The sequence below is a fragment of the Mesocricetus auratus genome, unplaced genomic scaffold, assembly GCF_017639785.1.
Source record: "Mesocricetus auratus isolate SY011 unplaced genomic scaffold, BCM_Maur_2.0 Super-Scaffold_100007, whole genome shotgun sequence".
NCBI lineage: Eukaryota > Metazoa > Chordata > Mammalia > Rodentia > Cricetidae > Mesocricetus > Mesocricetus auratus.
Window position 1 is genome coordinate 48807715 of NW_024429191.1, and position 257471 is coordinate 49065185.

General features: G+C 48.1%; 14 protein-coding genes and 1 long non-coding RNA gene across 26 annotated transcripts; 11 read left to right on the forward strand and 4 right to left on the reverse strand.

The window, feature by feature from the left end:
* Positions 1–3064: 3064 nt before the first annotated feature.
* Positions 3065–8789, forward strand: Ybx2 (Y-box binding protein 2). 2 transcript variants are annotated; one of them, XM_040748990.1, is made up of 9 exons: positions 3065–3407; positions 4054–4117; positions 5449–5482; positions 6352–6441; positions 7007–7291; positions 7622–7674; positions 7758–7935; positions 8245–8329; positions 8421–8789. In XM_040748990.1, exons 1-8 carry the CDS (start codon positions 3134–3136, stop codon positions 8293–8295), a joined length of 1029 nt encoding a protein of 342 aa, XP_040604924.1. In that variant the 5' UTR covers positions 3065–3133; the 3' UTR covers positions 8296–8329; positions 8421–8789. The 2 variants fall into 2 exon arrangements, with proteins under 2 accessions (XP_040604924.1, XP_005067581.1); XM_005067524.4 differs by lacking the exon at positions 7622–7674 and adding an exon at positions 7488–7591 and having other exon boundaries at positions 3070–3407.
* An 801-nt stretch (positions 8790–9590) lies between these two features.
* Slc2a4 (solute carrier family 2 member 4) lies at positions 9591–15141 on the reverse strand. Its single transcript, XM_005067520.4, has 11 exons — positions 14883–15141; positions 13537–13653; positions 13285–13457; positions 13071–13195; positions 12844–12959; positions 12567–12729; positions 12275–12462; positions 12003–12107; positions 11813–11914; positions 11084–11287; positions 9591–10618 (listed from the first exon to the last, which is right to left on the reverse strand). Exons 1-11 carry the CDS (start codon positions 14913–14915, stop codon positions 10415–10417), a joined length of 1530 nt encoding a protein of 509 aa, XP_005067577.1. The 5' UTR covers positions 14916–15141; the 3' UTR covers positions 9591–10414.
* Positions 15142–30221: 15080 nt separating this feature from the next.
* Cldn7 (claudin 7) lies at positions 30222–32433 on the forward strand. Of its 3 annotated transcripts, none has more exons than XM_013111566.3 (5): positions 30222–30446; positions 30613–30875; positions 31654–31818; positions 31927–32011; positions 32099–32433. In XM_013111566.3, the coding sequence occupies exons 2-5, from the start codon at positions 30653–30655 to the stop codon at positions 32259–32261; spliced, it is 636 nt and encodes a 211-aa protein (XP_012967020.1). In that variant the 5' UTR covers positions 30222–30446; positions 30613–30652; the 3' UTR covers positions 32262–32433. The 3 variants fall into 3 exon arrangements, with proteins under 3 accessions (XP_012967020.1, XP_012967019.1, XP_040604925.1); XM_013111565.3 differs by having other exon boundaries at positions 30223–30446; positions 30596–30875; XM_040748991.1 differs by having other exon boundaries at positions 30227–30353; positions 30596–30875.
* A 588-nt stretch (positions 32434–33021) lies between these two features.
* Positions 33022–43748, reverse strand: Elp5 (elongator acetyltransferase complex subunit 5). Of its 2 annotated transcripts, XM_040748992.1 has the most exons (8): positions 43464–43748; positions 43241–43301; positions 43072–43152; positions 38694–38914; positions 36025–36206; positions 34502–34597; positions 33891–33991; positions 33022–33345 (listed from the first exon to the last, which is right to left on the reverse strand). In XM_040748992.1, exons 1-8 carry the CDS (start codon positions 43507–43509, stop codon positions 33231–33233), a joined length of 903 nt encoding a protein of 300 aa, XP_040604926.1. In that variant the 5' UTR covers positions 43510–43748; the 3' UTR covers positions 33022–33230. The 2 variants fall into 2 exon arrangements, with proteins under 2 accessions (XP_040604926.1, XP_040604927.1); XM_040748993.1 differs by lacking the exon at positions 38694–38914 and having other exon boundaries at positions 43464–43742.
* Positions 43749–44003: 255 nt separating this feature from the next.
* Positions 44004–53726, forward strand: Ctdnep1 (CTD nuclear envelope phosphatase 1). Its single transcript, XM_005067518.4, has 8 exons — positions 44004–44814; positions 47586–47652; positions 47746–47864; positions 48056–48127; positions 51694–51810; positions 51920–52031; positions 52586–52670; positions 53096–53726. The coding sequence occupies exons 1-8, from the start codon at positions 44713–44715 to the stop codon at positions 53154–53156; spliced, it is 735 nt and encodes a 244-aa protein (XP_005067575.1). The 5' UTR covers positions 44004–44712; the 3' UTR covers positions 53157–53726.
* Positions 53727–54729: 1003 nt separating this feature from the next.
* Positions 54730–57742, forward strand: LOC101826430 (GABA type A receptor-associated protein). The gene is made up of 4 exons (XM_040748994.1): positions 54730–54945; positions 55480–55558; positions 55705–55823; positions 57279–57742. The coding sequence occupies exons 1-4, from the start codon at positions 54856–54858 to the stop codon at positions 57342–57344; spliced, it is 354 nt and encodes a 117-aa protein (XP_040604928.1). The 5' UTR covers positions 54730–54855; the 3' UTR covers positions 57345–57742.
* Positions 57743–58791: 1049 nt separating this feature from the next.
* On the forward strand, positions 58792–63079 carry Phf23 (PHD finger protein 23). Of its 2 annotated transcripts, none has more exons than XM_005067515.3 (5): positions 58792–59021; positions 60714–60745; positions 60865–60957; positions 61398–62235; positions 62338–63079. In XM_005067515.3, the coding sequence occupies exons 1-5, from the start codon at positions 58988–58990 to the stop codon at positions 62550–62552; spliced, it is 1212 nt and encodes a 403-aa protein (XP_005067572.1). In that variant the 5' UTR covers positions 58792–58987; the 3' UTR covers positions 62553–63079. The 2 variants fall into 2 exon arrangements, with proteins under 2 accessions (XP_005067572.1, XP_005067573.1); XM_005067516.3 differs by having other exon boundaries at positions 61599–62235.
* Positions 63080–63625: 546 nt separating this feature from the next.
* On the forward strand, positions 63626–73260 carry Dvl2 (dishevelled segment polarity protein 2). 2 transcript variants are annotated; one of them, XM_040748996.1, is made up of 15 exons: positions 63626–64071; positions 67823–67892; positions 68165–68310; positions 68445–68542; positions 68663–68798; positions 68953–69043; positions 69151–69220; positions 69305–69444; positions 69524–69600; positions 70417–70484; positions 70855–70983; positions 71058–71189; positions 71312–71491; positions 71914–72132; positions 72278–73260. In XM_040748996.1, the coding sequence occupies exons 1-15, from the start codon at positions 63878–63880 to the stop codon at positions 72724–72726; spliced, it is 2199 nt and encodes a 732-aa protein (XP_040604930.1). In that variant the 5' UTR covers positions 63626–63877; the 3' UTR covers positions 72727–73260. The 2 variants fall into 2 exon arrangements, with proteins under 2 accessions (XP_040604930.1, XP_040604929.1); XM_040748995.1 differs by having other exon boundaries at positions 63627–64071; positions 68445–68554.
* A 167-nt stretch (positions 73261–73427) lies between these two features.
* On the reverse strand, positions 73428–78724 carry Acadvl (acyl-CoA dehydrogenase very long chain). The gene is made up of 20 exons (XM_005067510.3): positions 78575–78724; positions 78430–78505; positions 78098–78163; positions 77938–78010; positions 77796–77860; positions 77572–77706; positions 76779–76923; positions 76508–76637; positions 76292–76417; positions 75787–75985; positions 75438–75542; positions 74914–75000; positions 74766–74828; positions 74581–74682; positions 74408–74505; positions 74248–74320; positions 74093–74165; positions 73942–74014; positions 73770–73845; positions 73428–73696 (listed from the first exon to the last, which is right to left on the reverse strand). Exons 1-20 carry the CDS (start codon positions 78634–78636, stop codon positions 73556–73558), a joined length of 1968 nt encoding a protein of 655 aa, XP_005067567.1. The 5' UTR covers positions 78637–78724; the 3' UTR covers positions 73428–73555.
* Positions 78725–82016: 3292 nt separating this feature from the next.
* On the forward strand, positions 82017–110363 carry Dlg4 (discs large MAGUK scaffold protein 4). Its single transcript, XM_013111621.3, is given in 21 exon segments — positions 82017–82469; positions 91861–92025; positions 95345–95398; positions 95545–95595; positions 95773–95897; positions 96181–96350; positions 96465–96601; positions 96712–96856; positions 104025–104176; positions 104178–104321; positions 104490–104592; positions 104748–104862; positions 106246–106422; positions 106668–106704; positions 106797–106824; positions 106958–107005; positions 107081–107182; positions 107486–107658; positions 108539–108648; positions 109136–109227; positions 109430–110363. Coding segments are annotated over 21 exon segments (2265 nt in total). The 5' UTR covers positions 82017–82439; the 3' UTR covers positions 109537–110363.
* Positions 110364–112071: 1708 nt separating this feature from the next.
* On the reverse strand, positions 112072–129924 carry LOC121141386. Its single transcript, XR_005878277.1, has 11 exons — positions 129595–129924; positions 128377–128666; positions 126637–127136; positions 126406–126533; positions 126218–126315; positions 122208–122410; positions 121829–122014; positions 121629–121711; positions 116043–117894; positions 115111–115240; positions 112072–112211 (listed from the first exon to the last, which is right to left on the reverse strand). It is a non-coding gene; the product is annotated as an uncharacterized LOC121141386 (long non-coding RNA).
* Positions 118356–122705, forward strand: Asgr1 (asialoglycoprotein receptor 1). Of its 2 annotated transcripts, none has more exons than XM_040748997.1 (9): positions 118356–118555; positions 119787–119875; positions 120841–120957; positions 121250–121345; positions 121427–121498; positions 121668–121754; positions 121834–121985; positions 122059–122165; positions 122285–122705. In XM_040748997.1, the coding sequence occupies exons 2-9, from the start codon at positions 119806–119808 to the stop codon at positions 122439–122441; spliced, it is 858 nt and encodes a 285-aa protein (XP_040604931.1). In that variant the 5' UTR covers positions 118356–118555; positions 119787–119805; the 3' UTR covers positions 122442–122705. The 2 variants fall into 2 exon arrangements, with proteins under 2 accessions (XP_040604931.1, XP_005067566.1); XM_005067509.4 differs by lacking the exon at positions 118356–118555 and adding an exon at positions 119178–119412.
* A 27084-nt stretch (positions 129925–157008) lies between the features above and the next one.
* On the forward strand, positions 157009–166984 carry LOC101822733 (asialoglycoprotein receptor 2). Of its 4 annotated transcripts, XM_040749000.1 has the most exons (9): positions 157009–157339; positions 157591–157803; positions 161452–161568; positions 161824–161919; positions 162491–162562; positions 162710–162796; positions 162877–163022; positions 165671–165777; positions 166019–166984. In XM_040749000.1, exons 2-9 carry the CDS (start codon positions 157680–157682, stop codon positions 166173–166175), a joined length of 906 nt encoding a protein of 301 aa, XP_040604934.1. In that variant the 5' UTR covers positions 157009–157339; positions 157591–157679; the 3' UTR covers positions 166176–166984. The 4 variants fall into 4 exon arrangements, with proteins under 4 accessions (XP_040604934.1, XP_012982353.3, XP_040604932.1 ...); XM_013126899.3 differs by lacking the exons at positions 157009–157339; positions 157591–157803 and adding an exon at positions 160308–160387; XM_040748998.1 differs by lacking the exons at positions 157009–157339; positions 157591–157803 and adding an exon at positions 160673–160773.
* A 17236-nt stretch (positions 166985–184220) lies between these two features.
* LOC101839716 (C-type lectin domain family 10 member A) lies at positions 184221–192045 on the forward strand. Its single transcript, XM_040749001.1, has 10 exons — positions 184221–184390; positions 188971–189057; positions 189877–189990; positions 190438–190533; positions 190618–190689; positions 190763–190834; positions 190984–191070; positions 191160–191311; positions 191390–191496; positions 191636–192045. The coding sequence occupies exons 2-10, from the start codon at positions 188997–188999 to the stop codon at positions 191793–191795; spliced, it is 921 nt and encodes a 306-aa protein (XP_040604935.1). The 5' UTR covers positions 184221–184390; positions 188971–188996; the 3' UTR covers positions 191796–192045.
* A 23847-nt stretch (positions 192046–215892) lies between these two features.
* LOC101839449 (C-type lectin domain family 10 member A) lies at positions 215893–220090 on the forward strand. Of its 2 annotated transcripts, none has more exons than XM_040749003.1 (10): positions 215893–216081; positions 217161–217317; positions 217935–218048; positions 218486–218581; positions 218666–218737; positions 218811–218882; positions 219032–219118; positions 219208–219359; positions 219436–219542; positions 219674–220090. In XM_040749003.1, exons 2-10 carry the CDS (start codon positions 217251–217253, stop codon positions 219828–219830), a joined length of 924 nt encoding a protein of 307 aa, XP_040604937.1. In that variant the 5' UTR covers positions 215893–216081; positions 217161–217250; the 3' UTR covers positions 219831–220090. The 2 variants fall into 2 exon arrangements, with proteins under 2 accessions (XP_040604937.1, XP_040604936.1); XM_040749002.1 differs by having other exon boundaries at positions 217215–217317.
* The last annotated feature ends 37381 nt before the right edge of the window (positions 220091–257471 follow it).

The following is a 257471-nucleotide window of genomic DNA, read 5'->3' on the forward strand; positions in this document are numbered from 1 at the left end:
GGGCTGGGTTGTGGGAGAGATAAATGGCACTGAAGACTTGTTACTCAATAGACTGGGGTAGGAAGGTCTAAAATTCAAGTTCTACCTAAGTTACAGAAGGAGTTAAAGGTCAGCCTGAGCAACTTAATGAGACTCTGGCTCCAGTAGAGAAAAAATGTGAAAAATGGGTAAGAAAATTGGAGATCTGGCTGAGTGGGAGAGTTAGCCAGGACCACCACCACCACCAAAAAAAAAAAAAAAAAAAAAAGTCATCCACAAACGAGGCAGGAGGATGTCTGTGAGTTCCTACAGATTGAGTTCCAGGTCAGCCAGGGCCATAGAGTGAAACGCTGTCTTAAAAAACAAAAAGAATCTCTGAGTTTGAGGCCAGCTGGTCTGACAGCCTCCAAAACAATACAGAGAAACCCTGTCTCATAAAACCAAAAATAAATAGATAAATAAATAAATAAAATAAAAATAAGAAATAAAAAATATTTTAGACTTGTTTTACGAGTGTTTTGCTTGCATGTACTTATGTGCACCTTGAAGATGTCGAGCTCCCAATGAGGTCGGAAAGGGGCATCAGATCCCTTGGAACTTGAGTTATGGATACTTGTGAGCCATATGTTCTAGGGACTGAATCCAGGTTCTCTGGCTGTGCAGCTGGTGCTCTTAACCCAAACCAACTCTCCAGCCCCCAAACTCAGGGCGTTGTAAATGGTAGTCAAGCCTTCTGCCAACTGAGCTACATCCCTGATCTTTGACATTTCCCAATTTTTTTCGAAGCAGGGTTTCTTTGTGTAGCCTTGGCTGTCCTGGAACTTACTATGTAGACCAGGCTGGCCTCGAACTTTCAGAGATCCACCTGCCTCTGCCTGCTGGGTGCTGGGACTAAAGGCGTGCACCACTGCTGACGTACTACAAAAAGGGCTCTCTTCTTGTGAGCTTCCTCCCACTTCAGCCTTTTGGACTCATTCAGTCCACACCTGAACTCGTCCACACCTTTATGATTCTTCTGTTGCAGCAGTGAGATATCCTGATTACTTTCCACAGCCTCGATGTCTCTTCGACGTCAGGGCTAGACACAGGTACATCATGCTTAACATGTGCAAGGAAGGAGTAATCATTTTTGTGTATTTTACTGACTCACTGACGATTTGTTTTTCGAGACAGGGTTTCTCTGTATTGTTTTGGAGGCTGTCCTGGAACTCGCTCTGTAGACCAGGCTGGTCTCGAACTCACAGAGATCCACCTGTCTCTGCTGGAATTAAAGTCGTGCGCCACCAACGCTCGGCCTCTCTCTTTTCTTTTTTCTATTTTCTATTCCTGGTGGCGTAGAAATCACAACCCTCAACTTTGAGAGGACCAGAGGAGGGGGCTTGGGTGAGCAAGTTTGCTGATGGAATTTCTCGTTTGGAATTGTGGCTAGGTGGATTCCGGGAGTGGCCAGCAGAGGGCGCGCTGGGACAGGGAGAGACCACACAGCGGCCGTCGGCGTTGCAGACACTCGCACCGCCAGAGCGCACTTGCGGAGTGGGGGCCAAGCGCATCGGCACACTCGTGCTAGTCCAGGGCAGGGGGAGGGGCGGGGCTTTACCAGGTAAAAGTCGTCCGTCCGTGTCCTCTCATGTGGAAGAGGCGCCCCTCAAAGACTTACTTAGAGCCGTCTGCAGGTTGGGAATCATCAACACTTATTCAATAAACTGATCAGTGGTGCGATGTTTTCAGATGTCAGGGATTACTACAAAATTCTTGTTGCTGTGGCGGTTTACTGCCTAGTGTTGTTCAGAGGATTAAGAGAAATAAACGGTCAAAGCATTGCATTAAAAAAATTCACGATAAGATAGGATAGTTGATACTTCGAGACCCATCCCAAGAGACAATAATTCTAAGCAAACTGCAAGCCCAGGTGAGCCAGGGGTCCTGAGATCCCAGACCTAAGAAAATCTGAAAGTACTTGGTGGGAAACGTCGGACCTGTGGCAGCCAGTCAGGGAACTTCCTATAGCAAAAACAACTTGGTTTTTGGTTTGCTTGTTTTAACACACGAGCCCTGGCTGGTCTCAAACTAGGGACAGTTTTCCTGCCTTAGCCTTCAGAGTAACTGCAGTTACCGGTGGGATCTACCATACTCAACCTAAAAACAAAGCGTCTTAGGGTGTTGGTTACATGCATGGATACATTTATTAAAACATTGCTTTGTTTCTGTTTTCTTGAGACACTGTCTCTCATTGTAACCAAAACTGTCCTGGGATAGGAAGGTCTAAAATTCAAGTTCTACCTAAGTTACAGAAGGAGTTAAAGGTCAGCCTGAGCAACTTAATGAGACTCTGGCTCCAGTAGAGAAAAAATGTGAAAAACGGGTAAGAAAATCGGACTTTTAACTCGAGGCAATGCTGCACTTTCGGGACTCGAAAGCAAGAGGATCGGGAGTTCAAAGCCAGGCTGCGCTACAGAGACCTTGTTTCAAAAACCCTAAAAACACAGAAACGGGGGAGGGGCTTCTGCTTGTGGTAGCCACTGTGCCTGCTCAGGAGTGTGCGGGGAGGTTCTGTGCGAGAAGGTACTCAGGGCGGTAGGGGCAGCAGAGTCTAGGCACCGACCCTCTGAAGGGTCTGCAGAACCTCGGCTGCTGGCCGCTACCCCCACCCGGGTCGTCAGGGGCAACCTGGGAGGCTCGCCCCGGCCCCGTCTTGCGCGCACAAGCCAGGTGGCCGTTGGGGCGCCACCAGCCGGTTTGATTTCCCGCGGCCGGTGGAAAGGGGCGGAGGGGGGAAGGGAAAGGAGTCACTGGCCAATGGGCTGGGCCGGGCGCATCACGTGACGGAGGGGAGGCGGGGCCCAGGTGTACTTATGGAGTTGTGGGCGGGGGCCGCAGTTTCAGAGCCGAGTCCAGGAGGCGGGGCCGGCGTGCGGGCCCGGGGGCCTGCGCGGCTAGGATTGGCCTGCGGCCGGGAGGCGGGACCTGAGCGCGCCGCTACAGCCGGCTGCGATTGGCCTCGGCTCGGGGCCCGCGGCCGGCGTGCGGGAGAGGCTCGGGGCGCGAGGACCGAGCCCGGTGGCCGGTCCGCGAGCCGGGGGGAGGGGCCGGGGCGGTGGTGGTGGCAGCGGCGGAGGAGGCGGTGGCGGCGGGGGCCGGTACTGGACCCGGCGGGATGAGCGAGGCGGAGGCGGCAGTGGTGGCGACAGCGGCCCCCGCGGCGACGGTGCCCGCGACGGCGGCAGGGGTGGTAGCGGTGGTGGTACCGGTGCCCGCGGGAGAGCCGCAGAAAGCAGGCGGCGGGGCGGGCGGCGGGGGCGGAGCCGCCTCTGGTCCCGCTGCTGGGACCCCCTCAGCGCCCGGCCCTCGCACCCCTGGCAACCCGGCGACGGCGGCTTCGGGGACTCCCGCGCCCCCGGCCCGGAGTCAGGCGGACAAGCCGGTGCTGGGTGAGGGGGGGCCACGCGCTAGGGCGAGGGTCGGCGGGCTGGGGGGAGGGGCAGCAGGGTTTGGCAAGCCAGAGGTAGGCCTGGCCCAAAGGACTAACCGGTCCGGGAGCCGCCTAAGGAACTATTAGTGGATTCCTCTGGAGGGAAAGCTTGCCGCACCTTCCTGGGCGGGAGGGCGGGGCGGGCAGGTCCATCCTGGGCCTTGGGTAGGAAAATAAAGCCTCAAGGCCTGGCCACACCCGGGTTGGCGGGAGACTTGGTGTCGTTGACTCCGGTTCTTACTAGGTCAACCTCTGAGCTTGGGGAAGCAGGTGCAGTGGGGACCCTTAAATTTGGGAGGGCTAAGAAGGCTGTTGAGTTTTGACCCTGAGGGTGGACCAGGTGAGTACCCAGTTCTAGGTGAAGGGAAGGATCTGAACTTTGTAGGATGTGAGGAACGTGTGTTTGAACGCCTGAATCCCCTGTGTGAGTGATTCAATCAGTAGAACCAGGACATGAATACTTACTTAGATGCTCCTGGTGAGATCTGGTGACTCGAAACTTAGTAGGGAGGCAGGCTAGATTCTAGCTTAGTTTTCTGTCAAAACTCAGCCCAACTCCGTCTCTTCCCCCATCTTACTGTCCCCACCGCATCTCTGCCTGGCAGCAATCCAAGTCCTGGGCACTGTCAAATGGTTCAACGTCCGGAATGGTTACGGATTCATCAACAGGTATCCAAGGAACCCAGGGAGGGGGAGGAAACGGGTGTCTTTTCCTAACTGGCCTGTGGGATTGGACACCTTATTTCATCTCTACCCCTGCCAAGGCATATGGTTGTGATGTCCAGCTGAGGCTGGTTGAGAGTCTTTAGCCGCAGCTTGTGCTGTGGTTAAATGTGTGCTTACTGGCAAGGTGAAGCTGCATCCACATCTTCAAGGGCAGCAGGGGATTAATGATCCAGGAACTTGGCAAACCTGACCCTGACCTTCCCAGCTCCTCTGTCTTCACCTTCTGGAGTTGCTTCATTATTTTTAGCTTGCTGTGTGCCTTTGGGGTAGAATGTTTGGGGCCTGATTGGAGCCCTCACTCACTTTCTGGTTAAGGGCAATACTCACGGCACTTACACACATTCTCTGGAGCTGTGGCTCATTTGTCCATGCCCCCACCTGATGGGCCTGCAGCTGGGGGGTGCCTACCCAGCCAGAGGCTGTTGCTTCTCTTCAGTTGGCAGCCCCACCCCTCGAAGCTGTGGGAGAGGCTGTGGCAGAATCTAAGTAGAGTCAGGTCTCCCTTACTGTGGCCTTCCCCAGCCCAGGCACCCTGCCCAGCCAAGGCCTCCTGGGAGCCTCAGTTCCCTCTTTGCAGGCTGACCTCTGTGCAGACCCAACTACTTCAGAACATTTGTTCTGGGGAAGGCGGCTTCCTGCAAGGAGTTCCTCCTGTCCCATCTTGGGATTAAACCAAAGTCATAGGCAAGGTAGTGATAGAGAGTGGGAGTGTGACTTTCCAACCTGTTCAGTTCCTGTAGAGAGAGCTCGTGGTTCACCGCCAGGCTGAGGGTGAAGATAAGGCTTCATGGCTCCTGGCTGTTTGGAGAATGGACCTTAGGCCTTGTTCTCTTCTCACAGTTGTATGCTCCTGGCCCTGCTTTCTCCCTCTTTGAGCACAGAAGGAAGGAGCCTGTGGAATTTTCCAACCCCAATAGGGGTTGAGGGGAGGAGGGGCTATTGGCCAGGGACAGTTATACCCGGCACCGGCAGGTTCTGAGGTGCCTCTGGGGTGGAAGGCAAAGCTGTCCTGGCTCCTCCAAGGTGCCTTTGCGGCTTCCTTCTACATTTTCCTTGTGAGGTCCAAGTTTTCTGCTGCGGATCTGCAGCATGCTTCTCTTTGCACCAGCTTTAGAGGCCCTGCTGGTTTGCTCTTGTTCCCGAGGCCCATCATCCCCGCAGGAACTGAAACAGTGGAGAGGATGGGCCCATCTTAGGAATGGGCACCTAGGGAGGCCTCAGTGGAACTGAGTGCCTTACCCATCACCCCCTTAACCACCCATCCTGTTCTGCAGGAATGACACCAAGGAGGATGTCTTTGTTCACCAGGTAAGAGCTAGGTTGGCTTTCTGAGGGAAGGCACCCGCCCTCTCTTTGGAAGCCTTAGCCACAACTTCTAGCTGCACACAATATATTTCTCTGGCTCTTAACTTGACGACGGCCTGCCCATGAGGAATAGCTGATCTCCTATCTGCCTCAGGTGCCTGCTTATATGAACCACCATTAGCCCCACTTTCCTTGAGTTGCTGAACAGCTGTCAGAATTGTGCATGTTGCCCTCAGGGCACGGCATGCTCACCACCTCCTGGGACCTGTTAACACCACTGGAAGGAATCAGGCAATATTCCGAGGGCAAGGCCAGAGACACTTGGGTGCATTGAGTCGAGTCTCAGTGGGTTCCCTGAACTAGCAGCAGCATCACCTGAATTGTCAGGCCCTGCCCAAGCCACTGAATTAATGAACCTTGGGGCTGGGGCCGGGCACTCTGTTTTAACATGCTCCCAGGTGATTCTGATAACTGGCTAGTTTGAGAACCACTGCTCTGGTGGAGAGAGAGTGCTCAGTGGGATCCAGGTAAGAAGCAACTTAAGACCATTTCAGCCTTTGTTTTGCTTTTGAGTTTCTGCTACCTCCATTTTTTGAAGTCCTTGAGGGGTAAAGGGAGAAGGGAGGACATCTTGGGGACAGTGACTTTACAGTGGATCCCTCAGACCTCTCCTTCATGACTTTCCCCTACTAATACGTCTCTTTCTTGTGCTGTGGAGTTGTGCTCCAGGCCCCTCCCCTACTACTTGGAACACTTTCTTGCTCTGCCCCTCAGCCCTATGAGACTCCAGTAAAGTATCACAGTGGAGTTGGGTGGAGGCTGAAGCTGGTGAGAGATGATGTCACCTTTCTCATGACTTTTCCCCCAAACAGACAGCTATTAAGAGAAACAACCCCAGGAAGTTTCTGCGAAGTGTTGGAGATGGGGAGACTGTGGAGTTTGATGTCGTGGAAGGAGAGAAGGTTTGGGAGCTGCTGTGGGATGGGGCCAGGACTCTGGGAGGGTGGCCTGGCTGTCGGCCCAGGCTTTAACCCTCCTGGGACCAGTTCTGCCCGATTGTGGGGATGGGGCCTGTGCTCTCACCTGGATGTTATCGAATGCTAGGGCTGTTCTAGGACATGTCGTAAAGAATCCATCCCTGTTACCAGTCAGTAACATCTGGGTTCTTCTCTGTAGTTCACCAAGCACTTCCATGTCTGTTTTCTACAGGGGACCCCAGCCCTAACAGGACCCTCAGTCAGTCCTCTGGAGTGAAGGAGGGACAGTGGCTGGCTGTCTCTCTCTCATCCTGTCCTGTCTTTTACACAATGGGGGGAATGTGGCAGTTATTTCTAAGGACAAGTTGTTTCTTCTCAGATGGGTACAAACTCCTTCTACTGCCCCTGGGGGAGGGGAGACAGTGATTTTGAAGAGCAGCAGGATAGAGCACTTGGGCCAGAAGAAGGGGACACTAGTAGCCTGACAGGTTTGTAAGTGTTCTGTTTGTTATCAGGGCAGGCTCTGACTGCTCCCTCTCTCCCTCCCCAGGGTGCAGAAGCTGCTAATGTAACTGGGCCTGGGGGGGTGCCAGTGAAGGGCAGCCGCTATGCCCCAAATCGACGTAGGTTCCGCAGATTCTTTCCGCGGCCTCGCCCCGCTGCCCCACCACCCATGGTGGCAGAGGCTCCCTCTGGGGGGACTGAACCTGGCAGCGAAGGAGAGCGGGCAGAGGACTCAGGGCAGCGACCTAGACGACGACGCCCACCACCCTTCTTCTATCGAAGGCGGTTTGTGCGAGGCCCTCGGCCCCCCAATCAGCAGCAGCCCATAGAGGTGAGACAGCGTTGCAGTCAGGGAGGCAGCCCTCTCCATTTCTGGAAAGAGGTGGGCCAGTTGTGAGGGCAGAGACCATAGACTCCTCAAAGGAAGTTGAACTAAGACTAGGGAGAGCCAAGGATGGCCTGGCCCAGGGACAGACAGATAGACAGGAGGGAGCTCAGTAGCTCACCCAGACGTTGTATATTCCCAGGGCTCCGACGGGGTAGAACCCAAGGAGACAGCCCCATTGGAGGGGGACCAACAGCAGGGAGATGAACGGGTGCCCCCACCCAGATTCCGGCCTAGGTACCGAAGGTAAGACTTCACCTGTGTCTTCCTCTTCAGGGTGCAGTGTTGGGCCCATGTAAAAGGACGAGAGTTCTAAGAGCCTGGAACAGGTGGGGATGAGAAAACAGGAATCCTGGGAGAAGGGAGTCTACCTCTGGCTGCCCTGGTCCTGTCAGTCTGTTTTTCTTTCTAGGCCTTTCCGCCCCAGGCCACCCCAACAACCTACCACAGAAGGTGGGGATGGCGAGACCAAGCCCAACCAAGGCCCCACTGATGGCTCCCGGCCTGAACCCCAGCGTCCACGAAACCGTCCCTACTTCCAGCGGCGTCGGCAGCAGCCCCCTGGCCCCCGGCAGCCTATAGCCGCAGAGGTGAGGGTCTTGTTGCCCAAAGCTTGGGTGGGAAAGGCCAAGATCAGTTGTCCTCCCTTTGCCCTTTTCCTTTGTTCTAACTTCAGTCCCTTTGCACCTCTGCTTTCCTTGTCCCTGTCCTCCTGCCAGCCTGCTTGGCCACCCCTGGCAGGCATTGCAGTCACCAGGAAACCCCAGCACAGGCAATCGAGTCCAGTTTCCTTGAATGGATGCCCCACCCGCCTCCCCAGCGGCTGGGAGTGTGAATGTGGGAGTTGGTTGGAAGGGAAGTTGATGTAACAAGTCTTAATTAGCCATGGCTTTCTTTAGACCTCAGCACCTATCAACAGTGGGGACCCCCCCACCACCATACTGGAGTGATTCCACCTCAGAGGACACCCAGATCTACCATCTGGTGAGTGTTCCTCTCAGGGCAGATGATTAAAAAGGCCAGGGACTGGGTTCTGCTAAATTATCCTTTATGATTTGCCTTTTTTCCCTCTTAGGTATCTGCCAGTTTCCAACTGACTCTACCCAGCATCCCCCTTCCCCCTGTCCCATAATTCATGACATCAAAACATCGGCTTTTCCCTTGAGACTCAGGAGGGCCAAAGCAACAGCCTTTGGCTTTTTTCTCTTTTTTCCCCCTCCCCCTCCCAAGGGTTGAAGGAGGGCTCCATCCTTACTGTTCAGAGGCACCACCTCCCTCCCTAAGTCAGGCTGAGAAGGAACCAGCCAGCTCTTAACCTCCTCCTGATTGTTTTTCTTTCCCACCCATTTATTTTTGTTTCCCTGCGACCTCCCCCCAACACCTCTGAAGCCATTTTATGAACTGTCATGTGCCACCTGAGCCTCCAGTAAAAACAAAAGCAGGCTTTCTTGTTGTCTTGGTCTCTGCCTCTTTTCTGTTTGAGAATGAAGAAGCATTGGTAACTCGCGTCTGAACTACCTTGCATGGATTTCAGACGTGCACAACGGGCAGAGGCTGCCATTTACTCCTTGCTCCAGATGTTCAGTTGTGACAAGAGCCCTCATCACCAAGAATCACGGGTCCACTAACTGAGGGTGCTGTCTCTGCAGTGCCTGGGCACTGGTGAACATAGTTTCCAAAACACTTACTGTTAATTAAAGCAACAGAGAATAGCCAAAGGAGGGAGCCAGATGGACCCAGGGAAGCTGAGTCCACAGGGTTCCTCATTCCAGGGTTCCCTGGGCCACATGGACTGTCTCAAGTGTTTTTAAGCCGGGCGTTGGTGGCGCACGCCTTTAATCCCAGCACTTGGGAGGCAGAGACAGGTGGATCTCTGTGAGCTCCAGGCCAGCCTGGTCTACAGAGTGAGTGCCAGGACAGGTGCCAAAGCTACATCTGTCTCGAAAAACCAAAAAAAAAAAAAAAGTGGGGTATTCAGGTCTGCAAACCCAGTACTACTCTAGGAGGCCGAGGCAAGAGGCTTCTTACAAGTTCAAAGCCGACCTGGGCTGTATAGAGACACCCTGAGTTTTTTGTTTTTTTGTTTTTTTTAAACAGGGTTACAAAAGTAGATATGAGTAACTGACAGAATCTAGACTCTAGAGACTTCTGAGCCTTGAACCAAGGTAAAGAGGAAGACGGGTGGGTGAAGGCATCTTGCCTGTTTTAGCCCACCCTCCAGTTCCTCCATGACAGGACACTCCTCTTCATACAGTGACTTTATGGATAAATCTCTATATATACATTTAATACAGCAGCCCTTGGGTTTCTGCTCTCTACCCGATCTTCAAAACATACAAAAATATCCAAAGGCTCCCTCCCAACCAGTCTATAGGCAGTCTTTCAGATTCCCTCTTGCCCTTAGTTGGTCAAAAGCTTTTGGGTCTCACACCCTTCCTAAAGGGGAATAAGAAAGAGCTAGTGCCCACACTTGGCAGCCCTGGGGAACAGGCTAGCACCCCAAGTCTAGAGACTGATGCTTGCTACTGCTCCTTGCCATGTTCAGGTAATTGCTGTTGTGTTCCTTTGCCTTGGATGGTGGAGCCTACACAGACTGAGGGAGAGGCTAGACTGGGAGGGTGTGTCCTTTGCCCTGGAGGGGGTCAAGAGAGAAGCCCCTTCACCCAGAATCTTATGTGGCAAGAATTCAGTGAAAGTGCCAAATCGTGGGCGGCGGAGTGGTAGGAAATCACTCATCTTCTATCTGCTCCTGCTCATGGCACTGAGTTCAGCTCAGCACTTCCCCTCCTGCAGGTCCACTCCTCTAAAGGGAACAAAGGTACTCTGGGGCCAGGTCTGAGCAGGGGCAGGAGAGGAGAGCAGCCCATGGGGTGGCCACAGCCTAGCCACAACACAATCCAAGAGTCACAGGAGGGGAATGAGGGGGTACTTGAACCACCCTTCCCTCAGCTTCCCGGTTCCCCAGGCTGCAGTTTTCTCCATCCTGGAGGTAACGGGAAGACAGGGCTAAAGCGCTGCAGAGGAAAGGAGGCTGTGGGGTGGAGAGGGCGTTGCTTCCCCCTGCCTCCCTCAGTCGTTCTCATCTGGCCCTAAGTATTCAAGTTCTGTGCTGGGTTTCACCTCCTGCTCTAACAGGGAAGGTGTCCGGCGGAAGGCGGCAGAGATCTGGTCAAACGTCCGGCCTCTGGTTTCAGGCACTTTTAGGAAGGTGAAGATGAAGAAGCCAAGCAGGAGGACGGCAAATAGAAGGAAGACGTAGGGACCCATAGCATCCTGGGACAGTTGGAGAAAAAGGTGTTGACAGAGGGGGTGGGAAGCCAGGAGCTAGGGACTAATAGGGAGCTGGGGCTACTTAAAGGAGCAGGTAGCTCCTTCCAGAGGCCACAGAAATGACCAGAAATGAAAATTTACAGTGAAAAACCTCTTCAGCTTTTCACCCTTTGCTATCCTGTGTACACTTGGAGTAGATTCCTAAACCACTTGTAGCATTAATAGAAAGCATATTTTATTTCTGGTCTAATTTATACCATTGTTTATTTTTTAAAAGATAGCTCTGCTGCTTGCCCACCTGTTTCCACCCATGTCTTTGATTCTGGTGTAGTTCCACCAGAGTGGTCACCCAGAAACTACCTGTAGGACTGGGATGGGAGTTCCTGACCAGATAGCAAGGGAACTAGCGTGAGGTGCCTCCCCTCTGGCCACTGGTAATATGAAACGAGTAAAGGGAGGGGAACCTACCGCAACATACTGGAAACCCATGCCAACGATGAAGTTACAAGTCCAGTTGGAGAAGCCAGCTACAGCCATGGCTGCTGGACGGGGTCCTTGACTGAAGAGCTCGGCCACAATGAACCAGGGGATGGGGCCAGGGCCGATCTCAAAGAAGGCCACAAAGCCAACTATGGCCACAATGGAGACATGGCTCATGGCTGGAACCCGTTCCTAGAGACCAGGAAAGAACAATAGAAAGTTTGGTTTTGGCTTCTCTGGATCTCCCTTTGCCCTTTGACCCAGAGAACTGAAATCTTCCCATGGCTTGGGTGGAGGCTGCCATTCTAGGCTAGAAAGGTCTTGGGGCATCCCCTGTCCACCCCCTTTTTAGACAGGGTCTCACTGTGTTACTCAGGCTGGCCTTGAACTTGTAAGCCTTCTACCTCAGCCTCCCAAGTGTTGAGCTGCCTTGGAACATGTCTGAGTGCTGCCATTTTGTTGGCTACCTCAGGTAGTTTCAAGGTGGAGATATATTTTGTTCTCTTGTTCTTATAATGGTTGATTCCCCCTTGGCTCTGAAGATGTGTCTTTGGGAATTATTGCTCCTGAGGCTTCATAGGGATTGCTAGACATGTGCTTACAGCTAGGCTCTGGTGTGGCCAGGGTACCTCAGAAAGACTACAGACTCTAGAAGCCATGCACAGTCAGCCACACAGCGTCTCCAGGTTGTATGTCCTCACAGCCCCTAAGCCTCACCAACAGAAGCAGAGCCACAGTCATCAAGATGGCACAGCCACACATGCCTGCCAGGCCCAAGAGATGGAGTGTCCGTCGCCCAGCCCGTTCTACTAAGAGCACCTGTGGAGGAGGGCAGGGCTGGTCAGTTGGGGACAAACACCCAGGGCTAAAACCTAGTGATGTGTCCATCCCATGGGTAAGCAGTTACCGAGACCAAAGTGAAGACAGTGTTGACCACACCAGCTCCTATGGTGGCATAAGCTGGCTGTCCCACCCCAGCTGACTCGAAGATGCTGGTTGAATAGTAGAAAACCTAGAAGTAAGAGAGCAGGAAAAGTGATGGCAGGGATGTCTGGTCCTTCATTCCAACCACGCCAAGGTGAACTAACCCTGAATGCTAATGGAGGAGATAACCTGCTCCCTTCTCCCTTTCCCCAAGCTGGCACCTGACCCATGGTCTGCCCGGGGCTCCATACGTACAGCATTGATGCCTGAGAGCTGCTGGCTCAGCTGAAGCACCACGGCAATGATCAGAGGCTGCCTGTGGGTGCGGCTGCCCAGCAGCTGGGGCAGGGACATTGGACGTTCTCTCTCCAACTTCCTCTTCTCATCCTTCAGCTCAGCCAGTGCATCAGACACGTCGGCCCAGCCTGTCAGGCGCTTCAGACCTGGGGGTGGGGAACGTCAGGCCTTATGGAGCCTGAGAGGAGGCCAGGTACTAACAAGATGGGTGGAGGTGTGAGCCCGGGCTATATGCTAGGTGAGAGCTCACTCTTTCTGGCAGGCCCCTCTAGGTTCCGGATGATGTAGAGGTATCTGGGGCTCTCAGGACAGAAGGGCAACAGAATCAGCTGAAGGAGGGCAGGAAGTACTGTGATAGCCAGAAGCAGTGGCCACAGCGTAGCTGTGCCCAGCACAGACTCCAAGCCCAACACCTGCAGGAGAAGGTAGGGAAGACAGAAAAGGTGTCTTTGCTATCCTTCCTCCCCAACTATAGATGTCCAATCCAACTCCCATTCCTAGCTCCCCTATAGGCCAGGCCTATTTACCTGGGCAATTAGGATGCCAATGACGATGGCCAATTGATTGAGTGTTCCCAAGGCACCCCGAAGATGAGTGGGGGCGATTTCTCCCACATACATAGGCACCAACCCTGATGTTAGCCCTGGGCAGAAGGAAGAAAAGGGCTGAAGGTAGCTGCACATTCCCTCACCGAAGTCCACACACAGTTAAGGACAACAGGGGCACAGAATGGAGTCACAGCACCCACGGGTACCTGAGTAGGCGCCAATGAGGAACCGTCCGAGGATGAGTATTTCATAGGAGGCAGCGGCATTGGCTAGGCCCATGAGGGTGCCCCCCAGCACTGCCAAGACATTGTTGGCCAGCATAGCCCTTTTCCTGGCAGGCACACAAAGAGGAGGGCCGATAGGACACCCATGCTATGACCCTCCTTCCCACCTCCCTCATCCGGCTCTCCCGCTCCGTACCTTCCCAGCCACTGAGAAATGATGCCAATGAGAAAGGAAGAAATCATGCCGCCCACAGAAAAGATGGCCACGGACAGAGCCCAGAGTGTAGTGAGAGTGCCTTGCGGGATGGAACCGGCTCCCTCAGGACCCTGTCTCCCCAGCCATGTCGCATTGTAGCTCTGCTCGATCACCTGGGGGACAACAAGGGAGTGAGTCTAGAGACCAGTCTCCTTCCACCTCCAGTACTCTCCCCGACAGCTGCAGGTCTACCTTCTGTGGGGCATTGATGACCCCAATGTTGTAGCCAAACTGAAGGGAGCCAAGCACAGCTGAGAACACAGCAAGGACCAGTGTCCCAGTGACTCGCTGCCGAGGGGGTTCCCCGTCCTGGACAGACAGAAGCAAAGGAAGGCATGTCACACAGAATCACGTCCGGCTTCCTGCAGGGGCCCAGGCCCAGCTGGAGCAGAAGAAGCTGGGCTCCATCCAACATACTGGGTGAGAGAAACTGGGCCATATTAGGGATTGTTCAAAGATCGCACTGTAAACAGAACTCAACAGGAACCTGGGCATGTAGGAAAAATGGAGTCTGTGTTCACATTAGAGGCAAATTCTGAACCTCAGAATTCCCGTGACCTTGAGGCAGGCTTAGATTTGTGTGACCTTGGGTAAGTCACTTCCCCACTCTAAAGGGAATCTCGGTTTCCTCTTCTGTGAGATGATATTGCCTCCCTGGGCTAGCTGTCAGTCTGTGAAAACACTGAAAAAAATCAAAATCAACTCAATAGGATCCCAGACATCGCCTCTCTCTATAAATGGATAAATTTAGTATTAGCATCAGCCCTACTCCTCATCTCTTCCTTCTGGAAGTTCTCTTGACTGGCTCCAGCAGTCCCTAGACAGGCTTAAGAAGGGCCATTCCAGAAAGGACATCTGGGTCATTGCCTAGCTTCCCCTCAGCTCCTAAACTGGGACCCAATACTAGGGGATCTAACAGGGGATTTCAGCAGGGAGAGAGAGCCATGCCCAAGAGAAGAGTGAGGAATGGCAGTGGTGTGAGGGGGCGGTGGCAGCGGTGGCTGCTGCTGGCGGCACAACCTGTCTCCAAGCGGAAACCCGATCTGGGGGGTGGGGTGGGGGCTGACACTCCCCTCTGCCCCTCCACCCACCGCAAGGCCAAGAGAAAGTTCAGCTTCCTGGAGGCCGGCCAGGAGTGGGGGTGGGGCCCCCGAAGTGTCTCGGGCCCAGAAACACTGTGAGTCTGAACAGGCCCGCGGCTTCTGGGCGGTGAGACTCCAGATCTGCCTTCCCAAGTAGAGTCGAGGGCAAGGTGTCCCCCCGTGCTGCGCACAGTAAGACAGGAGACAAGTCCTGGATTCGTAAGAATTCAGTCGCAGCCTGGGCGCGTGAAGACTCTTTCGGACCCACTCTGTCTCTTGACGGGACTGGAATCTGACAGTCACGGGTTTTGTCTAGGCTGAGTATAAATAGCCAGCCCCCCATCTCCAACCCTTGCGCCTGCGCAGGAACCACCTCCTAGCTGACCCCAGCATCGACCCCAGCCCAAGGAAAGCCGGACCCGCGTCCCGGATTCGCCCCCGAACGCTGAACCTTACTTCAGAGCCGATCTGCTGGAAACCCGACGGCATCTTGTCTTAAAAGAACTGAAGACTCTGGCGCTGCCGTAAGAAAAAGCGAATGGGGTATCTGGCCCCTGCCTGGTGGGCAGAAGGAGAAGACCCCGGCCTGGCGTCCCTGAGTGATGGCGCAGGGCGGTCTGGTGGGACCCACTGCCACAAGTCAAGCAGCCGGAGAGCACCGGGGCTCTCCGGGATCTAGTGAGAACCGCTTGCGGGGAAAAGATGCGGGGAGCTGTAGCCACCTCCTCACTCCCGCCCCGCCATGGGCCACGCCCCTCACAACACCATTGGCCAGGGGCCCGCACACCCCAAAAGGCCACGCCCCCACCCCTCGCCTAGTGCGGCCCGGGGAGACACGCCCCTGTGGTTCCCGCCAGCCTCCGAGTTTATAAAGTAGGGTTCTTGGTACAAAAGGCTCCTCCCGCCATCCAAAATCCTGGACTGTGAAATTTCTTAAAGAGTTGAGCGCAGCTGGTCCCCTTGTGAGGTCGAAGAGGAGGACATGGGCTAAGGTGCGCTTGCCTAGGTACCGGGTAACTCCAGGAGGGTGACACAGAGCGCGCGGGGGTGCGTGTGTCAGAAACAATGCCCCGAAGTAACCCGGGGTAGCTATTTTTAGCTCCCACGTTAGGCTCCGCCAAATGTCAGGTCCCGGGTGTCCCGAGCAGGGGGAGGGCAAGGGAGATGGAGCCTTAAAGGGTCCGCGACACGCTTCCCACAAGGGGATGGCCCAAGGGACCCATAGCTTCCGTTCCCGGTGTGCCTGGTCGCCCTTTCTTTCCACGCATCCTTGGGCGAGGCTCTGCCTACTGGCCCGTCCCCTCCACATATTCCCTACCTTGGTTTCTGGAGGGGGCCCAAGGGACAGGTGCTCACACCAGCCACACTACCCTCCCTGAAGTCCTTGAGCCTCCAGGCATGTGCTGGCCGCGTGGGTGACATGCTTTCCACAGTCACCTCCTGTTTTGAGTCTCCAGCTGAGAGGGCACGACCTAGGCACGTCCAGGGACAGAGAAGCCAGACCGTGGAGAGAGAGAGAGAGAGAGAGAGAGAGAGAGAGAGAGAGAGAGAGAGAGAGAGAGAGAGAGAGAGAGAGAGAGAGAGAGAGAGACAGACAGACAGACAGACAGACAGACAGACAGACAGACAGACAGACAGACACAGAGACCGAGACACATAGAGAGAGACAGAGAGAGAGAGAGCCCGATTCAGAAAACGCTCTTGAGAAGTGCAGGACTGTAGCGCCATCTAGAGGGAGAGCGAGGAACCTCAGTGGATTGGACCCTTTGGGCTGAGGTCTCTTCCATTAATAGTTCCCCTGACATTTCAATCCAACCCTCTCTGGAGCGCCAGAATGGTGCAGCTCATAAGACAAACATATGCAAACATGGACCTCCTCCTAATTTTCTTACTCCAATAAGGTTGGTCTTCCCGGCATTGGTGTTGTGACTCCCTTCCTCTCTTATACACTTGGTTTTCTCCATCTGTTCCACTACCATTAGTCCAAAAATACCATGTCCTGACTGCTTTCCCTGCTCCACCTCTTCCCTTAAAAAGAGGGTATAGGGTCTGGAGAGATGGCTCAGCAATTAAGAGCACTGGCTGCTCTCCCAGACAGAGGTTTGATTCCCAGGACCCACATGGACACTACAACACCTGTAACTTCAGTTCCAGGGGATTCTACACCCTTTTCTGGATTCCATAGGCCCCAGGTACACATATGGTATACAGACATACACACAGACACTTTCACATGAAAATAAGAAAATTAAACTCAAAATGAAAGGGAGGGGGCTCGAGAGATGGCTCCGTGGCTAAGAGAATGGACTGGTCTTCTAGAGGTCCTGAGTTCAATTCCCAGCAACCACATGGTGGCTCACAGCCACCTGTAATGAGATCCATTGCCCTCTTTTGGCCTGCAAGGACACGTGCAGACATAATAAACAAATAAATCTTTAAGAAAAAAAATGAGCCGGACGTTGGTGGTGCACGCCTTTAATCCCAGCACTTGGGAGGCAGAGGCAGGCGGATCTCTGTGAGTTCGAGGCCAGCCTGGTCTACAAAGTGAGTTCCAGGACAGCCTCCAAAGCCACAGAGAAACCCTGTCTCGAAAAAAACCAAAAAAAAAAAAAAAAAAAGAAAAAGAAAAGGAGGTAGAAAGCTGGGTGGTGGTAGCGCACGCTTGCTTTTAATCCCAGCACTCAGGAGGCACAGGTATCTCTAAGTATGAGGCCAGCCTGGTCCACAGGGTGAGTTCCAGGACAGCCAGAGCCACACAGAAACTACCTGTCTCAAGAAGAAAATAGAAGAAGGGGGAGGGAGGGAGAGAGGGAGGGAGGGAGGGAGAAGAGAAAGGTAAAGTACAATTTTTAATAGTTTTGTTGCTTTGTTTGTTTGGTTTGTTTTTTTCTGAGACAAGGTTTCTCTGTGTAGCCCTGGCTGTCCTGGAACTCACTTTGCAGACCAGGCTGACCTTGAACTCAGAGAGACCCCCTCTGCCTCTGCCTCTGCCTCTGCCTCTGCCTCTGCCTCCTAAATGCTGGGATTAATGACAAATGCCAATTTTCTTTTTTCTTTTTCTTTTTTCTTTTTTTTTTTTTTTTTTTTTTTTTTTTTTTTTTGGTTTTTCGAGACAGGGTTTCTCTGTGGCTTTGGAGGCTGTCCTGGAACTCACTTGGTAGTCCAGGCTGGTCTCGAACTTACAGAGATCCGCCTGCCTCTGCCTCCCAAGTGCTGGGAGCCAATTTTTCAATAGTCTTCCTGCATCCCTTTTGTTTTATTTTTTGAGACAGTCTCTGTACCTGAGGCTGGCCTGGAAACTCACTGTGCACTACAGGCTGGCCTCAAACATGCTGTCTATCCAGTCTTCGGTTGGGACTGCAGATCTGAGATTAATGCCTTCCTGGAGCCCCTGTCTTTTTGTTGCCCTGCTGTGGGACCCTCCTTGTCTTTGTCTCTCCTCTTCTTCCTCTTTCTTCTTCCTCTCCATGCCCTCTTCCCTTGCGGTCCTCCTTTTGCTCCTCTTCCCTGCCCCTCTTCCCCTATTCCTCTTCCTCCTGGCCTAGAATTTATTATGTCTGTGAATCTAACCTTAAATTTGAGATACTCTAGCTTCGGCTTCTTGGGGTGCCTTTGCCTGTCCCCGCAGTCTGGAATACCAGAGAACTCCTATTTATCTTTCAAAACAAGGCCTGAGACTGGAGAGATGCCTCATCAGCTAAGAACACTTGTTCCTCTTGCAGAGGACCCACATGGTGACTCACAACCATTTGTAACTCCAGCTTCTGACACCCTCTTCTGACCCCCTCAGGCACCAGGCACACATGTGGCACACACAGGCATACATGCAAGCAAAACACTCACATAAAATCAATAAATCTAAATAAATAAAAAAATATTTTTTTTTTTGGTTTTTCGAGACAGGGTTTCTCTGTGGCTTTGGAGGCTGTCCTGGAACTAGCTCTTGTAGACCAGGCTGGCCTCGAACTCACAGAGATCCGCCTACCTCTGCCTCCCGAGTGCTGGGATTAAAGGCGTGCGCCACCAATACCCGGCTCCCGGCATATTTTTTTAAAAAAAAGTAAAACTTCCTTCCTCTGAGAAGACTTCTTGGTCTTTCTGCCAATAGCCAAATGTTCTCTCTTGCAGTCTATTCATTATCATTTCTGCTCTCTGCAACTCAGCCACCACCGCCTGGCTTCTTTTTCTTATATTCTAGCTATTTGTTGGGTGAATGAGGTGAGGGTTGGTCTGCTGGCTGTTGGGTGAATGAGGTGAGGGTTGGTCTGCTGGCTGTGGGAGATAATGTATATGGGGGCAATAATAATTTGTAACCAGAAAGGAAGAGGACAGACTGCTGGAAGGTGAGGTGGACTGAACAGGAAGGGAAGCAGACACAGGGATGCTGGGATGCCATAAGGGGACATGGCAGGGAGAGAGAGCAGGAGCCAGAAAGGGTGTCAAGACACCGCAGCGACCAGGAGGCATGCACTGGGCTGGGTGAAAGCAGCGCACTAGACAGGTGCCGGGTTGGATGCCGATGCCCTCGCTTGCTCAGTTCTGCCCTGCCAGGGTTCATTCCTGCCGGTTCGGATGTCTCTCTTGATCCCAAAGTGCTTTTTTTAAAATTTTTTTTGTGGGGGTGTGCTCATGCCAACAGACCAGAAGAGGGCCTCATACCCCTTAGAGCTGGAGTTACAGGCAGTTGTGAGGTGGGAAGTGAACCTGGGTCATTTGAAGAACAGCAGACACTCCTGTGTGCTAAATTACCTCTCCAGCCTTGGAGTTTAAATGCATGGAAAGTAAATTCAGACAGTTGGGCGGCGGGGGCGCATGCATTTAATCCCAGGACTGGGGAGACAGAGGCAGGCGGATCTCTGTGAGTTTGAGGCCAGCCTGTTCTACAAAGTGAGTTCTAGGGTAGCCAGGGCTGCATGGAAAAACTCTGTCTGGAGGGGTGGAGAGTGGGGTGAAAGTGTTGGAGAAGCAGAGGATTCAGAAGGGGAATAATGAGTTGGGAAGGAGAAAAGAGGTGGAAATTGGGAGGCGGGTGACTAAATTGGATGGAAGGAAAGGGGACACATAAAATGGAGAATCTTTGCGTGGGGACTGCGTGTGTTGATCTTTTCAGAACCCATTGTAGTTTTTCCTAATCTCTGCTCCTTATCTCTGGAAGCTAATCCCTGCAGACTTTTGTTTTCTAAACCCCCCGTATGTAGGTAAAGGAGGCAAGAGACAGGACTGCAGGAGAAACCAGGGAGATTCCCAGACCTGCTTTCAACACCTCGGTGGGAGTTGGAGATTCACGCCCAGTTCCAGAAACATTTCCTCCTCCACTCTGCTCTTTCTTGTGTTTTATCTGTGTGTTTGGGACAGGTGCAGACTTCTGAACTAATTACCTAAGTGTTAAGACAGTATCACTCTGTTACTCAGGCCAGCTTGGAATTCAAGGCAATCCTCCTGTCTCAGCTGCCAGAGTACTGGAATTACAGATGTGAGTCACCATACCCATCATAACACAACTCTTGATTCGTGTTTTCATTGATCTATGTTTTATTATTTCATCTTACTTTTAATACATTATTATTATTATTATTATTGTCATTATTGGTGGTGGTGGTGGTTTTAGTTGTGTGTGTGTGTGTGCACGCACGCCATGACACACTTGTGGAAGTCAGAAGACAGTAGTAGGATTCAGGTTGTCAGGCTTACATGGAATTGCTTTACCTACTGACCCATCTTGCTAGCCTGTTTTTCCTTTTAGAATCGTATCTCCAGGTTGGAGATGTGGTCAGATTGATGGAGTGACTATCTAGCATTTATAATCCCTAAATTCCGTCCCCAGCACCACATAAACCAGGCCTGGTGTCACATGCCTGAAATCCCAACATTCCATCAAGGAGGTGGAGGTAGGATTAGGAGTTCATGAGCTACGTAGAGAATTTGAGGCCAACCTAACTCTGTTTAGTAACACAGTGAGAGGCCTTGTCTCAAAACACTCAGGAGGCAGAGGCAGGCAGGATCATCTTATTTTACCTGCTTATGATCCCATTAATGGTCTCCCACGTCCCATCCAACTTCCAACCACAACAAACAATGATGTGGCCATGGCTACTTATGCTCGGTTCCTTTGGGAGACTTGTCCACGTCACGACTGTGTCGGTGTACATTGTAAATACCTGTAGAAGCAGGGATGTTCTGTCTAGTTTGACTCTGTACCGCACTGCAAGCTTTCTTCAGAAAGGCTGCTGCAGCAGTGCAGGAGGGTTGGCACCACTGTCCTCTTCAGCATTGCCCAGTGGTGGCACAGCCTGGAGCATGGTTGACTGAGCCGAGTCCCAGCTGTGTTACCCACCAACTTGGTGCCCTTTGGAAAGTGACCTGAGCTCTTTGTGCTCTATTGACCTAGCTGATGGAGTCAGAAGGGCAATAATAACAGTAGTTGCATCTTCCAGCCCTAATGAAGGTGAGTGATGCATATTCACAGAATGCTAAGAATGGGTCCCAAGGCAAAGCTCACTTGTTTTTCTAAGTAGATTTACTAAGATACAATTGACATTGAACTGGCACTGGGGAGGCAGAGACAGGTGGATCTCTGAGTTTGAAGCCCGCCTGGTCTACAATGTGAGTTCCAGGACAGCCAGGGCTACACGGAGAAAACCTGTATCAGCAACAACAAAAAAGATATAATTGACATTGAAATCATCACATAAACTACACAGTTTGGTGTTATGACATAGGTATACATAAGTGACTACCCACATAATCAAGGTAGGGAACACTTAATCACTCCCAAATCTTCCTTCTGTTCTTCAAAGAACGTATTTTATTTTTATGAGCATTTTGGGTGCATGTAGTTAAGTGCAGCATGTGTGCAGTGCCCAGAAACGCCAGAAGAGGGCATCAGATACACTGGAACCAGAGTTACTGATAGCTGTGGACCCATCTAATGTGGATGCGGGGAATTGAACTTCATCCTTGGAAAGAACAGTATAGGTTACTCTCTCTAATACACAAGCCATTTCTCCAGTCGCATTTCTTTATTTTCTGTTTGTTTTTGAGACAGGGCCTCGCGTAGCCCAGGTTGGTCTTGAATTTTCTTTTTTTTGGTTTTGTTTTTTTGTTTTTTGGAGACAGGGTTTCTTTGTGGCTTTGGAGGCTGTCCTGGAACTCCCTTGGTAGTCCAGGCTGGTCTTGAATTTTCTATGTAGCTGAGTGTAACATCGAATTTCTGATCCTTCTGCCCCGCCTCCCAAATTCTGGGATTACAGGCATCACATCTGGTTGACTTAATTCCTTCCTATTGCTGGATAGTATTTTTTATGACATTTATGTATTTATTCTTGTATATTTGTGTGCACATGAGTCTACTATAATGCACCATTCGGAGGTTAGAGGACAACTTGTGAGAGTTAGCTTTCTCTTTCCACATATGCGGGTCTTGGGGCTCAAACCGGAGTCATCAGGCTTGATGGCAAGCACCCACACCCACTAAGACATTTTGTCGGCCCATGAATAGTATTCTTTTTTTTGGCCTGAGACAGGGTTTCTCTGTGGCTTTGGAGGCTGTCCTGGAACTAGTTCTTGTAGACCAGGCTGGTCTCGAACCTCACAGAGATCTGCCTGCCTCTGCCTGGTGAGTGCTGGGATTAAAGGTGTGCGCCACCACTGCCTGGCCCCATGAATAGTATTTTAATATATGAATATATCACAGTTTGCTTTCCCAGTCCCTTGTTGGGCTTATTATAAATGAATCTGCTAGGAGCATTTCTGAACAGGTATTTACATGGACATATGCTTTCATTTCCTCAAACAAAAACTGAGTTACATTATAGGCATATGTGTAACTCTAGGAAACTTCCCGACTGTTTCCAAAGTAGCTGGACTACTCCTTATCCCTACTAGCATCCTGTGAATTTCAGTTTCTTCACGCCCTTATGACTGTCACAGGATCAAACTTTTACAAACTATAGTCAAAATGGACTTCATAAAATTTTAATCAGCCAGGCAGTGTTGGCAAACGCCTTTAATCCCAGAGGCAGGTGGATCTCTGTGGGTTTGAGGCCAACCTGGTTTACAGAGCAAGTGCCAGGACAGACTACAAAGCTACACGGAGAAGCCCTGTCTCTAAAAACCAAAAAAAAATTAATCAAATAGATGAGAAATTGTTTGTATTCCTAATATTTAGAAATACAGTAGAAGCCAGGCATGGTTGCACACATCTTTAATCTCAGCATTTGGGAGGCAAAAGCTGTTGGATCTCTTGAGTTTGAGGCCAGACTGGGCTACAAAGCTATTTTTATGCAGTTAGAGGTATATAGAGAGATCTTAAAAAAAAAAAACCTACCAAAGTGGGGTGGGATGGGGTGGGGTTGGGGGTAGGGTGGCACATGCCTTTCATCCCTGCTGAGGCGGCTGGATCTCAGTGAGTTCGAGGCCAGCCTGGTTTACAGAAAGTTCCAAGACAGCTAGGGATACACAGAGAAACCCTGTCTCAAAAAGAAAGCTCAAAAATCAAAACCAATACAAAACAAAATAAAAATCCCCCAAAGCACTCAGGGAAGGTGGTATCTCTTGTTAGTAACGGCTTAAACATCCTGTTGGTGAGAGAAGGCACTAGGGATCAAACCCAAGGCCTTGCACATACTAGGCATGTGCTCTGCCTGTGAGCTGTGTCCACAACCTTTGTTTTCCTGGAGACAGGGCTTTGCTTTGTAGCTCAGTCTGGTCTCTCATTCACTATGTACCAAAGACTGGCTTTGAACTTGCGTTGTGCCTCATAGCTGTAATCCAAGCACTTGGGAAGCTGAGGCAGAGAATCACAGAGAGTTTGAGGCTAGCCCGGGTTACATAGTTCTAGGCTAGCCTGAGTATGAGAAAACCCCAAGCCCCAAGCCAGACTCAAACTGTTCTGGTGTTTTCCTCTGATGCTGTGCTCCCTTGATGACAAAGGCACCTGGAGGGAGGAAGAGCTTTATCTGGCTTCCTCACAGTCTATCCTCGCCCTCGCGAGACACTAGGACAGGACAGGAAGAGAGACTGTGGAGAAACGCTGCTCACTGCCTTGCCCTTTGGCCTCCCTTGTGTGTACCTTTCAGAGCGAGCACACGCAGGCACGCACGGGCACACACCACACACACACACACACACACACAGACACACACACACACCACACACACCGCACACACACCGCACACACACACACACAGACACACACACACCACACACACACACCGCACACACACCGCACACACACACACACACACAGACACACAGACACACACCACACACACACACCGCACACACAGACACACACACACACCGCACACACAGACACACACAGACACACACACACACCACACACACACCACACACACACCGCACACACACCGCACACACAGACGCACACACACCGCACACACACACACAGACACACACACACCACACACACACACACCGCACACACACCGCACACACACACACAGACACACACACACACACCACACACACACACACCCCGCACACACACACACACAGACACACACACACCACACACACACACCGCACACACACCGCACACACACACACAGACACACACACACCACACACACCGCACACACACCACACACACACACAGACACACACACACACCACACACACACCGCACACACACCGCGCACACACACACACACAGACACACACACACACACACCGCACACACAGACACACACACACACACCGCACACACACACACACCGCACACACACACACACACACACACACGCACACACACACACACACACACACACACAGGAACCCATATACACACAAGAGTACACAGGCACGCCACAATGTGCCTGTGGAAGTCAGAGGCAGCTTTATGGAGTGGGTTATCCCTCCTACCTTTACATGGCTCAAACTCAGGTTGTCACTGGCCCCCTTGTATTTCTTTCTTTCCTTTTTTTTGAGTCAGGGTCTTGCAATGTAGCCCACCCAGACTGGCCTTGAACTCAGGCTGGTTCCCCTACGTTAACTACCATAGTGCTGGATTACAGGTGTGTTCCATCATACCTGGTTTATGCGGTTCTGAGATTGAATCAAGGTCATTGTACATGCTAGGCAAGCATTCTACCAACTGAGCTACCTCTATACCTCTGCTAGTTTTTCTCTTTCCTTCTTTCTCTCTTCCTTTGTTTCTTTCCTTCCTTCCTTCTTTCTTTCTGTTTTCTTTTGAGACAGGGTTTCTCTTTGTAGTTCTGGCACACTGGAACTCGCTGTATGGACCAGGTTGGCTTTGAATTTATCAAGATCTGCCTGCCTCTGCCTCTTGAGTGCTGGGATTAAAGGTGTGCCACCACCACACAGCAAGATTTCTTTCTTTCTTTCTTTTGTTTTAGACAGAGTCCTACAATCTATCTAGGGCTGGCCTAGAACTTGATTTGTAGCCCACACTGTCCTTGAAATTACAGAGGGACATCTTCCTGAGTGTAGGGATAGCTCAAAAACCTGCATTACCTCACCGGCTTCTTATTTTATTATTTTTTAATATGTATGACTGTTTTGCCTGCATGTATGCTGTGCAGCAGGGCATGCAGTGGCCTCAGAGGCCAAAAGAGGGCTTCAGATTCCTGGAACTGGAGCTAATGACAGCTGAGAGCCACTGTGTGAGCACTGGGATTCAAACCTGGATCCTCTGGAAGAACACACATGTCATTCCTCTGGTCCCCTCATGCTTTTTGACAAAGCCTTTAACTATGGTACATTCCACCTACCCATCTGTTTGCATTCTTGGGTTTTTGCATTCAACAGTTTACTAGAAAGAGGGGTAAGAAATCCAAAGTGGTGCTCACTGGTAACACTAGCGCAGTGGTCCTATTTTGGTTTTTCAGACAGGGTTTTTCTGTGTATCAGCCCTGGCTGTCCTGTAACTCACTCTGTAGACCAGGCTGGCTTTGAACTCACAGAGATTCTCTTGCCTCTACATCCCCAGTGCTAGGATTAAAGGTGTTGGCCAATACCATTTGGTGACTTTTATTTATTTATTATTTATTGAGACTATGTAGTTCTGGCTGATCTGGAATTTGAAACATAGACTAGGCTGGCCTTGAATTCAGAGAGATCCTCCTTGGCTATAGCCCTAGCCTGGTTTTTCAAGGTTTTCAGTTTGCTCTGCTTTTTGGCTTTCCCCATGCTATGCCTGCTGTGCACTACTAAAGCACCTCTCTGTTTCCTGGGTATCCTAATCCATCTGCCCCACTCCCCTCCTTTATCCAGCTACAAACTCAGTGGCTTAGTGTCACCAATTAGCATCCTTGTGTTTCTTCCCTCCCTCTAGTATATTTGAAAAAAAAAAAACACTGACTGCAAGAACTCAAATGGATGGAAAGCTGGAATGCTCCACAGTTGGTACCTCTGCCTCCCAAGATTAAACAAAAAACGTGTGAGCCACCACTCCCAGTTTAGTGCCATATTGAGGTGTGGCAGAGGGGTCTGGTGACATTTCCTCTCTACTAACATCAGCAGATCTCAGGGTGCTGTTAAATGTACTATACTACCTACAGTAGCAAAAACTTTCTAGCTCCGAGTATTGACATTGCCAACACAAGGAAATCTCTCCTTGCCTGGTGGCTTGAGTCTCTAATCCTAGCACCAGAAAGGGAAGAGCAAGAGTGCTATTATAAATTATTGTGAGTTCCTGGCCTGCCAGGCATGCATAGTAAGATCCTGTCTCAAAAAACACCAAAAAAAGCCAGGCACGGTGGTTCATGCCTGTAATTCCAACACTTGGAAGCAGAAGGGTCATGAAGTCCAGGCTGCCCTGGCCCATGAAACAAGATCTTGTCTCAAACAAACAAACAAACAAACACACACAAACACACACACACACAAAACAAAAACCCAACAACAAAAATGCAACCTAAATAAAACAAAACAGACACAATCCTACTTCAAATCAGTGACTAAGCTCCAGAGAGCAATCGACATGGGCCTTCGCTCTTGTTCTTTCTCTGCCTAGAGCATGGTTCCCTCATGACTGACTCATTATTAACAGCCACTGGCTCAGAAAAGCCTCCCTGATCTCACTCGAGATTGGACCCAACCTTATACATTACCTTGTATCATTGCCTTCAAAACAAGCAGAATTTTATGTCTTTATTGCCCTGCTTCCTCCTTCTAGAAAATAAGCCAGATGAGCAGCTCGTCCTTATCTGTCTTGTCTGCCAGTGTATCCTCAGGGTTAATTACAGTGCCCAATACGTTCATAGGCATTTGGAAAATACATGTGGGGCAGTGGATGAATTTTTCTTCAGGATTCATGTATTGGTAATAAAAATCTAGACACGTCTAGAAATTGAAACTCAACCCCTAAGCACACGAAAACAGTTTCAGACTATGATAAGAGCCTTGACAGGGAAGTACAGGTAACCATGAGAGAGAGCCCTGAGCAGATGACCTGACTCAGCGTGGGTGGGGTAGTCAGGCCAGGCTTCCTTGAAGAGAGTTCAGCCAAATGCTGAAGGATGAATGTGTTAGCCGGTAGAGGAAGGTGGGCAGAGTGAACGGATTGGAGCACTCAAGCACAGAGAACAGAAAGCTGCTTCAGTGGGTAGAACATGCTTGGTATGTTTTGGGGACCGAGAGAAGGCCAACATAGCTGAGGGACGAGGCAGATGTGTCAGAGTCGAGAGCGCCGCTTGGGTGTCGCTCAGTGACAAGCGCACTTATGTGAACTCTCACGACAAGAGAGAAAAAGAAAAACTGTCCGGGCGTTGGTGGAGCACGCCTTTCATCCCAGCACTCAGGAGGCAGAGGCAGGCGGATCTCTGTGAGCTCAAGGCCAGCCTGGTCTACAAGAGCGAGTTCCAGGACAGCATCCAAAACAATACAGAGAAACCCTGTCTTGAAAAACAAAACAAAACAAAAACAAAAACAAAAAAAAAGAAAAAGAAAAAAAGAAAAACTGCCACTGAATGATTTTTATTTTGTTTTTAATATTTTTTAATATTTAGATATTTTTATGTGTATGGCACTGGAACTGGGCACAGTGACACACTCCTTTTTTGGGGGGGGGAGGCTTTTGAGACAGGGTTTCTCTGTATTGTTTTGGAGGCTGTCCTGGAACTCGCTCTTGTAGACCAGGCTGGTCTCAAACTCACAGAGATCCTCCTGTCTCTGCTTCCAGAGTGCTGGGATTAAAGGTATGTGCCACCACCGCCTGGCGGCAGTTTTTTTTTTTTTTTTCTTGATACAGGGTTTCTCTGTGTAGCCCTGGCTGTCCTAGAACTCACTGTAGAACTCAGAGATCCATCTGCCTCTACCTCCTGAGTGCTAAGACTAAAGGTATATGCCACCACTGCCCTGCAAACTCTAGCTCCTTTAATCCCAGTACTCAGTTGGCAGAAGCAGGAGGATTTCTGTGAGTTCAAGGCCAGCCTAATTTACATAGCAAGTTTCAGGACAAACAGGGCTACAAAGGGAGATCCTATCTCAAAAAACCAAAAAAGTAAAAAAGATGATGATGATGACAGGAGTGATGGCACATGCCTTTAGTTCCAGAACTTGGGAGGCAGAGGCAGGCGGATCTTTGAGTTTGAGGCCAACCTGGTCTACAGAGCAAGTTCCAGGAATCTAGGGCTATACAGAGAAACCCTGTCTCAAAAACAAATGGAGAAGAGGAAGAGGAGGAGGAAGAAGAAGAGGAGGAAGAGGAGGAGGCAATGAATCACCTAGAACTGGAGTAACAGAGGATTGAGTGTCACTGTGTGGATGTTGGAGAGTGAACTCTGGTCCTCTGCAAGAACAGTAAACTCTCTCAGTTGCTGATCTATCTCCCAAGCCCCCCACTGAGTGCCGTTTTAAAAAGAATGGCAAGGTTTAAGTATATAGAAAGAGTACTCTGGGGAGTCAATTTAGGATGGGCAGAAGCAGGGATACTGGTTTGGGGCCAGTTGTAGTCTCCAGGTAGTAGATAGTATCTTGGCATGTGGCTGTGATAATGATTGCTGGGTATAAAAACAAGGGGACAATGAGAAACACGAGCTTTCAGAGCTGGAAGCCACTCTCCTCTTGGAAGGCTGGCTTCAACTGTCCTTTAGCATGCACCAACCACATCCAATCAGGAAAACAACCTTTAAAAAAATTCCAGCTGTTCACAGAAGTTCACATCTGTACTCTCAGCATTCTAGAGGCAGAGCCAGGCGTTTTTCTTGTAAGGTTCAGGCTAGCCTAGTCTGTATAGTAAGATCCTGTCTCAAAGTTAACCAACCTACTAAACCACCCCACAAAACAAAAAGCAAAAGATAAAAAATGGACACAAATAAGAGAGTCCACAAAGGTCTGGATTTTATACAAAAACAGGTTAATTAGCCTGTATTGGATAAATGAAGAGAAGGTTAACAGGAAAGTGTGTAAGGGGAAGGACAGGCAGGGAAGGGGAAGGGGCTGACTAAAAAACTGCAAGAGAGCAGGGCGGCGGTGGCGCTCGCCTTTAATCCCAGAACTGGGGAGGCAGAGGCAGGCGGATCTCTGTGAGTTCAAGGCCAGCCTGGTCTACAGAGTTTCAGGACAGCCAGGGCTTCACAGGGAAAACCTTGCTAGGAACCCGGATAATGCCCCGCCCCCCACCACCCGTGCCCAAATAAATAAGCAATATCAAGAGTAAGAAAGATGTATGAAGGTCTGAGAGGAGTAAGGGGGGTTCTAGGAGAGGCAAAAGAACTGAGAAAGGGGCTAGGGGAGGCAGTGACAGGCACATCGTGTCATTGGACCTCTAGGGTCTGCAGGGTGCAAACATAGACTAAAGGAAGCAAAGATACCAAGGGAGGAATGAGAAACTTAGAAGACACGATGGGCAGAAGGATGGGGTCAAACTTTGGGAAGTAGGAGTGTAAGGTTGAGATAGGGTTCTTTAGGGGTGTGTCAAGGACCACCTTGGGGATGTGGCGTGAAAGGGCGCTCAACCCTGGAAGCTCAGAAGGAGGGGAGGGGAAGCGTGTGTCTGGGGGAGGAGGTGAGAGTGGAGGGTAGACTTGAAATGACACCTGGGGAGGGGAATGTTGGGTGTGGCAGCGACTCTGACCCAGGTTTTACTCTACTTCTCACGCTCGGCGGAGGAAAGGCTTTCCGCGCTCTCTTCCTTTAGGAAGAAGGAGCCTTGATGTTGGAGGAGGCACTGCCGGGCTCAGGTAGTAAGTCCTGTTACCAAGCACGGGCTTCAGGGACCGGCTTGTGGGGCTGTTGAAAAGCCAAGCCTCGTAGAGGGCTAACTGGAGGGCTTCAGCAGTGAAGCGGAGGGTTGCTCGACCATGTCTCTGGAGCAGAAATTCCTAGAAGGGGGTAGCACGGGTGATTTCACCATAATGGACGAGTGCTCCTGAAGACTGGGGGGGCCATGGAAGGAAACTGAAGAAAAAGGAGGCGAAAGTAGGGCTAGACAAAGAGTACGCGCCGAGACCCGCAGGGCAAGCCAGGCAGGCAAGGAGCCCTTCCAGGGGCGTCTACAGGAACTAGCTCCGTACCTGTTTGGAAAAGAAAGGAAGGGGCAATCTGGAGTCTTCAGGGGAGACTCCAGGGACTTGGGCGAAGCCTTCGCCTATTTCCCATCAGCAGTTAGAGCCAGGCAAATGAAGGGGCGTGACACCGCGCTCAGGTTTCTTCCTCTTCACCTGGACAAGGAGGGGGTGGGGGCCAAGACTTCCGGTTCAGGTGAGTGTCCCTTCGGTGACGTCAGGTCACCCTCGACTGCCCCTCTGGTCCCGCCCCAGCCCCCGCGCTCCCGTTGCCTGCGGGAGCGCGTCCCCGACGCCCTACATATACTCAGGTGCGCCGCACCTGTTCGCCCGCACCTGCCGCTCACCGCCCAGCTCTCTGCCGTGCACCGCAGCCTGGGGCCCGGGGGCCCGCATACTTTCTGGGGGCCACGCCCTAGCGGCCCCTCCACTTCTTCAGGTAGTCTCTGAGCTCGCCGGAGGGAACCGCCTGGCCTTCGGGGGCCCCTTTTGTCTGGAACCAGTCCTTCGGGCGAAGCCGGTTCCCTCTGCTGTGAGTGTCGCTTCACCGGAGGGGACGATTTGTGTTTACCTCGGTTAACAAGATTTGCAGTTAACCGGCCCCCCCAAAAAAAACTTTTTCTTTTTCCCATCTCTGGGTGACATAAATCTCCATCCAAATTTTCTTGTGTTGCTTCCCAGATTCTGTTTTACTGTAGGGTCGCCCTCCCGGCGCGTCCCATCTTTTCTGAGACGGAAATGGCCAATTCGGGCCTGCAACTGCTGGGCTTTTCAATGGCCATGCTTGGCTGGGTGGGCCTGATTGCGAGCACTGCCATTCCTCAGTGGCAGATGAGCTCGTATGCTGGCGACAACATCATCACAGCCCAGGCCATGTACAAGGGGCTCTGGATGGAGTGCGTCACGCAGAGTACCGGCATGATGAGCTGCAAAACGTACGACTCGGTGCTCGCCCTGCCGGGTAAGGCCGCTGGGACCGACGGGGCGGACGTGCCCGCAGTCAAGGTGGCGGGGTTGGGTGTGGGGCAGGGCTGAGGCCGCAGGGCCTGGCGCCCGGGGTTGCCAGGGAGGAGGAAGTGGACGCCTTGAGCCCAGTCGGTGGGACCCGGGGGAAGAGGGCCTGGGATCCGGCAGTCGCACGTGGGCCCACGCCCCTCTGCCCGGCTTGATGTGGGGAGTCCTGGGGAGAGACACCCCCGCCCGCCCTCGGGCAGTCAGTGGTTTCTGTCTTCTGCTTCTTTCTCTGTGACAAAGGGGGATCAGGACGGAGGTGCCTAGGGCCGCAGAATCGTGCCCTCGTTAGACGTGGGACCGCACTTGTGGCCTCTAATCTTATCGGCTGATTAGCTGAAGCCACAAACCCGGTGGCCTCGATAGCGGGGGCAGAGCTAGGACACGCGCCGGCCGGTGTGGCTCAAACGAGGGCCCTGGCCGCCACCTGCACTTCCCTTTCGCCCCCATTCTCCCTCCCTTCCCCCTACCTGGCGCGGTTTCATCGAAACCTCGGCGCCCCGGGCGGGTTCTGAAGCTCGGGGCGGGGCGGAGAGCTGGATGACCGGGGTGGCGGGATGGGGGCGGGAACTGTCTGCCCAAGGCCCGTCTTGGCCGAGGGGGCCCCTGGCTGGCGGTGGAGCCCAACTGGCACACTGCGGTCCAGGGGTTAGTGGGCGCGGTCTGCAGCACTTAGGCTGGCGCCATCCTAAGGCTACACACCATTTCCAACCCTGCCTCTTTTGCAGCTTCTCTGCAGGCCACTCGAGCCCTAATGGTGGTGTCCCTGGTGTTGGGCTTCCTGGCCATGTTTGTCGCCACGATGGGCATGAAGTGTACGAGCTGTGGGGGCGATGACAAAGTGAAGAAGGCCCGTATAGCCATGACTGGAGGCATTGTTTTCATCGTGGCAGGTGAGCCACAGGTCCCATGTGGGATCAGGGGCACTTTCCCACCCAGAAGAGCATTGCCAAGGGCTTGGATTGGACACCCAATAGCACAGTCTTTCTTTCTCTTCCTAGGCCTTGCTGCCTTGGTAGCATGTTCCTGGATTGGTCATCAGATTGTCACAGACTTTTATAACCCCTTGACACCCATGAATGTTAAGTAAGTCTTCTAGAGAGACCAATCTGTGGACTTGGGACAGGGAGGACATCAGGCCTGGGTTTTGACTCCAATCCTTTCTCTCCACAGGTATGAGTTTGGTCCTGCTATCTTTATTGGCTGGGCAGGGTCTGCTTTGGTCCTCCTGGGAGGTGCCCTGCTCTCTTGCTCCTGTCCTGGCAGTGAAAGCAAAGCTGTATACCGTGCACCCCGCTCCTACCCTAAGTCGAATTCTGCCAAGGAGTATGTTTGAGCGGGGTTGCTCGGCCTGTGGGCAAGGTGTGGGACAAAGGCCTCCTGGTCACTCCATCCCTGAACACCATGTACAGTCCTGGGGGCGGGGGCGGGGAGGGAGGGACTGGGAGAAGACCACAAAACATAGGGTGTGCTTTTTGTACAATAATAAAATTACGTTTTGGAAATTAGGTGACTTCAGGCCTTTCTCCACACCTGGATCCTCACGCAGGAGTTGGCACTGAAGTGCCTACGGCAGCAGCAGAACAGAGTAAAGTGCCAGTGGTGCCTCTAGGCCTTTAGTCCCTATTTTGTTAGGCCTAATGACTTGCCTCTAGACTCAGGCTCTTTTTTTTTTTTTTTTTTTGGTTTTTCGAGACAGGGTTTCTCTGTATTGTTTTGGAGCCTGTCCTGGACCTCACTCGGTAGACCAGGCTGGTCTCGAACTCACAGTGATCCGCCTGTCTCTGCCTCCTGAGTGCAGGGATTAAAGGCGTGCGCCACCAACGCCGGGCTAGACTCAGACTCTTAACTATTCTCCCCCAAACTCTTTTTCTCATTGAGCACGATTCTGTGTGCTCAATGCTATATGGGTGTGCAAGTGTAGGTCAGAGACAGCTTTGTGGAATTGGGTCTCTCCTACCTTTCTGTGGGTTCCAGGGATTGAACTCAAGTCACCAGGCTTGTGGCAACTACCTTTACCTGCTGAGTTATCTCACCAGCCCCTAGCCACAACATATACTTTTCTTTAAGCAGTTACCAAGCTTTTTCAACTAATATTCATGTGTATCTATTTTATTAGAAATAGGCATGGGAAGAGGGAAGTTCCTTATTCTCTGGCTATATATTATGCTTTCACAACACTTTCTGCCCCAGTTAGATGTTACTCCTCGGTTCACAGAACAGGGCCTCCATACACAAAGCAACAAAGGGAGGGTAGGGACCAGGTAAAGTTCTGAGGCATAGTCTTCCTGTCCCATCTGTCCAGTCAAATGTCTAGATCATCATCTGGGTCTTCTTGGTCCACGTCATCAAAAGCATCTGGTTCATAGAAGATGTGGCTAGTTGTCTGGCCTGGTCCACGGCGCAGCAGAGCCTGTTGTCTAAGGAAGGAAGAAGTGACATGATGAGGGTGGGTGATAGGCAGGGCTGGATAGTTTCACTTAGGTAACCCATCCAATGTGTGTCATTTTCTTGGTCTAAGTTCCAAGGGGAATCAGAGCTGAAGTACCACTAGGCCTGGAGTAGGGACTGCTCTAACAAACCCCAAGTCCTCAGCACTGGAAGGCAGAGATTCTTGAGTCACGCTCTACACCCACCCACACACCCGGCACAGAGCAACAGGCAGCTCGTGAGCCCTAGTCAATCAGTCCTTGCCACACCCATATACACTGCAGTTTGGGCACTGATGCCTGGAGAAAAGGCGACCTCTCCATCTGGTCTGCTTCAGCCAGGGCCCATAGCTTTACTGGAGAGAGTGCAGAAAGGCCCTCTATCCTTGTAGGAATTCTATATGGTGGGCAGGGAACCACTCCCTAGACTGTCTTTGGAGGTGGACTTCAGCCCCTATAAAATCTGAGGTTAATCAATAACCTGCCATCACCCCACCTTCCTGGTCCCAGATGCTGAGATCCCAGCCCAGCCTTACTTTTCAGAGCTGAACTGGAAGGGTAGAGTGAGACTGTCTCTGGCTTCTCTTTCTTTCTCGGATAAGTGAAGGTTAAAGGTCAAGTCAGTCGTGGGATCCACCTGTAGGTACAAGTGCTGCTGCCGATCAGTTCTACTTTTCAACCCCAGACCTCCCAGCATCTCTAGATTTTTGTATTTATCTATTTATTTTTGCAGGACAGGGTTTCTCTGTGTAGCCCTGGCTGTTCTAGAATTAGCTCTGTGGACCAGTCTGGCCTTGAACTCAGAGCTCTGCTTGCCTCTACTGTCTGGCATTTTCCCCCCTTTTAAAGTTTTGTTTTTTCCAGACAAGGTTTCTCTGTAGTTTTGGAGCTAGTCCTACGACTCCACAGACCAGGCTGGCCTTGAATTCAGAGATCCACCTGCCTCTGTCTCCCAAGTGTTGGGATTAAAGGTGTGTACCAATATTGCCTGGCTTTCCCATTATAATTTTTACTTTTATGCCCACTGGTATTTTGCCTACCTATGTTTGTGAGGGCATCAGAAGCCAACGCCTGGCTAACATTTCTAGTTTTATTTTATCTTTTGCCAGACTTTAAGCTCACACCTGGCTCTGCCACTTTTAGATACCTGGATTGTATGAGGATCTGGGTGTAGCTCAGAATAGAGGGGAAGCTTTTCATGAAGATCCAGGCTGAAGTCAGGAAGAACGGAGAACCACCAAGTCTAGGGAAGAAAAAAATGCCCTCATTTATTTGGTGTAAGACAGCATCCTTAATTGGTTAAGTTAATGGACTCTTATTTTTTGGAGACAGGATCTCTCTAGTTCTGGTTGTCCTGGAACTCACTATGTAGCCCAGGTGAGCCTCAAACTCAGAGATCCACCTGCCTCTGCCTCCTAAGTGCTGGGATAAAAGATGTGCGCCACCATGTCTGGCTAGTTTATAGCTCTTGTGTTGTGCAACCCTGAGTTCAAATCCTATGTATTTCACTTGGTGTTTATTACTTAGGTAAGTGACTTAAATTTTTTTTTTTTGTTTTTTGTTTTTTCGAGACAGGGTTTCTCTGTGGCTTTGGAGGCTGTCCTGGAACTCACTTTGTAGACCAGGCTGGCCTCAAACTCACAGAGATCCGCCTGCCTCTGCCTCCCGAGTGCTGGGATTAAAGGCGTGCGCCACCAACACCCGGCAAGTGACTTAAATTTTAACAACCCTGGATTTTGTTTTCCAGTCTAAAAAACAATGATAAAACAATTGCTTCACAGGGTAGCTGTGAAGACTGAATGAGGAAAGTGACAGAAAACACAGAGAAGGGATGGGTAATAGAACTAACTCAATGGCAGTGTGTGTGCTGAGCATGTTTAAGGACCACAAAATATAAACACAAGAAGCTAGGCATGGTGGTACATGTCTTTAACCTCAGAACTTGGGAGGCAGAGAGAGGCAGGTGGGTCTCTGTAGGTTCCAAGTTAGCATAACCTTAAAAATAAATAACAAATGAATAAGTAAATAGATAGATAAATATGATCAAGTTCCAGGCTAGGCAGGGCTACACAGTGAGACCCTGCCTCAAATAAAAACAAAACAAACCAACAACACAGAAGTAATTAGATAAGCTCTCCTTTCTCCCGAGACAGAATCTCATGTATCACATAGACCAGGCTGTCCCTGAGCTTACTAGGTACTTTAACCCCCAATTCTCCTGCCTCCACCCCACAGTGAACATCTTCCCATCAAGGTGCCTGTCCTGGCTAGTTTATGTCAATTTGATATTGAGAAAATTCCTCGACTGATCCAGCTTGTAGGGTATTTTCTTAATTAGTGATTGATGGGAGAGGGCCCAGATTGCTGTGGTGGGGTCCCTTGTGGGCTGGTAGTCCTGGGTGCTATAAGCAGGCTGAACAAGACACAATGAGCAGGCCAGTAAGCAGCCCTCCATGGTCTCCTCATTGGCTCCTGCTCTCAGGTTCTTGCTGTTTTGAGTTCCTGGCCTGGCTTCCTTCAACATAGTGTGAGTCAAACAAAAAAAAACAAACCCTTTCCTCCTGGACTTGTTTTTGGTCATGGAGTTTCATAGCAGCAATAGAAACCTTGACTAAAACACTGGCCCTTCTCTGATCCTAATCTCCAGCCTTCTCTTTTATCTTTCCTGACCTGGTAAGTTGCACGTTGTTGGGGCCTTCGATAGAGGATGGAGGCTGCAGTCTGGCCCATTTTACCACTCACAGTCACCTCTGTGTGAGCAAGGGTGTTCAGTGCTCCCATGGGGCCGGGGCCATGAAGCTCTTCATGTAGCAAGCCCAGGACACGTACCTGTTCTACTAGGGAGTTAGCACCTGGATAAGGACAAGAAATGTAGAACATGAAAGACACATGGTAGCATTTAGGAGAAGGCCTTGGAGCACACAGTGCAGAGAAGGAAGGAGAGGTCCCATGCTAGCATATGGACCGCCAGTCTTACAATCTCTCTATACTGCTCTGTGTCTTTACTAGCTCACACCTTAATTATCCAATCCAGATCTCATGGGTGACCACTGCTTCTATCTTTCAGCACGACATGAACACTTTTAGCATGTGCCCACAAATTTTGTAGTCTCATCAATTACTGAACTGCTTGTACAATGTGGGTATTAGGTAGTGCCTTCCTTTCTGTAATATTAACAGCATGATATTCTGTATCAAACACTTTGGCACATTTTTTACATTTTGTGGATGTTTATGCATACATGTTATACCATGGTTAGCATGTGCCATAGATGCTTGTGGAGATCAGAGGTTAACTTTTGGAAATCTTTTCTTCTAACATGCGGGACTCAGGCATTGAATAAAGGTCCTCAGACTTGGTGGCAAGCATCTTTACCCACTAAGCTGTCTTGCTGGCCCAACCTGGCACATTTCATTCATTCATTCATTTATTCATTTGTTTATTTATTCATTCATTTCTGAGACAAGGTCTCACTAGAAAGGCTTAGCTGGCATGGATCTAGATATATAGAGCAGGCTGGTCTTTTTGGTTTTTTGAGACAGGATTTCTCTGTATTGTTTTAGAGCCTATCCTAGAACTTGCTAGGTAGACCAGGCTGGTCTCGAACTCATAAGAAATCAGCTAGCCTCTGCTAAGATTAAAGGTATGTGTCTTTCCACAGCCAGCTCTAATTTTTAAAAAATGGTTTATTTTTATTGATGTGTGTGGGTGTTCAGAGGCCAGAAGAAGGTGTTAAGCTTCATTTCAAGTCACATTTATTTCTTTGTATCTTTTAAGAGAACAAGCTTCTAGAAGGCAATAACCCAGTTGTAAGGGCAGTCCTTATTGTTTCATTATTTAAAACTGTACCTGACATTGCACTATATTTATATTTGTAAAATAAGTGAATGAGGGGCTAGAGATGTAGCTCAGCTACTAAGCTTCCTGCCTGGCATAAAAGAAGCCCCAGACTCTAGATTAGTAGCTTATACACTGTGCATGGTGGCACAGGCCTACACTTAGCCTTAGGAGGCAAAGGCAAGCAGGGAATCAGAAGCTCAGTATTGATCTGGCCTCTCAGCCTAGCCAGGCCCTGTACGTCCTCCCCGGGATCTAGCTGAACTGAGATCATTACAGACCATAACTGACCAAAGCCCAACCTAAGGTTCAGGGACCATCTTGGAAGAGGGTTGGAAAGACTGTAAGAGCCAGAAGGAAAGGAAGTTTGCTCTGAGATTTCCTTTTTTTTCTTTTGAAAGATTTATTTATTCCTGTATTTACATAGAGTGCTCTGTCTTCATGCACACCAGAAGAGGGCACCAGATCTCATTACAGATGGCTGTGAGCCACTATGTGGTGGCTGGGAATTGAACTCAGGACCTGTGGAAGAGAACTAAACTGCAGAGCTATCTCTTTCATATAGCAATGTCAGAAGCTATACCTATTAAGTCTCACTAATATGGCGGCCTAAACAAGAGCCAGACAAGGAAGACGCCAACAGACAGGCTAACACGGAAGGGGAAATAAATCCCACAGGGCCTCAACACTAGACGAAGAACTACAGGCAACTAAGGAATACTGAGAATGGGAGAAGCAGTCTTCCCAAGTGAAAAGCCCTCCAATCTGTTACAGAATACCAAACGGTCAGCCTTCAAATCATACACATATAAGTAACATGATACAAAATGAACGGGTTATATTTACATACTTAGGAATATGTATCTATGTAACAATACTTAAAGATTTTAAAAATTAATAATAATAATAAAGAAACTGTTGCTACACATGGTGGCCTTTAATCCCAGTACTCGGGATGCAGAGGCAGGCGGATCTCTGTGAGTTCGAGGCCAGCCTGGTCTACAGAGCAAGTTCCAGAAAGGCTTCAAAGCTACAGAGAAACCTTGTCTTGAAAACAAAACAAAACAAAAAATCCTTATTACCCCCTCCCCTTGTCCAGGACTGGGATTAAAGGTGTGCTCAACCTTGCCCAGCTAGACACACACAGTCTTAAACAACAAATCTCCAACAACCAACATTCCACCCCCCAGTTCTCCCCAAAAGGTTAAGGAGATAGCAGAGTATCGGACTGGAGATCCCTGAGGCCTCTTGGTGTGGCAAAGGAGTGACATTCTTGGGCTGGAGAGATGGCTCAGAGGTTAAAAGCACTGGCTGTTCTTCCAGAGGTCCTGAGTTCAATTCCCAGCAATGACATGGTGGTTTACAACTACCTGTAACAAGGTGTGGTACCCTCTTCTGGCGTATACTTAATAATAAATAAAATCTTAAGAAAAAAAAAAAGGAGTGACACTCTTTGGCAAGATGTGCTATGTAAGGGTTAATAACAGAGGAGGAAACTCACCTGGGGAGACATTTGGCTGGCTCAGAGCATGTAGGGTTTTACAGAGCGTAACACAGGGAAGACGAAACAACAGCCAGCTGAGAGAGTCGAGAGCAATGGTGACAGGGCCAGGATCTGTCCTTCGGCACAAAGCTCTCAAGGTTCCTAGAGGTCCTTCAGGGACAGCTTCACCAGGTTTTAACCAGTTAAGAGGGTCTTTAAAGAGGTCATGGTAAACCAGGCTATAAAGGGACGATAGAAGACTTGTTACAACCCTGAACCTCTTCCTGATTTTTTGCTTTTTTTTTTTTTTTTTAGACAGGGTTTCTCTATGTAGCCCTGGCTGTCCTAACCTCACTCTGTAGACCAGGCTGGCCGCAAATTCACAGAGATCCACCTGCCTCTGCCTCCTGAGTGCTGGGATTACAGGTGTGTGCCACCACCACCCAGCTCTTCCTGATTTTCAAACTCTCCCCCCCCACAATTTTCATCAATATCTTAAAGAAAGCTAATTACTGAAAGGATTTGGTGACTGACAGCAGACTTTGGTGTCTCATAACCTAAGTTCCAAGGTTGACTTTGGACTTTTGGTCACATAACTGGGAATTCTACCCTTTAAAGTCCTTTTGATTTTTTTTTTTTTTTTTTTTTGGTTTTTCGAGACAGGGTTTCTCTGTGGCTTTGGAGGCTGTCCTGGAACTAGCTCTTGTAGACCAGGCTGGCCTCGAACTCACAGAGATCCACCTGCCTCTGCCTCCCAAGTGCTGGGATTAAAGGCGTGCGCCACCATCGCCCGGCCTTTTTTTTTTTTTGGTTTTTGAGACAGGGTTTCTCTGTGGTGTTGGAGGCTGTCCTGGAACTAGCTCTTGTAGACCAGGCTGATCTCGAACTCACAGCTCCAGGTAACCTGATGTAATCTAGGGTTCAAAATTGCTATGTGGTCTAGGATGTCCTTCAATTTCTGATCCGCCTGTCTAAACTTTCCAAGTACTGGGATCACAGACAGCACACAGGGTTATGTAGTGCTAGGGACCAAATCCAGAGCTTTGAGCATGCCAGGGAAACACTCCTTTACCAACTGAGCTGTCTGTAATTCCTAAAACAAATTTATAATTTATATTTTTATTTTATGTACACTGGTGTTTTGCCCGCATGTATGTGTGAGGGTGTTGAATCCCCTGGAACTGGAGTTACAGTTTTGAGTTGCCATGTGGATGCTGGGAATTGAACCCAGGGCCTCTGGAAGAGCAGTCAGTGCTCTTAACTGTTGAGCCATCTCTCCAGCACTGTAAATTTACAATTTTTAAAGCTTTTATTAAAAAAAAGATTTATTATTATAGTGTTCTTTCTGCATGTATCCCTGCAGGCCAGAAGAGGGCACCAGATCTCATTACAGATGTTTGTGAGCCACCATGTGGTTGCTGAGAATTGAACTCAGGACCTCTGGAAGAGCAGGCAGTGCTTTCAACCATTGAGTCATCTCTCCAGCCCCGTAAATTTATAATTTTTAAAAAGGATTTTATCTCAGGCCAGGCGTTGGTGGCGCACACCTTTAATCCCAGAACTCGGGAGGCAGAGGCAGGAGGATCTCTGTGAGTTCCAGGCCATCCTGGTCAACAGAGTGAGTTCCAGGCCAGCCTGGTCAACAGAGTGAGTTCCAGGACAGCCTCCAATACAGAGAAACCTTGTATTGAAAAACCAAGGAGAAAAAAAAAAAAGGATTTTATCTTACTTTTAGTTATGCATATATATGTGAGTGTTTGATCATGTGCAAGTGAGTACAGGTGCCCAAGAAAGCCAGAAGAAGACATCACATGCCCTTGAGCTGGAAATGCAAGTGGTTGTGAGCTACCCTATGTAGGTGTTGGGAAACAAACTCAGGTACTCTGCAAGGGCAGTAGGCACTCTTAATTGGTGAGCCATCTCTCTAGCTCTGGTTTATTACAATTACTACTATTATTATTATTATACTTTCTAAGACAGGACAGTACTATGCTGCCTTGGCTGGCCTGGAACTCATTATGTAGAGTAGACTGTTCTTGAACTCACAAGAGAACTGCTGGTTTCTGCCTCTCAAGTGCTGTATTAAAGGTGTGCACTACCATGACTATCTGGATGACACTGTGGATTGAACTTAGAGGGCTGTGTAATATTCCTTTACAGTGTGTGAATATATGTCTCTGTGATTGGTTTAATAAACAAGCTGACTGGTCAATAGCTGATCAGAACACAGTTAGGTGGGAAAGCCAAACTGAGAATGATGGGATGAGGAAGGGTGGAGTTACCTGAAGATATGGGGCAGGAGATGAATGACCTATGACATGTCAGAGTGTAAATAAGGAATATGTGTTAACTTAAAATGTAAGAGCTAGTTAGTAACAAGCCTGAGCTACTGGCAGAGCATTTACAATTAACATAAGCCTCAGAGTGGTTATTTGGGACTGGGCAGATGGGATAGAACAGTCCATTTACATTAGGGCCTTAAGAATGCTGCTCTAGGGGGATGATGATAGTTAAGAGCACTAGCTGCTCTTCCAGAGGACCCAGGTTCAATTCCCAGCAACCACATAGCAGCACACAACTGTCTCTAACTTCTGTTTCAGAGGGTCCAACACCCTCACACAAACATAAATACAGGCAAAATAACAATATACACAAAACACAAATAAGTAAATTATAAAAAAAGAATGCTGTTTTACCACAGAGTTTTGTCCATCCTGTTTGTGATTTATTTGTGGCGCACATCTTTAATCCCATATTTAGTAGGCAGAGGCAGGTGGATCGTTGAGTTTGAAGCCAGCCTGGTCTACAGCGTGAGTTCCTATCTCAAAAAATAAAAAATGAAGCCACCATTATCCAATTAGAAATCTAAAGATTATTTTCACTAAAACACTACCTCTTCACTTGATTCTACACATGATGAAAATGGAATGAAAGGCTTGCTTGGTACTTCTGTCTTCATGCTGTATCATTCTCTTTGTTACTGTAATTTTAGAATTACAGTCCATTCTCTTCAGTACTGTAGACACGTTAGTCATTTGAAAATCATTTTGTTTTGGTGGCTGAAGAGATGGCTCACTAGTTAAAGAGCACTTGTTGCTTTTGATGAAGGTCCTGAGTTGATGGTGGCTCAAACAATGTATAACTACAGTTCCAGGGGCTCCAACACCCTCTTCTGAGTTCTGCATGTGCTAAGGCATGCCCATAGTACACATATATACATGTAGAAAACACTCATACACATAAGATAAAAATAAAAAAAATTAAAGTCATTTTGGTTTTTTTGGCACATAAAAGCAGCCTGAGGAAGCAATCATTTAAAGAACTCTGTAATTATTTGTGCCTATTAAAATGAGATTTTATTTGTTTTACATTTATTATTTATTTAGAGAAACGGTCTCACTATGTAGACCTGACTGACCTGGAACACACTATGCATGGCTTCAAACACATAGAGCTCTGCCTGTATCTGCCTTGTGATCACTGGAATTACAGTGTGTACTACCACAGTGGCCTTATACCATTGTTTTATTAAAGACATACTATAATTACATGTGGACTGTAACATAATCATAGCGCACTGGAGGGTGGGACAGGATTGAGGAGAGCTGGAGGCTACTGTGGACTACACAGTGAGTTTCAAGGCAGCCTGGGCCTCATAATGAGATCATATTTTCTTTTTTCACATTTAAAAAAAGATTTATCTACTTATTACATATACAGTGCTGTGCCTACAGGCCAGAAGAGGGCACCAGATTGAACTGCAGATGGTTGTGAGCCACCATGTGGTTGCTGGGAATTGAACTCAGGATCCAGGGAAGAGCAGTCAGTGCTCTTAACCTCTGAGCCATTTCTCCAGCCTCCCACATATTTTTTTAAATAACCAAATGTTCTTTTCTGAGGAAAAAAAAATAAGAAGGAAAAAAGTTTTGTTCAAAGCATACTAACTTTGGAGTTAGTATGCTTTTATCTTGTGTTTTCAATTCAATTCCAGCATCTACAGTCCTGAGCCTTATAAAGCCCAGAAGAAAACAATTCCAAGGACATTTATGGAAGACGATGGCATTACCTACAGAAGAAGCTGCAGTTTCTTATTAACTTGCAAACATTGAGCCAGAATGCTATGTACGGGAAAATATTTTTACAGTCTTCTGCTCCTTTGTTTAGTGGGCAATAGCCTCATGATGCTGCTTTCCATCAGTGCTGAGTCCTTGTCTCCAGCCAAGTTGGCCAGCTGGGACCAAAGTCTCCGGAACCCTGCTAGTCTTGTTTGTAATTTCTACCTTTCCAAGTCATACAATCCCATTTCCACACAATTCGAGATGAGCCTGTGCTCCCGTTGAAAAGACGCCGCTTGCCAACTGTGGTCCGAATGAAACTCGTTCTAATTTATACTTACCGGTTGTTGACATCAGAGCCAAAACCTTCGCGAAACTCTTCTTCACTCACTTCACAGCCCAGAACGTGGATCTGCTCCCCACTAAAGCAGAGATGAAGGAAATATGCTGAAGAGTGGGACACCAGCTCCCTTCCCGGGAAGGACCTGGGGAAGCCTCGGGATAACTCACCGAAGTGCAGATTTCTTGATAAGAGCCTTTAGGAGACTACGCCCCTCGCACTCCACGGAATCTGCGGAGAGCCAAGCAGGAGAAAGTCCGACGGAGCCCTTAGGTCTCCGACTTCATAACCCACCGCGACTTCCACCCCCAGCCAGGTATCTCTGGCGGGTCCTCAAGACTTCCTCCCCTCCGGCAAGGTCCGAGGCTCGCCCCGCGTGCCTCTATTCCTCACCTCGAAGAAGCACCAAGCCACCGAAGGCCAACAGCGAGTCCAGCATCTCTGACGCCTTCGGACGCCTTCTGATGTCGTCATGGCCAAGGAGGCGGAGCACTTACGTTGGCTTCCACCATTAAAAGTCCGCAAAGTCTGGAACGAGGGGGTTTATTTTTTCCTTTTCTTTCTTATGCTCAGTGTTCTCAGGGGGGTCACTCGGAGGGGCCGCTCCAGAGATGACATCCTCAGTCTGTTCTTGGACGGTGACAAGGGCGAGGAGGGCCGTTGGAACAGTTGTCAGTGGGATGGGGATCGGGGTCGCACGAGCCCCACTCCCCAAAGGGGCCGAACCTGGGACTGCATGACGTCACTCAGCTCCGCCCACACCATCAGAGGCCCGCTCCGGGTCCCGCCCGGCAGTAACCTTGCGCGCGTGCGCAACGCTGCATCCCGAGTCTGGGCTCTCTGCTTTCCTTAACTCTACCCTCCCTCATTAGAACCAGTCGAGGGAACATCAATCCCAGGGAAGTGAATACACGTCACGACCGGAAGTACTGTCAGAGGGGAAGAGGAGGAGGGAAGACAGGAGGAGGGAGCCCTTTGGGCGGTAAAATGGCGCCTGTCAGAGTGGGAAGCCCAGCTGCAGGGGCTGCAGCCCCGCTCCTTAGCGGCTAAGAGACCCCGACCTCGGGGAGGGGGAGGCCACTCCGGCCCAGCGCTCCGCGCCCTTCGGCTCCCCCTCCCCCTCCTTCCCTGCTCCTGCGCCCACAGGCCCCAAGAGTCGTCGTGGCCCTTCGCGCGCCGCTGCCCCCGCCCGCCCCCTTCCCGGGGCAGACCCCTAGCGCGCCTGCGCAGAGGGCCACCCTTCGCTTTCCCCTTCCCCTCCCATCTCCCTCCCTCCCTTCTCCCTTGCCCCCTCCCCCACCACCCCCTCCCCCAATTCTCCATCCCCTTCCCTCCTGGTCTCAGAGGACCCCGTCCTAGCCCGACCTGTTTCGGCCTGCAGCCCACGCGAAGCCGTCGGTGCCACTTCCCGCTCATGTGGGCCCCTGCGGGCTGCCCACGCCAGTCCCCCAGCTCCCGGTTCCGCTGGGCTTTCCCTTCGCTGGGGGTGGCTTTCTGAGCCACCCACTCCGTGCCCATCTCTGCAGCCTCTCCTGCCGCTCGGGGCCCCCGTTCCCCCTCCCGGCGGCGGGGGGCTGCCCCCGGGGGGCTGGCGGAGCTGGGCCGCGGGGGCCCCGGGGCCGGCGGTGCCGGGGTCATCGGGATGATGCGGACGCAGTGTCTGCTGGGGCTGCGCACGTTCGTGGCCTTCGCCGCCAAGCTCTGGAGCTTCTTTATTTACCTTTTGCGGAGGCAGATCCGCACGGTGAGTTGGTGTGGGTGCTGACAGTGGCTGGGACCTCTGTCCGCGGTGCTCACGGAATTTTGGATAGCGTTGGGCCTCTTGTTTTGGGCCTAGGAAGGGAGCCTTGGCCAGCGCTTTACCCGCTGGAGAAGTAGGACACCTTTAAGCAGGGTTTAGAACCTTATAGAAGAACCAAAATCTGTATGGTTTTGATTTCTTTTTTTAATCTGCCTAGATGGGATTTGGCAGCTCTTGGGGGCTAGAATGGTGCACTCTTTAAGAAAGCTGGAGTTGTTGCTAAAGAAAGAGGCTGGGGACACCTGTTTGCTGGTAGCCAGACCCTGCTGTTGAAAGAGCCAGGATCCTTTGTCAGTGGTGTGTGTGTGTGTGTGTGTAGGAGGGCATATGTAGCAGGGATGGCAACTTGGGGAAAAGCCTTGGTTGTGCAGGAGCTCCTCCAAAAAGACTCGGGAAACCTATAGTGTGTGTATATGGGTTTGCTGATACCCCGGGACTGAAAAAGATGCGTTTATAATGGGCATCTTTAGTTGTAAGAGGCAGCACGTTAAAGTTGGGTGTCTCATTAGAAGACCTGACTGTTAGCTGTAAAGCTTGCATCTGAAGGTGGGCATGTTTCTCCAGGAGACTAGCAATTAGGAAGAGATACCTGAGTGTAGAGACTGGATGAACCCAAGCATCCCTGGGTTCTCTCCCTCAAGCTTTTCTCAGAGGTAAAATTTATTTCAGCTAACATCACTTGATGAATGTGCCCCTGTGTTTTCATCACCTCTGGGGCAAATCTCCTAAAGTCGGGTACTGGGGAAAGTGAGTGAGCCCCAGAAAGACTTTGGCGCTTGGCTTATTTGAGAGCATACCCTGGACTTGCATTCATTCTCTAGCAATCCAGTCTATTTCTTCCACTTCCTGGTTTGGGGTGAGGATTATCCTGGGTGGTGGTGGTGGTTGTAAGCACACCTAGTCTCCTAAGAGTGGTAGGATTCATGAACGATTTGGTGTATGCAAGGCTGACACAGTGTATGCCTAACTCCTGTGGTTTTATGTGTTGACATCTGCTTGTCCTTTCATCCTGAGCTTGTCCTAAGAATCTGCCCTCTGCTAACAGCTTTTTTTTTTTTTTTTTTTGAGTGTAGGGAGTAGTGCTGTAGTCCTTGTTTTGGAAGATTAGTTACTTCCTAAATTGCTCCCCTGTACATCACTGACCCCACAGCCTTTTGTCCTCCCTTCCCTTCCAGTCTGGTTTTTTCCCCACGCCCTTTCTGGCTGATACTTAGAGCATTCCCTACATGCCCAGCATGTGCAACCCGAGATAGCGGGGCAGGACACCCGAGCTGTTTCAGCCCTCGTCACTGGCTCAGGGAGAAAAGAAGGGCAGATGCCTTGGGATTAAAGAAGAGAGGGCCTTTTGGTTTTCAAGTAGGGAGTGTGTGCCTTACGGCCTAGGAATGGACTGAGAGCATTTGTCTGTTAGAAAGAGCACAGAAGCTCTGGGGTTAGGAATAGCTTCTAGAGAAGCAGAGCTGGAAAGCTTGAGTGATGATGTCCTTGTCCCTTTTCACCTCTCTCTCACAGTCCTTGCTTCACTTTGGCCTTCTATATGTCCTGTCAGGTGTAGTAGGACTGTAAAGTAAGACAATGTTCTCTACACTGCCCTGAGTACCAGGGTAAAGAGGCTCTTCAGACATTCTCTACAACTTGTGACTTGGCTAGTAGAAACATAAGTGGACAGGTGGCTGGTTAAAATAGTCCTGATGACCCTTAGTCAGAGGAACTTAGCTGACCTGACAACCCCTTGATTCCTTCATCTACTGTTCCTCTCAGTGATCCAAGGACTTCCTTTTCTGACTCCTATTCTCTGCCCACTAAGAGTCTGAGGTTCTTGGTTCCCAAGAGAGGTGACAGGAGTGGCCATAAAGAATCCTTGAGGTGAAGGTGGGGAACCTGTGTGTTTCTTCGTTCAGTGTGGCAGGATATATTAAGAGGGCACATTCTGCTATTAGCTCATTATCTTGCTACAGTATTTTTTTTTTTTGCGTTTGTTTTTTGTTTTTCAAGACAGGGTTTCTCTGTGTAGCTTTGGAGGCTGTCCTGGAACTAGCTGTTGTAGATGAGGCTGGTCTCTTAACTCACAGAGAGCCGCTTGCCTCTGCCTCCCGAGTGCTGGGATTAAAGATGTACACCACCACCGCTGGGCATCCTTTGTATGGTTTTTAAGGCACTGGAAAAATAGGCATGATTGAGAGGAAATTCGTGTTTTCATTTTAGTTTTTTAATTTTATTTTTTGGTTTTTCGAGACAGGGTTTCTCTGTATTGCTTTGGAGGCTGTCCTGGAACTAGCTGTTGTAGATGAGGCTGGTCTCTTAACTCACAGAGATCCTCCTGCCTCTGCCTCCCCAGTGCAGGGATTAAAGGTGTGCGCCACCACCGCCCGGCTCATTTTAGTTTTAATAAGGAGATGAGACTAGCTGTGCAGCCCTAGGCATGAAGGTATTTAGTCTTTGCTGCCTGTCTCACCACCCGTTAAACAAGGATAATTATAGTATTTCTTGAATTTTTTTTTTAAAGTTGCTGGGTATTGAACCTAGAGTCTCTTACATGTTAGACAAGTGTTCTATCATTGAGCCTTACTCTATCCTTATGAGGATTATATATTAGATCCTGAGTCTTACATATAGTGCCTAGCATATGGTATATGTTCGGTATTTGCTATTATTATTGTCAGGAAAGGTTTCCGTATAAGGGGTTCTAATTTCCTTTCTCTTGTTATTCTTAGGTAATTCAGTATCAGACTGTTCGATATGATATCCTTCCCTTGTCTCCTCTGTCCCGGAATCGACTAGGTGAGTGTGTTGGATGGGAAAACTACCCACAGGTGAAGTAGGCTCCAGCTTTGGGCTGGAGGTCATCGGTGTTGTTTCTTCCATGTGGTCCAGCCCAGGTGAAGAGGAAGATCCTGGTGCTGGATCTGGATGAGACACTTATTCACTCTCACCATGATGGGGTCCTGAGGCCTACAGTGAGGCCTGGAACACCTCCCGATTTCATCCTCAAGGTGTGTGGGGTTATGAAGTAGTTAATCTCTTACTGTGTCCAGACATAAACTCTCTTTCCCAGTCTTAAGGGTTAGGGCTTGGCAAGACCTAGCACCAGCATCAGCCAGGAGAAAAGCAGGTGGCGGGCATAAGGGCAATGTCAGTGTGGTGGTACTCAGGACTCCCTCATCTTCTCCCCGTTCCTTTGCAGGTGGTAATAGACAAACATCCTGTCCGGTTTTTTGTACATAAGAGACCCCATGTGGATTTCTTCTTAGAAGTGGTGAGTGCCATGAGCTAATGGGAACTCCCTGATGAAAGAGGGGTGGTAGGGTCCTGGGTCTTCAGGGGATTTAGAGAAAGGGTGAGAAGCTGGCATGGTGGTCAGGGTTCTCTTGAGGAACAGAACCAATAGAATGCAAATATACAGATGTATATTATTCAGCTTACAATAAAAAAGTGTGAAGTTGTCTTATACCTGAGAGGCTAAGAACCAGATAGATGCTCAGTGCTTGAGCCGGGTACCTCAGCAGTTGGAGCAGTTTCATGGTGTTGTTTTATGCTGGAAAGGCTGACAGTTTTATAGTTATTCAGTTCATGAGGCTGGTATCCCAACAGTTCCAATCTGATGCTGAAAATTTGGGAGGTTCCTAAAGAGCTGCTGGTTCTTAGTTGATGAGAGATGTTTGGAAATGCTGGTTGTGACATTAGTGAAGGAAGCAGCTGCAGCAGCAGGGTGAATCAACACAGTAGGGGTCAAATGAGCAAGAAGCAAATAACCTTCCTTCTATTGTGTTTGTTTTTAACCTGGGCTACTACCAGAAGGTTCTACCAACTCTCATGGTGGGTCTTCTCACATCACTTAAAGCAATCAGGACAATTCTTCAATTGAGTGCCCTATTTGGTGGTTCTAACCTGTGGCAAGTTGACATTAAAACCAAACGTCACAGTCCATCCATTGTCACTGGACAAAATAACATGTCACTTTAAAAACCATACTCTTGCCAGGCGGTGATGGTGCATGCCTTTAATCCCAGCACTCGGAAGGCAGAGACAGGAGAATCTCGAGAATCTCTGTGAGTTCGAGGCCAGCCTGGTCTACAAGAGCTAGTTCCAGGACAGCCTCCAAAGCCACAGAGAAACCCTGCCTCGAAACACTACCCCCAAAACAAACAAACAAAAAACAAAAAACCCGTACTCTTGGGTGCGAGAGATGGATAGTGGTGGATAGGTGTTTCTCTTTAAGAGGTAGCTCACAACCACTTGTAACTCCAGCTCCAGAGGGATCTGATGCTTGTGGCCTTCATGGGCATTTGCACTCACATGTACATATCCACACACACATGAACATAATTTGAAAAAAAGGAAACATGGAAATAAATTGTAAAAGCCATAACTTTATTCCCTTAAGTCTCATATTTATTTCATAATATAAAATAAAGCTTTAAAAGTCCCATAGTCTTTAAAAAAATTCAAAGACTTAAAAGTTCAAAGTCTCAGCAGAGCGATGGTGACTTGAGCTTTTAATCCCAGCACTCAGGAGACAGAAGCAGGTGTTCTCAAACTGTCCTAGAACTCACTCTGTAGGCCAGGATGGCCTCCAACTTACAGAGATCTGCCTGCCTCTAACTAATACCTCCATCCCTCACTCCTCCACCCCCGCTTGGATTAAAAGCATGTGCCACCAGTGAGGGAAGAACCAGGGTTACAATCAAATCATAGCAAAACCAACATCTAGTGGTGTAAATGAAGTTTTACAGCTCAGTGTCTGACATTTGGGAATCACTTACCGTCTCCAGGCCTCCAAAGAGCTTGGGCAGCTTCACTTCTAGTTTTGCTGTCAGTAGCACACACAGCTTGTCTCATAGGCACAGGCAACTCTGCTTTGTATCTGCCACTGTCTTGTGTGGTCGTCCCGTGTACTGGCGTATACAGTATACTGGGTCTGCTGCAGCTGAGGTTGTCCTTTCACCTATTGGCTCCTGGCCTCTTCGGGAACTCTGACTCTGTTCATGGTACGAAGCCTTAGCTTCACTTCATGACCTTTTAGCCCTGGGGTTTCCACTGTACCTGAGGCTGTACCTTCATCAATAGCCTCTCCTGGCCTTTAACAGTGCCAAGCCTCAACTTTCTCCCTGATCCCTTTAATTCTGTAGCCTTCCTGCTGCCAAAACCAGTAGTAAGGTGTGGACTTTGAAACACACACCAAGTTTGGCTGCCAGCTTTAGATGCAGCCTTAATTAGACCATAACTTCTAGACTGTAATTCCTGTGGGCCAACCTTGAGGAAATACTTCAGAAGATTTCGCCTTGGTGTGCTGGTCTCTTCTTCATCACAACTGATTCTTCAGCCCTAGCTAACCAGCATCCATTGTCCCATTAAAGCACAGGTTTCTCTTCCACAAACTGATTTTTTGAGACAGGGTTTCTCTGTGTAGCTCTGCCTCTTGCCTCTGCCTCCTCAGTGCTGGGCTTAAAGATAGGTGTGTGCCACCATGCCTGGCTTTGGTCCATAGATTCTTCCTTTTGAAAGAGTTGTTTTATTTTTACTTTATGTATATACAAGCTGCCTGATGTTGTGCTGTGTCCACAGATTGTGATTTTTAATCCAAATATTACATAAGCAGCCCTGTAATCTTGGTTTCCCTCTGAAACTTTACAGGCTGGCCTTCCATCCTTTGCATAGTTCCTGGCATTATCTTTTTTTTTTTTTTTTTTTTTTTTTTTTTTTGGTTTTTACGAGACAGGGTTTCTCTGTATTGTTTCGGAGGCTATCGGTCCAGCCCGGCCTCGAACTCACAGAGATCCGCCTGCCTCTGCCTCCTGAGTGCTGGGATTACCTGGCATTATCTTTAAGCTCTCTGAAGAGCAGCCCATTCGGCAGTAAGCATTCAGTTGCTTCTCCAGCTAGTTTCATATCTTCCATAGTCCTCTCCCTGGTCAGCATGGGCAGTTTCCTCTGCAGTTTTGTAATGGGGTTCTCTAGAGGAGCAGAACTAACATGCTGGATATGTATTGAAAGAATTTATTCATCCAGTTTATGGGAAAATAGTAATGACTTGTCTTACACCTTCAAGGCTAAGAACTCAGTGGTTGGAAAAGTGGACAACTTGGTAGTTGCACAGTCCACTGAGGGCAGTGTCACCTGTGGATAGGTTGTCCTGTGCTGGGTAAGAAAACACTGGGCAAGCCATGGAAAGCCAGCCAGTAAGCAGTGCTCCTGTGTGCTCTCTACTTTAGTTCCTGCCTCTAGGTTCCTCCTGTCTTGACTTCCCTCAGTGATGGAGTGTGATCTGGGCATTATTAGATGAAATAAATCCTTTCTTCCCCCAGTTGGTTTTGGTCAATGTTTAATTATAGCAGTGGAGTAGCAAACTAGGACGGAGACCAAGGGCAGTTTTGTAAGGGATCTGTAGGAAGTGGGGGAGGGCTTTGAGTAGCCCGGGGCTCATCTGTTACAGTGCTATCGTTCTGTTCTTTCACAGGCATCCTGCGCTTTGTGTTTTGTTTTTTGAGACAGGGTTTCTCTGTATTGTCTTGGAGACTGTCCTGGATCTCGCTCTGTAGACCAGGTTGGCCTCGAACTTACAGAGATCCGCCTGCCTCTGCCTCCCGAGTGCAGGGATTAAAGGCGTGCGCCACCAACGCCCGGCTGTGTTTATATCTTTTATCTTAAGGATGTTGGGTGCCTCAGACACTGAGTTTGGAGGATTGGCGGAGGGTCCAAATATTTTGCATTTTCACAGACTTTGGTGTTACTTGAAGGCCAAATAGCTAGGCTGAAAAGCATTATGTCGGAAATGAATGATTACTTTGTGTGACATCTTTATTTTTCTCCAATCTACTTCAGGTAAGCCAGTGGTATGAGCTTGTGGTGTTTACAGCAAGTATGGAAATTTATGGCTCTGCTGTGGCAGATAAACTGGACAATAGCAGAAGCATTCTTAAGAGGAGATACTATAGACAGGTAAGGAGCCAGAATCAGATTTGAAAGACAGGCAGGTTACCTGGGTCCTGGTGTGGGGTGGAAATAGGGATGGAGATGTGTGTGTGATACATCATCCTCTGCTCTCCAGCACTGCACTTTGGAGTTGGGCAGCTACATCAAAGACCTCTCTGTGGTCCACAGTGACCTCTCCAGCATTGTGATCCTGGATAACTCCCCCGGGGCTTATAGGAGCCACCCAGGTATGGGAAAGGTGGTGAGTCTGGCAGGACCAGGAAATGGCTCTGACCAGGATGGCCTGGCCTGACCTGACTCTTTGTTTTAGTGGTTCTGTGGATAGAACCCAGGTCTTCACACTAAATCCCAGGCAAAACACTATACTATTTAGCTATACCCCTAACTCCTTGAGGGGTTCAGTGCCAGGAGTTAGGAGGCAGAAGACCTGGGTTCTAGTCCCAGAGTTTGGATTCCCTACTGTACTACAGATCTGAATGTAAGTTGTTTCTCTATTCCAAATGAGGTACCCATGCTCACGTGTCTGTTTTATAAATGGGACTTCCCAATCAAATTCACTTTAAGTGAGGCACGGTGGCAGTTTGACCAGAACTCTAGCCTCACACTGTTGTGAAGTCTATTGATAATTCATTTTGACATTTGAAGAGAAATAAGGGTTTTACTTAGGTGGTTGATGACTTTTGGTGGGTGAAGTGTATGGGTTTTAAAGCAATAATATTGAAGAAAAACTCACAGGCTCTCTTGAATTCTTCACCTCTTTTCAACTGTAATTTTACCCTAGACAATGCCATCCCTATCAAATCCTGGTTCAGTGACCCCAGTGACACAGCCCTTCTCAACCTTCTCCCAATGCTGGATGCCCTCAGGTAAGGAAAGTGGTCTGTAGATACTTTTTGATCTTTTTTTTTTCTCTCTCATTGTTAAAAGTTTTTTTTTGAGACAAATTCTTTCTATGTAGTCTGTGCTGGCCTGAAACATGGGCTTCCTGGCTTAGCCCCCCAAGTGCTACCTGGGGTCACAGGTGCACTACCATATCTAACAACACTTGGGCTGCCAAGGAGAAGGTGGGCAGATCTCAAAAGAATTAGAAAAAAAGTCCTTCAAAACTTCAGGGTTTGAGACAGATCTTTTTAACTTCAGAGCTCATTGTTTTTAGTCATTTGGCCTCTATCAAATTGAGCCTGTCTCACTGTTTGAAAGTGGTATTGAGTTCCATCCTAACCTCCAGTAGGCTCCCCGTAAGGACATCAACTGTAAGGTATTGCACCAATGCAAGTTACTGTCATTCCAGGTTCACTGCTGATGTCCGTTCTGTGTTGAGCCGAAACCTTCACCAACATAGGCTCTGGTGACAGCTGCTCCCCCTCCACCTGAGTTGGGGTGGGGGGGAAAGGGAGGGAGAACTCTTGGAATGCCGTCTGTTGCCCTGTCCAATGTGAGGACTGCCTGGGCAGGGTCTGCCCCTCCCATCCCTCTTTGCCCTCGGAGCTCTGCACTCCACTTATGGAGTCTGGATGGACACATGGACCAGACTGTGAAGCAGCCTCACTCTTCGTGTTCACACTCCATGGAAATGCCAGACAGGTGAAGCCCTTGGAGAGCTCAAACTGTCTGGTGGAGAGGCAGGACTGGCCTGAATGACAGACGTGATCCCAGAGTCTCAAAAGAAGCCAAGTCAACTTTGTTGTGATTTGATTTTTTAAAAACTCTTGTACAAAACCGATCTAATTCTTCACTCCTGCTCCAAGGGCTGGGCTGTGGGTGGGAGCCTGGGATTTGGGCCACTGGAGGATCTTCCTCAAACTCGTCCTTCCCTTCCTTTTCCTCATTTTTTTCTTCCCCCAAGCCCCTTGATACCTGTAATCAACTTTCTCTTTTCTTCCTTCCTCTTTTAAACCATGCATTATAACTTTGAAACCAAAGCTGCTATAGGTCCTTCTCTGACGTTTATGGAAGTGGAGGGAATTGTTCACATCCACCCTGCTGCCCCTGAAACGGGGAAAGATGCTGTTTGGGATGTGGGTGGGACTCGGTATGGAGATGAAATAGTTTATATCAACGCAGTTTGGCAGGACAGGCCCCAGGGATAGGATGGGGACCCCAGGAACAGGGAAGAAAAGCAACTTCAAACTAGGACATAGAAGCCGAAGAAGAGAATCCTCGATCATTCAAAGGGCATACACCGCTGGAGAAAGGCAGGGCTTGGTCTGAGAGGTTGACGTGGACAGGCTAAGAGGGCGCTGCCTATGGGCTGTTGGCTCTCAGGCAGTAAACTTGGGGCGGAACTCTACCTCCTCCCTGACACCTCTCAGAGCCGGGTCTACTTTCTCATATCCGCCACGTGATGCTCCGCCCTTTTCTGAGGTCACATGATAGTGTGCATCTCAAAATGTGTCCCTCCGCATTGGCGTATTCCTATCTTTTGGGCTTTGCAGTTCCTGTTGGTCCACTCAACTCCAATCCCTAAGCGTTCCTGTACGTGTCTGGAAACCCCTTTCTGTCCTTTTATTGTGGAGCTCATATCCACCTCTTGGGTACTACTTTGTTTTGGTGTCAACGGCCGCCTTCAGCGTAGTTTCGCGTTTCGTGAATACCTCGACTTGGAATTGTTTGCTTTCCCCTACGTAATTTACAAAAAGAACTAGAGACCCAAATTTTATGACTGCCACCTGCTACCCTATTTCGTGCTGTGAGGCTACCGGAGAAAGGGTTTTCAGTTGATTTGAAACGACAGTAATCTTCGCTGCGATGTCATCTGCGTAGCACACAAATTGATTCCAAAGCAGTTACGCTGAAGGCGTGAAAGGACAGGGCAGCGGGTGGTGCTACGCCAGTGGCTTTAGCAAGCTGAGCTAGTGGCGTATTTCAGCAGGCGGGGCCGCGCTGGATGGCCGGGGGCGGGGTTGGTGAATAGGGAAGTGGCGCAAATTCGTGGATCGCTCCGCTGAGTCTGTTCGTCGAAGCCGCCGCCACCTCCGCCGCCGCCCCCTGTCCCGGCCCCCCCCCCTGGGTTTCCTCAGCCCAGCTAGGTCCAGCCCGGTTCTCGGGAGAATGAAGTTCGTGTACAAAGAGGAGCATCCGTTCGAGAAGCGCCGCTCTGAGGGCGAGAAAATCCGAAAGAAATACCCAGACCGGGTCCCGGTAAGGACAGTATCCAGGGCCAAGGCTCAGGGTGCTGACGCTGTCACCACAAGCTCGGCTTGAGTCTGGGGAAGTGGAGGGTCAGGCTCCGTTCTATCTAGGGGTTAGGAATCTGAAGCGGTTGTCTCTGGTATCAGGAGGAGAAGCTTGTGTAAGTAGACCTGGGACTGCGATGTGGACAGGAGAGGGAGAGACCTTGGCATTTGTCAGAATGGAGGCCTTAGGGAGCTTGACAACCAGGGCTTCCATGGCCATCCTCTCAGCTACCCAGATTTAAAGTAGTTTGGCCAAACAAGTCATCCTGTTTCTTAGATGAAAAGTTACTGTGATGTGCCATTCTGTGACCAACACTCAAAGTTTAGGTAAACCAGTGAGGCTAGGATCTCTGGGCTCAATGCTGCGTGCACCACATATATAAGGATAAAGAGAAATGAGGTTGTAGTAGGTTTCAGTTCAGGGAATATGGTATCTTGAGTTCTTCATCGATGTAGTGGTATTTTTTGTGTCTTCTCAGTCGTATCTTCCTTTCACTAGGTGATAGTGGAAAAAGCTCCCAAAGCTCGGATAGGAGATTTGGACAAAAAGAAATACCTGGTGCCTTCTGATCTTACAGGTGGGAATGTGGAGATGTGACTCCAGATGTGGGACCCCTTCTGGGGGTGGGAATGCCATCTTTGTGGGAGGAGGAGGCGTCACCTGGCAGCTGTTTTCTGGAAGCACTGATGACCTCTGTGACGTTCTTGCATTGTGTTTTGGCAGTTGGTCAATTCTACTTCTTGATCCGGAAGCGAATTCATCTCCGTGCTGAGGATGCCTTGTTTTTCTTTGTCAACAACGTCATTCCACCCACCAGTGCCACAATGGGACAGCTATACCAGGTATAGTAGTATACCTTGGAAGTAATAGGAGTGTTTGGAGAGGAGTTCCTGACAGCTTGAATAGAAGAGAGTAAAGGCCAGCAATTCCTTGTATAGCTGGCTTAGAAGCTTTAACATGTCAGAGTAGTCCTGGGCAGTTGTTTGTTTTTTGTTTTTGTTTTTGTTTTTCGAGTCAGGGTTTCTCTGTATTGTTTTGGAGGCTGTCCTAGAACTCGCTCTGTAGACCAGGCTGACCTCGAACTCACAGAGATCCACCTGCCTCTGCCTCTCGAGTGCTGGGATTAAAGGCGTGCGCCACCAACGCCCGGCGACAGTTGGGGTTTTAATAGCAGAGGGAATAGAGAGAAGAGCTTGAGTGGGAGTAGCTGTTTTGGTTGGGATTCCTATTACCCAAGTCTTTTACCCTCATCCAATATGTCAGAACAGTTTGGGGTTTTTTTTTTTTTTTTTTTTTTTGAGACAGGGTTTCTCTGTAACCCTGGCTGTCCTGGAACTTGTGCTGTAAACCAGGCTGGCCTTGAACTCCTCCTCCTGAGTGCTGGAATTAAAGGTGTGCCTGAAACTCCCACCTTAAATAACGGATGCACAGTGGTGTTTACTTTTGATTCTGTAAGTCCTCAGGAGGCAGAAGTCTGTCTTCAATATAATCAGTTGCTTCTGTACCCAAGTTTAATCCTATCATTAAAATCGGTGGATCTCTGAAGCTATCCTGATCAATCAGAGATGCATATTAAGATCCTGTCTCAAAACAAACATAAAACCGCCGACAGTGGGGTGTAGTCAGCACTCTGGAAGTAGAGGCAGGTAGATGTCTGTAAATGCATTGTGCTCGACATAGAGAGTTTGAGGCCAGCCAGAGGTACATAGTGAGACCCTATCTCAAAAACAAAACCCCAGAGAACTCACAAACACACACCCCAAAAATAAAGAGAGCAAGCAAGTAAACCCTGAGGGGCTGAGGGAGTAGTATCTTGAGTTGGAAGCCACCTTGGCTACATAGTGAGTTTGAGGTCAGCCTTTCTTAAAGGAGAGAAAATAAGAATAAATGGCTATTTTTTTTTTTTTTTTTTTTTTTTTGGTTTTTCGAGACAGGGTTCCTCTGTGGCTTTGGAGGCTGGAACTCGCTCTTGTAAACCAGGCTGGTCTTGAACTCCCAAAGATCTAAAGATCTGCCTCTGCCTCCCGAGTGCTGGGATTAAAGGCATGTGCCACCACCACCCGGCATAAAAGGCTATTTTTAAGGTTCCTTTTGTACTTAGTGCCTACACTTGCTAGGTAGGTACCTTACACATGCTCTATGTTTACAAATGCATTTTGAACCGGGTTCTTAAGTTGCCTCGGTGGCCTTTAACTTTCAGTCCTTCCCAAGAGCTGGAATTACCAGGCCAGGCCTAAAAGAATGATTCCTGAGGAGTGTCTTGGATCCAATTACACCCATTTTTGGTTTCACTGTAGGAACACCATGAAGAAGACTTCTTTCTATACATTGCCTACAGTGATGAAAGCGTCTACGGTCTGTGAAGCTGCTGTCCCTGAGGTGGGGTTCCATTCTACAAAGAGCAAACACCATCCTTCAGGCAAACACCATCTCCCTTCTTCAAGACCTGCACTTAATGTTTGAGGCTGATTCTCCAGCCCCTCTCAGCAAGAGGGGTAATGGTAGACACAGTCTCTCCATCTCTTCCTTGTCCCCTTGTTTGTCCTCCATTCCTACTCTGCTTTAGACTTCTTGATTGTCAATCTCTGTCACATCCGCTGATTGTTTTGGTTTCTATTCCCTTTCTAACTGCCCAGAAGGCTCAAAACCCCAACAAACCCTTCCTTTCACTACCTTCTTTTTGGGGGGGTAGATGGAAGGGGTTGACACTGTCAGGGGGAGGTAGGAGGCATATCAATAAAGAAGAAACCACCGAGCTGAATTGAATTTTGCCCTGTGTCATTCCACCTCCTGTTTGTTTCAAGTGTCTTGAACTTCAATGGTGGGAGAGAAAAAGGGATGTGATATAGGTTGTTGATGTAGGTATTTCTTTCTTTTTTTTTTTTTTTTTTTTTTTTTTTGGTTTTTCAAGACAGGGTTTCTCTGTGGCTTTGGAGGCTGTCCTGGAACTTGCTCTGTAGACCAGGCTGGCCTCGAACTCACAGAGATTTGCCTGCCTCTGCTTTCAGAGTGCTGGGATTAAAGGCATGCACCACCAACACCCGGCTATGATGTAGGTATTTCCATGTTTGAAAAGATTTTTTTAGTGAGTGGAATAATGTTAGCATTACCTCATGAAGCTTTGATTTTTATATATGTGAATATTGGCTTGGGTTGTAAATAAAGGGGTGGTGGTTGTGGGTTTCTATGAAGAAAGTTTGAAAGTACCACTTTTAGGTAAGCATATCCAAATTTGTTACTTTGTATTAAAGAAGAATGTACATGCTTGGGAAGTGGTAAAAGGTCTGTCTTTAACTGGCTGTCACTTGCAGAGTTTGTGCCAGCGTATGGGATCCTGTAAAGTGGAATTTCAGAGAGGGCAAAGGGTGCCAGTATCACTTAGGAGAACTTCATCTCCCAGCATCCATGTCTCCTCTTGGCCGGAAGTGGGGCGGTTCCCGGAGGGGTGAAAAGAAAGTACAAAATGAGGCAGTATGGTGGCCGAGAGTCCTAATCCCTTCTTCGTCTACTGTCTTGGTCCCGCCCAGCCTACACTTCCCGGGAGTCTGTGCGGACTCTTCCGCTCTACCTCTCTGGCTCCGAATCTCCCCACCACTCCCCTGTTGGGCGAGGGGAGAACCTGTTTATTGCGCCTGCGCCAGTCCGTGGCTTACTGGGAACTGAAGTTTCGGAGGATCTTACAATCCCCTTTCCGCTGCCCCTGCACAAACTACAAATCCCTTGGTGCACTGCGCGGCGGAGCCGGCGGGGAGGGGGAGAAGGGAGGGAGGAGAGAGGAGGAGGAGGAGGAGGGAGCAGGCGGCCGGCGGTGCGGGGGGAGGGGGCCCGGTCCGGGAGTGCGGGAGGCAGTGGCAGAGGGAGGTGGCGGTAGCGGACTGGAGTCTCAACCGCGCCAAGGCGGATACTTCGGTGGAGCGAGGCAGTAGGAACACGGAGCACCCAAGGCAGCACTGGGAATCCCGGCTTAGAGAAGGGGGTCGCCGGGCCGGGTGGAGGGGAGGGGGCGATGCTGGAAGCCATGACGGAGCCCAGTCCCGAAGGTAAGCGCTTCATAGGCACAGAGGGTAGGGAGAGGGTGAGGATTCAATTGGCAAAGTTGGAGGTCGATCCCCGGCACCCAGCGGGGGAGTGCGGGAAGAGGGGTCGGGGGCCTGGCTCCTGAGGTGGGAGAGCGACGAGTTGAGATACCTTGGAGAAAGAGGAGTGGGAGACTGGGTCGGGATAGTTAGACATCAGGCACGGTGTGGATGGTGGCGGCGGGGTGTCCGGGGAGAGGCGCTGGGAGCCTAGCTTCGGGGGCTAGGGGCTGAAAAGGCCTCGGACTGGTTGGCGCTCCGAAGCAGAGAGGCTGGGGGAATCTGGTTGCTGGAGAGTAGTTGAGAGCACGACGAGGATTGAGTGAGGGGCCCGGTAGTTGGCCAAGGTGGGGGAGTTTGTGACGGTGGCGCTTGAGCGCCTAGTAGTTGCCGCCAGAGATAGGTTGGTGATTGTTAGAGGGGTGGGCAGGTAGTTGTGGGGAGAGGAGAGGGTCTGGGTATTGTCTCCGATAGAGCCGGATCCTGAGGGGTAGTTGTAGGGCCAGATAACTGGGAAGCGAGGCTAGCCCGGTACTTGTAGTGGCGGCGGGGCGAGGTGTGGGGGGTTAAGACCGGCAACTTGAGCGGGGGGGGGGGGGCCGGTCGGCTAAGGCAGGAGCTTGCGAGTTGGGGGGCGTATTGAGGGGCAGCGGCGGCGGCAGGGGGCTGCTGTGGAGTGTCTGGATGGGGACTGGGGGGCTAGAGTTTAGGGGTCCGTAGCTTAGGGACTTGCTGAGTACGGGGGCGGGAGGGGGGCGGCCGGAGAAGCTCGGAACTGGGCCCGGGGGCCCGGCGGGGAGCCCGAAGAGCTCGAGACGGGGAGGGGCCAAAGCCCCGGATGGGGGCGGAGGGACAGCGAAATTGTGGGGAGCGCGGCGGCGGTGGGGGGGGCAAGTGGGGCTGTGTCCGGACTGCAGCTCTCTTGTCTGTCCCGGACGCGAAGTAATGTTGGGAGTGTGTAGCCGTGTGTTTTGGGTGGGGGTAAGGGGCGCGCCCGGCCTCGTGTTCGAGTGGAAGGGGCCGGAGGGCGGGGAGCAGTTCAGCGTGGTCATCCTGGACCCTGGGGGCCGGCGGGCGGCCGGCGTGGAGGGCCCAGGGCAGTGGAGCGCGGCCGGGTAGGAACTCTGGGCTCCGGGCGCGTGTGAAGGACGGGGGCGGGCGGTGGCCTGGTCTCGCCCCGGGAGCGGTATGGCGGGGTGGGGCGCCAAGAGAGCCGAGTTGACTGGAGAGGCTGGGAGGGGGCGGGGCGCTGGGCCTCTGGTTGGGGGAAGGGGAGCGCTATAGCGAGGCCGGTAAGGGCGCCGCGCCCAGGCTCCGCCCCTTGGGGCGGAAGGGGGAGCAGGGGCGGGTCCGGCACAGCTGGGGGCTGGCTGGCTGGGCAGGCGACCTAACAGTAGACGGGATTAGGTTGAGACCTCCAAGGTTTTTGTTTGGTGTTTGGTTTTTGGTTTTTGGAGACAGAGTTTCTCTGTGTGACTTTGGAGGCTGGCCTGGAACTCACTCTGTAGACCAGGCTGGCCTGGAATTCACAGAGATCCACCTGTCTCTGCCTCTGCTGGGATCAAAGGCATGCGCCACCAACACCTGGCGAGGTTTAGATGTAGGAATTTACAGACTCTTCCTAGTGCCTTGACTCAGCTTTTATTGATTTCACAGATCCACCTCCGACTCTGAAGCCAGAGACTCAGGTGAGCTGTCCCATACCTTGGCTAGTACACTGATACACAATCTGGGGGCTGTGCTTTTGGGAATGCCCCTCTAACATTCGTGCCTGGCTTCCATTTGATCCATGTTTCTTTTCTTTTAGCCACCAGAGAAACGGCGGAGAACAATTGAGGATTTCAACAAATTCTGCAGTTTTGTCTTGGCCTATGCCGGTTACATCCCTTCTAGCAAAGAGGTAGGGAACAGAAAAGTAGCTGACTTGAGTCAGAATGAATTACTTTATAGGCAGATCCTACTATAATATGCAAGACTAAGAAAATTGGAAGTTTTTAGGGCTGTGGTGGGAAAGCTGGTGTGGAGGAATGGAATAATGGTTTTAGCTGGCTTAAACAGGAGTAAAACTTTGGCGATTTGTTGGTGATCTTGAGTTGCTGTTAATGAAAAGTTCCGGGTAAGTATACTAGCAAATGAGACACAGAAACACAGTTGAAGGGGTCTGGTCTGGCTCTAGGCAGGAGCACCAGAGGTGCTGATGACGGCTGGGTGAAGGTGGATTTAGAGGACATGTCAGATTTGGGGTAGGGATATGTCTACTTCTGGTTTTTGTGCTGGATATGTGGCAGGGCTGAGCTGTCACTAGACTCCTGCTGATCCTAGTCTCTTGCTCCTTTTAAGGAAAGCGATTGGCCAGCTTCTGGCTCTAGCTCTCCATTGCGGGGTGAGAGTGCAGCAGACAGTGATGGCTGGGACTCAGCCCCCTCGGACCTTCGAACTATCCAGACTTTTGTTAAGAAAGCAAAGTCGTCTAAGAGAAGGGCAGCTCAAGCAGGTCCTACCCAGCCAGGACCCCCAAGGTCCTCTTTCCCTCGTCTGCAGGCTCCTGACAGCGCCACTCTGCTTGAGAAGATGAAGCTCAAGGACTCTCTGTTCGATCTGGACGGGCCCAGAGTGGCCTCTCCTCTGTCTCCCACATCCCTGACGCACACCTCCCGGTCCCCTGCTGCTCTCACCCCAGTGCCACTTTCCCAGGGGGACCTTTCCCAGCCTCGAAAGAAGGACCGAAAGAACAGAAAGTTGGGACCGGGAGGTGGGACTGGCTTTGGGGTGCTCCGGAGGCCTCGGCCGGCTCCTGGGGATGGGGAAAAACGGTCTCGAATCAAGAAGAGCAAGAAGCGGAAGTTGAAAAGGGCGGATCGTGGGGATAGACTCCCACCTCCTGGCCCCCCTAGAGCACCTCCCAGTGACACAGACTCGGAAGAGGAGGAGGAGGAGGAGGAGGAGGAGGAGGATGAAGAAGAGATGACAACAGTGGTGGGGGGTGAAGTCCCAGTTCCTGTGCTCCCCACACCCCCTGAAGCCCCCAGGCCCCCCACGACAGTGCACCCTGACGGTGTCCCTCCTACTGACAGTGAAGGCAAGGAGGTGGGGAGCACAGAAACAAGCCAGGATGGAGATGCCAGCTCCAGTGAAGGCGAGATGCGCGTCATGGATGAGGACATCATGGTGGAATCAGGTAAGAGTTGAGCGCTGCCCATGGGGAGCTGGCATGATGGGTTTGGGGGGTATGGTGAGCCAAGCCTTAAAGCAGAGCACTAAACAGACTTGGTTTTTCCAGGTGATGACTCATGGGATCTGATCACATGTTACTGCAGAAAGCCCTTTGCTGGGCGGCCCATGATCGAGTGCAGCCTGTGTGGAACGTGGATCCACCTCTCCTGTGCTAAGATAAAGAAGACCAATGTTCCTGACTTCTTTTATTGCCAGAAATGCAAGGAACTTCGGCCAGAGGCCCGGCGGTTAGGGAGTCTTCCCAAGTCGGGAGAACCCTGACATCACTCTTGAGGCTGGAACTTGTGACATTACTTGGGAACTGAGGCTCAGAGTCTTCAGCCTCTTCAAGGCAGTAATTCCCTAGGGAGACTTGTTTGGAAATGAGAGTCTTCTACGCTGTCCTGCCTGCTCCATGGACTTGAGTTAGACCCGTTACATCTGGGTCAGGGGAGGCTGGATCTGTAGACAAATCTCTGTCCGGTGAACCTGCCACCCTTTGACCTTCAGGGCCAGGGCTCAGACTGGGATATAATGGGATAGTTGTCTATAAAATGTAGTGTAAATACAGCACTCCCTCGTTTTCTTCTCACTCCCGTTTGCTTTCTTCTACACCGGTTGTTTTTAGTTTTGGACTCCCCATGTTGAGCAGGGTGGTTGCTCAAAGGCGGAGTACCTACCATACCTGGTGGAGGAAAGCAAAAAGGTGTCAATTATCACTAGCCTCATTTTTAATAATATTGGCTGACTGCTTGTCCAGCCAGCCAGCGTGTTGTAAATAAAGCAGAGTGGGCTCTTGTGTTTTACAATCCTCGTTGTCCTACTTGGGGAGGGGACCTGGCATATATATGTCTTGCAGTAGTTGGGGCTGAAACCCACTCTTAAGATTCAGGGCTGTAATCCCACAATTTGGGAGGTCGAGACAACTTAGGGGCTAAGGTTGGCTTTGACTACATGAGACCTGTCTGAGGACCCCATCACCCTCCCTCACTCAAAACCAGAAGCCATCCTAGGGGTCCAAGTTGGTTTGCAATTCTCGATTTACCAGTACCCTCACACACCCCTACAGTTGGACCTGAGGTGCTTTGAGCTCTGGGAGGGGGATGGATGGGTAAAGCAGCGGGAGCCTGTTGCCAGCATTCTAAGAGTGGAAACGGGGTTGGCCATAGTACTTGGTGTGGGGCGGGGTACACGTTTGGGGGCGGAGTCTTAGGGCTGAAGACCGTTGCTCAAAGTAGCGATCACGTGAGTGTATAGGAGGGGCTTGTGGTAACGTGACACAAGGAAGTCACGTGAGGGATACTTCGCTGCGCAAAGTGGGCGGGCTTGTGTCACGTGGCATGGGGAGAGGTGGGCGGGGACCTCGGTAGAGTTCGCGACGTTGGTGGTGGTGTTGGACGTCGGCTGTGGGCTCCAGGGTTCTGGGTCTCACTCTACGGCTCTGAGCCATCACCCCGCTGCTCCACGCCGTCCTCCTTGGGCGCGTCTCCCGCACTCGCCCTGCCCTGTCGGCGCTAGCACGTCAGTTTGCGGGTGTGCGCAGGCGCGGCGGGGGCGCCTAGTCCTGTTGGGTGGGCGGCTGAGCCCGGGAGCGCGCGAGCGAGACCATGGCGGGCAGCAGCGCGGGGGGCAGTGGTGTAGGCGAGACGAAGGTGATTTACCATCTGGATGAGGAAGAGACTCCCTACCTGGTGAAGATTCCTGTCCCGGCGGAGCGCATCACCCTCGGCGATTTCAAGAGCGTTTTGCAGCGGCCCGCGGGCGCTAAGTACTTTTTCAAGTCTATGGATCAGGATTTTGGGTAAGCGCGAGGCCTAGACTGGGAAGGACGATGGATGTACTAGAATGGATTGGGCGATTTTGAGGTGGACTGGTCTGCCTTGGAATTTTTCTGGCCTGTGGTGGAACATAGCATATTGTACTATGCTAGGGCAGATCGCCCATCCCAAGACGGACAAGGTTGTAGAGCTTGAGAAGAACTGGCTGGACTTTAGTAAACCAGAGGCAAGAAAATGAGGTTAGAATAATGGGGCGCACTGGTTTGTTTGGCCATTCTCTCTACTTGGTTTTAGCCAGAAGGGTAAGAGGCGATGCTTGAGGATATTTTAGGCTGTGCTGAGATTGGATTCAACTATCTTTTGGTTGTTTGGTATGTTCTTAGACGTCTGCACAAGGATTGTATAGGAGTAGTCTGTAGTTTTGTTTTGTTTGCTTGTTTTGATTTGTTCTTTTGTTTTGTTTGAGACAGGGCCTTACTCTTTGTATACTGGGCTGGTTTCGAACTCATTGAGTTCCTGCTTTCAGCCTTGAGAGCTGGGGTTAGCAGGTGTGAGCCAATATGCTGGCATGCAGTGTCATTATGTAGACTGAGCTATACTTAGACAATTTAGGCTATCCTTGCTTATTAATTAGGTTCCACAGTATTATTATTTTGAGATCTGAAGTAATGCAAAGAGGTCTGTATTGGGGATAGCTTGGGCTGTTTTGAAGTAGATTTTTCTGGCAAGGTTTGCACCATTCTGAACTCTACTGGGGATAGACTCCCCTCCACTTACAGGGGAAATTGGAGGTTTGTTTATTTCAAAGATATTTTATGTGTATGGGTGTTTTGCATGCGTGCATATTTGTGTACCACAAGCATGCAGTGCCTCAGAAACCAGAAGATGGTATGGTATCTCTTGGAACTGGAGTTACGTATATGTTAGTCACTGTGTGGGTGCTGGCAATTGCACTCCAGTCCTTTGGAAGAGCAGCCAGTGCTCTTAACTGCTGAGCCAGGATTTCATTCTGTAACTAAAGCTACCTAGAGGGGCTGGAGAGATGGCTCAGTGGTTAAGAGTACTACTGCTTTACCAGAGGACCTGGGTTCAGTTCCCAGCACCCACATGGCAGCTCACAACTGTCAGTAACTCTAGTTCCATGGTACTCAACACTTTCACATACATACATGCAGGCAAAACACTAATGCACATAAAATTAAAATAAATTATTTTTAAAAAAAAAGCTACCTAGAGCTCCCAATGTAGAACAGACTCACCTTGAATTTGTAGCAGCCCTGCCTCTACATCTGCATGCTGTGTGCTGAGGCTAGAGATATGTGGCACTATACCTGACGCAGACCTGGGTTTCCTGTGTCACAGGATGGGAAGAAACAGGCTGGTAGTGCCAGTGCATACTGTATGGAGGCATTGCAGTCGGTGCTGGTGCACACAGCTGCTTGTGTGGAGACACTGGGGCTATGCTAGAATAGAGTGGGTTGTTGTGGGCTAATTTGGGACATTCTGGGTGATCCTGGGCTGGAGTGGAACTCTTGAGTAAGGCAGCCTTTTGTTTTGTAGGTATTGAGACCGAGTCTTCTGTGTCCTCAGGCGCAAGATTTGAAGATAGAGTGCATTAGGTTCTGTTATTCTGAGTTGGCATAAGCAAGGATAGCAGGGTACTGGGGAGAAAAAGGTTATCTACCACCTGAGTTGGGGAGAGGCTGCTTACCTGTGAAAAACTCCTGTGGTTGGAGCACATTCCCCATTAGCTAAAGATTGTTCGACATGGGCACAAAGTGATACTATCTGGGGGGTTGTCTTGGATTTGAATCAAGGTTCTTCTTTTTGCATTATAATTTCAGGCAATTTATCTAACTTTTGTGCTTTGATTTCTTCATCTGTGGCATGATGATAATCATAGTGTAAAATGCTTAATTTGGGTGCACAGCACATGGTAAATCTTGGTGGCTGGTAATTCTCATTTAGTATTGAGGCTAACTAGTTCGTAGACTGGATTATAGTGATACGAAATTGCCTGCTTTGGAGAAGACTGGGCCACGCTGAGGTTCGGTGAGGTTGGGAAGAGTTGTATACACTGAGCAGACCAGTGGTGACTGCAAATGTATGAGGGATATACCCTCCAAATGTGGCGTATACCGAAGGCCCCCAGAGCATATTAGGCTAGTGTTAATCAGCCAAGAGGTTTTATAATTACAATTTTTTTCTTAATTATGTGTATGAGTGTTTTGTCTGCATGTATATGTATATTGTGTGCGAGCCTGATGCCTGTGAACATTAGAAGAGACAGAGCTGAGAACTGAAGTTACAGATGGTTGTGAGCCAACATGTGGGTGCTGGAAACTAAACCTGGGTCTTCTGCAAGAGTGATAAATGCGCTTAACCACTGAGCCAACTGTCACTGAGCCAGCCCCCAGACAAGAGGTTCTGACTTAGGGCGAGGGTGTTGTGTATGTGGAAGCAAGCCTCATGGCTCCTATTTCGTCACCATGTGTTTGCTAATGCTTCCTAAGTATCAAGGCTGGTGCTGCACACCCAGGACACATGTTGAACAGGTGCTAATGATTTCTTGTGGGTATTGAGAAGGAACAAGTCTAATCCGAGGCAGGAACCTGTGGGAGGCTGGCCACCAAGGCTGGGCTTCAGGATTTCTCAGGCTGATCAGCTTGCTTAGTGAGATGAGGCGGCCGGGAAATGAGAAGCCTGGCTTCTCCTCTCGGCGGGAGCTTTCCTAGTGTGGAGTATTATTGTCGAATTGAAGGGTGTTTTCACCTAGCACGTCTATGGATGTGAATTAGAACTGGAAGGCGGTGGAACAGCAAAGAATTACATGAGCACCAGAGCCTTTAATGGGACAGATGTGTAGAAGAGATAAGATTAGCAAGGCTCTAAGTTAGATATTTGGAGCAATTGGAGGACTGTCCCTAAGAGCCTTCAGAGTGGTACTTGGAGGTTTGACTCAGATGGGAAGAAGTCTTTGGAGCACAGCATTGTATCTCTAAGGTTAAGCTCGGGGTGGGTGGTAAAATAAGGTGAGAACCTGTAAAAGCTGAGGGCCAGGCATCATGGTGATGCATGCAAGGCATGGTGCCCTGCCTTTAGTCCCAGGAGGCAGAGGCAGGCAGATCTCTGTGAATTTGAGGCCTGGTGTACATAGTGAATTCCAGGCCACCCAGGGATACAAAATGAGACACCCCGCCTCCCCCCCAAAAAAAGGTAGAGTGCTTGGTCCTCTTTTTCAGAAGACCTGAGCTCTGTTCCCAGCATCAAAATGGTAGCTCCATTACTACCAGTAACTCCAGCTCCCGAGGATCTAATGCCCTCTTCTGTCCTCTACAAGCACCCTCACACGTTCACACATGTGACAGTTGTACACACGAACATGTACATATAAACATTAAAAAACATGAAGAGTACTAGCTAGGGGAGGGCAGCAGAGAGTCGACATGCTTGAGTTGGATGCAGCTTGGGAGAGATTTTGAATGAGATTTGGGGTGGGGGTACTAGTCTCTCTCTTTCTCTCCCCCTTCTCCTCCCTCCCTCCCCCCTATCTTCTCCTCTCTCCTCTCTATCTCTCGTTTTTTTTTTAAAGACAGGGTTTCTCTGTGTAGCCCTAGTTGTCCTGGAACTTGCTCTGTAGACCAGAATGACCTTGAACTCACAGACATCCACTTGCCTCTGCCTCCTGAGTGCTTTTTGTTTTTTGGGGTGGGGCAGGTAGGGTCTCTCTATGTAACTCCTGACATCTTACTGAGTCGTCTGCTCTCTCCACAGGGTGGTGAAGGAAGAGATTTCAGACGACAGTGCCCGCCTGCCTTGCTTCAATGGAAGGGTTGTCTCCTGGGTAAGGGAGTCATTACCAAGCTGCTTCCAACCCCAGTCTCTTTCTGCAGCTTCCCCCTTGCCCAGTCATTGGTGGTCCTGGCTTCCCACTTGTCTACTTGTAGAAGCAGAGGGCATTCCCCGGCCTTTCTTTCTGTAGCCTCCCATACTGGTTGCTTTTTCTCCGGGCTGTTCTCCCAGGCCTCTGAGACCCTGTTCTCTTTCTGCCCTCGCCCTTAGTCTTTCCTCTGAAACCACTGCCCAATGGGGCCATGTCTTCTTGCACTCTTTTAGCTAGTGTCATCAGATAACCCCCAGCCTGAGGTGGCTCCCCCAGCCCATGAGTCTCGGGCAGAACTGGTTCCTCCACCTCCACCGTTACCCCCTTTGCCTCCAGAAAGAACCAGTGGCATTGGGGACTCAAGACCTCCATCCTTCCAGTGAGTCCTTTACATTCTTGATTCCAGGGGAGGGGATAAAGAGGGAATCCAGTACAAGCCCTTGGAGAGGGGAGACTGACAATTTGGTGCTCTGTTCTGCTGACATTGGTTGGAAACTGTCTCTACCTATGTAGCCCGAATGTGTCCAGCAGCCATGAAAATCTAGAGCCTGAGACAGAAACTGAGTCTGTTGTATCACTGAGACGAGAACGACCTCGAAGGAGAGACAGCAGTGAGCATGGCGGTGAGGGGACAGGCCTTGGAGGCAGGGTAGACTGGTTGCTGAGAGGGGAGGCAAGGCTCAGCTTGAAGGATGGAAGGCCTGACTCCTCAGGTTCTGGTTTATGCATAGCTGGTGGCCACAGACCCAGTGGCACCTCAAGGCTGGAGCGCCACCTGGCTGGGTACGAGAGTTCCTCCACCCTTATGACCAGTGAGCTGGAGAGTACCAGCCTAGGAGACTCCGACGAGGATGACACCATGAGTAGGTATGGTTTTACACATCTCTACTCAGGGTTCCCTCCCTCCCTCCCTCCCTCCCTCCCTCCCTCCCTCCCTCCCTCCCTCCCTCCCTCCCTCCCTCCCTTCCTCCCTCCCTGACCGCTTCCACCTCCAAATGCCCTGCTTCTCACTTGCTATCAGATTCAGCAGTTCCACTGAGCAGAGCAGTGCCTCCCGCCTCCTCAAGCGCCACCGAAGGAGGAGGAAGCAGCGGCCATCACGCATGGAAAGGGTGAGGGTTCTTTTGGGAGAAGTGGGCGTTTGTCTTAACTGTCCACAGAGGCTCGGGGCTTGTCTCTTGGTGAAAAGCAGTTGACCTCTTTCCTGTCGTCTGCACAGACCTCATCCTTTAGCAGTGTCACCGACTCCACAATGTCTCTCAACATCATCACAGTCACACTCAACATGGGTATGGAGGGTCCTAATGAGAAGGGGAGGAGAGGGTCTCCAGGACTTCTGGGGCTTAGTCCCCTCATGTCAACTCCCTCTACAGAGAAGTACAACTTCCTGGGCATCTCCATTGTGGGCCAAAGTAATGAGCGGGGTGATGGAGGCATCTACATTGGCTCCATCATGAAGGGGGGCGCTGTGGCTGCTGATGGGCGCATCGAGCCTGGAGACATGCTTTTGCAGGTACGATGGCAGGTCGGAGGGCTTGGGCAGAGGCTCTCACTCTCCGACACTGCCTCTGACCCACTCCTTTCCCCTCCAGGTGAACGATATGAACTTTGAGAACATGAGCAATGATGATGCCGTACGGGTACTGAGAGACATTGTGCACAAACCGGGGTGAGCCTCTGCTAGGTTCCGGTTCTTAGGCCTCTTGTTTTTAAGTCCTTTCGCCTTTGTTGTGCAGTTTAAAAAAAGAAGTAAGGCCAGGCATGTGGCACATACCTCTAACATAGCACTTGGGAGGAAGAGGCAGGTGGCTCTCTGATTGTGACGCCAGCCTGGTCTACATAGTGAGACCCTGTCTCAAAAAAAGAAACAACAGCCGGGCGTTGGTGGCGCACACCTTTAATCCCAGCACTTGGGAGGCAAAGGCAGGAGGATCTCTGTGAGTTCGAGGCCAGCCTGGTCTACAGAGTGAGTTCTAGGACAGCCTCCAAAGCTACAGAGAAACCTTGTCTCGAAAAACCAAAAAAAAAAAAAAGAAACAACAACAAAATAACAAATCTAAGTGGTGGTACATGTCACTCCAGCCTAAATCATGAAAAAAAAAATGTGGTGACTACCTCAGAAAGCCCACTCCTTCCCACTCCCGCCCTCCTCACTGATGTAATTACTCTCTTGACTTCTTTGGTCAAGAAACCTTTGATGGTTTTTCCACCCATGCCTGAATCCTGGAACAAGGTGGTTCAGAGTTACTTGTCTCGTGCTTCCTGTGAATGAATGGTACAGGGTGTGCTCCCTTGTCTCACTCAGCAGTATGTTTTTAACGTGCCTATATTGGTGAGTCATCCACATTGTGGAGTCCCCACTCTCACGCTCTCCAGCCTGGTTATGTGTGTTCCTTTCTCCTGTGTCTTACGCATCAGACCCTGGTACTCCTGAGGCCTCTTCACTCTAGGTGCTTGACTGTGACTGGCCTTCTCTCTTCCACAGCCCCATCGTGCTGACTGTGGCCAAGTGCTGGGATCCCTCTCCACAGGCCTACTTTACTCTCCCCCGAAGTGAGTGATGGATGCTCAGGCAGGGGTCTGAAGTTAAGACATCTGGGGAGCCGGGGCATGGTGGTTTAAACTTGTGATCCTAGAACCTGGGAGGCTAAGACAGGAGACTCTCCCAAAGTTTGAGGCCAGGCTGGAATATATAGTGAGTTCCAGGCCAGCCTGGGCTACAGAGTGAAACCCTGCCTCAAAAAACAAGAACAGAAAGAGATTAGAGGTGCCAGAAGATGAGGCTGGGCTTCCAAGATACAGGGGATGGGTTCAGGAAGGTCAAAGGAGGGGCAGGACAGAGTTCTTAATCTTGGAGGGGATGAGGCTCGTTTTCTAGGATTGAGTAGTGATGATCTTGGTGGTTATTTTATTTTTGTACCAGATGAGCCCATCCAGCCAATTGACCCTGCTGCCTGGGTGTCGCACTCTGCTGCACTGACTGGCACCTTCCCTGCCTATCCGGGCTCTTCATCTATGAGCACTATTACATCTGGCTCTTCCCTGCCTGATGGTGAGTCTCCAGCCCCTCCCCACCTCCCTGTTTGAGTGGACATTTCTTCAGTTCTCTGTTCTCTTCTCTGTTAGGCTGTGAAAGCCGGGGTCTCTCTATCCACATGGACATGGCCTCTGTGACCAAGGCCATGGCAGCCCCAGAGTCTGGGCTAGAAGTTCGGGACCGCATGTGGCTCAAGATCACCATCCCAAATGCTTTTCTAGGTACTTCCAGGCCCTGAGCAAGGTGGCATGGGAAGGGCAGGAAGAGGCCAAGGCTGGGGGCAGCGCAAGGGTGAGGGGAGGAGTTCGGAGGAAAGTCTGACTCTTCCCACTGTTGATCTCAGGCTCAGATGTGGTAGACTGGCTGTATCACCATGTGGAAGGTTTTCCTGAGCGCCGGGAGGCCCGGAAGTATGCCAGCGGACTGTTGAAGGCAGGACTCATCCGACACACTGTCAACAAGATTACTTTTTCTGAGCAGTGCTATTATGTCTTCGGGGACCTCAGTGGTGGCTGTGAAAGTTGTAAGTCACATGCCCTGGTGTGGGAGAGCAGATTGCCCTGCCTTGTTCTTCAGCTCAACCCCTAGACCTGGCCCAAAAACTAGCCATGGCCACCAGGGTAGTCAGGCACTGTGTGTCCCACCCTTGGCCTTACAGTGGCCAACCATGGGGGCTGATATGTGCTATATACTGCTGAACAAGCCAGGTACCAGTTGCAGAGCTGTATTCCCAAGGGAAAGAATGCCTCATGAGTCCCACAAAAGCATATTGGGCTAGTGACCCTGGTTGTCTGTGCCCTAGTAGCTGAGTTTCCTGTTCCGAACCAGCATAATCTCTTTGGCCTTGCCATTGTGGACGGCTCTGGGGAAATGGTTCCCAGTTTCTCTCTGTTCTCAGGAATCCTGACCTCTTAAAACAGGGACCTCTCTTCCCTTTTGTTCCAGACTTAGTTAACCTGTCTCTGAATGACAATGATGGTTCCAGTGGGGCTTCTGACCAGGATACCCTGGCTCCTCTTCCTGGAGCTACCCCCTGGCCCCTGCTGCCTACCTTCTCCTACCAGTACCCAGCCCCACACCCCTACAGCCCACAGCCTCCACCCTACCACGAGCTTTCATCCTATACTTACGGTGGAGGCAGTGCGAGCAGCCAGCACAGTGAAGGTAAGTCACCCACATACTAAGACAGCTAGAGAATGAGGGCACGGTAGGAGGGACTCAGGGAGGAGAGGCAAGAGCAGGGGCTGCGGGAATCCAGAGGACTCTGGACTGAGCTTCACTTACCCCGTTCCCCCCATCCCCCCAACAGGGAGCCGGAGCAGTGGGTCAACCAGAAGTGATGGGGGGGCCGGGCGCACAGGGAGGCCTGAGGAACGGGCCCCTGAGTCAAAGTCTGGCAGTGGCAGTGAGTCCGAGCTTTCCAGCCGGGGAGGCAGCCTTCGGCGGGGTGGGGAACCTGGTGGGACTGGTGATGGGGGTCCCCCTCCATCCAGGGGCTCAACAGGTGGTACTCCTAATCTCCGAGCTCTCCCAGGGCTCCATCCTTATGGACCTCCCCCTGGCATGGCTCTCCCCTATAACCCCATGATGGTAGTCATGATGCCTCCACCCCCACCCCCTGTCTCTACTGCAGTGCAGCCCCCTGGTGCTCCTCCAGTCAGAGACCTGGGCTCTGTGCCCCCAGAACTGACAGCTAGCCGTCAGAGCTTCCACATGGCCATGGGCAACCCCAGTGAATTTTTTGTAGATGTTATGTAGGGCCTACCTTGAGGCTGCATTGGGTCTGTGCCCTTGGCCTGACAAGTTTCACCTTGGTGCTCCTTATAGTGCCTGGGTTCATCCTGGTGCTTGGTACCTACCACAATGTTTTTGCCACTGTGACTCTCACCAGCAGTGCCTGGTCCTTCCCCTTCCTCAGGGGTAGTCGGGGACCTTTGGTTATTTTTAGCTTTATTTTTTATAAGCCTTTTGGGGGGTTAAAATAGACTTTCTTATATTTTGGGGAGTATTTTTTTAGTAGACATTTCCTCTTTTATATGAAGAAACCCTTCATATAAAATTTCCTGGGTCCCTTCTAACCCAGAATATGATCACCACCTCCAGTTGCCTAGTTAGCTGTCACTTGGAGGGTGGGTGGTGGTTAGTGGTACCCTGGGAAGAGGAAGGGGGTGGGGTACCCTAGACAGCAGTCCAAGAAAGCTGGTGGTATACATGGGGACTGTGTAGCTGCCTTTGTTACTCTATTTATTTTAGTCACTTGTATAAAACACTAAATAAAGCAATAGAGGCCAATTCCCCAAGCCTCTGGCTCCTTTCTTTGGGAGGCAGGCAGTGAAGAAGAGGGGCTGAGGGAGACACAAGGGGGGGCAGTGAGGTACAGCAGCGGGGGGGGGCTGTTAGAAAGTTGGGAGGGAGGCAGACTGTGGACAGGAGGGACAGATGAGATGCAGCAGCAGAGAGAGGCTTGTTAGAAAGTTTATTGTTCTTAAGGCAGTAAGGACTCCAGAGAACAAACCCATAAAGGGGGCCTGTGTTTTGGCATAAGAGAAGGCACATAACTTAGATGCTACAGCCTGACTGGGAGTATTCAGATTCGAAGGGGGTTGCTAGTGACCACGCCACCACTATCCACCATGGCCTTGGAGATGCTTTTGAAATTACGGAAGAGCTGCTGCTGCTGTGGGTTGGATTGCAGGTTAACCATGTTTTCTCGGATCCGTGCTGCAGCCTGGAGAGACAGGAGGAGAGGGTCAGACCTCTGTCTCAGTTCCCCACCTGCACTGGGTAGCTTCAAGGCTCACCTCAATACACCAGCTGTCACAGAGCATTTTCTCATGCTGTGCTTCGGGGCGGCCCTCACTCAGGGATCTTGAGGCTCTGTGAGGAGAAAGGAGGTTGATAGTCTTGAGCTGTGGTGCTGTCCCAGCTATTCTGTGGCTCAAAGCTCCCAAGCTTTCCAGTCTGCCTTCTTACCTGGAGAGAACCACCACCATGGCATAGAGGTCAATGGCGCCATCTGCCAGCCGGTGCAGCAAGAACTGCTCATCTGTCAGGTAGATGAGGGGGTTAGTCGTCTGAGGGGGGAGGGAGTGGCAGGAAGTAGGGGGTTGCGGGTCTCACTCACTGACAATCCCTTTCTTGTACTTCATCAGCTTGGCCTCCACTACAGTGGCAAATTGCTCCAGAGCCTGCACTGTCTGCAGAGACAAGAGTCACAGAGCTCAGAAGAAGCAGGCAGCCCAGCTCCTGGCTGCACACTGTGCTTGAAGGAGCACTCACCAGTTCACCACTGCGACTTAACTCTGGGTGGACAAGCCCTGAGAGACTCAGACCACTCCCAAGTCCTGTCCGCCTGGAAAGAAAGGAAGAGTGGTGACTGGTTAGTTGCTGCGTGCCTACCATCCTGTCTGCCCTGGCCCTGGCCCTGGCCCTGGCTTACCGCCTCAGCTGTTTGCCTGCTTCTCCTATCAGGAGGCCAACATTCCCAAGAGGATTCTTTAGGGCATTGCCAAGTCCGGTGAGTTCCTTTCCTTTGTCCTGTCAGGGAGGAGGGTCCAACAGTCAGGACTCAGTGTCCTTCACAGTTCCTCTCCCTTCGTTTCCTTCTCTTACCATACAGCCCTGCAGAGCCACAAACAGTCGAAGAATGTCATTTGTCCCTTCAAAGATCCGGAAGATTCGTGTATCTCGGAGCACACGCTCTACCCCAGGTTCCTAGTGCAGGGGAAGACACATAAACCTCTGTTGCAAGGTGCCTGTCCACGCTGTAGGACGCTGTGCTGAGGAATACTCCGTACCTTCATGAAGCCCATGCCCCCCAATATTTGGATGCACTCATCTGTTACTTTCCAGGCTGCTTCCTAAGGACACAGAAACAGATGAGTTTGGTTTTGGAGCTGAGTTCCTGAACTGAACTCTGCCCTTCCGTCATGCCTGGGTCCTCACCGAGCCAAAGATTTTGCTGATGGCGGCCTCTATCTGGAAGTCTGTGAATCCCCGGTCCATGTTGGCACTCAGCATGTAAGCCATGGACTGAGGGGGCATGGTTGGGATGTGGGGAAGAAAACAGGAGAGAGCTGCATCAGGCAGGATGGTTCATACTCCAGTCTGCAAGACCAGCTCTGCTCTACGCCCCTACAACCCTCGCATTCCCTTTCTCTAACCCTAACCCTGGTCAGCTCAGACATATCCAGTAGGTAGGTAGTCCTCTGATTTGGAGAACCGGGCTTCCAGGCCTCAGACTCTTTAAAGGGGTGGTTAGAATTAGTATTTGGTAAATCTTCTGGGAAGCAAGTAGCAGAACAGCATCACTCCTTCAGAAGCTGAACTGACTATGCCTCCTCGCATCCCCTAGGGCATTGGTGTAAAGCTGGAGACCCACTGCCCCAGGTGCTGCTGGGGGTTGTAGTCTGACCCAACTGTGAAGAAAGTCATAGGGCCTCAGGGGGAGGGGAACAGGAAACCCTTACCTCAGTCACATACTGCAGAATTGCCATCCGAGCCAGCTTTTCCTGGATCATCCCAAAATTGTAAATTTTGTCCCCAAACTGGGTACGATTAGTAGCATGGTCAACCTGAGAGGTACATGTATCCCATTTGTGATTCTGCAGTCTCCACTGAGGTTAGGACTGGAGACCCTACTTAGTAGATCTGAGGGGGGGTGGAGGAAAGGAGGGAGGGAGAGAGGGAGAGAGAGCAAGAGAGCGAGAGAACGAGCGCGGGCGAGCGCACATACACGTGCTCATCTAGATAGCCAGGGCCACATATAAAGCATGATTCCTTCAGGATTGCTAGGAAACTGACTGAGGCAGGACTCACCGCCTTTGCAATGATGGCTTTCATGGTGCCTGCTAGGGTTGCAGCCATCCCAAATCTTCCATTGTTGAGGATATTCACAGCAACCTTGAAGCCGCTTCCCACCTCTCCTAGCACATTCTCTGATGGTACCTTTACTCCATCAAAGTACACTTCTGCTGTGTTAGATGCTTTGATACCCATCTTCTTTTCAGGGAGCCCACTGAAAAGGCGGGGCAGGAAAGTTGAGGTGTGAATAGGGAATAGGTTGCTGTGGCGGAAAATAGCCTCTCTAGTCCTTATAATCAGGGAGGAACTCCCCGGGCTGCAGAGAGGATGCAGGCCCTGCACGTGTGCGTGGCTATGGAAGTCTGGCCGTGTCCTAAACCTTTGTTCCCCCAAGGACACAAACTGCCCACTTGCTCTGGCTCTTGTTCATGCCCAGTGTGACCTGTAACAACCATTTGCCTTTGGGAGCCCAGTGCTGTCCCATCCTTGATTCCACCTTCTCCTCGACATGCTCACTCACTGGGTGACACCTCCGAAGCCCCTTTCCACCACAAAAGCTGTGATCTTCTCTTTCACGGCCCCCGTGGCTCCATCTTTAATTGGTGTCTTGGCAAAGACAGTGAAAATATCTGCGATGCCACCATTACTGTGGAAGAGTGAGGCGATTAGTGAGTGGTTTGGCTCAGAGCGGTGAGGTCAGGAGGTGGGGCTAAAGGGAAGAGAGATGGAAGATTGCCTGATCCAAATCTTGGTCCCATTGAGAGTATAGTATTTTCCACAGGGGCTGGGTACAGCTGAGGTTCGGATGGAGGCTGCATCTGACCCACTTGAGGGCTCTGTTAGGCAGAAAGCCGCCACAGCCTGCCCTGTCAAGAAGAGAACTGGTTTACCTAGAGTCATGATGACCATCAAAGTTATGTCCCTCCCCTGCTACCCCTTGGCAGTTCCTTGTAACTCCATGAGTGATATCACACTCTGGACTGCTAGGTCTTTTAAGGTTGCCTTACCAGATGCCACTTTGGGGAGGTATTTTTCTTTCTGGGCCTTTGTGCCATAGAGCAAGATGCCTTTGAAACCAATGCTCTGATGAGCCCCCAGGATGACGCTGACACCAAGGTCATGCATACCCACAATCTCTGCCAGGCGAGCATACTGCAGGGGAAGAAGGTGTCATGGATTATAACGGACTGCACTGCACTGGACTTCAACAGGAGAGTATGGGCAACAGGGTAGAGCTGGCCTGGGTCATCTCTGCTGTAGGCATGTAGAATGGGATCATAAGAGGCACAGGGAGGACTGGGGATGTAGCTCAGTGCTAGAGTGCTTGCCCAGCCTGCTTGAGGCCCTTTCCTCATAAACAGGAACAGGACATCAAAGGTCCTAGATCTTTTGTTTGTTTCCTGAGACAGTCTCACTACATGACCCTGGCTAGCCTGGACTGTGATATGTAGACCAGGCCGGCCTCAGACTCTGAGGTCTACTAGTTTCTATTCCAAACGTGTTGGGATTAAAGGCGTATGTTGTCAAGCCCAGCTTCCCTGGGTCTTGATGAGAATATTGCCTACTACCCTGTTGCCACAACACAGTCCCTACAGACTTGGGTTCCAGGGTTAGGTCCTTGGTCCTAGTGGCCTGTACACAGACTATGTTTTCAGTGAAAGATGTATACACAGCTGAGAAATTGAGCAGGCAGACAGTACCCCTAGCTACTTGCTTGGCCCTACTGATGAGGAAGCTGAATCTGCCAAAGCTGGAGCAATGTGAGGTATTAGTAAGTTAACAAGAGGGGGATCCTCTCACCTGGGTATTGCAGAGGCCCAAACCACCCAGCTCACTGGGTACTTGCAGACCAAATGCCCCAAGTTCCTTGAGGCCCTGCAAAGTCTTCTCCTCCACCTGCTCCAAGGAATCGTTTTTGGCAGGATCGTTCACTTCCTGGGCAAGGAATAGGGCCCCATATTCAGAGGCTCCTTTAAACATAGCATTTGGCTACCCCCAAGGGGCTGTGCCCAGTCATTTCTCACCTCAAAGAACCTGCCCACTGGTCCCACCAGCTCTTTGAGAAATTGTGTCTGTTCTTCATTGAGCACTGAGGATGGGAAAGAACAGGCTAGTCAGGTAGGGAGGCTGCCCTGCCCACACAGCCACCGATTAGCCCTTGCTTACCAGATGGGTATGGGAACACCTGATCGGTGGTGAGCTGGCCTTTGAACATCCCCACGGCAAAGGACTTGGATTCCTGGGCAGGGAAGAAAAATTTCAGGGGCTTGTTGGGATCAGTCTACTCCTGGTTTATAAGGGTCAATCCCGTTTCCGGGTCACTTACTGCCTTGGCTGGTTTTTCTCTGGTGGAAGCATCGGAGGAGAGGGTATCTGGCTTGTCCAGAACCGCCTGGGGAGAGGGGAAGAGCAGTTAAGTAGGTTGGAGATGGGTCTTAAGCCGAGGAGAACACCGGAAGCGCAGGCTCTGAGAGTGGTGTGCTCGGTGTCTTTTCCCCTACTTTCTCACTAGGGCACCCTGGCTTGCCCTTTCCCCTACTTTCTGTGCCAGGGCTATCACAGGTGACTGGGATAAGAGAGAGACCCCTGTTGGTCGCAGCCAGTGGGAGCCGACAATTCCCATTTCTGTGCCCCTCTTCCTCATCCGCTGTCACTTACCTGAGCAGCCTCGCTGGCATAAAGTCTCTGGACAGAGGTAGGCCGGTGCTGTCCCAGAAGCACAGTAGGTCGTGAGCTGTAAGGAATATGGGTTCAGTCCTGCCCTGGTTTCCAGACCCCCAACCCCCTCCTGCCATATACTGACCTTTGGGCCCCCAGCCGCAGTAGCTGCCGCCCCACACTCGGAGTTATCCGAGCCGACTGCATCTTTAATGCTGCGGCCGAAGCCTTGACCGCTGACCTCCTCTTACGTCCCGCCTGCCTAAGTGTTTTGTGTCTGGGCCCTGACTCATGCTCCACAATGCACTGCGCGGAGGGGCGTGGTCTTTCTGGCCCAGATGCATGGCGGGAGTTGAAGTTCGGCTTGCACCCGGTCCCTGTATTCTTACTGACCTACAGTGATCTATCTTCAAACGATCCGTATTCTTTCCCACACTTTTTAGTGCCGTAGGTCTGAACTAAAGTCTAGTTCGATAAAAAGGGATGAGATAAGATGAGCGAAAGGGGGAGGGGTTTAAGTGACTACAGCCAGAGGGATGGAGGTAGACTGGAAGGAGGACTTCCTAGATGGAGTTAGAAGGGAGAGATGAGAAAAAGGACAGTAAGACAAATGTCAGATGCAGAGGCATGGATTCTTTGGGAAAATTTTCCCTACAAGTGAGAGGAATGGGGTGGTAGATTCAAGCTGGGGTGTGCTCTAAGCAAATTCTGAGAGCTACAAGGTTTCACCAGGGCAAAACATCTAAATGGACAAAACATATTAGGAATCTTTGGTGTCTTTCATGGACTCTGGGAGACACTGAATCAGGAAGGTCACCGTGAATGAGACCTCAAAGACCTTCATTTTTAGAAAAAAGTAAAAACTCCAAATAACAGGAAATTTATACTCCTTTAAAAAAAACTTTTATTTTAACTACGTGTCTCTGTGTTTGTATATAGGTACGTGCACATGAGTGCAGTGTCTGTAGGCGCCAGAGACAATGGGTCCTCTGGAGCTGGAGTTACAGGCATTTGTGAGTCTCCTGGCTGGTGTTGGGAACGTCCTCTGGAAGAAGGATGTGCATTTCTCTCTCTTTTTTTTTTTTTTAGATTTTACTTAGCCGGGCGGTGGTGGCGCATGCCTTTAATCCCAGCACTTGGGAGGCAGAGGCAGGTGGATTTCTGTGAGTTCGAGGCCAGGCTGGACCGACAGCCTCCAAAACAATACAGAGAAACCCTGTCTCGTAAAACAAAACAAACAAACAAAAGAATTTACTTATTTATTATATATACAACACTCTGCCTCCATGTATGCCTGCATGCCAAAAGCGGGCACCACATCTCATTATACATGGTTGTGAGCCACCATGTGGTTGCTGGGAATTGAACTCAGGACCTCTGGAAGAGCAGTCAGTGCTCTTAACCTCTGAGCCATCTCTCTAGCACCCCTTTTCTTTCTTTCAAAACAGGTTTTTCTGTGTAGTCCTGGCTGTCCTGGAACTCCCTCTGTGGAGTAGGCTGGCCTCAAAGTCACAGAGATCCACCCGCCTCTGCCTTCTAAATGGTGGGATTAAAGGCGTGCGCTGGCACATTTATTTCTATTTTAGAAGATTATTATCTTTAATGTTATGTGTATGTTGGCGTGTGTGCATGTGACATGCCTGCAGTGGTCAGAAGAGGGCATTGGATCTCGCAACTGGAGTCACAGATACTTGTGAGCCATGGTGTGTGTGGGCGCTGGAAACTGAACTCAGGTCCTCTGCAAGAACATCAAATGCTCTTACTTGCTGAGCCTTCTCAAACCTGATGGTGGTGGCGCAGGCCTTTAATTCCAGAACTGGGGAGGCAGAGGCAGGCTGATTACTTGTGAGTTTGAGGCCAGCCTGGTCTACAGAGCAAGTTCCAGGGCATGTTACAAAGTTACAGAGAAACTCTGTCTCGAAAAACAGCAAAATGTGTGTGTGTGTGCACTCACAAGCACTCGTCAGAAGACAGCTTTCAACAGTTTTCTTTTCACCTTTTTGTGGGTCCATGATGTCAGGTTTGGCAACAAGTTCCTGTACCCAGTGAGCCATGCCACCAGCCCCTGTACACCCCCTCTTTCCATACTTCTCGCTGTGGTCACTGGGAAGAGAAAGAGTTGTACTCAACTCACTTCTTCTGAATTGCTGGGGCTGCCTTAGAGAAAACCCTCTTTCCCACTTTTCTGGAAAGTAGCTAGATTATACCTGGCTTTTGGGGAGGCACTCTATGTGGAGCAAAGTGGCACCTGGGGACCTGTGGAAGAATGGGGCCATCATCTGCTCGTCTGTTTTACTAGCTACAACTGCGTAGGGAGAAGGCAGCTCAACTCCAATCTTGGCGGATTAGGGAGATTAAAGCAAGAGAAGAGAGATGTCCCAGAGACCAAGAGGTGAAAACGGGTCTTTAGAAGGGAGATCTGGATCTGTGGTGGGGGCCTGGGTGCTCTTTCTGTTCCTGAATCTTTCCATGGGGTCTAGAGTGAAAGAACAAGGGCTTTAGGTGACTGAATGTGTGAGTGACTTGGCCTTACTCCTGTCACCTGCTTCTCACCAGTTCCCAGGTCAGCCCTCTGGCTCTTAGCCCCCCCACTGTTGCGGTGGGCACCTCCCCTCCTAACAGTGCTGCACAGTGACCTCTTCCAGGCCTTGCTGGGTGAGTAATCCAGGTTCTAAGGGGCCATGGTGGAAGGGGCTAGCCTGGGCCTGTGAGGGCAGACGCTACAGGTTCTTGACTGTGTAGAAGCCTGCAGAGCATCTGGTCCAAGCTACAACTTCTGAAGTCAGCCTAGCTAGAGGAGCCTCTCTTGGCAGACAGAAGCCATGAGTAGCAGGGGGGCTGGAGAGGCCTGGGATGTCGGGAGGGTGACTTAGTTATGTTCCTGTTACAGACATCCTGGACTATTATGAGGCTTCCATCTCAGAGGGTCAGGTAAGGTGGTGGAGGTGGGTGCCTGGCTTCCTAACTGAGCTGGCAGGACTGGAGGGACTCAAATTCTTTGCTAATATTAAATTGAGACTTAGGGGCTTGGCAACACAATCCTGGGTATTGACTGAGGGATTGGGGACACTGGGTGCTTTTTCTGTGCTTAGCCAGTCTGGAACCCCTTTCTCCTTCTCCCCTTTCTTGAATTGCCCCAATTTCAGCACCAGAGAGACAGGCCATAATTAATTACTTTTCAGACTTCCTCTGAATCCTAGGGGAGAACAAGGCCCCCAGCATTCCTGGCTGCCTGTCTGTCCCTCAGACCCTACCCCATGCTTGTGGCCTCCCTCCAGCACTCAACAACCAGGGATGTTCCCATCCCAGCTGTGGGCTTTTTCCTTATAAGAAATGAAATCCATCCTCCTTGTCTATGCTGTCATCACCAAAGCTGTCTAGGTCTCCATGTTTGCCTAGGGCTTCTCTGCTCATGCTTCTATCTCCTTTTCCATTATCCGGGTTCCTGCCAGCAGTGAAGGAGTTAACACTGCCAAGGCACCCCCCCCATTCTGGCTCCTAGCTCCCTCCCTCCCTCCCCCTGCTTCCTCTCTCCTCCTCTCTCCCCTTCCCTCCTCGGCTCCGCGGCTTCATCGGCCGCTGCCGTCTCCAACCCCCCCCACCCCACTCCCCCGCCACGGCCCCTAGCCCCTGGCCGTTCGGCAAGACCCCTGCATATCCCGGGGCTTCCCGAAATCCAGTTCCCCTCCCCCACCCCAGCTCATGCCCCAGCCCCAGAAGTCCGGGGCTGCCAGCCCCCGGTGCCCCTGCCCCTCCTGAGAATCGGGGTGTGCTCCTCAAGCCCCCTCCCTTTCATTTGGGAGCCCCTTTTAGGGTCCCCCCTCCCTTCCACGCTTCCCTATCCTTCTCTTCTCCAACCTTCTCTTTCCCCTCTCACCCCTCCCCCCATCCTGGCCCCCCCTGCAAAAGTGGGGTGCGGAGGGGGGAGGGGTGAGAACCCACTGAGGGGAGGAACAAAACTCCAATGAAGTCAGAGCCCCCTACTCGCCGCCGCGGCCAGGCCCCCCAACATGGACTGTCTGTGTATAGTGACAACCAAGGTAAGCATGATGGGGGGGCCAGTGGGGAGGGGGGAGTAGGTAATGAATTTGTGGAGAGGGGTTAGGTAGGCCTTATCTAGGACTGCAGACACTGGAGTAAGAGCACCTGGAATAGGATGCATTAGAGGGGTCACAGTTTAGTTTTGGGGTTCACATCTGAGAAAATGGATTTGGCCACAGGTGCCTCCTGGAGTGATCCTTTAGAGAAATGGAGAATTTGGTGCTTGGGATGGCTTGGTGGGCTTTGGTGTTCACCAGCAACGTTTGGAGGGCAATTTATTTAGGGAGAAGCCTGCCTGGCTCACATGGGAGTTCTGCTCATCTATGTGGGAAGGTGGGCTATGTGTGTGTGTGTGTGTGTTGCGGGGTATTTCTCTTCCTTCCTGGGCAAAAAAAACCCCAAAAAACTGGTTTCTAGGTGCTGACCAGTTTTGGGGGTCTCTTGGCATAAGGGTAAAGGTTACTGAGTGTGAGTGTTTGGCTTGTCTGGGGGTATCAGCTGGCAGGTAAGGGTGGCCCTTCAGGACACAGAACATCTTGTGGTAGATATGTTTGGGATGCTTCTGATTTGAGGGAATTGTTAATTTAGGGTTTAATTATATGGAATAGAGCAATCTGGGAGTTGTCAGAGAGCTGGGGCCTGATACAGAATTACCTGAGGACAGGCCAGGTGAGATTAGGACCTGGGGTGCTCCCATGGGAGCTAGAAGGTTGAACAGCTGAGGTTGCCATTTCCAAAGAAGGGCAGGAGGGTAGAGAAAAGGTAGGAAGGGGGACTGTGTGGGTGGTGCAAAATTTGGGGGTAGCCCAGGCAGGTGCCCACTATCCCTATTTCCTACATTTCATCTAGTCCTGGTCAAGAACACAGAAGAGCAGATGGAGGGGACTGATACCCCTGACTCTTGGGAGGACACCTGGGTACAAGGGTCTCGGGAGACTTACAGGGTGAAGAGGTTACTGGGATAAAAAGGTGTAGGAGGAGGGCAGGGCTAGCAGAGCCAGGATCCATACAAGAGTACAGGGTCCCTGTGGTTAGAACCGGGAGAGAATGGGAGATCTGGTATGAAAAGCCCAGACAAGCTCCTGGTAGGGTGTTTAGGTTGTTTGCTCCCAGACTCTGGGACTGGCAAGCCTGGTGTGTGGAGGGAGGCTTGGGCGGGTGGCAGGCAGCTGGGGGTTGGGGGGTGGGACAGGAAGTGGGGGCCGGGGGAGGCGGGGTCCGGGTGAGTCACAGGCTGGGGAGGGGGTTATATTTAGTGGGAACTGAAGCTTCTTATGGGAGGGAGCTGAGGACACACATGTTCCTTGCCACAAACTCACACATGTGTACACACATGCATTATGCACGTGTGACTATGATTGGAGATTGGGGGTTGAAGACTTTAGGTGTGTACCCCTCGCCCATCTCTAGGGCTGCTTGTTTTTCTACTGCTCTGTGGGCTTTGGGCTTTCTTCCAGGTTGCTGGTTTTCTCATCCCCTGTAGTTTCCAGTAGATTTTTGTGTCTCAGTTTTTCTGGCCCTCTTTGAGTGTCTGCTTGTGTTCTTTCTGTCTCTTGTCCTTAGGCCTAATCCTTGGCCTTGGCTCCCTAGCTGTTGTCACCTGTGTACAGATGTATATAGGAAACCCATTGGAATGTGTGGGCTCTGCTTCTAACACGTGAGCACATGAATGCCAGTAAGGGTGAAGGGCTTGCCTGCACTGGTAACTATTCTGGGTAGATGCATTTATTCATTTCTCTGCTCCACACTCCTATGTGTTTGATGGAGCACATGATTGAGCATCCGTGAAGGTAGGAGGCTCGCAGAGAGGATTATGCATTCGGGTTTTACTGAGATTTGGAGACCTAGGTTTGCCACATTTCATTGGCCAGAAAACTTGTCAGCTTTTAGGATGGAGGGACTCCAACTCCCATAAGGCCTTGAGGTACAAGATCACTCAGTGGTAGAGTGTGGCTGTCCTTAGGACTGTTGGGAGTTGTGGTTCTTCTCAATCCAGGGCAGTGGTGGGGACCCCAGCAGGAGGCACATAGCTTCTGCCCTCAGAAAATGCTGGGGGTGGGTTTGGAATGCTCAGCCTTTGTAGTCACTGTTCTCTCCTGGTCTGTTTGATGGTCCTCCCCATCTTTCGTTGCCTATATTTATAAACTGCAGTAATTTAAGGAGCATTTATTGAATACTTACTATGTGCTCAGCTCAGTGTTCTGTGAAAACTCTGCTTTACAGCCATCTCTGAGTCTTATTCAGTACTAGATCTCTGCCAGTATCTCTATCTCAGAGCAGCTTTCTCCCACTCCGCCCCCGTCCCTCCCCCTTCTCCCCGCGCTGCTGCCGCAGTTGCCATGGTAACCAGAGACGACTGAAGTTGCGTGGCCGACTTGAGGGCAGGGCGAGGGTGGCGAAGGGCGGAGCAGAACAAATGGGGGCTGGGGAAAAGTAGGGAAAAAATAGGGGGCATTTGGCCAGGGCCACGGAGGCGAAGTGGTTAAGTCCTCTGGGTGGTCCTTATTGGGCAAAACTAAGATGCTGGGAGCGGCGCTGTGGCCAATAGCTTCATTCATTGGTCGGCAGGGGCGTGGTGGAAGGATAGTGTGGGCGAGGCCGGGGGAGCGAATGGGCGGGAAGCGGAGGGAGGCGTGGTTTCATAGAGCCAGGTGGGCGGAGTCGGCTTACTCTATGGGAGGAGGCGGGCAGCAACTCTCAGAAAGGGGAGGGATTAGGTTGCCAGACCAAAATGAGGGCGGGGCTGACCCAGGAGGGGCGGGGTTTGGTTTCTGTACCGAAAGGAGACCGGGTTCGTGTGGCAGTAGTCCAAGTAACTGCGGGATGCGGGGGTCTTTGGAAAGGAGAATCCGTGGGTTGGAGATATGACGTCTCAATTTTCCTAAGATGGAGGCCTGTTCAGATTTCATCAGCGTACCCCTCCTACCTCAGCTCTATGTTCCAGGGAGACAGTTGCTAGGCGACGGCAAAGTCCTTGATTGCTGCGTTGCCAAGCAACGGGGAAACGGAAAATGGAGGGAAAAAGGAAATGGGGGATGGTAGAGGGTCTTACTAGTGCATAGCGCCTACTGGTGGAAGAAAAAGGGCCTGTGTATTTTCTAGACTAGGAAGAAATTTTGACTACAAGCTGCGTTCGCATTGGTTGTTTCTAGGGACCTATGCAATTTATTCAGATATGAAACTAGGACATGGGGGGGGTCGCTCTGGGAGGCTTACCTAACAGATGCCGATAAGTGCAGGGGTAAGATTCTACAGAGGTCATTAACGCCTTTTGCCTTAGGTGGGAATTTTATATTCTGTAGACAGCTGATTTGGGGAGAACCAGAGCTAGAGAGTGGACATTCACAGGGAAACTATTTGGGATAAAGGTTTGCAAGTTCAGGAATTTGGGAAAGGATGAAAGACAAGTGACATGGGCCAATTTAGGGTATTCTGAAAGATTTTTGGGTCACTGGAAATTGAGGTCCAGATCACTGGTGAAATTATTTTGAGATAGGGTCTCACTATGTAGGCTAGGCTGGCCTGGAACGCACAGAGATCAGCCTGCCTCTGTCTCCCTAGTGCTGAGGTTAAAGACATGCACCATCATTTATAGCCTGATGCTCCCCTGCCACCATTGGGTGTAGTACAAAAGATATATTTGGAGCTGGGTGGTGGTGGTGGTGCATGCTTTTAATCCCAACAATCAGGAGGCAGAGGCAGGGGGACCTCTGTGAGTTTGAGGTCAGCCTGGTCTACAGAGAGAGTTCCAGGACAGCCAAAGCTACACAAAGAAACCCTGTCTCAACCTCCCTCCTTCCCCCCAAAAAAAGAAAAAAGAAAAATATTTGGAAGCAAATTTTATAAAATAAATGTAGCTCAGAGCCTGGCGGTGGTTGAGCACGCCTTTAATCCCAGCACTCCAAAGGCAGAGACAGAAGGATCTCTGTGAGTTTGAGGCCAGCCTGGTCTACAAAGCTACAGAGAGAAACCCTGTCTCAAAAAAACCAAAAAAGAAAAAAAAAGTAGCTCAGAATCATGGAGAGGATGTAGAAATGGGGGAGGGGCAGCCAGAAAATTTACAAATTTGAGAGGTAAAGAGAAGAATAGTTAGATGTGGTGGGCATGCTTGTAATATCAGAACTTGGGAGGTGGAGGAGGTTGGGAGGTAGAGGCAGGAGGATCAGGAGTTCAAGGTCACCCTCAGCAATGTGAACATTTTGGGGCTAGTCAGGGTTACATGAGACACTATTCTCCATATATGTATGTATATATATATATATATATATACACACACACACACACACACACACACACACACACACACACACACACATATATGACTCATGGGTAAAGACACTTGCTGTCAAGCCTAATGACCTGAGTTGGATCCTTGTAACCCACTTGGCAGAAGGAGAGAACCAACTCCCTAAAATTGTTAGCTGACCCACTTCGTGCATGCCATAGCCACATATGCAATAAAAATTTAAATAAAGCCGGGCAGTGGTGGCTCACGCCTTTAGTCCCAGCACTTGGGAGGCAGAGGTAGGAGGATCTCTGTGAGTTCGAGGCCGGGCTGGACCAACAGCCTCCAAAACAGTACAGAGAAACCCTGTCTCGTAAATACAAAAAAAAAATTAAGTAAAAGATAAAAATTTTTTTTTGATTTTTCGAGGGTTTTTCTGTATTGCTTTGGATGCTGTCCTGGAACTAGCTCTTGTAGACCAGGCACATCTCAAACTCACAGAAATCTGCCTGCCTCTGCCTCCTGAGGGCTGGGATTAAAGGCGTACGCCACCAACACCCAGCAAATATTTCTTAATATGAGGCAAGTATTTGGGCATAATATGAAGAGACTGCAATTGAATTTGGAAGGTTTGCTTTAAGGCAGATTAAATAATATTCAGCTGGGTTTTGCTGAGGTTTTGGGGGTTGGTATCTTAGATAGTCAATCATATCATTCAGTTAAATGAGCTGGACAAGGCAACTCCAAACAAATTTGAAGAATTCTTATATGATGTTTGTGTTAGCCAAAGGCAATAGATTAATGTTAAGGTCACTAGTGGTGGACTGGGGGCAGATAAGATTTAGAAAGGAATGACTTCAAGCGTGTATAAATCTGAAAGCACATCGAAGATCTATGGTTCTTAATTCTATAAAAAAACATTGTGCAGTTTTGGGGTGGGGCTGGATGGGCTGAAGGAACTCTGTCAGAGCAGATGCTTTGAAATCTGATGAGATGTTTACAGTAAGAGACTTAGGGTGGAGGCCTGAGATTAGTAGTAGTCCTCAGAAGTGATAGGGGGAAATGCTGTTGCCTCCCCTGAAGTCTAGGTACAGTACTGAGGAGATACCCATTGGTGTTTTGTAATAGCTAAAGCCTTATGTTTTGGGGTGGTGTAGAATTAAGAAATAAGGAAACCAGAGAGATAAATTGCTAAAGTTTACAAGTGCCAGTATTTGTCGAGGGGTTGAAATAAGAGTATACCGAGGAAGTTGAAGTCCGCAGGGAAATAGCTGGAATCAGGGAAGTTGGTAGCCAAGAGGGTCTCCCCTCACCCTTCTTTCCCATCATGACGCTCTCCTGTACTGCGCAGGCGCTGCCCCCCCTTCCCTGGCCGCAGCCTCCTGTCGCCGCGGCCGCCGCAGCCCCCGCCCCCTCTGCCCCTCCCCCTCCCCCAACCCAGCACCCTTGCTATCCCACCTATACCCTCCCCTTAGTCCCCCTCCCCTTCTCCATGTCGACTCGGAACAGATTCGCCTCCATGTGTCTCTGCGTGGTACGTGCCGCGGTATGGGATCCGGCCCGCTTCCCTCTTCCCAGACAACCCCCCCCACCCCATCTCAGGATGCCAGCTTCAAGTGCTGTCGCTCGCTCTTCCCTCTGCTTGGCATGGGGTCTCTGGGTTGCAACTTCTTGAAAACAGGCTCAATGGGTTGTACGTCTTGTTATCCACTTTAACCCACACCCCTCTATTTTTTGGGGTGCAAGCTTCGGTTCCAGGCCATTTTATGCAGCTGGGGCTTTGAAGGTAGGGGACATATTGGGGGTACAGACTTGCCCCATAGAGTGCTAGTCAGGACCCTGCATCCCAGCTGTCCTGTAATCCTGTTTGACTTCAGCTGGCCTGCAATCCAGGACTGAGCGGGGTAGACCTCCCTACTCCCAGGTTCGCAATGTCAGAGTTGTTCTCCTACCATCCCTACCCCTTCAGAGTCCTTTCTCAGTGTAAAATTTCCAGGGACTGAACATAGGCCCTAACTCTTACAGCTACATGTTGAGAACTTTGGTTCTTCATTCTGTGGTCCCCATTTCTCCTCACATTGTCTGCTGATCTCCGAAGCCTTTTCTATAGTGCCAGATGCAAGTCCTTCCCTATCATAGGGTGGAGCAGGGAGATATGCGGACTCACTATGATAAAGAAATTACCCTTGTTTCTTATCTAGAATAAATGAGTGTCTCCCTTCATGTCTCCATTTTCTTTGGTGCACCTGACAGTCGCTCAGATTTAGAAATTTCCCATTGAGTGGGGTGACCATGCAGGGGCATTGGGCTCAAGTTCTCCCCAGTCTCCAAAACTCGGGAGGTGCAAGTTTTTGTCCTGCTTAATTTATCTTGCAGGGAATTCAAAGCAGTTCCTGTTGGGCATTTACTGTCCTAGGGCATTATCCCCCAGCTTGTGAAGTGGCCAGGCTGTTGACCTGATCATTAAGAATTTCTAATCCAAGATGGTTCAACCTTCAAGAAGGGCTATTTTGCCTGTATTTTCCTTCCTCTCTGCTTTTTTTCTTGGTGTGTGTGTGTGTGTGTGTGAAATAGGGTTCAGGGTGGTCATGAACTCACTATGTAACCATGGATGACCTTGACCATCTAAGCTTTCTGCCTCCACTTCCAGCGTACAGAGATTTAAGTTTATACTACCATGACAGATTTTCTTCTCAATAGTCTTCTTTCTTTCTTCCTTTCTTTCTTTCTTTCTTTCTTTCTTTCTTTCTTTCTTTCTTTCTTCCTTCCTTCCTTCCTTCCTTCCTTCCTTCCTTCCTTTCTTTCTTTCTTTCTTTCTTTTCTTTTTTCAGACAGGGTTTCTCTGTGGCTTTGGAGGCTGTCCTGGAACTAGCTTTTGTAGACTAGGCTGGTCTCGAACTCACAGAGATCCACCTGTCTCTGTCTCCCGAGTGCTGGGATTAAAGGCGTGCACCACCACCGCCCGGCTTCTGTGTAGTTTTCTTTGCCCATGGTATTGCCATCTAAAGTTCAACGTTGTCTAAATCCGTGACCCATACTTGGTGAGCCCCCATTTTCCTTCTTTAAGGTTCTTCACGCATTGTAGTTGTTTATTTTATACTATTTACTCTTTAGGTCTTTTTGTTCTTTTTGGGACCCACCACCCAGCTACCAAATAAGTCACACAGAATCTTATTCTGTCTTATGAATGCCTGGTCTTAGGTTGGCTTGTTTCTAACCAGCTTTTCTTTATTTAAATTAACCCATCTACCTTGCTCTGGGTTTTCACCTTTCTCTTCTGTAAATCTTACTTTCACTCTTATGCTGTGGATGGCTGGGTCACTGGTCCCTAGTGTCTTCCTCTCCTTGTTCTCTTGTTCCTTTTCTCTTCCCAAATTTCTTCTATGTGTTCTCTCTGCCCACCAGCCCCACCTATCCTTTTCCCCGCCTCACTATTTACCATTGAGCTCTTTATTAGACCATCAGGTGTTTTAGAAAGGCAAAGAATTACAGTTTCCCAGAGTTAAACAAATGCAACATAAAAGCATGCAACACATCTTTGCATCATTAAAACAAATGTTCCACAGTATAAACAAATGTAGCACACCTTAAAATACTATTCTACAAAACATGTAGAGTGTATCTATTTATTTATTTTTTGAGACTGGGTCTCACTATGTAACCCTAGTTGGTCTGAAACTTTCTTTATAGATCAGGCTGGCCTCAAACTCACATAGATCTGCTTTCTTTTGCCTCCTGAGCTCTCATATTAAAGGTTTGTGCCTTCATGCCCTGAGTGTTGCTTATCTCTAGCTGCCTTTGTGTCCTGTATGAGAGTCTTTTGTTGATAAGACCACTTGCCTCCCCTAATTCTCCTACTGTACCCTAATCTAAAATCAACCTTATATATCATCCTCAGACTTTTCAGAATCACACTGCAGCATCAGGCATTGACTGTCCTTGATAAGCTTCCTTCTACTTAATCTTGTAACTGTTGCCCCCCCCCCCCATATTGGTACTTTCAGTTTCTCAGACCTTGGGAGGGAAACTCTGCCCAGTGTAGTAGCGGCTGTGTTTTGTTTACATCAGTCCCAGAGGGAGATCTGCATCTGGTACTCTCTTTTTCCTTGACTCTAGAGTTTTAACAGTTCTGCTTCTGTTCCGGTGAACTTTGGAGGGGCAGGCCTAGAAGGGCATAGTGGAGGTAGATGTGGAAGGAGCCAGGTGGACTTGCAATCCCTCCCTGCTGCCTCTGTCTGCACATTCCCTCTCTTTGACCCCCAGTTAATCTCATTTACTGATGTTGCTATTAAGCTGGCTAGGGGGCTCTTGTCCTGGCAGCTGGTTAATTGGGCAGGGAGTCATGTTGAGCCTTTTATCTCCAAAAATGGGGGGGGACCTAGAAATTCAGCTTTAACATTATATCCTCTTCTTCAATTAGGGGGCTGACCACCTTCCTACCCCTTCTCCAGCCTTCCTGCCTCTGGTCCCCTGGCTTCCTTCCCCATTCTATCCTTGTCTAGTATATCCGGATTAGCCAGCTAGCTTCTGAGGCCCCTTTGCTGAGTAACGGGGAGTGGATGAGGCCAATGAATGAAGAGTGGGGGCAGGGTTAGCCCTGCCTTGCTTAGGGGCTGCTGATGGCAATACTTTCTAGCTGAAGTACCTGACTTTGGTTCCCGTTTCAGGCATACAAGGTGCTGGTGAGCCAGTTGCAATGGGGAGGCTGGGGTGATGAGGTTGGGTGTGGAGCAGGGCCGGTAAATGGAGTGTGGGAGATGACCATGGACGCAAAGAACTTGGGATAAACGAGGCTTCAGGGGTCAGATGCTAGAACTCTTGAAAGGATAGAGTGGAAAATGAAGTCTTGCTTGAGAAAGGTTTGAAGACAATGGTGGTGGTGGGGTGTGAAGACTCCCCGGGATATGCGGGAGTCGGAAGTTGGAGGATGGAGCCTGGACTTGGGTAGAGATGAGAGGTGCTGAGGCCTTGGCTGGAGAGGGGGGTGTCGGGAGGGTGGAGAGAGGGGAGCCAATGGGCTGGAGGAGAGGGAGGGGGAGGAGCTGGTCAGGCCCCAGGGCCTTCCGCACTGCACTGCTGGGGGAAAAGGAGGCGGTCGGGGCGGGCGCCTGAAGCCCGAGGCGCCGGGCTGGCCCAGTGATGGCTGCCTCGGTCCCCATCCCCAGAAATACCGCTACCAAGATGAAGACACGCCCCCTCTGGAGCACAGCCCGGCCCACCTCCCCAACCAGGTAAACGCCCCCGAGCTGGTGCACGTGGCGGAGAGGAACTTGTCCCACCTCGAGGCCGTCCATGGGGTCGTGGGCCACGCCCACCTCTCCCCCCTCAAGGTAGGAGACCCTGGCGGCCCCCTCCCCAGTGTGGCCCTCGGAATCTCGGAGCTGCAGCAATCCTCAAGGGCCGGTAGGGCAAGAGCTATGGGGGAAAAGATTGGGGGTGGTCTGGCATCTGGGTCTTGGGCTCCTGGGGCTGGGGTGGGGGTGTATGCTTCTTGCTTGGCAGTGGGGGGAGGCGCACGTCGCTGGAAACACTTGGGTCTCACAGAAGAGGAATAGGCCAGGAAAGTGGGAGTGGGCACAGAACCTAAAGCTGGAATGTATGTGCCTTTTCGTATGTTTGGTGTGTTGAGATGGATGAAGGATCCCCCAAGAGGTGCCCTCATTGCCAGGGCTCTCTTCATCCCTTCGCACCCCCAGCCCCCACTTCAGTTTTTTGTGTCCAGAGCTCTGTTCCAAGTGCTTGGTGCCCTCATTTGCTCCTGTCCCTTTCCCCACCTCCTCCCCCACCCTCTGCCTCTGGGCCTGGCTCTGCCTGTTCCCTAGTCTCCAGCTCTTTCCATCTGGCTGGACTGAGACTTCAAATCTTGGTCCTTTCTGCCTCTTCCTGTGCCCCAGCCTTTGCTCCCTCCTGTGCCCCTCCCTCCTGCTGGCTGGCTGGCTGGTTCTTGATGCTGTCTCTCTCTTCCTCCCACGCATGCATCTCCTTCCCCCTCTCGCTGATCCCCAGCTCGGGCCTCTGTGGCCTGATCAACCCTCTCCTGGTTTGAGCAGTCGGTCCTCTCTCTCTCTCATCTCTCTCTCTCTCTCTCTCTCTCTCTCTCTCTCTCTCTCTCTCTCTCTCTCTCTCTCTGTCTCTCTCTCTGTCTCTCTCTCTCTCTCTGTCCTCCAGCTGCCCGTGTCTTTCCCAGCGTCACTCTTCCCTGATCCTATCTGCCTCTGGTTCCTCCTCTTGGTGTCACCTGCACCCACACCTTCTTCAGTCATCTCCTGTCCTCATTACATGTGGCCACCTGTTCCCCTTCCCTCCTCCTTTGTGCTCATAGTCTGCTTTTATTTTTATTTTTTCCCTCTCCAGGCCTGAGAGGCCTTATTTCTGAGACCTTCCATTTCTCAGCCCCCTTTCTCTCAATTGCCTCTCCTAGGGACCCATGCTATAAGATTGAGAAGACAGAGGGGCCAGAAGTGTGGCATGCTTTAGGCAGGGGACCCCAGTTGCTGGTATTTTACTCGGAGGATGGGAGGACGTTTGTGAGCCAGGGATGAGGCAGGAAAGTGGCTATAGCAGTCTCTGAGGCTAAAAGGGTCAAGAGGAGGCATGGGAGAAAAGCCGGGAGGTGAGGGTCTTAAGGCATGGGTGAGATGGGAATTGCAGCTGCTCACTGAGCTGCTTGGAGGGGGGGGGGAGCCCTGGGAATGGGAACAGTGCAGAGCATTTGTGTGTAACCCTGTGACTTCAAGGAGTGAAAGAAGATTCTAGGTGTTTTCTGCAAGATGGGGCCTTCACGTCTGGGGCAGGGAGGAAACAGGTGCTGAGGGTAGTAACGGTTCAGTGCAAAGGCCCCGGGAGTGGCTGGGAGAGGTCATAAGTGAAGGTGGGCAGGGAGTGGCTGGAGAGGGCTAGGAGAGGCCATAAGTGAAGTCTCAGGATGGGGCTTCAGCCAAGGGACGGGAGGTGCTCCAGCAGGCCTTGGGGAGGGGGTTGAGAAGCGGAAGGCTGTGATTTGGAGCTAGGGCCTTAAGGGGTTGAAGATGAGGTGAGGACAGGAGAGAGGAGGGATAGAGCTGAAGTGGGTGGGGAATGGTGACTGGGGCTGCAATATTTTGGAAAACTGAAGGCTGGGGACAAGGATCTAGGGAGGGATGACAGCAGAGATAAAGATTAGTTAGGGAGAGGCTGTAGTCTAAGGGTGGGTCTGAGGACGTGTGCTACCTACCGATCGGCTAGACAACAGCATTTGCCTGGGGGTGGGTGGTGGTGGTGATGACAGGTGGTTCACGGGTATGAAATCTATTAAGGAACCTGAACTGGTTGGGAGTTTCTGGATTTGAGAAATAGCAGTAAGGGAGAAGAGGGACCTTTATAGGAGAGGGAGAACTTAGTAAGGGGACTGTTGGGTTTCAGTTATTTGTCTAAGGAGGAAATAGATTGGGGACCCCCGGAAGGAGTCTCTTGGCAGCCTCACCTCATTGCCATAGAGACGTTGCTTCGGTTGCCCTGGCAATTGGGGAAGCCCCTAGGACAAATCTAAAGCTGTCCCCGCCCTGCAGTTTAGCTAGAGACCCGGCTGCTTTGAGGCCACTGACGTCAGGGACCAGGGCACGCCTCGCTTTAACCCTTTCCTTAATGAAGTGGGGGCGGGGAGGAGTGGGGCAGTAAAACAGGCTAGGCTCTGGATGCCTTTTACCATTTCTCCTTCCTGACGTTCTTTGCACTGCGTAGGGTGATGAGCTCAAAGGAGAGAGGAAGGCAGGTTATTCAGGATGCACTGCGCACACGCCCACGAATAGAATCATAGAATCTTTCTGGCCTCTAGGCCTGGCTAACGGTGGGCGGGTCCAGAGCCGGAGAGGACTCATCGAGTCTTTTGCGCTAGGGAATCTGTCGTACCCTAGGCCACGCCCCCCACCCGTTGTCCTGACTACCAGGCCTCCTGGAGGTGGGTCTCCCCAGGTCTTGGCTAGTCTTAGATACCGTTGCTAGGCAACCTGGTCCCTGGAGGAAGGGGTGGATTGGATGGCGGGTGGGTGAGAGAGAGGGAGGGACCAGAAGCTGGGGAAACCCCGGATTCTCATGGCATTCTCATGGCGCAAGATTTAGAGCAAATGTGTGCCAAGGTGAGGAACAAATTTGGGGGAGGGTTATCAAGATATCTGGGTGATTGTTAGGATATAGAGACAGGAAGGGGACCCCAAAGAGAAGAGCAGGACCTCGTGGACCTGAGCCCCGGGGTGTAATGCGTAGCACGTAATGCATGTAACACCCTGTAGTGTTACATCCGGTGAGAAGCATTCCCCCCCCAGCATGCTCCCCCTTTCCCCACTCTGTACCATCTGCCGCTCCCCTCTCCGTCTGGCTGTCTCTCTCTCTCTTCCCTCTTCTCATATACCTCTTTAAACATACAGGGGCCTGGGTTGGGCAGAGTTGTGTGTGCATGAGTGCGTATGGTGCGTGTGGTGTGTGTGTGTACAAGTGAGTGTATGCATGTGTGGGTGATATAGATAGGCTGGGTCCTTCAGAGTTGCCCTAAGGTGGAGTGGGCTTGACTACACAGCTAAAAGGGGATCCAGATTGGTAGGACCCACCTTTGGTTATAAACTTCCTCTGGAGTTAGGGCTTAGGTAGTTTTTTGTCTTCTGTCTTCTCTCCCAGGCCAATTCTCCCCCTGTGATTGTCAACACGGATACCCTAGAAGCCCCAGGATATGTGAGTTGTTTAGATTTTGGGGCTGGGGCCATAGCAGAAGGGTAGGAGAGAAGAAGGGAACGAGGAATGGGGATAGAGGGGCATGTTCTATGGCCAGAATGTCTGTCTCACTGTTTTTGTGTTTCTGTCCCGTGCTGGAGTTGCAGGTGAACGGGACAGAGGGGGAGATGGAATACGAGGAGATCACATTGGAAAGGGTGAGAGCCAGCCCCTCCATTCAAAGTCCCTTGGCTCTGGGCCGGTGTTTCTAGGGTCCAAACCCTTAACTGTGTGCCTGTGCGTTCTAGCTGTTCCTTTCTAATGCTGTCCCCTTCCTGCATCCCTAAACAGAACTAGGCAGTAAGGGATGCTGACCCTCTCGTCCTCCTTCCCAGGGTAACTCAGGTCTGGGCTTCAGCATCGCAGGTGGTACTGACAACCCGCACATTGGTGACGACCCGTCCATTTTCATCACCAAGATCATTCCTGGTGGGGCTGCAGCCCAGGATGGCCGCCTCAGGTTGGGAGAGGAGACAGGGCTTAGAAAGCTAGTACCTGCTGGGAGGTGGTGTTGCATGCCTTTAATCCCAGCACTTGGGAGGCAGAGGCAGGTGGATCTCTGTGAGTTCCAGGCCAGCCTGGTCTACAGAGCGAGTTCCAGGACAGCCAGAACTACACAAAGAATCAGTCTCAAAAAAAAAAAAAAAAAGAAAAAGAAAAAAGAAAGGAAAAAAGCTAGTACCTGGAAATGGAGGGCTGGGCAGGAGGAAACTCCTGGCTCAGACTCATATTGTTGTTCCCAGGGTCAATGACAGCATCCTTTTTGTAAATGAAGTGGATGTTCGGGAGGTGACCCATTCAGCTGCGGTAGAAGCCCTCAAAGAAGCAGGTTCCATCGTTCGCCTCTATGTCATGCGACGGAAACCCCCAGCTGAGAAGGTCATGGAGATCAAGCTCATCAAAGGGCCTAAAGGTAGTAGTAACCCATGTTAGCTCCCCTCCCCTCTCCACCATCCTGCTTCTCCCTGCCTCCAAGGCTTGCTCCCTAGGTCCATAGGCAGCCACTTCTCCCCTCCCTGCTGTCCAGGACTTGGCTTCAGCATTGCAGGGGGCGTAGGGAATCAGCACATCCCTGGAGATAATAGCATCTACGTAACGAAGATCATCGAAGGAGGTGCTGCCCACAAGGATGGCAGGTTGCAGATTGGAGACAAGATCCTGGCGGTGAGGACCTGAACCGTGTTTCTAGTCGAGACTCAGGTCTTCTTGCAGGCCCGGGCACCTCACTGCCTGACCATTCTGGCTGTGTCTGAGCTTTGCTTCCTTGACCCTAGGTCAACAGTGTGGGGTTAGAGGACGTCATGCATGAGGATGCCGTGGCAGCCCTGAAGAACACATATGATGTTGTCTACCTGAAGGTGGCCAAGCCCAGCAATGCCTACCTGAGTGACAGCTATGCTCCCCCAGACATCACAACCTGTGAGAGCCCTTCAAATCTCAAAGCTCCTCATGACCCATCCAAGTAGTTCCTAAGACATGCAATCACATGACAGCCCCTGTGGCCGATTCCCATGAAATGGTGATGACCTCTGATCCTTGTGGTGGTTGGAGAGGAGATGGAAAATCAACTATGGAGAAGCACTAAAAACAATTGTTGACATCCTCTTGTCCAAGGGACAGAAGGCCCACTTGGTTTTGTGGTTCTGATCAAATCCTTAAGTAACAGATAATTCTCACATTCTTTAAAGATTTAGGAAAAGAACCAGGCATGATGGTGCATACCTTTAATCCCAGTACTTGGAAGACAGAGGCAGTGGATATGAGTTAGAGGCCATCCTGACCTACAGAGCAAGTTCCAGGACAGTCAGGACTGCACATAAAAACCCTGTCTGGATGCCCCCAAACACACACACACACACACACACACACACACACACACACACACACACACACACACACGAAAATGAATCAGGTATGATGGGAACATACCTGCTTTCCCAGCATTTGGGAGGTAGAGGCAGGAATGTCATGAGTTCAAGGCTATCCTGGGCTACATAGCAAGTTTGAGGTCAGCCTGGGCTACTTGAGACTGAGAGAAAGGGAAAAAGACAAAGGCTTCATATTGCATTTTATAAGAGCAGTTGACATGGTTACAAAGATGACACAGAAGAAGGAACAGAGAGGGCAGCCTTGTGCCGGAACAGAGAGGCCTAAGTTTAGGATGCCACAGTGGGTATCCACACGCAGCAGTGGCACATTAAGAGGGTAACATCACAGAGTAAGGTTTGTTTCAGAAAACCGTAGTTGGTTTAATATTAGGAACCTCTTCATTCAATGTATTAAAACTGCCAGGTGGTGGTGGCGCATGCCTTTAATGCCAGCACTCGGGAGGCAGAGGCAGGCAGATCTCTGTGAGTTCGAGGCCAGCCTGGTCTACAGAGTGAGTTCCAGGATGGCCAAGGCTACACAGAGAAACCCTGTCTCAAAAAAATAAAACACAAAAAGTAGGAAAGATGGGGATGGTGGTCCACACCTCTAATCCCAGCATTCTGGGGTCAGAGGCAGGAGGATTGGAAATTCTGGGGCAGCCTGGGCTACATAGTGAGACGAGACCCTATCAGGAAAGAAAGTTCGAAAATCAAGTACAGATGTGAAAATCCACTGATGATACTAAACATCTGTCTTCAAATGAACCTTTAGTAAAGCCAGGAGTAGCGGTTGTGTGACACAGGGAGTAGTTACTAGCAACCAGCAGCAGATGTCTCATATTAGTAAATCCTAGCAACGTGTCCACCCCTTTAGGAGTTAGGCAAGGCTACCTCTTACTGCTGTTCCTTCCCCATGGTGGTGCTGCTATTACTTACCAACAGGAAACTCTGCCACTGGATCACACCCAGGCCCCACAGCCCTCACCTTCCTCTTCTTCTTAGTGGAGTGAAATTAGACTAATTAAGGAAAGGTGAGAAAGTGAGAAAATCCCTCAGAGGACTCCATTTCCTTCCTTGCTTTTTACTTTATTTTTTTTATTATTTATTTATTTGTTTTTTTGGTTTTTACGAGACAGGGTTTCTCTGTATTGTTTCGGAGGCTATCGGTCCAGCCCGGCCTCGAACTCACAGAGATCTGCCTGCCTCTGCCTCCCGAGTGCTGGGATTAAAGGCGTGTGCCACCACTGCCCGGCCTTGCTTTATTTTTTTTTAGACAGGGTCTTTCTATGTAGCCCCAGCTATTCCTTATGGCTTTGAACTTGTGGTAATTCACTGGTCCTACCCTCTTCAATATTGGGGTTACAGATGTGTGTCTCCATACTTGGCTTTAGAATTTTTACTTATAGGTATCTTTTGTTGTTGTTGTTTTTGTTTTCAAGACAGGGTTTCTCTCTGTTCTGAACTTACTCTATAGACCAGGCTGACTTTGAACTCAGAGATCCCCTTGCCTCTGCTTCCTAAGTACCGGGATTAAAGATGTATACGATCATGCCTGGCCCCATTATACTGAATCTTTTTTAAAAATTAGAGGGGAAAATCAGTTTATTTATTCATCTATGTGTGTTTGTGTGAGTATGGACATGGCATGGTGTGTGCGTGCGGTCAAAGGACATGTGAAAACCTGTTCTCTCCTTCTACCGTGTGGGTTCTGGACTTTAAACTCAGGTTATCAAACGTAGCAAACATCTTTACCTGTCCAGCTAACTCACTAACTTTGAGGCAAGGTTGTGCTGGGATTTCAGGCCTGTGCTGCCATGTCCAGCCAAACTTCTTCCCTTCCTTTCTCTTCCCTCTTCCCCTTTCTCTTTTTCTTCCTTGTTTGTTTTTCTTTTTTTTTCCCTTTGTGGTACTGGGGCTTTAACCTTAGTCCTTGAACATGCTAAGCAGCTGTCTGTAACAGCTATATCCTGCCCCAGCCATGCTACAAATACTTGTTACTGTACATGTCTGGTCTTGAACTAGTACTGTTGCCTCAACCAAGGAGTGCTGGGATTACAGGGGTGAAGCATTGCACTTGGTGTGGTCACATTTTTTTTTTTTTTTTTTTTTTCCCTGTTTTGAAACAATCCCACTGTGTAGCCCTGGCTGACTTGGACCTCACAAAGATCCACCTGCCTCTGCCTTCTAAGGGCTGGAATTAAAGGTGTGTACCACCATGCCTGGCTACATTCTTTTTTTTCTTTCTTTTTTGTTTTGATTTTTTGAGACAAGGTTTCTCTGTGTGATAGCCATGGCTATCCTGGAACTCACTCTGTAGTTCAGGCTGGCCTCAAAGGCAGAGATCCACCTGCCTCAGCCTCCCAAGTGCTGGGATTAAAGGCATGCGCCACCAACGCCCGGCTAACCTCCCATTTTTAAAAAACATTTTTTATTAATTTATTTTTTTACATTCCAATCCCCTTTCCCCCACTATCCCCCACCTTCCATCTGCACCTCGGAGAGGGTAAGGCCTCCCCTAGGAAGTCTACTAAGTCTGACCCATCATCTGGTTGAGGCAGGACCAAGGCACCTCTCCACCCCCACACCCCTGTCTCTAGGCTGGGCAATAACCTTCCATTTTATGTCTTAAGTTTTCAGTTAATTTATTTAAATATCTTAATCTAGATGCATCATAGTATAAATTTATTCTTTCTCTCTCTTGGTTTTTTGAGACAGGGTTTCTCTGTGTATCCCTGGCTGTCCTGGAACTCATTCTGTAGATCAGGCTGGCCTCAATCAAACTCAGAGATTCACCTGCCTCTGACTCCTGAGTGCTGGAATTAAAGGCATGCACCACCACCATCTGGCTAAATCAGTGATTTTTCAACCAGGATAATTTTGTTAGGCTAAATTTGTCATAACATTTTGTTATTGTTAGAATGGGAGAGACAGGAAAGGAATATTTTTATCATTTGACAGAAATATATAATAAATGGATGAAAAAATGATGAAAACATTTTTGAGACAGAGTCTCATTATGTAGCTCTGGTTGGCCTGGAACTTATTATATAGACCAGGCTGTCTTAGAATTCATTATAATCAGGCTGGTCTGGAACTCACAGAGATCCACCTGCCTCTGCCTCCCTAGTGCTGGCATTACAGGTGGGTGCTACCATACCCATTGAAAATGATGAAAAAATATTTTTTTGAAGACATGGTTTCTCTGTGTAGCCCTGACTGTCCAGAAATTCCCTCTGTAGGCCAGGCTGGCCTCAAAGTAATTGATTTGCCTGACTCTGCCTTCCAAGTGCTGGGATTAAAGGTGTGTCCTCACACTGCCTGGCGAAAATGATAAAATTTTAGTGAAGGGCATAAGTGTTTTTTTGATGGAAAAAATTTTTAAGTTTTTTTTTACATTTATTTGTCTGTGTTTTTTATGTGTGCATGTATGTGCTCACAGGCTAACACATCATAACATATGTAGAGATCAGTGGATCATTTGTGAGAGTTGGGTCTCTCCTTCCACCACGTGGGTCCTGGGGATCAAATTCAGATTGGCAGGCTTGGTTGGCATGGATCTTTATCCATTGATCCTGTATGAAAAAATTTTAATATGTGAAAGAATTCAACCTTCTTCAAATTACATATTTTATGGAATCCTAATCAGAATTTCAGTATTATCTTTCCCTGGAATTTATGTAGCGTCTAAAGTTCAATTGGAAAATGTGTGGGAGAATAACTAAGATATTATTTTGGGAAGGAATGAGATATTTCGTTTATCAAATATGAGACACCATATTCAAATTTTATGGTACTATTTATTTTCCCCTTTTCTTCTTGAGACAAGGTCTCACTGTGTAGCCAAGACTGCCCTTGAACTGGCAATCCTGCTGCTTCAGCCTCCTAGGGCTGGATTATAGGTATATGTGATCATATCCAGCTCTCTGGTACTATTTCTGAATCCTGTAGCCTACCAAAAATAGCTCCTTGGGGAAAGGAGGACTTCCAGTCTTGGGCAGGAAGCGTAAGACAAGAGACAGGAGGGGTTGTATATACTTGTAATCCTATCGTTTGGGAGTTTGGGGGGCAGTGTTGAGGATTTAAGGAAAGTCTGGGCCAAATAGAACCTGTCTCAAAAAATGGCTGGGGATGTAGTTTAGCTGGTGGAGTGCTTGCTTGGTATACATGAAGCCTTGTATTTTATCCCCAGTCCTAGACAAAACTGGACATGGTGGTGGGTTCCTAGTGCTCAGATGGAGGTGAGGGATCAGAAGTTCAAGGCTACACAGTGCGTTTGAGGCCAGCCTGGGCTACATGAGACCCTGTTTTGTTTTGTTTTTTTAAAGAAATTCAAAGCAGGTCTGGGGAGATGGCTTAGGTGGTAAAGTGCTCTCTTCACAACCATGAGACCAGAATTGGGGTCCCTAACACCCGATGGTGCACATGCGTCACCCCGACTCTGAGAGGTGGTGCAGAGACGGGTGGGTCTCTGGAGCTCACTGGCTGGTTAGCCTAGCAGAATCCGCAAACTAGATAAGTGAGGTGGTGCAAGGCATGGTGGCTCGCCCGATGCCAGCGCTCTGTGAGTGCAAGGACAGCCTTCTTTACACAGTGAGTCTCAGGACAGCCGGAGCCACGTAATGAGAGCCTATACCAGATAAATAAAAAGCAGACAAAGAAAATTAAGATGGAGAATGCTTTTGAGGAAGACACTCGGAGTTAACCTCCTGTCTCCATCCTCATGCACACACATGAGTGCTCCCTCTTTCTCACACACCCATGTGTGCACACACACACCCCACCAACCAGAAAAAAGATCCATAAATGTGTAAGACGAGCCTTAACATTTGTCATACTACAGGGGCTCCAAAGAAGGAGCCCAAGGCTATTAGAGTCACACCAGACACAGGAGCCATATTGAATATTTTCCTGGCCTTTCAGAATCCATTTAGTATATGAAACACATGAGGTTATAATACCTAAGAAAAGTTGGGAATCAGGCAGGGTGATGGATGCTTGTAATTCCAACTACTTACTAGACTGAAGTAGCAAGATCAATTGAGCCCAACCAGGTATGAGCAGCATAGTGAGATCCTGACTTGAGAATAAAAGCCAAATCAAATTGAGATCAAATGGGTTTGGGGCTGTGAAACTGTCATGCAGCGGCCGTATAGGATGAGAAGAGTCTGGTGTTCCATCTTCACTACAAAATCATTTTGTTACCTTGGGAGGGTGCTAGGTTACCTAGAGGTAAACCATTCTTCCTGAAAATGCCCCCCCCCCCCGACAGGGTTTCTCTGTGGCTTTGGAGGCTGTCCTGGAACTTTTGTAGACCAGGCTGGTCTCGAAGTCACAGAGATCTACCTGCCTCTGCCTCCCGAGTGCTGGGATTAAAGGGGTGCGCCACCATGCCCGGCCTTCCTGAAAATGTTTAAGGGACAGAATTAGTCATCTGTCCCCTCTTCTATATAAACCTTGCTGCAGAATAAGCACAAGGTTGCCATGCAGCAATTCTTTTTTTTTTTTTATTTAATTATCTATTATGTATACAGTGTTTTGTCTGCATGCATGTCTGCAGGCCAGACAAGGGTAACAGAGCTCATTATGGATGGTTGTGGGCCGCCATGTGGATGCTGGGATTTGAACCTGGGTCTTCTGGAAGAGCAGCCAGTGCTCTTAACTGCTGAGTCATCTCTCCAGCCCCATGCAGCAGTTCTTGTGGGTGGATGTGCATGCATGTTTTCTTTTTGTGATTGTTTTGAGATGGGGGTCTCATTATTTAGCCCACACTGACTTCAAAGTCATCATGTTACCCATGCTGGCCTTCAGTTTTCAGCAGCCCCCTGAGTGGGATAGTGGGCTCGAACACAACACTCATTGGGTAGGACAGTCCTTTATAAAAACCTTAACTGATGATTGTAGAATGTTAACATTTTGCAATTCCTTCGAATAGCAGAATTAGACACCATCATCAACACCTACAAGAACTTAGGGACAGGCTAATAGAGTACACCATATTGAGCCGATCAGGCTGATGACACTGGAACCTGTCTGGCTAGAAAGACAGACAACTGGCCTTTTTTTTTTTTTTTTTTTTTTTTTTTTTGGAGACAGGGTCACATACCTCTGACTGGCCTGGAACTCACTGAACTCCACTGCTCCCCTCAGTGCTGGGATTAAAATGTGCTGGCCCCACATCCCTCAGACAGCTCTGCATTCTGTGGGAAGGCACAGGGTGCCACCCTGGGGGAATATTTTCACACTGAATCGAGTCTGCTCAAGCCTCTAGGACAAGCTTAGGAAAACAAAAAAGGAGCCAAGATGGGTGGGCACATGTTAAGTAAGACCACAGGGATGTAAGCAGGACTATCCCTCATAGAAAGGGGGAAAATAGACAATTAAAAAAAAAGTAAATGAATAGCCACGAGGGAAAGACATTTTATGGATTGAGGGACACTTTCACCAAAAGACAGTCTGAAAAGCATGGCACTAATATTCCCCTTTGGTCTCGACATTGCTGGCATACTAAAGACATATGACCTTCAGATCACTACCCTTTGATGTCATCTGTAAATTCCCAACTCCTGATGCTGTTGGTCACCAACATGACTTTCTGGGCAGAGTAACTCTGCCTTGGAGGAGCTGGCTCTAGGCTTCCCTGGAGAGGATGGGTGGGTGGGTGGGTGGGTACTATTTATTGTCCTAGCATTTCCTTCTCACCCACTTCTGTCTTCCCTCAGCGTATTCTCAGCACCTGGACAATGAGATCAGTCACAGCAGCTACCTGGGCACCGACTACCCCACAGCCATGACTCCTACTTCCCCTCGGCGCTATTCCCCTGTGGCCAAGGACCTGCTTGGGGAGGAAGACATTCCCCGGGAGCCACGGCGAAATTGTGATCCACCGGGGCTCCACAGGCCTGGGCTTCAACATCGTGGGTGGCGAGGACGGTGAAGGCATCTTCATCTCCTTCATCCTTGCTGGGGGCCCTGCTGACCTCAGTGGGGAGCTGCGGAAGGGGGACCAGATCCTATCGGTGAGAGAGGCCTGTGCAAGGGTCTGCACTGCTCCTAAACAGCTCTCAGCTCTTGGGGAGGGGCTGCCTGGGATCCAGCCTGGTCCTGCTAGACCATTCCCTGACCCCTTGGGACCCAAGAATTATTGTCTTCTTGTCCCACGTGACAGCCTCTTCTCCCCTTTCTAGGTCAATGGTGTTGACCTCCGCAATGCCAGCCATGAACAGGCCGCCATTGCCCTGAAGAACGCGGGTCAGACGGTCACGATCATTGCTCAGTATAAACCAGAAGGTACCAGGTCTAAGCTTTCCTGCCTTATTGGCTAAAATGGTCCTCAGAACTGTCACATTAACTGACGGATGGCCCCAGCGGGGATGGGATGAGGGTGAGGGTGTGTGTGACATTAGGGTGGGGCAGAATTCCAGAACCTTCTTGTCCTTCCTCAGAGTATAGCCGATTCGAGGCCAAGATCCATGATCTTCGGGAACAGCTTATGAATAGCAGCCTGGGCTCTGGGACTGCATCCCTGCGGAGCAACCCCAAGAGGGGCTTCTATATCAGGTGAGAAGCTCCCTGGGCATGATGCTTGAGGTCTCCGTGTATTCTTCTCCCCCTGAATGTGTCCCACACAGCTCCTCCCTAAGTCCTGCCTGCCTTCTACTCTCCACCCAGACCTGACACTCAGCTAGGAGTTCATAGACTTGACTGCATAGGCCGATCTTCTAGAATATGTTATCTGGGTTGAAAACAGCCCCTGCCCAAGTGTCTTAATTGCCTTCTTGCCCTGGCCACCCAAGTACTTCCCTAACAGCTCTCACGGTAGGACCTAAGTTCAGGTCTGACACGGTAGGCGTCTCTAGCAACCTCCCTCTCCCCGTCTCCCTCCCTCCCTCCCTTCCTCCCTCCCTCCCTCCCTCCCTCCCTCCCTCCCTCCCTCCCTCCCTCCCTCTCTCCCTCACCCTTCTTCCCTCCCTCCTTCCTTCCCTTCCTCTTTCCCTTCCTCCCCTTCCCGCCCCCTCCCCTTCTCTCCCCCTTCTTGCCTAGGCTGAGTTTGAACTCCTGTGCTTTAATAGTCTTCCTGCCTTAGACTCCAGGCACTTGTCACCATGCCAAGCTTTGGGATATTTTGAGTCTTTCAGTTTGGTGAAGGACTGCAGATCTTTGTGTGTCTCTTGTCTGCCTTCCTCCCTCCCTCCCTCCCTCCCTCCCTCCCTCCCTCCCTCCCTCCCTCCCTCCCCCTCCCTTCCTTCCATTTTTTCCCCTGTGCTGGGGATTGGATCCAGACAGAGCCTCCTGCGTGTTAGGCTCGCACTGAAACCACCGCTGAAAACACCTCAGCGTCACCCCCGACTGCTCAGTAGCATTTGTCCCCTTCTCAGGGCCCTTCTTCCTGTCCCCTCACAAGGCATTGGGACTTCCTTTCCCTCGTTACCTCTTTCCCAGCCTAGCTCCTTCACTCTTCCTGTCCAGTTGGCTGGCCTTGTCTGTCACTGTGCTATGCAGGTATCTCTAGAAGCTGTCTGGCCTGGCTAGATACCGATTCTGGCTGTTGTTTTTGGGCCATCTCCATTGGGTGTCCCATGGGCATGTCACATTCCACTCCACCTAGCCTGAGCTTGCTGTGTTTCTCCTGGATGCCTGTGTCCCTTCTTGGAGGCCCACGTCCGTGCTCTCCCCTGCCTGTTGGAGTCTAGTAGATCCCTAAGGGTATTCGATGCCAGCTGATACTGCATGACCCTGGGGGCTTGTTTCTTCTCAGTCACATCGTTTTTGTCTGCATCTTTGCTCTTTCAGAAACTTGACAGAGCTTTTAGACCTTAGCCAGTTCTCTGTGTGTGCCACCAGCAGTCCATGCTTTGTTGCAGGCCCCTTGCCCAGAATGTGGCTGGTGCACCCTTCCTGAGCTCTCAGCCAGGCCCTGACCCGTGGTCCTTTGTGCTGCAGGGCCCTGTTTGACTATGACAAGACCAAGGACTGCGGTTTCTTGAGCCAGGCCCTGAGCTTCCGCTTTGGGGATGTGCTTCACGTGATTGATTCCAGTGACGAAGAGTGGTGGCAAGCCCGGCGGGTCCACTCCGACAGTGAGACCGACGACATTGGCTTCATTCCCAGCAAACGACGGTGAGGCTCCTGGGGTCCTGCAGCCTTCCTGACAGGCATTGACGTTTACAGGGTCCCCCAGGTTGGGCGTGTGCTAGACCCTGCCGGGGACCATGGCTCCCATCAGCCCCTGGGAAAGAGCTTCTCACTGAGGTACATAGGGCCCAGGTGCAGCTAGGAAGATGGGATTCCCACCTGGTCGGGAGGGTGGGACCTGACTGAGCGTTTCCCTGCTATTCCCTGCTCTTCCTCCATGTATCCCACAGGGTTGAGCGACGAGAGTGGTCAAGGTTAAAGGCCAAGGTAGGTGGAGGGTAGGTGATGAGCTTGGTGGAGAAGTGGGGGGGTCTCTGAGCCAAGTTCTGAACCTACCATAAGATTGGTTTTTCTTCTAGGACTGGGGCTCCAGCTCTGGATCACAGGGTAGGTAGGGAAGATTGGAAAGCTGTGGGATGAGTGGGGCATGGAGTTTCCCTTGACATTCTCGGGAAAGCAGGCGGGACGGTCTCCAGGTCCCCTGCTTGGAGCCCTTTGCAGATGCCCTGTCTCCTACCAGGTCGAGAAGACTCGGTTCTGAGCTATGAGACAGTGACGCAGATGGAAGGTGAGTCCTAGCCCCAGCCCCAGCTGCCCCGCCCGCCCACTCTGCCTGCTGCTAAGCCCGGCTCTTTCTTCTCAGTGCACTATGCTCGCCCCATCATTATCCTTGGGCCCACCAAAGACCGCGCCAATGATGATCTTCTCTCTGAGTTCCCCGACAAGTTTGGATCCTGTGTCCCTCGTGAGTACTGGGGCCTTGGATAGAGATGGAGTTGGAGTTGGGGGGCCCAAGGAGTCTTACTTAGTCAGGGCCATGACACTGGAATGCAGTGGGACACAGATTGCCCACTTCTACAGCAGGCAAGGCTGGGTCCAGTCTGGGAGACCCCTGGGTGGCAAAGTCCGTTCCACCTTAGTCTCAATATCCCCAGCAGCATCCTACCAAGGACCAGCCGGGTACCAGGGTGGCTGGGGCTTGGTTGATGTTGGCTAGTATTAAGGGATGGTGGTTAGATCTTTGTGGGGTGGGATGACTTCTTGGCAGATACGACACGTCCCAAGCGGGAATATGAGATAGATGGCCGGGATTACCACTTTGTCTCTTCCCGGGAGAAAATGGAGAAGGACATTCAGGCGCACAAGTTCATTGAGGCTGGCCAGTATAACAGCCACCTCTACGGGACCAGTGTCCAGTCTGTGCGAGAGGTGGCAGAGCAGGTGAGAGCTGGTGGGCGCTGCACCTCTTCCTCCTGCCCTCTCCTACCCACCGCCTCCTCCAGCTCTCTCTAACTCTCTTTCTCTCTGTCTCTTTCCCTGCTGGGTCTGCACTCCGCTCCTCCACCTCCTCCTCCTCACGGGCAACTCTGACCGCCTGCTCTTTTGTGGCCTGCTCCCCTTGCTTCCTGACCCCACGCTCCCCACTGCCATCTGTCCCTGTCTCTCCTCTCTTCCCACTCCTTGCCCCATGTCTCTTCCTGGGCTTTGCCGTTGGTGGCTTGGCCTTCCCCAACTTGTCCCCTCCTTTCTTCCTGACTCCCCTCTGCTCCTTTCTCTCCTTTAACGGGGTCCCCACTACCCTCTCGCCCACCCCTCCTTTAACTCCCTGTCCCTACCACTCCCCACCCTGCCTGCCCTCCCGCTCTGGTTCTTCTCTCCATCTGTCTCCCCTCCCTCCCATCTGTCTCTCCCATTCCTTCCATCTGTCTGTCCTCTGTCTGTCCTCCCCTCCCTCCTCCCTCTATCCTAATTCCTTTATCCCTTTCCCTTTACTGTCTTTCCCTACCTGCCCTGCTCTGCCTTGTGTGTCCTGTCTCTGCTGCCCCCCTGGCCCCTGCTCTGCCTCCATCTTTGTCTCCTACACTCCCTTCCCTGCCCTCTTGTGCCTGGCTCTCCCATCGTCCATTTCTCCTTCCTGTCTCTCGGTCACTCTGTCCGCACCTCCTCCTGTTCTCTTCCTACACGTCCCTTGACATCTGCTACTTCCCCTTTGGCCACCCTCCTGCCCCCCACCTTTCTATATTCTGTGTTTCTTCCTGGTACCTCCGTCTGTCCTTCCCTGCTGCCTGCTGGTCCCCTCCACCTCCCCGCCCGCCCCCAGGGGAAGCACTGCATCCTCGATGTCTCGGCCAATGCCGTGCGGCGGCTGCAGGCGGCCCACCTGCACCCCATCGCCATCTTCATCCGTCCCCGCTCCCTGGAGAATGTGCTGTGAGTATGGTTCTGGGGGCTCCCCTCTGCTTCCCACACTTGTGATCATGGGCTCTCAAGGCCCCTACCTTCATGTGTCCTCTCAGAACCTTGGACAGCAATTCCCACCGTGCTCAGAGAGCTGGCCTGAGCCCTGAGAGCCAGGCCTTGAAGCAATGGCAGGCCGGTCCCTCCTTCTCCTGCCTGGGGCCAGGCAGCACTACAGTGCCCCCTGGGGCATACACAGGCTGGGGCAAATCAGAAGCTCAGAGGCAGTTGGAAGTTGGAGTCTGAATCCCTTCTGTGGGGCTGGAAGGATTGGTTCCAGAGAGGTCCTGGATGGGGTGGGTTACCGGGAGCTCATTTGCAGCCCAGAGGATGTCAGGAATTATATTGTTTGCAGTGTGCTCCGACTAAGAAAAAGGAGTACCTTAGCATGCCAGGATGGAGGAGGTAAAGATGCAGAGAGGGGCCCGCCCCTCAGATCTGCATCTCTCCCTCTTGACAGAGAGATCAATAAGAGGATCACGGAGGAGCAAGCCCGGAAAGCCTTTGACAGAGCCACTAAACTGGAGCAGGAATTCACAGAGTGCTTCTCAGGTGAGAGGCCACCCCGCTCGCCCTGCGTCTGAGTGCAGGGGGTCTACTGAGGTTCGGAGCTGCCCGACCGGGTTGGTGTGGCAAGAGGTGCCCTGTCTGCGGGCATGGGCACCCAGGGCTCCTGGCTGAAGGACTAGAAGGTGCCCCTTGCTCTGGGCTCCTTGGGACCTTGGCCTCACTCCCTGCTCCACCCCACCTGCAGCCATCGTGGAGGGCGACAGCTTTGAGGAGATCTACCACAAAGTGAAGCGTGTCATTGAAGACCTCTCAGGCCCCTATATTTGGGTCCCAGCCCGAGAGAGACTGTGATTCCTGCCCTGGCTTGGCCTGGACTCACCCTGCCTCCATCTCCTGGGCCCTTGGTCTGGACTGAATAGCCCAAGCCCTCCGCACCCCGCCTCCCTTCCCCTTCTTATTTATTTCCTTTCTAACTGGATCTAGTCCATTGGAGGGGGGACACTCCTCTGCATGTATCCCTGTACCCCAAAACAGGGCTCTTGAACCCCAGGAACCTGGGGCCTGGGGGGCACTGGGCTCCTGGTTCTGAGCCCTTGCTCCTTAGGACCCCTACGCCTGCCCGCCCCCATGCACACACAGACCCACTGGGGGCCTCTGCCCTCCCCATTTTCTCCCACATACATTCCAGAAGTCAGGGCCCCTCTCAAGGAGTACCCGCTGTGGGGATGCAGGGCCACAGGCTTCCGCGCTCTCCTGAGGCAGGGGCTGGGGTCACCCCTGCCCCATCATAACTCCCCATGTCATTTGATTTCTCATTATTTTCTCCATTTTTCCTTCTCAAAGGTGGTTTTTGGGGGAGAAGTAAGGGGACTCTGCTGCGGGCCCCCTGTCTTCCACACGCCCCCACCTTTTTCTTTGCCGGTTTGCATGAGTGGAAGGTCTAACTGTGGCTTTTTTTTTCTGGGAAATTTTCTTTCTTTTTTTCTTTTCTTTTTTTTGGGGGGAAAGGGGAGGGATGGGTCTAGGGAGTGGGGACTATGGGAGGGGGGTGGGTGGGTAAGGGGTCAGGGGTTGGGTGTCCGGGAGCCAGGGGAAGACAGGAAATGCTGCCGCCTTCTGCAATTTATTTATTTATTTTTTCTTTTGAGAGAGTGAAAGGAAGAGACAGATACTTGAAACCCAGTGTGTGGCCTGGTTCTTTGGGGTGAGGGAGGGAAGTGGACAGACAGGGGTGGGGCCTGGGATGGGGGCGTGTCTGAAAACTTTAGATTCCTCCTTACCTCACCGAGAATAGGATGCCTACAAGACTTCTGGGAAGGAGGATCAAGCCAGGGCAGCAGAGATGGTAACAAACAGGCCTGGGGATTGCTGGAGCTGTGCTGGTCACCATCAGACTTGCCATTGATTCTGAGAACTCCGTCTGGCCCTGACCATTCCCCTAGCTGGCCTCATCCCTGTGGCCAGCACATTTATTCCTAAAACAGTCCGAGGCTCCTTGACTACAGTAGGCTGGAATTAACCTGGGTACAATCATGTACAGAATGTACAAACTTCATATACCTCATTCGCTGAACTTAGGGCTTGGCTCTCTCTTAAAGGGCTCAGAGCATGGCCATGCATGAGGGAAGTCTGTTGCATTATAGAGTGCTGAGCAGCTCCCTGTTGGCCTGGAAGTGGAGACATGCTTCTGTTACCCAGCATCAGGAGTCACCCACTATAATGGTAGCCAATAAAAAGATCAAAATCCAATTATGGACACTTACATCTAATCACAGCACTTGGAAAGCTGAAGCAAGGGAATTGGGAGTTCAGGGCTAGCCTAGGCTATCTAGCCTGAGCTTCAGAATGAAGCTACCTTAAAAGGTGAAACAAAATGCAACAACAACAAAAAAATAGTTTCTACCACTGAATGTGTATCTCTTGGTATTGTTTTTTAACTTTATTTTTATTCTGTGTGCATTGTTTTGTTTGTATTTATGTCTGTGTCCCTGGAACTGGAGTTAGAGACAGTTGTGAGCTGCTGTGTGGGTGCTGGGAATTGAATCTGGGTCCTCTGGAAGAGCAGCTAGTGTTCTTAACCACTGAATCAGCTCTCCAGCCCCAACTCTTGGTATTGTTTCAAAGTAAAAAACTCCAAGTCGGCCCATCAAAGCTGGGGCTGTATAGAGGGAGCATTCTTTGTTATGTTCATGGGGTTGTGGACAGAGTCTTTACAGGAGTTTGCTGATGAAGGATGCTATATGAATAGCTATACATTGGATTTCTTTATGCGCCATCTCTACGGGAAAGATCTGAGGTGTCTTTTCAAATACTGTTGGTAGACAAGCAAATATGGCTATAAAAGCCGGAGAAATGAAGACGGGCATATAATTCCAGCACTGGACAAATAAACTGTGGTCCTGTCCCCATCTGACTGTCAGAGACCCCTGAGGAGAAGGAGGTGGGGGCTCCTGAGGGTTGTTAAACCCTCGACAATTGCAGAAGGGCAGTTTTTGTAGCCATTCCTGAGCTAAGAAGAGAGATGGATGCAAAAGACCAACCTAGAAAGTCAGTGGATTAAAGGCGGTGGTGGCACTCACCTTTAGTCCCAGCACTTGGGAGGCAAGGCAGGAGGATCTTTGTGAGTTCAAGTCCAGCCTGGTCTACAGAGGGAGTTCCAGGACAGTCGGGATTCTTATATAGAGAAACCTTGTTTTGGAAAATCAAATCAAAACAAAATAAAAACCCCACAACCCCCAGCCTAGAGAAATGGTTCTGGGGAAGACATGTCATCCATCATCAGGGCAAGGATCACTAGAACACTGTTGCATAAGTCCGAGACTCAGGATGGCCCAGTGGAATTTTTCCTCTTGGGTGGAGAGACGCTGCTTCCGAGGGTGGTTTCCAGAGAAGTCTCTTAGCTTGGGTCTGTGTAGGGCGAGGCAGGGTGAAGCTGAGCTGACAGTCTTGGGCCAAAAGCAGTAATCCAGGGGCTGAGGAAGGTGTGTTAAGGCAATGGGTCTGGGTCCACGGAGTTGAGAGTTTACCTAGAAGGGGCAGATCATTCAGTTTTGTTCTGCATTATTAAGTCCCCCAGGCTGGCTTCAAACTTGTCCTCCTGCTACAGCCTTCTGAGTGCTGGGATTACAAGTGTGCACCTCCGCACTAGGCTCAAATGCTACATTATTACTGCTTTTAATAAAAAATAAATTCACTCATGTGTGTGTGTGTGTCTATGGGTGTGTATGCTCCAGGAGGCCAGAAGAGTGTGTTGGGTCGCCTGGAACTGGAGTTCCGGTGGTTGTGAGCTGCCCAGTGTGGGTGCTGGGAACAAACGGGTTCTCTGGAAGAGCAGTAAGTGCTCTTGACCGCTGACCCATCCATCCCTATTGCTTTTTGTTTTTCGTTTGTTTTTCCCTTTCCAATTGGATTTATTGTGTGCATACACCAGGGTGCCCGGAGGTCAGAGACCAGCCTAGAGGAGAAGATTGTCTCTTTCCACCACGTGGGTTCCCAAGACAAACTCAGGCTTTCCGGCTTGGTGGCAAGCATCTTTACCTGTCAAACCATCTCACTGGCTGTTACTGTTTTGTTTCATTATTTTGAGAGAAAGGGTCTCAGGTTCCCAACCTGGCCTCAAACTTGAACTCCTGATCCTTCTGGTTCCAGCCTTCCCCGCAAGTGTTGGGTTATAGGACCCCACCATCACCCTGCCTTGCATTGTTTTTAGGGGATGTGAGTGACCTGCATACCTGACCAGTACCCACATCTAGAAGTTCCACACATTTGAGGGAGTGTGGTTAAGAGTGTGGAGTGTGGTATTCTGAGAGACTGTTTTCCTCGTGTCTCCTCACCCTGCATTGGCGTTCAAGCCCAGGACTCAGGCTGGGTAAACACTACTGAACTGTACTCTCAGCCTCTCTGGTCCACTGAGGCCAATTAAAAAATAGTTTCTTGCCGGGCGGTGGTGGCGCACGCCTTTAATCCCAGCACTCGGGAGGCAGAGGCAGGCGGATCTCTGTGAGTTTGAGGCTGGGCTGGACTGACAGCCTCCAAAACAATACAGAGAAACCCTGCCTCGTAAAAACCAAAAAAAAAAAAAAAAAGTTTCTTTTGGCTGGGCAGTAGTGGCGCACACCTTTAATCCCAGCACTTGGGAGGCAGAGGTAGGTGGATCTATGTGAGTTCAAGACCAGCCTGGTCTACAAGTAAGCATAAGGGCAGCCAGGACTGTTACCCAGAGAAACCCTATCTTGAAAAAAAACCAAAAGAAAAAAAATGGCTTTTTTTTTTTTTGAAATGGGGTCATTTTACTATGTGACTCTGTCTTTCCTGGAACCCATTATGTAGACCAGGCTGGCCTGGAACTCAAATCCACCTGCTTCCCACCTGTTTATGCCGCCCACGGACTGGGATTAAAGGTGTGCGCCACCACCATGACCCAGCCCATTTGGCTTTTTTTTTTTTTTTTTTTTGGTTTTCGAGGCAGAGTTTCTCTGTATTGCTTTGGAGGCTGTCCTGGAACTCACTCTGCAGACCAGTCTGGCCTCGAACTCACAGAAATCCTCCTGCCTCTGTTTCCCGAGTGCTGGAATTAAAGGCATGCACCATCAACACCTTTTTTATTTTAAAATAATCTTTTCTCATTTTACATACCAATCCCATTTCCCACCCCCCCTCCTGCCATCCCCCCTCCTCCCACACTCCTCAGAGAGGGTAAGGCTTCCCACGGAAAGGCATCACTCTCAGGCTGGACCAAGACCCTCCCCATTTGGCCTTCTTAATCTCCTCTCAGGGCTTCTCTGCTGGGCTTCTGCCTCTGGCCCCAAGTGCTGGGATTGAAGGTGTGCATCACCATTCTTGGCACCAGATTGAAAGGGTTTTAATTTAATACTCTGATATGCGGGGCTGGAGAGATGACTCAGAGGTTAAGAGCATTTGTTGCTCTTGCAGAGGACCCGGGTTTAAGACCCAGGACCTGTATGATGGCTCACAAACATTGTAGTCCTAGATCCAAGAGATCCAACAAGCATGCATGCGATATATACACATGCATGCAGGCAAAACATTCATACACTCACAGTAAAATGCACTTAAAAATAACAGTTTTATATGTATGAGTGCTTTGTATGTGTACACGGTGTCTGCCAGGTGCCCTCAGAGGCCAGGTGAGGGTTTTAGGGCCCTGGAACTGGAGTTACACATGGTTGTGAGTCAGCATGTGGGTGCTGTGAGTTAAACCCAGGTTCTCTGGCAGAGCAGCCAGTGCTGTTAACCACTGAGCCACCTCCCCAGCCCCAGAAGGCCGAGAAGAGCCCTGGGCTCCCAGACTGACTTGGATCCAAATCCCGGCTTCTCTTTCCCTGTCTTCTTTATGTCCTTCATCAAATGTTCCTTGGATCTTTTCGGGTTCCAGTTTATGTTCTAAATACAGAGATGGCAACGTCCCTGGTTTCAGGGAACTTGGTATCCATCAGTGGGAATTAAAAAAAAAAAAAACAGGAATGAAAATGGATGCAGATAATTTAAAATAAGAGCTATTAAGCAAATAAAGTGACTGTTGGACATCTGTTTAGGCAGGCAGTGGATGCAGCACATGTCTTTAATTCCAGCACCTGGGAGGCAGAGGCAGGAGGATCTCTGTGAGTTCAAGGCCACCCTGGCCTACAGTGCGAGTTCCAGGACAGCCGGGACTACATAGAGAAACCCTGTCTCAAAAGGCCGAACTAAACCAAATGAAGCAAACAAGAGCGGAAGTGGACACTGTCTCAGGCTAGTTTAGGTGCGTGGCCCCCCTTGGAGCAGCACTGTGTTGAGACATAAATGACGGCAAAGACAGGAGTGTGCCAAGGAGAACAGCAGCTAGGGCTTCAGTTTGGAAGCCTGGAGGACAAAGGAGGCCACTGGGGTGTAGCGGGGCAGAGAAGTCCGCAGGGTCCGGCTCACATGCTCAGGTGCCATGGGAAGCTGTCGGAGGGGCTGGAGAGACGGCTCCGTGGGAAAAGGTGCTGTTGTCGAGCATGATGACGTGAGTTCAGTCCCACGTGGTCTAAGGGAAGAAGGTGTCCTCTGATCTCTGCATGCACACATCCACACGATAAATAAATGTTAAGAGGCGAAGCAAAACAAACAACAGCAAAACAGAAGCTATCAGAGCAGCAGGGTTCTATTTTGGCAAACTGGATTCCTAGGTGCCGGCAGAGAACATCCAGTAGGGGGCGATAGAAAGCCTAGAGGCAATTGCCCGTTGATATGAGAGGATACTGTGGTGCCGTTGACACTTTGGGTCAGCTTAACCTCTCAGCAACAGTAACTGTCCACCTAGCCGGGTTCTTAACAGGAAGAACATGGAGCAGGCTTGCAAAGCCCTTAGTTACAATGAGTGTGATTGGCTCTGGGTCCCTGCAGTTATTGGATAAACCTGAAAGTTACATGAAAACCATAGCATTCAGCTTTTTTTTTTTTTAATAAACTTTCCCTTAAATTGTCACGCCAGGAAAGTAAAGGAGACAGAACCCCAATTGCTCTAAGGCTGCAAACTTGGGGTGTAGGTACCTGGGTTGGAGAGAGTGAAACTGGGGAGGTGCAGGGCAGGGTGAACTCAGACCCTGCTGGACTTTGGTGACTTATGTGTCCTCTGTCTTCTAAGGAGGGCACTGTCAGCTTCAGTCGTACACTTGGTGCAGGGGCCCTGGCTGTCTGTCTCTCCCCTCAGCTTTATTCCCAGCCATCCAGACACCAGGTAACCTCCCCAGCTTCACCTCAGCCCTCAGAACTTCGAATGCTTCGCCCCTACTTGGTGGAACTGTTTTGGGAAGGATTAAGAGGTGTTGGGGAGTTGTGTCACCAGGGGTGGGCTTGAGGTCTAAAAAGCTCACCAGTTTTGCTCTCCCCGCTTCCTGTTTGTGGGTCAGATGTGAGCGCTCGGCTGCTATGCCAGCGCCATGCCTGTCGCCCGCTGCCATGCTCCCTGCAGTGCTGGTCATGGGCTCACCCCCTGGAACTGTAAGAAGCCCCCAATTAAGTTAAAAAAAATAAGTTGCCTTGGTCATGGTGTCTCTTTACAGTAAGAGAAAAGCAACCAAGACACAGCCCAGTTCTTGCTGGGCTGCTAGGGAAAATGACGAAAAGAGCCGGCACACGACATCCAGCAAGGGCGGCACAGAGCTGTCATCTTTAACTTGGACAGACCCTTGAGATGGGCATTAACCCAGCTTCTCAGATGAGCCCAGAGCTGTCTGGTAGTGGGCCTCAGCTTTCTACCCCATCCCTCTGGGGGCCTGCAGACCCTCCCTCTTGCTCATCCTCAGTATTCGCATGCTCGCCTGGCCAGTTCCTTCGAAGATTTGTAGCACTCCAGGCTTCTACCAACCTGAAAAATACTTCCCTCGCCCTGGTTTCCCCAAAGGAGACGCCACACTTGGTCACCTCCAGCTCCTGGCTCGCATCCCTGGCCTGCATTCTCTGCTCTCCCCTGGCCACAGGTTTCATTCCACCTATGTTTGTTGTTGCTGCTGCTGGGAAAAGATACCTGAGAAATCAGCTTAAAGGAGAAAGCATTTGTTTTGGCCTAGGGTTTCAGAGGGCTCAGTCCTGCTCGGCTGGCTCCATCACTTCGGGCCTGTGGCGAGGCAGAACACCATGGCAGTGTAGGGGGTGTGGTGAAGAAGGCCGCTAGCTGCTACGGCATGGCAGCCAGGGAGCTGAGATGGGAGGAAGAGTCCCAGGACAAGACCCACCCTTCAGAGGCGCATTCCTGGCCCGTCTCTCTGCCTCTGGGCCACTTAGCCCCTCTGACCCAGTTTCTACCCCAAGGGCAGGCAGTTGCATACTTTAGGTATCTGGCTGCACCACTGTCTTGCCTGCACCTACCTCCTCTCCTTTTTAATAGGGTTAGGGACTGGACCCAAGGCTTTTGCATGCTGGGGAAGCTCTGTACCACCAAGTGACATCTCCAACAGAGCTACAGCTCTTTGTGGTCCCTGTAGGGAAGCCACACCATCTTTAAATGTATCAGTCATATAGTGATATCAGTGATCAGTGAGGCATCTTTGAGCACACGTCTGAATTCTCGCCTCCTGGGACTTACACTGTATTAGTTCTTTTCCACAATGGGGAGGGCTGACCTGAGAGACAGTGTGGAAATGGTGGGCTGTTACTCTGAGGCTAGGTCAGCAGTTAAGAAGACATCAAGCAGCTTTGTGGGGAGGCCTACCTGGTGAGGGACAGAGGACACCAAACAGCAGCTAGCAGTAACTCGCCTGCCATCTGAGTGAGTCACGTGGTCAGTTGACTTCCCAGCCTTAGTCCAGTCTTTCAGAGAACATGACCACTGGTCTTGGTGTGTCTCAAGGGAGATCCTGAGCCAAAGCCAATGGGCTCAGCTGCACTTTGAGCTTTGCAATGAGACTATCTGTGTCTATTGTTTAAGTTGGTAAGTTGTGGGGTAATTATTTTATTATATGTGACTAATACACATATCCAGTGGTGCAGGTCTTTTATATATACATTATAAAATGTATTTGTCTAAATATAAATCTATTGGAAAGGGATGAAAAACTGCACACAAACATCCACAATCCACACCTACATTTATCTGTCCATACATACATACATACATACGCATATACTTGCATGTATGTGTGTACACAAACACACTACTATTATCCATGAGCTTCAGGCATGGCCCAAGGTACAAACTAGATTCCAAAATGCCTTGTTCAGCATAATCTGCAAAGAGAAAGGTGCAAAAAATCCAAGTTTATTGCATTTTGCAGTTTTACAAGCCAATGCCAAGGTGTCACCAGCATCCAGAGACCAAGAAACTAGGTTCATCTTTAACCCTACACCCCACTCCCTCACCCCTACACCCCACTCCCTCACCCCTACACCCTGCTCCCTCACCCCTACACCCTGCTCCCTCACCTCTACATCCCACCTTGCTCCCTGCCCATCACTACTTCTGTGAGTGTAACTACTATTCAGACTGGATCCGGGTCTGTTTGTTTGCCAGAATAAACTAGATCATAAATGGCAAAATCAGAAAGTGTTAAATTAATGGCCCATTTTCACCAAAATCACTGGCAGCAAGCCTAGCCCATGTAAACATGAGGGTTTTTAGGACACAGACAAACAAGGACTCACAGAGCAGTTGCATTTATGTAAGCGATGCCTTCCTGAACAACTCACGGAATCTAGACAGCCACAATTGGAGTCTAGTTCTCAGCCTAGCACAGGGCCTGTTGATATTTTTAATGTTACCCACTTTCTAAGCTAGTGGCCAGGTTCTGACAGCCGTCTCTGAAGCCATCAGGACGGAAAGGGGCCATGTTTAAGCGTCTCGGAGGACTTGGGGACCTAGCATGTGAACCAGCTGGAAACCTTGTTCTGGGTAAAGTGATGGAGGCAGCATTCAGGGTACAGAGTTGGGCTGCCCACATTTTAGTCTGCGCTCTTCTGTGAAGCTTTCCTTCCAGGACCTCAATTTTCTAGCCTGCAGAATGGGTTGTTCTCTGGGAATGAGAAAAGCAGGAGGCCTGGGGCAGAATTGCCCCTCCTGCCACCTGCGTGCTGCTTGGAGGACTACAGGAGAGTGGGCGGGTCAGGTTAGGGCAGGGGACCTGGAGCTGAGCCCCAAAGAATCTACAGCTTGAAATTATAATGCCAGGGTCACAGGGCAGGATTGGGTAAGAGCTCGGGATCAGCTGGTGCCTCTGATCCTAGTCAGGGCTGTTTGGAGACACAGACAATTCTGGGAAATTCAGAACGGAAAGGGGGAGGGCCCTGAGAGGAATCAGCAAAGGCACCCTGACCTGTCTCCCAAAAAGATAGAGTATCGAAGTGGGGCCCAGTGTGTGCACGTGTGTGTGTGTGCGCGCGCACGTGCGTGTGTGTGTGTGTGTGTGTGTGCGCGCGCGTGCGCGTGCGGGGCGTGTGGTATGTGGTGTGTCTGTGTGTCAGGAGACTCCCCCTCCTCGGAGAAATAGAATAGGGGTTACCCATGCCTTCTTCCCACTCCAAACACCTCCCCAGTTCCAAATCCATTTCCACCTCTGTTTAAAGTCCAAAGTCTTGGCGTTGGTGAGGTTGGCCAGGTTCAGCGTGCTTAGACACACAGCCATCTAGGCACTCGGGATCCTTGGATGGACCCTGTCCCCTTCCCTCCCATTGTCCAGGGCTGTCCACCTGATTCTTCAGACTTCAGCCCCCTCCTTAGCCTGGGCTCTGTGTGCTGTTGAGGGACCTTCAGTAAGTAAAGCAGGCAAGTGAGAGAGTGGGTGGAGGGGTCCTGAACATTTGTGTGTGTGTGTGTGTGTGTGTGTGTGTAAATTGGAGAGCATAGATTTTTCTTAGGATGTAGCCTTGGTTGGTCTGGAACTAACTATGTAGATCACACTGGCTTTGAACTCAGAGATCCACCCAAGTGTGCTTCCTGGGTGTTGGGATTAAAGGTGGGCACCACCATGCTCAGCTGGAGGATAGAGTTTTGGGCTTGGGAGCCGATGGAGGGAAGAAGGAAGGTGCCGTTCTTCTGGAGGTCACCCAGGCAGACGTAGAAGGGACTGGACTTCCAGATCCAGGCCTATTAGCTCCAACCTCGGCTCTAAACTTGGCTGTCCTAGGTCCAGCTCCAGTGCCATTATGACAAAGGATTATCAAGATTTCCAACATCTGGACAATGAGGAGAACGATCTTCATCGACTCCAGAGAGGTGAGGGACGCTCCCCACCAGAGAGCATCGATGGCTCTATCCCTCCGATTCAACTCCTATTTCCCCTGGTAACTCCTAGCTCTGTCCCATGCATTCAGAAAACTGGCTGAGTCACCCTTGCCGGGCAGGTGACAGTTGCCAAGCTTCATTACCATGTCACTCACTTCTCAAGACCCCAGGGAGTGGGTGGATCCAAGACTTGGGGACTACTGAAGGGTGGGGAGATGAGTTTACTGTCATTCTCTTCTGAATTTAGGTCCCTTGCTTTCTTCAGTTTTGACATTGTGTATGAGTGGTGAGGGTGGGTGACCAGAACCAAGGGGCTGGGTTGAGGACCCTTGGAGAGGTCATTGGGGTGGTCTCTGCTCTGATGGAAGATGAAGCATCCTACATCTGAAACAAACCCCTCTCCCCATTTCTTTGTCCTCTGATCGGGGACTGTTGTGTAAGCAGAACAAGGTCAGAGTCTTGAGGTATCCCAGGTGGGCAGTGTGCTTTTGTGAAGGAGAGAAGGGGAGAAGGGGAGAAGGGGAGAAGGCACCACACACCAACTGACAGGACTGAGTGTCATTTTCTCCCTTGGCGGGAGACTCGCCTTCTCTCCCTGCATACAGCCAAAGACGCACAGGATTCGCGGAGAGAGGAAGAAACCCACTTTTGCCACACCTTAGTGGAGCAGTGACTCCCCAGGGGCAGGGGAGCAGACTGCGCAGGTCATGGTCTGTAATGACACGATCATGCCACGAGAGGGCAGCAGAGGCCCAGGACCTCGGCAATGCTAGGGCAGGTCAAAGCTTTGCACTTCTGAAATAGCCCCTTTTCTTCCCATTCTTAGGTTGAGAGTTGTCACTGTCCACATTTCTTAATATATATGGTTTCACTTAGTTTATTGGTGAGTTTAGTCTGCGCTCTTCCTAGGAGCCCTGGATCTACATGAGGTGAACTCCTGACTCCTTCTCTTGCAGGGCCACCACCCTCTCCATCGCTCTTCCACCGTCTCTGCTCTGGATCCCGCCTCCTCCTGATCTCCCTGGGCCTCAGCCTCCTGTTGCTGGTGGTTGTCTGTGTGATCGCGTCCCAAAGTGGGTGGCCAGGACTGGGCAGAGAAAGGGGGCAACTTTGGGTGTGTGTGAGGGAGTGATGAATGCTGCGGTAGGTGGACACGGGCGACTTATGTTTCCTTTCCTTCTTTTCTTTCAAGACAGGATTTTTCTGTAGTTTTGGAGGCTGTCCTGGAACTCACTCTGTAGACAAGGCTGGCCTAGAACTCACAGAGATCTGCCAGTCTCTGCTTTCCTAGTGCTGGGATTAAAGGCTGCGCCACCACCGCCCGGCGCAATTTACGTTTTCATACCCATATCCTCTCTTGCCTAGACTCCCAACTCCGGGTCGATCTGCTGGCTCTAAGGCAGAATTTCAGCAACTTTACTGCGAGCACTGAGGACCAGGTCAAGGTCCTGAGCACTCAGGGTGAGGGGGGGCCGGCCTGGGGCCTGGGGCGGGACTGAGGGGTGGTACTGTTGTTACGCACTGGACATGCCTCTCCTCTAGGAGGTAGTGTGGGAAGAAAGATGAAGTTACTGGAATCACAGCTGGAGAAACAGCAGCAGGATCTGAGCGAAGGTGTGTGGGCGTGAGGGAGAGGGAGGGGGAGAGGCGAGAGTGACGGGGGGGAGGGGGAGGGGGAGGGGGAGAGGCTGGGCATGGGGGAGGGGTTGGTCTCAGCCCAGATCAAAGCTTTGGCCAGACTCACCGGATTTCTTTGCTCCCATTTTGTCCTCTGCCACCCCAGATCACTCCAACTTGCTGCTGCACGTGAAGCAGTTAGTGTCGGACCTGCGAAGCCTGAGCTGTCAGATGGCTGTGCTTCGGAGCAATGGTGAGGGGCGGGGTCACCAGCCCCACTTTCCTGACCACCCCCACCCTGGGCAGCATCTCAACCCTTCCCCGCACCTCAGGCTCTGAGAGGACCTGCTGCCCCATCAACTGGGTGGAGTATGAAGGCAGCTGCTACTGGTTCTCCAGCTCCGGGAGGGCCTGGACTGAGGCCGACAAGTACTGCCAGCTGGAGAACGCCCACCTGGTGGTGGTGACCTCCTGGGATGAGCAGGTGAGGCCACCGGGGGTTCTTCTGGGACACTGGATGGTGGAAGGGAGAGGTCACCAGCTGTTTCTTCCCGCAGAAATTTGTCCAGCATCACATGGGCCCTATAAACACCTGGATTGGCCTAACTGATCAGGACGGGCCCTGGAAATGGGTGGATGGGACTGACTATGAGACAAACTTCAAGTGAGTGTGTGCCTGCCCGGTGGGGCACCATGCTTCCCCAACCTGTGCTCCCAAGGCTGGGATCATGGCTGCAGGGGAGTCTGATTTCCTGGAACTCTCAGCCGGTCTTTTGTCTGTAGGAACTGGAAACCAGAGCAGCCTGATGACTGGTATGGGCACGGGCTTGGAGGAGGCGAGGACTGTGCCCACTTGACCTCCGATGGCCGCTGGAATGATGACGTCTGCAGGAGGCCCTACCGATGGGTCTGTGAGACAGAGATGGGCAAGACCAATTAGAAGCCTCCCTCCCCTTAATTTATTTCCTTAGGGCCTTGAGCTCCCAAGGTTTGGAATTGGGAGATCCTACCTAGGGGTCTCCACAACCTTGGGAATTCGCATCTAGGATCTTAAGGGAAGGATAAACAGCGGTGTTGGAGGAGTGTGGCGTGACACGCGATGAGCGGGTTATTGAGACCTGTGACGCCTTGAGCTGTGTGCAGCTTTCTATTGCCGACTTTTTTTTTTTAGAGTAAGAAGAAGAGAAATATACTTACCCGTCCATGAGCTGTCTGGTCATTGGGGACTAGGAACCAGGGGTGGGTTGCTAGCTTTGGGAAGACCTCAGGCCAGCAGCGGTGCTGGGAAAACAGGACAGCTTTGGCCTGCACTGTCTGGATAGCAGCCTGGCTTTGCTATGTATAGGTTGGACAGCTTGGGGAAGTTATTCTGTCATTAAGTCTCAGTTGGGAAACAGGATTGATTCTGAGGACTCTAGAGAATGCAGACCCCAGCATGGAGTGTGGAGAGAATTGGAACAGAATACACTGGCCTGTTGTATTTATCACAACAAATGTCGTAGACTGAATAAGTACAACGAATATACAACTGAGGGTCACAAACACATAAGGACAAAGTATTAGTATAGTCACGGGGGTGGAGAGATGGCTCAGCAGTTAAGAGCACTGCCTGCTCTTCCAAAGGTCCTGAGTTCAATTCCCAGCAACCACATGGTGGCTCACAACCATCTGTAATGAGATCCGGTGCCCTCTTCTGGCAGGCAGAACACTGTATACATAATACATACATAAATTTTTAAAAATTTAGAATAATCAACAACCAAGGCTGGGAGTGAGGACAAATCAGTTTTAGACTCAGAATTATTAACAAAATTGGGCAAAATGTTTGCCTATAAATAATACTGAAATATAAGAAATGATATATACACACACATATGTATATACATGTATACATATATGTATATATACACAACTGTAAATACTCATGTCTATATAAATGATGTAATATGTGTGTGTTCTTTTTTCAAATGCAATACAGAAAAATAATATTTTTCCTCTACAGAAAAGATTGGCAAATCTGACAACTAAAATTAGAAACAAGCAACAGACTTGGATGAAATATTTGCAGCATTTTAACGGGTAATTAATATCCAGACTATAAAGAACTACAAAAATCACAAGAGAAAAACTCAACTGAGAAATGTGAGAAGATGTAGTAAACATTTGTCACTTGTATGTGAGGGAATTCTTTCCCATGTTCACAAGCAGCCAGCAGGCTGACTCCTTTGGCTGGGCTCCCTGATGTAGCTGTGTGAGGGCCTGTGCTAGGGACATTGTCCAGCCAGATCTTTCGTCAAGGAATTGTCTTGAGTATATGACACAAATCTGAAGTGATGGTTGCTGTGTGTGGATCATGTTTAAGAGATTTGAAAGGGTGGCTGGAGAGATGGCTCAGAGGTTAAGAGGGTGTTCTTCCAGAGGATTTGAGTTCAATTCCCAGTACCTACATGGTGCCTCATAACCATCCTTAATGAGATCTGATGCCCTCTTCTGGCCTGCAGGCATATGTGCCAGAGCACTATACATATAATAATAAATAAATATTTAAAAACAGATATTTAAAAGGGCTAGAGAGATGGGTAATCAGTTAAGAAAGTGCATTGCTCTTCCCAAATTGGATTCCCAGCCACCACAACAGCCTGTGACTCCAGTTCCAGGGATCTGACACCTCTGGTCTCTGAAAACACCATACACATGGCATACACTTACATACATGCAGTCACATGATGAAAATAAATCTTGTTTGTTTTTTGTTTTTGTTTTTGTTTTTTTTTGAGACAGAGATTCTCTGAGTTGCCCTGGCAGTCCTAGAACCCACTCTGTAGACCAGGCTGCTAGGCAAAATAAATATTAAAAAATGATTTTTAAGAACTTAGGTTCTTAAAGGCCAGGTGTTGGTGGCACACCTCTTTAATCCCAGCACTCGTGAGGCAAAGGCAGGTGGATCTCTGTGAGTTCAAGGCCAGAGCAAGTTCCAGGGCGGCCAGGGCTACACAGAGAAATCCTGTCTCGAACCCTCCCCAAAAGAAATGCAAACTGAAAAACAATCACACAGTATGAGCCCATCTACATAACCATAAAAAAGAAAAGAAAACCCCTAAACAGCATCAAATGGAAAATTCCATGGTAGAAACAAATGGAAAATTCCATGGTAGAAACATGCAGATGCTTCATGATTTATCATGGGATGATCTCATCTGAAAAATTCACTGTGAACTGTGAAATGCATTTTGCTTGTGCGCACATGTGTTATTGTGCGTGGAGACCATAGGTTGATGTTGAGTGTCCTTCTCAATCCTCCTCTACCTTACTATTTTTGAGTCAGGGTGCCTCACTGAACTTGGAGCTCATAGATCTGGCTATGGCTAAACTGGCTGACTAGCAAGTTCCAGGGATTCCCCAGTCTCTGCTGTCCCACTGCTGGGATTATTGTGGGATAGTGCTATGCCTGGATTATTATTATTTTTTCCATGGGTGCTGGCATAAACTCAGGTCCTAATGCTTCTGTGATAGGCACTTTACTGACTCAGGCATCTCCCCAGCTGGCACTGGTTTAGATTTGGGGTGAGGCAAACTGAGGAGGGCTGTAGAGCTGGGTGTGAGTGCTGCAAGCCTTTCAGCGGTGTTTCAAATGGTAAGACACCAGAAGACACATGTGAGTGTGTGTCCATGGGAGCTGGGTTATACAGCAGGACACATGTGAGTGTGTGTCCATGCGAGCTGGGTTATACAGCAGGACACATGTGAGTGTGTGTCCATGCGAGCTGGGATATACAGCAGGACACATGTGAGTTTGTGTCCATGCTACCTGGGTTATACAGCAGGACACATGTGAGTGCGTGTCCATGCGAGCTGGGATATACAGCAGGACACATGTGAGTTTGTGTCCATGCGAGCTGGGATATACAGCAGGGCACATGTGAGTGTGTGTCCATGGGAGCTGGGTTATACAGCAGGACACATGTGAGTTTGTGTCCATGCGAGCTGGGATATACAGCAGGGCACATGTGAGTGTGTGTCCATGCGAGCTGGGTTATACAGCAGGACACATGTGAGTGTGTGTCCATGCTAGCTGGGTTATACAGCAGGACACATGTGAGTGCGTGTCCATGTTGCCAGTATGTGGCCCAGGAGAGTCAAGGAGAGGAAGTCATATTCATCTGGGTTTTGATTTCCCCACCTCTGGTTCTCTGGGACACAACAAGCCACTTTTGTATGTCATCTCTGTGGTCCCTTTGTCTAGGACTCTTCGTTACCTGAAGCATCATAGAGCCCTATGGTCTAAGTCAGGTGGAGTGTCCTTTGCATGGCGGCTGGATGCAGGCAGATGTGATGATTCCCCAGCAAGAGGGAAACATTAGAAGTCAGAATCTGAAGATGTCTGTCTCAGTCTGAGTATCTCCTAAGAGCAGAGTCTGAGGGAAGGAGTTGAGGGAGGTGGTTTCTTAGGAGCTGAAGAAGCCTGTGGGCTGGGGAGGAGGAAAGTGGAACATGAAGGCATTACCCATTTGCTGCCCGTGTTTGGCACCTGAGGCAACCCTTGAGCACCTCCGGAGCATACGGCATGGCTGATTTACCCACCAGTCTCTGCTCACCACAGCTGTTAGCTCGAGGTAGCTCTGCACCATATTTGAGCTGGCTCCAAATGGCCCTAGAGAAAGTTCTGGAGCCGAAGGAGTAACTCAAGCTTGCAGTACAACAAGCTGCTCTACTTACCTGGGACTGTCCTCCTCTGGCTGTAGCTGCAATCAGGGGGTCAAGCAGATGCGAGGGGAGGCACCTGAGATGTCTGCTGTAGTCCACAGACTAAAACTCTGGTGAGAACGATAGAGCACTTAAATGTAAGACAAGGGAGATAGGACTTAAGAAATGTGCAGAACATCCCCAGATCTGCCAAGCCTTACAGGGATCATAAATGTACTCCAACACGGTGGCTGATTCTCAGGGAGCAATCCTTAAGATTTCACGGACGTCACTCATCCCTGCTGCTTAATCAGCGAAGTCAAGATCATTCAGATCAAAATGCTTTTGCCTTTTAAAAAATTGACAAAATGAGTCTAAATTTATCTGGAAGGATGAACATGTTTGACCTAGAGGGCAAGAAAGTTTAAAAAAAGGACATTAAGGAAACTTACCTTCCCAGGACTTAAAATCTATTGTCAAGTGGTGTAATTGAAACGCACTTGGCATCGGTAAAGGAAAGGGAGGCTGTGCCGAGGATGAAGAGCAGACTGCAGAACTGGGGCTGGGAGCTCGCTGTGGGGTGGGCTGGCGGTGAAAAGAGTTCAACAGCAACCAGCCTGGGCAAAGAAGGTAGGAGGGGGAGGGCCATCGTGGGAGCTCCAGGCGGGGTTCAGGCCGCCTCAAAGCAGGGCCTGGAGCTCTGCAGGTTCTCCATGCGTTCTGTCTCGGTTGCTGGCCTCGGTTTCAGAAATCTGATGGTGGCCTGGCTTCGTTACTCTTCGTGTTGCGTCCTTGTACCACTCCTGAGCTTTGCAGTTTAGCTGCCACCAATCCTGTTCCTCTTTCTCTTGGTCCTTCATCACAAATGACAAGAAGGGTCTGTTTGGGTCACCTGATAGTAGAGTGGAGTAATGAACTGGAGCCAACGGTCTTGTCAGGCCTGCCACAGACACTGTGGGAAGAGGGGCAGGAAATGTGTAGGGCCAGAGGTTAGGGCAAACGAAGGTTAAGCATTGATTATACCCAGGGCCCTGGACAAGTCTGGGGAAAACCAAGGGCTTCACATCAGAGACTGGGAGACAGAGGAGACTGCTGTGAGATCTTCCATCCAACACACTGATCTCATCACTTTTTCATTCAGGGATTCATTTACTTATTTGTTACGCATTTTTATATGGGTGTTTTGCTTGCATATATGTCTGTACTCTACACGTATGCGTGCCTGCAGAGGCCAGATCCCCTGGCACTGGGGTTATAGGCAGCTGTGGGTTGCCATGTGGGTTCTGGGAATCAATCTTAGTCTTCTGGAAGAACAGCTGAGCCATCTCTCCAGGTCCTCTCATCGATTTCATTTTCTACCTTGATAATGGTAATGGTAATAATATAACCCCCCCCAAACCTTCCCCCTTTTCCTGTCACAAGGTTTCATTATGTAGCCCAGGCAGGCCTGAATTTACAATCCTCCTGCCTCAACCTCACCAGAGCTGAGATTACAGGCACTCACCATACTTGGCCATTAACTTATCTGTGATAAATTATCTTTCTCAGTTCCACGGCCTGGGATGGGTGATGCTTCTCAGGCATTCTAGTTTGAAGGCTATGATTCTTTACTGAACAGGTTAAAAAGCAGTGGGATTGGTTCAGAGGCTCTCTGTTCCTTTCCTGTAGGACCTGAGGACTTTGTTTTCATTGGTTTTACAATAAAGAAACCCTTCTTGAGGCGGTGGTGGCGCACACCTTTAATCCCAGCACTTGGGAGGCAGAGGCAGGCGGATCTCTGTGAGTTCGAGATCAGCCTGGTCTACAAGAGCTAGTTCCAGGACAGCCTCCAAAGCCACAGAGAACCCTGTCTCAACCCCCCACCCCCTTCAAAGGAACCCTTCAGAACAGCCACCATATCCTGCATGGTGGACATCCGGTCGACACTGACGTAGTGCCTTGAGTGATTAGCTCAACCCAACTATTCAGTGGTGTTTTGTCAGTTGGTTCTCTGTAACCCTTCCTGCTGAATATAATACCTTCTACACACTCATGCCCTGAGCACCCGTCATTCTATATTCAGAATGTTCAATTATAGTGCTTATGCTGCCATTTTTGACAAGAACATAATAACAGGTATAAATAACTCTCTTTCTGTAATATAGCACCAATTGAAAAGAGAGCCAACTCCGAGATACCAAAATATTTCATACCTGAAGGCAGATGCACTTGTCTTTTTCTCGAAGCACAGAATAGCAAGGCACTGTAGGTTTGCGATTTCTTTTTCAAATCGGTGGTTTGGGACTAACTTTGAGGGTCCAATCATCTTCCATAACGAGTCCTCTACAATGGTCTCAGAAGTTCTTGGTAACTTTGGGTTAGTCAAACGAGGAGTTAAGGGGAGGCAGACGGTCTCCTGGTTCCTCAAGTCGCTCAAACTGGGGCCTTGTTAGTTAACTTGTGCGGACGGATGTCCTTACTTCTGTCGCTGCATGGAGGAAGGCTGAGGAGAGGGGAGGGGCAACGCCGGTGATGGAGGACAGATGCTGCTGTGACTCTAACCCCACCCCAACCCCATCACAGCCCCGCCCAACCCAAGTGCAGGAGAGAGATGGAGACAAAGAAAAAGCAAACACAAGCCGGGCTGTGGTGGCGCAGCCTTCAATCCCAGCCCTGAGGAGGCAGAGGCAGGTGGGTCTCTTAAGGCCAGCTGGGTCTACAGAGTGAGTTCCAGGAACTATACAGAGAAAGCCTGTCTCGAACAACAACAACAACAAAATCACCAGCCACCGGGACATTTCCCCACTCTTCTCAGAAGCAATACCACCCCTCAGCTTGCTTTCGATCTCATCAGGTAACAGTTGCTGAGGTGCTTTACAGGTCCTTTCACGCCCTTTCCCACCCATTGCCGGTCAGTTTCGCTGTCATCTGTGTGGTTGCCAGCAGAAGAAGGAAAGGCTACAACCAACCAACCTCATAGCCCCACCACCCAGCGAGAGGTTCCAAAGAAACAAACCTGTGTGTGGATGCTATAGCTAACTTTCTCACCTCTTAGAATACAAAACAGGTGCCCTCTGGAGACACCTCCAATCCACAACTACTGACCACATTAGACATTTTGGCAGAAGGCCCAGATTCCTGTCTGAACATGGCTTTTGTTCAGATTTGCAAGGTCCAGGAATCAAAACTTCCCTTGAGGTTTCTTTGACTGGACACAGGCATTTCAGCTTACCTCTGGGTTGGACCAGTTGGTTTCCTGGTATATGTATTTCAACCACTGGATTTGTGGCTTCTAAAGTTACCAGAGCCAAGCCAAACACAGGTGAGTTTATTGAATTTAACAGGGGAGGAATCCTTTGACTTCCTGTGCACAGCATCCATCGGCTGGCAGAGGCCTCCCACAGGGGCTGTCTTCCACCAGGCACACTTACGGAGTTGACTGGATGCTCCAGCAGTGACTGCCAAGCTGCTTCTGGGTGAAGGGATCCATGAGATCAGTGAATTCCATGTGCTCGAGCCCAAACGCTGCCCTTGTTTTGCTGTAAAATTAGTCGTCTGCTGGGAAGTATGTTACATCAGCTGTGATGGTAGGGCTGGAGAGAAGATATGATAAACCCAGGGCAGGAAAACAAAATAGAAGCCAAGGGATGGGTCCCAGCTGAGTAGCAGATCACCTGACTAGAGTTCCATTCCCAGCAACCATGCCAAGTGGCTCACAACTGCCTACAACTCTGTCTCCACAGGGAACTGACACATCTGGCCTCTACAGGCACCTCCATGCGTGCCTGCACACATCCTTGCCCCTCCCCAACCCCCCATCACCCACACACCTCCCCCCCTCACTCACAGAGAAATAAATTAATAAAAGCTCTATGACAGTAAATAAGACTTCTGGAAGTTCATCTAGGATGGAAATGACAGAAGCATTACAGGCAGACAAATAACTGTGGTGACTAAGGAATGAATTTGGATGTTGCCTCATCCAGGAAATTCAATGCCATTAAGTTGTTGCCGGATGGGTGACTGGCTGCTCTTCATCAGGCCTGTCTGTCTCACTGAATGACTCAAAGTGGGCACTGATCAAGGGGTCAGAAGTGTTATCAAGGGCCACCTACTGAGAACATGAACACAGAGACTTGGCTTTGATCAGACCAAGGGAAGTGTCACAGTCAGAGACTTTTTTCCATTGCAGGTTATGCTAGAGTGTCTGCAGGTGTCCTAGGGAGAGGACATTAGACCCAGGAAGAGCTACACAATGGGAGGATTTGCTGTATATGTGGAGAGAGGCTCAGTCCGGTGTGTGTGGTGCCAGGTCTGTAACTCTCAGCAGAAGTAGGAAGGGCACTGTGGGCGACATAGCTCTTCCTGCCCTCTTTGGTGCCTATGACTAGAGATATATCAGAACTGGCCTTCCTGAGGTGCAGAATGCTACCTCATTCAAGGGCTCAAGAGGACCAATGCCAGCATCATAAGAATCAGTGAGAGAATAAGCACCTGTTTTTGGGAGTGGGGGACTGGTTGTTGGATGTAAAAAGTCACTATGTGTGTAGGTGGACGTTTCTGCCCTGCCCTGTCCTGTGGCCATTTAGTTCCAAATAAACACACAGAGGCTCATATTAATTACAAACTGTTTGGCCGATGGCTCAGGCTTCTTATTGGCTAGCTCTCTCTTAATTATTAACCCGGGTTATTTAAGCCTGGGTCTCTTGATTCCTCAGCGGTTACACGGAGTCTCCTTGACTCTTCCTACTACCTTTCTCTATTCCTGTTTGGATTTCCCACCTGACTAAATCCTGCATGTCCATTGGCTAAGCAGATTTATTCAACAACCAATAAGACAAACATATATACACAGCATACAGAAGGACATCCCCATCAGTGTGTTCGTGAATGGTGGTGATGGTGGTGGTGTCTCTGTGATCTTCACAGCCTTCAGAGTAACAAGTCATGGCAGGTAAGAAGGCAGTTCATAGCAACTTTATTTTTAAAAGTCAGAGCCTGGAAACAACGTAGATGCCTGTCAGCTAAAGAATGGATAAAGAAAATGTGGTGCATTTACACAATGGAGTGTTACTCTGCTGTTAAAAACAACAATATCAGGAAATTTGAAGTCAAATGAATGGGAACTAGAAAAAAATTGTCCTGAGTGAGGTAACCCAGACCCATAAAGACAAACATGATATGTACTCTGTAGTAAGCTTTCTTGCTAGACTATCTTTGGATCAACAGCCCCCCAGTATGACACAGAGACTTATTATTAATTATGAAAACTTGGTCTTAGCTTAGGCTTTTCCCCAGCTATCACTTGTAACTTAAATTAACCTGTTTTTGCTAATCTACATTCTGCCTCACGGCTTTTCCTTTTCCTCAGTACTGCATGTCCAACTTGTTCTGAGTCTGCTGGCTAAATCCCACACCTAGATTCCTCCTCTTTCTCTCCCCTCAGAAATCCCACCTATCCTCTCCTGTCCTCTTTCTCTCCCCTCAGAAACCCCACCTATCCTCTCCTGTCTAGCTATTGGCCATTCAACTCTTTAGTAAGCCCCATGTGGAGGGAGGGTTGGCAAAGAGTCTACTGTCCGACTATTTTGACCTACTTTTAAAGAGTTGTTTTAAAAAATGTATTATTTTAGGTCAGGTGTGGTGACATGAGCCTTTAATTCTAGCATTAGGGAGGCTGAGGCAGGAGAATCTCTGTGAGTTTGAGTCTAGCCTGGTCTATGTTGCCAGTTTTAGGCCAGCCGGGGCTACACAGTGAGACCATTGCTCAGACGATTCTCTGCCGTTTTCAGATTGCGCTGTGCTGGGAAGTCTTCCTGCTGGGTGATTCCATTCCTCCCATCGCCATGGAGTCCGCATTCCATCACTCAGAGAGCACTCAAGAGCCTTCCTCTCAAACGAGTGTCCAGTGTTTTGTTTCTGCAGCGGGTTTCTAGGACACAGGAGCAGGCAGCCTTACTTTGATTGCATTTTGTGGTCCTTGCGGTCTTCCAGCTGCATCTGCCATGCCCAGGGTGGGAAGCTTCAGTGCCAAAGGAAACACCCTCTGTCCCAGTTATCTTCATGGCAAGCTTGCATTTCCTGCTCTTGAGAAAGGAATACGGCTCACACACACCTGGAAGTCAAAGCGAGTTCTTTTAAACTCAACTTACAGAACACTTTGATCTAACAACCAGATTAGTTTTTCTTGGATACTGGTTAGAAACATAATGAAATCTCAGTGTCCTTCAGCTAGAGGTCATTTTCCAGTTGAACAATAAAGTATATTGTTCAAGGGAGACACAAAATCCTTAAGCAAACAAATCCCTCAGGTACACAGGCTAATTGGATTTTTATTGCAAACATTTAATGACCTGAAAAAACAGAGCGTCATACTCTTACTGGTGAGATGAAAACAAATTTGTTTGAGGAACAAATGAACTCTTTGTTAACAGCCCTTTCTGGGTTTGGGAAGTATAAGAAATATATAAAAAGAAATTATGGTGGACTCAGCAGTTAAGAGCACTGGCTGCTCTTGCGGAGATCCAGGTTCAGTTCCCAGCACCCACATGGCAGCTGACAACCATTGTAGGTCTGGCTGATGCCCTCTTCTGAACTCTGAGAGCCCCAAGAATGAATGTGATTCTCAGACATACAAGCAGACAAAGCACTCACTAAAATAATGAAGAAATATATGTATTAAATTTAACTATTACTTTGTGTGTGTGTGTGTGTGTGTGTGTGTACATAGGAGAAGGTCAGAAAGTTGTCAGATCCCCCAGAGTTGGACTTACAGACAGGTGTGAGCTGCCTGGTGTGGGTGCTGGGACCTGAACTCCAGTCCTCTGCAATGATAGTATGTGTTCTTAGCTCATGAATAAATGTTTTTTAAAACTTCACAAAGGCAAATGATGGTGATATAAACGTAAGTTCTGGGATGGGGGAGCCAGCAAATCAGGTGGAGTTGGGGCAGGGACAAATGGACAGGGGAACAGATGAGAACAAAATATAGTGACCCTGTAGGAAGACGTCACGGTGAAGCACATTATTGTGTGTTAACTTAAAAATTAGTTAAGAGAACAACAAATCCCCCATAAATTCTATAAGTGAGGCTAACTTAGAGAGGCATTATAGACGAGTAACCAGGGGAGCTATGTGCTTGGTGGAGCAGGGAAGATATAGGAACCCTGTACCTTCTTTTCAATTTTGATTTAAACTGTTCTAAAATATAATCTTTATTAAAAGCAAAAACACGGGGACTAAGGAGTTGGTAAAGCTCCTGCCAGGCAAGTCTGAGGACCTGAGTTTGCATGCCTAGTAGCCGAGTAACACACTTGCTACCCTAGCTCTGGGAGGCAGGGACAGGCGATCCCTGGAATCTAGTTTTGCTGAGTTGCTGAGTTGCAGGTTAGGTGAGAGAGCCTGTCTCAGAAAACGAGGTAGAGACTCGTAGAGAAGGATACCCAACATTGACCTTTGGCCTTGACACACACAAATTACCCAAAGTAGATTGTGATTTTGTTGTTTATTTTTCGAGCCTGTGTTTTCCTTTGTAGTTATGGCTATCAAAGGTCTCTAGGAGGTAGGAGCATAGCAAACATGGCTCTGGCAGGCCTTGATCTTACCCCCTTCCCTCTGCCTTGCTAAACCATAGGTTACAGTCTAAAGCTGGCCACCAAGGTCTATGCCCTTACTTAGTGTATTCCTCTGAGGCTGACCATCAAGGTCAAGCTATCAAAATACTGATGTTCAGCAATCAAAAGCTCCCTTTTGGTTACCCTAATTAACATGCCCAATAAAAACAAACCTGTCACCCTAACACCAGGGTCCATTTGCCTACGGGCCACACTGTCCTTTCTATCCAGAGGCAGTGGCTTTGTCTCTGGGGCAAATGTCCTTCCCCTGCACTCTTGTTCCTTTTCCCTTCTCCTTCCTCCTCTATTTCTACCTTTGTCTGTTATTCCTGTCCTTTGTCCTTCTGGGGCAAATAAATCTCCTTTTCTCTGAAAATTGGTTCTTAGTGTATCTTGTGTTGACACTAGTCCTTTCAGGCTGGAGTTGAACACTGATCCTCTTGACTCTGCCTAACAACTACTAGAGTTACAGGTAGGCGCCACCACCTATTAAACCTTGTCTCAGATTAATTTAGCTGTATGTTTCTATCTGATATCCAAAGTTATTGTTTTAGTGACTATTAACTCAGGTTAGTTGGAAGTTCATTGGCTCAGTTCTTGGAAGAATCATGGAGGATTACAGTTTAAAGGGGTCAGATCTGCTTCCAGATGCCCAGCATCTGGGCAATCTAATAAGGCTGACAGTGGTTCCATTTTCTACAGCAACAGGCCCTATTTGGCTTGTGGCTGCTCTTGGCATGCTGTTTTGCTGTCTCAGAAGTTTCTCAGGCTTAATGGGAAAAAGAATGGATATCTAGCCTTCATCCATTCTTCAGCTCTGTTTCTGCCAAGCCACCAGATGCCTAGGCTGTGGGAATCTCAACACTTTTAAGATTTCGTTTTTTGCCATGCAGTGGTGTCACACACCTTTAGTCCCAGCCCTCGGGAGGCAGAGGCAGGTGGATCTCTGTGATCTCGAAGCCAGCCTGGTCTACAATGCGAGTTCCAGGACAGGCTCCAAAACTACACAGAGGGAAAAAACCACTTTAAAAAAAAAAAAATGACATAAAAGTTGTACAGGTTTATGGGGTACTATGCGATATCGTTAACCTCATTGGTGGAGAATAAGACCATTAACGTAGTCTAAAGCCAAATTTGAAGCAAGCGTTAATTAAATACTGGCTAGGTGGATGGGTTCTGGCCAGGTCCATACCCAGGTTTCTGGGAAATGGCCCAGCATCACAATTTGCAGCAAATTGAGAAGGAAAACTCATAATTCGTTATATTTCCCATCAGGTCCAGTCAGGGGCAAGCATACATCCTGACGTACCTCCAGCCTACATCCAATCAAGGTCAAGTGTACATCCTGACTTTTTCCTGCCTGTGAACCTCCCACCCACATGTGACCAAGCACATCTGGTGCAGATAGGTCAACCAAATAAAAAACATGTGGCTTGTTTTTTCCCATAAACAATAGCCTCCAGCATTTCAGGAACTACCAGTCCTTGGGCAAGAGGCTTGCAGATCAGAGGCATTTTTGTTTCATGGATTTCTAAGGCATAGTAACTAAAACTTAAAATGTAACTTTGGCTCTCATAATATCACAATTCTTGTATACATCATGAGTTTTAGATGTTTTGATCGATGAGGGCTTGCTTTAGAGTGTTCTGCAGTCCTTCACTAATGCCCATAGATAACCATGTCATGCCATGGATGCCCTTGGGCTCCTGAGGCAGAACTCATGTCCCTGTCCATCTGTAGTTCCCCAGAGCATTTTCAAGTATCAATTTGGCCAGGGGCCACATTGGACCTAGCCTGTTCATGAGTCAGTTCAGATGTTAGCACTACCCAGGATTCTACAGACTGAATGTGCCCCCTAAAATCCTGTGTTGGTGCTCTCCCTTCAATATGATGGGATCAATGGTGTCTCTGGGAGATAATAAGATTTAGATAAGATCATGGGGGTTTGTCTTCCATGGTGGGATTAGGGTTTTTAAGAAACTATAAGAACATATATACACTCTTTCTGGCCATTATTTGATATGATGTGGCCGCCTACAAGAAGATGATGTTTGCAAATCGGAAAGAGCTCCTTCACCAGATACTGGGCCTCTGAGCATTTTAATATTGAACTTCTCATGTTCCAGAACTGTGAGGAATAAATGCTTGTCACTGAAACCATTCATCTCCTGACAAAGATATGTGTTACTATTTCCCTTGGACCACTTAACTTTACGAAGTTCTTTTAAAAGGATCTTTTTGTTTATGTGTGTGTGTGCGTGTGTGTTTGTGTGTGGGTGTGTGCATGTGAGAGCAGGTCCCTCCAAGCTAGAAGAGGGTTCCCTAGGGCTGGACTCATATGCAGGTGAAAACCCTGTAATCCCCCACCCCAACACGGGTGCTGGGAACTGAAGTCTGCTCCTCTCCAAGAGCAGCAAGAACTCCTAAAGGCTGAGTCATCGGCCCAGCCCTGGGCACACTCTAATGACATTACATCTCTGAAAGATGGGACTGGTCATGGTGGTGGCACACGACTTCTATTCTAGCACTAGTGGCTGAGGAAGGATGGAAGAGTTCCAGACCAGCCTGGGGCTACACAGGGAGACCCGGCCTAAACAAACAAACAAACAAACAAACAAACAAAACAAAACTAAAGGAAGAGAAATTAGTTTCTTTTTAGATTTTTTTTTTCTCAAAACAGGGCTTCTCTGTGTAGTCCTGGCTGTCCTGGCACTTGCTCTGTACCCCTGACTGGCCTGGAACTCACAGAGATCCACCTGCCTCTGCCTCCCAACTGCTGGCATTAAAGGCATGTGCCACCACTACTTGCCTGGGATTTTTTTAACAATAATTTATCTTTATTATTGGTGTTTTGCCTGCATGCATGTCTGTGTGACGGTGTCAGAAGTCCTGGAACTGGAGTTACAGACAGTTGTGAGCTGCCATGTGGGTGCTGGGAATTGAACCCAGGACCTTTGGAAGAACAACCAGTACTCTTAACTGCTGAGCCATCTCTCCAGCTGCTCCACCTCCCACTGGGATTTTATTTTGTTGTTGAAGTTATTTGCTTTTTCAGAGAAGGGCTGTCTGAGGTCATGAGCTCTGTGCACGGCCCACCAGGGAGGGCAGTCTTAGACCAGAGTCTACCAGAACAAGGATCTTTGGCCAGATCACTTGCTGATTTCACTTAGGGAAGTTATTAAATGTCAGTTTGACTACACACAAATAAAGCTTAACTTCCTGTAACCCAGCACCATGTTTTATCTTTAAAAGTCAAGAAGAAAAGCTATCGCTGGACACATGGGGAAGGGCCTAGGTCCTGCCCTGGATGAAATAATAGTCTCTGGAGATCCCCCCCAAGGAGGGCCTCACCCTCCCTGGGGAATGATGTGGGGATTGGGCTGGGGGTGGGGAGGTGGGGCTGGTGGAGGGAGGGGGGAGCTGGGATTGACATTTGAAGCATGCATGTTTCTAATTTAAATAAAAAAAAATCTGAAAAAAAGCTATTGCCAGGAGGGGGTCATAGACAGGCTTGATGGGTGAGATCCCGCCCCCCCCCCCTCGAGGGCGGATGGGGTGCTGGAAGGTGGTGGAAAAGTGGCTTACATTCAGTGGGACTCGGGGTCCAGAGGCGACAGGGCTGACACTAGGTAGGGGTGAGCGGGTTCTTGCAGCCTCCCAGAGCCCCCGCCAGCCAGGCGACTGCAGATGCAGATGAACCCTCACTAGACTTTATTGGGCCTTGCGGGCAGGCAGGGACAGAATGGAAGCGCTGAATGATTTCCGTGCCAGGATCCCTCTCCATTCCCAGCGACAGACCCCACCTCCCCGCAAAAGGGTGGGTCTCTGTCCACTCTTTGGCCAATCAGATCACCTCAGAGCCAGTTCCTCTCTGTGTCAACACTGTGCAAGAGGCTTAAACTAGCAAGGGAAGAGATGCTCGCAGCAGAATTAAGTTTTGACGACCCACAGAGGAAGCTGGCTCTGGCTAAGCGAGCTGTCTGGAGCTACTCGTGGGGTGACACTGGGAAGAACCATTGCAGGCGACCTCCACTACCCCGTGATGACTGGGAGTGGGCTTTTGTTCTGGGTGGGATGACCCCATCCCGGAAACGGTGGAATCACTCTCTGGGTAGGTGTTCCGGTTTACCTCTGACCCCGCAGTTCCCACTTACAGAAAGAAAGGATGAGATCTGTTAGAGGGGTAACTGTATTAAACAAAATCCAAGAAGGCTCTTGGTCACTGCTATTAGAATACAGCCGTCCTGCCGGGTGGTGGTGACGCATGTTTTTAATCTCAGCGTTCGGGAGGCAGAGGCAGGCAGATCTCTATGAGTTCGAGGCCAGCCTGGTCTACAAAAGCTAGTTCCAGGACAGCCTCCAAAGCCACAGAGAAACCCTGTCTGGAAAAAGCAAAGCAAAGCAAAACAAAGCAAAACAAAACATCAACAACAACAGCAAAAAACTACAGTCGTCCCGGGACACCAGTTCAGCAGGTTAACTGAGAAAACTGTTATTTTCTGAGACCTCCTTGACCTTTAAGTCATTGCAAGCAGTTATGAGCTCTGAGTGACCAGTAAAGATATAGGCAAGTAATGAAGGGAGTGGGGAAAATGAACAACTTATTACAGGAGTTGAATTGAGTTTTAAAAAAGCTGTAAGAATCAACCGCTTAATATTTCACTTTAGTGTTTAGGAAAGGGACAAAGAAAATATTGAAAAATGTTGCTTCAGGGCTCCTGAAACTGGAGCGTGCAGCATACCACACGATGGCGCTGCTATCCTGGATGTTGGCAAATGAGAGCCCACACACACACACACACACACACACACACACACACACACACACACACACTATCATCAGGCAGGAAAGTACATAAAGAGAGATGGCGCTGCCCTGAGGGAACGGCTGTCATCGAATTATACTGGAGTTGATAGAGTTCAGCCTGGGGCAGCAGGTACAGAGCCTAAGAGCTCTGTGGTCCCCCCCCCCCACTCCTCTGGGCCCCCTGCAGAGTGATTAGAACTGGGTGGGCTTCAAAGCATGCCTAATCCTCTGGCTGCACCAACCTCAGTGCTGTGGCAGCTTCTCACAGTTTGCTTCCCAGAATGAAACATTAGTCACTTTCAGGGGTGGGAGTAGGATGTGGAGGGTTTTGTGAGGGTGACAGAATTTGCCCAGCTCAGAGAATTATGAAGCAAAGTGTGGCCAGCAGAGGCCCCTGATACACAAAGCAGGAAGACAGCTACCGTGAACAGACAGGCCTCAGGGACACTAGACACTTTATCCAGTAGACTCAACGGCAGCATAAATCATTGACCGCCCCGCACGTGCAGCCTTCCGCTTCTGATGACTCAGAAACTGCTGTCACACCTCATCTGTCCCTTCTCCCAACTTCACGGTGTGACTCTCTCGCCCCTTCCTGTCCAGCAGGACCGCTACTATACGTTCAGTTTTAATGTCTTATTTGTTATTCTTCTTCATGTAGTTTTTAAATTGTTTTTCCTGAGACAGGGTTTCTCTGTATTGTTTTGGAGGCTGTCCTGGAACTCACTCTGTAGACCAGGCTGGCCTCGAACTCACAGAGATCCACCTGCCTCTGCCTCCCGTGTGCTGGGATTAAAGGCGTGTGCCACCAACACCCGGCACAGTTTTTCAATTTTGTTATACATATTTTTTTCCATTTGGAGGCATTATTTTTTCTTTTAGTTTCTTCCCCACATTTTTGTCCTCTATTTCCCTCTGCCCCCTTTAGTAGTATTTTGATTTTACCTTATTGATTTTTATTATTTTATTAAATTAATTTTATTTTATGCACGTGTTTTGCCTGCACATATGTCTGTGCACCACACATGGGCCTGGTGCTCACAGAGGTCAGAGGAGGGTGTGGGATCCCAGAACTGGAATTACAGATGATTGTGAGCCGCTACATGGGGGCTGGGAATGGAACCTGGGTCCTCTGCACAAGCAGCCAGTGATCTTAACCATTGAGCATCCCTCTGGCCCCTACATTATTGAAAACTGCCCCTGTGTTTTCATATTTTTATTTCCCTTCTTACCCTTGTCTGATTCCTTTGTTTTTGAACTTTTCTCTACTTCTTTCTTTTTCCTAATCTCTAGCTTTTTTTCCTTTCTTCTGTAACATTCCTTTCTGCCCCATCTTCCTTCTGCTTTTATTTCTTTAATCTTGCATCTCCTTCTTCACTCAGACCTACCTGTCTGCTTCCTCATCTCATTCCCTTACTGTCCCCACACTTATCCAAGTGAGTTTCCCTTCCCTCCCTCCTTCCTTCCTGCCTTCCTTCCTTTCTTTCTCCTTCCTTCCCCCTCTCTCTTCCTTCCTTTTGAGAAAGGGTTGTCCTGGATATTACTTTGCAGACCTGAGTGATTTTCAGCTTTGAAGCACACTGGCCACTTTCTGCCCTATGACCATTGTGATGTATTAGACAGCTGTGGTTGGTATTAATGATTTTCTGATTTGTTGCTGCTACAGCAGTGTGTTTCCTTTTTGTTGAATGGACTAGGGGCTGAGCTTCAAGAGCTGGGTGCCCAACAAGATCGTCCCTAACACAGATGAGATGCTCAAACCAATAGACAAGTAAATCAAAACAGATTTGCAAGAAGCATGAGAAAGCCGGGCAACGCGCTCCTCAAAAGACCATGGCTTCTCAACTTCCGAACCCAAAGACCCTGAACGCATAGTAAGGTGCCACATGAGGATTTCTCGTGAAAACGGTCAGTGACCTGCGAGACGCTACAAGCAAGCAGGTGGACTCAATCCCGGTCTGAAAGGAAAGTCAGCAACAGACATAAGACAGTCAGCAAAAAGGATGAGAAGATCAGCAAGACCCCAGAAACGTGGGGGGAAAGCTCAGCAAGGAGAATTAAAGGGACGTGGAAGGTACAGGAGTCCCTTACCTCCAGGATCTAGTTTAAGTGTTGTGCTGAGAGAGGCTCAAGAACTACTGTACTTCATTTTCTGGGAAAAATTTCCCAACTGAGATTACAAATCAGTGCCTCCCAGGGGTTGAGGGTGGGGGGGGGTCCTACTGCTGAAGACACCGCATACTCCAGACGATTTGAGCTGGATCTGACCTGAAAGTCTCTTTCCCGTGGCCTGACTTCCATGGTTCCAGAAAATACTGTGCGCCCTGCCAACCGAGGGAAGCAGCTAAATAGTCCTTCCTATGCAGTTGTAAAACCTATGAGCCATGACAGCCACCAGCATGATAAGATATGCATAAAGATGCTACAACGGCATTTCACTGTCGGTGGCCACTAACGGCTGTCTCATTGGACTTAACAACCATTCAACAGGAGGGGCATCGTGCCTGGTTTCCAGCTTCCTGGGGCTAGTGAGGTCACAGAGCTTGGAAGAGAATGCACTGCACCCTCTTTGTAGGCCTGCGTAACTCCTGGCTTCATTCTAAATCATATCCTGTAGCTCTCACGCCTCATCAAAGGAGCTTCTCTTAAGCCGGGCAGTGGTGGTGCATGACTTAAATCCCAGTGCTCAGGAGGCAGAGGCAGGTGGATCTCTGTGAGTTCGAGGCAGAGACCAGCCTGGTCTACAGAGAAAGTGTTCCAGGACAGTTAGGACTACACAGAGAAACCCTGTCTTGAACCTCCCCCCCAAAGTGTCTCTTTATAGCAAATGGAGACCATCAAGAAGACCACACTGGACACAACACAGAGGTCAAAAAAGTGTCTCTTTATAGCAAATGGAGACCATCACAGAAGACCACACTGGACACAACACAGAGGTCAAAAAAAGTGTCTCTTTATAGCAAATGGAGACCATCACAGAAGACCACACTGGACACAACAGAGGTCAACAGACGGTGGGAAGCTCAGTCCCAGCAGACTGGTCTCCATCGTAGTTCTCGCACGTCTGACTCAGAGAACATTGTACCAAAGGGGGAAAAAGATTCTAAGAGCCAGAATACCAGGGAGCCTGCTGTGAAACAGTCTCTCCCGGAAGTGGCTGCATCACCAGGACCAGAGCAATGACATCAAAGGCCATGTTAACATGGAAGGGGAATTTAATGGCGGCCCGCCCCTAGACAGACTACAGGGAACTAATGACTGTTGGGAGGAAGAGAATTAGCCTTTCTTCATGATGAGCCTCTTGTTGTTTGTCCAGCTCAGAGTGGTCAACCCTGAAACCACATATGCACAACAAACAAAAATGGGCCCAGCGGGTTGTGTTTATATATCTGTGCATACATGTGTGGGAATATAATAATAATAAAGAAAAAGGGGCTGCTAGCTTGAAAGTGGGGGAGCACACGGAAGGTGAGAGGAAGGGTAACTCGGAAGGGCTGGAGGGAGGAAAGGGAGGAGGGAAAGGGATATAATTCTATTTCAATCAAGATTATAGTTAAAACACAATTATAAACCATGGCTGGAGAGATGGCTCAGTGGTTAAGAGCACTGGCTGCTCTTCCAGAGGAGCCGGGTTCAGTTTCTCAGCACCCACATGGGGGCTCACAACAGTCTTTAACTTCATTTCCAGGGATCCAGTACCTTCCTCTGGCCTCCTTGGGTGCTAGGCATGAAAGCGGCACACGGGCATACATGTAGGCAGAACACCCAACACACAAAGTAATAATAATAGACAAGAAGAACTCTGGGCATTCTGCTTAGTTTGTTTTCTGCAGTGTTGGGAAATTGAATTAACCTAAGACCTCACATATTTGAGGCAAGTGCCTTACCCCTGAGTTATATTCCCAGCTTTAGAAGACCAAGTTGGCCTTGAACTCAGAGATCTGCCTGTCTCTACTGGGATTAAAAGTCTGGGCCACTACTGCCCAGCATTTTGTTTTTTATATACAGTCTTACTCTGTAGCCCAGGTTGGCTTGGAACTCAGGCTGCCCTTGGACTTGGAGCACTTTTCCTGTCTCAGTCCCTCAACTGCTAGGATCACAGGCAAGTGCCACCATTACCAATTGAAAATAGTTCTGAATAAAGCAGTTGCCATGAATCAAAGAACAAGTCTAGCCCTGTCCTCTGGATTCTGGAGTTAGGAGAGACTGGATTTGGGGAGAGTAACTCTCCTTTGACCCCACTGACCCCAAATCAATGACACACATGAAAACAAAAACAAATATGAACACACATGTGAGTATGCTCTCTCTCTCTCTCTCTCTCTCTCTCTCTCTCTCTCTCTCACACACACACACACACACACATGAGTTCTGTGTACGAGAGAAAACATGTCTCAGTCTATAGAGCATTTATTTTGGGCAGCAGAGTGCCAATGAACACTTGACATTATTAAGAGTGGCACCAGCCTTGGGGTGATGTTGCTTTTGAAAGCCCTTCCAATTGTCCTTGAAAAGCAAGGTATAGGCTTGGAGGTCCTCATGATATGACTGGCGAGTGCTTACAACCCACAGCTTATCTCTTGACACCACCAATAGGCATCTAGAGCAGGGCTACCGTGACTCGGAGCAGTTACAGTCACTTGTGCTATCTTACGAGAGTGTTAATTTTGAATAGCTTATTCTGATTTTTGTTGGATGATGGTGAGACAGATGGACAAGTGACAGACCATTCTTCTGGAAAATCCAAGCATAGTTTTGCTGACTGCCTTAATCCTAAAGTCAGACATTCTGCTCCCGACAGCAGGCACTGCCTCTGGTTAGAAATACTTGCTGCTGTCTATCATAGCCAACTGGATTCACCAGATCAGCTACTGATAGCTCAAGGTTGGGAACTGTTTACCAATGGAGCAGTCACAGGCAAGAAAGGGGCTGTTGAGATGGCCATGTTGGGATAATGCTGAATAAAACAATAGATGTCCATACCCTCCTGCCTAGCAACCCTGCACAAAGGCCGAAATTATTGCACTCTCCAGGGACTGATAGCCATAAGGCAAGCAGGTAAACATTGATACTGGCTTCGAATATGTCTTTACTACAGTGCATGAATGCTGTGTGTCTTTTCCAACACTGCACATGGAGCTGTTTGGAAAGAAATAAGGTCACTAACTTCAGGAAATAAGCCCATCAAACCTACAAAGGATATGGAAACCTGGTCCTGCTGGAGGCCATTGCCAGGAAGTGGGAGAACTGATTTCCACCGCACTCAAGGAAGTGAGAGCTGCCAGACATACCAAATATGGTGCTGGGAGAAGCAGCCTGCTGGAGACTTTGATACTTGTGAAGGCTTGAATGGGAATTGTCCGCAAAGGCTCATGTGTTTGAACACTTGGTGCCCAGCCGGCACTACTGTTTTGGAAGGCAGTTGGAGTGTTTAGGAGCTGAGGTCTAGTTGGAGGAAGTAAGTCTTAGACAGGGATGGTTCTTAGGGCAAGTTACAGCTAAGCCTGGCTTCTGGCCCAATTGTTCTCTCTGCTTCCTGGAATGTGCCATTTAACAAGCAGCTGCCATATGCTTCTGGTTTGAAAGTGAAATGTCCCCAGGTGATGGCCCTATTGGAGATTGGGAGACTCTTGGACATTCAGCCTACCTGGCCAACATAGGACCCTTGACTTCTGTGTGTTTGTGTGTGCATGGACATGTGCACACATACCATCTCCCTCACCTCCAACCCCCACCCTGCCCATCAGGGGCTATAGCTCAGTGGGTGAGTGTTAACTAGTATGCACGAGGCCCTGGATCAGTGGTTCTCAACCTTCCTAATGCTGTGACCCTTTAATACCGTTCCTCACGTGGTGGTGACCCCCAACCATAAAATTATTTTTGTTGCTACTTCATAGCTGTAATTTTGCTACTGTTACGAATTATATGTAAATACCTGTGTTTTCCGATGATCTTAGGTGACCCACAGGTTTAGAAACACAGGCCTGGGTTCACTCTTCAGTGGGGAAGAAATAAAATAATATAAGGCCTCTGGATCAACTTGGTCAAGAGCTGTTTAAAGTGAGATACAATGTTACCTCTTTCTCCACTCCCGATTCCATCCGAAGCCTGCAGAACTTTTGAATTGCTTTGAAAAAATGTCTGAGAGCTGGGTGTTCGTGGCACACGCCTTTAATCCTAGCACTTGGGAGGCAGAGGCAGGAAGTTCTCTGTGAGATGGGAGCCAGCCTGCTCTACATAAAAAAAAAAAAAAGGAAGGAAGGAAAGAAAAAGTGAGGAAGGCAGACAGAAGGAAAGACAGAAAGACAGGAAATAATGTTTGGGAGACTCTTTGTAATCTTGACTGTCAACTTGATCGTAGAATTACCATGGTAACAAATCTCTGGGCGTGTCAGTGAGGGACTATTAACAGAAATGGGGAAGACCCACGTGAAATGTGGGCAGAACCATCTCAGGGGCTGTGGTCTCCGGCAGAATGGAAAGCAGAAACAAACACGAGCACATTCACTGTTGTGTGCTTCCTGGCTGTGGATGCACTGTGAACAGGGGCTTTGTGTTTTGCTGCTGACTTCCCATTATGATGAACTGTACCCTCCAACTGTGACCTGTCAGTCGCCTTTGTCAGGTATCTTGTCTCAGTAACAAGGTCAGCTAATGCAGTGCCTCACCCGTTACAATCCAGAGTTGAGCCAGAATCTAGCAACGCCAGCAGCAGCGGCCTGCACCAGCACCAGCAGCAGCGGCCCGCACCAGCCACTTTGCATCATTCTGCTCGCACCAGGCTCGCCCGTCTGGTGGACAAGCCTCTTTCATCTTACCTCTTTCATCTCAGAGACACGCTGATAAAAAACCTGGAAAACTCAATGGCCTGGCAAACAGCCGGTGGAAAACTGGAAAGGCCCCTGTGTTGTCCTGTTACTAGTTCACTTCACCGAGTCTTACAGCCAATCTTTACATAAAGGATTCATGGGTCCAGAGGAAAGACAGCCCTGCCTGAGGACAACACGCGCAACTTCTCCGCAGATTAGATTCTCCCCAATCTGCACAGTGGTGGAGGATCTTGGCCATCTCTCCCAGAGACAAGTGTCTTGCTTTTCTAGTGCTGTGATAGGAGGCCATGACTGTGGCAACTTAGGGAAGAAAGAGTTTATTGGGGACTCACAGTTTCAGAGGGCGAGTCCATGGCCACCGTGGTGGGGAGCGCGGCTGCAGGCAGGCATGGCGCTGGAGGAGTAGCTCAGAGCTTACATTTTGCTACAACAACCATGAGGCAGACAGGGAGCAGTGAAGGGAGGGAAGGAGGGAAGGAGAGAGAGAGCACTAATTGGGAATGGCATAGGCTTTTGAGACCTCAAAGCCCACCCCTAGGGGGACACACACCTCCTCCAACAAGACCACACTTCCTAATCCTTCTAAAATCGTTCCACCAATTGGGGACCAAGCGTTTAAATATGAGTCTATGGGGGCCATTCTCAGTCAAACCATCACACAAGCTAACAGAGATGTCATTGTGAGGTTAATGGCCTAATGGAGTAACAGCCCAACTATAGTAGCTCACATATTTTTTATTTTTTTGGTTGTGAACCTAGCCTTTAACAGCTGAGACATCTCTCTAGCCCTCTCACATATTTTTAAAAGATTTTTTTGTTGTTATTTAATGTGCGTATATGCCTTTGTGTATGAATGTACACCATATATGTGAAAGTGCCCACAGAGTCCAAGAAAGGGTAGTTGCCATCCGCCCAATGTGGATACTGGGAACTGAACCCAGGTCCTCTGGAAGAGCAGCAAGTGCTCGCAACTGCTGGGCCATCTCTCTATCCCCAGTAGCTAACATTTTTGTTGTCTAGAACTTGCCAAATTGCATTCAGGGCATAGCTGTGATAATAGGCTAGTGTACCCTTTATCCAATCTGTCCTTACCGTTGGTGTTGGAGGCACACTCCTGATGAGAAAGAGAAAACCAAGTTGTTCCAGAATAATCTAGCCCTCCTCTGAGGTGTTATTTGTGTCTTCTCATTTGTCATCTGTGATTAGAGCCACCCTCAGAGGAGTTTTAGGTTCTGTAGCAGCAACCCTGATGAGGGTAATGATAGGAACCTACCTAGGGTTAAGTAGTATTGTACAGTGTGCATGAAACTATGCAACCAGGTCTTCAGAACCAATAACCACATACCTCTGGTGACCCTCCCCCCTCCCCTCAGAAGAGTACAGGAAGGCTGTGTCTTATCATGTCAAGACCTTTCAATCCCAAACTCTCCCTCTTTTCCCTCTCTTAGCTTGAAATGGCCAGACAGACGAGATCAGAAGGCCTGCATCCCATAGAAATGGAACCGAGATGACAATGGGACTGTAATAGAGTCCACACAACACACACACACACACACACACACACACACACACACACACACGCACACACACACACACACACGTGTCTGGGTATGTAGGCCTGTGTGCCTCTGTGGAGGCTACAGCAGATGTCAGGTGTCTTCCTCTGTTGCTCTCCACCTTAGAGCTGGGAACTTGCTGTCTGGCGAGGCTGGCCACAAAGCTCTTGGCACCCACCTGTCTCCACTTGTTGTCGCTGGGGTTGCAGTACAAGCTCCTGTGCCTGCCTCTTGACCTGGGTGGGCATTTGAACTCTGGTCATCATGCTTGCACATGTACTTTTACCCACTGAGCCATCTGACCTCCCTCCTTTCTCTTGTATTTTAATGACCTTTCCTTCTATATGGTAGTCTAAATTCATGAGAGACTTCTGCCATGCCTCCTCCGCCCTTCAGTTTATATGCAGTGATTTGCAGAAAAGTCATATTTTTCTTTTCTATTTGTTTTTTGAGTCATGTTTTTGCTATGTAGTCCAGCCTGAGCTGAACTGAACTCTTGATTCTCCAGCTTGTGCTATTGGCAGTTGGGATTACAGGCATGTACCACCGAATCCTGGCACAATAAAATGTTTGTGGGAAAACAAAATGCAGCTGCTGGCCTCAGAAGGTTGAGGATCTGGGTCTGAATCTATGTTGGAAGAAGAGAAGGAGGGGTGTGTGTGTGTATGTGTGTGAGAGTGTATGTGTGTGAGTGTGTATATGTGTGAGAGTGTGTGTAAGAGAGTGTGTGAGAGTGTGTGTATATGTGTTTATATGCGTGAGAGAGTGAATGTGTGTGAGAGTGTGTATGTGGGAGTGTGTGTGAGAGTGTGTATGTGTAAGAGTGTGTGTGAGTGTGTGTGAGTGAGAGTGTGTGTGGGAGTGTATGTGTAAGAGTATGTATGTGTAAGAGAATGTGTGAGAGTGTGAGTGAGAGTGTGTGAGAGTGTGTATATGTGAGTGTGTGTGTGAGAGTGTGTGTATATGTGTGCACATGCATGAGTGATTGAATGTGTGCGTATGGGGCATGTGTAGCCATATGGAGGCCACAGGAAACCTTTTTTTTTTGCGGTGTGGTCTTGTGCAGGTGCCATTCTTCAGGCGTTGTCCAGCCTTCTTCTGGGTCTCTTACTGACCTTGACCTTGGCAGTTAGACTAGGTGACTGGCCCTGTGAGCCCAGGGACCTGCCTGTCTTGTCCTTCCATAAGTGATGACAAATGAGCAACAGCATGCTCAGCGGTTTTTCTTTCTTCTGTAGATTCTGGGCTCCAGCTCACAGCTCACTGGAGGTCCTGGGTCAGTGGTTCTGGGATCAGACTGGGATGGAGCTGGTTGTTGGGCCTGGGTGGCAGTGCAGGATGGGCCTAAGTGTCAGCCTTCCACGTGTCCTTTCCTGTTGGCTTTTCCAAGTTCCTCATTCTTGTGATTGAGAAGTGGGTGTGTGGAGCTATCTTGGAGGGATCAGAATCCTTTCTAGCCCACATCTCCTTTCACTTCCTGCTCTTTAGGTTCCCCAAATGGCAGGAGTCTCCAAATCCCCCAGGAGAAGCTCATACTTCTGCTCCCATTTCCCAGGATGCACTGCTGGAGGCCAGAACTTCCTCTGGGATGGCATGGTTCTGCTTCCTGTCATTCCCACAGGAGTAATGTCAGTCCAACAGCTGGCGCTCGGGTGGGGATGGGGGTTTTCTCTGTAAGGGGATGAATGGATTTTACTGAATACTTACTATGACCTGGGCTTTAGGTAAAGAAAGGCTCGGTACTAAACTGCTGCCTTACGGGAACCCACTTAGTTCCAGTAAGACAGAAGGTGACTGCAGCCGGGAGTCTTGCTCTTGGTCTCTCAGGCTGGCTCTGGTGAAGCTGTAGATGTCCTATTTGGCCTATTTGTTTGACAGTAGTGGAGCTTAGGGTGGCTCTGCTGGGTGTCATTGGTATGAGTAGCAAATGGTTTGTCCTTAGGTGGTTTGTCTGGACCCCAGCTCTTGGCACGCACAACGTCAAGGTGACTTTTTGATGTCTGGGGTGGTAGATGTGTACTTTCTCACTCTCCACCTTGTGCTTCTCAACACAAGGTCTTTCGGGTGCCCGAAGCTCACCATTTTGGCTAGGCTGGCGGACTGGTGGGCACCCAGGATTTCCCTGTCTCCATCCCCCGACGCTGGGGTAACAGGCACCCAAGACCAGGTCTGGCTTTTTATGTAGATGCTGAGCATTTGAACTAAGGTCTTCATGTTTTCACAGCAAGTACTTTTCCAATTGAGCCAGCTCTCTAGCCCCCCTCCCCTTTTTTTTTTTTCGAGACAGGGTTTCTCTGTGGCTTTGGAGGCTGTCCTGGAACTCGCTTGGTAGACCAGGCTGGTCTTGAACTCACAGAGATCCGCCTGCCTCTGCCTCCCAAGTGCTGGGATTAAAGGCGTGTGCCACCAACGCCCGGCTTCTCTAGCCCCTTTTAAGAAATGTTTTCTGAGTTAGGCTGTCACACAGCTCAGTCCAGCCTTGAGGCCGCTATGTATTGGAAGCTGACCGTGAACACTTGATGCCCCTGCCTTCACCTGAGTACTGGGATTACTGGTGTGTGCCACCAACACACAGGTTAAGAGACATTGCAAAACTGGTTTTTCTTCTAAGTGGGACATCTGTATCACCCCCTCTAGTCTTCTAAGTGGGACATCTGTATCACCCCCTCTAGTCTTCTAAGTGGGACATCTGTATCACCCCCTCTAGTCTTCTAAGTGGGACATCTGTATCACCCCCTCTAGTCTTCTAAGTGGGACATCTGTATCACCCCCTCTAGTCTTCTAAGTGGGACATCTGTATCGCCCCCCTTGAGGGCTCAGGGGACATCAGAGAAGAAGAGGAGAAAAACTGGGCTAGAGGAAGCAAGAGATTGAAGTGGAATGTGGTCACCAGTGTGACTTGACCATTGACTCTTGTACTCACTGTGGTTGTGACTATCTTTACAGTGTCTTTGAAAGACTTCCTGTTGTGCCAGACAGAGGCCCTGAGGTCCAGGTGGCCATGATGGAGGAGGGAGAGACATTTTCTTTAGCCTGCTTGGCAGGCCTTCTCAGAGGAGCAGGGTTTGGAGAGAGTGGGGGAGGGGCTGGGGCAGAGCTTTCACCTAAGTAATAGCCTCCAGCTAGTCCATTCTAATACTCCTGATAAACATTATCAAATGAATTCAAATGAAATTGCATCTAAAATCAAGTACAGGATCTCATTATACAGCTAGCCTGGGACTTGTATAGACCAGGCTGGTCTTGAACTCACAGAAATCTGCTAGCTTCTGCTCCTGAGTGATGTGATTAAGGTGTTCATCATGACATCTAGCAAATTAGTCCATTTTATAGCTTAATTTGATGCAGTGGTATACTCCTGAAACTCCCAACACTTATGAAGGTGAGGCAGGGGGATTGTGAGTTGGAGGCCAGTCAAGCTTGGAGGCAAGTAAGTTCAAGGCCATCCTGAACAAACTACATAGTAAGATCTTGCCACAAGCAAATCAACAAAAAAACCCTGATATTTTCAGAGCCAATTAAAAAAATTAGCATACTGATTTTTCTTATTATAATTCCAACTATAGATTACTATTAAATTAAATGAACATGTAATAATATCATGTGTTTGATTTACTTTGTCACCTCTCTTATTACTAATTGGTTGTTATATTTGTGTGTGTGTGTGTGTGTGTGTGTGTGTGTGTGTGTGTGTGTGTATGGGTGTGTGGAAAAGCCAGAGCTCAGCCTCAGGTGTTGTTAAGGTGTTAATATTTTTGAGATTGGATCTCTTGCTGGTGGTGATGGCACACGCCGGAAGGATTTGCTGAAGGAGGCAGAGGCAGGAGGATCATGAGATTGGATCTCTCATTGACCAGTAGCTTGCCATAATTAGGCTAAACTGAAGGGTCAGTAAGCCCAGAGATCTGCAGTCTCCGGCTCCCCACCACTAGGAATCCAAGCGTGAGCCATTATGCCCTTTCAGGTACCTGGATACTTCAGGTGAGTTCTGGGGGTGAACTTCAGTCTTTGCGTGAGAGACAAGAACTTTGAGAGTGGAGCTACCGTCCAAGTCCTAACGAGTTCCTTTTGAAGTGAAGTCTGAGTTTGATGTTCAGGTTGGCCCTGAACTTAAATGATCCTCCTGTCTCAGCTTCATGAGTACCCAAGTGTGGTGATATATTATCCATGATTTGTTAAAGCTTATCTGAGGATTCAGAAAGCAAAGCCAGCCTCAAGAAACAGAGATCAGGCAGTAGTGATACACATCTTTAGTCCTAGGACTCAGTATTAAGAGGTAGATGAATCTTTGAGTCCAAGACCACACTGGGTTACTGGAGAGTGAATCAGAGCTCACACCTTTAATCCCAGGGTTTGAGAGGTTCAAAAGGCAGAGACATTCAGTCTGAGAGTGAGTCTCTAGCCACGATGAGAATATAGCAGTCTGAGTGAATCTGAGAATCAGAGAAGTTGGAGCAGTCTGAGGATCGCCCCTTTGGTCTGAGCTGACATAGAGGTAAGAGCTAGTGACTGACTGCTTTGCTTTTCTCCAGGAGACCAGATGCCTTCTTTGTCTTCCAAGGGCACCTGCACTCCTGTGCACAAGTCCTCATACAGATACATGCACACACATGTACACATACAGAACTAAATACTTTTGGGGGGTTCAGAACTAAAATCTTAAAAGACAAAACAACTTAGTGTTTTACCAGAGTGGGGTGTAAATAATAATGCATCTTAGAATTGACGACATACTGTTTAATGAAATGTAGTTCACATTCCTTTCTTTTCTTTTTCTATCATCCCCTTTTGTTGTGATAAAATATGCATAACATTAATGCTGGCTGTGGTGGTGCAAGCCTTTAATCCATCCATCCATCTATCCATCCATCGATCATCTGTCTGTCATCTATCATCTATCTATCTATCTATCTATCTACCCATCTATCTATATATCTCTTTATACATAAAACATTACATTTTCCACTATCATTTTTTCGAGACAGGATCTTGCTATGTATGTAAGCCCTGGAGTGTCCTGGTTGGTACTCACAGCAATCCTCCTGCCTCAGCCTCCTGATGTTGGGTTTAGTGTTATGTGATGCTTGGCTCTAAATCATTTTCAAGTGTGCAGCATAGTTTCCAAGATATTGATACCGCCGGGCGTTGGTGGCGCACGCCTTTAATCCCAGCACTCGGGAGGCAGAGGTAGGAGGATCTTTGTGAGTTCGAGGCCAGCCTGGTCTACAGAGCGAGTTCCAGGACAGCCTCCAAAGCCACAGAGAAACCCTGTCTCGAAAAACCAAAAAAAAAAAAAAAAAAGATATTGATACCAGCCACCAACCATCTACCTACAGTGTGTTTTTATCCAGCAAAAGTGAAGCTCTGTACTCTAACTTTCTGTTCTTGCTCTCTAAGCCCCAGATAAGTGCAATTCTTCCTTGTCTATCAGTTTGATTTCTCTAAGCCCCTCATAAAAATTGAGTCAGAAAGCATTTGCTTTCCTTTGTGAGCAATTTGTTTCATTAAACACATGACTTATTCTACATCCACATTGTAGCACGTGTCAGAGTTTCCTTCCTTTTATGACTAATTATGTTGCATTTTATGGATAATCCACATGCATCCATTCATCAGCTGGACATTTGTAGGCACTTGCCTTCCTTTCACCTTTGGCTGCTCTGAGATTGGGGAACTTAAGCATTTCTGTTTTAACTGTCACAGATTTAGGACTGCTATTAATCAATCAGCACTTCACATCTTTATTGTATTTCAAAAATGAACAATTCCTCATTGAACTCAAGTTCCTCAGAAATTATTTTTCTTTATCAATTGTTTCTTTCTTGTAGTTTCCTATTCTTGCTTTATATATGTAAGATTAATCATTTATCATATAGATTACAGATTATAAGACCTTTTTCTCTGTTTACTGCTAATTTGTTTCCTTTCCTTTCTAGATTTATACATTTGTGGGGTTTCAGTGTGACATTTCAGTGTTGATCACCTCAGAGTAATTAGTGTTTCCATCATTTTGAGCATATAGCACCTTTGTGAACATTAGAAGTCCAGGCTTGGGCTGGAGAGATGGCTCAGAGGTTAAGAGCACTGACTGCTCTTCCAGGGGTCCTGAGTTCAATTCCCAGCAACCACATGGTGGCTCACAATCATCTGTAATGAGATCTGGTGTCCTCTTCTGGCATGCAGACATACATGGACGCAGGATGTTGTATTCATAATAAATAAATAAATCTTAAATAAAAAGAAGTCCAGGCTTCTGGCTATCTGAAATATATGGTAAATTCTGTTACCCATAGTTAATATTCTGTAGAGTACTAGACCCCACTGGTTCTGTCTGTGTTTCTATCCAGTATCTCGTCTCTCTCCCCATTAAGACTGTCTTAAGAGATCGTAACTTCTATTTCTTTATTTTTACTGCTGAACCTCATATGTTAAGTTTTCTTTAGTCTTCTTGGCTATTGTTTAGTCTACTTGGATTTCCATAATGAAATATGAAACCTAAGTTGTGGTTTTTTCCCTGTAGTTCTGGAGACCACAAGATCATTGGTGGGCGTGGATCTGTTGGCTATAGACAGCCACTTTCAGTGTCTGCATTAAGAATTTTCTTTTCTTTTTTTTTTTTCTCTTTTAAATTTAAATTAGAAACAAGCTTGTTTTACATGTCAATCCCAGTTCCCTCTCCCTCCCCTCCTCCTGTGCCTCTCCCCACTGACCCCCTATCCCATCCCCTTTCTGCTGCCCAGGGAGGGTGAGACTTTCCATGGCAAGCATTTTCTCTGTGCATTTATGGTGGATCAAATTGAGTGTCTTGCAATGCTAAGCAAACGCTTTAGCATGGAGTCACAGTCTCTGTCCTCCTTTTCTATAAGGGCACTGGTCTTCTTGGATTTTTTTTTTTTTTCGTTTTTCAAGACAAGGTTTCTCTGTGTAGCCCTGGCTGTCTTGAAACTCACTCTGTAGACCAGGCTGGCCTCTAACTCACAGAGATCCACCTGCCTCTGCCTCCTGAGTGCTGGGATTGAAGGCCCCAGCCACCACTGCCTGGCTCTACTGCCCTTTCTTATTACTTCATTTACCTAAACTACCTCCTACAAGGCCTTGTCTTCATCCAGTGTAGTCTCCAGGGGACTAGGACTTTAACATTTGGGTGGAGTGGTGGGGGGTGACTCAGTTCATTACATACATCCTGATGGAAGAAAAATCTATTCATATGCAATGTGGGGCCTGGGGGAGATTTTGTTAGAGAAAGTCTTTAAAATGTAGAGCCTGCTGGGAGGAGAAAAAGCAAAAGTTTACATTTTCTTTTTTGCCTTTAAAAATAACAAATTGGCTGTGTGTTGGTGGCACACGCCTTTAGTCCCAGCACTTGGGAGGCTGAGGCAGGTGGATCTCTGTGAGTTCGAGGCCAGCCTGGTCTACAGAGCCAGTTCCAGGACAGCCTCCAAAAAACAATACAGAGAAACTGTCTTGAAAAACCAAATCCAAATCAAACCAAACCGAAACGACAACAACAACAAAACCCTTAACAAAACAAAACAAAACAAAAAACAAATTGGGGTGGTGGTGGGAGATCACTAATTTGTAGCTTTGCTGTAGATGACGGCTCTGACCCAAGCTGCCTGCTGCGGCCCTCTCTGCTTTGTATCTCAAACTTCCAGGTTAGCAGTTCCTTGGAAAAAGGACTAAAAAGACATGAGCTGTAAAACAGTCCGAAGTGACTTCTCTAACAGACTCCAGGTCGTCTGGGGATCCCCACACAGCATAGGATGCTCACCAACTAACACAAAACACCGTCTAACCCTGCTCATTCACTGAGAGGGGAAGTGTGGCTTTAATTTAATTTGCAGAAAACAGCATTTTTTAAATGCTTATTTATTATGTATACAGTGTCCTATCTGCATGTGTTCCCTGCATGCCAGAAGAGGGCACCAGGTCTCATTACAGATGGTTGTGAGCCACCATGTGGTTGCTGGGAATTGAACTCAGGACCTCTGGAAGAGCAGACAGTGCTCTTAACCTCTGAGCCATCTCTCCAGCCCCAAACAGCATGCTTTTTAAAATTAAAAATGTGTAGGTGTTTTGCCGGTATGTGTGTCTGTGCACTGCCTGTGTGCAGTGCCTGAGGAGGCCAGATGAACTTGTCAGAGGCCCTGGAATTGGAGCTACAGACAGTTGTGAGTCACCATGTGCTGGGGGATCGAACCTGGGTCCTCTGGAGGAGCAGCCAGTGTGTTGAAACACTGAGCCATCTCTCCATCTTTTGTAAAGTATTGTAGGAACCGGCCTAGGCGATGAGAAAGGAAAACGATCCCTGGCCTGTAACAAAGACTGCTGTAGAATCTAGATCCACGACTCAGAGTGCATGGTCTACTGCCCCCATTCTACCCAGAAAAGCCATTTCATGGGCCTGGGCTCTCTAAGATGGTTCTTACAGACAGTGGGCTTCCCATCATCCAGGTGCCAGCCTTTGAATAAAGACAACCTCGTTTCCTCCAGCTCTCAAGTCCCGAGTACTGGCCTTTGAACAGCAGTCAGAACTGGATCCAGTACTACGCCTGTTTGAGATAAAGCTACCGATTTATTTTGGCTCATGGTTTTGGAGGTTTCAATCCATGATAAACTTGCTCTGTTGATTTGGACCCATGGTGAGGTGGCACATTATGACAGAGAGCAAGGCTGCTTGGCTCCTGACCGGAAATGGGGAGGGCAAAGAACTGAGCCTTCTGTCGCCTCTGGAAGGCTCACCTGCAATGCTGGAAGACCTCCCAGCAGGCCTCACTCTCACAATTTTCTCATATTCCAATAGTGCTTTCACCTGGGGACCTCGCCTTTAACACACAAGTTTTGGGGGGGTGGGGATTTCAGATCCAAACTGTAGTATCAGCTCCTGGACCAAGTCACTTAATCTCCTTTCTTCCAGTGACAAATGTATTGACCTCATAGGGTGTTGTTGGGAGAAAACATCTATAGATAATTTATGTGTGTGCTGTGTATGCTTCCCTGTGCCAGTTCGTGTGGAGGCCAGAGGTAGAATTTTAGAATCTTCCTTTATTACTCTCTTCCTTATTCTTCGAGACAGAGTGTCTTTGAACTCTTTGCTGTTTTTGCTACTCTGGTCCTGTGGATCTCCTTGTCACTTTCCTTTCCCTCCGGTGTTGACATCACAGGTGTGTGTTGCCATGCCTGGCTTCTTATACCGGTGCTGAGGATTCGAACTCAAGTCCTCATGCTTCCCAAGCAAGTTCTTTACCTGCTGAGCCATCTCCTGGACTCAGTGTGGTGCCCGGGTCACAACTTCTATATTTTCAGGAACTTCCCTACTCAAGAGTGAAGACCCACAGTTGAGAAGTGAGCAGAGAGGGAGAAGTTTGGAGCACTCAGTCCTACGTGGGGTGTCTTCATTAAACCCCTCACCACTAAAGGGGGAGGTTGGGTCTTACTCCTAACCAAGGAACTATTTGCAGTTGACACCCACTAGCAAAGGGAAAAACAGTTTTCTTCAATGGTGTGCCCTTGGTATAGCAACCACATTCCACCAGGCCCAGGAGTGTCCGGCCAACACAAAATGAATTTCATGGTGGGCTTTTTGTTGTTGTTTGTTTGTTTTGTCTTATTGGTCTTTTACTTGTTTGCTTTGACTTCCTTCATTTCTTTCTTTTGAGAGAAGGGGAACATAAAGCTAGGGGGTAGGAGATGAGGAGGATCTGGGAGAAGTTGGGGGGTGGAAAGGGAATGTGAGTGAACAGGCCAGAGCTGGGGAGCCTGGTGCATAGGAAGCTGTGGCTGGTTGCCAGGCCACAGGCTCAGACTGGGTAAGAACAGGGAACTGATCTGTAGGTCATTCTGATTCTGGCCAGAGATATTTGGAGACATCAACAGTTTTGGAAAATGAAGAGGCAGGAAGTGAAACAGGGGAGGGATGGAAAGAAACAGCAAATTGTATCCTGGCCCCTCCACACCTGGCTCCCCTTCCTACATTGTGCAATGAGGGGACTGTGTGTGTGTGTGTGTGTGTGTGTGTGTGTGTGTGTGTGTGTGTGTGCGTGTGTGTGTGTGCGCGCGCGCGCACAAAGAGACCTCCCTTCTCCTTTCTCTGGTTGTGAGAACAGAAACATGTCCTTCACCCCTAACACTCACTGGCCATGTTTCCAACTGTGTTTCTATTTCTATTGACTGTCCAAAGTCCTCGGGGGCAGGAGATGACAGGTTAGGTGGACTTCGACACTCAGACACAGGGACCCAGCCCTCGCCCAGACCAACCCCCTGCTCCCTTCTCTAGTACCACCTGTCCAGTTGCCCCAGTTTAACCCCCCTTTCTCCTTGTGCGTGAGCTGCCTTCAGAAGCCAGAGTCGGTTCTCTACACCTTGAGCAGGTAACTGAGATGGGGGAAGCCGGTAGGACTGGGGTGTCTAGGGCTAAAAAAGAACAGGCTCAGGGGCACTGAGGGAGGAATGGGAACATGTTGTATAGTTTGGTCCACGAGAGTATGGTAGTAAGGCTCCTGACTGCCCCAAGGGCCAGCATCTCCTGGGAGGAGATGTGACCCTGCAGTATTTCAAGTCTTTCCCCAAACTAACCTCCAACCTCTGAAACGCTCACCCTGACCTATGGGTTCCTCCACAGAAGTTCGCATCTTAGCACAAACCCAAGTTCCAGCTAAGAAAATCTAACTCAGTCCCAGGCCTAGCTCCAGCCCTCGGGGCCTACCCACCATGGAGAAGGATTTTCACGACATCCAGCAGCTGGATTCCGAGGAAAATGACCATCAGCTTAGTGGCAATGAGGAACAAGGCACTCATGGGCAGAATCCTAGGACAGAAAATCCATTTTGGAAAGGCAAGTATCCTCTTTCTGGGGCCTCACCCGGATCCCTGTCTCCGAGGCCAGCTCCTCTGTCTCTCTCACGTTGACTCAGTGAGCAGGGTGTGCATTTGTCATCGTCAGAGCCACTGCTGCTGTGACGAAACACCAGGACCAAAGCAAGCTGGGGAGGAGAGGGCTTCTTTGGCTCATGCTTCCACGTCACTGTTCACCACTGAAGGAAGTCGGGGCAGGAACCTGGAGGCAGGAGCTGATGATGTAGAGGCCATGGAGGGGTGCTGCTTCCTGGCTTGCTCCTCATGGCTTGCTCAACTGCTTTCATCTAGAACCCAGGACTACCAGCCCAGGGATGGCCCCACCCACCACAGGCTGAGCCCTCCTCCATCAATCACTAATTAAAATGCTCACAGCCCAATCTTATGAAGTCATTTTCTCACTGAGGCTTCCTCCTCTTTGATGACTCTATCTGTGTCAAGTTGACATAAAACTAGCCAGTGCCGTGTCCCTCTACATGTGAGCTGCCGACACCACTGACTGCAGAGTCCCAGGAAAGGGTGTGTGCCTAGAAGTGACAGAACACCTGGGGCCAGAGACGAGTCCTCCCTCTAGACTACATGTGTGCATGTATGTGCCTCGGAGGGTTGCAGAATCCAGAATTGAGGGCATGTTGTTATGAGACAGAGTCTCACTTTGTAACCCAGGCTGGCTTGGAACTCACTGTGTAGCCCCAGCTAGCCTCGAACTCTCAGTAGTCCCCCTATTTTAGCCTCCTGAGTGCCAGAATCACAGGTGTGCACTACCATGCCCAGCTAACCTAGACCTTTTAACTATCGTTCATACCTAATGCTTTCCAGTTGTGTGGTGCAATCATAGCATCTGTGTCAGTGTCCTGTCTGTCCTAACACCAGTGTCACTTCTGAGTCCATTTCAAAAGATCCTGGGATCTCATTTTGATAGATTCATTTATTAATCATTTATTTTTGATGCTGGCAATTGAACCCAGGACCTTACATGTATAGGCAAGTGTCATATCCCTGAGACACCCCCTGTCTGCTCTGTCGATTCACCCATCTCCTTCATTTGAATTGTGTTTTCCTATACGCATCTTGTAACCTATGATTAGATGCTGAGCATCGTGACTTCTGTCTTGCTGGGTGCTGGGTGCTGGGTGCTGGTGCTGGGTGCTGGATGCTTTTGTATTCCTCTAAGTGTTCTCTGGGATGTGGGTAAGTGGCTTAGGGCCTGTCTGACCTCTTGGCCCTAACTGTCTTGGTTTCAGGCTTTCAAGCTATCTTCTCAACTTGGGGAGTCTGCTAGACTCTGTCCCAAGTTTTCCTCTCTGCCCAGTGAACTGAAAAGTTCCTCAAGGTAATGAGTAGTGACCTGGGCAATGGGAGGACTCATCTCCTTCATTTCCCCATCTTTCAGGGATCAATGCCTCTATGGCCTGATGTCAATTGTCTTGAAAACTGTTGTTTCATACATACATGTATACATATGTACACATGTGTATATATGTGTTGCCGCGTCTGCTGCGCAGCCTGTATCCGAGAACGTGAGGAGGGGGTCAGGGATTGACAACACAGAGACCCAAAGGCTCCTCAAGAAGGCTCTCCTTTATTCCTCCTCTGGCTGGTTATTATATACCCTGACACCAGAGGTGGATGTGGGTGGGTCTGAAGAGGCAGATAGTCTTTGGGAAAGGTCAAGGTCAGGGCGGTTCCTGTGGGCCAGCCCTTTTCAGGAACTTATTGCCCCGGGCATTGGATTGCTTTTAGTAAACATGTTTTTAGTAAACATTGTCTTACAGCTGCCTACTCCCAGGCCGATGGGGAAGTGGGTCTCTGCTCAAGGTCTGGTGTCCGCACAATGTGTGTGTATTTTAATTTTTTTCTGAAAGAATGTTAAATCTAGCAGCTTCTATTCCATCTTGCGTAGAGCATTTCAAACTTGCCTACATGGTGCTTTATACGTTTTAACTCATATAATTCCCAGACCCACTAAGTCAGGAGGCTCCTCTTGTCACTGTCAATATATAGATGAAAAATATGGGGACACTAGGAGATTGAATGGCCTGTCCATGATGTCATACCGAGTTGGGGCTCAGCTGGTTTATTCTGGTTGACTGGGTTGGGGCTTGATAAGTCACAGGTCAGTTGGGAATCAGGACAAGGGAAGCAGTCAGAGCTTTAGCTGTGGATTTCCATCTGGGAAGACTGGTCGGAAAGTGCTTCTGGATGGAGTATAACCTATCCTGTCTTGTTCTGCTAAAACAGAATACACAATACTAAGAAACTTATAATAGCCAGGCTTATGATTCTTGAGTTTGGGAAGCCCGGGACTGAGGGCCGTGTCTGGTAGGGTTTTCTCATGCATCAACCCTAGTTGTTGGGGAGGCATGGGGAGGGTGAAGGGACTTTGAAGGGGGAAGCTTTTAATATGGCTGCTCTCTTGTAATGATGTCAATAATCCACTCAGGAGGGCAGAGTCCTCAGGATTACCCCCCTTCCACTAGGTTCTCCCTCCCAACACCGCTATGCTGGGGATCATGCCAATCACCACAGAGAGGAATTAGGATTTCAGGAGGATATCAGAGGAGGTGAGAGGCAGGGGAGGCTGTGCTTAGGGGCTTGGGGGTTGGGGAGAACTCAGAGTGGGTTTTAAGTATGGCTGCAAATAGCAGTGTAGCAGTAGGAAATGACCTGGGGAGGATCCCTGGCTCCTCACTGAGGTCATCTCCAGGATGCCGGGCTGTTTTGGCATCGAGACAGAGAGGGGCACAGAGTCACAGGCTGATAAGAGGGGTCTGAGTGCAGGTGGGTGGCACCAATGCAGGGGGAGGGGCTGAGAGGAGCCACCGTGGTCCGGAAGAGGCCAGCGGGTTGGTGCAGGTAAAGATGAGTGAGAACGAAGGTGAGGGCGTGGATGCGCGCACGAGTCTGCCCGTGTGAGAAGACGAGCGTCTGTTAGAGCAACAGGAAAGAGGTGTGAGTGTGGGCAGGTGGGGCGAGGCCAGTGGAGGCAGCTGGGAGACGCTGGGAGGGCAGGGGAGCAGCACTGCAGTGACACTGGGGTTTCTGCGGGTGAGGACAAGGGGGGTGGGAATGGGGGGATGGGTAAAGTGGATGGGCCTGGGCAGCGGCTGTTGGGGGGCCTGCTTCATGGTGGGGAATCCCGGTGGAATTGTGAAGGGAGGCATCACTGCAGTGTTGGGCTTGTGTGACATGATCTGGCCTGTCAGCACCCCAGGGTGACTGGACAGGGGCTGTGAAGGACAGAGGTTATCTCTAGGTCTTTTTCATTCGTGGACAGGAATAAGAACCATTTGTAGAGCTCCTTTTTTAGGGTGTCCAGGAAAGGCCAGTTCTGCACCCATCTTCTGTGCTCCCTGTCCCCAAGTGTAAGGTCTCACCCGTGCACACAGCTGTCACACCTTGTGTCACGTGCATGTGATGGCTCGCACATGTGTGTGTGTGTGTGTGCGCGCGCACGCGTGCGTGTGCAACTGTGTGTGAGATCAAATCCATCCAATTCTCCAGGCCCCACCTGATTTTCTCCCTTTCCCAGGCTGTGTCTCCTTAGACTTCCTGGCCCCTTCTGTGTCTTGTTCTCTGTCTCTAGTCCTCTGTAATTGTTTCCTGACACATGCACTCTCTCTCACAGGGCAGCCTCCTTCCCAGCCCTTTCCACAGAGCCTCGGCTTCAGGCTCTACCTCAATCTGCTTGCCCTGGCCTTCAATGTCCTGCTGCTGGTGGTCATCTGTGTGATTTCATCCCAAAGTGAGGTCATGGCCTGGCAAGGAAGAGGCCAGCACAGAGAAGTGCTCTGGGGAGCGACGGGGCACAGATGGGGGGAAGAAAAGGAGAGGCAGAGGCAGCTTGGGGCAGGTTCTGGGTGCAGAATCAATGGTGGGGAAGTGATGGGATCAAAGATGGTAACAGTGATGGGTGACATGGGACTAGTCGCACGGACAGTGACGTGACACCCTGGGACGCAGTCCCACACTCAGCTGGCCCCAAATGTTCCCTGACCAGGCATGCGACTGCAAGAGGAGTTTTTGACCCTGAAAGAAAGTTTCAGCAACTTCTCCTCCAGCACCCTGATGGAGTTCAGGGCTCTGGATTCCCACGGTGAGTTGGGTGGGGTGGCTGAGACTTTATCCATGTATGTTTGTCTGTGTAGATTGTCTGGACACGGTGCTGGGGCTGCAGTAGGAGTGTGTTCACGGGTTGTGCACATAAAAACCAAGACAGACAATCCAGCCAGGGGAACTGGCAAGGCTTCCAGAGATGGGAGCCCTGATCTAAGGGGCTAGGAAGGTGAGTCTGGGCAGGAGACTGTGGAGGCAGTTAGTGCCAGGAAGAGACAAGAAGCCAGGATGTCCGGGATGAAGAGGACCACTGGACATTTTAGGACCACACACACTTTTAGTGTGGCAGGGGGTGGTGATCCATGGACAGAGGTGAGGGGTCAGAGAGGCGAAGGTCACACAGCCAGCTGTGTGGATTGAGTGAAAGGAGCCCTGTCTGAAAACATGGGGGACCAGCGAAAGAACGTAAGCAACATGGCGGCCTCACATGGGCGAGGCTGGGAGTCTAGGCGCAGATAAGCAGCTTGTGGGACAAGGTGCCCAGGAGTGAACAGCTGGAGAATTCGGGAGGCAGACTGATGAGGGAACCATTTGTCATCCCTCTTTCTCAGGAGGTGGCAGAGATGACACATTGACATCCTTGGGAGCCAAACTGGAGAAAAAGCAGCAGGAACTGAAAGCAGGTCAGAGGTCACCCCACCCCCACTTCTGGGTCATGATGATGTGTAGAGTGGTGTGTACCTGTGTGTTTCCCCAGACAATGGCTGCAGTTCTGTGCAGGTGTGGAGTCACGTGTCTGCTGCATCTCTGTCCATGTGTTTGTCCCTTAGATCACTCCACTCTGCTCCTGCACCTGAAGCACTTCCCACTGGATCTACAAATCCTGACCTGTCAGCTGGCCTTCTACCAGAGCAATGGTAGGACAGGGATGGCTGATTCCCGTGTGTCTGTCTCTTCCAGGTGGATCTCATTTCCCTCTGCCCTTCTGTTCCCTCAGGCACAGAATGCTGTCCCGTTAACTGGGTGGAGCATGGGGGTAGCTGCTACTGGTTTTCTCGGGTTGGGCTGACCTGGGCTGAGGCTTCGGAGTACTGCCAGCTGGAGAATGCCCACCTGCTGGTCATCAACTCATGGGACGAGCAGGTGAGCAACCCTGAAGGCAGCCTTGATCAAGCAGCCTGGTCAAGCTTCTGTTATTTTCCTATTATTGTTTATGATTATTATTATTATCAAGTGTGTATGCCGTGGCATGCTTATGGAGGTCAGAAGATAACTTAGTGGAGTTGGTTCTCTCCTTCCTCCTCTATGCCAGTTCTGGAGATTGAGCTTGCATTTATCTACTGAGTCATCTCACTGGCCTTTGGATTTCTTCCTTATTTACTCAATTTGTGGCAAAAGGAACACAATAGAAGACTTAAGTTGCTCTCCTGCAGTGGGTCATTGGGTCCTCACTGACCATAGGTGTCCTGTGTCTTCCTTCCCCACTGCTGTTTCCAGATAGTGACTGAAAACCTAAGTTGATGGAGGGGAACAAGTTTGGTAGAATGGTTGGACAGTTTTGCACAAGGAGGGTAATGATAGAATTCCATGCCAGTCTCACTACAATTTAGATGTGTTCATGAGTTCATTTCTTTAATCCCCACTGCCATGTTGGGTGTGCACCCTTATCATCCCCCCTGGAGTTCAGGACCCCAGGGAAGGTGATGCACTAGAGTCAGCAAGCCATCATGGAACCAGGACTGAGACCCACTTGGCCTCTTTGCTCAGGGTTTTCAACTGCTGCCCACCACCTTAATACTAAAGGGTCTGTGGGGGCTTTGTTCTGTTTGGACTTGGAAGAGTTACAGTGCTCACGCAATGAAACCATTTGATACAGAAGTCAGAATGTACTTACTGAGTATTGGCTGTTTGTCAGCTATGTAAGTGATTTTCACTGTAATTTCTAAGGACATTATAAATAACGCACACTAACCGATTGCACTACGGAAGCTCCTTCACTGTAATTTCTAACATATTTTACTTTACTGATTAGGTAAGTTTGCTAGCATTTAGTTACTTTTGACATAAGAAAACATCAATTTTATGTAATTCCGTCTAAGATTTGGCTCACGAGCTCATGACTACAGTTTCACAGTGGTTTTCTGTCGTCATTCTGACCACCCCACTTAATACTTTCAGCCTTGAACTCATCTTTGGCTGACGTATAGGGTGTGGTACTTAAATTTTTTTAGTTTCTGTCCATCATTTTAGTTACAACCATTTTTGGGTCTCTGTGTTTTAAATTAGTGGTTTTTAGCTTTGGGTAACAAATGTTAACCCAGTGCTTCTTACTTTTAAAGAAAGTACTTTGTCCTCAAAAATGACCCAGCCAATGGTTTTTGGGACAAATGACTTACTTATATGCTCAACTGTTGGTGCACAGTCTACAGCTGCTTATAATGTAAATACTCAGCTTCCTCTTTGCAGGTGGGGCAGGGATTCCATGGTGATTTCCCTCCTGTCACAGTTGTGAACTGGTGCAGTTCCTTCTATGCTCACGTAGGAAAGGGTAGAGGAATGGTCTGGACGGTTTTCCTTGGTCATCTAGCACTGTTGACTCCTCTGAGCACTGAGCTTGGGATTTTTGATTGTGTACATTTGTCTCTTTGGTGATGGGAAGTGTGATTGCACCATCAGGTAGCAACAACCAGAACATCCTGTCTTCAGATCCCTTTGTGCCATCCCTGCTGGTACCTCTGAATCTGTGGAGCAGCCTGAGTGGCTGCTTCTTCACGAATGGGACATATGTGCACAACTCTAGACTTTATGGTTGTCACTGAGTCGGCTCTTTTTTGGATGAGTGAGCAACCATGGTCTCTGGAGGTTGTGAGTGGAATTGGACAGTTTTTCTCCAAATGCAGTGGGGACTCTTCACATGCTATCAAAGGGGATTATTAGAGTGCAGGCTAGTCAAACTGACTCTGTTTATTTTATAAAGCCAGGTGACCATACATTTCTTGTAATCATCCAGAACAATGGGATTTAAATTCCCAGAGCAGTCACATTTGTAAGAGCAAGCCCCTAGAAAAAGCTTTAGTCCTAGGAATCTAGTTGTAAGAGCAGGGAGGTTTGCACTGAAGCCGGTGACAGTCCCCTGACTAGGCTGGCTGCCTTTTACCCAGGCATCTTTCTTTTTTCAATGGAAACTATCAGATCCTTTGCAGTCAGGTCAAAATGTAGTTCTGGGTAGTGAGCCCAAGTTTAAAAGTGCTGGAGTCCACAATCCTCGGGGAATGACATCAGAAACACAGCAAGAGACCTAGGGTACAACAGAGAGGACAGCGAAACCAAGGTGCTTCGTGAGTTCTGGGATTTGTGGGACAGCAAGGGCAGGATCACCAAGATTCTGGTGCAGAAGATGAGAAGGCCAGCGTTGTCATAGCAGCGGGGCTAGGAGTGAAGCAGGAAGTGGGCCCAGGCTGGAAACAGGGTGGTCATCACAAGTTAGATGCTGGGTTGGTTTTCTAAGTTCTAATAACTACCTTGCAAGGTGAGAGTTACTACGGCACCCACCTTGGGGAGCTACTAAGGCTCAAATGAGAGGACCCTTGCAAAGCACTTGGTACAGAGTCAGGCCCAGTAAATGCTCATTTAACACTAGCTATGCTCACAGAGGGCAAACCGAGGGCCTAGCTGTTGGGAACTGAGACTTCAGCATTGGGCAGGTCAGGCTGGGGTATGGTGGGGACACTTGGATGCTCACTCTCATGGATCAGGGATGAAGCAATTTGCTCTCACAATTGTTTTTCTAGAAATTCGTTGCGAAGCACACGGCCTCATTTCACACTTGGATAGGTCTCACTGACAGGGATGGCTCCTGGAAATGGGTGGATGGAACCGAATACAGAAGCAACTACAAGTCAGTGCCTCCCCGAGGGCCTGTCCTTGTTCTCTCCAGGGACACCAGCTGGCTTTCACCTCAATGCACTCCTCTGGGTCCCTGGGGGCCAATTTCCCCAACCTTTTCCTTCCTGCCCCTGCCCCATTTCCAAGCCTGTATATCGTCAATCCTTGAACCCTTCCAAGGCTGTGCTTTTTGGGGGCGGGGGCAGGGTTGTAGGGAGGTTGGGCCCTGAGTTTTCTTTGGCTTACCTTCTTAGGAACTGGGACTTCACTCAGCCAGATAACTGGCAGGGCCATGAACAGGGTGGAAGTGAAGACTGTGTTGAAATCTTGTCCGATGGGCACTGGAATGACAACTTCTGCCAGCAGGTGAACCGCTGGGCTTGTGAAAAGAGGCGCAATATCACCCACTAGGAGCCTGCTCTACCGTGTCTTCCTAGTCTCCCCTCCACCCCTCACTGCGTCACCGCAACCTCCTCACTGGGGACATTGAAGCAAGGAAGAGAAGAGAGTCCGTAGCATGAGGAGGAGTTATGGGAAAATGGCAAGGGGGCGGCTTTATTATCTCACTCTTTGGGAAGGCTGGTATTCTGGCTCTCTCCACAACACTGCAATTGTTACAAATTCCAGCCTTCAGAATGTACTAGAAAAAAAAAGAAAAGAAAAAGTTGATACTTGAAAGTCATGTGGCCTGGGTATTTGGAACTGGGGCAAAAGAGAGGGGGCTGGGAGGGTTTGGAGGAAGCCAGGTGTGAGTCCCTGATGATCATTCTGTGACACACTGATGTTCAGAGAGGGAGGCGGGAAACGGGATCCTCCGTGGCTTGTGTCTAGATGGTTAGAGCTGCTGTGGGGACCTCTGGATTCAAGGCCTTCCCAAACTGTTGGCAAGGAATGCTCTTACTCTAACCCAGACCCCTGGGGAAGGAGGGCACACACACGTGTGTGAGCACCCCCCAAGATTCCCTCCTCCCTCCACTTTGCCCCAGAGTTAACCACTTCCAGGATGTCTTGTTGGGGTGTTTCCTGTATACCCACATATGCAATGATGCAGAGAAACAAATACCCACTCCCCGGCACTTTGCAATGTCTATGATTATTCTGACAGACACTGCTACCTGAAAGGGTTTTACTTGCTTGAATGTAGCAGCTGTAGAGAAATCTGAAATCTGAATGTTCCCGGCTTTATTTAATTACTCACCACAATAGATAAAGAATTGGCATTTTCTTGTTTGTCTTTATCTATAATGTTGGAAGCGTCTGCTGAGTCAAGAGTTTCCAATGCTTGGTTACAGGTTTTCAATGACTGTTCCCTTAAGTTAACACAGTTTGCATCAAATTTGAACAAGACACTGGGAACCAGGAAACTGCGATTTAGACAGCCGTCCCTGTCCTGTGACCTTGCCATTGGCAGCTCATGTGGCCTCTCATACAGTTCTCGACAAAGTCCTTGATGCTACCTGAGCCATCATCTGTGTTTCCACCAGCACTCTAACCTCTGACCCGAGGATTGTCCATTATGCTCTTCAGCCTAAGGTTTTCCTCGCCAGCTTTCTCCAAATGCTTTCAAATCCCTCTGCAAACCAGCTCCAAAACCAAAGCGACACATTGCATATAGCTGCAGCAGCAACCCTCTTCTTTGGCCCTGATTTTCTTTGTCAATTGGCTCTTTTTGCCTTGACAAAATACCCAAGAGAAAAACCTATGGGAAGAAAGGAACTATTGCAGACCATAATCCTTGGCTTCACTGTCTCTGGGACCCTGCTGGCAGGAGCGTGGGGCAGAGAGGCAGGCACTGAGGTAAAGTACAACCTGAGGCTACACCCCGATGACTTTGTCCCTCCACTAGGCCCCACCTCTTACAGTTTCCCAGGAACCTCCCAAAACACTGCCACTTGTTGGGGACCTAGTCTGGGGGGTATTTTGAGACTTGGCTTCGGGAGAAGTGAACCAGTATCTGTCAGTCCCAGACAGGGCACTGATGACAGACCGAAGGAAGGATTCCACCCAAGTCTAGCTCAGGGGCATGGTTGACTTATAGGCAGCTGTGTCACCAAAAGCCCCACCCAGCATGAATGATGTCTCACGTGAGCTGATGGCTGAGGCTCCCTGCACACCTTTCAGAGAGTCCTGCCTTCTCTCCTCTCCTCCAGCTGTTGCTGACGCTTTGATTACCTCGGAGCAGTGGCCTTGTGACTTCCCAACTCTTATGAGACTCTTCAGTTTCTGGGGAAACAGTCACACATTCCTCCAGGAAATATTTTATAACCATAATGTCAATATATGCCATCCCAAGAGGCAAAACTATGGAGGTAGTGGCTTTGTGTCAGCATATATTTGTCAACACCCACAATAGAAAGAGAAAAGTCGGCCGGGCGTTGGTGGCACACGCCTTTAATCCCAGCACTCGGGAGGCAGAGGCAGGCGGATCTCTGTGAGTTCGAGGCCAGCCTGGTCTACAAAGTGAGTTCCAGGACAGCCTCCAAAGCTACAGAGAAACCCTGTCTCGAAAAACCAAAAAAAAAAAAAAAAAAAAAGAGAGAAAAGTCTAACATAAGCTATGGAGTCAGTCAATTATAGTGTATCAGTATTGGCTTACCCATTGTTTTTTTGTTTTATTTTTTGTTTTTCGAGACAGGGTTTTTGGAGCCTGTCCTGGAACTCGCTCTGTAGACCAGGCTGGTCTTGAACTCACAGAGATCGGTCTGCTTCTGCCTCCCAAGTGCTGGGATCATAGGGGTGAGCCAACAACGCCCGGCTTGGTTTATCCATTGTAACAAAGAACAAAGGATTTAAAAGAGTAGATGAATAAAGGGAAAATTATAACACACATGTGATGTTTTTAACAAAATTTCAATCGTTCAATTTTACCAATAAAGACTCAGAAGCCAGATGCTAGGGTGAAAGCCTGCAGGCTCAGAGAGGCAGAGGGAGCACCTGCTGACACCCTGCTCTGCAGACATCCCAGAGACAGCTTGTTCCTGTGCCTTCTCAATGCCCCTCCTTTCTGCTTCCTGTGTGTCTCTATCCTTCCTCCTGATTCTTCCTTACTCTCCATGATTTTTTTTCCTGTCAACCGGTTGCTTGCTCCACCTCTTAACCCATGGTTGACTTTATTCAATTATATTTACAATATTCAAGCAGAGAGCTCTTGGATTAAAGGTATGTGCTAGGGTTGAGCCACACCACGATTAGAAGCAGTTTTATTCTGGTAACTAATACAGTTTCAGGGTTCACAGTATGACCAATATCCTGCAGCACACAGTTTCCTATTTTTTTCAGACATGGTTTCTCTGTGTAGCCTTGCCTGTTCTGGAACTACTCTGTAGACCAGGCTGGCCTCTACCTCCTGAGTGCTGGGATTAAAGGTGTGTGCCACCCCCATCCCCCTGCTGGAGTTTGAATTATTTTATGTGGGTGGGTGTTTTGCCAAAATGCATGCCTGTACACAGCTTGCATACAATGCCTGAGGACAACAGACAATGGTGTCAGATCCCCTAGATCTGGAGTTGCAGAAGGTTGTTAGGCACCATGTGGGTGCTGGGAATCAAACTCAGGTCCTCTGGAATAGCAACCAGTGCATTTAACCACTGAGCCATCTCTCTAGCTCCTATTAGGAGTTTTATGTGAATGTAAGCATACGCATGTTCTGGGGTGAGCAGCAGATCATTTGGTCAGCTAAAACTGCTTCTGGCTGCTGGGCATGGTGCCGCAGGCCAGTAATCCCAGTTCTGAGTTCAAGACCACCCTGTGCTATAGAATGAGTTTTGGTCAGGTCTGAACTATAAGGTGAGACTATCTCAAACAAAACAAAACCCAAAAATTTTTCCAACAGATGAACGATTTGTGGAGTCAATATCTTCTAGCATCATCACCGGCACAGTAATTTACACGAGCTGCTGGAGGGAAGCAAAATGAACTCTTAAAAAAGTATATAGTTCTTATTTTGTGTATTTTTCGTGTGTGTGTGTGTGTGTGTGTGTGTGTGTGTGTGTGTGTGTAAAAGTTTTGTGCATGTGAGTGCAGGTATTTGCAGAGACCAGAAGAGGGCGTTAGATCCCCTGTAGCTGGAGCTACTGGCAGTTGGGAGCTGATGATATGGGTGTTGGGAATTGAACTATGTTCTCTACAAAAGCAGTAAATGCTCTTAATCACCGAGCCCAGTAAAAACTTACTAATTGCCAAAGGGAAGGATTTTGAGATTACATTTTCCTGTTACAACCCAAGTAAATTAAAATTGTACACAGAAATGAGAAAGAGGGATTAGCTATTTGTAAATGAGTAAGTGATTTCTCATGTTACATGATCCAGTAGGAAATTATCTATAAACTAATGAACTATATCAAGGCATATGGGACATAGCTAGTGCTAGCCTTGAGGAAAATGCACACCTTTAAGATTTTTAATAAGTGAAAACTGAAGACTGAAAAATACAAGTACCCAACTTAAAAATTAGAAAATCAATTATAAAATCAAAATGTATCAGGAAAGAGTTCATAGGGATAGAATTTAACCCATACTTACTACTAGAAGCCCAGTCCAAACCCAATGACTGTAGAAGTCTTAGACCATAGTAGGGAATTGCTCTTCAGCTGAATTGACATGCCACAAAGTCACCCATGAAATATCTGTGTTAGTGCTCATAAGCAAAGGCTGCTCTCCACCTTAGACAGTGAAGCCATACAAGATGCTTAGAATAAAGGACAGTTGAGTGCTTGGTCCTAAACAAGACATTCACAAGACCCCTTAAGGCTCGGGGAACATTGACGAAGAGGGCAGAAAGATGTTAGCAAGAAGTAGACCATTTAAATTTAGAAGTTCACATACACTTGTAGGAAGGCAGACAGAGATTTTATGTGATCTTTATCACATTTCCCAACCTGCCATAACTATGACATTAACTTTGACACAATCACAAAACAGATATGGAGGATGGCTGTGAAGGGATATCTTCCAAGCACGACACAGCTATGGCAATCATGAATTCACAGAAGCTGCATCTCCTGGCCCTGGGTCCACACAAGTCATGTCCTCCTACTAGGCAGCTCTGGAGGTGGTGGGGATCATGAACCCTATCTAACTCACTGACGTCAACGAGACGACTGTGGGACAGGGAGGCGCAGCATGTTGCTGTACACCCACTGCTGAGCCCACAGTTAGCCCCAGTCAGACTCCATGGTTCACTAAGCAAAACAAAAATTAGTAAATATTGGAACTAGATCTGTAAGGAAGAGGGAAGTCTGTCAAGGATGGGAGGGAAGTAAGTGTGTGTGCACACTCATGGCATGTGCATAACCAGAAAGCATTATACATATGGATGAGACTGACAAGGAACAAAATTTTTTTTTTTTTTTGGTTTTTCGAGACAGGGTTTCTCTGTGGCTTTGGAGGCTGTCCTGTAACTAGCTCTGTAGACCAGGCTGGCCTCGAACTCACAGAGATCCGCCTGCCTCTGCCTCCCAAGTGCTGGGATTAAAGGCGTGTGCCACCAACGCCCGGCTCGACAAGGAACAAAATTTATTAATAAAAAAAATTAGAAAAAATGTGGCGGAGCATTGGTGGTGCACACCTTTAATCCCAGCACTCAGGAGGCAGAGGCAGGAGGATCTCTGTGAGTTCGAGGCCAGCCTGGTCTACAGAGCTAGTTACAGGACAGCTTCCAAAACAATACAGAGAAACCCTGTTTCGAAAAACAAACAAAAAAATTAGAAAAAATGTGATAGAATAATAGAACATTCTCAAAAGAAGTAGAATAAATAAGACTACAGCTCACCTTAAGAAATAAACGTTTTAAGATGGGCATGGGGAAGCTCGCCTTTAATCCCAGCACTCTGGCAGGCGGATCTCTGTCAGTTTGAGGCCAGCCTGGTCTACAGAGTGAGTTTCAGGACAGCCAGGGCTACATAGAGAGACATAAACAAAGAGACAAACCAAAACAAGAAGTAAACCATTTACATTTAGGAATTCACATACACTTGTAGGAAGGTAGACAGAGATCTTGTGTGATCTTTATCACATTTCCCAGCCTGCATGACTATGACTTTAATGTTGACACAGTCACAACCGAGAACATGTCTGTGGTCACCAGGGTCTTTCCTGTTGGCTTTTCATTTCACGTCTGCATCGTCCCTGGCTCCACACCGGAGTTAGCAAACCCTTTTACAGTCTCTCCAACCAGGCACACACTATCCAGTGTACATCTGCGTCTCAGCAGCATTTGGTTTGTTGCATTATTTCTTTATTTTTGCGATTTTAATTGTTCTGAAACATGTATATATTGCTGTGGTTTTAACTTGAGTTTCTCTGATGGGTAATGATGTACAGCTTAAAAAAAAGATTTATCTATTTTGTGTATGAGTGCTCCATCTGCATGTACACCTTTATGCCAGAAGAGGGCATCAGATCCCACTGTAGATGGTTGTGAGCCACCATGTGGTTGCTGAGAATTGAACTCGGGACCTCTGGAAGAACAGCCAGAACTCTTAACCTCTGAGCCATCTCTCCAGCCGTGTGCAGCTTTTAACTTCCTTAGCTTTGTCATCTGTTCATTTGTGAGTTGGCAGTTGGCACTTTTGCAGCTGAGTCATCTCACTCGTTCTCATCTTGCTTCTTTTCTACTAGAAAATCCTCTTCAGCAAATGTTCCTTAAGTCCGTTTTCAGGTTTTTGTGTTTTTTATTGTTGAGTTTTCAGAATTTTTTTAAAAAATTGGTGTGTGTTTGTGTTGGGATATGTTTGTGGGGCCCACACACGAGTGTCGTCCAGGTCACACTGGAGAAGAAATCGAGTGTCTTTCTGTTCCTCTCTGCCTGGCACCTTGAGATGGGGTCTCCTGCTGAACCTAAAGCTTGCTGTGGCAGGGAGCTCTGAAGAGCTGTTTGCAGTGCCTCTGTCCCCTAATTCTGGAGGTGGCAGGCACATAGCCATGCCTGTGACATACGGGCTGGGGATCCGAACTTAGGTTCTCAAGCTTGCCTAGAAAGCACTCTTAACCACTGAGTCATTTCCAACCCCAGGGTTCTTCATCTGTTCTAGACACTAATCCCTTGTTGGGTTTGTAGCCTGCAAATATTTTCTCCAATTTCATGACTTGTCATTCTTGTAACAGAATCCATTTCCCTAAAAGAATGCAGCACGGTTAGTAAAATCTCAACAAGCCTATTTAAGGAACTGAGAAAAGTAACATCATCACACAAAACAGGCTAAATGTTTTTTTCCTGTTTTCATGGACATTGGACTTGATCTTCTCAGCTAAGTGCCCAGTGTGTGCCAAAGCCAGGGAAGCCGGAATCATGGGGGTCCTGGGAAGAGGTAAAAACAAGCACCTACCAACGGAGATTATTTCTAGAGAATTCTTACATGTAGTGGGAGAATCACCCTTTTTCCTCCTTGTGGGAAAGGGGAATGCTTCTTCACACCTTCTCTAGCTAGATGGGGGAGTCCAGAGAGCACATCTGTGTGGAGAGTAAGACAAGCCTCTCCCAGAAGGCTTCATGGGAGCCAAGTTGCAGAAATTAAGACACCAAGACTTTTATTTGAGGCAGAACCTCACTGTGTGGCCCAGGATGGCTTTGAACTTGCAGCAATATTCATTCCTCAGCCTCTCCTGTCTGAAGTTACAGGTGCGTGCCACCAGCCCTGTCTCTTAAGATTGATTTTAGGCGGGGCTGTGGCTATGCTTTTGAGGTTTTTGTGGAAAATCTCAAAGCAAACGCTTGGGCAAACTCCTGCCTCGCTTTTTGGTTAGTCAGGCTTCACTTGGCTGCCTGGCAGGGCAAGGATATCAGAGAATAAGAACTTTTGAGGATGGAAGCCAGATCCCCAGTGACTGACATTTAGGAAGACCATCAGAAAGGACAGAGCAGGAGCAAGGTGACTCAGGGAACACCACCTTCACCCTGCACTGCTGTGGGACAGAGGAGGCTCTGAGGAAGCACTGGTGCTGTGAAGAGCACAGACCGTGTCCCTGCTCTGGAGGACTGCTGAGGAGAAAAGGAAAAGATGGAGGGCAGGGGAACGCATCTGTTTGCTCCTCTTTGGAACAGACCCGGAAATGAGGATCCTTGAAAGTGACTCGTTACAAAGATTCGTTCCGTGGAATGGAAGTCAGGAGTCAGGGGAGGAAGAACAAGGAAGGGAAGGAGGTCAAGAAAGGTCAGTGGGTACTGACTGTAAGATGAGGATTCTGGAGAAAGTGATTCATTAGGAAGCATTGCAGGCAATTTCAAACCAAGTCCCTAGTGAAGATGAGAGTGGTAATCCTGTAACTTCATCTCAAGCCCACAGAGAAGCAATGAGGACAGTATTTGTCACATCCCTGAGTTCTGCCTATTAGGAAGAAGGCAATTGGAGTATTTTATCTTGGCACCACACCCATCAGCTTTTCGTCAGTGGCTGTGGTTCCAAGAACACAAGCCCTAAAATAACTTGTCTCTGTGTATCCAGATGATGCAGGAAAACAGTCAGTCTTCTGGTGAAAAGGCATGGATGCTGGCTCTTGACAATGAAATCTTGGAGTTGGAGAGATGGTTCAGTGGTGAAGGGCATGAGGACCTGAGTTCAGTTCCTAGCATTCATATCTGGCAGCTCACAACCACCTGTAACTCTAGTTCCAAGGGGCCCCATGCCTCCAGCCTCATCGGGTACCTGTCCACCCCCTACAGTCCACCCCCAAGTACACATAATTGAAATAGTAAGACAGTAAAAGCCTTCTGATTTAGCTAAAGCCCTTACTCTAATTACTTTAGTGCCTTTTGTAATATGAGAGCCTGTATGTGATCAGATCTCGAGGCAGGAAGACACAGCTTGGATCTGGATATTGAAGCAGGAGGACACACGTTTTTAATCCAGACCTTGAGGGAAGGCACAGCTTTAAACTGGGCCACGCCTTCTGCTGGAAGGACAGTGGAAGAAGGGTCCATTCGCTCTCTGCCTGCTGCTTGCCCTCACCTCGCAGGCACATCCCTTCCTTCACCGGCGTTGGAGCCTACTTCTTCAAACTTACAATGATTCTCCTGCCTCAGCTTGTAAGTGCTAAGATTACAGGTGTGTCATCCTGCCCTCCTTCAACAGTTGTTAAAAAAATCTGTAGAATTGATAGATTGATGAAGAGATAATATGAAGATTGAATTTCAAGGTTAATAACTGAAGACAGGATATAACTACTGATTCTATAAACAGTGAAAGAATAATATGAACATTTTGCAAAACATAGATTTCTCTTTTAAATTCTTATTTTTTTATATAATACATTTTGATTGTATTCTTTCTCCTCCCGATTTTCTCTACCTAAAGATAGAGATTACCAAAGCTAACTAAAAAGGAAATGGGGTTTAAGATGTAGCCCAGTGGTAGAGCATTTGCCCAACACACAAGTCCCTGTTTCTGTCTTCACACTCATGTGTGAACACAAAGGGGATTTGTGAGTGGGCAAGGCGGCCTAACAACCTCAGCATTTGGGAGACCACGGCGAGACTGCGTGAGCTGCAGGCCAGCCCGATCTAAACAGCAAGACTCCAAAGAAATTGGGAATCTGTAAATGAGTTGGAAATTAATTTATAATTGAAAAACTTCTTAGTCCTATTTCTGTTGTTGTGGAGAGACACCATGACTAAAATAACTCTTGTCTAAGGAAACATTGAATCGGAGGCTTGCTTATGGTTTCAAAGGCTTTGTCCATTGTCCTGGCAGACAGCATGGTGGCATGCTGTCAGGTGCTGGAGCAGTAGCTGAGAGCTCCATCCTGATCTGGGGTGGGAGTGGGGAGGGAGGGGGAGAGAGACTCCAGGATGGCCTTGAACTTTTGGCCCTGCTGCCCAACTTCTTAAGTGCTTGCACTGAAGGGCAGGAAGGGAAAGGCTGCTTTGAACCGCCATGTTTAGTGATGGAACCTTGTTCTTGACGGCTTAGGAAAACTACACTCTGGTGCTTTGGAAGGTGGTAGGTGATGGTCTTGCTCCCCAACTGCTAGAACCTGGGGAGAATAAACTGGGTTGTTCTACCAAGTAGAGGAGCACAGCGGCGTGGAAATTCCGGCAACAAAGACAACAAACACACAAACAACAAAAACAAAAGAAAAAAAAAGTTCAGAAAGCTCAACAGTGAGAGTAAGTCCACTTCAGCGGGAGGCTCAGCTCTGAGAGTCTTTGATGGTCACCTCAGAGGGCAGGGGCCTCAGAACACACATGTTGTACTTTCAGTAGCAGAAAATTTACCAAGAGTGGGGGGGTTGTGAGGGGAGAAGAGAGGGAGGGGGAGGGAGGGAGGGAAGAGGGAGAGAGAGAGAGAGAGACAGAGAGGGAGAGAGAGAGAGACAGAGAGAGAGAGAGAGAGAGAGAGAGAGAGAGAGAGAGAGAGAGAGAGAGAGAGAGAGAGAGAGAGAGAGAATATTTGGCATAGCATAGCACTGTGAGCAGGACAGAGGTGCACAGTAGAGTCAGGGATGGAAACCAAGAAGAAACAACAGGGACTCAGGAAACACAATCAACAGTGGGCTCGTCCTTTAGCAGAGGTATAGCTCACCAAAGCTGGTGCGTGCGTGCGTGCGTGCGTGCGTGCGTGCGTGTGTGTGTGTGTGCGTGGTGTGTGTGTGTGTGTGTGTGTGTGTGTGTGTGAGTGGTGTCCTGGGAGCTTCATAACATAGATGCTAGGAAAATCCTTTCCTCCCCGTCTTTGACTAGCACAGCTGTGGGAATCACTCTGAAAAGACCTCAAGGGACTTGCCAGTTCTGGGTGACAAAGCTCCTGCACTTCCGATGACGACCAGGGCAGGGTCAAGGGCCAAGCATTAGACCCAAGAGCTGGCCTGCAGCGTTCCTCCAGCAAAGTAAGGTGTATTTATGGGTAAACTTCTGTTTGATTTTCTTAAACAATTTCCTGTTCTCTTTCATACATTTCCTACTTAATACTTAATTGTGTGAATTAGGTCTTCCTTTTTGAGACAAGCTCTGACCTAGGGCTCAAGGACTCTTTGCTTTAGCCTCCTGGGTACTGGGATGGCAGTTATGAGCCTTGAATATTTAATTTTTAATCCTCTTTCCCCTGCTTTTGAGCTCTACTTAGCACTTGGATTAAATCAACACTTTTCTCTTTCCTTCTCCCCACAGGGTTCTTGATCTCGGGTGTGACCTTCAGTGAGTTGTTGTATTTCCCTCCCTCTCTGACCTGAGTTGGTGGCTGTGCCTCTTCCTTTTGTCACCGCTTCACTTTTACCTGGTTTTAGCTCGTTCATTTTCCCCCATTGCTCTAACACTGTCACGGGTCCTCCTCCTCCTTCCCCCCCATTTCTACCCTTAATCTAATGCACTGAGCATGAATTGGGGTTCAGCCTCTCCTTCATTTCCCTGACGTCACTGAGCACCGCCTTTCAATCCACTGCTATTGCCTTTTCACGCTGTGTTTTTCTTCAATTGTGGTTGTTTGTGCAGTTGGTCTCCTGTCCTTGCTGTTGTGTGGGGTTGGAGCTGGTGTCTCCAGACGCACATTGCCAAGAGTTAGACCCCGAGCTTAGTGTGTGTGTGTGTGTGTATGTGTGTGTGTGCGTGCGCGTGCGCTCGTGCCTGTGAGCTACTCCTGCCCACAGCTATCCTACCACCACTGGAACATGGGGAACACTTCACCTGAAAGAGTACTGGAGACTTAGAAGCCCAGTTGAATGAAGATTTAGTCCCAGTGACATTAAGTCCCAGGGCAGAAACACTAGAAATGTGAAAGAAAAATGGTTCCTCCAAAGCTCCCAGTCCCACAGTCGGGTGTTCAGTGGTGGCTGCAGTAGATGACACACCAAGCAAATCACTAAAAAAAATGATTATGAGAATGCTCAGTTAAACTGAAAGAGATGTAGACAAATAAGTAGCTGAGTGAAATAAGGACAATGAAGCAGGATACAAAGGGAGGGAATAAATAAGAAGACAGAAATTTTAAAATAAAATAAAAGAATTTGTGGAAAGGAAAAAACCCAGCATGCCCTTGGGCTGACTTGTTTTATGTCAACTTGACACAAGTTGAAGTCATCTGAGAGGAGGGAGCCCCGATTTAGAAAATGCCTCTGTAAGATCAGTCTGTAGGCAAGCCTGTAGAGCATTTGCGTAGTCATTCTGAAGGAACCAGCTTCCCCCTCCCCAGGCTAACATGTGCTCCTCTGACCTTGCTGCTCCTGTCCTGGTCACTAGGAGGTCAGATGCCCTCCTCGTGGCAAGGAACCAATCAGAAGTTAGCTGGCCGGCTGTGCTTTACGGCTCTGGGTGTGCTTTACAGACAGTGCACAGCAGTGATAAGCAGACCATAGCAACCGCCCTGGGAGGGCCTATGAGTCATAATAACCAGTTGACCAATCAGCACAGGGCAGGTCATCCAAGCCTGGAAGCCCACCAATCCTGAGACTGTTGCAGACCCCTTATGCTGGCCTATAAGATCCCTGACTCGTGATTTCTCAGGGTCTTTTCTCCAGTCATTCGCTGTGGTGGATGGATGAAAGGCCTGGGCTAATGGGGTTAGCTCGTTAAACAACTACAGTAAAAGACTCTTTGTTTTTGCATCGAAATGGGCCTCTTGGTGATTTTGGGGTTCAGAATTTGGGCACGACAATTGAAATGGGAGGGTCCAGCCCATTGTGGGTGGGGCCATCCCTGGCCTGGTGGTCCTGGGTTCTATAAGAAAGCAGGCTAAACAAACCATGGGATCAAGTCAATAAGCAGCATCCTTCATGGTCTTTGCATCAGCTCCTGCCTCCAGGTTCCTGCTCTGAGTGAGTCCCTGCCCTCACTGCTTTTGATGATGAGCAGCTGTATGGAACTGTGAGTGACACAAACCCTTTCCTCCCCACATTGATTTTGGTCATGGTGTTTCATCACAGCAATAGAAACCCTAAGACACCCATTACTCAGTGGAAAGCTTCAAGAGGAAGACAATATCAGGACTTGAAGACAAGGAGATTGCCTTAGTTTCCTTTCCTGTTACTATGGTAAAATATCCTGGCAAAAGCAACTCCAGGCTGGAAGTGTTTGTTTAGCCAAAGTGTGTGAGGTGGGGAAGTCGAGGCAGCAGGAACTTGAAGCAGACTGAAAGGATGCCTGCTGCTGCTCCCTTTCCTGCTTACATGAGGCCTTAGTGAAAGACCCCCAGTGTGGGAAGACTCAAGTCTCGGGATAAGCCGACACCCCAATAATTCAAGAGAGACCGTTCTTTTTTTTTTTTTTTTTTTTTGGTTTTTCGAGACAGGGTTTCTCTGTGGCTTTGGAGGCTGTCCTGGAACTCGCTCTGTAGACCAGGCTGGCCTCCAACTCACAGAGATCCGCCTGCCTCTGCCTCCCGAGTGCTGGGATTAAAGGCGTGTGCCACCAACGCCCGGCTGAGAGACCGTTCTTGATGCAAGCACGCGAGGTTTCTTTGGGGAACCAGTGCACTGGGGCCTAGCTTGTAACCCTCGCAGGGGCAGAGGAGTTCAACCCCCAGTAGCTGTAGTTGGGGTTTTTTAAAGGGAAAAGTCATAAAGAATGGGGGAGTTAGGTAAACATCATAAAGGATGAGGAAGTTAAATGATAGCTCATGTCTCAATGGGAAGGTTATAGGTATCTCAAACAAGCATTCTTTGGGCATTGTACAGTTAAACATTGAGCAGGAATGTGGTGAGCTAGTTCCTGGATCAGGGAGTGTTATCTAAGTTTATCTGGAGGTTACCGGTTTCTCAGGAGAGGGCAGAAGGACAAGTTACTCTGTGATGGGCTAGTTGCTAGGGGCCTAAAAATGTTGAGTTGGGGTCTCTCATTAGGAATGGTACCACCCACACACGGTGGTTCTTCTCACTTCACTTAATAAAATTAAGGCACGCCGGGCATTGGTGGCGCACGCCTTTAATCCCAGCACTCGGGAGGCAGAGGCAGGCAGATCTCTGTGAGTTCGAGACCAGCCTGGTCTACAAGAGCTAGTACCAGGACAGCCTCCAAAGTCACAGAGAAACCCTGTCTTGAAAAACCAAAAAAAAAAAAAAAATTAAGGCACCCCACAGTCATTCTCAGAGGCTCATCTCATAGCTATTCTAGATCTCACCAAGCATAAGGATATAAATCCAACCCCCAGCATCTGTGTAACACTAGGCATGGTGACGAATGCTTATGATCCCAGGAGAATGAGTAGCTGTGTGGAGGGAAGCCCCTGTTTAGGGTAGGGGAGGAGTCGAGAAGGGTGAGGATGCTAAGATGGACTCTGAAATGTGTAACAGGCACCTGTGACATTGAAGGAGCCTGGAGGCCAGCATGGGAGTTACTATTCTAGTAGACACCACAGGTGACCATTTGTCCCTTCTGCATGAGATAATGGAAATCACTCCTTTTGGTAGGAGGGAACCAGTATCACAAGTTCCTGAGGAATGCTGGCTTTTATCTGGCCACCAGAAATCCTCCTATAGTTGTATAGTTGGGCTGCCTTTGGGACTTGGGAAATTAGAGTTTCCTTTGGGCCTGATGTAACACCCTTTCGTGATGAAGGCCACGATGTAGCTAGGAATAGAGGGAACACTTAACACAAACCCATAGTCAACATTGTACTAAATGGGGAAAAAGCTAAGCATTTCCTCTAAAATCAGGAACCAGACAAGGGTACCCCTTTCTCCACTCTTAACCTATATAGTACTTGACTTTCAGCTGGGACAATCGTGACAGAAATAAATATAAGTGGTAGAAGTAGTAAAAGAAGAAGCCAAATTATCCCTGATTTCAAACAATATGATCCTGTACTTAAAAGACCCTAAAAATTCCATCATGAAACCCTTAGACCCAATAATTATGCTCAGCAGAGTTGTGGATCCCAAGCCAACATCTGAAAAATGGTGTTTCGTGTACACTGAACATGTGAACATTCCTAGACAGAAGTCAGGAGAACAATCACATTCACAATAGCTTATATAAGACCCTTGGTAAAAAAAAAAAAAAAAAAAAAAAAAAAGCCGGGCCTTGGTGGTGCACGCCTTTAATCCCAGCACTTGGGAGGCAGAGGCAGGCGGATCTCTGTGAGTTCGAGGCCAGCCTGGTCTACCAAGAGAGTTCCAGGACAGCCTCCAAAGCCACAGAGAAACCCTGTCTTGAAAAGCCAAAATAAATAAATAAATAAATAAAGACCCTTGGAGCACATCTAAATTGAGGTAAAAGGCCTCTACTGTGGAAACTTGTAGGGGTCTCTGCTGTTATGCCCAGTCCACAGGACCTCCAGAGAGGCCATCAAGGAGCCAATTCCCTGAATGCAAGCACAAGGTTTCTTTTTTGAGTTCAAGCCTAGGCAGGGACCTCGTTCCTCAGGCTGACTGAGCAGCTGCAGGAGAAGGCCCCGAGCCATGTAAGCAAGGGGTTTATGATATGTAAAAGTTGTTTTGTGACTCTGTTGATTAACCCTGGGTATCTGTTCTTCCTGCCAGAGTCAGGGCCGTGTGTGGTTATCTGTTCATCCTGACGTCCTGCTTTTCCTGGAACTGGGTGGGTAATGTGGGCCAGACTGTAGGTTAAGGGGTGAAGATCCCATGTTCTGTTTCCAGCCCTCTTTTCTAAAATGGCCCTGGTTTTGGTCTCTCACCAGCAAGCGCTACCACTAGCAGAGAAACCAGCCATGTGAGGCAAGAAAGTTCAACATGACTCAGTCAGCTGGTGTTGGTTCAAGCTTCTAGAGTCTGACACTGGGCAGTCTATTTCAGACCGTACCATTTGGGGGAAAGGTTTTTTAGTAACAGAGATCTCAACCCCATGTGCACAATAAGCTAAGGTGTGATACATTGAAACTCCTGCAAAGTACATGTGACCTCCTCTGTAAAGACTGGCTGAAAGGTTCAGGCCTTACGCTGGCCTGCCCTGTTTCCTGGCAAGATGCACTCAGGCCAGCCCAGAGTTCTGTGAGAACCACGCAGGTGCAAAGGACCCCTTTAAAGGACTGGCCCCTGCCCTCTCACGCTCTCTTTTACTCTCATCTTCCTCTCCATCTCATCTTCTCTCTTACTCTCATTCCCCCCCCACATCTCTCTCTCAGCTCTGCACGGGTTGGTTACCTTTCACCCCCCCCTTTTCCTCCCTGTCCACCAATAAAACTCCACGTGGGATCGTTGGGTCACAGTCTATGTCTCGTTACTGGGTAAACCTAGACATTTTTTTTGTTTGTTTTGTTTTACGAGACAGGGTTTCTCTGTATTGTTTTGGAGGCTGTCGGTCTAGCCCGGCCTCGAACTCACAGAGATTTGCCTGTCTCTGCCTCCCGAGTGCTGGGATTAAAGGCGTGCGCCACCACTGCCCGGCAAGCCTAGACATTTTAACAACACTGGCTCTATAGCTTAAGGGCTTAGGGGATGATCTGGTGTGGTCTAGGTCATTGCAGAGGTCACCGAGCTGCAGAGCACATGTGACATCTCCCCTAAGGATGGGATCTATGGATTGAGAAATGATGCTCAAGATAAAGGTCTAGGGAGGAAGAGTCTGGGACAAACAAAATGGTCTGGGGGATTCAGGTGAGGCCTGGCCCCACAGATAGTATAGATCACCAGGCTATTAACAGCATCTACCCTCAGCCTTCTGGGTAGGAAATAAGTTACACATCTCTCCCATTGAAGAGGCAAGTCTGCTGTCTAACATTCCTGGTTTCCCTGGTGCTTATCTGTGAGCACAAGGACTTTGTGCCCACCCTGAGGGAAGAAACTGAAGAAGACATGAGAAGATTCAAAGTACTCACATGTTCACAAACCAACAGAGTTAACCCTGTGAAAAATTACTGTGAACGTCTTGTACAGATTTGGTGTGACCTCCATCATGTCTCTAGAATGGAGCCATCACAATAGTGGGCAACCTCCATAGTTCAAACTTGTAGAATTCAGCTGGTTGGGGCTCCCTCTTGTCTTCGCCATCCTTTTCAAAGAGTGGGTTCCTGCTAAGAAGCCTATCCCCTGCACCACATTCAATTTCAGCATTAGCTTGCAAAACTTGTGTTATTCTGTATCCCATCCTATAAAAACTACCCAAGACAATCTGCTTGTAGAAAGGACAGCCTTACTTGGAGTCACATTTTCTGTGTTTTCAGCCTATGGTTGATTCCACTGCAAGTGTCCTCAGCAAGACTGTATATCACATCAGGAGTGTGTGGCAGCAGAGCCAATCAATTCCTGATTAGGAAGCAAAAGAGAAAGAGGAAAGGGCCAGGATCCCACAACCTCCTTCCAGAGCATATCGGTGACAGGGCCTCCCACTCAGTTGCCTCTAAAAGGGTTGGTTTCCTCCTGATAGCAGCTGTCTGGGAACCCTAGTCTAGACCGAGGGGACCTGAGTCTAGATCCAAGCTAGAGCTCTAACTAGAAACACGGACTAGCCAAAATATCAAAACCATGATGGAAGAGCATAAACACAAAAAGTGAAATAAAAAATAACTAAAGGGGGCTGGAGAGATGGCTCAGAGGTTAAGAGCAGAGCACTGACTGCTCTTCCAGAGGTCCTGAGTTCAATTCCCAGCAACCACATGGTGGCTCACAACCATCTACAATTCAATCTGGTGCCCTCTTCTGGCATGTAGGCAGAACACTGTATATGTAATAAATAAATACATAAAAATTTAAAACAACAACAACAAAAAATAACTAAAGGGTGGAACGAACATATAGAATGAGATGCAGGTGAACCAAGCGTATTTTATGACTGGATGTGTACAAATGGTCCTGACACATACCAATTCAATAAAAACAAGTAAGTGTCAAATCAACAATGCAGTTGAAATGGAAAACAACAACAAAAAGAAAACCACAAACTAAAAGGGATTTTGGTTTTCAACACTCATGTTCCCGATTGAAAGGGTTATGCGTTCTGAAGACCCACATGCTGGCAAGGCTCCTGTGAGGAAATGGGAGTCTGATATGAAGGCTGAGCATACAAACAAGAGTGCCAGGCTGGGTGTTGGATGTCACGGTGCTTGACTTAGGGCTGTTTCCCCTGATGCACTAGTGGGAATCAATTGCCCGTTCTAACACTGCCCCCACTCCTCCCTAATTGATGCTTAATAACACAAGATGCTCTCTCTACTCCTTCTCTCCATTCTGGTCAGGACATGGTTTCTTCCCTTCTCCAACCTTCTGAGTGGAGTGAGGGGTGTGGAGGTGGAGCTCGGTGCTGGAGTCCTCGGGTGCTGGGGAGACAGACAAGGTTTTGGCTATGAGCAGTGCATGAACTCCCGTAGAGCGGGTGTTCAGTGAGAGACACCAAAATTCATGGTGTCTTGGGCATGGGCAGGAAGCGATTGAAGATGAGAGGCATAGGCGAAGAAAAACAGACTGTCCCTCTGTTGCAACCCTTCCCACTTAGCGAGAAACAAGGAAGTCACAGGAGCGTCAAGAAAGAGGGCCAGAGGAAGGCATACCCTGGAAGACACTCCCACCCACACTGTCCACAAACACTCAAGTTCCAGTTCACTCAGTGTTTCCTGTTAGAAGTTGAGAAAATTGGGTGTTCCCAGTTTTCTAGACACAAAGGACTGGATGAGCTCTGACACGTATGTGGCATCTGCGTGGTCCCTCCCACACCAGCCCTCTGGGCTATAGTTTTCCACTCTGACTGACTTCCCACCCCTGCTCATTGCCACACAGGGAAGCCAGAGTCACAGTCTGCAGACTTCACACAGGTAACCCGGCTGGGGTCGCCAGGGGACCAGCGGGACAGGGGATGAGTAAGGGGACACAAGGAGGGATGGACTCTGGGCCTTGGGTGGAGGGAAGTGTGCAGACGGGGGAAGGCTTTGTGCGAGATTTGTGACTGCCCCTTCACTGGATTCTCATTACACTCACACTCGAATTCAGCGCCATCTCGGGCCCAGTTGCCATCTTATTCTCAGCCCTAACCTCAGTTCTTTGCTTAACAGACTTTTGGAGATATTCTAGATCCAAACTCTTCATGTATGTGTAGGTGCATGCATGCATGCATGCACATGTATGTGGAGGCCAAAGAATAATCATGGCTATAATTCCTCAGGAGCTATTTACATTGTGTGTGTGTGTGTGTGTGTGGTATTGTATGCATGTGCGTGCACTATGTGTGCAGGTAAATGCATGTGTGGAGGCCAGGGGTTGATGTCTAGTATTTTCCTCTATCGCTCTCTACTTTATTTTTTAAGGCATGTTCTCTCACTTAACTGGAAGCTTGTCATTTGGGCTAGTCCATCTGCCGGTGAGTTCTTATGACCTGTGAATGCCCCACTCCCACAAGCACTGGGGTTACAAGAGTGTGCCACCACAACCAGCCTTTACATGGGTGCTGGGGATCTGAACTCAGGCCCTCATGCTTGTACAAGAAGCCCAGTATCTGCTGAGCCATCTCCCTAGTCCCACACTGGTTTTTGGTTTGTGTGTGTGTGTGTGTGTGTGTGTGTGTGTGTGTGTGTGTGTGTGTGTGTGTGCGCGCGCGCATGCATGTGTTTTCTGAGACAGGGTCTCTGACTGATCCAGGACTTGCTGATTAGGCTTGGCTGACCTGACAGCAAGATCCAGGGATCCAGCTGTCTCTGCCTCCCCAGCGCTGGGATTACAAACAGAACGCCATGCCTAGCATGGTATCATGCCTAGACTTTTCTTTCTTTCTTTCTAAACTTTATTTATTATTTGAATTATATGTACACATGTGTCGTTGTATGTGGACATGTACATGTGAGTGCAGGCCCCCTCAGAGGCCTGAGGAGTTCAATCTCCCTGGAGCTGGAGGCAAGGGCAATTGTGAGCTGCCCTAGTGGGGAGCTGGGAGTAGAACTCAGATCACCTGCAAGAGTATTGCATGTTCTTACCCACTGAGCCATCTCTCTAGGCCTTTGGCCAGCTTTCTCACATGGGCTGTGGAAACTGAATTTAGGGCCTCATATCTGCACAGGAAGCACTTTACAGAATGCTGCCTTCACAGGTCCTTACCCCAGTCCTAAGCCCAGCTCCTATCTCAACTCTAACCTGATTCCACCCCAGATCCACCTGGAATCTTCACACAAGTCCTGCCCCAAACTGTCCACACTCAACTCACTTCACTCCCAGTTTTACTGTAGTCTTAGGCTCGGTTCCCTCTGCTCCTGACTGGGTGCTGACACAAGGACAAGTTCATTGTCATTTTAGACCTTGGAGTGGCACCTGTTTTTGAGGTCTTAACATTTAATTTTTATTTACAAATCTTCAAAGAACAGCATGACTTTGCTAAAATTTTTCATTTGGAGTGTTAAGTTCTAAGTTATTTATAGTTTATATTTTTGAATCATAAACCATCATAAAATTTGTTATTTGTGCCGGGCGGTGGTGGCGCATGCCTTTAATCCCAGCACTCGGGAGGCAGAGGCAGATGGATCTCTGTGAGTTCAAGGCTAGGCTGGACCGACAGCCTCCAAAACAACACAGAGAAACCTTGTCTCGTAAAAACCAAAAAAAAATTTTGTTATTTGTTCTTTCCACCCCCCCATTAGAATTTCTAGTAAGGGACCATGAAAATGTTAAGAAAGGTCGTGAAGACAATGTATTCCAAATAGTCAAAGTGATTCTCGAGACATTAATAGACATTATTGAAAAAACAGAAACAAGTTGTTGGGCTAGTGAGCTGGCTTATGGGTAAAGGAGCTTGTTGCCAAGCCTGATGACTTGAGTTTAGTTCCTGGAACTCACAATATGGAAGGAGAGAACCAACTCCTATTAATTATCCTCTGGTTTCCATGTATGTGCCATGCCACACATGTGCGCGTGCGCTCACACGCATACATACACACACACACTCAAGCAATGCATACAAATGCGTGGTAAACAACAGAAAACCCCTCTTGGTTTCCTATTATTTTAAATGATGGGCTAGTTAAAATCATTTTCTTTGAACTGTAGTATCTTAAACCCTTCAGAGTGGAACTGTGGTATGAGTCCTTTCAAGAAAAAGTTTCTGTGAGGCAAAGGATGCTGTCAATAGGACAAAATGGCAGCCTAGAGTGTGGGAAAAGATCTTCATCAACCCCACATCCGACAGAGGGCTGATTTCCAAAATGTATAAAGAACTCAAAAAACTAGACATTAGCAAACCAAATGATCCAATCTTAAAATTGGGGTACAAATCTAAATGTAATTCTCAAAGTAAGAATCTCAAATGGTCAAGGAACACATAAAGAAATGTTCACCATCCTTAGTCATCAGAGAAATGCAAATCAAAACTACTTTGTGATTCCACCTTACACCTGTCAGAGTGGCTAAGACCAAAACCACAAGAGACAGCTCATGCTGGAGAGGAAGTGGAGCAAGGGGGACACTCCTCCATTGCTGGTGGAAGTGCAAACTCGTACAGCCACTTTGGAAGTCAGTGTGGAAGTTTCTCAGAGAACTGGGAGTCAATCTACCTCAAGATCCAGCTATACTGTTCTTGGGCATACTCCCAGAGGATGCTCAATCATACCACAAGGACATGTGCTCAACTATGTTCGTATTAGCTTTATTTGTAATAGCCAGAAGCTGGAAACAACCTAGATGTCCCTAAACTGAAGAATGGATAAAGAAAATGTGGTACATTTACACAATAGAGTACTACTCACCTGTTAAAAACAAGGACACCAGGAAATCTGAAGGCAAATGGATAGAACTAGAAAATATCCTGAGTGAGGTAACCCAGACTGAGAAAGATGAACATGATACGTACTCATAAGTGGATTTTAACCATTAAAGAAAGGATAACTGCTACAAGCCACAGACCCAGGCTGATTGGGTAACAAGGAGGGTTAAAGGGGGAAACCCGGATCTCAATGGGAAGGGGAAATAGAAGAGAGATCATAAGTGGACTGAGGGTAGGTGGGGATGGCAGAGGGAGGGAGGGACAATGGAGGGAGAGCACCGAAAGAGACTACTGGAGAGGGGGATGCACAAGGGACTTTCCCAGGAATCTCCAAGGTTGACCCCAGGTAAGACTCCTAGCAGTAGTAGATACATAGCCTGAATTGACCATCCCCTGTCACCAGATTGGTGCCTGGCCTACTTGTTATCGGATGGAAACAGATGCAGACCAAACGTAAGGTGGAGTTTGGGGAATCCTGAAGAAGAAGGAGAGGAAGGATTATAGGAGTCAGAGGGGTCAAGGACACCACAAGAAAACTCACAAAATCAACTAACCTGAACCGACAACCAGGGAGCCTGTGTGGAACTGACCTAGGCACTTTGCATATATGTGACAGTTGTGTATCTTGGTCCTCTTGTGGGACTCCTAATAGGGGAAACAGGGTCTGTCTTTGACTCTTTTACAGGCCTTTGGGACCCTGTTCCTCATACTGGGTCACCTTGCCCAGCCTTAATACATGGGGAGGTGCTTAGTCTTACTGTGACTTGATATGCCATGTTTTGTTGATACTCTTATAAGATCTGCCTTTCCTAAACAGAAAGGGAGGAGGAGTGGATTGGGGGATGGAATAGAGGGGGGATGGGGGCAGGACTAGGAAGAAAGAGGGAGGGGAAACTGGGGCCAGGATATTAAGTAAATAAATAAATAGACATGTTAAAGAGAAAGAGAGAAAGATAGACACAACATATGAGGTTTCTCAAAGTTAAATTGAAAAGAAAGCCCTTCCACACATGACATTTAGACGTAGTGTTTGAAAATATTTGTGTGTTCAGATTGTAGTCAGGCAAGGCATCCTATGGTCTTAAAGAGCAGTATGTTGCTGGGCAGTGGTGGTGCACACCTTTAATCCCAGCACTTGGGAGACAGTGGCAGGCAGATCTCTTGAGTTCGAGGCCAGCCTGGTTTACAGAGTGAGTTCCAGGACATACAGGGATACACAGAGAAGCCTTGTCTCAGAAAAATAAAGCAACAACAACAACAACAACAAAACAACCAAAAATCAAAACCAAACAGTATGTCATGGTCTTTCAAATGCTTTGTCACTCTGGCTAATGCTGCACCAGTAGAAGCAGCCCAGAGTTGTATGTCCTCAGCTCCAGTTCTACCTCCAAATCCCACCACTACTCAAGGCTGCTGCGATTCTGAGGTCATGTCTAGCCTCAGCTGCAAACTCACGTCTACCTCCATCCTTGCTTTAACCTAGACTCATTCTCTTACACTTTTGGTTGTGAGCCTAGCCTCTAACAGCTGAGCTGTCCCTCCAGCCCCCTAGGCTCATTCTCAACTGCAATACCCTGCTAGAGCCCCAGCTCTACCCTGCTTCTTCTTAGACCTAGTTGTACCCCAAACTGAACCCTGGCTTCTCCATTTCAGTTCTGTGAATTTGCCTAAACAAGACAATGACGTATGAAAACTTCCAGAACTTGGGGAACGAGGAGAAAACCCAGGAGCCTGGGAAAGGTAAGAGGAAAGGAGGAATGGAGTCTCCTGAGCAGGCTCTGAGTATGTCTGTCAGAGTTTCTGCTGTCGTTTCTTACCACGCACCGGTAAGCTCAGTCCCTCTCTGAGAGTCCGTTACATTGCACATACAAGGTCAGGGACAGGAGTGACCTGGAGTGTCCTGGCTTCCCATGCGTTGTGGGCAGGGATTGAAGCTGTGCATGGTGGGTAGTTGGGTTTGGAGAAGTTCACCCTTTGCTCACACAGTCATGCAAAGGCTAAGGGCCTGATAATGGCCTGGCTGTCCCAGGTACCTTTGTGTCCTTGTATCACTCTGATGTAAGACCTCATGGAACACTGTAGCCCCTGTCTGCAAGTGCTTAATGTCTGTGCAGTCTCACACGTGTGCACCTGAGCCCTGACAGCAGGAGAGGCTTCTGTGAGTGAGGACGCATGTTGGGCCATGAGAGGAGAGAGGCTGGAGCACCATCACCCCAATCCTTCTTGGCCTCCCCCCTCTTACAGCATTACCAGGGCCAAACATTCACCTCAAGATACGTCCCCTGGGGCCCACACCTCCTGAATCTGTCACACTCCAGAGCAGTGATTCCCAACCTTCCTAATACTGTGACCCTTTAATACCGTTCCTCACATTGTGGTGACCTCCAACCATAAAATTATTTTTGTTACTACTTCATAACTGTAATTTTGCTACTGTTACGAATCGTAATGTAACTATCTGATATGCAGGATGTCTGATGTATGACACCTGAGGAAGGACTCCACCGCTTGAGAACATCTGCTCTTGACCATTTAGCCTGACGCCCTCTTTTCTTTCAGCGGCTCCCCCCCAGTCCTTCCTGTGGAATATCTTCTCTTGGACCCGCCTCCTCCTGTTCTCCCTGGTCCTCGGCCTCCTGCTGCTGGTGGTTGTCTCTGTGATTGGATCCCAAAGTGGGTGTCCTCAGTGTGGCAGGGAAGGGGGGAGTCACTGGGGTGTGTGGTGGGCCAGGCCGATGGGGCAGTGATGGGTGCAGAGGGCACCTGCGGACAGCAGTGAGGGCCATGGCAATGACAGGGTTAACAGCCAGAGAAGCACAGTGCACAGTGACTGGAGTGGGTAGTAGCTGACAGCAGCAGTGGGGACACTGGTGGGGACATGGGGACTCATGATGGGGATGGCTGCTGGCCGTGTCACTTATTATTGTGCTTGGGTTACACGGTCACATTACCTCACCTCCTAAGACTGGGTTTGCTCATGTGCAGTACTGGGTGACAATGGCACCTGCCCCACCGGGACTCTGGGACCAGAACGCTACTCTCTGTGCAATGTGCCCAGCTCAGTGCTGGCACAGAGGGACCGAGCAGCCTTGGTTCTGATCATTCTGTCGCCCTCATCAGATTCCCAGTTAAGGAGGGACCTAGGCACCCTGAGAGCCACTTTAGACAACGTCACCTCCAACACAAAGGATGAACTGCAGGCCCTGATCTCCAGGGGTGAGTTGGGCTCTGACCAGGTTCTGGGCAGCAGTGGCTGGGTAGGGAGGGCAGAGGCCTGAGCTCCGGTCCCTTGCTGTGCAGGCAACAGCTTGCAGGAGAAGATCAGCTCCCTGAAGGTAGAGGTGGATGACCACAGGCAGGAGCTGCTGGCAGGTGAGAGGCCTGGTGTCTGAGTGCAGAGGGTGTGGGTGGAAGCCGTTCCTGGTGCTGAACTGCGGTCTTCCAGGACGAGACTTGAGCCAGAAGGTTTCTTCCCTGGAGAGCACGGTGGAGAAAAAGGAACAGCAATTCAAAACAGGTAAGACCTGGGCTTCCTGTGCCCTGGGGGCAGATGAGCGTGTGTAGTTCCTAGACTGAGCCCTGTGCAGGCCGTCTGAGCAGCAGGGACTCTTTGTCAAGCAGAGGTCACAGCAGAGCTTTGTTCTCACTTCCTTCTGTGTGTCCCAGGCCTGTCTGAAATAACGGAGCGTGTCCAAGAGCTGGGGAAGGACTTGAAGTTCCTGACATGCCAGTTGGCCAGCCTCAAGAACAATGGTGAGGATGGCGATGGGCGGAGTTGGCTCCAGTTCTGGGAGATGGCACGCTAGGCAGCGCCCTGTTCTCCACCCTCCCTCTCTTCACAGGCTCTGAAATGGCCTGCTGCCCTCTTCACTGGGTGGAGCACGAAGGCAGCTGCTACTGGTTCTCTCAGTCTGAGAAGTCATGGCCTGATGCTGACAAATACTGCCAGCTGGAGAATGCTCACCTGGTGGTGGTCAACTCCATGGCGGAGCAGGTGTGACTTTGATGGGCTCTCCAGGAAGTTGTCTGTTAGAAGGAGAAGTCATTTCCCCCTCTTTCTTTTTTTCCTCAGCAATTTATCAATGATCACAAGGGCCCTGTGCCCACTTGGATGGGTCTAACAGACCAAAATGGACCCTGGAGATGGGTGGATGGGACTGACTTTGACAACGGATTCAAGTATGTATGTGGCCTACAGCTTGCTCCCTCTCCCTGGGACTGTCCTATCTTTAGCATATGACCCTGGGGGTTTGGGGGGAGCTCCTGCTAACACGGCTAAGGGCCTGACCTCCTGGAGCTCAGAACCAATTGTTTTCAGGAATTGGAGGCCACTGCAGCCCGATAACTGGCATGGACATGGACTGGGAGGAGGTGAGGACTGTGCCCACTTCTCTTATAATGACGGTCGTTGGAATGATGATGTCTGCCAGAGGGTGTACCGCTGGATTTGTGAAACAGAGCTGAACAAAGGCAGCTAAGAGTCCCTTACCCCTAACTTATACCTTCAGTACCATAAGTTCCGGATGTCTGGCACATCCCTGGTCTGGGTATCTCCACCATCTCGGGACATTTTTTTTTCTAGGATTTTAAGAGGTAGATAAAGGATGGTATATGAGGAATGTAGCATTGTGTTTGGAATGGTATGGACCCTGATGCTGTGTACAGTGTGCAGCCTATTATTGTCAACTTATTCTTTTAGGGTTAAAAAAAGAGAAATATACGTTCTAAGAGTTGTCTGGCCGTTGTTTGTAGGGAGCTGGTGGTGAGCCGGCTCGCATTGGGAAGCTTTGGGTGGGTGACGGCAACATGAGGATTGGACGACGCTTGGCCAGATGATCTGGTTAGAAGCCCCGTTTTATTATTTATAGATACGCTTAGGCAACTTATTCTGTCATCCATGTCACTGCTGTTACCTGTCTACCCACTGGAAACTGAGCTACCCCAGCACTGAATACTTCGCGCCACAAGCAACTCTAAGGTATCAGGAAAAGAAAGACAAGGCGTTTAGCTGTTTGTACTAAGAGAATGTATGTGCTGCCTTTATTGTCAGGAGAATGTGTGTGTGTGTGTGTCTTTAAGAGATGTCTCTCTTGTAGGAGGCAGCAGTCTTATATACAGGCTTACAGCACAGTGGAAAAACCCCAGGTGAAAGAGAGCTTTCTCCTTCTAGATGTTGATGTCAGAGGGTCAAGGCTGAAGAAGTAAGCCAGGTCTAGAAAACAGGAAGCACTTGGACTGGAAAACAGGTTGCGCTTGTAGGCTGACCAGAAACTCACAGAGACCCCATGGGGCTGGGGCCCAACATCTCCCCCCTTCTTTATATATAAATTAGCACCTATCTTAGGTGACTAGGATGTTAATGTCAACCTTACTCGTCAATGGAGAAACCACCCAGACTGTGTGACCCTCCTGTCTTGGTTGGCTGGCATCTCCTTAGTCTCACCTGTCGCTAACTGTCTAATATTTCTGTAGGCTTAATAGTAGTCAAGCCTGAGGGATTCTCTGTGGTCTTTGAGCGACAACTCCATCTTGGGCTGGCTTAGTGCCAAGGCACCTTAACCAAATGAAGTATATGATGATAAGTCCTATGGCTACATAGGCCCAGAGATGGGGACCCGGCCTATTCCTTGATTAAATGGCCTGTCATTTGGGGTTTCCTAAGGATGATCTCTCTAGAGGATGGAGGAACCCGGGTCTCATTTATCCTAATAATTTGATTGGCCAATTGATGAGTATAAACTTTGGCAGGAGTAACACAAATGTGTGCCAGGGTAGGCCAACAGGTTTAAGGATGTAAAATTCCTACCTGGACTAAGTTATTTCAGGAGCTCTGAGTGCTGAGAGCCTCTGTTACTTCCCCTGCCAGTTTATCTGCTGTGCTGGCTGTAGTTACAGACTGTGAGATGGCAGTCCCAGATACAATGGCTGCTGTAGCAGCAAAAGCGATAGTTATAATCGCCCCAGCAGTGATCACAAAGTCTCTTTTTGGCCGCATTAGGGCAAGTTGTATTTTTCCAGAAAAATACACTGGCAAAGGCGCAATTTTAGGAACACAAACCACTAAGGCTGATATTTTAAGCGGCCATGTCCTTTTTAAATACTGAAAAGGGGCTTTTGTCACTCATCATGGTTCATACCAGTGTCCAATTGTTTTAAATGGGTCCTTTTTTCCCCAAAGGGAAAAAACTGGCAAAATGAATTTTGTGTTTTAAGGTGTATCAAGGGCAAACTGTCAATCTTTTAGTTCTTTGTCAGCTCTGGGATGGAAACTCAGGGGTCCGGGAGGTTGGTGTAGCAGGCCTGTTGAGAAACTGGAAATCTCGAACCGGTCCCCCCCCCGTAGATTTGATGACATTAAGGGTAAGGAACACTAGCTTAGGGGATCTCACTGGAACTGGCTTGCGCAAGCTCCCATGGTCTTAGGCCTAGTTTTTCTTTGTTCCATGCATCTCAACAAATGTTTTGGCAGCCACTGAGCTTTATTCTTTTCCTGTAAGAAAATATAAACACGCCCTTGACCCCAAATTAGGGCAGAATTGGATCTTTTCCACTGTCTAGTGCATGGGTGTCTCCATTTGACCTGAGCAAAAGTCACTCAAGTTTTATCATGTCAGAATCTGTCTGCAGCAGATTGTTCACTGGCATCTACATTTAAAATTTTTAAATGAGGAGTGTATGATTTAATTAATCATGTGGGGATTAGGGACATTACTCCCCCTTTTTTATTTTATTTATTTATTTATTTTTTGCTTTTACAAGACAGGGTTTGTCTGTATTGTTTTAGAGGCTGTCGGTCCAGCCTGGCCTCGAACTCACAGAGATCCGCCTGCCTCTGCCTCCCGAGTGCTGGGATTAAAGGCGTGCACCACCACCGCCCGGCCCCTTTTTTATTTTTTGAAATTTTGTTTGAACTGTTTGTTACTCTATAGAATATTTTATAAAGATTTTTTTTGGCTCTCAGGCCATGTTGTAGGCTTTTGTTATTTTTTTTACTGACTGGCTCTGAGGACTCAAATCGTCAACCCTTTCTGTTAAGACACTGACTGGCTGGATTTTTTTTGGCTATATCCAAAGTAATTTAGGTAGCTTTTTAACGATATCTAAAGTAACTTAAGTATCCTTTTAATCATATCTAAGGCAATTTAAGCAGTTTACACTTACGCATTTACAATCACATTTTATACATACCGGTGTGGCCACACCATACATACAGAACATACATACTTTTAGTCATCCTGTTTCCCTAGGTCATGATTAGTTTGTTGAAATAAAACTTTCTTAATTGAAATCTCTATGACAAAACAACTCCAGCCAATCCTTGAATTAAAAGAAAAGGTTGAAAAAGTCCTGTATGTCCCTCATCATCCCTTCATTTGAGAAGTTTTGAGCTACACTTAGGGGCTACAGCTGTACCCACTCCTTGTAATTCTGTAGATGTAGGGTGGAGAGGTCAGGCTTTTGGTCAAAATTTTTTAGACATGATTCACAAAATTGACCTTAAATAACCAACCCTGTATAAATGAAAACAAACATTTATAAACAATATTGGGAATGTGGGCGTCATTTTTTAAAACTACTTTCTGCTGTTAAGGGCCTCTGAAATACCATGGGGATCATGACAAAAAAACAGAAACCTATTGAAGTCCTTGTTTTTGTGGTCTGTAAGGCTGCATCATCTCAGCTGTTTTAGATGTTGGATCACCTCGGTCACTGCTTCAGGTGGCCTTGCTTCATCAAACCATACTAGTCTGAAAGGAACCCACAGCTTTTTATTTTCTATGGAAACAAAAGCAAAAATTCTTTTCCCAAGTAACCTGTTCTTATATTTAAATTTAGAAGTCAAAGCATTTTTAAAATATATAAGATGGATTAATTTAGCAGTATTTATATTCAAATGTCTTTTAGCAGTTTTTGTTCCTTTCTTAGCAATTAAACAATTTAAAGACAACAGCACATGGTATCCAGACTCTCCATGTATTTTCCATTCCATATACTTTTATCTTTTCCTTTTCTTTCACTTAGTACCAGTACCTCAATCACTAACTGTTACCCATTTTTAATTCACCCTCCAACAGAGGATGATCCCTCAGGCAAAAGTCTGAAGATTTACTCAATCCACCCTCCAACTGAGGGCGATCTTTCAGGTTCCCCTTTCTTTCCTGACCTTGGTATTAGGCGAAGGCCTGGAGATTTAATCTGGTACCCCTAACTTGGTACCCTTTTTCCAATATACCCTTATAACCTTACTTGTTCACCAGCCTTCAAGGGCAGTCTCTCAGTTTCTCTTTACTTTGTTTTACCTCAGTGGATCACGTGAAAGGCTGGAGATTAATTTAATACACCTTCTCCTTAGAAGGTGAGCTCTCAGGCAAAAGCCTGGAGATTTGACCATTCAATTTTACTGTTAGAAGTTGAGGTACCTGTTTTCAAATCTTTTTTTTCTCAAGTCTCTCTTCTTCTGAGTCTGCTTTCTGGCTGATCTTTCCCAGTCTTTCCAAGTCTCTCTGGATCTCGGTGGAACCTCCAATTGTGGTGCCCATGCCACAAGCAAGTCTAAGGTATCGGGAAAAGAAAGACAAGGCATCAGCTGCTTGTACTAAGAGAATGTATGTGTTGTCTTTATTGTCAGGAGAATGTGTGTGTGTGTGTGTGTGTGTGTGTGTGTGTGTGTGTCTTTATTTTAAGTGTTAAGAGGTCTCTCTCTTGTAGGAGGGAACAGTCTTATATACAGGCTTACAGCACAGTAGAAAAACCCCAGGTGAAAGAGAGCATGTTTTTCTCCTGCTAGATGTTGATGTCAGAGGGTCAAGGCTGGGGCAGTAAGCCAGGACTAGAAAACAGGAAGCACTTGGACTGGAAAACAGGTTGCACTTATAGGTGACCAGCAACTCACAGAGATCCCGTGGGGCTGGGGCCCAACACTTCAGAAGCATTGAATGATCCTACTGATCTGTTCTATTCATCACAAGAGAGAAGCTGCATTCACAGACAGGTGACAGGTACATACCACACGCAACCCAAAATCACCAAACACTTTGTGACAACCAGGAGGACGTCAGAAGAGAGTCACTGACACTAACAACCAAGGGTTGTAGTAGGGACCCAGGGACCCACCAGTCAGGGCTCCCAGATGCTCACAGAACAATTGGCAGACACAGAGAAAGAATTTTCCCACAAATAAAACTCAACTAATGACAGGAGTGTAAAGTACATTCTTCCTGCCAGCCACCTGGGTCCCGTTGCCGCTTTAGCCCCCAAATAACACACGAGGCAGCATGTTAGTTATGAAGCTGTTGGCCATTTGCTATTGTTTCTCACTGGCTAGCTCTGACTTAACTATTGACCCATAATTACTAATATATATGTTTATAAGGACTTATCTTTCCGAGGATGCCTCCTGACGTGTCCTTTCCTCCCGGGAGACCACTCTTCACTACATTTCCCAGAATCCTCCTAGACTCCTAGCCCTACCTATCTTGCTTCCCTATTGGCCAACAGTGCTTTGTTTATACCAATCAAACATATACACAGAAGGTCTTCCCCATCACAGGAGGGAATGGTTCTCTGAACACAATGCAAGGGTTAGAAATGAGCACAGAAGCTCATCTTAAAGGGTCTGAGGCAACAGGTAATCTCCTTACTGTTTTTCAAGATAATTTTGGACTTAACAGGAAAATCAAAAAGAAAAACTTTAAGTGATTTAGAAAGGAAATATGTGATGGTCTGGAGAGATGACTCAGAAGTTAAGAGCACTGACTGCTCTTGTATGGTGTTTCCCAGCATCCATATAGTGGTTCACAACTATCTGTAACTCCAGTTCCAGGGGACCTGATGTCTCTTTCTGATCTCCTTGGGTACCAGGCACACATGTGATGTGATGTGATGTGATGTGTGTGTGTGTGTGTGTGTGTGTGCAGGCAAAACATCCATATGCATAATTAAAAAAAATACCCAGCAAAAATACCCACAAAACAAATGTGATGTTTTAATGTCACTGTTGTAAATTTTAGGTAAATTCCTTGGTAGCAGACATTGCAGAGTTCCAAACAAACACATAGATCATGTGAAATAAAAAAAATAAAGTAAAACAGAAGCTGGGTATGGTGGTACATGCTTGTAGGCCCAACATTTGAGAGGTTGAGGCCAGATCACTGCAAGATCACTGCCAGTCTGAGCTATATAGTAAGACCCTGTTAAAAATGAAATAAAAATAAAATAAATATATAAGAAAGTAGTTAGAAAGGAAGGGAAAAGCCCCCAAAGGAAAAATAATAATAAGTAAAATAAGAGTAAAGGAAGGTAAAAAAGGATGTCAAACCCAAAATGTATATACAAAAGAAAGAACGACCAGGCAGAGAACAACGAGGTGTGGACAGCCTGAGTTTGCTCTGTTCCTGTGACAAAACACTCAAAATAACTTGGGGCACAAAAGGTTTTGTTTTGACTTTCTTCAGTGTTATTCAACACAGTGTTTTAATGTCAGCCACAGTAATGTGGTGAGTACAAACAAGAGAAAATATGAACTCAGATTGTCATTAATTGTAGGTGGCATGGTCATATACACAAATGCATCGGTGTTGCAGGTGACATGGTCATATACATAAATACATCGGTGTTGCAGGTGGCATGGTCATATACATAAATACATAGGTGTTGCAGGTGGCATGGTCATATACATAAATGCATCGGTGTTGCAGGTGACATGGTCATATACATAAATGCATCGGGTGTTCTATCACATATGTTGAGAGTGCATTTCAGCTGTAGAGACATTTCCAGCCTGCCTAAGAACCCAAGGCTCTGGGGTCCATCCTCAATCCCACTGAAATAAGTAACTCAGTGAGCACTCCATCACAAGACTGTTAAACATTTTAATCAGTTAGAGGATGCAAAATCAACCTGTAAAGAGAGTTATGTTCTAATATAACCAAGGATGTAAATGACCTGTATAATGAAGACTTTAAAACACTAAATTTAAGAGTCTCATGCTCTACCGACTGAGCTAGCCAGGCCTTTAAAACACTAAATTTAAAAACCAAAGAAGATACTAAAATGTAAAAAGGTGTTCCTTGCTCGTGGAACTTCAGTATTACTATGAAAAAAGAGTATGCAGCTGAAGTCACAGTTCCAGTGACATGGGGCTGGGAAGGTGACTCAGTGGATATAGGTGCTTGCTGCCAATGCCAATGACCTGGACTCGATCCCCAGGAAACTCACGGTGGAAGAAGATAACTGACCTCTTCAAATTGTACTCTGATTACCACATGTGTGCTATGACAAGCAACTCTCCTCCCAATACATAAATGTAATAAAAATTCCACAGATATTCTTCACAGAAATACATTAAACTATCCTAAAATTCATATGGAAACAGTAAAGACTCTGAATAGCCAAAGCAATTTGAACAGAAAGAGTAATAATTTGGGTGTCATAATCCCTGATCTCAAACTGTACTATGCCCTGGGCATGGTGGTGCAGGTCTTTGATGCCAGCACTCAGGAGGCAGAGGCAGGCAGATTTCTTTGGGTTCAAGGCCAGCCAGGGCTATACATTGAGAGCCTGTCTCAAAAATACAACAAACAAACAAAACATCAAATTACTTGACAGAGTCATAGTAATAAAAACAGTGTGGTACTGGCAGGAAAAATAGCAGATACATAGAGATGAGACAAAGCAGGCTGCTTAAGCCAGGCTAGTGACACATGCCTATAATCTCAGCATTCAGGAGGCAGAGGCAGGAGGATCCCTACAAGTTCAAAGTTAACCTAGTCTACAAAGTGAATTCCAGGCCAGCCAGGGCTACACAGTGAGACCCTGTTTCAAAAAAACAAAGAAAAAGAGAAAAAAGAAAGAGAGAGAGAGAGACAGACAGAGAGACAGAGAGATACAGAGAGAGACACAGAGAGAGAGAGACAGGGAGATAGGAAGGAAGGAAGGAAGGAAGGAAGGAAGGAAGGAAGGAAGGAATAGAAAAGATCACTTCATATTGATTGTGGGAACACTCTATTCAGAGCATAGAACAATTCTCCAGATTATGTCCTGAGTACTGGCATACCCAACTTCACAAAACAGCACTGCTGGTTGTAATGGCACAGAGTGATCTCAACACAACAATACTTTAAGACTGACTCTGACAGGTCATGCAGGCAAATAAAATCATCAGAGTTACATGACATTATAGATCAAATGGATTTAACAGACATCTATAAAATATTCTACCCAAAGGCTATAGAATACATATTCTTCTTAACAGCCCATGAAATACCCTAGAAAACCAGACCATGTTTTTGGGACACAAAGCAAGTCTTAGCAACTACAAAAATATTAAGATAATTTCATTTCTTGTATCTGATCACAATGCATTAAAACTAGAAATCAATATCAAAAGAAACTACAGAAAATAAACAAATTCATGGAGATTGAACAATACACTATTGAGCGATGAATGACCCCATGAAGAAACCAGGAGTAAAAGTTAAAAATTCTTAGAAATGAATGATGTCAAAAACATATTAGAGCCTGTGGGATTCAATGAAAGCAGTTCTAAGAAGTTTATAGCTACAAATGCCTATCTTAAAAAGTTAGAAGGATCTCTCTGAATTTGAAGCTAGCCTAATCTACAGAGTGAGCTCCAGGATAGCAGGGGCTGTTACACAGGGAAATGCTGTTTCAAGATCCTAGAAAGCCAAACTGAAAAATCAGTAGGTAGAAAAAAAGATCAGAGAAGAAATAAATGAAAAGAATTAATGAAACAGTTGATTCTTTGAAAAGGAAAGAAAATTGACAAGTTGTGGATTTCTGTAATAGTTTCCATTTGCTGCAAAGAGAGGATTATTTGATGAAGACTGATAGCTACACTCTTAGGATAAGTTTAGAATGCAGTTAGGGATTATGCTGGTCTAGTAAAGTGGCAGTAGTAGGTTCTCACCTAAGATCCATATCCTCACTAATCCTCGGTAGTTAGTTAGGTTTCCAATACCAGGCATGATTTTCCTCCTGTTGAGTGAACCTTAAGTCCAATTAGACAGTTGTTGATTACTAATGAGATACGAGTGTCACTATTGCACCTTTAGCGACAGCTGGCCACACTGATCATTGTTGAGGTTCAGAGGCATCACAGAGGGATAGAGTTATTGGTTGTGTCTCTCTCTTGACAATTTACATAGTACTTTCTGAAATTATAAAATCTGGACCACAGGAAGGAGGATTTCTGGTTAGATTCAGCTCAGTCTTCCAGGTCTTGTGTCCAAAGTACATGGTGTTGACTTCTGAGAAGTAACCAAAGGCCACAGCAATAGCAAATGGAAACCATTACAGAAAACCACAACTGGACATAGTGCAGAGATGAGTGGATCATGGGGAGCCCAACCCTAACATATACATCTACAACACAACTCCTAGACCAAAGGCTTAGGGAACAGTTCCAATGGGGGGGGGGGGGGCGGAGAGATTGTACGAACCAAAGTGAGATTGTATCTCCCATAAATGACATGTAGGGACGCTATATCCATGATACCTCAACAATAAGGCTGACTAAACAAGACCTGAAGACCGACAATATCAATAAATGTGCTAACTCAGAAGGAGAAAATTATGGGCCCCACTCTAGACAAAAAACCATAGGCAACTAAAGACTTCTGAGAGAGGGAGGATTAGCCTCTCCCAGGGGTGAACCCCTAGTTGATTATGTAACACCAACAGGTCATATATGCCTGAGCCACACGAAATGGACTCAACAGGTATATTTACATGTTTATGTACATAGATATGTAACAATATTAACCAAAAAGAGGTCATCAATTTGAGAAGGAATGGGGGGGGGGGCACATGGAAGCAGAGGTGAAAGGAAAGGGAAGAGTGATATAATTATATTTTAATTTAAAAGTTCTTAATAGGTCTGGAGAGATGACTCAGTGGTTAACAGCACTGTCTGTGGTCCTGAGTTCAATTCCCAGCCACCATGCTGGCTTACAACCATCCATAATGAGATCTGGTGCCCTCTTCTGGCCTGCAGGCATACAATCAAACAGAACCCTATACATAATAAATAAATAAATCTTTAAAAAGTTCTTAGTAAAAAGTAACATAAAATACAAAAGAAAATCGACAGTCTTTTAGCTACACTGACCAAAAGAAAGTGGGAGGGGCCAGAGAGCCAGCTCAGTGGTTAAGAGTACTCACTACTTATTTACAGGACCTGAGTGTGGCTCCCAGCAACCATTCTGGGTGGCTCAACTGTCTGTAACTATAGCTCTAAAGAATTCAATGCCATACTCTGACTCTATAGGCACCGGCACATCAGCACACCAGTGCGCGCACACACAGACACAGACACAGACACAGACACAGACACAGACACACACACACACACACACACACACACACACACACACACACACACATGGAAATGGGAAGAGTGGAGGTGAAAGTATCTTATGCAAACCTGCTACTTTGTAAACTAGTTAAATGATATAATAGCAAACAAAAAAGCTTGAGTGGCCCGCAGTGGTGGTGCAAGCCTTTAATCCCAGCACTCGGGAGGCAGAGGCAGGCGGATCTCTGTGAGTTTGAGGCTGGTCCGACAGCCTCTAAAACAATACAGAGAAACCCTGTCTCATAAAAACCAAAAAAAAAAAAAAAAAAAGCTTGAGTGATGTGCCAGCATGGGTACAGTGCTATTCTCAGAAGACATGAATAATCAAATCAAAACAAAACAAATCCCGGGGCCAGCCATGGGATGGATGCCTCCCTATGAGTTGTTGGTCGGGGAGTCTCCAGAGCACCCTGCCCCAAATAATGCCGGGTATTGCCATTGGTCGTGGTTGCCACTGCAGCTAGATAGCAGGTCCTATTTCTGAAGACTTACCTTGCAGGACATAGAGAAATGGTGCTGAAATTTCTTCCCTGTTAGCTTTTATAATGCTAGAAGATTCTAGGTAGGCCACTGAGGGAGAAAAAAAATCAATAATATTACCTGGCATTGAGCTCTGCATAAGACAATACTAACCTTCTAGAAAAGATGTGCCTACCAGTGTAATAGTGGCATGACTGTTATGGTAGTAACCAGTCACTTTATTATTGGATTTGAGGTCTGCTCCATGGGAGAAAATTCATGTCTGACATTGTAAAGTTGGTCAAAGCCCCTTGCTAGACACATTATGGCCCCAGGAGGAAAACTACTACTGTTGTTCTGTGAAATGGACATATTGTCCGACGGCCTCCTACATATTTATGTTTATAACCACAGCTAGAGAAGCTTCTTTTGGAGTGGGTAGTATTAATTAATACAATAATTAATACAAGACTCCTAGCTTGTCAAAGCCCTGAGGAAAAGTGATTGTTAAGTGGTCAGCTCTGAATGGAACACCTACACTCATTTTCCTCCACACAAGGTTCAGGAAACATGAAGAGGTAACAGCAAGGATGTGAGAGGTGGAAGATGGGGAGGGTGCTCTAAAAATGCTGTCTTCTGGGCTTGACATGGCCATTAAACTCATAAACTCACAGAAGATGGAGCCTGTGGGTGCTTCGGCATGGGTAGGGGAGGGGCTTATGAGGTTCGCCCCTAGCTGAGGGGTGTGGCTGACAGTGACCTTTCCACCAGCCAGTAAATAACTTCACCTCCATGTACATCAAGCAATCCTGATTAAATTCTGTGGGATATTAAAAAAAGAAAAATACTGGGATAGATATGATCAAAATACATTTTATAGAATAAGTACAGAAGAAAAATCATTAAAGTTGGGAGGGGTGTGGGGGAGAAGAATGTGCCCAGTAGGAAAGAGATGGGTGGATACGGGCGTGTGGAGATTAGTTTTGTTCTGCTTTGTTTTTTGTCAACTTGATACAAGCTAGAATAATCTAGGAAGAGGGTGTCTCAACTGGGAAAAATGTCTCCATTAAATTGACCTGTAGCCAAGTCTGTGAAGACATTTTTTTTGTTTTTTTTGTTTGTTTGTTTGTTTTGTTTTGTTTTTTGTTTTTGTTTTTACGAGACAGGGTTTGTCTGTATTGTTTTGGAGGCTATCGGTCCAGCCCGGCCTCGAACTCACAGAGATCCACCTGCCTCTGCCTCCCGAGTGCTGGGAGACATTTTTTTAAATTAATAATCAGCATAGGAGGTCTCAGCATGCTGCAGCTGTTGCCTGCCCTGGGCAGGTGGCCCTGGATTGTGTAAAAAAGAAGGCTGAGTTTCGAGGTCAACCTGACCTACAGAGTGAGTTCTAGAGCTAAGTAGACAGTCACTGTCTCAAAAACACCAAAGAAGAGGAAGAGGAGGAGAAAAGCCACGCAAGCAGTGGAGCAAACCATAGGCAGCATCCTCGGTGGCCCCTGCTTCAGTTCCTGCCCCCGATCCCTGCCTTGAGCCCCTGCCATGACTTCCCTCAGTGATGGACCACGGTTGGACATGCAGGTTAAATAAACCCTCTCCTCCCAAAGTTGTTCTTGGCCATGGTCTTTATCACAACAGCAGAAAGCAAGCTAAGATAGAGTGAATATGATCAAAACACATTGTACATAAGTATGAAACTGTCAGAGAATAAAATCTTTAAAAATGTTTAATGAAGGCAGGCAGCATTCCTTTTTCCTCGGATGTCATCTAGGCGACCTGCTAGAAAGTGCTGCCCACTCTAGGGAAGGGTAGTCTCTCCTAAGCTAAATTTCTCTGGAAATTCCCTCACAGATCCACCCAGAGATGTGTCTCTTAGCTGCTTCCAGATACCATCAAGTGACAAGATTAACTACTACAGCACCCAAGGAAAGATAGCTTCCTTAGCACGAGGTGTTGAGAAAATTAGATATTGGTAGGAGAACAAAACTAGATCTTTCTGTACAAAAACCTATTCCAAACAGATCAAAGGCTTTAATGTGAGACCTGAACCTTTGAAAGTACTAGAAGGAAACACTTCAAGATGGGCAAAAACTTTCTGAAAAGGACTCTGATAGCCCAAGAAATAATAAAAGAATTGATAAGTGGTATTCATGAATTGAAAGGATTTCATGTAGCAAAGGAAACTATTATCAAAGTGAAAAACCAGGCTCCAGAATGTGGGAGGACAGTTGTTAGTGACTCACTCTTCTGGAGAGTGATATTCAGCGTATATACAGAAATAAAAAACAAACATTAAAAGGAAAACAACCCGCCGGGCGGTGGTGGCGCACACCTTTAATCCCAGCTCTCGGGAGGCAGAGGCAGGCGGATCTCTGTGAGTTCAAGACTAAGCCTGGTCTACCGAGCGAGTTCCAGGAGGACAGGCTCCAAAACAATACAAAACCAAAAAAAAAAAAAAAAAAAAAAGGAAAACAACCCAATACACAGGCAGGCAAGTCAGATAGCTTCACAAATAGTAAGTACAGATTAATATGTTAAAAAATGTTCAGCTCCTTAGTCATCAAGGAAATGCAGGTGGAAACTGCATGGAGATTCCATCTCGCCCCAGTCAGAATGGCTATCAAGAAAAACAAACAGCAAATGTGTGAAGATGTGGACCAACACCTTATTTGCTCTTGGTGGGAATGTGATGTAGTTCAGTCCCTACTGAAACCAGAGAAGGGGTTTCTAAACAACTAGCCTGAGAAGTGCCATGTGATCCAGCTGTTCACTACTGGCTATGTACTGAAAGGAATCTATGTCGACATACACAGAAATGCTTGCACACAGTGTAGTGGTAGTGTTCACAATAGCCAAGTTACAGCGTTAACCTGGTTGTCTGTCAACAGATGAATACATATGGGAAATAAGGGAGAGGCTTAGTCTCCAGCATGCAGTGCTAATGGGAGCTGGTTGAACCTAGGACATGGAGTTTCCTGGAAAGTCTTCCAAGCACTGGAGGCAAAACCTTGATGTGGACATAGGACCATAGCCCTGTCTTCCTCCTTTTGCTTCTGTCTATGAGGCTAGGACTTCTGCTACCATATACTTCTGCTGACTCACCATAGGCTTCCAAAGGAACAAGGAGAACCAACCATGATTGAAACCTTCACAACAGTGAGATAAAATGAGTGCATTTGCTTCTGTTACAGTAGTAGAAGGCAGACAAGAGTAGTCAAAGCCAAGTCTACTTCTTTTATTTTTATTTATTTACTTTTTAAGATTTATTTTGTTTACATGCATGTGGGTGCTTTGCCTGCATGTTTGTCTGTGTACCAAATTCATTCACTGCCCACAGAGGTCAGAAGAGGACACTGGACTCCCTGGAACTGGAGTCAGAGACAGCTGTAAGCTGCCATGCAGGTGCTGGGAACCAAACCTGTGTCCTTCGGAAGAGCAGCAAGTGATTTTAACCACTGAGTCATCTCTCCAGCCCCAACTTTCTTTTTATCATAAACAATGGAATGCCTTGCTAAGGATTTCTTTATTACAAGCTTTGATGTGTTATTCTTTCACTTAGTTTCCTTCAGAAGAATTTTTAATTTCTCTTGAGATGCTCTTTGGTCTGTAGATTCTTTAAAGTGTATAGTTTAATTTACTCTTGATTTCAAGCTCAGTTCCTTCATTATCCAAAGACATACTGTGTCAGTAAGGGTTCTCTAGAAGAACAAAACTGACAAACTAATATCTATATATTGAAAGAGGGTCCCAAATACCTCAGTGTAGTCCCATCTGGCTGGAATAAAGACTTTCACACTTCCATTTGACTATAAACTGTGAGTAGTCCTCTCTGGGCTCCCCATAACATTTGAAAGGTTGTGGATTTCTGTGATGGTCTCTGTCAGCTGCAAAAAGAAACTTCCTTGATGAGGGTGGGAGCTGCAGTTACCTGTGTGTGTAAGGAAGCATCTAGAATGCAGTTGGGAATTATGCTGGTTTAGGAAAGTGGGAATAGTAGGTTCTCCTCTCGGGTCCAGGACCTCACTGGCCACGAGTGATGGACTAGATTTATAGTACCAGGCATGGATTCTTTCCTACTGAGTGGGCCTTAGGTTTGTTACTCCCAAGATATTACACTCTTGGGAATATCTTGCCATGCAGGCTGTGACTATTGTTTGCTTTTCTCCCCTGGCATCTTGCTTGGTACCTTCAGATACTATGGGAGCCAATCCTCAGGGAGGAGGCTTCCAGGTCACTTCCTCCCGTGTCTGAAGTGTGTGGTGTCTTCAGCAATAGAGTCTTACCTTCAGGTTCTGGGAGGCAATCAAGGGCAATAGTAATAGCCTGGATTATTTTGGGAGCTTCTTGGATTCTTCATCAATAACTCAAAGGGAAATTTCTCATGCTAGAACTGGGATTTTTGTAAGACAGCCTGTGCCTCTTGGGGGCAGCATTGTTTCCCAAGTAGTGTAACTTCACTCAAAACATATATATATATATATATATACACACACATATAATTATCACACAATGTGTATTAAGCATATGCAAATATATATATTTAAGTAAACATAATTATGCTTCCCTATGTTTTTTAAAACATCCTTAGTGTTATCTCTCCTCCTTCCCTCCCTTTTCTCATATCCAGTTAACTCCCAAACCCGGTTTTCTCGATTTGTCCGTGCCCTACTGTCCCCTTCTCTAGAGTTACCAGGGGCCTTTTATCCTTTCCTGACTTCTGTGGTTATTCCAGGTTATATACTCATGTCTGAAGATTTGGAGCTAGGATTCATAAGAGAGAACATGTGACATTTGTCTTTACAGGTCTGGATTCCTCACTCAATACAAAATTTTCTAGGTCCATACATTTATCTGCAAAATTCATGGTTTCATTTTTCTTTAAAATTCAACAGTATTTCATAGTATATATGCACCACAATTTCACTATCCAGTCTTCAAATGAAGGACATGTAGGCTGTTTCTGTTTCCTAGCCATTGTAATAGAGTAGCAGTGAACATGGCTGAGCAAGCATTTGTAAAGTAGGATGTCTGGTCCTTTGGGCATATGCCAGGGAGTGGTGCAGCTTTGTGAAAATTCTCTACATTGATCTCCAGAGTGGTTGCAAAAGTTTGCAATCTCACCAGCAGTGAATGAGGGTCCTTGTGTTTGACTTTGACTGTGAGACTAAGATGGTTTATTGGGTGAAGGCACTGATTCAATCCCTGGTATTCACATGGTGGAAGGAGAGAGCCAGTTCCTGCAAGTTGTCCTCTGATCTCCACATGCACACTGTGACACACATGTACATGCACACGAGCACACACACACATCTAAAAGACAAAACAAAAACTTGAGAACAAAGTTCTCTCTATGGGCAGCGACAGTGGGAGCCTGGGGGCGCAGCTGCCTGAATAACTTCTGATTCATTTTGTTTCAGTTTTCTTCCTGGCTGGTAAGTCTTCTGACAAGATTACTATTGTTACTTCCCAAAATACATATATCTACAAGGTAGACAAGTAAAGCCCTCTAGGAAATTCTGTTCAGATCAGCTACGTTTTATGTGAGCGTGCTCATAAAATCAAGACTATTAAGTTATCCCTGATGCATCATGGTTCATGTGACTAAGGCAGTTTTGACAGATGCAATGGCTCAAATTTGTTGGTAAATTAGAATTGTTAGTATATATCCTTTCCTGAGTTGTTGTATCTATTTTTGGTAAAAGCTTAAGCTAAATGGAAACATTGTAAGCTTCTCAATGCATTTGAGTCTGTCAAAGGTGTTAAAACTTTAATGAGTGTGTATAATTATAAATGCAAAATGGCATAGAGAGGAAAGTAAAGCTGTGGTTTGGGGAAGGACTTGGGAGAAGCAAACAGCATTGTGTTGAAAAGGGGAAGGATTTTGTAAAGACTTTCAAATTTTAAAGGAAGGAAACCAAACAGGAAGGAAGAAGCAGGTGGGAAGAGAGATCAGAACGAACAAGGTTAAGGGGATGGGGGTTTCTTTCTGAAAGTCAAAAGAAAGAGGATGTTTAAGAATCAGCAAGGAGCCGGGCGTTGGTGGCGCACGCCTTTAATCCCAGCACTCGGGAGGCAGAGGCAGGCGGATCTCTGTGAGTTCAAGGCCAGCCTGGTCTACAGAGCAGAGTTCCAGGACAGCCTCCAAAGCCACAGTGAAACCCTGTCTCGAAAAACCAAAAAAAAAAAAAAAAAAAAAAAAAATCAGCAAGGGCCAGGCATGGTGGTGCATGCCTTTAATCCCGGCATTTGGGAGGCAGACACAAGTGGATCTCTGTGAGTGTGAGGACAGCCTGGTGAACATACTGAATTTCAGGCCAGTAAGACCCTGTCTCAAAACAGCAACAGACTCAGAAAGGATTTGGGAAAGTAAGGGTTTTGTTCCTTGACTGGAAAAGGGTAGAAATCATCATAAGGTTCAATGAAGTTTTAGAAGATCAATGAAGGGCAAATTTTGTAGAAAGGAAATGGTATATGTAATTAAGTTGGAAAAGTTAAAAGAAAATTACTTACAAGTTAAAAAAAATATATGCATGTGCCCACTTACCTGTGTGTGCACAGCATGCATGTGCCTGCTTACCTGTGCGTGCACAGCATGCATGTGCCTGCTTACCTGTGCGTGCACAGCATGCATGTGCCTGCTTACCTGTGTGTGCACAGCATGCATGTGCCTGCTTACCTGTGTGTGCACAGCATGCATGTGCCTGCTTACCTGTGTGTGCACAGCATGCATGTAGGTGCCTGTAGAGGCCAGAAGAGGGCATCAGATCCCCTGAAGCCATCTGGTGTGGGTTTTGGGATTCAAACCCAGTGACCTGAGCACAGCAAACATGGCTCTGGCAGGCCTTGCCCTTTCCCCATTCCCTCTGCCCTCCTAAAAACTGTTAGATTACATCCTTAAAGCTGGCCACCTGGGTCTGCTCTCTTATTTAGCCATTCCTCCTCTTGAGGCTGACTTCTGAGGTTCAGCTATCAAAGTATGGAAGTCCAGCAATCAAAAGCCCCCTTTGGCTCACCTAATTAACATGTCCAATTACAATTAAACACCTCATCCTAACACAGGGTTTCCCCCTTGCCTTTGTAAACTGCCATTTGCCTATGGGCCACGTCTGTCTCCTTTATCCAGAGGCAGTCCTTTGTCCCCCTAAAACAAATGTCCCCGCCCCTTTCCTTTGTTCCCTTCCCCTTCTCCCTCACCCTCTATCTCCTGTCTTTGTCCCTTACCCCTGCCCTTTGTCCCTCTCATACAAATAAATCTCCTTTGTGCTAAGAACTTGGACTTGGAGGTCCCTACACCCAGGTCCTCTGCAAGAGCAGCAGCCAAGTGTTCTTAACTGCTGAGTCATCGCTCCAGGCGCTTCGAGATTTTAATACATTAAAGGACTGCTGGCTCAGCATAACTCTCATTCCAGTCTGTTCAGTGAAAGCAGCTTAATTGTGACACTTTTTAAAAGATTTATTATTTATTTATCTGTGTGTGTGTGTGTGTGCGCTGCGCGCGCGCGTGCGCTTGAGAGAGAGAGACAGAGACAGAGACACAGAGACAGAGACAGAGAGAGACAGAGACAGAGTCAGACAGAGAGAGAGAGAGAGAGAGAGAGAGAGAGAGAGAGAGAGAGAGAGAGAGAGAGAGGGAGAGAGTGCTCACACATATGCCGGCATCCACTCCACAGAAGCAAGAAAAGGGCTTCAGGTCCCTTGGAACAGGAGATTGTGAGCCCCCCAGCGTGGGTGTTGAGAACCATTGTTCTTAATTGGCAGGGCTTTTTTGCAGACCTAGTTGTGAAACTGTTAGCCATGGCTAATCTGAATCTTTTGTCATCAACAGTTTTGACATTTCTCAGAAGTTCTCAAGTTCATAGGAAATAAAATGTCACTAAGTTATTTTAAAGATAGCTTTCTGCTCAAACAAGACTGCTCTGTGGTTAACTTGCATTTCTCCTAAAACTTGGTAATTGGTGAATAACTGAAGACTGGCCCTTATCCATAGGATGCCCAGGGCAAGTGTGCCTGTAGGTTCCAGCTGGCAGACCTTCTCTATGTTTAGCAACTACAACTGGAAATTCAAGGGTGAGGAGTATATGAGACCCCAAGAAGGCAGCAGCAGGTAGCAATCCAGGCCTGCTAGGACTTGGGGATGCTGCAATTCTCTCAAAAGTGAGGGGTTACACTCTTTCTTTCCCAGACAAGGTTTCTCTGTAGCTTTGAAGGCTGTCCTGGACACTGTTTAGGTTGAGTGACTTAATTTCAGACCTCTTTTCTTTCCCTCAGGTGGTCACCTCTCTGCTTCTTTCCCATTGGCTGTTAGCACATTTGAGCAGAAGGCTGTGGGCAGGGCATGAAAGAAATCCAGTCTCCCAAATGGATCTGAGGTAGCATGACTTCCTTTACAAGTTAACCAGCCCCACTCCCCTACCCAGAGTTTATAGGAATACGGACATGTAGCATAGGTAGCATAACCCTCAAGCCTGCTTCCTCATAGTACAGATCTTTCTCCTCCTGTAAGAGATCTCTTTTAACTAATGGACCTAAACCTCACTCAGCCCCCTGCTGTGTCTGGCATTATTATAGACACTTTCCTGAAAGGGACAGTCGCTGTCCTTATCTCTCCTGTCTCTCCCTCCCTAAGGTCTAAGGTTAGTTTCAAAGATTCCTTGGGTTTTGGAAAGAGAAATTAAAAACTATAAAACTCTGCTTTAAAATCAAATCTCACAAGTTTTTCTTGGATAAGCAGAGTTTTCCTCCTCTGACCTGTCTAGACATTCTCACTTGCAGCAGCCATCTTCATTTGGCATGACTAGAGAGCTCACTGAGACCCCGTCAGAGTACACTGCATGCTAGCCTCATCACCGGAGAAGGATCAGGGAAAGAAGACTGTCTGATTTCCTGGTGTTCCTGCCTCGGCTGTGTAGGCATGACCACTCCACCCGTGTAGGCCCGACAAACCAGGAAAACTTCCTTGTCTACAGGGAAGATGAATTACTCTTCATGTCTCATGCCATGGGGATCCTCTTACACAGACAGACGATCTTAGAGTCAGAATCCTAAATGTCTCAAACAACAGAAGCAGAGAGCAATGTCTTCAGTCATTGTCTCTCAAACTGACATGTGAGGCTGCTGTGAACAGGGAAACCTTATCCCGAAGTCTGTCACCTGACTGGTGTGGGACCTACCTGTTAGTTCAATTGGACATGACTTCTACCACAGATTTCAATTCTTCTCTCTTAACACAAGCTAATTCCAGGGCCAAGAGGTAATTACCTGATTCTGCAAAAAGTCCTCAAGAGACTTTTAAATAATACAAGACGGAGGCTCTGTCACAGGGCCATCAGGACAGCAGGCTCAAGTACATACACTCATGTAAACGCTGAGTTACAGGTGTCATCCTGTGACTCCTCCATTCCTGAGGCAACAAACAATACTGCCTGAGGAGGAAGAAATGTGGCCCATGAAAGTCCACGAAGACCAGCCTCTTCATGTCATCTTCTTGAGGCCATCGGAGACCAACTATCCACCCTGGCTCCTGTTAGAAATCCAGAAGCCTGTGGACCTTCACAAGGAAAAGCTTCAGAAACTCAGCTGTGGCCATTTGGAGATGAGGATTAAATCCCTTTCTCCCTTTGGACTCATGGTAATAGTAGCCATAATGTTCCCTACAGGGCTATGCTGATGGCTCCCCAAGACTGGACACTAACACAAAAAGTTATTGGCTGTGCTGTATCTAAATAATAGGTTTATAACAAACAATCTAATTTCTTTAGTAAATTATGCCTGGTTATACATCCAAAAAGCAGTTGGCCCTTATAAATAATAGATAGAAAAGGCCAACAGCTCATTGTTTTGCCGCCGGTTTGATTGGATTCCATGGCTGCCCTCCTTACTCGTTGGCCCCATGGGTCCTCTTGTCCTTCTCTTCCAAGGTCTAACAATTGGGCGCTGCTTAATTAACTGATTGTTACCCAGTACCTGACCCTTCATAAAAATCAAAGATTTAAGAGTCACCAAAAGAAATGGGGAGGTGACTGAGGAAACACCGTCTGTGCTGACTCCGCCTTGGTTGCCGAGCTCTCAGATCTCTGCCTTGGCAACACATTTGACATTTCCATGGCGTCGACCGTGGTCTACATATACTAACCAAAATAATTGTCATGCTAAATCTGAAATTATTACTAAAGGTTACTCTGACCCTCATATACGTTTGATGTGAGATTATTGTGACTTTTTTTCCCTTTAAAAACACTGTACCTAGACTATACTTTCAGGAATCATTTCCATAGTGCGTAAAAACACTGTACCCCTGAACTTGGGTACAAGGAGACTCTGAGGGCTGAGTCTTCTCTTGGTTGCTGGCTCATATACTTTTAATTGGCTTAATCAGTATGGTTGTCTGTACCTTTTTATTTTATTATTATTATTTGGTTGGGTTTTTTTGTTGTTGTTTTGGTTTTTCAAAGATAGGGTTTCTCTTTATTGCTTTGGAACCTGTTCTGGAGCTTGTGCTGTAGACCAGGCTGGTTTCCAACTCACAGAGATCTGCCTGCCTCTGCCTCCTGAGTGCTGGGATTAAAGGGGTGCGCCACCAACGCTCGGCCTGTCTGTACCTTTCTCATGTGGTTTATTACAATTTTCACAGGTGATTAGAGAAGCTTCAAGGTATTCAGGGGATCTAGAAGACCACGTACATGTGCTCAGTTGTTTACACACCAAGAACCCGACCGTCTCTCACTGCTGTCTAAGCTTGAGGCTTTGCACAAACAGGAAGTGAAGGCCGCAGCAGGGGTGTCTCATGCTAGGGTACCACAGTGTGTCCCACACACTTGTAGAGTCCCTCGGCAAAGACTGGGAGATTTCTCTTTGTTTCATCATTAGCCATCTGTCGAGCTAAGGAGCCAGAGACATCAGGCCCACGCCCGAGAATAAATACAAATTGTGTAGAGTTAGGTCAGGAAAGCCACTAAGCTACGGTGTGGCAGCAGGAGCCAAGAGTGATAACAAACAACCCTGGGGAAGAGATAATCTTATTTCTGGAAATCTGCCCCCCGGCCCCCACCCCATCAGAACAATTTGTGTGGAAATATTGCATGAACCGCTTGAGCTCTCCAAATGAGCAGCTAAGAGCATCAGGTCTCCCTCGGTTTGCACCTTCCTCCACCCCCTTAGGGTCTGCTTGATTATAAACAGCTCATAACTAGATTCTGTTTCAGTGTTAGCTTCTAAAGGCCAAGCTATGCTGGTCAGCTTTATCTCACTGAAGCAAATGCCTGGGCAAAGAGAGTTCACAAGGACAAAGGGTTTATTTTAACTCATGTCTCACTGTTTTAACTCATGCTTCTAGAGGACTCAGCACACGACTGACTGGCCTCATCGCTTTGGGCCAGTGGTGAGTCAGGATGGTATATGTAGCAGACAAAACCCTCCACCTGATGACCAGGAAATGAAATGGAAAGTGGTTTTGGTGCCAGAATTCCCCTGAGAAGGTATGGCTCTGTTCCCCACTGCCCCATCCTCCAGCCCTCCAAGTCCTTCTTGCGAGACCCTCCCCCTAAGACAGTCCACTGTCTCCCTATAATATCAAGCTGGGGACTCAGCCTCTAATATGGAGCCTATGGAGGACGTCACAGAGCCAAAATATAGTGTTTATCTTTGACTAACAACATGCTATTCAGAGCACTGACAAAAGCAAAAGCAGAAACAAATTGGAAATAACCTACATGTTTAACAATAAGAAAATGGAACCAAGCATAGTGGTGCACACCTTTAATCCCAGCACTTAGGAGGCAGAGGCAGGCGGATCTCAGTGAGTTTGAGTTCAGCCCGGTCTACAGAGCAAGTTCCAGAACAGCCAGGGTTACATAGAGGAAACCTTGTCTCAGAAAAAACAAAAAACAACAACAAAGAAGAAAATGCTCAAGTAACTGTACACGCGATGAAATAAGACTCGGGCCTGTAAAGCACACTTGATGAACTGAGTCAAAGGGAGACCTCTGACCTAGATTTGCATTTAACAAGATCCAGAGCACATCCCACTGCCCTCCATTTCAAAAGGATGTGCTCACAGATTCAAGACAGTCTCTTCAGGGCACTCAAAGAATGAATGAATTGGAAACATGTTCTGAAGACAGAACATGTTCAGAGAGCTAGGCCAGGGTGGTGGCAACATTGGGGTTGACTTCTGTCCGTCTCCTGTAAGAGACGTTTGACTTAGGATGTGTCACAAAATGCCATAAGCCACAAACTATCCAGCACTCAAATGTCTCTCACATTGCTTGTGGGGATTGAACTGTTAATAAGGGGATGCTATATCAACCCTTGTTTGTTACTTGCTGGTGACGGACGTGGTTGTGTTTCCTCCTTCAGTGAGCCGCGGTGTTGACGGTTCCGGCAATGTAACTAAGTGATAGTAACAGGTGTTAGACCTCTCTCTGACACCCAGGCTGCCTTGAGTAAGGACTATCAGTGAGTGTGCCGATCTGGCTACTTTGAACACTGCGCGGATTTCTTGAGGAAGCTACACTGCAACCACCGCTGCTTGTCAACTTCAGCTCTCAGAGGCAGATATAACGCAAACAGCTTGTGGCACACTTTCTGCCATCTTAAGCCTCAGTGAACCCTAGCAGCCATTTTCACCCTGGCCAGAAGCAGAAGGCGTCTCCTGATAGCTTGGATAACAGCACATGGTTGGTGCAAACACATCCCATTGTTTGCATGAAGGACCATATCACAATTGGAAAAAAACGCCTCTGGTACACCCCTTTTTGGCGAAAGGAGCAGGCTATTTGGCTCACTCTTTTATTTAGTGGGGAGAAACCTTAAAAGGCTGCTCCAGGTGTTGCAAACTTAGGCCCAGTTAAAGGTTTCACCCGAATATCCTTTTCTTTAATTACTTTTGGTTTTCACTGAACGTAAAGCAGGCTCTGGACTGGCAACATGAGGAGACAAGAGGACACTTACACGATTCTGACGAGTGGCCAGGGGCAAGGGTGGCAGGAGGCAGAGGGGCATAGACAACAAAGGACAATGTATTATAGGAAAGGCTTCGAAAGGACAAAGACAAGGGACCGCAAGCCATAGTCACTGGAAGAGTTACATGGAGATTCTAAACCCTAAGAGCCAAGAGTCCTGACACTTGAGACATGTGACATTAGCCAGCACTCAAGGCTGCTGTAGCAGTTGCTTCTAAGAGCTCAGGATTATTCAAGCTGCTGGGTGCCAGGCCATTAACAATCAAATCCCAGAGCAACAGTCCCCTCCAATCTGAGCACCCCAAGCCTCTAGAGCCTGGAAACATGAGCCTCTAGTTCAGGACTTGAACTTTGAGCATCCAAGGGCATAGGACTGCCACTTGCCAACTCACGATGATCCAAGGGCAGAGCAAACGAGCCCGAGTTAGTTAATGCGAATAGTCAGATGCTGTGGACTCGTGATAGGAGTGAACAAGATGAGAGAACAGGCTGCTCTGAGCTTGAGGGTAAATGATGGAGACGCCAACAATTCTTGGAAATACATAGGCAGGAAATGGATGAAGACGTAAGGCATAAGAGAAAACAACAGAGTGTTCTTTCCGGTTAACCCCAACACTCTAAAAATGAGGAAGTCATGAGAGCTCCCAGAAAGAGGAATGGGAGAAGGCACACCCTTGAGAATAAGTGCAAAGCTAGCCCCAAGCCCAACCCCTCCCCCAACACACACAACCTGCACATGTACCAATCACAATCCACTCAGTACTATTTACCGTTAAAAGTCGAAATTGCCTGTCCCAAAATATGAACCACCGGACACAAAAGCACTTTGTCATGTGTACTAGTTAGTGACTTCTGATTTGGTCCCTCCCACACCAGCCCTCTGGGATATAGTTCTCCACTCTGACTGACTTCCCACCCCTGCTCATCGCTGCACAAGGAAGCCAAGAGGCACAGTCTCCAGACTTCGCACAGGTAACCCGACTGGGGACCAGTGGGACAGGGAATGTGCTATAATTTGCAGGTAGGAGGGAGGCGTTGGGCATCGGTGGCACTAAAGTGGGAAGAGATACAAGAGTATAGTGTGGGACTTAGTTTCCCTTTATCGGATTCTAGATTGGATTGTGGATGCCACAGTCCCACGTGAGACAAAGACCCAGCTGTGTCTCAATTGCAGCCCAGTTGTTGTCCACCGGCCCTATCCTGATCTCAGTTTCAGTCCTAGATCCAGTTGTTGTCCACCGGCCCTATCCTGATCTCAGTTTCAGTCCTAGATCCAGTTGTTGTCCACCGGCCCTATCCTGATCTCAGTTTCGGTCCTAGATCCAGTTGTTGTCCACCGGCCCTATCCTGATCTCAGTTTCGGTCCTAGATCCAGTTGTTGTCCACCGGCCCTATCCTGATCTCAGTTTCAGTCCTAGATCCAGTTGTTGTCCACCGGCCCTATCCTGATCTCAGTTTCGGTCCTAGATCCAGTTTGAACATTCCAATCAGCCGTGATGGAAGACTGAATTCATCCCTATTCTGCTTCCCGTTTCTCTGCAAGCTTTTGCCCAGTTTCTCCCATGGCTCCAGTCCAGTGCAGGTGCCAGCCCAAGGAAAGGGCGCAGTATCAAGACAGGTCCTGTCAGACCTAGCAATGGCAATAGGTTTAGCTGTTAGCATTACCTCCACATTCCAAACTCAACTGATACTAAGCCCAATCCTGACCCCATCTCTAGCACAGCTGCATGTCACCCCCTTTTTAATTTTTCAATTGCAATTTATTTATTTAATGTGTGTGTTTTGACTGCATATACGTATATGTATCATGTATGTGCCTGTTGCCCACAGAGACCAGAAGAGGGTATTAGATCTCCTGGAATAGAGTTTTGGATGGTTGTGAGCCACCATGTAGATGCTGGTGACTGAACCTGGGTCCTCTGAAAAAGAAGCAAATGCTCTTGACCACTGAACCATCTCTCCTGCCCCCGCCAGGCCTTTTCCTTCTGGTTATAGCATATGCCATATTTGATCTCAGCTCCAGACTTATCTCGGTTCTACACCACTTCTAGATTTCTCCTTGGTCCCAGCTCTGTGTCAGCCTGGATCCTGTCTCTCAATTTCAGTTCAGACAGCCCCAGAAGCCTAGTGTTTGTCCAAGCATGACAATTACATATGAAAACTTCCAGAACTCAGGAATCGAGGAGAAAAATCCAGAGATTGGAAAAGGTGAGAGAAAAGCAGCCACTCATTCCCAACAGGTCGCTGGAATTTCTGTTGTCATAGTCTATGTATGTATTCACCCTGGGCAGTATTGTGTGCCTCACTCTGGTGGCGTCAGGGCTTAGCACCGAGGGCCCATTGTGAAGAAGATACAGGGCCAAGGAAGACCTCAGTGATTTGGCTTCCTGTGCTCTGTGAGGGAGAAGAGGAGTGTGCAATGCAGGCAGTGGAGTTTGGAGGGGAATGTGTTTATTTCATCATGCAGACATGTGTGGACCTGTTAGGGACCTTGCTGCCCCTATTTGTGCCCTATCAGTATCCCCACTCCCCTGAGCTCTGATTACAAGACCTTAGTGCTATGCTTGTTTCTGTTTGCTTAAATGCATGTGGGTTCCTAGTAGGTGCTAACCACATCCTCAGGACTGTGAGGGGTCCAGGGAACCATAAATTTCCAGTACATTGGAGGCATCAAATGCCTGGGTATCCAGAGTCCCCTTATTCTCTATGTCCCCTACACTTCCAGTGACAAGCCTTCACTAACCCCCTCACCCCAGAAACCCTTTCTCTCCCTTCCTTTCTTACAATCTGGATCCGCTGAGTCTTGACGCCCTCTTTTCTTTCAGCGGCTCCCCCCCAGTCCTTCCTGTGGAATATCTTCTCTTGGACCCGCCTCCTCCTGTTCTCCCTGGTCCTCGGCCTCCTGCTGCTGGTGGTTGTCTCTGTGATTGGATCCCAAAGTGGGTGTCCTCAGTGTGGCAGGGAAGAGGGGAGTCACTGGGGTGTGTGGTGGGCCAGGCCGATGGGGCAGTGATGGGTGCAGAGGGCACCTGCGGACAGCAGTGAGGGCCATGGCAATGACAGGGTTAACAGCCAGAGAAGCACAGTGACTGGAGTGGGTAGTAGCTGACAGCAGCAGTGGGGACACTGGTGGGGACATGGGGACTCATGATGGGGATGGCTGCTGGCCGTGTCACTTATTGTGCTTGGGTTACACGGTCACATTACCTCACCTCCTAAGACTGGGTTTGCTCATGTGCAGTACTGGGTGACAATGGCACCTGCCCCACCGGGACTCTGGGACCAGAACGCTACTCTCTGTGCAATGTGCCCAGCTCAGTGCTGGCACAGAGGGACCGAGCAGCCTTGGTTCTGATCATTCTGTCGCCCTCATCAGATTCCCAGTTAAGGAGGGACCTAGGCACCCTGAGAGCCACTTTAGACAACGTCACCTCCAACACAAAGGATGAACTGCAGGCCCTGATCTCCAGGGGTGAGTTGGGCTCTGACCAGGTTCTGGGCAGCAGTGGCTGGGTAGGGAGGGCAGAGGCCTGAGCTCCGGTCCCTTGCTGTGCAGGCAACAGCTTGCAGGAGAAGATCAGCTCCCTGAAGGTAGAGGTGGATGACCACAGGCAGGAGCTGCTGGCAGGTGAGAGGCCTGGTGTCTGAGTGCAGAGGGTGTGGGTGGAAGCCGTTCCTGGTGCTGAACTGCCGTCTTCCAGGACGAGACTTGAGCCAGAAGGTTTCTTCCCTGGAGAGCACGGTGGAGAAAAAGGAACAGCAATTCAAAACAGGTAAGACCTGGGCTTCCTGTGCCCTGGGGGCAGATGAGCGTGTGTAGTTCCTAGACTGAGCCCTGTGCAGGCCGTCTGAGCAGCAGGGACTCTTTGTCAAGCAGATGTCACAGCAGAGCTTTGTTCTCACTTCCTTCTGTGTGTCCCAGGCCTGTCTGAAATAACGGAGCGTGTCCAAGAGCTGGGGAAGGACTTGAAGTTCCTGACATGCCAGTTGGCCAGCCTCAAGAACAATGGTGAGGATGGCGATGGGCGGAGTTGGCTCCAGTTCTGGGAGATGGCACGCTAGGCAGCGCCCTGTTCTCCACCCTCCCTCTCTTCACAGGCTCTGAAATGGCCTGCTGCCCTCTTCACTGGGTGGAGCACGAAGGCAGCTGCTACTGGTTCTCTCAGTCTGAGAAGTCGTGGCCTGATGCTGACAAATACTGCCAGCTGGAGAATGCTCACCTGGTGGTGGTCAACTCCATGGCAGAGCAGGTGATGTCTGAGTTGACTCTTTGGAGGGGGGCTCTCTGGTCTAAGGGGGAGATGACCATACTCTTTTTTTCTTCAGAATTTTCTTCAGGGTCAATTATCCAACATGGTCACCTGGATGGGCCTGACGGACCAAAACGGGCCCTGGCGATGGGTGGATGGAACTGACTTTGAGAAAGGCTTTACGTGAGTGTGCACTGCACATCTGCCTGGGACCACCTCTTCTCCCGAGGCTTTGTCTCTGGGGCAGGTGGTAGAATCTGGGGATGTGATTCAGAGTCTGGTCTCTGGAGACTCACACCTGTGTCTATTCATAGGCACTGGGCCTCAGAGCAGCCCGATAACTGGTATGGGCACGGGCTGGGAGGAGGAGAGGACTGTGCCCACTTCACCTCCGAAGGCCGCTGGAATGATGACGTCTGCCAGAGGCCCTTCCGCTGGGTCTGCGAGACAAAGCTAACCAAGAATAGCTAGAAGCCCGCTCCACTTAATTTATTTCTTCAGTGTCAATGCCTTCAGCTGCTAAAGCCTGGGATTTGGAATCCTATCCAGTCTTGACATTCTTGGGGATGGTTTTTATTGAGAATTTTAAGGCAAGGAGAAAGGATTGTGTTTGAGATGGGTGGTGTGGTGTTCGGAAGAATGAGGTTATTGAAATCTGTGATATTTTGTGCAGTGTGCAGCTTAGTATAACCAACTTTTGAATGTAACAAAAATTAAATACGTTTTGTTGATTTTGGTGTTGTCTTATTCATATCAAAATTGGATTACAATATAGAAAACTATATAAAGCATATTTGTCATCTTTGACTGAATAAAAGCAAATTCAAAACATTGAGTGGTTAGCCTAGTGTCCCCAAAAGACTTATAGAAAATAGTTAACATTCTGGTTGAGTTCCCAAGAGCTCGTGTTCAGCAACTGTGAGGGGACTATAACTGCACTATTAAGAAAATTATGGCGCTGGATATTGTGCCTCATATTAATAATTTTGACCTCTGGGAGGCAGAGGCAGGAGGATCATTGCTAGTCTGGGCTCCACAATAGGTACCAGGGCTACACAGTGAGACACTGTCTCAAAACTAAAAAAAGAGGAACCTTTGTAAACCATTTCAGGAAAAGGAAAGAGTTGTCATTTTGTGTTCAAGTCACTGAAGAAGGTGAAGAACACACCTTTTAAGATTTGTGTTCTGGGCTGGTGATAAGGCTCAGCTGGTAAAGGTACCCGCTGCTAACTAAGCCTGGTGACCTGAGTATGAACCTGGTACCCACATGGTGAAAGGAGAGAACCAACTCGTGCAAGTTATTCTCTGACCTACACACACACACACACAGGCACATACACACACACACACACACACACACACACACACACACACACACACCATGTTCTGACTGAGGATCCCAAGAGCTCTCTGTACCTCTCTGAGCCTCTAAAGGTCTGTAGGCACAGTTAAGAATTCATAGTTGCAAGACCATTTCCCCAGACTTCTGGTTTCATGGTATTTTGTTTTGTTTTGAGACAGGGTCTCTCTATGTAGACCTGGGTGACCTGGGACTCACTGTTTAGACCAAGCTGGTTTTGAACTCACAAATATCGGCCTGCTTCCACCTCCTGAATGCTGGGATTAAAGGTGTGTGCCACCAAGCCTGGCTGATTTCATGCATTTATTTTTAAAAATCCTAAATCATATATGTGCAAGTGAGTGCTGGTGCCCATGGAGGCCAGAAGAGTGTGGATCGTTAGGAGGTGACGCTGTCTTTTTATTATTATTTAAATTAGAAACATGCATGCTTCAAATGTCAATCCCAGCTCCCCCCCCTCCACTAGCCCCACCCCCACCCCCTCTACCCCCAGCCCAATCCCCACATCATTCCCCAGGGAGGGTGAGGCCCTCCGTGGGGGGATCTCCAGAGACTATCATTTCATCCAGGGCAGGACCTAGGCTCTTCCCCATGCGTCCAGGCTGAGAGAGCATCCGTCCATGTGGAGTGGGCTCCCGAGATGACGCTGTCTTATGTGGGTGCTGGGAACTGAACTCAGGTCCTCTGAAGTTCGTACTCTTAATTGCTCCTATCTCTCCAGATCCTATAGAAGCTTTCTAATCCCATGCAATCCCATATCAGTTCCTGGGGTTATCTAATAGCCTATTGTATTATTTGGGGGAGGATATTACCTGCATATACATCTATGTATCATGTGCATTTAATTGAATCCCAGGATAGGAGTTATAGGCAGTTATGAGTTGTCATGTGGGTGATGGAAATTGGAACCTGGTCGTCAGCAAGAGCAGACAGTGGTCTAAAGAGCTGAGCCATCTCTCCAGGCCCTATTTTTTTCTTTTGAAGATATCAATGGATTTTCCCTTAATTTTTTTTCTCTGTGTGTCTGCTATTGCCATATAGGGAGACTATTAGGTTTTTTTTTGTTTGTTTGTTTGTTTTTGGTTTTTTCAAGACAGGGTTTCTCTGTATTGTTTTGGAGGCTGTCCTGGAACTCGCTCTGTAGACCAGGCTGGTCTCGAACTCACAGAGATCCGCCTGCCTCTGCCTCCCGAGTGCTAGGATTAAAGGCGTGCGCCACCAACGCCTGGCGAGACTATTAGTTTTTGTATGTTGATTTAAAATCTATTACTTTATTAAAATTTGTATCAGATGTAATAATGAAGAAAAAATACTTGGGGTTGGAAAGATAACCCAGAAGTTCAGAACACTTGCTACTCTCCCAGAGGACCCAGATTCAATTCCCAGCATCCACAGGGCAGCTCACAACCGTCTGTGTAATTCTAGTGCCAGGAGATCCAATGCACTCTTCTGGCCTCTGAAGGCACTGCCTGCACATGTTACACAGACACACATACACACACATAAAGATAAAATTTAATTTTTAAAAGAAAGAAAAAAGCCGAGTGGTGGTGGCACACACCCTTAATCCCAGCACTCGGGAGGCAGAGGCAGGCGGATCACTGTGAGTTCGAGGCTGGGCTAGACTGACAGCCTCGAAAACAATACAGAGAAACCCTGTCTCTAAAAACCAAAAAAAGAAAAAGAAAAAGAAAAAGAAAGAGAAAATCCTTGGCCATTCTGAGTTGTTTGGTTACTAGGAATTAGCAGAGCTGGCCGCATTCAGGAGCTTTGGGTTCACAGTAGCCTTGTGAGAACAGAGTGGGTTCTGGCTAGGAATCTGGCTCTGTTGTGTTTAGGTGTGTGGGAGCTGCGTTAGCTTGCTCTGTTCTTTGAGTGTCAGCTGTCAAAGAGGATTATCCCTGGCCACTGCCTCCTTGTGGTAATACTCCTGGGAGCCAAACCACTCCACACCAGTGCTTCAGAAATCCTCTCAGTGCTGCATTCCTCAGAACAAACAGAAGCCCTATTCGCAGACAGGTGGCAAATCCCATGAACAAACAGCCCAGAATCACTGAAACTGCAGGCGAGAAGCACTGATTTAACTACATGGCATTAAAGTTCTTTTTAATTAGCATACATAAGAGCATAAAATTATAAAATCATTATGGAATTTTCAAACAAATTTGTTTTTGTTTCCTCTTCTCTGCAGGCTTCTCTCCCATCCTCTGACCACTTTGCTCTTCTAACCCCCATTTAACTTCATTTCTATTCTCATGTCACCCGTGGTCTATTGCCCACCCCCTCCTAACTCTTTCTGCCTTCTCCTGGTCTCCTTTCTAGTTTCGAATTCTACATCCATGCTTATCCCTACTTACATACCTATGCATATAAGTTAGGATCCTCACCAAAAAAGAACATGTAATTTTTGTTTTTCTGAGTCTAGGCCACCTCATTTAATACAATATTTTCCCAACCCGTTCATTTTATTGGCAATTCCGTTGTGCATACACGGTACATTTTCATTATCAGCTGATGAGCAGCTAGGCTGATCCCGCTTCCTTGCTGCTGTGCATAAGGCAGCAGTTAACTCCAACGTTCAAGTAACTCCGTAGTGGGCTATAGAGAGCGTCCTTTGAGTATATAGACATGAGTGAGACAGCTCGGCCATACTGAAGCTCTAGCTTTTATTTATTTATTTACTTATTTTGAGGCATGTCCATTCTGATTTCACTAGTTGATACTCTGCTAACATTGATAAAGCATCCTAATTAGGGTTTCTATTGCTGTGATAAAACACCATGACCAAAAGCAATTTAGGGAAGAAAGGGTTAATTTCATCTTACAATTCTCAGGTCATACCCTCTATCACTGAGGGAAGTCAGGGTAGGAATTTCAAGGCAGGTACTTGGGGCCAGGAACCCATGGAGAAGTGCTGTTACTAGCTTGTTCCTCATGGCTTACTCAGTCTGCTTTCTTACACAACCCAGAACTATCTGCCCAGGGGCTGGCATTGTCCTCAGTGAGCTGGACCTTCCCATATCAATCATTAATCAAAAAGATGCCTGACAGCATTCTTATGAAAATATTATAGAGGTAATTTTTCAATTTAGGTTCCTCTTCCCAAACTTGTGTCAAGTTGAAAAAACAAAGCAGTTCAACCAGGACTTAAGGTTTTGTTATTGCTTTTTGTTTGTTTGTTTGTTTGTTTTTTGAGACAGGGTTTCTCTGTATAACAGTTCGGGCTGTCCTGGAACTTGCTCTCCCTCTCTCTCTCCCTCCCTCCCTCCCCTCTCCCTCTCTCCCTTCCTATGGAAGGGGGTCTTACTATGTAGCACTGGAACTTGCTCTGCAGACCAGGCTGGATTTGAACTCACAGAAATCTGTTTAGTTTTGCCTCCCAAGTGCTGGGATTAAAAGTGTGTATTATCATGACCAGCCACCTCTCTTCTTGATAATAGCTATTCTGATGGAACCTCAAAGTAGTTAATTTTAATTTCCCTGATGGCTAAGGGCACTGAACACTTAAAAATGCCTGTTTGCTATGTATGTTTCTTTTTTTGTTTATTTCATTTGTTTATTCTTTTGTTGATCGACAATTTTTTTTTGTTTTTGTTTTTCCAGACAGGGTTTCTCTATGGCTTTGGAGCCTGTCCTGGAACTAGCTCTTGTAGACCAGGCTGGTCTCGAACTCACAGAGATCTGCCTGCCTCTGCTCCCAAGTGCTGGGGTTAAAGGCATGTGCCACCACTGCCCGGCGTTGATTGACAGTTTTATTTTGCTTTTGTGTTCAACTTTTTTGGTTAAACAGATAAGCTCTATTCTAACCCCTGATCTATATTAAGCCCTGTCTGGTCTAAGATTTTCTCTCATCCTGTGGGCTGTCTGTTTGCTCTACTACTTACGTAGTTTCCTTTGCTATGCAGAAACATTTTAGTTTTATGCAGCCCCATTTATTAATTCTTGGCGCGATTTCCTGTACTATTGGAATCTTATCTGGAAATCATTTGATTATACCTGTGTCCTGAAGTGTTCTCTCTGTTTTCTGTTGCAATTTCTGTGTTTCTGGTTTTAATTTAAATTTGATTCATTTTGAATTGACTCTTATACAGATATAGCTTTGTTCTTCTAAAAGTGGATATCCAATTTTGCCAGCACCATTTATTAGACAGGTTGTCTTTTTTCTAGTGTGTGATTTTGACAACCTTGTCAAAAATTAGGGTCCATAGCTGTGTAGGTTTATTTCTGAGTCCTCTGTTCAGTTTCATTGGTATATAGGTCTGTTTTGCTGTGTTAGTACCATGCTATCTTTGTCACTGTGGCTCTTAGTATGAGAAATGCTAATACTAACAGAATCAATTATCTTAAGACAGGATTGAAGACAAACAAGCTGGGTTATACTCATACTTAATGGGATTATTAATGAAACAGGGTCAAGTATTTGCCCATAAGTAAGACTTCAGCTAAGAACAAAAAGGAAAGTACTCTGGCTACGATAGAACAGAAGTGAACATGAACGTGCGTCCTTTAGAAAACCTACGTTGATACAATTCTCTTACCACCTGATACACATTCTCTTACCACCTGACACACATTCTCTTACCACCTGATACACATTCTCTTACCACCTGACACACATTCTCTTACCACCTGACACACATTCTCTTACCACCTGATACACATTCTCTTACCACCTGATACACATTCTCTTACCACCTGACACACATTCTCTTACCACCTGACACACATTCTCTTACCACCTGCACTGACACGCATTCTCTTACCACCTGACACACATTCTCTTACCACCTGCACTGACACGCATTCTCTTACCACCTGCATTGATATATATTATCTTACCACCTCTCTAATTAATTTTGGGCTTAAGAAGAGATAAAAAGGAAAATCCCAGTGGTCTAGGTATGAATAATGCAAGCCTGGCAAACTGAAACTGTAGACGGGTGGGTATAAAGCAGTTCTCAGGAACAACCGCATAAAGTCATAAAAATTCATTAGAATAAGTGTTTTTAACTCACAAAAGCTTGAGAAAGAATACAGACAACCCTCACCCCTTAGTCAGTAACAAAATGTCTGCAGGAACAGCTTTTTTTTTTTTTTTTGGTTTTTCAAGACAGAGTTTCTCTGTATTGTTTTGGAGGCTGTCCTGGAACTCACTCTGTAGACCAGGCTGGCCTTGAACTCACAGAGATCCACCTACCTCTGCCTCCCAAGTGCTGGGATTAAAGGCGTGCGCCACCAACGCCCGGCTCTGCAGGAACAGCTTTAAGGAGAGAAGATTTACGTTGGTTCTTGATTTCTGAATGAAAATGGATCTCATAGGCCCATGTATTTAAAAGCTTGGTCCCCAGTTGGTGGAACTGTTCTGGAAGGATTAGGAGGTGTGGCCTTGTTAGAGGAGGTGTGTCACTGGGGGTGGGCTTTGAAGTATAAAAATCCAAATCCTAATCTCTGTGAGTTCGAGGCCAGCCTGATCTACAGAGCAAGTTCCAGAACAGCCAGAGCTACACAGAGAAACCCTGTCTGGAAAAACTGGGAAAAAAATCTGAATCCCAGTCTCACTCTTTGCCTCCTGACTTTGGATCAGGATGTAAGATCTCAGCTACTACTTCAGTGCCAGGCCTGTCTGCTTCCCACCATGAAGATCATGAACTAACCCTCTGAAACTGTAAGCCAGCTCCCAGGTAAATGCTCCTCGATCGTGGTTTCTTCACATGAAAAATATCAGCACAATGACAGTAGTGACAACAGTCACAATGCCAGATCGGTTAGAGAAAGCCAAGGAATGAATTTGCGCATTGTGATCATGGTGAAGGGGGAAAAGTCCAGCCTTGAGCACACAATCCTCAGGTTGCCTGGAGAGTCAAGGAAGAAAAAGAATACCGAGATGACTCCAAGCCCTGATGCTTTTAACATCAGGGCAGAAAACTCCTGAGGGAGGAAGGGAAGAGGAAGCTTTTCAGAGCACCCTGATGAAGACGACGAGTTCTGAGCAGGAAAGTAGTCAGAGCACCCTGATGAAGATGGTGGTTCTGAGCAGGAAAGTAGTCACAAAAGGAGGGAAGGATGCTGGCTGGGACAACACACCGGTGTCTTCACAGCAGCGGGCACCCACAGCCTCCCCTCCCCCTCCTCCCCTTCCTCCCCCTCCCCCTCCTCCGCCTCCTCCTTCTTCCCATGCCAGCCTCCAACTACAGCTTGCCCCACCTTCCAGACCATCTGGCCCATTCTGGGGTCTCTCCATTCCTGAGACTACGTGGGATGTCAGGAATGGGGGGCTCTCACCACAACCTTTATCACTGTCACGCTGACCTCTTGTCCGTCTTCCAGGCTCATTCCACAGCTCCCTTCTTAGCGCCCCTTCCTCAAAGATCCCCACCAAGTGTTGCAATTTTAAAAAGCTGCTCGAGAGAAAAAGATGCCATTTGACAGAGCTCACATGGGGGATTTTTCTTTTAATTAGGGGAAAGGGAATGGGAGAGGAGGGGAGGGGAGCAGAGAGACCAGCCTTTGGAGACAGGAACAGCACAAGAGAGAGAGAGGGAGGAGGTGGGACGGGGCCCTTTTAAAAGGAAAAATAGTGAATGTGCACAGGAGGTGCTCTTAGTGGCTGCAGCTGCAGCTGAGGACCTATATGTCAGAACCCCAAGAGCAGGCCAGTACAGACACCCGAATCCTAACACCAAGGCTATATCATCCTTGTAGCTCCAAGTGTCGAGTCCATCCATCTTGTCCTGGAGTGATGTGCCCCGACCCTTAGTGTCTCCATTCAGACTTGCCCCCCACTGGGTTTTTCCCACCAGCTCTCTAGTGGAACAGGGGGTATTAAGTGCCCCAAACAGTTTAACTCAGTGACCCAAGGCAGATGATATGAATGCAGCCACAGTGAGAAGAAAGGTGGACCAACCAACAGTACCAACCCACAGATCACCAGTTCTGGAACACAGATGGTTCCATCTCTGCACACTGTGGATGGTGAGTGTCAGGAGATGAAGGGGCTGCTATGGCTCTCCAAAGAAAGCTAAGGGACAGTTCCACCATGCCTCTCACCAGGCAGCCCCTCCCCCACACAGCCCCTCTGTCTCAGCCTCAGCACACGTAAGGACGGCGTTTATGAGAGACCTGGAAGAATTGCCGCAGCAGCTTTTGATGTCAGAACCAAGCTGGTTTGTGGAACAAGACACTGGGATTGAGTCTGCCTGGATGTTTTCTTTCCGTTTGAGGAATATGCTAGTGTTTACCTAGATTTTACTTCACAGAGAAAGTGTCTTGCTCAGAACAGACTGGGTATTGGAGCAGTGCTGCCAACATCCATTCCCTCCACATCATCACTTAACCCCCATTGTGTCCCCTTCCCTGCTGCTTTGGAATTAGTTGCCAGAGACTCTTTGTTACTTGTTTTGACTCTCCTCTGTGCTGTGGGTACCTGAGCAGAGACTTCTGAAAACAAAAGTGCCCCACCCTATCCTGATTTATATAATCTTCATTTGTGTTTGAGTTATTTTTGATATTTTTTCTGTAACTGTTTCATGATATTTGACTTTTAGTGAAACAGATCTCAATGTCATTTTCTAATACAAAGTGGGATGTGTAGGAAGAAAATGTAATATTCTTTGATTAAAATTATTCCCCAGCCGGGCGGTGGTGGCGCACGCCTTTAATCCCAGCATTCGAGAGGCAGAGGCAGGCGGATCTCTGTGAGTTCGAGGCCGGGCTGGACCAATAGCCTCCAAAACAATACAGAGAAACCTTGTCTCGTAAAAACCAAAAAAAAAAATTTCCCACTGACCTATACCTTGAGTTTTTCATGGGAAAAAATGTTCTATTCCAACATACCCTCTATATTAATAGTAATGTGTAAACAATACCCTCTATATTAATAGTAATGTGTAAACAATACCTGCTTTGTGGGAAGATGAAAGGCCCACATTTAAACCCTGGCGTTTGAGGAACGGTCATTTCTGATACAGAATGAAAATCAGTCTTATAGAAAATGCAGCTAAAAACCCAGTTTAAGTTTTTTTTGAGACAGGGTTTCTCTGTACTGTTTTGGAGGCTGTCCGGAACTCACTCTGTAGACCAGGCTGGCCTCGAACTCACAGAAATCCACCAGCCTCTGCCTCCCTAGTGCTGGGATTAAAGGCATGCACCACCAACGTCCGGTAAAAACCCAGTTTAAGTTTTTAAGAAATAAAGAAAAGAAGGAGTCCTTTTTCTTCAAGGAGTTCAAAGGTGTGACAACTAGTGTGACTAGACTTTCACGGCATCAGAGATAGTCACAGGGGCTGGAGAGATGGCTCGGTGGTTAAGAGAACTGGCTGCTTGTCCAGAGGACCCAGGCTCGTCTCCAGCACCCACATGTGACTCACAACCTTCTGTAACCCTAGTCTCTGGTGACTCCGCCCTCCCAGACATGCTTACAGGCAAAAGCCAGCACACATACACATTTGAAAAGACAGTCACAGCCCCGATCACGACTTCTTCAGAAAACTTTGGAGACTGGAGCCTGGTGGCTGGTACTAGTTATGACGAGGTTTTCACAGGAATTTCTATCCCTTTACACTTGAGAGTGTTAAACTTTAGAGTGCCATGTGATTTGGTCAGTGCCCTTGCTTTATACTTTATACATAGAAACCACGCCCACACACCACAAACATACCACACACATCACACACACATACCATACACACACCACACACTCACACCATACACACACCACACCACATACACTCACACCACACACACATACCATACACACATACACACCACACACACTCACAAAACACACATACCGCACCTCCACATACACTCACAATACACACACCCTTACATATATACATACTATATACATCACACACACAAATACCACACATATCACATACATATCACACACACCACACATACACATACACTCTCACACACACACTCCACACGCCTCCCACACACACACATGCACAACACGCAGGCGTGTATATACAGCATGTCTCAGTACCTACAGTATCTTCATTGCTTTTCCTTCGAGTCCCCAGCTTCAAAGAATGATGACACCCTAAGAGGCAATGCAGTGACACAATGAGACATATTTTCTAGACTGGGGTTCTCTGACGGGTTTTATATGTTTATTCTGGTGCCTTAAAACAAGTTCCACTAAAGCATTAAAGACACTTCTTGTTTGGGGGTCTTAGTGTAATGAGTGGACACCAAGTCAACTGAATCAGCACTTAGATGCAAAGGTTAAAACACAGAAGTACTCTTCTGAAAACACCCAACCATTCCCTGAAGTTGAGAAGTTCTACCGGGCTCTTGGGGGGGAGAGAGGTGTCAGGAACCTCAGGAGCAGAGCTAGGGGACTCCAGCTCCCTGCTGTCTAACGGAGAGTCTCCCAGCTGAGCCTTATTTAGAGAAAGCAGGCCAGTTCTTCACAGCTGAAGGGGGAAGCTTCGGTTTTGTGACGCCAGCATGGCAAGTATGCTAATCATTGGCCCAGGAATATCTCCCCATTTGGTGACAAGCCCGAGTAACTAAGCCTGACAATATACGCCAAAGTTTAAAAAGCAACTGTGGCAAACAGCAGGAGACATTGCCAATGGAAGAAGTACATTTGCCAGGACATTCATTTGTTGTGGGGCAATTTAAAAGTGTGATTAAACGTTTGGCATGAATTTTAAAATTAATTAGAGAATTATCTGATGAAGGAGAAAGTGGTAAGGCAGAAAGTTAAGAGCTCATGAGGAGATTTGGGACATGAGCAGATGAGGAGGGAACTAAATTTCAGAAAGAAACAGGGAAAATTCTTGGACATTAGAAAAATTGAAATGAAATTGGAAGTGCGAAGGGTGCTCCCCGTGGAAGACATCGTGAAAGGAGGGAAGGCGAGGGGAACAGCTCGGTGGGGAAAGAACTTGCCACTCAAGGATCAGGACTGGAGTTCAGAACACCAGAACACCACAAAAGCTGTTGGGCATAGTGGCCTCCAGTGCTCAGGAGGCAAAGGTGGGATCCCCAAGGCAAGCTGGAGAGCTAAATTAGGTGAGTTGGTGAACCCAACGGGCAGTGATCCAGGAAAACACGTGATGCTAGTTTTTTACCTCCACATGCATGTACACGTATGTGCACACCCACAAACATATGAACATGAGTATAACCATCCATGTACATCATATACGCTTAAACACTCAAAAGCAAGGCAAAACAAAACCCAAAGGCTAGCAGTAAGAAAACGTAAACGCAATACATATGAGACTTACAAAAGAGCTTAAGCATGTGCCACGTGTAGATGTGATCTGTGCAGGAAAGACAGTGGAAACTATAGACATTGAAGCAAAACCCAAACATTTCAAGACACAATTCAAGGAACTTTCCCTGCAACACCATAGAGTTGAATCTGTATGTGGCATGAGAAATCTATGTGCCAGGACAGCTGATGGAGCACTTGTCACTTAGGCATATCCTAATACCCCTGCTTTATCCTAATACCCCTGCTTTATCCTAATACCCCTGCTTTATCCTAATACCCCTGCTTTTATCCTAATACCCCTGCTTTTATTCTAATAACCCCCTGCTTTAGGCGTTTTCATCCTTTGCTTTAGTTGTTTGCCACCCAGTGGTAGGTCTGAGATAGCAGCTTGGTAGTCTTTCTTCTGTTGGTTCAGTGCTCAGTTTGCAGAGGATTAGCTCATTGCATGCTGGGCTCCCATGGTTGTCCTGGAGTCTTTAAACAAGATTAGGGTTCAACATTCCACAGCACATGTTCTCCTGATCCCCTGTGGTTCTCCTTTTGTCCCCTAGTCAGAAACTTGAGCCTAAGTGGAGAGAAGACAGAAGCATGATCAACGGTTTCCTTGTTCTGTTGGAACTTCCTGAGTTCTGCCTGTGTTGGCCCCAGCTGGGTCACTACTGTCCTTCTGAGACACATGTGGGCTTCAGTACAAGAAAAGTCATGGGAGCCATATTATTTCCACATTTCTTAGGGCTGTTAGAAGTTCCTACTTAGAGTCCTGGCATGAGCGCTAGCTGGCATCCCCAGGAACCCTCTCTGAACATGCCGTGTGCTGATTTCTGGGGTTGGGATTGTGTGACACTCAGACTAGAGGACATCAGTCTGTTTGTCTGGATAAATGAAGGGATTGGGGCCTCATGTATCAATGCACTGACAAATTCTGGTAGGTTTTTGTTTGTTTGTTTAAATAAGTTTTCACTATGTAGCCCTGGCTGACCTGGAGCTCACAATGCAAACTAGGCTGGTCTTGAATTCACAGAGAGCCACCTGCCTCTGCCTCCCCAGTGCTGGGATTAAAGATGTGCACCACCACATACAACACTCTGATGGTTTTTTCCTTCAGTGACCTTATTGAAATTTATTTCTCAAAGTCTTCAAGGAATTGATGCATATGTTCCAACTACCTTTTATTATTGTTGTCAGGTGAAGGTGATGGTGTTATTTCATCTTACCTGGAACCAGAAGACCTCAAATAATGTTTAAAGGCTTAAAATTATAAATGTTCTATGATCAGAATGAAATTAAATATTAAACATTAAATTAATAATAAAGATATGTGGAAAGAAACTCCACATATGTTGAAATTATGTAGCACACCTCTAAATCATCTCTGGACCAAGAAAGAAATCACAAGACAATAATATTTTGAACTAGATGAAAACTGAAAAAAATGGTTTGTCAAAACGTTGGTCACAGCTTTATAACCTCCAATGCAGGGACAGTCATCCCTTGGCAATGTGGGAGGTTGACTCCAGGTCCTTTGTTGTGAATGTCAAAATCTTTCAGATGGGCAAGTCCCATGTGCAAAATGTGTCCCATTTGTATATGACCCTACCCATCCTCTTTTGTAACTTATTTTTAGGTTACTATAATGCTTAATACACAGCATAATGTCACATAAGTTGTTCTCATACCATTGAAGGAATGGTAAGAAAAGAAATCTGCACATGCTGATATAGCACTAATTTTTCAAAATATATTTGGTTCACACTTGGTGGAATTCATGTGTGCAGAGTCCCTGAGAACACACACAGCTAACTAGGTGAGAAGAAGTCTCCAAATTAAAAAGAAAATTGAATCTTCTGGGGGCCCACTCCTGGCATCCAGAGGACCTGTCCACACAGGAAAGGCATCAGCCCTTCCAGGCCCCAACCTCCAGTGACCCCAGCTTCAGGTGAACTTGGGTCTCCCTGGGGCCACTCCCTGTCCCCTGCCCAACACCCATCCCCTCAATCTTCAGGGGGGCCAGCTCCTGGCATCTAGAGGACCCGCCCACACAGGAAAGACATCAGTCCTTCCAGACCCCAACCCCTGGTGACCCCAACTTTAGCTTCAGCATCCCCAGCTTCAGCTTCAGGAAAGAAGGAGACCAGTGGAGACAGAAAGACCCCACCTGCTCCCACTGGGAAGAGATGGGAAGAAGACAGAATAAGAGCTCACTCAGTAATAGAAAGACCAACATGACTCCACCAGAATCTAGAGACCCAATGCCAGCAAGACCTGAAAAGCACTACATAGACGAAGCAGAGGAGACAGACTTTAAAAATTATTTTATGAAGATGATAGAGACCGTCAAAGAGGAAACGAGGAAATCCCTTAAAGAAACAGAAGAAAAAAACAAACAAAAAAATCCATGAAATGGGGGAAAAGGCGAACCAAAAAATTCAAGAAATGAACAAATCTCTCAAAGAATCTAAAGAGTACCAAGAAAAAACAACCAAACAAATGAAGGAAACAAGTCAAACAGTTGAAGGATTGAAAGCTGAAATAGAAATAATAAAGTAAACACAGAACGAGGGGATGCTGGAAATAGAAAAGCTGGGTAAACGATCAGGAACTACAGATGCAAGTATCACCAATAGAATACAAGAGATAGAAGAGAGAATCTCAGGTGTTGAAGGCTCATTAGAGGATATACAGTCGTCAACCAAAGAAAATCTCGAAACCAACAAATCCCTAACACAAAATATCCAGGAAATATGGGATACCATGAAGAAGCCAAACCTGAGAATAATAGGTATAGAAGAAGGTGAAGAAATACAGCTCAAAGGTACAGAAAACATATTCAACAAAATCATAGAAGAAAACTTCCCTAACCTAAAGAAGGATATGCCTATGAAAATACAAGAATCTTACAGAACACCAAATAGGCTGGACCAGAAAAAGAAGTCAACTCGCCATATAATAATCAAAATATCAAACTTACAGAATAAAGAGAAAATATTAAGAGCAGCTAAAGAAAAAGGCCAAGTACCATATAAAGGCAGACCTATCCTAATTACACCTGACTTCTCAATGGAAACTATGAAAGCCAGAAGATCCTGGACGGATGTCCTACAAACACTAAGGGAACAAGGATGCCAGCCCAGACTACTATATCCAGCAAAGCTTTCAATTGCCATAGATGGAGAAAACAAAATATTCCAGGACAAAGCCAGATTTAAACAATATGTATCCATGAATCCAACTCTACATAAAGTGCTGGAAGGAAAACCTAGACCCAACAAAGATAACTACACTCACAAAGACACAGGCAATAGACAATCCCACTTTACCAAGCACCAAAAGAAAAAGGGAGGAGAACCTACACACAATAACTGTTCTACCAATAAATCAAGCACAAACAAGAATCATCAATCAATGGTCATTAATATCCCTCAATGTCAATGATCTCAACTTGCCTATAAGAAGACACAGACTAGTAGAATAGATACGAAGACAGAACTTATCCTTCTGCTGCATACAAGAAACACATCTCAATGTCAAAGACAGACATTACCTCAGAGTAAAGGGTTGGGAAAAGATTTTCCAATCAAATGGACCCAAGAAACAAGTGGTTGTAGCAATCCTAATATCTAACACACTAGACTTCAAATTAAAATCAATCAAAAGAGATGAAGAAGGACATTTCATATTCATCAAAGGAAAAGTCCGTCAAGATGAAATCTCAATTTTGAACATCTATGTCCCAAATACAAAGGCATCCACATTCGTGAAAGAAACATTACTAAAGCTCAAGTCGCACATAAAATCTCACACACTAGTAGTAGGAGACTTCAACACTCCACTCTCACCCCTAGACAGGACCTCCAGACAGAAACTTAACAAAGAAACAAAAGAGCTAATAAAAGTTATGACCCAACTGGGTTTAACAAACATCTATATAACATTCCACCCAAACACAAAGGGATATACCTTCTTCTTGGTGCCACATGGAACCTTCTCTAAAATTGACCACATAATAGGAAACATAGCAAACCTCCACAGATACAAAAAAAAATTGGAATAACCTCCTGTATCTTATCAGACCACCATGCATTAAAATTAGAATTCAACAATAACACAAATAGCAGAAACCCTGCAAACTCATGGAAATTGAACAATGCACAATTGCACCATCCCTGGGTAAAGGAAGAAATTAAAGACTTCCTGGAATTCAATGAGAATGAAGACACAACATACCCAAACTTATGGGACACCCTGAAAGCAGTGCTGAGAGGAAAGTTTATAGCACTAAGTGCCCACATGAAGAAACTGGAGAACAGTCACACTAGAGAATTAATAGCACAGCTGAATGCTCTAGAACAAAAAGAAGCAAGCTCACCCAGGAGGAGCAGACGCCAGGAAATAATCAAACTGAGGGCTGAAATCAATCAAGTAGAAACCAGGAAAACACTGAGAAGAATCAATGAAACAAAGAGTTGGTTCTTTGAGAAAATCAACAAAATAGACAAACCTCTGTCCAAACTAACCAAAAGACAGAGAGAGAGCATGCTAATTAACAAAATCAGAAATGAAAAGGGGGACATAACAACGGACACTGAGGAAATCCAGAGAATCATCAGGACATACTTTGAAAATCTGTACTCCACAAAATTTGAAAATTTAAAGGAAATGAACAATTTCCTGGATAGATATCACTTGCCAAAACTAAATCAAGAACAGATAAACAATCTAAACAGACCTATAACCCTTAATGAAATAGAAGCAGTCATCAAAAGTCTCCCAACCAAAAAAGCCCAGACCCAGATGGCTTCAGTGCAGAATTCTACCAGAAATTCAAAGAAGAGCTAATTCCAATACTCCTCAAAGTATTCCACACAATAGAAGCAGGAGGCTCACTGCCAAACTCTTTTTACGAGGCTACAATTACCTTGGTACCCAAGCCACACAAGGACACAACTAAGAAAAAGAACTATAGACCAATTTCTCTCATGAACATCGATGCAAAAATACTCAATAAAATACTAGCAAATCGGATTCAAGAACACATCAGAAAAATCATCCACCATGATCAAGTAGGCTTCATCCCAGGAATGCAGGGATGGTTCAACATTAGAAAATCTATCAATGTAATCCACCATATAAACAAATTGTGAAAGAAAAGCCACATGATCATCTCACTAGATGCTGAAAAAGCCTTTGACAAAATCCAGCACCCCTTCATGATTAAGGTCCTAGAGAGACCAGGGATAACAGGAACATTCCTGAACATAATAAAAGCAATATACAGTAAACCAACAGTTAACATCAAACTAAATGGAGAGAAACTCAATGCGATTCCTCTAAAATCAGGAACAAGACAAGGCTGTCCACTCTCTCCATATTTCTTCAATATTGTACTTGAAGTTCTAGCTAAAGCAATAAGACAACAAAAGGAGATCAAGGGGATACAAATAGGAAAAGAAGAAGTCAAGCTTTCACTATTTGCAGGTGATATGATAGTTTACATAAGTGACCTGAAAAACTCCACAAGGGAACTCCTAGAGCAGATAAACACATTCAGCAAAGTGGCAGGATACAAGGTAAACTAAAAAAAAATCAGTGGCCCTATTATATACAGATAATAAAGTGGCTGAGAAAGAAATCAGAGAAACATCACCCTTTACAATAGCCATAAACAACATCAAATATCTGGGGATAATGTTAACCAAAGAAGTGAAAGACCTGTATATCAAGAACTTTGAGTCTTTAAAGAAAGAAATCAAAGAGGATACCAGAAAATGGAAAGATCTCCCATGCTCTTGGATTGGTAGGATCAACATAATAAAAATGGCAATCTCGCCAAAAGCAGTCTACAGATTCAATGCAATCCCTATCAAAATTCCGGAACAGTTCTTCACAGACCTTGAAAGAACAATAATCAACTTTATATGGAAAAACAAAAGACCCAGGGTAGCCAAAACAACCCTATACAATAAAGGAACTTCAGGAGGCATCACCATATCTGACTTCAAGCTCTATTATAGAGCTATAGTCCTGAAAACAGCTTGGTATTGGCACAAAAATAGACAGGTAGACCAATGGAACCGAATTGAAAAACGCCGATTTTAACCCACACACCTATGAACACTTGATTTTTGACAAAGAAGCTAAAACTATACAATGGAAAAAAGAAAGCATCTTCAACAAATGGTGCTGGCATAACTGGGTATTGGCATGTAAAAGACTGCAGATAGATCCAGGTTTATCGCCTTGTACAAAACTTAAGTCCAAATGGATCAAAGATCTCAACATAAATCCAGCCACACTGAAACTCTTAGAAGAGAAAGTGGAAGATACTCTTCAACGAGTTGGTACAGGAGACTGCTTCCTGAACATAACACCAGTAGCACAGACACCGAGATCGACAATTAACAAATGGGATCTCCTGAAACTAAGAAGCTTCTGTAAGGCAAAGGACACAGTAAACAAGACAAAAAGGCAGCCCACAGAATGGGAAAAGATATTCACTAACCCCTTATCTGACAGAGGGCTGATCTCCAAAATTTACAAAGAACTCAAGAAGCAAGTCTCCAAAACACCAAAGGATCCAATTAAAAGGTGGGGTACAGAACTAAATAAAGAATTCTCAATAGAGGAGGCTAAAATAGCCAAGAGACACTTAAGAAAGTGCTCAACATCCTTAGCCATCAGGGAAATGCAAATCAAAACACCTTTGAGATACCATCTTACTCCTGTCAGAATGGCTAAAATCAAAAACACCGAAGACAATTTATGCTGGAGAGGATGTGGAGAGAAGGGAACACTCCTCCACTGCTGGTGGTAGTGCCAACTCATACAACCACTTTGGAAACCAGTATGGAGATTCCTCAGGAAAATGGGAATCAATCTACCACAAGACCCAGCAATTCCACTCTTAGGCATATATCCAAAAGATGCAAATTCATACAACAAGGACATCTACTCCACTATGTTCATAGCAGCATTATTTGTAATAGCCAGAACCAGGAAGCAACCTAGATGCCCCTCAACTGAAGAGTGGATAGAGAAAATGTGATACATTCACACAATGGAGTATTACTCAGCAGAAAAAAAAACAATGGAATCTTGAAGTTTGCAGGTAAATGGATGGCACTAGAAGAAACCATCCTGAGTGAGGTAACCCAGTCACAAAAAGACAAACATGGTATGTACTCACTCATATACAGATTTTAGACATGGATCAGGATAGTGCCAGTCTGCACTTCCACTGACAGAGAGTCTGGGAAATAGGAAAGAACCTAAGAGAGATATGCATGGTACCCCAGAGAAGAGGAATGAGGCAAGATCTCCTGAACAGATTGGGAACACAGCGAGGGGTGGGGAGGGAGTGGGGGCTGGGAAGAAGAGAGGGGGAGAAGAGGAAGAAAGAGTAAGTCATGGGGGAACAGGAAAGTTGAGTGGGGGGTAGAATAGGGGGAAGAGGGAATCATAGGTTAGAAGACAGATCTGGCACCAGTGAGACGTATAGTGATCTAAAGGGATGATACCAACTGGCAAGCTAAGCAATAGTGGAGAGGCCACCTTAAATGTCCATTCCTGATAATGAATTTGATGTCTATAGCCATCCTAGAACCTTCATCCAGTGACTGATGGAAGCAGAGGCAAACACCCACAGTTAAACACTGAACTAAACCCATGGAACCCAGTGACAAAGAGAGAGGAGCGATGAGCAAATTGGCAAAGAATGGGTTGGCAAAACCAGCAGAGACAGCTGATCTGAACAAGGGGGAGCTCTTGGACCCCAGACCGTCATCTAGGAGGCCAGCATGGGACTGATCCAGACCCCCTGAGTGTGAGAGTCAGTGAAGAAACCTGGGCAACCTATGGGGCCCTGGGCAGTAGATCAGTGTTTATCCCTGGCATACAAACGGACTTCATGTGTCCATAACACAAAGAGGGATGCTCTCTCAGCCTGGACTCTTAGGGGAGTGCCTGGACCCTGCCCTGAGTGAAATGACAGACTCTAGATATCCCCTATGTGGAAGGAAGTGGGGATAGGGTGGGAGGCTGGGGGTGGTGGTAGGGGGTGAGGGAGGAGGGGAGGGAGAGGGAACTGGGATTGACATGTGAAGCAAGCTATTTACAATTAAAGTAATAATAAAATTTTTTTTTAAAAATCTAAGATTCTGTCTTAACAGACCAGAGGAAGAAAAGCAATTTATGTGCAAACTAAGAAAGTAATGAGCATACTGAAATCAAAAGAAAGAAAGAAGGGCTGAGAGACGGCTCAGCAGATGAGAGCGCCGGCTGCTCTTCCGGGGGACTTGGGTTTGATTTCCAGGCAGGCAGATTTCTGTGAGGTCAAGGCCAGCCTAGGCTACACAGTGAATTTCAAGACAGCCAGGGTTATGTCGAGACCCTATCTTGAAAGAAAGAAAGAGAGAGAGAGAGAGAGAGAGAGAGAGAGAGAGAGAGAGGAGAGAAAGAGAAAAGAAAGAGAATGAAAACCAAACTGCTATGATAAAGAAGAGATATTGTTATAGATCCTCAACTCAGGAAAAGGAAAGTATGAACAGCCTTTGCCAAAAATTCATCAATAAACTAGGTGAAATGGATGCAATTCTTGAAAAGTACATATTGCCAAAACCAACTCCAAAAGAAATAGGGAATCTCTGCAGGTTGATATGAATTTAGGATGAGTTTATAATTTAAAAATTTCTGACAAAGAAAACTTCCAGTTTGAGGTGATTTTTTTTTTCTTGTGAATTCTATCAAGCATCTAGGAAAGGGTGCCACTGAATGGTACTTCTGCGTGGCCCTGTGAAGGGTGAGATGGTGGGTTAGACATGTCCTGTGTGGCCCTGTGAGTGAGGACAGTGAGGGCAACAAGGATTATACTCCAAAGGGAGAATAAGAAAAAGGATATTGGGGATCAAGAAAGAGGTGACAAGGCAGCTGGAAGTCACCAAGAAATGGAAAACTAGGACCCAGTCCCAATGTTCCAACCCCCAGCAGGAAGGGGAAGCCGAGGCCCCAGCCAGAAGGTAACCCAGCAGCATGGTGCCAACAGAGTGGCGGTTCTAGCTGAAGGGTTTGCCTGCAGTTACTGTAAACCTTAAACCACGTGGTGGTGCTGTGTGACAGTGTCTTCTCCACGGCTAGTCATCATCTCCAGAGAAGGGCCAATTGTTTGAGACTTAAAAGTAAAATTCTATCTTTTTAAATTTAAGTGTATATGTTTGTGTCCGTGTGTATTTGCTCCCACCGAGCCTAGCAGAGGATGTCAGAATCTCTGGAGCTGGGGGTACAGAGGGTTGTGAGCCCAGTCATGAGTGCCAGGAAATGAACTCTGGTCTTAACTGCCGAGCCATCTCTCCTGGCCCAGACGGGGCTACTCCTGAGACCAAACACAGGGAACAGTTGCCACCCAGGCGCCTTGGCAATTCTACTGCAGTGTCAGGGTGGAGGGGCCAGGGAGGAGGTTGTGGCAAGGGAGGGGGATCCCTCACAGATCTGCTGGAAGTCTGCGCTACCGTGTTCAGTGGCTCTGAGCTCTGGGACAAGTACCATCTGAGCTCCTGGCTTCTGGAATTGCCTCTCTGTCACCAGGCTTTGCTTTCAGGGACAAGGGACTCTGAACACAGGTGCTGAGAATTGCCCAGTTTCCCTGGTTTCTCCTCTCCCTCAGAACAGCTCGTTGCTGGGTGCGAACTGAAGATACTGAGTCCAGCGTGTTGAGTTCCCTTAGTATTTTCGCTCCAGGACACTTACGAGTAGCTGCTTACTTCCCTAACTCTGGGAGGGTCTCAGCGGACATTCCTAGGCTTGGACCTTCGCTTCGCCTGGGTGCACAAAATGGTGAGCCTCTGAAGTGAGTGGGGAAACTGCCGCCCGAGAGGCCGCCTAGGTCCTGGGACCAGCAGAAGCTCGCAGAGCTTCATTGAATGTTTCACTGAAGTGAGACTGGACCAGCTCAGACCAGCTGTGTGCTCCACAGTGGGGGCTCTAACAGACCTCAACACTCACTTGCTAGGGCTCTAATGTTAGAGGCGGGAATAGTTCAAGTATTCATTAATTTTTAACCTCACGTCTCCTTTTGATTGTATTTTTAGCATTGCTTTTGATTGTGTTTTTGTTTTTAAAAGCTTTCACGATTTAATCTTGAGTCAGTCCTCTTCTTGCCTGGAGCACTTGCTGGATAACATGAAGACCGGAAGTCAGATCCTAGCATGTAAGCTGATGTCTGGAACACACATACATGCCCAGTTCTGATAGGGGCAGACAGGAGGATTGCTGGGGCTTCCAGCCTAGCTGGGACAGAACCCCAAGCTCAGGGAAAAACCCCACCTCAAAAAAATAGGCAGAGAGCCATTGAGGAGCATACTCATGTCCTCTTCTGGGCTCCTGTGTGCATATACTCACTAACACAGTCACAAAAAATAAACAAATAGATCTCTAGAGAACTTCTCTGTTCAGGGAGGAGGGATGAGAAAGAGTGATTTGTGGGTAGATAATGATCAAAGTATGTTATACTCATGTATGAAAATGTTGCCTGAGATTCATTAATTTTCACCAATATTACTATATTAATATATACTCAATTTTAAAATAGCATATATGTTAGTCATTGAGTTTGTGAAGGTTCAAATGAAAATATGTCCCCCATAGACTCAGGCATTAAAACACTTGGTTTCCAATTGGCACTCCTTGGAGAGGTGTGTTGGTTAGTTTCTTGCCAACTTGGCACAAGCTAGAGACATTTGGGAGGGACTCTTCAATTGAAAATCTATCTCCCTAAGATTGGTATAGGGGCAAGTCTCTCCGTCATGTCACTTTCTTGACTAATGATTGACGTGGGAAGGCCCAGCCTACTGTGGGTGGTGCCAACCCTGTGCATGTGGTCCTAGGTTGTAAGAAAGCAGATTGAGCAAGCCGTGAGGGGCAAGCCAGCAATCGCTGTTTCTCCACGGCGTTTACTTTGTTCCTGCCTCCAGGTTCCTGCCTTGAGCTCCTGCCCTGACTTCCTTCAGTGATGGAGTGTGACCTGACAGTTGTAAGATGAAATAAATCCTTTCCTCCCCATGCTTTTGGTCATGGTGTTTTACCACAGCAGTAGAAACCCTAAAACAGGAATTTTAGGAAGTGTAGCCTCCGGGGGGGAAGTGTGTCACTGGGGGTGGGCTTTGAGAATGTAGAGCCTCACCCTTCTTCCAGTGGCCTCTCTGCTCGGTACCGTGGTTGAGGATGTGAGCACTTAGCTTCCTGTTCCTGCTGTCATGCCTCCTGCCATGATGGGCTCTCAGCCTCTGGAACCACAGCCCTGGTAATCTCTTCTATTAGTTGCCTTGGCCGTAGTATTTTGTCACAGCAACAGAAAACTAATACAGAGGTCTGCAACGCTAAGGACTCCAAGTCATCAGTGGCCACATGTGGCAACAAATGCAGATGTTTTTGTAACCAGTTAAGGAAAGTCACTAAGCTAAAGATAAGCCTAAGCAGCAAAGACAACTCAGGGACTATTATACCCAACGTTTCATTGTGTTGCTATGGTTCCTCAGAAAGTTGGGGGGGGCATCTTAGGAGTTCTATTACATTTATAAAAGTAAAGGAGAAAAAATTCAAAATAATGTCAGTGCTTTCATCATCCTCTCATCTAAGTCTTTTTAGGGGCTCTCTAAGGAAGGGACATTTGCACCCTGCCATTTCCGTGGTCACAAAAGCATCTCAGTGACTCCTGGCTTGTCTTGGACTTGAAGACCTACCAGTGGGGCATCTGACAGCCATTGTCATTCTGCTTACTCTGGAGGTAGAAGTGGGACACCCAGCTCATACCCATGCCTGTTGTCTGACTGTTCTGTCACCTAGTTCCTGGGCAAAAAGGACAAGAACAAGCTGGGAGGGGCAGATCAAGTAGATAGAATTTAGGCCTCAGGGGCTGGAGAGATGGCTCAGCGATTAAGAGCACTGACTGTTCTTCTAGAGGTCCTGAGTTCAATTCCCAGCAACCACATGGTGGCTCACAACCACCTTGAATGAGATCTGGTGCCCTCTGCTGTCACGCAGGCAGAAGACTGTATACATAATAAATAAATAAAATATTTAAAAAAAGAGTGCTGACTGCTCTTCCAGAGGTCCTGAGTTCAATTCCCAGCAACTACATGGTGGCTCACAACCATCTGTAATGAGATCTGGTGCCCTCTTCTGGCCTGCAGGCAGACATGCATGCAGAACAATGTATACACAATAAATAAATAAATCTTAAAAAAAAAAAAAAAGAATTTAGGTCTTAGATGAGAGCAATATAGGTCAGTTCTCCAAAGAACAGACCTGAGGAAAGTCACAGAGCACAGGAAGCCAGTGTGTACTCATAGTTCATCCTGTCTACCACTTCCAGACTCTTTCAGGGCCTTAGAGGCCTGCCAGGACTGACAGAAAGACAGCGGTGACATCTCCCATTCTACCAAGGCATAGACGAGCCATTCTGGACATTGTCACTTTTCATGCTCGTCCTAATGCCCAAGCCCATTAGCATCTTGAGGGCTGTTCAGAAGGCCACGGTTTCTAAAGCTCCCATGGCCAATCTAATGTGAAGGCAAAGTTGAGGACCAGCCCCATAAATGCAACAAGCCTTGGGAACCGAAAAGCAGAAGCCCCTACCTGTCCTCCTGGAGTAATAACCATGAGGTAAGCATTCTTCAGTTGCCTGTGCTTGCTGGCTTCGGACCAGCACTTCTTTGAAAAAAACAGTAGCAGCTGCCTGTACAATTCAGCCGAGCTCTTCCAGAGTCTGGTGGGGCCAGTGAGGATGAAAAAAGTGGAGGCTCTTTCTAGTGGGCCATGGACAGAAAGTGGGACCACTACACCCATCACCCTCCTTATTGTTACTCTTAACATCAGTCAGATGGTAAGCCAAGGACTTCGTGTCACCTGCTGCTAGATTTGCAGTATCATAACCATTTATCTGAGATGCATAGATGAGAGTAAGGTCAGGGAACAGAGTGTTCTCTTTTCTCAGTGGCCTTCTAGAGCACGGATGCCTTGTGGAGCCCAGTCCAGGAACCTCCCTGACTCCTACATGTGCCATTCCCAGGCACAGGAACACAGCATTTGACCTACTTTGGGTCCCTGCCTCTTTTCCTCCAGCATCTCTCCTTGGAAACTGCCTTTGGGTTCAAACAGCAGGCTAGAGGTGTGAGCAGCTCAGCACAGGAAGTTGTCCCTGCTCACACTCTGGAAGACCAAGGTCTCTCACCTGCTTCCAGTTCCTGCCTAATGTTCTCTGCCTCGGTTTTCATATATGGTCGTTTCTTGCAAGGTGTGGCCTGAAAAACAGAGAACTGCAACTTAGGAGTCATCCTATATACCTGGGTCTGTCCCAGTTCAGGACCCCATCCAAGGCCTCCTTACTCTCGGAAGTCAGGGCCTGGATTTCAGTCCCTGTATTTGAGGGGTGATTGTGGAAACTAGTTGCCTTAGTAACTGGGAGTCTGATGAGATGGCTGGGATTGATCATATGATCTCTTTTCTAGGACTCAGAGGGTGAATCAAGCCAATTCAGGCAGGCACTATTAACATCAGTACTGCATGTAAGGAAACTATGGCTTAGAAGGTGTTGTCATGACCCCGTGAGTGACATAGCCAACAGCCATTCCCATCATGAGTCTTTCAGCATCCCCACCAGTGTCCCCACCACTGTCCTCATCCACCGCTCTATGGTTCCCTCTGGCTATTGATGACAGTGACAGTCCATAAGAAGATGTTCATCTACAGTTGCTGTGCACGGCTACCACAGGGGCACAATCCCAGAATGGCCCAGGGTGAGAACAAAATAGGCAAAGCCAAGTAAGATGCCTAAAAGATGGATGAGAGAGACTCCCAGGAAAAATGCCATGGAAGATACTTTAACAAAGTAGAAAAGAAAAAAAGAATATAAGAGGTTTGATTTGGTGGCCAGTCACACATTTAACACAGACTGGTAAAACGCCTTGCCTTTTCTGGTACAGTGCATGGTATGAAAAAAATCAAACTTATTCAGTCCAGTTCGTCCAAATGTTACAGGATGGGGCTTTGACAGATTAGGGCTTAAATAATTTTTAACACTTTTTGAGTAGTTTTTAAGGCACGTTTTTTAAAACAAAGAAAAGAAATGAGCTCAGCTTCTACGAGATTACTGTTTTCACATCCCAGGTATGAGTGTCATCATGTGGCGCTGGCTTATTCCTCAGGACCTAACAGCTCCATCAGGGTTCTCAGAACGACAGCACCTCACTTTTAAGTGTGTGTGTGTCTCTCTCTCTCCATGTGTATGTATGATACAGAATGTAACCCATCCCAACAACCTAGTGTGCTGTGCAGAGGACAGACCCGAGGACCAGAAGAGCAAGGCTCTGAAACAGGCTGCACTGTGTAGAGTACCTGATCTGGGCTGCCAGGTACTCACAGGTTGCTCTAGAAGCATGGGACCGGCTTGGGGTGAGCATGTTCCAGAGCCCTGCAGACTTGGGAATGGCTTGGGGTGAGCATGTTCCAGAGCCCTGCACACTTCTTCCTAGCCCTCCCAGAAGGATGGAGTGGGGAGGCAGTAAGGCCTTATCAGGTAGTATCAAGCAGGAGATGCAGGAACTCTGGTGGCTGGGAACTCAGGTTGGCACTGCTCCAGAGTTATTTCGTCTCATTTCTGGACTTGCGTTATTGCATTGATCTTCTGGTCTTCCTAACTGAATCTTTAGTTGTTATGAAAAGTCAAACTTTTGATTTCTGAACAGCATTTTCTCTCTTCTTCCCATCATGGCCCAATGGTGGCCATCTGGAGCTACTGTAGCTTTTGGGATATCTCTAGAGAATATTGGGAGTTTTGGACATCTTCTATTCAGGAATTCTCTTAGTTTAGTTGTCTTTACACCCAATACAGGATTGTGGCTATGGACAGCTGCTACTGATGACAATGGTGGGACAGGGTCATGTGACACAGCACTTTGATGTTGGGGACACAGAGGGCTGCTAATTTACAGTCCCAAATACAATCTATCTACTACAAGCCTTTCATTTAGTGACTCCAAAGTGCTCAGATTTTCTGCCTGAATAAATGGATTTTGTTTTGATAGAGGGTCTCACTATGTAGCTCTGGCTGTCCCAGAACATTCTATGTAGACCAGGCTGGCCACAAGCTCATAGGGTTTCTCCTACTTCTCTCCTCCTATCCCCCAAGTGTTGGGATTAAAGACATATGCCACCATGAAATGCTTATGGTATGCACACACACACACACACACACACACACATAGGTGTGTGTACTTATGATATATATGTATATATATATATATATATATACCTATATTAAAAAAATAGGGTTGAAGAGATGGCTCATTGGTTAAGAGTGCTTGCTGCTCTTACAGAGGACTTAGATTCAGTTCCCAGCACCCACACCAGGCAGCTCACACCCACCTAAGTACATTTCTTGGGGATCTGATGCCCTCTCTGGTCTCCATGGACACCTACACACACACACACACACACACACACACACACACACACACACACAGTGGGAGAGGTGGTTCAGGGGATAAAATGTTTGCTGTGTATAAAAGGTGACCAGAGACCAGATCCTTAGAACCTACATCAATGCTGGGAGGGTACAGAGGCCTGGCTGTAAGTCTAACACTCAGAAAGCAAAAACAGGGAAACTCCAGGGCAAGCTGGATAGCTAAAAGTCTTAGTTTCCTTTCTGCTGCTGTGATAAAACAGCCTGACAGAAAGACACGTGGGGAAGAGTTTATTTTGCTCATAGTCCCAGTTTACAGTCCAGCAGGGAAGTGAAGGTGACGGGAGTAAAACATCATGGTCGGGGCAGCAAAAAAAGAATCTGTGTCTGCCCGCTCGTGTGTTTGCTTGTGGTCCATTCAATTCTTCTACTCTTACATAGCTCAAGACCCCCTGCCTAGAACATGGTGCTGCCCACAGTGGGTTAAGTCTTCCTACAATGTTGTGGATTTGGTCTGGGTTCACACAGGTCCTTGGAAAGAAGGCAGAGGCACTCTAAGGATAATTTTAGCCTTTCCAGCTGCAGGAAAACTCAGCCTCTCCCTTAGCCCTAGGCTTTTTTTATTGTTTTCCAATTTACACCCTTAGCAAGTTCATTTCCATATCCCCAAACATCTTATCCAAGTCTTTCTAAGGGACAGTGCCAAATGCAAATTCTAGATTAAGGAATATCACAGTTTGCTGGATTTTTCCCAACCAAGTTGTGTATAGGCTTGGTACCCCTAGGAAACTCTCAGATAAGACTTCAAACAGAAGGTACTGGAGACAGGGTAGCAATCACAAAACGCAGATCAAAAGGGGGTGCAGAAATCTGTGGGGTCTCTCGCCATACTACATCAATAACTTACTTGAGACAATCCCCTACACACGTGTCACAAGCCGATCCAATATAGGCAGTCCCTCATTGAGGCTCTTTTCCTGTGTGATTCTAGGTTGTGTTAAATTGGTAATCCAAGCTAACCATTACACTAGAGTCAACATATTGCTGATTTCTGGGTTCAGCTGAGACCCTCAAATCTCAATAAAGGAGGTGAAGAGCCATTTAGGAAGACTCCTACATCAACCTCAAGCCTCTACACACACACTCACATGTCCCCACCTGTGTACACATGCACGCACGCGTGCACACACACACACACCCTCCACACACTTTTGCACAGGCATTGCACCTTTGGGAACTCTCACACGCAACTCACGTATGTTAAACAGAAGGTGCTGGACATGAAAGCAGATTAGGGCTATGCGCCCACACTCAGGAGCCAGTTACAGCTGTCTAGGAGTTCTCTCATCAATACACTCGCAAAAAAAAACAAAAAACAAAAAACAAAAAAAAAACAACAACAAAAAACCCAAGATGAAGATGAGCAGCAGCAGTAAAACAATGCTGGAAAACATTGAGAACTTCCACCAAATCTTGCAATCCCTCCAAGTTCACACTATAATCAATACAGCCACAGCAAAAACAAAATCCAACAACTCCAGTCTGGTTAGGGTGAGGACTGGAGTGTAGTAGGTCACAGGTATCTAGAAAATGGGTAGGAAGTAGGAGGAAGCACTCCCTAGCAGGCTGGAGGCCCTGGGTTTGATCCCCTACCCACACGAAAGGCTTGAATGTCTAATGGATCCACTGGCAGCCATGGCAAGCACTGAGCAAAGTCCTTGTGTTTCGTGCCTCTCGTCTGAACTGAGAACTACATGCATGTCTTACAGTCAGCGCTCAGACGGGTTCTGGGGAGAGGAATGACTCGAGTTAACAGACTCTGAGGAAAACGTATGAATCATCGGGTAGAAAGGAAGACAAGTCGCTCTGATGCCACCAGGATTCTTAGGCTTTGAAATGTCAGCGTGAGTCATAGCTGGTCATGTTTTATAAGTTAAAAAGCAATTCTATTGTGTATTATTCAGTGTGCATGATTGCTTCACGGGGGTAGAGAGGAACAATCTACTGCCATTTGACAGGCTGGTTGCTGAATGAGAGAAGAAAACCATTAAACAAAACACAGCAAGCAGTGGGTACCTCTTCCCCTCCCAGCACCGGAGGGGGGGAGGGGCCAAGATAACCATCTGTTATGCTTTGGGTATTGCTCAAATGTATTCCCTAAGGGCTCAGGCGTTGGGTGCCTGGTCCTTAAGGTGGTGTGACATTTAAGAGGTGGTGCAGGGAGGCCTTTGAAGGCACTGCCCTCAGAAAGGGTTACTGCTGGTGTTGAACAATGAATTAGTTCCTACAAGAATGGGCATCGGAAAGGAGCAACTGGGACCTCTGCATTGCTCGGGCTTCCTGTGACTGCTCTTGCAAGGGCCACACTGCCATGATCTCATCTGTTGGGGGTCCGTCATAAAAGCTGAGCCAATAGCAACACTTTGCCCTTGAGCCTCTGAAACCATGAGCTAAGCAGGACTCTTGAATTTATAAAGTTAGCAGGCTCAAACACCTTTTCACAGCAAAAGAAAATGGGCCATGCCCTAGCCTTTCAGAACACACAGGTGTAGCCACTACCACGAAAATCAGCCGTGTCCAAAGAGTACACGCATAGCCCAGTGTATACCCTGAGTACCAAGAACCAGAACTAGGAATGGAGACAGTCTGTTCCAGAACGTCCTAAGAGTAGAACACATATAAACCAGGCAGCTTTTGACCTTGGCAGAAAAAATTGTACCCATATCAGTTGCGAAATGAAAGCCCATTGTTCCTTTGTACCTGCAAAGCTGTTTTCTTTCCTCCTCCTGGGGCTCTGCTGCCAGCAGAGGGTGGGAGTGAATGGGAAGTAAGGGATCTTTCGTACCCTTTGACCACTCATGTTACCATGTTACCATTACCAGTTCAGCCTCAGAGCTAACTGGAGTCCATACTGAGGCCTCAATATAAGTCTCAACAATATAAGCCTCCTTCCTGCTTGGAATCCTTCCCTGTCCTCTGCCACCACACACAGCAGATCTTTCTTTCCTTAAGCAATTATTTAATTTTATGTGCATGAACTTTTGCCTGCATGGATGTGTCCCATGTGCATGCCTGGTGTCTGGGGGTGGGGGTGGGAGTGGTCAGAAACCCTGGAACTGGAATTGGGATGGTTGTATGAGCCTTCATGTGGATTCTGGGGCTCAAACCCAATCCTCTGCAAGAGAAGCAAGTGCTCTAAACCACTGAGCCACCTCTCCAGTCCAGTCTGGCTTCCTTTGAAGTAAGATCATGTCCATCCCTTTTACCACAGGCAGAGAGGAGGTCAGGTATGGAGACACACTCCTTTAATCCCAGCATGCAGGAGGCAGAGGCAAGAGGATCTCTGTGAGTTCGAGGCCACCCTGCTCTACATGGTGCTACAGGACAGGAAGGACTAGATAAAGAGACCCTAACTCAGAAAAAAAAAAGGAGAAAAAAAAGCTGGTGGTAGGGGGCAGCAAAGATTAATTAAGTCACACATTCTCCAACTCTTCCTATTTGAGATTCGAGAACTACCTTCCTTGCTTGGAGTTGGAAGCTGGGCCTCCCAACTTTGTAATCAACATGGACCCCAGGCACCCACATGGTCCCAGGCGAGTGACCAGACTCTGGTCATCCAAAGAGCCCTCGTGGAACCAGGAGCCATGGATACATGCAGAGGGCCATGATTTCTGGATCCATGGTCCTGCTGCAGCTGGCGTCTGTGGTGATGTCCATGGCCTGTGTTAGCATGAGGTCATTAGAACCATGCAGTGCTGAGCCCGCCTGCCCTTCACTGATCCTGGGATGGCTGGCCCTACCCTGAAAGGGAGAGCTCACCCTGGCACTGGGCACTCTGGAAAGATGACCCCACACCATAGGAGTGCACGTCACCTGGGTAGCACATTAGAGCTGACCCGTTGTTGGGGATGAAGGTGAGCCAGCCCTGAGGGTGTGAGAACAGCAGAGCTGACCCTGCCCCAGCCCCCTTGCCTGCCATGCGGTAGCAGGGGTGAAGGAGAGATGCCCTTCCCTTCCCCCGCTTGCTACCTGTGGCAGGTGAGAGAGCGGGCCCCAGGGTCACGAGAGTGAGAGAGCTAACCCTGCCTCACAGCAGCTGCAGCACACAGGAGAACGAGCCCTGCACCCTACTCGGGAAGCACACTAGAGCTGATCCTTCTGTCAGGGGGATGCAAGTAAGCCAGTCCTGAGGGCATAAGAGCAGAAGGGCTGAGCCCATTTCACGCCACCCCACCCCACCCCAGCAATCAAGACAGAGGGCCCTGTTGCACATTTGCCTGGGCAAAACAGTAGTAGAGCTGGCCCTGGTGGTGCGAGTGTGGGTGAGCCGGATCTGAGGATCGAGAGCAGGACTGGCTCTGTGGGTGAGCCGGATCTGAGGATCGAGAGCAGGACTGGGCCTGCTCCTCACTGTAGGCTGCTGTGTTGGGTGAGCTAGTCTAGGCAATGCTGGAGAGCTCATCCGGGTAGTGATGATGAGGGACAGCTAGCAAGCTGACTAGCTCAGCTACCCTCCAGGCCCAGAACCAGGGCTATGAGTTGGCCCACCCCAACATCCACTGAATCTATGAACTGTTGGAGCATGCAAAGGGGACGAACCTACAGATCAAAAACAGCAGGATCTCCACGACACAGAACAACAGGATATCCAAGTGAGAGCCCTTTATCAGTGGTGTAGCAGCAGCCAGAGGCCTGGAGTCAGACCAGTGACTCATGGCAGTGAACACTTGCAAGTAAAGATGAATGGACTAAAGAGTAAACTGTGTGACTCAACAGGCCACAGCACAGCCTCCATGACAAGGTCTCTCTCTCCCTCTCTCTCTCTCTCTCTCTCTCTCTTTCTCTCCCCCCCCTCTGTGTTTTGCTGTTTTTTGGGTTTTTGGTTTTTTTTGGTTTTTCTTTTAAATTTGGTTTTGAATGGAGGAGAGTTTGCAAGGCAGAGGGCGGGTGTGAGGGGATGGGGAGATGAGTAGAATTAGAATGTATGATATAAAATCCACAAAGAATCAACAAAAATTAAAAACAAACAAACAAGGTGTTATTCTACCCATTTGAGATGCTGTAACAAAATACTGTAGATAAATAATTTATAAATGATAGAAATGTGTCGATCACCAACCTGGAGGCGGAAAAGCCGGCAGATTCAGTGTCTGGTGAGAGCCATCTGTCTGCTTCACAGATGGTGCCTTCTAACTGAGGACTCAGACCTTTTACAAAGATGCTGGTCTCATTCACCCAGGCTTCTTCAGCTAATTGCTTCCTAAGGGTCCCATCTCTAGATACTATTGCACTGGGGATTAGGTCTCAACATACGGATTTTGGAAGGATATAGACATTCAACCCATAGAAGTTACCATCCTTTTTGGTGGATTAGGAAATTGTTACATAATAAGATTAAATACTTCCTCTCATTCATAGGGCCGCCGCTGGAAGACAGCTGGCCTCCACTCTGGATTCATATCCTAACCATCATTTGACAGTACCTTTGAGACTGTGTGTGTTAAAACACCTGTATTCCATGTTGAATATAACATTTTTACTGCTAATTCATTTTCTGTGGCACCCAGAGCATCACACGTGTTAAACAAGTACCCCACTGCCAAGATGCCTCTCTGGGCCTTTTCCTTTCTTTCTTTTTTTTTTTTTTTTTTTGTTTGTTTTTTGTTTTTCAAGATAGGATTTCTCTATGTAACAGTCCTGGATGTAACTCACTCTGTAGACCAAGCTGGCCTCTCAAACCCACAGAGATTCACCTGCCTCTGCTTCCCCAGTACTGAGATTAAAGACCATGGTCCAGTTCAGGACTTTTATGTTTGTTTGTTTGTTTGAGACAGGATCTCAATGTGTAGCCCTGGCTGGCTTGGAGTTCAGTATGTAGACTACACTGTCATCCAATTACACTCTCCAACATGCTGGGATTAAAGGCATGCACTATCACACCTGGCTCTTTTCACATTTTATTTGGGGATAAGGGCTTACTAAATTGCCCAGGCAGGTCCTGAGCTCACTCTGTAGCCCAGGCAAGTCTTAAACGTTCCCTGCCTTGGGCTCTCAAGTAACCAGGTTTATCAGCCTGCACTGCCAGGCTCAGTGTCTGTTAAGTTTTTGTATTATTTAAAAACCACATGTGTCTACAAAGAGCTTACTGAATCTAGTGTTGACTGATTTCTCATCAATCATTATGGATCATAATGAAATGAATTCTTGGGCAGTGAAAAAAGAAAATCAGCCTTCAAGTTGTTTTCCAGTGTAGACACATTAGGAACACAGAATCAAATAAAGGGGTTGCCAGCTACTGTTACGTTTTGTAGAGTCGTATCTAAGCATTCACTATTTCGGAATTTTCCTTTCCGTATTTTAGAGTCCATAAAGGTGTCCACCACTCAAGCATTTATGTAAACACTGGAGAAAGGTTAGTTCTAAGCCCTGCTTACCCAAGGGACAAGTCACCTTTGCTAAGGACAACAAGGAAATAAACTCAGAAACCCCAAGCCTCCCAAGAGCCATCAAGAAGCCAGGAGAGGTGGCACACACTTGTAGGTTCCAGCTACTTGTTCATGGAGTTGAGGACCATTTGAACCCTGGAGCCTAGGGTCAGCTTGAGCAACACAGCGAGACCTTCCCTCCAAAAGACGGGAGAGGAAGAAAAGGAAGGAAGGAAGGAAGGAAGGAAGGAAGGAAGGAAGGAAGGAAGGAAGGAAGGGGAGGGAGGGAGGGAGGATGGGAGGAAGGAAGGAAGGAAGGAAGGAAGGAAGGAAGGAAGGAAGGAAGGAAGGAAGGAGAAAAGAAAGGCTAGCCGGCTGGTTTTACATATTGCGGTGTTCAGTATAGCCTCTTAGCTTTGCTCTGAGCACTTGCTGGTCCCAGTCCTAAAGCATCTGCTCCAAAGCCTTTGGCATCAACTTATCTCCCAAATCTCTAGATTCAGTGAGGTGTAAGCACATTACCTAGAATATCTCCAGTTGCTCAAAGCCTGGCCTCACCTCACCTCCAGGTAAGATCATGACACCACTCTCACAAATATGTTTTGAATGAGGGCAGTCTCCTTGCAAGTGACTCCTTGTTATGGACCAGGGAAAGAGGAGTTTGAAGTTCAGTGACATAAAACTGGGTAAAGCTATTTGTCTGAATGTGCTAGAGAGGAGGGATCCCTAGGGAGAGCGGCTGCCAGGATTTTGAAAGGTTGAAAACTTGAGCAGGGCAGGAGAAAACGCTCAGAGGAAATAACAGTGGGCTGAACGAGGGTAAAGGAGATTTGTGGCTGATAAGAGGAGCAAGTGCACTGGAAGGGAAAAAATTAGCTTGAGGATAAACAAGAAAAGGGTGTGACCACCTCCAGGTCATGAAACCTGCCTACTGGGGACTTTCCCAGGCTTAACCAATCCTCCAGCTTCACCCAGCCAGGCATCTGCCTCGATGAAGAAAGCAGGATTCCAGCTTCCACGGTCCAGAAGAACGCCTTGGTTGGAGTGTTGAACAAGGCATGTTTTTGCCTGGAGTAGTGTTATTTCTAGCGGGGCTGACTGACCGACCTCCTGTTTTGTTAGCGCCCACAGGGTGTCTAGTTTACATTCCCACAACGGCAGGGAAACCTGTTATCCAACTCCTCGTCTCCTCCCACTTCTGGCTCCTAGTCAGGGTTGACATGACTCAGCTAAGTAGAGATATGGGTTGGGCCAAGCCCTTCCATCCCAGTGGGGTTATCTAAGGTTTATCTAAACACATCCTCTAAGAGGCCAAGTAAGTTGCATGCTGAGGTACCATTTTGGGACTGGAAAGGTCGATAAATAGGCACAGAAAACTCAGTGATAACTGAAAAGATGGGCCCAGTAGAGAGAAAAATGACAGACCATTCTTGGTCCCTACTAGTCTGTCGGGTGGCCCTTCTTAGAAAAATGACAGATCCACTCTGTGCTTTAGTATGTCTGAGGGCCCTCTGCCCTTCTCAGATCAAATGGGAAAAGCACCACAGCCTGGGGTGGAGAGAGAGCTGGGGGGGAGGAAGTTAGGAAAAATGAACTGTCAGGACGCCGCCCATACTGGGACGTAGTGGGGCTACTGTGTGCCTGGACTCGGGATGGGTCCCTTACAAAGTCTCTTTCACTAGAGCATCACTGGCCATGCTTGCTTAAGAGTGTTCATTAACCTTCTTTTATAGATGCCTAGGAACTGTGAGAGTCAGGAACAATACTTTTCATAAGTCGCCAGGTCCCGGATGCCCTTGCAAGATGCACATCTGCCATTGTCATGATTCAGCTCCCTCTCTGATTGAGACAATCCACTTACTTGCCTAAAACAGTTAAAAGACATTGTGAGCTGTCTTGAATCTGAACTCCTTCCTTTTAGAAATCCCCCACTTTTTTGTTCATTTATTTGTATATTATTTTTAAGACAAGATCTTGCTGTGTAGCCCAGGCTGGCCTTGGGAACTCTCCTCTCAGCCTCTTGAGTCTTGGGATCACAGGCCTACACCTCCTCACAAGGTTTTTGTTTGTTTTTTATATTTGCCTTTTATTCATTTAGTTTTCAGAGAAAATGTCTTGCTGTTTTTCCTACTCTGACCTTAAACTCCTGACTTAACCCCTTCTCCCTCCTCGGTCTCCAGAACAGCTGGGATGACAGGTGTGTACTCTGGGCTTGGCTCTACCTTATTGTTTTTGATAGGAGGGAGAACCCGTCTATCTGCAGACACAGAAAAACATGTTTGCTTTCCTGGTGCTCCATCAATCTAGGATGAGCACACAGGACTAAGGCTGAAGAGGCTAGGACCAAGGCTTTGAACTTGAATTTGGGAGCTTGCATGCCAAGAAGCAGAGAATATTTTGGAAGAGGAGCAAAGGTCACAAGACCCAATGTTTCCAGAAGGCTGCCAGCAGCGACACCTACTGTCCTAGCGGTGGCTTGAACAACCCATTTATTCTGTGTCAGTCCTGTCCTGCCAAACCAATTTCTGTAGCCTTCTTGATGATTTTGTGAGTTATGCACTATCATGTTGGGAGACCTAGGCCCCTGCAGATCCCTGATCCACAGCCCCTACACAGTCCCTGAACGGCTCAGCTCTGAACCCTGACCCAGAGAGAGAAACACACCCTGGGTTTGGTACCTGAGTCAGGGGAAAACACCCTAACTCTGAAACTAGTGCCAAAAGAACACACTTTGCCCCTAGAATTAAAACCTGTAAAAGAAATTTGTCCAGGATCTAAAATTGGAGCCTAAAAGTCAAAAAGAACCATAGAAAGAAACACAGTTTGGCCCTGGAATCAAAGCCATCTTCACCCCTGACACAAAACCAGCCAATCCCTGAGCAGGAAAACCCACCAATCCCTGAGTAGTAAGGGAGTAACCTCTAGCCTAGGGAGTGACCTTTCCCGCCCCTAGAAATAGTGAAGTAGTAACCACTGGTCTAGAGGCACAACACCCCATAAGCCTAGGGAGGTAGTCACCCCTAGCCTAGAGAGTACCTTGACCTTTTCTGGACCTTAGCCCAGAGGGGCAGCCGATCCCAAGCTACCCCACAGGGGGGCAGGCCTAATCAATCAGACTTTGGGTGAAACAATGTAACCAATCATTCCTTAACTATGTTAGAGTTTGTATCTATGTTTGGTTTTTTTTGTTTTTAGATTTATTATGTATACAGTGTTCTGCCTACATGTATACAGGCCAGGAGAGGGCACCAGATCTCATTATAGATGGTTGTGAGCCACCATGTGGTTGCTGGGAATTGAACTCAGGACCTCGGGAGCAGCATTCAGTGCTCTTAACCTCTGAGCCATCTTCTTTACTGCTTCCCTAGAGCCCTTGCCTGGCCCCTCACCCGTCTCTGTGCTCTCCCCACACGGGTAGGCATGTCCATGTTGTCATATGCTGTGGCACTTCAGGCACCTTGTCCACTCATTCAATCATTTCTTCTCAGGTGTTTATCCCATTCAACAACTCAGCATTCACCTTTACCACGGTTGGATGTGAAAGACCCAGAGATCAAAATCTGAGCTCTAGCCTCCAGGGCCTCGTGGTGTAGAACAGTGTAACACAGAGCAATGAAGAGCCAAAGACAAAACAGAAAATTTCCTAGCAGGCTATAAGTGTCCTCAAGGATGTTAACACAGGCAGACGAAGCCAGTGCCTGATGGTGATACCAATAATCCCAGCACACAAGTGACTAAGGCAGGAGGATCATGAGTTTGAGGCCAGTCTGGATTACATAGTGAGTTTCAGAGCAGCCTCGGTTACATAACAAACAAATACAGTAGCCAGAAGTTCTCAACCTGTATGTGTGTGGGTGTGTGTGGGGGGGTGTATTGTCAAATGATCTTTTCACTGTTACGATTCCTAACAGTAACAACGTTACAATTATGCAGTAGCAACAAAAAACTTTCATGGTTGTGGGTCACCACAAGCATTAAAGGGTCTCAGCATTAGGAAGGTTGAGAACCACTGCCATAGGCAGATTTGGTGTAGGTGTGGTTTGGTGAGACTTCCCAAGGAGTCCTTCTGCTCAATCTATGGGTGTTTCACCCTTAATGGCAGTGTGTCAGGCAAACGAAAGCTTGGAACAAATGTGTCCATCTTCCTGGAGTGTTTCCTTTCTTTTGAGGAATTGAGGAGGCAATGTCTAAGTATTAGTTTCCTATAAATATTCATCAAAGTAAAATGTGAAATTCCCTCTGAATTTTCAACATTAAACACGACACTTTGAGAACTTTGTAAAATGTGTAAAAGCCTATCCTCCATATTCTCTTTGACCCTCTGACCATGGCATGACTCCTCTCTCCCGTGTCCAGCTTCCCATTTTAGTGGCTCGTCCTTCCCTGGAAACTAGGGAGACATACGTTCTGGAAAACATTGACATTCTTTTGCTTGGCCTCAAGGCCTTTCACTCAGGCCTCCCTGCCCCCAAGACTGTCCTACTACCGTTGCCCTACACAGTAACTTTTTACTGCTCTGCAAACAGTAAACAATATGCCAAGTTACTTTATGCCTTCTCAATTTTCTCCAAGTTGTGCCGTTTGCCTGGAATGCCTCCTACCTGCCACATTCATCTGGCAAACTCCTACTCATCCTTCAAGGCCT

Bases quoted from the DNA above. Each gene is read 5' to 3' on its own strand.
- Ybx2 (XM_005067524.4), top strand. From the start codon at position 3,134: ATGAGCGAGGCGGAGGCGGCAGTGGTGGCGACAGCGGCCCCCGCGGCG. The intron at 5,483-6,351 runs GTAAGAGCTAGG...TCCCCCAAACAG, and splicing joins AGGATGTCTTTGTTCACCAG to ACAGCTATTAAGAGAAACAA. The intron at 7,292-7,487 runs GTGAGACAGCGT...GTATATTCCCAG, and splicing joins ATCAGCAGCAGCCCATAGAG to GGCTCCGACGGGGTAGAACC.
- Slc2a4 (XM_005067520.4), bottom strand. From the start codon at position 14,915: ATGCCGTCGGGTTTCCAGCAGATCGGCTCTGAA. The intron at 12,960-13,070 runs GTACCCGTGGGT...CCTTCTGCCCAG, and splicing joins CCTCATTGGCGCCTACTCAG to GGCTAACATCAGGGTTGGTG. The intron at 12,463-12,566 runs GTGAGCTCTCAC...CCCCACCCCCAG, and splicing joins AGAGGGGCCTGCCAGAAAGA to GTCTGAAGCGCCTGACAGGC.
- Cldn7 (XM_013111566.3), top strand. From the start codon at position 30,653: ATGGCCAATTCGGGCCTGCAACTGCTGGGCTTTTCAATGGCCATGCTT. The intron at 30,876-31,653 runs GTAAGGCCGCTG...CCTCTTTTGCAG, and splicing joins CTCGGTGCTCGCCCTGCCGG to CTTCTCTGCAGGCCACTCGA. The intron at 31,819-31,926 runs GTGAGCCACAGG...TTCTCTTCCTAG, and splicing joins CATTGTTTTCATCGTGGCAG to GCCTTGCTGCCTTGGTAGCA.
- Elp5 (XM_040748992.1), bottom strand. From the start codon at position 43,509: ATGCTGGACTCGCTGTTGGCCTTCGGTGGCTTGGTGCTTCTTCGAG. The intron at 43,302-43,463 runs GTGAGGAATAGA...GGCTCTCCGCAG, and splicing joins TGGCTTGGTGCTTCTTCGAG to ATTCCGTGGAGTGCGAGGGG. The intron at 43,153-43,240 runs GTGAGTTATCCC...TCTCTGCTTTAG, and splicing joins ATCAAGAAATCTGCACTTCG to TGGGGAGCAGATCCACGTTC.
- Ctdnep1 (XM_005067518.4), top strand. From the start codon at position 44,713: ATGATGCGGACGCAGTGTCTGCTGGGGCTGCGCACGTTCGTGGCCTTC. The intron at 44,815-47,585 runs GTGAGTTGGTGT...TGTTATTCTTAG, and splicing joins TGCGGAGGCAGATCCGCACG to GTAATTCAGTATCAGACTGT. The intron at 51,811-51,919 runs GTAAGGAGCCAG...TCTGCTCTCCAG, and splicing joins AGAGGAGATACTATAGACAG to CACTGCACTTTGGAGTTGGG.
- LOC101826430 (XM_040748994.1), top strand. From the start codon at position 54,856: ATGAAGTTCGTGTACAAAGAGGAGCATCCGTTCGAGAAGCGCCGCTCT. The intron at 54,946-55,479 runs GTAAGGACAGTA...TCCTTTCACTAG, and splicing joins AATACCCAGACCGGGTCCCG to GTGATAGTGGAAAAAGCTCC. The intron at 55,559-55,704 runs GTGGGAATGTGG...GTGTTTTGGCAG, and splicing joins GGTGCCTTCTGATCTTACAG to TTGGTCAATTCTACTTCTTG.
- Phf23 (XM_005067515.3), top strand. From the start codon at position 58,988: ATGCTGGAAGCCATGACGGAGCCCAGTCCCGAAG. The intron at 60,958-61,397 runs GTAGGGAACAGA...GCTCCTTTTAAG, and splicing joins ACATCCCTTCTAGCAAAGAG to GAAAGCGATTGGCCAGCTTC. The intron at 62,236-62,337 runs GTAAGAGTTGAG...TGGTTTTTCCAG, and splicing joins GGACATCATGGTGGAATCAG to GTGATGACTCATGGGATCTG.
- Dvl2 (XM_040748995.1), top strand. From the start codon at position 63,878: ATGGCGGGCAGCAGCGCGGGGGGCAGTGGTGTAGGCGAGACGAAGGTG. The intron at 68,311-68,444 runs GTGAGTCCTTTA...CTACCTATGTAG, and splicing joins TCAAGACCTCCATCCTTCCA to CCCGAATGTGTCCAGCAGCC. The intron at 71,492-71,913 runs GTAAGTCACATG...CTTTTGTTCCAG, and splicing joins CAGTGGTGGCTGTGAAAGTT to ACTTAGTTAACCTGTCTCTG.
- Acadvl (XM_005067510.3), bottom strand. From the start codon at position 78,636: ATGCAGTCGGCTCGGATAACTCCGAGTGTGGGGCGGCAGCTACTGCGG. The intron at 78,011-78,097 runs GTAAGTGACCCG...TTCCCTGCCCAG, and splicing joins GAGAAAAACCAGCCAAGGCA to GAATCCAAGTCCTTTGCCGT. The intron at 75,986-76,291 runs GTGAGTGAGCAT...CCGCCTTTTCAG, and splicing joins GGCTTCGGAGGTGTCACCCA to TGGGCTCCCTGAAAAGAAGA.
- Asgr1 (XM_040748997.1), top strand. From the start codon at position 119,806: ATGACAAAGGATTATCAAGATTTCCAACATCTGGACAATGAGGAGAAC. The intron at 121,499-121,667 runs GTGTGTGGGCGT...CTGCCACCCCAG, and splicing joins GCAGCAGGATCTGAGCGAAG to ATCACTCCAACTTGCTGCTG. The intron at 121,755-121,833 runs GTGAGGGGCGGG...CCCGCACCTCAG, and splicing joins GGCTGTGCTTCGGAGCAATG to GCTCTGAGAGGACCTGCTGC.
- LOC101822733 (XM_040749000.1), top strand. From the start codon at position 157,680: ATGGAGAAGGATTTTCACGACATCCAGCAGCTGGATTCCGAGGAAAAT. The intron at 157,804-161,451 runs GCAAGTATCCTC...TCTCTCTCACAG, and splicing joins AGAAAATCCATTTTGGAAAG to GGCAGCCTCCTTCCCAGCCC. The intron at 163,023-165,670 runs GTGAGCAACCCT...TTGTTTTTCTAG, and splicing joins TCAACTCATGGGACGAGCAG to AAATTCGTTGCGAAGCACAC.
- LOC101839716 (XM_040749001.1), top strand. From the start codon at position 188,997: ATGACGTATGAAAACTTCCAGAACTTGGGGAACGAGGAGAAAACCCAG. The intron at 189,991-190,437 runs GTGGGTGTCCTC...CGCCCTCATCAG, and splicing joins CTCTGTGATTGGATCCCAAA to ATTCCCAGTTAAGGAGGGAC. The intron at 190,534-190,617 runs GTGAGTTGGGCT...CTTGCTGTGCAG, and splicing joins GCAGGCCCTGATCTCCAGGG to GCAACAGCTTGCAGGAGAAG.
- LOC101839449 (XM_040749003.1), top strand. From the start codon at position 217,251: ATGACAATTACATATGAAAACTTCCAGAACTCAGGAATCGAGGAGAAA. The intron at 218,738-218,810 runs GTGAGAGGCCTG...GCCGTCTTCCAG, and splicing joins CAGGCAGGAGCTGCTGGCAG to GACGAGACTTGAGCCAGAAG. The intron at 219,119-219,207 runs GTGAGGATGGCG...CTCTCTTCACAG, and splicing joins GGCCAGCCTCAAGAACAATG to GCTCTGAAATGGCCTGCTGC.